The sequence below is a fragment of the Glycine soja genome, chromosome 8 (genome assembly GCF_004193775.1).
Source record: "Glycine soja cultivar W05 chromosome 8, ASM419377v2, whole genome shotgun sequence".
NCBI classification, from domain to species: Eukaryota; Viridiplantae; Streptophyta; class Magnoliopsida; order Fabales; family Fabaceae; genus Glycine; species Glycine soja.
Window position 1 is genome coordinate 9323197 of NC_041009.1, and position 234667 is coordinate 9557863.

Consider the following 234667-nt stretch of genomic DNA (forward strand, 5'->3'; position numbering starts at 1 on the left):
TTGAACTTAAATCATGTATTTATCCTAACCCTCGTCACTAAGACAACCTAGTGGGTTACTTATGAAAGTATGTTAAAGATGAAAAAAAATTAAAATTTAATTTTACATTTTTTTTGTGTAATTGATTTTACATATATCATGCATGTATATAATATATGTATAATAAATAGATGGCTTCTGTGGTAGTAGTGGTCCACCAAGCACAAATGATAGTGACTCTTGGATTAATCTAAGGTGCACAGCCGCATTATACACCCTCCATAATAAAACTCTATCGTTCCTACTCTTCCTCCTTCTGCTGCAGACTCTTTTCCGTTTCCGGCCACTCTCGAGCACCTCCGGAGGCTCCGTCCAGACGTACCCACCACCGCCCCAAATGCTGCAGGAAGCTCTCCTCCCCCAAAATCAGATCCAAGATTGTTTCTGATAAAACATAATAACAAATCAGGTCCAAAAAAGCAATCTTGGAACTCATATGGAGCCATACTCATGAATCCAAAATCCATAATTGATAACAAAGGTCATTCAAACCCATAAAACCAAGATTCAACCCAAATCAAAATTGTTAGATAGAGGAATCAATAATTGCAAACGAAGAAGAAGAAGAAATCATTGTTCTGAAAAAAAAAAATACACTTAAAAGTTTACAGAAAAAAAATCACTCCTTTACGATTCAACACAAAAAAAAAATCGATTCTTTTCTCAATCACTCCTTACCACTGTAGGTAGACTTGATACCATAGGAAGTTCTACGGTAGCCTCAACACCGTCGGGCTTTGGTTGTCGGCAAGTCATGGAATCCATCAAAGAGCATGACAACATCGTCCAAACGACTTGTTTCTTTTTTCGTTGTTGAAGAGAGCAGAGAATGACGAGGAAGAAAACCCAAGAGAGAAGGAATTTTGTGTGAAACGTGCATCCTACTAACAAAAGAAGATTAATCCAACGGCTGTTAAATGTGATTCACCAAAGATTCTTGTCTTCCTGATCCATACTAGACATATCATCTAATAAATAAGGGTGACCCAGCACAAGGACGTGAGGAGATGAATTAACTCACGTTGTCACATTCACATAGCAATTGCTTTCAACTTTTGGTTTACCGAATGGAGGTACAATGTGCTGTCAATTACAATGACGAAAGATGTCTCACGGTATAACTAATCACTAATACAATTCCAAGATTAAGCACACATATTTAAAGGGAGGTTTAATATGGTATTCATTCTCATTGTAAATATCAGTGGGAGATAGAACCTTCAAAAAGGACTAAAAATAATAATACCGCGTTGTTCGTGATTGTCAGTTTGTTAGAAAAGTTAATACAATACCCAGAAGAATGAGAATGGTTTGAAACACTTGTTCGTAGAGTACCCAAAATGGAAAATTAGGAACATGATGCATTAAATATGTGTAGAAGTTAAAGGAAACTTTTACTTGGAACAGGATCACGCCTATTTTCCTTTTCTATCTTCTTTTTTCCACTCTTATTTGTAATTATAAAAAACACCTTATTTTTCTTTTGTTTCCTATTTTTAAAACTTTATATATTCTTATAGTTTATTTTTAAAAATATTTTTTTTGTAATTAATTATGTTAATAGTATAAATTGTAACGGCATGTCTAAGACTCATACTCGAGAGTTTTAATTATGTTGAAGAATTTTAGGTTAGTTAACTTGCACGCTTAATAATATCTACTATTTATATAAAAAAAACATTACTTATGAAAAAACATATTACAATTTTTAATTGACTAGTGTTTAAACTCGAGTTAACGTACACATGAAATAGGAAAGAAGAAACACATATTTTTACTTTTTATGCGCAAAGTTTCAAAAGGTTCGTTTGACAATGGTGAATTTTTTTTTTTTACTTTCTTTTTTTTTTTGTATAAAGAAAGTTCATTTGACATTGTGAATAAAATTTTTATACTTGCATTGTAAATTGTGACACTGAATATCAATTAACAACACATAAAATTAATTGGTACGTAAAACACATTGCATAGACCTTTTGCATTCTTTTTAATAATAATTTTAAATGCACAGAGACCAGTTTTTTTAATTGAATTTTTAATATTGTATTATCTATTACTTTATATTTTTTGAAAATTAAACTGAATTTTAAGAGAGAAAAAAAAACAATGCAACATCAAGAATTGAGTCATATTTGTTCACAATTTTCACAATATCAAGAATTAATGATCACAAAACCACCATCACAATTTAAAACCTCACACGAGATACACAAGAGAAAAGAGGTTCCACTGACTGAATCATATCATGGAATGTCTCTTGTTCGAAGTTTTCAACTTCGCTCCACGTCCCTTTCACCCCATTAATAATTGTTTCAAGATCTCTATCTCTCTCTCATGCCCTACTTCCCTCACTTGGTGAATGAATTTCTTAAAAGTTAAAATAAAAAATGTTAACAAAATTCAATTAATTTGATTCACCTCAAGTGATTCAATAAATAAAAACAAAAGAAACAAAGAAAAGTGAATAAAATATATACAGATGCAGATGAGTGTGTGTGTGTATACACACACTTTGTTTCATATATGCATAAACCATTATGGAAGAAAAGTTGTTTTTCACTTTATAAATACCCATTTTTGGTTACTTTGGTTTCATTTTCTGATATCTCCTGCCTGATCTGCTAAGTGGACAAAAGTGAGAAAAATATATACACTATTCTTCTAAGGGCTGGAACCTGCTCTCCTGTCCTGAACATAACTTCTTCACTTTGTTTCCTCACCAGGTTAGTTGAGTAAAATACTGAAACATCATCTAAAATCCTTTCTCAATGGTTCACCTCTTTTTGGGGTAAATCAAACATTTTTTTCCCTTGAAACCAAGATTTTGCAATACACCTAGATTGCAAACTAGCTATTACAAGCAAATGAAACTTTTTGGAGATAAATATATATAAATAGCTCATGATTTTAATGTTGGATTAAGTTCTTGAGGGGTGAAGTGAAGAGGCTGTTCCAAGCTTTCATTTTCTTCTACTACTTTTCTTTTCAAATTCTTCCTAACCTGACAAAAATAGCTGAAAGATCAAAATTTACTTATGTGTCTTGTCAAGATATACTTTCTGTGTGTGTGTGTGTGATTATATGAGAATAATAAAATGATATAATCTTTTACTTGATTCAGCTTGATTAGTCTTTGAGGGGTGAAGAGGTTGTTCCAATCTTCCATTTTCTTCTACTTTTCTTTTCAGATGCTTCCTAACCTGACAAAGATAGCTGAAAGATCAAATTTACTTATGTGTTTTGTGAAGACATACTTTGTGTGTGTGGGTGTGTTTATATGAGGACAATAAAATGATATGTGATACTTTTACTTGATTCAGCTTGCAAAAACATGGCTTTTCCAAACCAATCCATGTCATCAGAGTCTCCCCAGAGAAAGATGGGAAGAGGGAAGATTGAGATCAAGAGGATTGAGAACACCACCAGTCGACAAGTTACCTTCTGCAAGCGCAGAAATGGCTTGCTCAAGAAGGCATATGAGTTATCTGTGCTTTGTGATGCAGAGGTTGCTCTAATTGTCTTTTCAAACCGTGGCCGCCTCTATGAATATGCTAATAACAGGTACCTGCTTGCTTTTCTTCAATCTCTTCAAAAATATTTTTCAAGCTTAATTTATGTGTTCTTCCCAATTTTCCTTTCATTCTTTTCCTATTTTTGTTTTTCAGTTTTTTCCATGTTAGAAATATTGTTTATGCTGCTTCTGATGGAGTTAAGCACAAAGAACCTAATCCCTTTTGTGATGCAGTTAGAATATAAATAGAGTTAATTTTTCCTCTTTTTATTTGTCTGTTTTCTATAATCACGGTTCACTAGTCTTTGTTTCTTCTATTTTGGCTTCTTTTTTTTTATCCTTTCTTCTATGAGCTTTTAAACTCATTCTTGTTCTCTTTTTTTCTGTTCATAACAATTATTTTCTTAGTTCTTGATTTGGTGGGCACATAGATCTGGTGTACGCGATAGATATAGAAGCACTATGGTTGTTAACTATAGTAGCACGAGGAAAGGATTTAGGGAAATTATGAAGGCCTGTGAGATCAGCCAATCCCTAAAACTCTCATAAACTTTCTGTTTCCTTTTTCCTCTTTCCCCTTCTATCACTCCCCTCCTTCTCTCTCTCTTTCTTTACTCATCTAAAACTAAAAAGCTAAAGCTTTCATCTTTTCCATTAGCCCAATTTCCTTAGTAACAAACCAGTTGATGATTAGACAAAAAAGAAAAAATCATAGTACAGTTTCAACAAATTGTCAATGACTCAATGAGTTAAACTGGAATAAGTAAAGGGGTAATTTTTTTTAAAAAAATGGTTTTTTTAACCCATTGCAACAAAATCTCGTACTGGGCTAAAAATAACCCTAGAAATTAGGGTTTTATTAGGGACTACTACATGAATTGAGCATAACTAATTAGCAAAGGGGGAAGAAAAAAGAAAGAAACGGTTTTTCTCATCTCAGCATGACCAGAAAATAATCAAAGTTAATCTCAATATTTTATTGCTCGTTGATTTTCCCCATTTTAGGAAATGGAGTTTGGTAACTATGGTTAGGGCTTTCAGGAAAATAAAGGGTGGCTCTAGACTAAGATTTTTATTTTATTTTTGTCTTGGTTGGAAGAATCTTTGAACACGTCACACGTGATTTTTCAGTTCTTGACTTTTGAAAAGAGTTTAACTAAGTCATACTTGGAAGATGGAATTCGCATCTCTTTAACTCTTGCATCTGAACCCTAAAAGTTGGATCTTCTACAACACCCCCTCCAATGGGAAACACTCTTCAGCATAGAGTAAAAAAATTCTTTTACATAGCTTGGAAAACAGCAAAAGACAATGAGAGTGATGAAACAATGAGGGTCCAAAACGCTGCATCATCATAATTTCACTTGTAGCTGTTGGAGCCTCTGCATTTGCTCAAGATCTTGAACTTTACATATTTGTGAAAGTTGTAAACTGAGAAAGAAAAAGAAGGGTTTTTTAAGCTGAATGAATACGAGAGAGAGAGGGTGAGTGAGTGATGTAAATGGGGTCAGATACAACGTACGATAATTTGAGAGAGCCAATGAGAGAGTTCTGAGCATTTTGGCTTCTTCTATGCAATAGAAAAGTGTACAACTGCTGCTCTTGCTTGCTGATAATATTGCAGTAGCTGAAATGAACGGCTGTGATGTACACACTTTCACACAGAAAAGACTAAAAAAATTAATAAATTAAAAATCATAGTATATGGTATCATATTGAGTAAATGTAACATAAAAATCTTGCACCAAATTTAGATGGTTAGAATCGAGGTGAGCAAGGAGGTGTGGTTGAGAGCATTATCCACTGTGAGATGCGAAGTGGCAGATAAAAAAATAGGTCTAGAAATGGTTGAACCAATCATATTGTGGGAACCTGTGCCACCGTGGCAGCAGCAGCCAATCAGTGGCTCGAGGATATTAAGGTATCAATTCATTGCAATAGTGAAAAGGTTTTTTTGTTTCATCACTAATTTTCGTTTTTTAAGATTTTATTTTTATCACATCCAATCAGACTTTGACTCCAGTCGAGGTTTCTTTCTGATATAATTAGATCATGTGATGTTTATTACTTTTGTGAAAAGTTGCGTTTGAGGTTCGGTTAACTGAACCAGTTGGATGATTTGACCTCAAATTAATCGAGCACAGTTGTTCCTTTTTTTTTCTTTTTATTTACGCACAAAGTAAAAAAAAAAGGGTCAAATTGAAAGGGTCGGATGAAGATGTACGTTCCAGAGACTGTAATGCCTTAGAGTTAGTGGTAAAATGATAATACTGATTTTAAAATTAGTTGTTTGTATTTATAGAATTTAAAGTTATTTACCAGTTGTGAATTTTTAGAATTTACTAACTACATTTTCATTACTAATTATTTACACTTTATTATTCTATGAAATCTAGAAGATGTAAATCCAATAAAGCTGACAGTTTCACGAAGAGAAAAAATAAATAAATAAAGGAATATAAATTCAAGAGATGTGATATATATATATATATATATATATATATATATATATATATATATATATATATACAATACTAATTCATACAAAAATTCAATGGTAAAGTTTAGTTTATATTATAAATTTTCATTAATAATATTATCCTAGTAATTTATACAGTCAAACCATAAATGTAGTTAATGTGACAATTTTCCTGATCTTTCTCTTCAACCATGCAAGGAAAATTTTCTGATTTCCAAATTACTTACCCTCAACATGGGTTAAGGATACAAGATAGAAAATCCGGGGCTAGTCATATCGAAAGCCCGTGCACTGTTTGGTTGAACTAGGATTCACAAAAACCTTTTTATAATCAATTAAGTTGCAGGGTAAGGGGTTAATAATCACAAGGAACCTAAAGCATAAAGCATTTAATATAACTATCCTAGTTAGGATGCAGATTACAAATTTTGTAAGACTAAGGCAGCCAACAAGTTACTAAGATTAATTATTTGTTATCATTCTGAACTTTTTTGTTTCTTCGCCTATCAATAATATTTTCCAAAAACTTTTGTTACTGGAGAAGGAGATTGAATGCTAGCTATACCGGAATATTTTGGTCGTCAATCATGTTCTTTGACTTTTGGGTTAGTTATACTCTTGTAACAGGACAACTTGTGTGAATGCATATAAGGTTTTTTTTTTTCGTAACAGGGATCTTACTCTTGCAGATTATTAGATTAAAAAAAAAGTTATTTTTTGTGCTTATATAATGTTCTTTCACAATGGTCCTTTATCACTTAGATACCATTGTCATATCACTTAGCACAATGAATATATAAATTGTAAGTGATCCTATTGTTTGTCATTATAGCGTCAAAGCTTCAATTGAGAGGTACAAGAAAGCAAGTTCAGATTCATCTAGTGGTGGACGATCTGCTTCTGAGGCTAATGCTCAGGTATTCATTATCATGTCCTTCTCTACGTTTTTTTCAAGAGAAACTTCATTTGAAACTAATTAAACAATGATAGATACATTAAATTAATATCTTCCAGAAAAGGAATTTGAATGTAATTGCAATGAATAAACTAACTTTTTTAACCATGATTTCAAATCTCAGTTTTATCAGCAAGAAGCAGCCAAACTGCGTGTGCAGATCAGCAATCTGCAGAATCACAATAGGCAAGTGGCATTAGTCGTTCACGTATTACTAACAGGAGAAGAAAATTTTCACTACAATAAAAAATAATAATTGAAAAATATTAAAAAAACATATGAAGAGGATCTCAAGTATTACTCCAATATTTGGTAAACATGTTTTGAATTGCAGGCAAATGATGGGTGAGGGTTTGAGCACCATGAATGGCAAGGATCTCAAAAACCTAGAGACTAAATTAGAAAAAGGAATCAGCAGAATTCGTTCCAAGAAGGTATTTCTAGTAACAAGAAGTTTCTTTCTATGATTTTGAAAGAATAAAATATGCAGATTTACTATATATATGTTGATCTAATTTTGTCCTTTCTTCCTTTGTTTTCATGTGCTACTTCCCAAACACCTACAATAGAATGAGATGCTATTTGCAGAAATTGAGCACATGAAGAAAAGGGTAATTAATGTTTTCCTTGTATTCATGTTTTAATTTTAAGTTCTTTTTTTTTTGCATTTCTAATCCCATTACAATTTAATCAAGTTTATTAGGTTTATCCCAATGGCCTCTAGTTAGGATTTCACAAATATCTGTATTAGGGCTCTACAATGTTCTTCATTCTGTTTGTTTGTCAGTTTCCTCTGGGTCAAATTTGGAGGTTAATTTCCAAAGATGGTAGTGAGGATAGATCATTGCTGCATGACTACTATTCATGATAGCTTGAGTAGCTCCTAGAGCCTAATTAAAGAGGAACCATCTTGAAAAGATGCCACTCAATAAGGCCTAAGATCCCCAGCGGAAGGAAACTAATTAGAAGATAAGATCTAGAAAGAAAATGAAAATTTTTAAGGATTGAATCTTGTGTATATATGTGAATTATAGCCGCAAATATTGTCACGAATAAATAAAACTGAATTAGATCATATAATTATTAATCTGTGAGCGTGGAATTTTATATTTACACTTTATAATATTATAGATATATTTAGTTCAATATATTATATACTATTTCTATGCAAAAAATTTCCAACATTTTTAATTAGTTTTTCAAGAAATAAAATTGCAATAAATTTTATTAAACTCTCTAAATAAAAAAAACAATTTCACAATAAAAATATCAAATTTAAAGCAAATATGTGAGACACTGATATCTAACCATATCACAATATTGTAGACGGTGTAAAGTTGGACAAATTGTATATATATTTCCCTAACCTGATGAAACTTTGGCTTAGACTATATGTTCATCCTTATCCCAAAATAAATCTATATATAGGTGCCTATTAGTTTTAATTTATTTATTTTTGTGTGTGTGAGGGGATGTACAAAATTTCTTCTACAACGGCTTTCAAAGTATACATAGTAACTAATATGTAGATTGCACAGGAGATATACTTGCACAATGACAACCAGCTTCTTAGAGCAAAGGTTTGTCACTCTATATCATCAATCTTCACTCTTTTATTTTTTTTATGTGTGACGTTTGCATTGTAGTTTCATTATATCAATATTTTTTGTGTTTTTTTGAGTGTGTAGATAGGAGAAGGTGAGAGGAGTCACCATAATGTTAACGGGTTGTCTGGAAGCACAAGCTATGAATCGATGCAATCTCAGTTTGACTCTCGCGGCTTCTTCCAAGTGACTGGATTACAACCTAATAATAATAATCAGTATGCCGGGCAAGACATGTCCCTTCAATTTGTGTAAGCTTCTCCCTTGCTTGCTAAGCTTCGCATTCATTCTATAACTTGATGTGTATTTGGTTTTAATTCCTTAATGATTAAATCACTAGTCACTACATATTAACAAATCTCATAGAGCCAATGGTTTTATGGATAGATATTAACTTGCCCCTATATATAATATGGTGAAAAGGGGAAAAAAATATTTCACACACATGCACAAGCACAACCAAGGGGTCTAGATGAGTACTTGAGTAATATGCCTAAGTTATTGAAAACTATCAAGTATTTGAGTTTTACTTTTATATATATATATATATATATATATATATATAAAGCATAAAAAAGAATCATTCTAACAAATTAACGAGTCTTTCAAGATACAAAAACGGACATGCTTGTGGATATAGTTGTTCTTCATACAAAAGAGTCAACTACATTTATGATTTCAGAAAATCCCAAATCCCCAATAGTCATAACATGTCAGTTAAAAAGGTAATAATAGGAGAATTGAACCATTAGTAAAGATGATTCGTGAAAGAAATTAGGATTAATATAAATGAAAGAAGAAAAGCATATATGTGGCAAATGAATTTCTTTAGTTGGGTTTAAATAATTGTTTTCTCAACATAAATTGAATTTTAGTTGCAATAATAGCTTGAATTAGCAGATATATACACGTCCCATGACTTGATTTCCCAAAACAAAGAGATGAGATAATGGGGAGTGAATGAGTAAACAAGTCCTAATATAAAATACAAAATATATACAGAACGGAACTAATTTGCATTGCAAAAGTAATGTTTTAACATTGAAGTTATTTGTTAGTTGACAGGCATATTTGTGTGTACCATGGAGACTTGACTCATTGTATATTTGAAATTAATGAGCAAACATAAATCTAATTGTTGTTCTTTTATCTTGTACTCTTGTGCAGTTGAAGAGTTTAAGCTTGAGAAGGAGAAAGACTTAGATTTCCTATTGTTTGTATTTGACATCTAGTGTGATATATAGGAATATGCTAAAGCCTAGGAAATATGCAGAACTCAATGGAGGGAATTCATTTAAGTATTCCCCTCAGTACTATGTTATGGACTATTTAGTATGTATACAGATACTCTGAGTACAGAGATTGCACCATGGCATATTTTGTCAACTTCTGTTTACTTTCCATATTACTCCTGTAAGATAGGCTTCTATATATGTCTATTTCATATTTCAGTTACTATGAATTCAAGGTCTTACTCATACATGCAACTGTTCTTGAGTATGATTATTTATTTATTTTTTGAGGGGGAGCCATTGTTATTGGTACTAAGTATCCACCATGTTCTTGAGTATGATTAATTTAAATGTCTACACTCACTGCCCTGGGCTACTTTCCAGGATTGTTAAGGAAATGCAAGTGCATCTTCATCTTACTGAAATTGCAATCTTCGTTGCTTCAACATCTACATACTCAGCTCTATGTGGAAGCTTGAAAGGAGTGTTGTGATCTACAACCATAATAGTTTTTCCTGTTAGTGACAATTGTTCCAAGGGCAAAAGCATTAACAAAGTGAGAAAATAAAACTGGAAAAAAGCACTTAAGTATCTATAATATCAGTATAATATGTACTATAGTATTATGTGTATCTGAATGTTAATTAATCAAGTTTGTTAGATTAAAAGTTGAGAGAAACAATTAAAGAATTTAGACCTATTGTTATATTGGGGGTGAGAGATCGGGATCTTTGAACTTTTTAAAATATATAAAAACAATGACACGAATTGATCAAAAGGGTGGTACTGATGCAAGATGAGAAAGGTGGAATGTTACCTAGACAAGATAAAAGCTCAAAATAGACAAGCAGGGTAAGAACAATGATTAAACTCGGTGAGAAGTGTCATGAAAATAAGCGACTTGAGAAAGGTTACTGTGACTGTGAGTGAGACCATCCTACTCAGCTTCACTGCCTGACAAGTCACTTTCTTGACACAGTAGTAAGCACTTCTCTAACAACTTGTTTGATCGTTAGAGCTGCACAGAAGTGTTCTAAGCTTCATGTGGTTATATTCAAAGCTTATAAATAGGATTACAATTAACTAAAACACCAATTATAAACTATTTTCTGCTACTCTGCTCAAACAAATTGAGTATCTTGAAAATTATTGAGTAACTTGTGTATTTGAAATTAATGAGCAAACATAAATCTAATTGTTGTTTATTTCAGGTATAATTAGGTTTCAAGTATTGGGTGTAGCGAATACACCTCGTTCTTATAGGTCTACAACCTTTATTTTTATATTATTAATCTTGGTGGTAATTAGTTATAACCATAAATTTAAAAAACTAACAACTAACATTTACCTGCTAATAAAAAAAAAACATGAATCCAAAAGAAATGAAACAGAATTAATGCCTATGGATGAATATCACTATATATACAATAACAACAAAAGTTATGAAAGATATTAGATAGTTTTCACTTTACCTTCAAGCAAGTTCACCACTTACCCTCAAGCAAGTTCTGAAATCCCTGCATGCATGTGGCCACCAACCAAAGTTAATATTTAAGGAACAATATCTCTATTTACCTTTCAATTTTTTAAAATGATATGATCATATAATTACATTAACATAATAGTACAAATTGAAGACATGCACGTGTATCCTTTTGGTCATAGTTTCAATTATACAAATTCAAGTTAGACAATCTTTTGTGGAAAGTACAAAGATACATTACATATGCATGTTACAAGCTTTCCGCGAGGAAATGACAAATACGTTAAAACCATTTTAGATGAATAGGTGTTTGAATATACAGGTCCAATAAATTATACAAAATCCATACTGGTTGGTATATTATAATACGTACATACATCAATTGAATCTTTAGTACTACTATAATAATTTTTTCTATAAAAAAGAAGAGAAAAAAAAAATGTTACCTGGTAAGTTTGGGGTACTTTGAGCTGAGGCCATATCCTGTGAGACCACAGCACTGTTAATGAAGAAAAATATGACATCAGGTAATTCTTTATTGAAACGATCAACAACTGATTTAAGCTTTTCATTAAAAAAGAGTGATGCTCCATTGTGCTCGTCAACCCATATTGACCCAGCTTTCCCATGAATAGAGACTTGTTGTGGACTATGCAGCCTATAAGCCCCACGCCTATCAAAGCAAACTTCCTTGCCCCAAGTTCATCCAAATCCTGCACATAGGAAACAACAAACTATTCGGCGCATCATATTATAAATGTTACACTAAAACTTGTTTCTGATAAAAAGGACCGAATGGAATATTAAATTGTTACGGAAATTTCTTCTAGAATTTGAAGTAAAATAATACCTTTAAATTCCTTGAATATTCTTAGTATAGTGTTCAGGAGAATAAGTTCGACTTGATGGGTAATGCTTCGGCAAGAAGTAGTTGTTTAAGTAATCAATCATTGCTGCCTTTATTCGCATAATATAAGCCCTTGTTTAGGTGTTGCTGTGCTTGGTCATGTTCTCCAAGTTTCTTAGTAATTTTTGAAACTATGACTGTGATTTTGCAACTGTGCTCCCAACCAGATATCCTCACCCTGCAATTAAAAATTAAGTGAAATTAGGTTTTGGCTCAATTAATTAGCATGAGAGGATAAATTAAGTAGTCACAATGGTCCATATTTCAATACATCCATGCTTTATATCGTGTATATACAAGAGATATAAGATTAATTGAATAATTATAAAAGATTAAAAATTAATAAATTAATAATTAATATTTTTTAATAAAAAAATTACTACACCTATATAGCTAATATCAATAGCTGATTTTCTAATCAAATATTGAAATTACTTTACCTTTAAAGTGAGTTGTTCAATCTAGAAATATCAGATTCAAGTAAATGAACATGTAACTAGATTTAATGCATGAAACAAATGATACATCACACCAATCACAAAGGCAAATATCTAAAAACCAAATTATAGGTAAGATGTATATATATAATTAGAGATAGTAAGAGTTTGACATATATACCAAATGTGACCCGGTCTCTTTGCGAATCCCCGCTGAACCGGATGCATAATTCACGCCTTTTGAGTATGTCTGAACCATTGGTATTTGCAAAGGGTGGGATAAAATCTTCGAATCCCAAAAGCTCAGCTGCATGCAATAACAATATTTTATATTCAATAAAAACGAAATTTTAATTAACTGAAAATTCACACATCAAAATAACTAAATTAAGCAGTTATATATAATTCAACATAGAATAATATTCCTTACAGTCATAGTTTTTCTTTACAAATTTTTCAGAGACTACTCAAGGTAAAGTTTGAATTTAATAGATATCAAAAATTGAATTTAATAAATTACATGCATGAGTTGTTTAATTAATTTTAAAAAAAATGAGCCAATGAATCTAGTGACAGAAAAGAAAATCCCTCAACACCCCAGAGAAGAAAGAGTAGTTGTTTAATTAATTTAGATACAACCACACTTAGCAGTTTGTGATACAAAATTGCATACATATAGGGCGGCAGCCCAATTGTGACTGTGGAAGGTCGTAATGCTAAAAGCCACATAACATGCCACCTTAATTCTCAGCCAACACTCGGCCGTTTCTTACACTAGAAATAGAAATGTCATATTTTTTCTTTAGTACAAGAAACATATAATCATATAATAAGTGTTATCAATTTTTTTAAATTAAAAAATGTAAATATATTTTACATAAAAATTAGTTAGGATACTGATAAAAAAAATTAGTCAGAATTATTAATAAATAGTTATCTACCTAATAAAATTTCATTGAGTATCAGTATAATTATAAACTAGTAGTAACTATGTTATTGAACCATTAATGGAGGTTTTAGACACGGACATTGAGTCGTCTGTAAATAGTCGTTTTATAGTGGATTTTTTCGATTATTTTCTGTAATACAGCTTGTATATAAATCTGTCAAGTTAGTTACAACTTACCAGTAGCTTTTTCACATACTGTTATTGTGTAATATATAAATATTGTAACTCTTCACAGTATTCTAATCTAACACTTGGCATTGGAATATGATTTGGGAGCTTCCGTGGTAAATGTTCAAGGAAATTCGGCATCAATCAAGCCACCTATGAGCATCCTCTCCAACGGCTAGGAATTTGAACTTCGAAGGAAACACCAAATCAGACTTCAAAACGTCCAACAAATTCCAAGGATATCTCTTAAACACCTCTTGACAATTCAAGACTCGGATGCTAAAGTTTTTTTTTTTTTCTCTTCAATTTTTTTTATCATATTATAGATACAAAATATTCTATCTATTTTATTAATAGTTATTTTTTATTGAAAAACTTAAATCTGAAATATCTTATTACTTAACGAATTCAAATTTAGTTTCACGTCTAAAATGATGCTAACTACTCCTTTTTCTTTTAACACAATCTTTAATTATTAGTCTTATTCATTATTTTAGGGGTAAAAATCGGATGGGTGAAATTACAATTTATAATGTCAAACATTATTCTACTTTATAGATTTAAAACTCAAGGTTAGTCACCAATTCCTCATTTAATTCTATAATTTGTTGATATCTTTTCAAATCATCAAAACAATAGTTTTAACATGTCGTCGTAAAAATATAAATAAAAATAAAAAAGAACTCAAAGTGAAAAGAGAATACACACAATTCACAAAACCACAACCCAACCTGTTTGCAAGATATGTCGTGTTGCGATTAATATTCATTCCAAATCAACGTAGCTAATCGTGGTATATACTATAGATTAGTCCCACTACAAATCAGATGAATACTGCTGCCACGAAACAAAGCATTGCAATATGACTCTTTTATTTTAGGGCACACTATAAATACGGAATGGCAATTGTACGTTGGTTGAAAAACTGCTAATTCAAATTACGCTTTACTCTTCAAAGTGCACTAAATCACTAATCCAAATTCAAACTCTGATTGCATATTTGCATATATAATTTCTCCATATTCACCAAAAAAAACTATATATGTAATTTTTCCAGTAAAATAATGAAATAATTCACTCAAAAATTTAATGCTCTTAAATTCGTTATAAATATTCTTTGTAATTTTAATTTCCTTATTTATACACACACTTATCAATTATCATAAATTACATCTTTTTTTAAAAAATATTCTTCTTTTTCTTGATGTCATGAATTCCATTTTTTTTAATTAAAGTGAACCTATAAATTTCTATTCATTTAGTTTATATTTTTTAATTTTACATTCATTTAACTATAGAGCCGTAAAATATATAAAACCCATGCCAAATTGATTTCAAAATTGATTTTATCACCAGATGTGTATTTTGTCATCAATTATTTTGTATTTATTTATTTTTCCAGAAATGTTAAAGCGAACAGTTTGTTGCGAACGTTCTCTTAATTAATCATTTTGGAATAAACATTCACAAGGAGAATCGATCAGCCAACGGCATACTACTATTATTCACTATAATTAAATAAGCAATCTTCCAAAACTTTTCCACAAATTACATGTGTACTAGTGAAACCATGAACATTTAGCATATTTGAATATGTAAGAAAAAGAGAGAAAACTTAATTAAGACTCTTATGCCTTAAAAGATGTAACACATTCCAAGAACATTAAATGTGGTTGTGGCATACTAGCTTAATAGCCACTACCCTCTAGACCATGTTCATTGTTCAGAGATCAGATCTGAGCTAAGCGTTGGATATCAACAGGGTAAGCATCTGATGCAGATTGAGCACTGTAAGCTCTCTGAGCCACAACAACATTGCCAGCTTCAGTAGGATGAAAAGCATCCCAAAACAAGTACTCTCTCCTGTTTTGGCATGGTGTTTGCATTGGAAGACATGTAATTTGACCATTGTTCCTTCCTACCCCACAGCACCCAGCATTTGTAACACTGAAACCTGAACATTGATTCATGTCAACAGAACTTTATGAGTTAATATTATTTGATGCTAAAAAAAGTGATAAAAATCACGACTACGAGTATAAAATAAAATGCATTGGTTAGAAAATAGTTACCATAGGCTGAAGGGTTGCTTATAATATCTTGAAAGATGCCATACGAGTTAATGTAGATGACTTTTGCATCAGGCAGCTGGTTGTTGAATTGGTCAGTGAGACCTTTCAGTTTGTTGTTGAATATTTGGTTTGCAGTGTTAATTATTTCCACACATGTTTTACCATCTGGGCTGTTTTGGGCCAATTCATTTGGGCTGCAACCTATTTGGCCAATTCCAAACAGCACCATTTTCCTTGCTCCATAATTGTACAAAGTCTGAATGACAAACTCAAACAGTCAATATTTCAATTTTTGGAGCTACTAGCTTTTCAATTTTCAATTTCATTCCTGACTTTATAATTGAAAAATTAAATGGCTATTTTGAACAATGCATGTTAGTATATTATAAGAGAAAAAATGAAGATGGTGAATATGAAGTGGTAAAGGACAGATAGCTAGAGACTAACTTTTAGTTGTTCAGTATATGCTTGAATAAGAACATCAGCATACTCATCTGTTGAGTACTGCCTGCTGCTGGAATAGAATTGAGGCATGAAGTAGTTGTTGAGGTAATCATTGCTACCCAACCCAATTGAGTATATGCACTTGCTCAAGTAATTTGCAGCTGAGTCCTCATTTCCCAGTAAATTTACCACTTGAGACACTGTGTTTTGGTAATTTTGCACTTGTCCCCTAAAACTAATGCGCCCTCCCTACAAAACATATATATGAACAACTTTAGAACATAAACAGTACCAAATAGTTAACAAATGAAGATTTAAAACAGTGATGTTGCATGAAGCAAAATTAAACTATAAAGGGGTACCAGTTGCTGCCCAGTTTCCTCTCTAATTCCAGCAGCAGCAGAAGCATAATTGACTCCTTTGAGGATAGCATCGCCACTAGCATCAGCATATGGAGGTATGTAATCATCGAATCCCAAAAGTTCAGCTGTTAAATTTCAACAGAAATTAAAGTTAAAACAAGAGTGAAACCTTTCTATATAATTATAATTACAGGAATCAATTTTTATATGCTAGATCTACTTTTCTCCTGTTTTTTTTTTCGTTTTTTTTTACCAAATCAGTACTTCTGGTGAGTAACGTTCTGGCAGTAAATCTTTCCTGTTTCTTTCTTTATCTGTAATTCTACAATTCTACCTCTTTGTCAATGAAATGAACTACACAACACTATGGTCTTAAATTGCACATTGAATCCGCGCAAACAGATCCATGTGAATGGAATTTAAGGGTCAGTCACAAACCTTTATTAGGGGTAACTAACTCAAGAGTAGTGACAACTCTAGTGTCAAAAGTGTTATTTTCTTCACTGACATCTGCATGTTACTCCTTTTTTAAAATTTTAATTTCACCGGTAAAAATACTAATGCATCTTAATTACACCCTTTCCTTCTAGGTGGTGGATATTTATTGTCTGGTTTTAGCATAATACAGCTTGTCATCCAATAGAACATTATGCATGCATATATTAACAAGCTTTTAATTAGTTGCAGTTAATTGATAGGTTCAAAAATAGGGAAGAAAAACAACAGATCTTAATTAGGACCATTTCGATGAAATTGACTCATTACAACTATGACTTTAACAATGATGATTATAAAAGGTGCATGCATGTTATGTTGCATGTGAATCTAGTTTAAGACCATGCAATAATGCAAACAAGTATACATTTCAACTAAAATGCTACCATGAAATGTTTATAAGCCAATTAAGAAAATGCAAGCTCACCAATTGCATCAACAGTGGTTTTTCCATTGGAAAACCTTCCAGAAGGTCCACCAGGGAAGTCAATCCCATAAGGCAAGTAATCAGCCCTAGCCAAAGATTGGAGCTGGTTGTTGTTCCCATTATCAACCAAAGAATCACCAAAAATGAAGTAGCATGGAACTTGTGGCGCACCTTGAACACCACCCCACAAGCCAAGAGAAACAACAACAACTATGAGTGCCAACATGCTTATTGTGAGATCCAAAGCTGCCATTGGAGCAAGAAACGGTGTGGCTTGTTAGGGAGGGAGTGAATAATCTAGGTAGCTATGGAAGATAGGGGCATGTGTGTGTGATTGAATGTGGAGGGTGTGACATGAGTACAAGTATATATATAGTAGAGAGATAAGGCTCTATAGTGTAGCTTTTACGGTTGGGAGTGTTGGTTAGGTGCATTAAATGGACGCGGATGTAATATGTGTGAGATTGAATGAAATGGCTCAATTACCAATTCCACCGTACTACCCCTACCTCATTGATGAAATCTGTTCAGTGATGTGATCCAACTTTAATGTTGAGTTGTATCTTGCAAGGACGGGAATTTGAACTAATAACGACTTGTTAATTTTAAACACTTACGCATGGTATGACACTTTTATGTTTTTGTTTTGAGTTTAGATTAGGAATGTTTAATTTTCATGTTTCATTAGTATCAAAAATTTTAAAATTATTTTCAGGCATTTAACAATTCTGGGAATTTTTTTCAATTAATTAAGTTTCATACTGAAATTTTTCAATGAGAAAGAGGGTGGAAATTCAAGATTTCTGTAAAACAGAAAAGTTTTTTTTTTTTCATAAATATGTCTTTCATTTCTGAAAATATTTTATACATAGTACTAAATATACTTATAAGTCGTTATAACATTTTCTTAGAAAAAAATGATTTTTTAGAAATACTAAAATTTTCAAGAAATGTGATTTTCAAGGATGAAAAAAATTATGTACATCAAACACCACCAACTAATATGCAGCTAAAAACCCTATGTCTGACACACGGGAAAGAATATAGGAATTGAATAGAGAAAAAATGGTTTAATTTTTTTAATTATTAATTAAAGTATATAAAAAGTATTATAATAATTTAAAATATTTTCAAAATAAATTAATATTATAAAATTATTTTAATAAATAATTATTTGTAATTAAAATATTAATGTTTATTTACATATTTAAATTTATTAATTTCATTAAAATTAAAAGCTATTACATTAAAAAAACTAGTATTTTTTTTTAGCATAAACCACGAATACGCATGTCAGTTTAGTTAAGGAACACGAGAGCAGCAAGTGAATTATACGCTGGCTGGACCAAATAATAGATTAATAAAGTGAGATGTTGGTATTTGATTTTGACAAAATAGATGTATGTGTTAACAATGTCTACTTGGCTGTCTTGCACATCATCGTAGTCATCTCGTATGGTCATGCCAATGGAAATTATTCTCAAGTCTCTGGTTAACGAGAGAGTAATTAAAAGGTAGAAAAATGCTAGAAATATTTTATTTATTATATTATACGTGCAAAATATTTATTAATTTTATCAACGATTATTTTTTGTAAAAAAAAATTAAATTATCACTTTCAGTAAAATCTTCTTTCTCATTAATTCATATTTTTTTTCATCTACCACACTTAAATTCAAGAAATTGCTTAAAAATTTTAAACTCACTTCTATTCAAACTATCATAACATTGGTTATGAATGCATGCACTTTTTAATTCTGTTGAATAGATTGATTATTATTGATAAAAATTTATTGAAATTTATGAATGTTATTTTTCATTTAATAAAATCTACTTATAATATTTTAAGTTTCTAATAAATTTTGATATATAATAAACAAATATTAAAAAATGTTAAAGAGTATAGTGCTACCTCCACTTTAAAGGTGTGGAATGAGAGTGAGACAAGAGAAAGAACATGTAGTTGTTTGATGGATTCATCTTCATGTGCATGTTTGCAGTTTCTTTTAATATTTTTATCGCGCAAATGAGAATTATCTTAGTTTTGTTGTTGCATCTCTGACTTTTGTTTTTTTAACTCATGCCAATGTTTTTCTATTTTGGTAATAAAAAAATAAGTCTTTCTCGTTGTAAATATTTCCTCCCATTTAAGATAAGTGTCGTTCCAATAAATTTTTTTAATTATTTATCATTTTACACATAAAAATGTTTATTATTATGTTTCAACTTTGTCATTCTCCCTTTAAACTAATATATGCCCAACAAAAGATATAATTTGAGTTTATGCAAAGATATGGATACGTTGTAAAATGATTAGATCATCTCAAAAGCTCACATATAAACTTTTTAACTTGATAACCGAAAAAGGAATTATAAATAGAAATATCCCAAATATCAATCATTAGATGCAAGTGCATCCTTCATGCAGTTCTTTTATGGAATGTAAGGATACGTTTCCTGCATTATTATATCGATAATATTAACCGTGGAGATATCTACATGAAAGTAAATGTCAATTAATTGTTGTGAATAAAAGAAAAATCGACCGCCTATTATTACCTCAAACACTAGAGAAATTGAAGGACGTATTTCACCCCAGCTTTAACTAGCAATAACTAAAATTAAATAAAGTTTAGGGCTTTATGCCAGAACATAAGAATATTGGTTTTAAGAAATATGTTTTATAACATAATTTATTTCCATATTATAAATTTGAACTTTTAATTTCAAAGAAAAGTGTTTTGTATTATTGAGCACATGAATCAACTAATATAATTACTTCAATTTGATTAATGATAAAAAATAAAATCAGAGTTACCCACCAGATTAACTGCAATGGACTATATATATAGCATTAGCATGCATGCAGCTAGGAACAGCATCTACAAATTAACGACTATCAATCCGGTCTTTTCAATCGATGAACTGGTTACTGACTATGACCCAGCGGCACACATGATCAGAATAACCATGTCTTTTTCTCCGGACCTACCTCTTTTGGTTTCATTCATTGGAATGGTAATTTGGAAGCTGGAATTAATGATCAAATTATAAATATGCCACTTTATTTGTCTCCTTTCTTGTCCCTCTACACATAAATTAATGAAACGGAACGAAACAGAACCAATTGATATTTAAGCATCTTAAATGATTATAAAATCACTTAATTTTTTTATATATTTAAGACTCTCAATATTCAAAAATTGTCTTATGACTCAACTAATTTAAACATTCATTAAGGTTAGAATAAAACCTTTTTTGGGTGAATTAGATAGAATAAAACAAATGACTGATCAAATCTTTTCAGTCGCTAATATGGTCATCTAATTATAAAAACAAGCAAAATATTAGAGATGACTTGCTATTATTTAGCATTCGATAACACTTAAGTAAACCTTTTTTATTCAATAGTTTGATCCATGCTATGATATCACCCATGAAAATTGTTAAGTTTCTTCTATCTAGCAATTAACACCTTAATACTATTGTGTCCTCCTGGATCCTTACAACATTATTAGTGTTCGAGACTACTAGGAGGTTGTGTATCCTCCCGATCAAATCACAACCCAATCTCCATATATTTGATCTTTCTTTGACCAAGATTTGAACCGATTCTAATACAATTGATCCAATCATATAATTAGACATACGGGGTTAAGGAAAATATTTCTATTCATCAGCTTGGACTCATGAATATCCACGTGGCATGCACAAACACAATGGCATACCAAAATTATTGGAATACGGGAATATTCTGATATATCAATAATGTCCTGACAAGTGAATATTGAGAAAATAAACACAACAAATGAGCATAAATAACTTCTCTTTAACTTAAGAAGACAAGTTAAGTATTATATTTTACTTGAGTGTTTTGGATTAAATCGTCTCTATTATAAGAAAACCATTAAATATGACACACCTTAAAGTTAATTAACGGTAAGATTCAAATGGAAAAATGATTTATGATGAATACCTGAACACTCAATTACATGAAAGAGCATAATAAGGGACATAATGCAAGGGGACCGAAATTGAAAATAAGCTTAAAAACTTTTTAAAAATCTATAATTTTTGTGAACAATGGTGAAAGTGAATTTTGAACTAATAATCCCATTTCCTACCATTAGATCGATAAACTCTGGCTTACTAAATGGACACTTTCACCCCCAAACTTTAGGACGACAAGTATCATAAATGTTAGTGGGTTGAAGAATTTAATGAGTTTGTCAAAGTCATACTGAGTAACGTGCTTTGTTTTAGTACTCCACTATTATGCATTTATAGCAAAAAGTCCACACTCCACTCTCTTCAATTCATGGATGCTTATCCAACATTGCAAGTTGTCGTTGACGTTTGCCTAGGGCTAGAGGTTAGCTTAGCTTTTTTGGATGGCTCTGGCATTCAAACCAAATCTGCAACCCGTGATCCATAGTAATGATCAATATTCGTTCCTACAATTTAGTTTTGAGGTAAAATTTGGTCTGCAAAAATTTATTTCACAGTTAGTATTTTTTCGAATCTAACTCTTTTCATATTGTTTCTCTTCTCCTTTTTCATTTTCCATTTCCCCTTCGTTTTGCTAGATCTAAAAAGATATGTAATTATAGGGATCGTAAACTTATTTAATTAATGGTTGGTACCAAAAATTTTCAAATTTAAATATGTTTAAAAATATAGATTGAATTAAATTTTATTAAAATAAATTTGTACTAGTACCTACCAATTAGTTAAGAGTAAATTATAAAGTACGAGTAATATAATTTTATATGAATAGGGATCGTTGACTAATTTAATTAAATGATTGGTACCGAAACTTTTCAAAATTGAAATAAATTAAATTAAGCTTTTTTACTGCAAATTAAAATTTATTTAAGATAAGTTTGTACCAAACAAGGTTTAAGTTAAGAGTAAATTATAAAGTAGTATAATTTTATATGAATAATTTATCTCAATACTTTCAATTTCATTTTAAAATATGTGAAACTGCATTCAATAACGATCTTTTTTTTTAAGTACACTAATTAACGAACTTGCAATAGTATGTCTTACCTAATGTCTAAGCACAGGGATAGAAATGTATTTTATCAGAATTAAATTTTCCCCTATTTGAGAATTTTTCTACATTTGATCACCTTCACTTAAAAGTTTTTAATTTTTTTTCTGAAAGAAGAGCCCCAGATGTGAATCTTGATGTTGATCGAATCATGAGTAGTCATGACAACGAATAGCACTCATTAACATGTGATTAAAGGCTGACTCAGTTGTTTCATAAATAATCCATCATGCCTTTATGTGTTTCCCTTTGTTGCAAATCACTATATAAGATTATTCAAATCATGGTCTCCCCATTTTTTTTAGATGTAAACCAGACATGTTAAATGATATTTTAATGATCAAGGAGGAGTATTACCTATTTTGTAAATTTATATTCAAAATTTTAGTTAATATTTACATTATATATTAAGTTACACAATTTGAACTATCCTCAGTAACAGAGTGGAGTAAGACAAAATCATATATATATCGTGTACGTTCAAACCCTTACTAATTTCTTTCCAATGAAATAAATGCAAGTATTTTTTATACCAATACACTTTTTGTATTTATATTGTCTGCCATCCTATTATCCAAAATTTTATTATACAAAAATAAATAGTACCATTATTCGACTCTTCTTTTTCTTTCATTTTTAAATAAAGAATTTTTCCTTTAAAAAAACTAAAGAAAATTAAAATAATATTTATTTATGTCTAAAAAAATAAAGAAAAAAAACACATTTTTCTTGATTTTAAATATAAGAAAATTCAAACTAGTTTTATTTTATTTGATGATATTATTTTTAAAATATTTTTTATTTAATAGAAAAGTTAGTTTGAATGACTTTTTATCGTTGATATTCAAATTTTAATTAGTGTTTTATATTTGATATTAAAGAGAGTATAGTAGTACTAATATTTGAATATGATAATAAGAAGTGTCTTGCTAATAAGCAATAGCTATGTATATGAATGTTTTTGCATATATTTGATGGGTATGAAGCATGAACCACCACATGGGCATAATTATGAGGCACATTGCCCAGGGGAAATGTGCTGTAACGTTTTCTTCAGCAATGCTAGGCTGTTATACGCGCGTAGTCCAACACAAACTGTTAGAGCCTAATGGGCAATGGCTTACGTTACGAGTTGAGGTCCTAAATTTAATGTTCGGATTAATGTCTTTTGACTTTTGTTTCCTTTGGAAGATTTGAACTACGCGTTCAATCATGGAAAGTCGCATACTGGTGGCAATAGACTTATTTTATTCATAGCCTTCTACTTTTCTTTATGAACAGTATTTTTCTTAATGGCAAAAGTTACAATAACACTGTCAAAACTTTCACCTAGAATTCGGCCGTAATATTGAGCCAATGAGTTTCAAGATCAATAAGTTAGGTTGCTAGTTGACTTTAGAAAAAGAACAAAAAAAAAAAAGAGTAGTACTCCCTCCAAATTTATAAATAAAATTTCACCTAAATTTTGCATTAATATATATTAATATTTCAGTTTGGAAGTGGATGCTTTTACCTTACTTTCTTTGTTATGTCATTGCAACTTGTATGGAAGTGGATGCTTTTGTATTGGTAACTTATTCACCATGTAGTTTGATACAACATTTTTACACCCTTTGTTTATTACTCCATGGAGTATAATATATGGGTCAACTTATAATTTTAAGATAAGCTGGGTTAAATTCTGATTTATAAAAGATAATGGTTATTTTTACAGGCAAAAATTTAGACTACAATATTAAAATAAAGAAATGTGTACCAAGAAAAAAACATATATAACTAAGTACAGGCTACAATACTTAAGTGTTAAATAGTAATTTTATGGCCTGAATCTTTTAGGGGGTGATCACTTATGAATATTTGTCCATCCAGTTTTCATTTTTGGAATTGTGGAATTGTTGTAGACAAAGCACTGAAACAGGATGCCTTCATTAAAGTAAATTCTATAAAACTATATGGTATTGTTCATTAAGGTACGCATTGTTGTCATTCTTTAGAATGCCTCTCTTTAAAATAAATTTATTGATGATGTGGATTACAATTTCAGGGACAATTAATGGATATGGTGTGTTTATCAGTTTCTCAATTCCAAACTAAGTCTAAGAATTTTGTAATGCTTCTGAGTTTTTTTAAGAAACATATTGTTTACAATATGGCAAGCAAATTGCGTTATATCAAGCAAATTGTCCAAAAATCATTAACTAAGGTTAAAGAATTGATGATTGTAATTGCAAGGATAAATTTGATTCAAATTAATTAAAGAGCAAAAACTAAATTAAAGTTAAAATTAAAAAAACTCGTGTGTGATTTTTAAGAAACACTAATTAACATGATTGTAAAAAAAAAAAAAACTTAACCTGCAATAAACGAGATTTTCAACAATTATGATAAAAACATGCAGGAGTTGGATTTCATGATACTTTTCCTTACTGGTATTAAAAATAATTAATATAATTCGATTTCATCAACTATTAATGTCACTAAAACCCCAAGTCCTTAGTGGTTAGAGGCTAAATCTCACTATTAACCCCTAATTCCTTAGTGAGCTTAATAGTGAGATTTGCATAAATTAAGCATGTTGTCTAACAAATGACCAAGAGTTCATTCACCATCCCTAGTGCAAAACCATTAGCTTCTTCACTTTAAATCTAGGTTTTTAGAGACATTTTCCAATTAATGAATAAAATCCCCCACATGGTTGATAAATCCACAATAAGAATAGAAAGCAAAAAAGTGAAATAAAGGATTGAGAAACTGAATATATATACATACATACAAATATATATATATATATATATATATATATATATATATATATATATATATTAAAATATCAAAAGAAATACAATGAATTCAATAACATTATGTTCAAACCCAAACACGGGGAATTTCTAGCTACTCAGAGACACACGAAGAACTAAAAATGATAGAAGCATGCAAATCTTGAAGAAAAAGACACGGATGAGATCCTATAACTCATTTCTAGCGTTCACTCGATCAAACAAACAATGATCATTGCAAGATGTTCCTAGCTCTTTGAATACTTCACTATACTTAAAGATAGGATTCTCAAAAAGTAAACATGTAGTTTTATCACATTTGTTGAAAAAATGTAGAAGGAATGTAACCTTAAGATAGGATTCAGTTTGAAAATGACACTCATTTTCATTGATCCCGCTTAAATTCATTGTTATCAACTTGGATGATATGTTTGCATTCCATTTGAGAGAGTTGGGAATCTTCTGAATCCAACCTCCAATCTTGTAAGACCAAAGTTGTGAAGGTCTCTCTCCACTATGGCAGCAAGAGCAACAGAACGCACTTCACCTTGGTGGAATAGAAGAAGAGAAGTTTGTGATTTTGGATCTCTATAACTTGAACAAAATGATAAAAAAAGTGACAAGGTTATTACTTCAAATTTACATGAAAAATTTGTCCATATTTTTTTTATCAGCAAATAAATACTTATATTAAATAAAGGACAGGTATAAGGCATACACTTCTAATAATTACAAAATCAACTGCAACTCAGTCTAAAGATTTCTATATATGATCAACCAGTGAACATTAAAACTGCTATACCCACAGGTTCCACTATATTTACAGAATGAATGCAAATATGTTGAGTTAACAAATCTAAATCTAATAAAGATAAATTTTACATGGCTATTTGATTTTTTGACAATGATAGTGATAGTAGTATATATCATCCTCATCCTTCTGGTGAAATATATCAGGTTAACGAGAAATTTTTTCCTCCATCCCTCCATTTCAAACCTAATTGGATAAGACTAAAAAATATTATTTTGGGATTTCAAATTAACCTCTAGGTGTTAAATGTGGAGACATCTATTCCTTGATTAAGTATAATTGAGTTTCAGGCAATGTGAAATTCTCTTGTTCCCATTCTCCTTGAAGGACCAGAGCCAACGGAAGCGATTAAAATCCTTGCCAACCAATTCCATCAACACTTGGGAACAAATGATGACTTTTCCAAATTCATGGATAAGTATTTCCCTGTCACCAATATATCTCCTAAATTACATAATGATGGCATGTCTTTTCTTGTGCAGGTTGAGATGGAATCTTCATATAAAGCATAGGAGTAAGTTTTTGGATCTAATAAAGAAATGCTTTCAGCATTTGTTTCTAAACTATAATACAATCATTCTAAAATGGCCTCTTGTGCAAATGCACACTTCTTACGGGCAAGTTAGAACCACTAACGATCAACGAGTTAAAAACTACTTGTTAAGAGCAGTTAGTTTGTTAAGAAGTTAGTTACACATGATTCATTAGTCTAATTAATAATTAGCTCTATTATAAAGCATCTATACAATTTCATTGTATTTTTTTTTATCAAATCAATCTTTGATCATTCAATCAATTTATACAATGTTCTTATGTATGATTACTCCTCTACTATATTTCAAGCTTGATGTGTACGATGACACATAGTTGTGTTTTTTTTTTTTTTTCAAACCATTTCGTCTCTCTCTATTTTTAGTCGTCTGAACAAAATTTAACCTTCACAATAATCATTGATATGATTCATCATGCTCTAACATTAATAGATGACTGTTCATATTTTAAAAAATTAATTTTGTATTATTTTAAATTTTGTATTTTTTAAGAATTGCTCATATTTAAATAATTTTTTATGTATTTTACATCTCATCTATTATTGTTATTATTAAAAATATAGAGAAAACTAATAAAGTAATATATAATGTAATATTAATTTAGAAATTTAAAATTTAGTTTTTAAAATAATTATTTACTTTTAAAAGTTATTTAATATAATAAATTTAAAATATGCATATTAATAATTTATGCACACATACATTATTTTGATTTCTTAATAATCTAGATTTTATCTCCTGCCTCGTTACTTTGAATAATATTTTTTTAAAATATGATATTTCATAATTTTTACCACAAAATAAATAAGATGTTTTTTAAGAAATATCATATTTTATAATTTTTTACACAATAAATAAAATGAAAATAATTTCACAAAACTTACCGTTAAATTCATTCATTCATGAATTTTATTTTTAAAGATATTAATGACTTTTATATCACAAAACTTACCGTTAAATTTTATTAATTAGTTACCCGTAAAAAGTTACAAGTCTACAAACTAAGTAACTACATTTTTTTTCTCTTCCTTGTATTAATTTCACATTCCTCTTACTCCCTTACTTTCCAGTAACTTCTCATATGAAACTGCTCCCACACGACTCATTTTTTTTATTCACCTCACCTCTCTTTTACTCTTCTTCATTTCTTTATTTCCTTGCCTCTTTTTTTTTTTTTTTTGTTCTGAATGGTTTTCACATGCTACATTTCATCTCTTACATTCTCATTTTTCTCCTTCTTCACAACTCTTATGTCCTCGAGAAATTTATTATTGTTTTGAATTCATGATTTTTGTATGATTGGTATAACTGTTTTTTATTTCAAATTAAACTACAGGTTTCTTTCATTATTTGTCACTCGACATTTGTTTGCAGTCCTATGAAAAATAATCAAAGGTCTAAGAGCAAATGCAGGAATAATTACGTATTGATTTAAATGGCCAAATAATCATTAATTATATTTTCAATAAGATCATTATATTCAATTTTTTAAGCTTATATTTAAATTTGATTAAGTTAAGTTGGTTGAATAGAGTATATGAGTGTTGTAATACATTTTTTAAGATATTAGTTTTATAAAATAATCAGTTGCTTTAGAAATTGCAACGGAGATTTTTTTTTAAAAAATATTACTTTTTTATGCAATAAAACATTTTACATAGATAAATTTCTTATTTCTTATCTTTTAACGCGTATCTTAAAAACACACCCCTTCTTAAAAAAAAACACCCCATAAATCATTATGGACAATTATTATAAAAATAAAATAAAAATCATAAAGGGAAAACTTTTTATTATCCTACTTTGGCATTCACAAATGATTCTCCAATTTCAATACATTGCATTCGCATGCATGGCTAGTCTTTGATTGGACGAGAATGAGTAGATTAATCTAACGCATTGCACTCTTTATGATTAATCTAACGCATTATACTCTTTAATATATGCTCTTTCAAATACATGATCTCCTTTTCCCCCTTTAAGCTAATTACCTCGTCTATGCCTTTTATCTCTTCATTGTATGGATAATCTTCCTTGTTCTATCATGGCCACCACCCTTTTGATAACTTGTACAAAACCACGGTGTGTGAAACAATGTGGAGTTGTGGACAGTGATGTGAAGTGAAATCGTCTCGAGAAATCTGCACTCTTCTAATTATATATAAGGTTACACCCTCCCTGTAATGGGCATATTTTGGCTTTCAATTTTTTTAACAAAACAATGTCTCAAGTAGGTATATTGCTGCCTATGTTTTAACTTGCTTGTGTTGCCTGGTGTCATTTTATCCATTAATTATTGTAAATGATTTATTTTGTTTAACACGTGATATTTTTCCCCTTATCTTTTTCATTTCAATGCCTATGCAAAATTTGCTTTAGGCATGTTAAGGGTATTGTTAAAGATATGATTAGATTTGCTGTTTATAATTGTATAGCTGATTATATGGATTTATTTTTCCCTCTTTCCCTTATTATTTTTATGCCTTCAGAACATACAATTCCCGCAATACTTGTTTTTTTTTTTTTTTTTGTGCTGACCAGCAATACTTGCTTAGGTATTCTATTCCTTAAAACAGTATTTTGTTTTTGGTGATCATTCAATTTTTATGAATTTTAAGTACATTTCAATATTTTGTTCACAATTCAATTTCAGGAATTTTCTGACCCTTGTCTTGTTATTTGTCTAATGTGATGAGAAGCATTGCAATTATTTTTATGCCTGATGGCTACTTTACGCATATCACCAGTAAGATTTATTTCATTGTCAATAGAGAAGTTGTTTTAGCCTATTGAGACATTCAACATTGACTAATGACAATACAATACGTGGATCAAAGCATGCATGTTAGTTCTCTAGAGTGGCATTTTCCCATTTGGTAAGTAATAGGAATGTGAATGAAACTGGAAAAAAAAATGTAACAAATGATTGAGGTGTGCAACTATTCACGTGTTTGTTTCATAATGTGATTGAGGATTATCCATCCATTGTTGAATATTTGAAGGTAGGAAAAATAATTTTACCTTTTGCGTGAGAATGGTGTCTTTCTAGGAATCAAATTAGTGAAAAGACATAACATGGAAAATTTCAGGCCAAGCGTATGCCAGGGAACAATTTTAACTGCGTCCCTTTAACACCAAGGTCTAGATTGGAAAGGCTTCTGAGGGAAAGAGAGCTAAGGAAATCCTTCAAGCTTGTTCAACCGACCGAGGAAGCAAGAGATGGCAGCAAAGAGGGAGAACAATTTTATGGTGATTCATACATAAGTGAGAATGAAATTTCAGGTAATCATAAAGAGGAAGAGGTCACGGAAACGAATGCGGATGCAAGAGGTTTTACAGGCAAACAACGCTTGTTGGTGGTAGCTAACAGGTTGCCTGTGTCTGCTGTTAGGGAGGGTGTGGAGTCATATCGCCTTGATATCAGTGTAGGCGGGCTAGTCAGTGCACTTCTAGGCAAGAAAATTTTTGTCACCTTGCATTAATTGTTTTTTTTTTATGTGTTTTGTTAATTTGTTTCTTGTGAAGTTTGTAATTGTAACTCAGCTATGCTAATTAGTTATCTTAATTTGTTGATGATCTCACCATAGAGGTCACAACAATGATAGTTATCTAATCTTCGCAACATTCTAATAATAATCTTTTACTTACGGAAATAGATTGAATTTTTCTATTTTTAAAGTGAAGGTTGTATGAAGCTTGTTGTTTTTGTTGAAGGTGTAAAGGAATTTGATACCAGATGGATTGGGTGGGCTGGTGTGAATGTGCCTGATGATGTTGGGCAGAGAGCATTGACAAAAGCTTTAGCTGAAATGGTATTGAGTCAAATTTATAATTCACAAGCATGTGGCCACTGATCAATGTAGTGAATAATGATAATCTAGCAACTCTTCTCTTTGCAATATCAAGTACACACAAACCATCAGTAATTATGCGTTGTTAACTGCAGCGATGCATACCAGTATTTCTTGATGAGGAGATAGTTAATCAATACTATAATGGCTACTGCAACAACATCTTATGGCCTCTATTTCATTACCTTGGGCTTCCACAAGAAGATAGACTTGCTACAACTCGTACTTTCCAATCCCAATTTGATGCATATAAGAAGGCAAACCAAATGTTTGCTGATGTAGTAAATAAGCATTATGAGGAAGGAGATGTTGTTTGGTGCCATGATTACCACCTAATGTTCCTTCCAAAATGTTTAAAACAATACAATGACAAAATGAAAGTTGGTTGGTTTCTCCATACACCCTTTCCTTCCTCAGAAATACATAGGACTCTACCGTCCAGATCAGAGCTGTTGAGATCTGTACTTGCAGCTGACCTGGTGGGGTAAGTAATTCATGCATCTCCAACTTGATGTTGATTATAGTAGTAACTAGTACATTCACAAGCTAAATTCCTTTGTAAATAGGGATCAAGGGCATGCATTTAGAGCAAGCAAATTCTAGTCAATAGGTGTTCACACTGTAATAAGTCCACATGTCTTGAGATTTACTATTCTTGCTTGTTGATTGCACTATTTAGTCAAAAATATCAAGTGCTATGTTGCTAGGATATTTGAGAACTCTAGACATTTTATTTAATGGTGTGATTTTAATATTTGCATTGGTCTGCATCCCAGATTCCATACCTATGATTATGCCAGGCATTTTGTTAGCGCTTGTACTCGTATTCTTGGGCTTGAGGGAACACCTGAAGGAGTAGAAGATCATGGGAAACTGACCCGTGTGGCTGCGGTATATCTACATATATTATTTTCCCTTTCTAATTCTATACATCTAACTGCAAAACTGGAATTTCATCTTGTGTTTTACGTTTATCAGCATTGAATAGCTTTACCAATCAGTATGCAGTATCTGATTTCATTCTCATGATGACAATGCTTTATTTTTTGGGAGTGTGAAAATTCAGTTTCCTATTGGGATTGACTCTGATAGATTCACTCAAGCCCTTGAACTCCCTGAAGTCCAGGAACACATGAAAGAACTAAAAGAAAGATTTGCAGGCCGAAAGGTAGGAGCCATATATGCCAAAGTTTACATGTCCAACAATTTGAGAAGTTGAGATTATTCCTCGGTTTCTTGTTTCCGTTCTACATCTGCTTTTCTCTGAAAATGTGAATCATTTGAATCACTTTATGTTTCTTATCAAATGGACAGGTAATGTTGGGTGTCGATCGTCTTGATATGATAAAAGGAATTCCCCAAAAAATCTTGGCATTTGAAAAGTTCCTTGAGGAGAATTCACACTGGCGTGATAAAGTTGTCTTGCTACAAATTGCTGTACCTACTAGGAAAGATGTTCCGGAATGTATGTTATTTCTCTATACAAGTTAATTATCACTTGAATCATTTTCATCTATTGACTTGGACTCTTGTTTTATTTATTTTGTGTCATCTTATTATAGTTATTGGCATTTTTCATGACTGCACACTATTGATTTGATGCTTTGACAGATCAAAAGCTTACAAGCCAAGTGCATGAGATTGTAGGACGCATCAATGGAAGATTTGGTACACTTACAGCTGTTCCAATACACCATCTGGTTGGTGTTTTAAACATCTACAACATATATGTCTTGTTTGGTATTTAACGATGCAAGGATCATGAGTGTGGATGCTAATATCTATTATTAGGGAAAAATAAATAATATTGCTAATCTTTCCCAGAAGATGTGACAAATGAAGTAAAGTCAAATGTTTATTTATCATACAGAAAATATTTGTTAGTGTTATTCTGTCCACCTTGTGATGATTTCTGGACTATCTCTTTCTATGATTACAGGATCGGTCACTTGACTTTCATGAATTATGTGCACTCTATGCTGTAACTGGTACTCATTTTCTTCTATAACATACAAGATTTAGTCCATCTTGTCCTTATTTATTCAAAGTAGTAATATTTTTTTATATAGAAGTAGTATCATATTTCACTATTGGATTGGTGAAATTCTCAAGCTGTAGGACATTCTTTTGTGTTATTGGAAAATAAATTTCATTATCTTTTCAGACTCTTTCACTTTTCTTTAATGTGCTCCGCATTATTTAAGTCCTCTGCTTATAACACGTATCTTGCTGTAAGAATAAATTGAACTGATTGATTATTTACCAGGAAATGAGGAAAGTCCTCAGAATCATATTTCTTGAATTTGAATTCATCAAGAAAAGAATAATTGAAGTAAAATGGCTTACAATTGTTTCTTTATATTCACATTTGTAATATACTTGTTTTATGCAATTAAGGTTTGACCTTAACTATTTAAGGGAATAAGAAAATGGCGACATGCTGCAGCATATCTTCTTTATATTATATTATAGAATCTATCTTAATTTATTGAACTAAGTATTCAGCATCCATGATATGTACCATACCAGTCTGACTCACATCGTATTTAGATGTAGCACTTGTTACATCTTTAAGGGATGGAATGAATCTTGTCAGCTATGAATTTGTTGCGTGCCAAGCATCCAAGAAAGGGGTTCTCATTTTAAGTGAGGTAATTCAGTTTTTAAATGTTCTCATTTATTTGTTTTGGCTCCATCTCTTGGATACTCTGAATGATATTTGATCTTCATATTTGATAAATTTGCTTTATGTTTTACTAAGATCAACATAATGTCCAATGATTCTTCCCTTAAGCATAGTTGAGGTATATGTAGGCGAAGTGCAACGGAGTAGTTTTAGCTCTTCTCATAAAACAGCAAAACATAAAACAAATGTACTGTCATTTAATGAATAACTTTCCTAACCTTAACTAGGTCAAGCTTGCAAGTCCTAAGAATTATAAACAAGTTTGTGTTTCCTTTATCACTATATTAATCTATAGCACCGTACATCATAGTTTTTTTTTTTTTTTTTTTGTAGTTATTGTTAAGTGTTTACACATCAATGGTGTTAAAGTATTTCTAGTCTCACAGTTTGGCTTGTTGAAAAGAAAAAAAAAACTAGCCAAGCTAAGCTGAGAAGTTCAGCTTTCTTTTTATTTGATTTTGTAACCTGAATTGTGGATAGTTTGTTAGGCTCAACTATAGAGAAAAATCATCAGCATGTTGTATTTGTTTCATCAATCATAAGCATCATTGTTGAGCTCTGTAATGTCAAGGTCTACTTTTGATGGTAACCTGGCTATGTTATAATTGTTCATAGGTATACTTATGGTTTCTTGAATACCAAGAATCAAAATTAACTGATTTTTTTTTTTTTTTTTTGTCGAAGGTTAACATCTGTTGAAAGACATATATGTTAAGAGAATAAGCTAGGGTAACATGAAATCATTGCTTTTGATGCAGGGAATTGTGGTTGCTGATAGACTGAAATTTAAATAATTGTAGTCATTTTCCCCTATCATCATCATTCTATAATCCACGATGCGTTATTGATGTATATTTGTTTTTCTTTTAAATTAAGTATAATATTATGGATGTCCATATTATTCATCGTATCACCATCTTTGTGAATGTTAAATATACGAAATGATCAATCTCTTCAAACCAATATATTTTCTGTTCTTAGTTGTTTTCTATGTACAACCCATGAGTGCTGATACAAAAATAAAAACTGTAATATTTGAGATGGTGACAGATAGAAAAGGGTAGGGTTGATACTAGGCTTTTAGTTCAACACTTCAGTAGGAATGTAAGATCATATTCTAGAACATATCCTTTATAGAGTTAATGTTTGTCTGGAAATGTCAAGTTGCTTAAATAAAAACAAATTCTTATATGTACACTTATTTTATTATATAATAATTAACTCCTAAAGTCACTAGGTTTTCAGTATAATTAAAATAATTTAGAATTCTTTATTTGGTATCAGTTTGCAGGAGCAGCACAGTCTCTTGGTGCTGGTGCTATCTTGGTAAACCCATGGAACATCACAGAGATAGCTGCTTCTATTGGTTATGCGTTGGAAATGTCAGCTGATGAAAGAGAAAAACGACATCAGTTTAATTTCAAACATGTGAAGACTCACACGTCACAGGAATGGGCTGCAACTTTTGTGAGGTTTTAATCCTATAACACTGCTTGCATTTTGTTTTTCTTGGACCAATTTTGTTCCATACTTCGTTTTTCTTGCAAACCAACCATCCTACCAGCAATACTTTTGTCAGGATAATATGGAACAGTTAGTCTTACAGATGACAACTTGATGATGTCTTGAGACTTCTAATAACCTCTTTTCATTACATTGTTTAAGAGGACTATCATGACAGCACAAGATGAGAAATTGTGTTATATGCTTATGTAATATCATCCAATATCTTTCATGTAAAATAGATAGAAGAAAAAGCTTTGTCAAATAGTGTCAATGGAAAAATGGAGAAATATTGGTCGATCTATTGCTCTAGATTTTGGCCTGACCTTCTATTGTGGTCTGTGCCACTCATGCTTTTCATGATTATTTATTCTAAAAACAAGTTTTTCTTTGCACACAGTGAACTTAATGATACCATTGTTGAAGCTCAGCTTAGGACAAGACAAGTTCCTCCATTACTTCCCAACAAAGTGGCAGTTGATTGTTACTCAAAATCCAATAACCGATTAATCATACTGGTAAGCTGTTTGTTAGATCATCAAACACTGAATAAAGGGCTGTCCCAAATTATTCACCCTTTTTTGTGCAATAAGTATTATGCTTACATTTATATATAGAAACCAACTTGACCTTACATATACAAGTGCACCGCATCTGTTAAAGAGAAACGCACATGAGGACTTGTTTGTTTCCACTTTTTTTTGTGAATAAGTGAGAAGGGTTGCCTTCTCACCAACATTTGTAGCTCCATTTCACTATAACAATAACATTTTGCCTCAACTGCACTGCAGGGTTTCAATGCCACTTTGAATGAACCAGTGGATGCCCTTGGAAGGGCTGGTCAAATTAGAGAATTGGAACATAAATTACACTCAAATACGAAGGAACCTTTAAAGAAGTTATCCGATGATCCAAAAACAACAATAGTAGTTCTGAGTGGGAGCGGCCGAGCTGTCCTGGACAAAGTACTATCAAGAAAACTTCATGTGTTTTTGGATTTTCAGCAACAGTTTCTTTCGAACTAACAACTACTTTGTGCAGAACTTCAGTGAATTTAACATGTGGTTGGCAGCAGAAAATGGGATCTTTTTGCGACATACTTCAAGTGAGTGGATGACAACCATGCCTGAAAATTTAAACATGGATTGGGTTGATAGCGTGAAGGTATATTAGCTGCATGAATACAAGTGTTTCTCTAACTATGCTCCTTTAATTTCAAGTCTGAATGTTTTCATATTCTTGTAAAACTTCAGCATGTTTTTGAGTATTTTACTGAAAGAACTCCAAGGTCTCATTTTGAGCTTCGGGAGATGTCAATAGTATGGAATTACAAGTATGCAGGTATGTGACAATTTTCTGTTACTCTCTTCCGTTTTATTTTTCAACCTACTAATTTGCTTCTGATAACTTATTGTAACTGCAATTAATATTAGATGTTGAGTTTGGAAGGATTCAAGCAAGAGATCTGCTTCAACATCTGTGGGCAGGGCCAATATCAAATGCATCTCTTGATGTTGTCCAAGGTGGTCGATCTGTTGAGGTCCGCACAATTGGCGTGTCAAAGGTATAAGCAATTTCAGCTGGCTAGTAGATTCTCTCACCTATCCTTTTCTGTTCAGAAGCTTTATTTCCTCTACATACTAGCACCTGATACTTTTTTTTGTCTTCCTACTTGTTATTTTGGTATAGGGAGCAGCTATTGATCGTATCCTTGGAGAGATAGTTCATAAAAAAGGCATGAAGACACCAATTGACTATGTCCTATGCGTTGGCCACTTTCTAGCCAAGGTGACTTTTCACTTGAGACTTTGTTATTGTTATAGGAAAATCATGATCGGGCTAGCGGACCCAAAGCTATGGAACTTGTGAGTCCTTTATTGAAATGGAATGGCCTTACCTTACTGTTTTCTGTTTATTAAAAAAATATTCATAAATCGTGGATATTATTAAATAAATCTAGTATGAGAGTGGCATAGCACTAAGAATGACTGGATTGTTGCCTTTTGGCAGTCTGGTAGCTATCCTAATGATAGAACATCCATTGATAAGGTAATAAAATATAATATTCAACACTGAAATCACACATAATACAGCAGTACTTACTATCCCAAAGACAAAAGTCTCCTACAGAGAGTATTCTATGTCCCCAAAGTGCAAATAACTACCCCTCCTTGTTTACACAACTTACAACCAAATATATACTCCTAAGTCCTAATACATAACTGTCAGTAGTTAGTAATTTTCTATGCATGCAGATTCTAATATAGAACTACCTCCAATTCATTAAGGGATCCTTTCCTAACTAACTTGGATCTCAGTTCCCATCACCTAAGGACTCAACTGTAAAGATTAGAATGAAATTTCTAAAGGAACATTGATTGATTTTAGATTGATCTACATTTGAACAAAATTATATGTCTAAGCCTTCTATAATGATTAAGGCAAATAATGGTTGGAAATGAACTGTTTCAGGATGAAGATGTGTATCAATTTTTTGAGCCAGAGCTACCATCTGAATCACCTCCAGTACCAAGAGCTATGCTATCCAAATCCAATTCTTACAGGCCATCATCTCTGTCAAAATTACCAGCCACCACCAAAACCAGTTCGAAGGCAGCTCAATACAAGAAACAACGTTCGTTGTCAAACATAGAAAAGAGAGAACTTGATCAATGGAGACCAATGTGTGGTGATAAAATAGCACTGCATGAGGGTTCCTCAGTGCTTGATTTAAAAGGTGATAATTACTTCTCTTGTGTTGTTGGACGGAAAAGATCAAGTGCACGTTACCTTCTTAAAACCTCAGATGATGTTGTCAACCTCTTACGTGACTTGGCAGAACATTCTTCTTCACCAACTTAACTGATTATCTTAATGTTTTTAGATTGTTTTTATTTTCTTGGTAAAGTGTCTATTCATATCATTGGATTCTGCAATGCCCTACATGTCTCTTGTGATTTGATTGAATCTCAAACTGGCAGCGTACTTCCAGCATGTTTGGACCTCTCAAACCTGGGTTTGAAATTCGAAACTTGATTTTGCTAAAAAAAAAAGAATTACTTGTATAGGTGTTTCTTTTAGATTTGCTTTTACTTTTGCTCGATGCACGTTTAACAGAAAGCAACAAAAAAATGCATCTTTTGCCTTAGATTGAGATTTTACACTAAAGTTTACTACTGTTAACTTACGTAAAATTAAAACATTTTAAGGCAAACCAAAACATTGCATGAATTGAATGAAGACTCTCCCACTCAATCATTTTCAAAGATATTTTCTTTTTTTAATTCTGATTTTTTTTCAGTCAATTCAATGTCCGTAAATTTTATCATCTAATTAGTTTTAATTTTAAAACCAAATTTGATCCAAATTTAAAGCAGTTCAAATTAAATCATTTTTCAGTTTGTTTTACCCCTTACGTTTTTGTTTTAATGTGAGAAATGAACAAATTTTAAATAAATATATTAAAATCATAAAGAATAAGATGGCAAAAACAAATACTATAATTTTATAACATAATACGGCGATATGCTGATTTCATATCAATAAACGCTTCTATTCCAAAATTGATATCAATAAATGAGAATACACGGGGCATACACTTATTCAGTGACATACAAAATTTAGAAAAATGCTCGTGAACTTTTGAACCAAGTTTTATACTATGTGTGGTATTAAATGAAGAAAACAAGATGACTTCCCCAAATGAATGGGGGGGCTACATCAAGAATACAATTTACAGCTTCCAAAGAAAAATTAGCTCTATGCAGGTCCTGGCTGGGGCAGAATGGTGTTAAAAATGACACAAACCTCAATCAAGTTATGTTCCCCTTAAACAACTCGAATTAATTCCCAGGAGCTATTCTTCTAGTCTTGGTTTGTTTTGGCACATATGCATATTGACCAAAGTCTACAGTTTTTTTTGGCCTGAATTAAGACAAGCAGGACTCAAATCATGGTGTTGATACAAAAGTATAAGGGATAATGAATTCCAGTTTGGCAGAAATACATTACCTATTACCAGAAGTGTTTCGAACATCTTTCAGAGGAGCACGGAGACCACTGACTCGAGTGCCAGAAGTGCATCTAAAGGATGACATAACGGAGACAAATCTTTCCATAGACTTCTCAGCTATTTCTGAATACTGGCCCAGATGGGAAATTTTTGTCCCAAAATTTTCTTCTTCAGCATTATTCTCTGTAAATGGTCCGTCAACATTGTGATCGCAGCAACCTATAATCAAGAAACATCAGAATTCAGAGAAACTTCACCGAGATATTTCCTTTCATTATTTAAAAAACATGCTTATATTCAGTAAAGTTCATGGCAGATATCTCAGCTGAGCCAGAATAAAACAAATGGAATATGAAACTGAGAATTTACTCCATTATCCTCATTGAAGTGTTATGTTATTCATAAATTCAGTTTTCTATGTGATTTTCTGCAACAAGTATCTTTCTTATGCATAGATAAGCTACAAGTAGTCAATATTAAATTAGAAACAATAAGAGCTTTTTATTATCCGCAAAAGTCAAATTGCTATGAAAATGGAACTGAAAATGAAATTTCTAAATGAAGACCTAGTCAATCAGTATGCATAGAAGCCTCTATGGGAGTTGTAAAGCCACATTCTTAAAAGATGATAATGCAATAATAACATTGGTGGTAGCCACCACTTTGGATAGCAAGTAAAATGACAACAAAAGCAACAAACATAATTGGTAGAATAACAAGACAATTAATACTAGTTGTTTTACTTGTGAAGGAGAAAGAGAAATATAGCTAACAAGTAATTATTCGTACCATTATTATGAGGAGGTGAAGAACGGTGCATTTGCCTGGGCTGCAAATTTTCCTGGAGAAAGTCAAATGTGCATGAGTAAAAGTAGAAATTGTTAAAGATAACAAAAAGTCCAAAGTTTAAAAAATCCTACATTTTGAATATTGTCATTAGGGGAGATCTTCCTTTTCAGGTCTTTATTCTTCAAAAGGTTGTTACATAAATCACTGTCAGATATGGCGATTTTTCTCTCGTCAATGACAATGCCAGAGGACAGGCAATCTTGTTTATTGTCAAAAACATTCTTTTCTACTTGCTTGTGCTGAAAATAAGCACTCCTTACAATTACCTTTCTTGTTCCCTCCCTGCTTTTTCCTTCAAGTAAGTCATGGACTACCTGGTCTTTATTCTTGAAATCATTGTTACAAAAATCACTATCAGATAAGGCATTTTTTCTCTTATCAATGACAACGCCAGAGGATAGGCAATCTTGTTTCTCATCATAAACATTCTTTTCCACTTGCTTGTGCTGAAAATAAGCACTCCTTACAATTACCTTTTGTGTTGCCTCCCTGGTTTTTCCTTCAACTGTGTCTTTGACATTTGTGTGCTCATGATCCTTATGCAACCCCAGGCATGGTTTATGAATTGGCTGCCTGGGCTGTCGCAGTACTGTATGTTCAGGGCTTTTCTTCTCCTCACCCACCATAGACACTTAATTCATGCAAACAATGAAAGGAGTAACTAATACATGTAAAAGCATAAGGGATTACATTTTCCCATTCAAAGCAAACCTGCAGATTTATATCTTACTGTGACATGGAGACTCTGTAAATTCAGAAATGTTTGTGGCAGAACCATATTCAACCTAAAGAAAGAAAGGAAGAATATGTTAAAAAATATCTAAGTCTCACTACCAACAATGAGTAGAGTCTCCACTATTAAAGTTCAATATTCAGGCCACTTACATGGCTATTAGGAGGAGGGACACTGCCCCAATCCTCAGAGTCAATTACTGATGCAGTAGAATTCTTTGTTTCATTAGCAGCACTAGGTGACACCCGAGGAGCTCTGAATTTCCTTTTCGCTTCAAGAGAAGCAAAACCTTTCATGGCTAAGGAAACGTTACTCTAAGGAGGAATAGAAGAAAAGGTGCTTGCTACAAGTGGCAATATGTTGTAAAGAAACATTGAGCTTAAATGCCACCAAAATTCATTGCCTCAACTTGACTGTTTTGAAAGTTATATAATCTTGAATCTAAATTTTTAGAAAATTGGTAACTAAAGCATCAACAGCATCAGGCAGTATCCCGGTGAACAATAGAATATTACCCTGCATTCCTCCTCTTTAAATATGCTAAACATATTGAAATCAATTCAAGAAGAATGCTTCCTAGGATACAAAAATACTTAGTCAAGAGATTCTTCTGCACGGGCAAATCAATCTTTTTCTTTGCACTTTCAGAATGGTGAGTCTTGAATTGACTAGTTCCTGCAATTGCTAATCTGGCTGTAAGATTCTCTCCCTGTCATTTAAAAGAAATGAACTTTTAACCAACAGTGCCCTTTAAAGTTTAAACTAGGCTATAAAAATAGAGGGAGCATATATCCAAGTATACTGTTTAATTTCTTTTTAACATTTACAAAGAAAGGGGTGACAATCTATTCATATTTGCTCAAAATATGTCTTGTACCAGTACTAGAACATAAGAAGGAAAAAAATATACTTTATATGTAGAATTTACACAAACTCATGCACATCCATGCAAACCAAAGGCAACAGTTATAAAACACTAAGAACCATCTTTTCAGTCGTGTCAATCCAATTCCTATATCATTTTCAAAATTCCATTTTTTTTCAAAATCATATAAATTGTGCTTATTGCAAATGAACAAATGAAATAAGTCATTATTTTGACCAACACATGCAAGAAAAACAGAGATGTTTTAGTTTACTATAAATTTATTCTTTCCTTTAAAAAGCACACACAGTTTGGTATAGATAAAGATAAAGAAGTTGATGATGTACCTCAAATGGCATTTTGGTAATTGGATCAAGATCCCCTTTTGCTATTCTTTGTGCTATATCTTTTGGCATGGGTGTATCCCAGGTTAAGGTATAGCTTCAAGTAAGGTCTTAGAAGATTGAACAAAATGGGGCGGAGTGATATTAATTTAAAATGACAAGAGAACATTAAAAATGAAGGATATGGGCCTAAAAAGTCTAACTCATCACCAATATCATCAGGTATATTAGACAAATGGACAATATTTTCATTAATTGGATCGTAAACCCGTTGATATTGGAAAGTAAATATAGCCTTCTTGAATGACTCTTCATAAAAGGGAGGCACAGAAACTCCACTGTATCTCAAGTGCTTAAGAACCTGATACATTGCAATTGGCATTAGAAATACAAAAATTTCATACAGAAAGATTTACATACATGATTTAAAGGATATATATTGTAATAAGAAAGCACTTTTTAGCATTTCTGTTATGAGTATAGAATATAGATGTAAGCCTGGCTGCCTAAGTGTGTTTAAACAGGGAAAATAAACATGCTTGTTAGTTTTTGTGGTGCTGAACAATCATGCTTGTTAAGAGTATCAGCCACATTCACCTTGTCATAACTTCTAAATTTTTTAATGCTTGCATGGGCCCTTTTGAGACCCATACCTGGCAAGGACTGCAGATAGTCACAGCCACTCAAAATACACATTTCAAGAAGCATTTGTCTGTTGAACCCTTCAAAACTAAGCTCCTTATTCTTTTGTAGCATGGAATACTGAAACTGAACACCTTGACCAAACTTGTCCATTTTAAAGATAATCTGAAATTTCAAGGAAGAAGCAGGCCAGTCAAAAACCAGTGAGTACATCAAAGTAGGAAGAAATATACACTAGTATAGACAGATAACATAAAACATCTATATCTTAAGCCACCTGGTAAACTTACTCTTGGGCAACCAAATGGTATAAGATCAGAATCTTCAGTTATAACTGCATCAACTTGTCCACTAATTGCCAAGAATGTCATCTGGGCATCTGCCTCGTAAGGAGCAACAATATACTGCAAGTTCTCCTGCTTCAAGACCTTCCACAAAAAAACAAGGTTAAACATTTAATTGGAGATGTAATGTAATTATTGTATTGAATATATTCAAATAAAATACATATGTGACACACACTTCACAACAACCAGACCAACTCTGATATATTGAACTCCTTTTTACCTGAATTAGCTCACATGCAATTTGAGGTGAGATATCAACTGCTTTCTGGTAGCACTCATAAGCAGCAGCTGAATTTCCATCTGACTCATGTTCAACTGCACGTGCAAGATTATCCTTTCTAGCCCTGCATTTATAGTATAGAAAATACTTGTTTCATGTGCAAAGTTGCAAATACAACCAATGAGATTTTAAGGTTCTTAAGCCTGCCCAGAAATCAAAGCACTCCTCTTTGGTGATCTTGTAATAAAGCCCATAACCCTTTATCCTTAATATCGTTTAGGACTTAATTCTTTTTGAAAAAAAGAGACAAACTACAAAATGCAGGCCCCATGACAAGGAGTTGTTTTCATTGGTACTGGAGAAAGATTGATTTTTCAGTATCTTAGTTTGAAAGTTGTTAAATTTTTAATCAATTCTATCGTTAAATCATTGAGTATTCCATCCATCCTCTATATTTCACATTAAACCAAATTCATTTTACCTCAATTTCAGAAACAGAAAAGCAATCAAACAATGACAAACAGCAAAGAACAGGTGTGGCATTTAAAACAGAAACAGAAAATTTGATGAATTCAAGATCATAAACATGGCATTACTGCTATTTTCAACAAATTATGCTTGTGAATAAGAACCTCATGTACAAATGAACACATACATGGAGACAAAGCTCAAGAAAGTTATTGTTCAAAATTGTCAGCTTATATCATTTGATGAATTGCACTACATGCAGACCCACTGTACACTGAGGAAGTGAAATCCCAGAAAGGGAGAAACTAATGCAAATGCAGACAACTGCTACAAGCACTGCATCACATCCTTCTTTGAATTTTGAAATTAGATAACTCACACATAGAACCAAACAAAAAGAAAAACAAAAACTGTTATGACTTAGCACAAAAGGAGAGCTAAACACAAAAGACTGGGCCATTGGGTGGGATAGCCACATAGCTTAAGTACCACATTAAGCTTCTTATTCTACTCAATGTAAGACTCATAACATTGCCACCTCCTTTAAGAACTGATGTTTACAGAGGCTTCACCCTATTGGCACAAACCCTGCCCGATAGTATGTAAGACTCATAACATTGCCACCTCCTTCAAGAACTGATGTTTACAGAGGCTTCACCCTATTGGCACAAACCCTGCCCGATAGTAGCCCCTTTCCCTCACCTATCAGTATTTGGTACATTACACCTTAATCTAACCTATAAGTAGCCCTTTCCATAGTTCAACGCTCAACAGAAGCACTAATTGTTATGACAGCACAAATGGAGAGTCCAATCCAAAAGACTAGTTCATTAAGAGAACTTCATAGCTTAAGTATCACATTACTCAACATAACATACATGAAAGCATCCCATTAACAACTAAGGTGTCACTCAACTCAACAAAAGATAGGTTTTTCTTTTTTGTGGCAAAAAAAAAAACTTAAAAATACCCAATTAAGAAAAACAAAAGTACAATGTCGTGAAGAAAAAGAGAGTACCTGGCACGCTTGTTCTCTTGTTCACTCTTCATCGGCAGAAGCCCTCCATCAAACACTAGAATAGGCTTAACCCCAAAATGGCGCAGCAAATTTACTCTGTGCATGCAATACTCAATGTGCCTAAAACACGTCAATACACAAAACAATCTCAGTTAAGCCTTTTGGGGTTCCATAAAATATAAATTCAACTCAACCCCAGTTCAAAAAAATCGAACTTTTACTAGCTGGGTTACTCCGAACAAAACTCAAAGAAAAACCCAACAAAATAATGGTAAAGAAAAGTGTGAAAGGGGGGTTACCTGGTAGTGGGCATCCCCTTGCAGAGTTCCGTGCTGCAAGAGAGGGCACCTTTGTGGAGCCAAGAGTAGGTGTCTACCGCTACAGAACAACCCTTCAAATCCTTGATGTGGACTGGAACCATAATCGATTTCAATAGCGGCAAAAACCCCTGAATTCCCATTCCTCTTTCTCTTTGGAGAATCACAATGCAGTGTACATTACATATGCAACAAAATTGGGCGCCAAACCTTATATTTTGGCCTGGATAATGGCGGACTTTAATATCTTTATTTAACGTTACTTTTGTTACATGTTTTAATTTTAATTTTATATAATTTTTTTGTTATACTTATTCAAGAAAAGAAAAACAAGTAAATGTTAATACATGTTTTTTTTATCATTCATTAATCATTATTTGTTATTTGTTTTGTAAAGGAAAATGTTTTTTTTTTACTCAGTCAAAAGTAATCAGATTAAAAAAAAAGGGGGGGAAATATTAAAAATCTAAGGAAAAAAATTCAGAGAATCAAATTTTAAAAGATGTTAAGTTTCTGTAAAAAAAAAAAAAAGATGTTGATTTTTTTTTAATCTAGAGTTTATGTCTTTAAAAACATTTAAATTTAAATTTATTTTTAGTTTATATAAATTAGTGTTTTTAATCTTTACAAGAAACTTGCTTGTTTATTTAATAAAAATAGAAAAAAAAAGTGTATCTTTAACCCTAGGTTATAAATTAAAATCATATCATTTTAATTATGTATGAACTAAAATCTAAATATAAAACCAAAAACCTTTATATTTTCAGAAACAAAATCCACATTTAATTTAAGACTAATTTAGTTATTAATGATTTTATAAAAAACTATTAAGATGATAGTTCATTCTTTGAAAAACTAATTATGTACTACAAACGTTAAAAAAAATAGAATAATGTTTTGCATTTGTAATTTGAAGAGTGAATAATCCATTTAGTTTCTGAAAATTTAATTTGAAATTGTACTAATGTTCAGTGCTAAAGTGATAGTCACTAAAAGTACACCATTAAAAAATTAACATAGTTTAGTTTTTTTATTAGTCGCTTGAAATTGTATTGATTGTTCAAATTGGTTCATGAAAATATTATGACAAAAGGTCTCTGAGATTGTAAATCCAGTTGAGTTTGAAATAATATAACAATTATGTACGCATTTAATTGTTAAGGCTTTGTTATCTAGCTCTTGGTTTTGTTCTTCAGTCTCTGTAGATTAAACTTAATTTGATTTCTGGAACAATGTCTTCTCATAGTGAACAAGACTAGAAGAAAAAAGAGGAGAATGGAGATGCACAAACACATAATTTCCCCCAAAAGCCCCGTTTCATTATCTTATTAATCAACAACAGATTCATGGCTAATTGAGAAAACTCGTGCTTATACCATGAGAGAGAAAGAAAAAAAAAAAAAAGCACCAGTCAAATTTGTTCTTGAATCATCATATTTAGTTTTTAACAACCAATTTAAACAATCAATACAATTTCAAGCGGTACATTAGTAATTCACTGTAATATTTTAATGAACTCGTGATAAGTAAAAATAGTTTTGAACTCTTACAACTAAAATCTTAGTGAATTCACAAATTAGTTCTTGAAAATGAGGCACAATCAATTTAATAACTGAAAAGTGTAATTCATCATTCAATGTAGCCATCAACCATTTTCAAACTGTTGCTTTATATTTATTAAACATGTCAATTATTACAAAAATTTGTAGCCGGTATTTTTTTACAGCAGTGCTCATCCAACCAGAGCCCAAGTAATAAAAGTTCAATCGCCAATAAGTTTAGTCCGACAATAATACAAGTGCCGGTTCACTTGTACACTTCCAATTTGACAAGCTAAAAAATGTCAACAGCAACACAATGATCCTATACAGTTATTTTGTTTAGAGGATCTCTCTTAATTGCTCCTTATAATGTCATATCATATGTTTTGTTCCATTAGAGATGCTCTAAAGTTGTTTATATAACCAATCAGAGCTTAATTTTAAGAAATTCAGTATGATATATAGATCATCTCCAACGGTTAAAAAATTAAATAATAATGTCTAAAAATAAGAAACTCATAAAGTATCGTGCATTAAAGATGTTCTAACAAGTTATTGTTCTTAGATTCCGTCCCATTAAGTAAGATCTTGGTTTAAATCTTATGAATGAAAAAATCATCTTAAAAAAAGAAGACCTCAAAAAAGATTAATAATAAATAAAATCATTGAATATAATTCACAAATAATAACAATAAGATAGTTATTAAAAAATATATGTAAAGGAAAACATTTTTTATTCCTTTTAAACAACATTTTAAATTTTAAATTTTAAATTTCATGATTCAAATTTTAAATCGTAATACTATATCAAATTAAACATATCCTTTTTGAAGTCTTAATTAATTAACCCATGCTTATACACCACTTTCATAAGGTGGTCACAATGTTCCCTTATAGCTCGAATGATCTGAAAGCAATCATGCTCCTCGATCAGCCTATTAGGCTCCTCAGAATCTGATTGGGCTTCAATGTCATAATACCCTCTCTCTCGGATCATACAGATACCATGCAAAATTCCACACAACTCTCCCTTATGATCTCTCAATATTCCCCCACAGGAAGCTTCTCTCAATATTCCCCTGCCGGAATCCATTTCATTGGCTCTTTGCTTTTGTTGTAGACGGTATTGGCCGGAAATTTGTCACCAACATTTTTAGCAGCTTTCCATGCTTCTTCCAGCTTCTTTAGACGAGCTAGAAACTCTTCACTCCACATTTGGTCCCGAAAAACCCGATGGTTCCTACGTTGCCATAACAGATCCAACGTAAGTCCAAAACGCAGGTTCCAATTATGGGTTGGTTGTTTTTAACTATGAAAGTTACACATGTCATTCTGTAGAGTAATTCTACTTAGAATTTTATCTCACAATTTCTCAATTACTCTTCTACACAATCATGAGAATTATTAGTACCCTAATATTTATGTTTATAAATTCAAACAAAATCTATTATATTTAGATCTATATCTATATATTATAAAAGAAGATTTTATATAAATGAAAGATGCCATGTAACATTCCCAAATTCATTATCTGATTAAATGTAATTAATTAAATTTTAAATGTAAATTTAATATATCAAAACAGATTCTTATTAATGCATTGTAATTATAGTATTATAATAAGGGTTGACCTCTTCTCTTTTATTATTGTTGCTGATATCTTTTCAAAGATTGTTGTAGTCTTTATGGGATGAGTGTGTATGGAGTAAAAATGGTGATTGTGATTTTGGGCGACTTTGTTGGAAAAGGCTTGGTGATATAGTTTGAGAGTATTGCAATGAGTTTTTGTTACTGTTTGGTTTCAAAGGTTTGCTATAGTGTCACACAATGACGGTACCTAGATTTCTCCCGAGCATTGTTTCCCCACAACAGAAACACAACTCTTCCATCTTCTGTGAGATTGTCTTTGATAATACCATCAGTAAATTGTTCCCAGCCTTTTTTGGCATGAGAATTCGCATGATGCTTCCTGACTGAACTCAAAAGTATAATACCGGTAAAAAGAATACCACAATACAAGCATAAAACACCAAACATAATGCAGGACAGATTCATACTAAATAAGCAAGCATGTAGTGAAATACTATAAACATAATGATACCTATACTTTATTAGAATTTCACAAAAATAAAGAGTATAACCTGTGAGAACAGCATTGAGTAAGAGAACACCCTGAAATGAATTTAAAATTGTGATTAGATAATATTATTTCAAAAAAAACCCTCACTGAATGAAGTTACCCATTATGTTAAAACTAAAATATTTATACTGGTGAAGTCACAAAAGTCACCCATCTTCTATTCAATATATTTAATTGGCAATCTTTTATAGGTGAGAATTTTAGTTATTGACATAGATTTTATCTTCAAACCATATTAAACATTTGAAGGAAACGTTTAAGAGGCCTTGACCATAAAATATATTGGCCTAATTATGATAAACTTTTCTGTGAGCTTTTATCGGAGAAGAAATAGAGATAAAATGAATCAAAGTTCTCCCATAAGTTAAAATAAAGTTATGCACTTTAGCTTTTGGAAAAGATAGATGAGAAAGCTTCTAAAAAAGCTAAGGCACATAAATTGATTTTAACTTATTATTTCCTTCTCCCATAAGTACTTGTCAAAAAGTTATCCAAACTAAACCATTAAGCATATCACACAAGATGAACTTACTGTGTAAAGAGCCTTCAAAAAATGAGCAAGATTAAGCTCACACCATGCATGACATTTACGATGTACTTAACATTCAATACTATGAAGTATTTATCCATGAAATAATTTTGTAATATGGCATTGAGAAAATACATTGATCGCTGTTATCATTATCATTATTTTAATAAACTTACTAGTTTGCCATTACAGAGAGTACTGTGTAGAGTAGACAGACAGTAGTAAGAAATACAATGTGCACATGTATCTTGTTTGCTTTAATTGCAGAGTGTACACTTGTAAACAAGTGGACAAATTCGAAATAGATAAATTATTAGATTCAGTCAATGATTCTCACGTCAATCTGAGTATGAAGGAAAGCACATGTCAGGCACATTCCCCATTCCCCTTATTGCAATCTTTGTAATAAGACAAGGTCCCAATTGCAATTATTACTTGAGGATCCACATTCCCCTTATTGAAATCTTTGTAAAAAGACAAATCCCTACACATAAGTCAGGCACATGTCAGATACTGTACCTGCAAAGCCCATTTTTGAAGATTTCCATGAGTTGGAATAGAGCAGCCAAGGTCTTGGTGAAGCTCCTTAAATATATTTACCAAACTGGAAGGGACTTTGACTCCTTCAGGGACTGAGAATGAAAGCCCCATTGCTTGACCAGGCCAATGACAAGGGTCCTAAACATAAAACAAAACCCACAAATCACTAAAAGAGAGTAAAATCAGGGTCGATAAACTTCTCCAGAGATACTTAACAAAAAATGTTTATAGTCTTCTCAGATAAATGTTCATAGAGAAGTTATTCCTCCAACTTCACACCACCTAAACCTGATTCTGCGTTTTGAACTATCAGAAACGACAGGAGGGTTGGTTTACCTTTGGTTTTGGAGAGCCTCTCGACGCAGAGTTTGTTGATCGACGGAGAGCGCGGAGGCATTGACGTCGTCGGATGTGGGGAGAGTGGGCTTCAACCGCTTCGAAGCGGGTTGGAAAAAGTCCGTTAGGGTTCTCAATGACGCAGAAGCAATGGCGGGAACGGAAACACAGGGATCAATATGTCATATTTTAAATCTTGTGTCCTTTTGAGTTAATGTCTTTAATGTTTCTAATATTTACAAAATAAAAATTGTTTGTTTATTTTATAAACATAGCAAAAATTGTGTATTTTCCACCGTTGTTATAAATTAAAATCATAACGTTTATATTGAAAATAAAATATTTATCAAAATAATAACTAAAAACGTCTATATTTTCAGAAACAAAGACCACATCTCAAATGTTAACGTTTAACATGACATTTAAAAATACTTGCTAACATTTTAAAAATTTAAAATATCATAATAATTTTTTAAAAATTTAATGTATAAAAAAATAATTATACAAGATAATGGACAAAATATGATATTAAACTTAATTATATAATTAATCTCTTAATTATATTTTAAAATTTAATTTCATCTCTTTGTTATTAAAAGGTTCAATTCGTTTAAAATAAAATAATTATACCATTTCATACTCGTTAATCAATTAATAGAAATTGGAATTATTTTTCGTACATTGTATTATTTACATCAGTTTCTAAACAAGTGATGTAAGAGGCTCTCTTTGAGTCAAGTTTGGGTGATTTGAGCTTGACGACATCCTTCTGCATTAATATAATTAATGAATTAATTATATACTTAAGCCTGTATATAAATAATAATTAACAATATTAGTGAAAAGGGCAAGAACATCCATCCACGTAGGGAAACCAATCGATCCCTTGCGCGTTTGCTTGCTTGGATCCACACACTAATCATTCTTCTCTTCTGGACCCTACTTATTCACACCATTTCCATTCACTTTCCACTAAAGTAAGGGTTTCACAATCTAACCCCTCCATGCTCCATGCTCCATGCTCCATGCTCGAGAGGGCTAGGTTAACGGTGGCTTAGCACGTAGCTCTAACCAATGAACCTCCGGAACGGTTAATTGTTTGTGCCAAACCCACCGTTCCGCAAAGAACGACGTACGAATTGACGATGCGAGCCTAGTTTCGTTCTCTGTTTCCCAAATCTCTTTCTAATTGATCTGCTGTATCGTTTTCGTGCTCAGTGCCACCATGCCCCGTAAAGTAAATTACGGACTCGATTACGACGACGATTACTATGATGATGATTATGATGACTATGCTTATGATGATGTTGATGCAGAAGACTATGGTTAGTTTGTTTTATTTTTATTCTTTACCACAATGATGCTTTCTTTCACTTGTATTTCCTCGGGTTTGGTGTTAGTTTCACATTGATATCTGTTTAGCTCTGCTACATGATTTCCATGCAGTTTCTCTGTTTTGGAGCTGTGGTTGTTACTTGTTAGGTTGCTAGTTATTGCTACTAAGTGTTTTTTTACTGAACTGACTACTTGAATTTTGACATTGTTTATTGTTCATAATAAAAAATTTCTGCCGTAACAGGAGGACCTGATACAAAGCAAGAGACCATTAAGCTTGGCCTTTGGCAATGCTCCATTTGCACTTATGACAACGATGAGAGTATGACTTTTTGTGATATTTGTGGTGTTGTACGCCGTCCCTTGGTTAATACTGGAACTTCCAACAGTAACAAAACAGGTAATCCAGTTAATGAAGAATAATTTTGTTTATTGCTGGGGTTTTTTTACTTTTGTTTTGCATGACAAAGATATCTCTTTTACATGGTCTAAATTTTAAATTACTCTCTCTGCCTTTTTACATTTGTGGCTTAGGGTGGGGGGGAGGGAAAAAGTTGCCTAATTGATAGTCTTCATTGATGTGGTACATAATTTTTTTTTGTCATTCTGTTTTGATATGGGAAGATGGAACTTGGAATATCTTGGAATGTAAAATTTCTAAGTTCTTCTAGCTTTATTAATATCAACAATTAGTTTGAATCTGTGGGATGTTTTATTTCTATCCTCAGTCCGTAGAAAGATAAGCTGAGATAAAAACTTATATGAAATTCTGGTTTGTTTATTATTTCTAAGGCTAAGGCATGGCTCTAGATGACAAAAAATAGAATTGTTAAAACAAGATAGTTGTCCTTATCACAGGTTAGGATTAGATGTGGGGACGAAGCAAATCAAGAATGAAGCAAGGCTTTCCTGTCTCTGTTTGTTCGAAATGGAAACTGCCTTAAAATGACCATATGAAGGAGTCTAAGAGAATGTCATGTACACAATTCTCCAAAGATTGCAGAAACTGAACATTGCCACTATGTTTGGCTTCATTGCTTTTAGCAAAACCTTTATAATGAATTGTTGAAGGCTTCTCTATAAAGGACACCATGTGCTCATCAAGAGCCCCTAGAATATTGTGCCATAAGGGCTTGGCCTCCTTATGACGCAAAAAATAAGTAGTCTGTTGGATGTGAACTAGATCTGCACATATATGGCATAACACTTGTGACTAAAGTAGCTTGTATTTAGTTATGGGCTTAGTAAGCACAACTTGTATGCTGAGTGCTGACTCAAAAATGCCATGGTGCATCTCTACTTGGTATAACCAATGGTTGTATTCTGCAATTATTGTTCCTTCATGACAAATGCTTCCTCTAAATAAAATTGTAGTTTCAGTATAAATAGTTGATTGTCATGATGCTACAACCTTTCTTGAGAATATTGACTATCACGATGCTGTATATCTTGTTTGTAGAGCATCCTTGAGTGGATTTGAGTGCAGTTCAGTTTAGATGGCAATTGTAGGAAGAACCACTAAACTGTGAGGTGTGTTAGGAATATGGACAGAATACTCCTTATAAGAATTTGGCAATCCTCCTCCCTTGAGCTAACTTTTGGAAGTGAGTTAAGACTTATCCATTTCTAATATGGTACAAGAGCCTATTCAGTATTAATGTTGGTCACCCACAAGTTTAGTCTTGCAAACCTCACACACTAGATATCCTGTCCTCGGTGTGAGGTATGTCTGTTAAGATGTCCTACATTGAATAGGAATATGGCTAAAATACTCCTTTTAAGACTTGGGCAATCCTATTCTTCTGAGCTAGTTTTTTGAGAGTGAACTGGATCCAGTCCATTTCTCGACAATACTCAATAGCAAAATAGTGACCAGCAAATTTAAATAAGTGAGCTAAATTGATAAACAATTTGGGCTCTTGTATTAGTTATTGTTTGGTTTTAACAACTTGGGGGGAATTCAACTCTGTTCCTGAAAACTGATCATTTTGCATCATCCAGATACAAAAAAAGAAAAATATTAAACTGTTACAAACCAAGAATTAAGAATGGGGAAGAAAAGAAATATTTTATTGAATAGGATGAAAAGAACAAGGAATAGCCAAATAGAAAGAGCAATCTCTCCTTCAAGGGTCTTTGCTTCACAAAGAGCTAATGCTCAATTTACAAATGATACCTGATAGAATGAGAGCTTTCCTCGGTAGGGACATGATTCCTCGGTCTTTCTGGTTGTTTGGCAATTTTCCATTTTATCTTTTTATGTAAGGTTAAATAACAATAATTTGCTAATAAAAGGCGTAGCAGGAGGATGAGGAATCCTCAATGAAGGAAAATAATGTTTTAATCTTTTTGCAAATCTGATAAAAGGAGAAAAGGGGGAGGGAGGAGAGTCAAAGAATATGAGAACATGTATCTGGCTGCATAGTGTTAGGTTTACAACAATGGCCATGATATTCCTATAACCTATTTAGCAATGTCTTTGGTGCAGTTGAAGACGTAACCAAAAGTCCTGGAGCATCCAAGTTGGCCAGATCTCTTTTTCAATCATTACAACAACAGATTGCCAAAGAGACTGTATTATTTCCAAAGCCAGATGATGGTTTTCTGACAGATGGCAGTAACTTCTACAAGCTTGACAATGTCCGAGGAGAATTTCATGAAATTCATAAGGATTTTAGTACTCAAAGCCATCCACATTTAAACATAGGTCTTAACAAGTTTTGATTCAGGATGTGCATGTGACTAGTTTAAACAGTTTCTTCTAAATTTGACATTTGAATGTTGTGCAATGAAAGATCTTATTAGTTGAAGTTCCTGCAAGTTGTAACTCCTTGCATTCGTGAGCAAAATACTTATTTATTCTTTTTTAAATAATAGTTATAAAACCATGCTTTTCTTTGTATACAGATCCTTTCAAGTTCAATGTTCCATCCCCCGACGATGTGGTTTATACTGGCCTACGTTCTTCCAAAACGGGTTTGAAAGGTATCCTTCCCAACAAATCTAATTTGCCTCTAGAGTAGTTGGAGAAAATGTGTTTAATAGTTAAGAGCACTACTAACTATCATTTAAACTGAAAACTCACATTATTTCTTTGTGGTTTCACTTCAATATTTTCCATAAACTTTTAATAAATCCCCCCCCCCCCCTCCCCCCCGCTTTTATATAAAGAAAAAGAAATACTATTGGAAAGGAATTCCAAGTTTCTGATTTTTTTTATTATAACTTTTTGGGCTCTAAATCTTGCACAGAATGATCATTATCAGGGAATATATTAGGCTTTAGCTGTTCAATATGTTTCCTATTAAAGTTGTGTCCCTGAATCACTGTTAAAAAGATTTCTAATTCCTGGAGGTTGTTTTAAGTCCAATTGCAGAAAGCTTTCACCGATTCTGGTAGTCAAAGTAATTGGAAATATCTGAAGGCCATCTTTATCACGGTAGCTTTCACCCAAAAAATGAAAAAATATTTCTAGGAAAAACTGTATAGTTTTTCTGTATTTATTATCTTCAAATTCTAATTCCTTGTACATAAATATTAATCTATCTTATTTGTGTAATGCTTTCAGACAAAGCTACAAACTCTAATTCTCAGCTTTCATCAAGCACCAGAGAGAAGAATGAACTTTCTGTACAGTCAAATGCTGAAAGTTCAGACAACTTATCATCCTTAATGCAAAAGAGCAGACAGGATAGTTCAACTGAGAGCAAGCTTTCCAAAAAAGTAGCAATTGATCTGCAAACAAGTGGTAAAACTTCAAACAGCTTGCCGGAATCTTTGTCAAAAGACAAAGATAACAATATTAATAAAATAAATTCTTCGAAAAATGGTACAATTGATATTCAATCAAGCAAAGAAAAGTCAGGTAGTTTGTCTACACGGTCAAAAGTCAAGGAAAGTGATAACATCAGTTCCTCTTCTATCAAAGATGGAAAACCTGAAAGTATTTCCAGCAGTTTCAGCAACATGGTTGTCGATGTAAGATTTGGAAATTCTGATAACACTAATGCTAAAGGAACTCACTCACGTGTTTCTTATAAGCCAGAAAAATGGATGCTCCCTGAACAAGCTGAAGATACATTGACTCAGCTGAATCTTGCAATTGTATGCAAATGGTCTATTCTTTTGTACGTTCCAGGAAAGTATTTCTTGGAATCAATGACACTAAAGTTTTTGGTTTGTCTATTGTAGGTTGGCCATGTTGATTCTGGAAAATCAACTCTATCTGGTAGGTTACTGCACCTATTGGGACGGATCTCCCAGAAAGAAATGCACAAATATGAAAAGGAGGCCAAGTTACAGGTAATTTCATTGTGGTAATCTTTTTTGTGCTTTTAAAGCTTGATGTTTCTGAACTCATGCCAATTTCGGCTCCTTTTTTTGGTTAATCAGGGCAAGGGATCCTTTGCTTATGCTTGGGCACTTGATGAAAGTTCTGAAGAAAGAGAACGGGGAATAACTATGACAGTGGCTGTTGCTTATTTTGACACGATGAGATATCATGTTGTTGTGCTCGATTCCCCTGGCCATAAAGATTTTGTCCCAAACATGATTTCTGGGGCAACACAAGCTGATGCTGCAATTCTTGTTATAGATGCCTCACTTGGTTCATTTGAAGCTGGTATGGATGGCAGCAAAGGGCAAACAAGGGAGCATGCACAACTTATCAGAAGCTTTGGTGTTGACCGGGTTATAGTTGCTGTAAATAAGATGGATGCTGTTGCGTACTCCCAAGATCGATTTGATTTTATAAGGCAGCAGCTGGGAGTTTTTCTCCACTTTTGTGGTTTCAAAGATTCTTCTCTATCTTGGATTCCCATGAGTGCCATGGAAAATCAAAATTTGGTGGCATCCCCTTCTGATGCTCGTTTAAAAAACTGGTATTTTTTTTATTACTCTAGGTGTGATTTTGACTTTTCATGATGGGCTATGAAGAGGGCTATGGAAGGCGTGGGTGTTTTTTTTATGTAAATTTCAACATATTTTTCACTCTGGAATCATTGTGAACAGGTATGGTGGACCTTATCTATTAGATGCAATTGACTCTCTCCAACCTCCTACTAGAGAATTCTCAAAACCTCTACTAATGCCAATATGTGATGTCATCAAATCAACTACACTTGGACAGGTTTCTGCCTCTGGTAAACTGGAAGCAGGAGCTCTTCGGAGTGGATCAAAGGTATACCATTGGGCAATGTGGCTGTTAATGAAAAATCAAATGATAGATATGAATTTGGAATTCTTCAAATTAGAAGTGTTATTTACCGATCTGAAACTAACTGAATTTCTGCTAGGCATTAATAATATTTTGTTAAATATTTTATTTCGTGTTTTTACCATATGTACTTGGTGTAGAAACTAAAATAAAAATGTTGAAAAAGGACTCACAAAGTAATAATATAACTAAGGACCAAAAACTTATATACACTGTTAGTATAATTTTTTAATACAAACTTTCAATAAGATTTGACCATTTTATTACATCATCCTATTTATTAATATGATGTGGGGATATGGTAGATTTTTACTGAATGTCTGTGTAAAAATATTTCATGCTGACAGTGTAAATAAATTAAACTCAACTTATTAAGCATTATTATTATTTTATGAAACAATATTTACTTGATGAACTCATTTTATATTTTATTTTGGTGAATAAAACTCATTTTATATAGTTCTTTATAAATGTGCCGTTTCCCCCCAACATATTCAGTTAGACAATGCTGAGGCAGCAAGGGATGTTACCTAGAAATTTTATTCAGGAAATTGTCTAGCATGAAAATTGAGATAATAATGTCTCAAAGGGCACAAATTTTGATATGCTAGCTTTTCTTACATGACATGAAATGAAACTATTTGTCTATAACTGTATTTTTCTTAATAAAATTGTAGGTCTTGGTTATGCCTTCAGCTGTTGTGGGAACAGTACGCTCATTGGAGCGTGACTCTAATGCTTGTACTGTTGCAAGAGCTGGAGATAATGTAGCTGTAACGTTGCAAGGTGTGGATGGAAATCATGTGATGGCAGGAGATGTACTATGCCATCCTGACTTTCCTGTTGCAGTTGCTAAGCATTTGGAGTTGAAAGTGTTAGTGTTGGATGGTGCAAGTCCCATATTGGTGGGCACACAGGTGTGTACTATGGATGCGAATGACATTCCTTGCACTTTATTTTCCAGTTTTTTTATTGGAGGAAAAATTCTTTTATTTTTCTATCTCTGCAGTTAGAGTTTCACATACACCATGCAAAGGAACCTGGCAGAGTTTCAAGAATATTATCAGTACTTGATCCCAAGACGGGTAAGGTGACCAAAAAGTCACCTCGCTGTCTCTCTGCAAAGCAAAGTGCAGTAATTGAGGTGAATAAACAATGCAAAACTCATTGTTTCAATGATCTTCACTTTTCTGTTCATCTATGATGCCAAGGATTTGCAAAACTTAGAATGACTTTAATTTTGTCTGATTTCTAGGTGATTTTGAATGAGACAGTCTGTGTGGTAGAGTTCTCTAGTTGTAAAGCTCTTGGAAGGGTATCCCTAAGATCAATGGGAAGAACGATTGCTGTTGGAGTTGTGACAAGAATAATTGAAGAACAAGGTTAATTTGTGCTATTCATCATATAAAATGATGATAACAAGGAGGGATTCTCAACAGACCATGCATCTTTGTTTGCCATCCTAGCCTGGATTAAGTTGTGCTCCCAGACCACAGGCAGCTATATAACTCTCGATGAGGTTTATGGGTTAACACGTGAATTATCAATTATGTAAGAATGGTGAAGATTTTTTTGTATGTTTTTCACCATATATGTATCATAAGAGAGCGTGCCTTTTCAAAAAATCTAGACTTGTGTATCATAGCAACTAGTCGAACGAAGAGACGGAAAAGTATACGAGGGATGCAATTGCTTTTATTCTTTAATGCCTAGTCTTCATTATAGATTAATCTACCTGCATATCTATAATCAAATTTTGAGCTTGGAAATCATTTTATCGAAGTAGTTCTGCTTGAAACATGCATCGGATATTAAATATTTTCTTAATGGAATTTGAACTATAGTTTGTCATGTGAAAGATTAACCCCTTTCACTAATATCAACTATCGTTGGTATGAAGATGCTGATTTGGAATCATACAGAATTATAGATTGCTTGACTTGTATCCTGTATAAGGAATAAATCACATGCTAGTCTGCACGTGTAGCCTTGTATTTCGAGTTACTTTGCCAAGTTCTCAATCCACCTATAGATATTAGCTACCTCTTTTATACCTCGAAATCTAAATTTGCTCTTAAAGAAAAGTCAGCCCATAATTAAGGCCGTAACAAAGCCAGTTAAGCATATATGTATCGTGCAATTGCACTTGCACCCTTCATCCATTCCATTGATTATTGTATGAAATGAGATACCTCAAATCTGGCAAAATTTTCGGAAATTCTCTAATCAATTATGTACAATCCAAGACATATATACACGCATATTACCAATCAACTGTAACCAATACTCAAAGGTATTTCCCCCTTTAATTAAAATCCGTTAAATAATAGGACATGAATTTTTTTATAACAAAGCAAAAGAGATTTTATTCAAAAGCCCATACTCAGTAATAGGACATGAATTGAATTATATATATATATATATATATATATATATATATATATATATGCAGATTCCATTTCTACAATGTGTTTCACCTTTTTTCATCCCCTTATTCCCTCTCTTACTCGTTTTTATTGTAAAACCTATTATTGAACTTTGCCTTAGAAAGAATAGAAAAGAAAAATTCAAAGCTTTTTTTAAAATGGTAATAAAAAAGTTGGATTTGACTCATCTACAATAAATATAGAAAAAGTAATTTCAGTAATTGATGAAAAAAATAATAAATAATATTTCAACATTTTTGTAATTTATGATACATTTATACGTAATATTGACTATTGATTTTATTATTAACGATCGAGATTACTTACTTTATCCTCTAAAATGAGTTGCTAATTTTAGAAGTGGCAGATCCATTAAAGCTAATAAAATAAGTAATGACTTCAACAAAGATAACTCTTTGTAACATCCCTAATTCATACACCACCATATGCAACCTTCCCATTAACCCACTTAATTATTAGCTAAAATCATCTAATTGCCAGCTTTTTTCCTTCTATTGCTTCCATCAGTTCATGAAACGTCCCAGTGCACCAAAAGATCATCATGGTCCCCATCATTTACATAAACTTCATATAAAGAGACTATCTTCTCACACTTTAAACCAGAAGATTTTATAGCAAATATGGCAAAATATGAAACATATCTGAGAGCCTCAGCTCTATTGCTGGCCCCTCTCTTGATGTGTCTCTTTGGAGTCACTGCTGAGGGTGATTTCTTTGAAGATATTGACATCACTTGGGGTGAACATGGTGGTGTAAATATACTAGGAAGCAACTCTCTCGTGCTTTCTCTTGACCAGTCCTCTGGCTCTGGCTTTCGATCCAACGCAAAATATCTATATGGTAGAATAGACATGCAGATTAAACTTGTCTCTGGTAACTCAGCTGGCACAGTCACTGCATATTATGTGAGAAATCCTCTCTGATTCTGTTCTAATGTTAAATTTAATTGTTTTTACATTTGATGCCGTTAATATATTTCATGTGAGAAATTCTTGTGTGCACTAAACCAACCAACATTAAATAATTATACAAATCTTGTGCCACAAAAATATTCTATATTTCAAAAAGTGATCATGCATCAATTGTTAATTGGCTTAGGCAGAAGAATCCACTGTATTGTATGTAACTTTTCAGTTTAATAGGTATTTCCTGTTAGTTTAGAAGGCTTTACATTGTTAATCAATCTTTTGTATGACTTTTAAAGTAATAAAGTCAATAAACTTATTAAAAAACAGAGTTTATAATCGGATAATAATATAAAAAATCAAACTATCTGTGTATATATTATTATTCATAACTTCTATGTTGCTTTTGACGGAGCTTATGTGTCATGGTGCAGCTATCTTCTGAAGGGCCAAACCATGATGAGATTGATTTTGAGTTCTTGGGAAATCTCAGTGGAGAACCCTACATAGTCCACACCAATATCTACACTCAAGGCATAGGGAATAGAGAACAACAGTTCTATCTTTGGTTTGACCCCACAAAATATTTCCACACTTACACTATTGTATGGAACCCTCAGCGCATCATGTAAGAAACATATGTTATACCTTTCATTCTCCATTAATTTTTATTTCTCTCAAATTTTCTCTATGAAATTATGTTTAGGAAAAATGAAAATTTTCAAGGAACCATCTAAGTTCTATACAACTGTGTTTTTGAAGATGAAAATAATATTTGAGAGAAATTTTGTACTTTTTTGTGGGACTCACCTTTTACACCCTACTTTAATTCAAAAATTTATCTTTTATTTTCATCTTCTAAACCAAACATGCTCGGCAATGTATAACTAGACCATTGATCCTCTACGTTTCAACATTTTGCTAGTTTCATGGTAGATAATGTCCCTATTAGAGTCTTCAACAACTATGAAGCCAGGGGAGTTCCATTTGCTAGCAGCCAGGCCATGAGGCTATACTCCAGTCTATGGTGTGCAGATCAATGGGCAACAAGAGGAGGGCTTGTGAAAACCAATTGGTCCTATGCTCCCTTCAAAGCTTACTATAGGAACTTTGATGCTAAAGCATGTGTGTGGTCCAAAGGATCATCTTCCTGTCCTTCAAGCCCACCTTCCATGACTCATAATACTTGGCAAGCTCAAGATTTGGATGCTGATGGTAGAAGAAGTCTGAGATGGGTGCAAAAGTATTACATGATTTATAACTACTGCAAAGATTACAAGAGATTCCCTCAAGGTCGACCTCGTGAATGCAGGCTTTCTAGATTCTCTTGAGTGTGGAATAAGTAAATTTAAAATTAATTTGATTTTTTTAAATAATTTGTGTGTATTTAAAACTCCTCAAATACGGTTGAATTTGAGTAAGTTCAATCTGATTTTACTTTGCTTGCTTGAACGGATAATTTTACCTTTGCTTATTTACTTAGTTTTCTAAAGAATGTAAAATTATTAAATCGAAGTCAACTCTTCATTTAAAAGGTGCTCTAAACATACAATTTGATTTACAAAGAAGTTTAATCCAAACCAATACTCCTTTCTTAGAGGAACTAACAATACTCTTATGACATTGGTTAAAGAATAAAAAATAAAAAAGTTTATTATTAAAGTGCACTCTTTTGTAATTTCCAATGTAACCTCAACCTAATTTTCAACAAACTTTGTATTTATTGATTCTTTAACTAGTTTTCTAAGAACACTAGTTAACAAAATCCTTTTATAACAAGTTCCAAAAATGATAATTGATTTTTTCATCAAACCAAACCAATTCCATTCGAAACATGAGTTAATATTTTTACTTATTGAAAACGTTTCTAGAGTAATTTAACGGACACCTGATATAATACTACTGCAAAGCTCAAACTTCTTCAGAATTGGCTTTTGAGGCAGTATGGAAACTCACGAGTTGTTTGCATAATGTTATGAGGAAGCAAATGTTTGAGAATGCTAACAAAATTAATTAGAAGGGGGATTAGGTGCTTCTATTTAGCAAAACTACCATAATGATAAACCTTTGTAGTTCTGGAATCATTGAAATTAAAAAGGAAAGTTCAAGCGGTCATCACTATAATATACTATAGCAAATCGATCTACAGCAAATGATTTGATCCAGACTACATCAAATAATGTACAAAAAATTCAATAATATATATTTCATATAAATTAAACTACTAGGACCAATGGCTTCATTCCCTATTCCAACCTTAAGGCATATTAAACCATAACTCCAATACCTTCAAGCGACAAAAAATCTTTCATGTGTTACGAAAGAGGATCGACTCCTTGTGCCAGGCACCACACATTTCCCCAAACCTACAATTCATGAGAAGAGTTGAGACATATTTTTAGAGACGGGAGTATGAGACAAAATGGTGAGCACATCAAAAAAGTAATGTCAGAGAAAAGAAAATCAAGGCTACATTGTTGGCTACAATGTTTTTTTTACAGAAAAATAAAATTAATATAAAAAAGAATAATACAGAAGAAGAAGGATAAAAAATCGCCAAAAGCAAGAAAACAAAGCACATTAAGAGGAAAACAAAACAAAAAACTGCTTCACAATGCAAGAGAAAGTGTCCAACTGTTTCTGAAAGCAGTACTACTTACTACTGCCTGGGTGGAAACGCAAGAGAAAACCTCTAAGTTGAAAAAAAAAAATATTTCAACCCAAACATCCTCCAAAAATCTGAAGTGAGGATCACCCAACAACAACAATAGTAGCCTTATCCCGCTCGATGAAATTGACTCACAGATCACACGACACTATTAGACTTGGTTCAAAACCCAATTCTTAGGAATATTATTCAAGTGAGAAACACACCCACAAGCAGGAAAGATAAGCAAAGGAGTTAATGGCATACTCCAAGGAAGTGATTTCTATTTTAGAATCTGCCATACATGTGAGCATTATTTTGCTGCATTCCACCTAAGACTTCAAATATTCACATAAAATGCATATCCATCTACACATATTAGCCAGAACATATAAATACTTGGGGGAGGAGGGGGAGCAAGGTGGAGTAGAGTTATCAATAGCAACCAGAGGCCCAAAAATCAGCAGAGCAGGGGCACAGAACAAAGCAGAACTCTCCCATTCACAAATGCCAGTGCATGACATTTCAGTGTAGCAGGGCCACAAAAGGCAATCATAGTAGTCGCAGACAGAAATAGAAGCTGTTGCATGGTATAGATGGTTGAATGGGTTGACAAATCCTAAATTGGCCTTCACTAAAATCCCAGTCAGCAGCATCAAAGAAGGGATTTTCAATCTCAGCTAGGATTTATGTGGAGACCTATTTCGTTCCAGCATAGTCCCCCCACATGTTTGCAGTCTACTTAAGGTTTTCAATCCTCCATTTTCACACTATCCGGCTCTCTTTCACACTCGCACAAGGCTTCTTGTTAAATTATAGGTGCATTACACTATTACCAGTTTGTTAAGTTTTTACATTATATCCTCTACCTTTAGTGTGTGTTTACCGCAATCAGAAACCATTCAATAGTGCAAGAAGTCATGCAATTTGCAGTCATTTAAATCTCTAGAATGGACAAAATTTAGTTTATGTGTAAAAGCAATCTTCAAGGAAGCACATAAGCAAAACATAACAATTGCAATCCCCTTCCAAACTTTCCCCAACTACCCAAATTCACATATATCTTGGAATTAGTCATATACAATTGAACAATTGGAGAAAACAAAATGAAAAAAAAAATAGATTCATGAAGAAAGGATTTGTTTTAGTAGGCCCTAAAACTCCTAGCATCACCCATCCACCATGTATATGCTTGCAACACAAAGTAGCATTATTACCTCAAACCCAATAAACGACAAATTTATATATATATATATATATATATATATATATATATATATATATATATATATATATATATATATATATATATTAAATCACTTTACTAATCAAAGAAAGACCCTAGGAATAAACTAGATCAAATCCTTAGACAAAAAAGCTGCCTGCTCTAGCACAAAAAATAACTACATAAAAATACCCCAGAGGAGAACTACAAGCATATTGAAAATGGAATGGAGACCTACATCAGAAATGCTGGTAATAAATCCAAAGTGGTAGCGTTTACTCAGAGACATAAAAAGTTCAGAACCAAAGAAGAGGCTTTAAAAGGAAAAAAAAAAAAAGATAAGTACTTTAACCATCAAAACTAAAACCCTATGAGAATAGAAAATGGGAGAGAAGGAGGAGGGGGAAAAAGTTACCTTTAGAGCAGAAAGCATGTGTTGAGGAGGTGGGTATGAAAAATGCCATGGGACTGGGAGAGTGAGTGAGTATTCGCTGAAGAAAGCTGAGATAAGAAGAGAGTGCAGGAAGCTGAGACTTTTATATTACAGAAAGAGTGAGAGGTTCTTTCTTTTTTCCGAATTCCGAGGTAATGTATTTGGTTTGAAAATGAAAAGCCCCACCCTTGCTTGTATTGTGTTGTGTGCTGTTCATCCAGTGTCTTTTCTTGGGTGCTGAGACCAATGGTTTAAGAACATGCAACTTTGTTCATACACAATTTTTTTGAAAAGAAAATATAAGACGGTGAAACAAAAAAGAGTAAAGTGCCAATTTTGTTCATGGAATTCTCATCCAGTGTAATTTTAGTCTTTAAATTTAGGGAAATTTAAAAAAAATCCCTCAATCTATAATCATTTAATCTAGTATTAAATTTAATGAGTTATTATCATTTTATTCTATAAATATATATTAATGTTATTATTTAAGTCACATGTTACATCTAGTCTGTATTTGGTTTGCACAACGAAATTAATTAAGGGAAGACGAATATTTGCCCACAACTTCGGTTGAATTGATTATGAAGAAAATTAACATATAATTTGTGGGCCTAAGATTAAAATTTATGTCTTTTGAATAAGGGACTACACTCCACGGGAGATTAAAAATTTCGGTAAAAATGACTACTTTAGGCAAAAAAAAAAAATGATTTTCTTGGATTCTCATTTCTACTCACATAGGGTACAACTATATTTTTGTTTTCTTTCTTAATGATAAAAAAATGGCATTTTTGTATATCTCTATTTAATTCTCTCATCTATACCAAACAACTTTATAATATATTTTTTTTACTTTATTTCTCACGTATTTCTCTTAAACCAACCAATAAAACGTAGCACTTTATTTCTCCTTTTTCAAAATCATCTCTATTCTGTTTCTATTTACTATATTTCTCTCTTCTAAACTATACAGTATAGTAATTTTAAATTAAAATAAGAAAGATATTATAATTTTAGGATTTTTTTTATACTTTTGTTAATTCTAGATACTTAAATAACAACAATTCACAATTTCATGAACTAAACTCATCATTCACTAAAAAAAATACAACTCAGGCCAGTTGGTAATGGGCACATTAGTTTCTAGTGTGTGTGACCATAGACCAAACAAGTTTTAACTACAGAAAATTTATTTTGATCAAAACGACTATGGAAAAAGCAAATGTTTTTGCTTTTAAGTTTGAGATATACTTTTATAATTTGTATGCAAAAAAAAAAACAGATAATTATATGAGTGTGAAATGCACGTATAAAATGATCGTCTAAAAATAAAAATAGGATTAATTATAGTAAAATTAAATAAAATGTAAAACAATTTGTATGTATGTACATCAAAATTAATCCACTATGTAAAAAATAATAATCCATTTATTAAACAACAGTACTTAATTTTAGATTGTTGCATTCTTGCCTCTAAGTACATATTTGTGTATTCCTTCCCATTCAGGGTTATGTTGTAAGCGATCCTAACTCCCAAAAAAGGTACTAATAGACCAAGATCTAAAATCACTTTTAAACAAATGATAACATAATTGGATGCAATATATTGTCTCAAAGAAGTTGAGTTATAGGATTCAAGAACCAAAATGAATTAGAGTAATACTAAGTAATAAGCACTAGAACAACTTTACCTTCTTAAATGAATCCGTGCCACTTAACTCGAATTAGTCAAAATGCAATGTAATCTCAAATACTGAGGGTTTAAGGATTATTTTTTATATATAGAAAGAATATCCTAATACATATATAAATTGTACTCCTCTTTTTATACCCTTAACTATTATTAAAACGCCAACTTGATATTTTAAAGGGGAAAAAAACACAACAAAATTCCATTTTAATATAAAGCAATTAATCATAATCGCCCAAAAAAAACTTCATTAAAAAGTAAATTGTAATCTATAATCAAGTATAAAACTTGATCAAACAGTTCCCAAAAGAACATGATCTCACTTTAGGGTAGTATATGGCCCAGTCACATTAATGCTGTCTTGCAGATCACGATCCTGAGTTACTAGAAAATCAGACATTTCTTTCCATTGGACCTATAGGGCTACCTAGGGATTGTACAAATTCAAATCTTATCATCCTTCATTCTTCCAATATGTACTACCACTAACATGAAATGAGCATCAACAAAGACACATGTATTCCAATCAATCAATTACAAAATACAAAAGATAAAAAAGTAAACCCGTGTCTGTGGCCGCAAAGTAAAAAAAAAATGGAAAAACTGTCTGCAAAGCTAGTGTCAAGTGTCACCCTTGAGAAAGAACAGACCACATGTATATTACCCCACAGCTTAACACCCTTTTTTCCTTTCTCTTCATTTCGGGATAACTCTTCCATCAATCCCACCATCAATCCTCTACACCCCTTTTGCTTATCCTCTTTGAGCTATGTGCAGAGCAAAACCAAATATGGGAAACAAACAAAGAATGAATAGCACAAGATGTGTAGAACCTAGTAAACTTCACCAGCCATATTGCTAGAGGGGATTCTTTGTCGTTTCTCCACATATGCGGAAGGAAACCATCCTGCTTTACCGTTGCATTCTCCTTCTGACCATCCTGATGGGCTCACCTGGGTAAGAGCATTTGGAACTTTGGTAAACATGGAGGCTCAAAAAGATTGAGATTAAACCAAATTAATCAAGCAAATTCCGTGAAGACAGTGATAGAAGCACGCAACAATTTGCTGACTTTATACAAACCTTTCGCACAACAACAAAATCACCCTTCGAAAAACTCAGTTCCTTTTCTGATTCAGCACTGAAGGGATGCGTTGCCTGCAAGAGTTGCACCAAAAAATCAGTTGATGAAGAAATAATGATAGTAATGATGATAATGATAATCATAATAATAATCAACTGAGAAATTAGGTTTAGGAATTTAGCATACTTCAGCCAAGAAGTACATTGTTTTCTCTGAGCCATTCTCAGAAATACCTACTGGAGGAGCAGATTCTTTCTTCTGTCTATCTGAGACCATCTGAGAGTTCCAATAAGATGAAAATTATTGAATTACGAAAATGAACATAATTCATAGAAACAACATCACACTCAAAAAAAATACGCTTAAACTTTCAGGACAGTTGGTTCTCACCTCAGCTTCAATTTCACCAAGAATAGCTGCAACTCTTAAATGAAAAGTCTTTTCCCCTTCAACCTATAAAATTAAAAGCACAGACTATAAATAAATCTCTACTCCCTCCATTTCAAAACTATTGATGTTTAAGGTTAGTATAAAATATTAATTTATTTAATCTATAATACCCTTAATTAATACAGGATATAAATGTGGTTTGCTGTTTGTTGAAGTGGTCGTTAAATAAGCTGTAAGTACAATTTTCCTCTTAAAGATCAATATAATTATTTTAAATATGAGTACATGTGGAAAAAAATAATTAATGAGACTTGAAACTAGTAAAACATCAATAGTTTTGGAATAAAAAGAAAAGACTAAAACATCAATAGTTTTGGGAAGGAAGGAGAAAAACAGTTACAAGTTTGGCATTAAGTTACATTAAAAAAATTACTGTGTTATCATACCATGGCAACAAGCCTTTGAAAAGTAAGTCTCTGCTGTTGTGCTTCAACAGCAGCCAATGCAGCTGCAGCTTCTTTACCTAGAACTGCCATGTTTGCTTTCAGCTCCTGCATCTTTGCTTCTGCAGCATGCAGTTTGGCAACCTGTTCAGCAGTTGGAGCTTCCCGAACCCGTGCTTGTCTTCTAACAATCTCCTCTCTCTAATTGAATTTTAAAACCATTCCAAGTTATATGATTAAGAAGAAACAAGTAAGAAAACCAAACTCTAAAGTGAATGAAAATATGTAATAGATAAGAACCATGGATTCACCAAAAAAAAAAGATAAGAACAAAGGTCTAAAAATGGTAGTCTTCAATTCATCAGAAAAAGAAAATGAAAGAGAAATGACAATCTGTTACAGCATGGACACCAAAGCAAAATGGAAAAGGCAAAGTAAAGTATCTCTCAGATCCCAAAGCTGTGAGCCCAAGCCAATGACTGAAAGATTCACAAAATGCAGACTCCACCACAACAACCTCTCCATAAAAACTATATCTAACACCACTACCCTCCACTCAACAATCAACATAACAACCTCCTCTCATATTTGATTTGTGTCCACTCTTTCATTCTGGAATAAACTCCCATATTTTTGGTACATGGCCTAATTGATCCAGCACCTGCCCATATCTTCTTTGGGCTCAACTTCTTGAGCTCTATCAACATTGTTATCATGTAACAGCTGTCTGGAGAATTTCTTTATCAATAATTTCAACATATATTGTTTCTGCCATTCTGGTTTACCATGCATCATACAAAACATGAATCCAAAACTTCACTATTCATTCCATTCCATATATGAGAATGAGATACAAAGTCAAATCACAATTAAGTTACAGGTTGATCCAAGAGCAGAACTGCTAATCCATTCTAAACTTTGACTTACCTGTGCCTCTGCTTCTTGTCTCATCCGACTATATCGTTGAGCAAGATGGCGAGCATCCTCCAAAGGAACACCATTGATCATTTGTCTCAAAGGATCCAATACCTGGAAATTGAAACCATTGGATTCACTTTTCTCCCCTTATACATGTAAAGATAATGCGAATAATAAATTACATAGATCTCCCTTAAGGATTCCAAATGTCACTTTCTCTGTAGTATCAAAACATAAAAATGTTCCTTAGATTTTCACCTTCTCTGAAGGGTTTCAAGAGTGGCACATGTTTCATCAAAATTAAAAATTGGGGGCTATGTATGGCTTGAAAGTAGTAGGTCAATGCAATATTTAATAACCTTAAGAGATATATCAGTATAATTTACTTTAACATATAAAAAAAAATTGTATAAGCATATGGCCATATTCTATCTTCCAAACTATCTGTTATGTAGCATGATCAGTTGACACTCATAATCTAGAGATCCACATCAAAGTATTTTAAACATCAGTGTCTTGTTCATCTAAACTAAAACTAAATTTCACACTGAAAAGGTCATGCAAAGTAATATTGAAATGGTGCCCGGTTCCCCATGCATATCATACACAAACAGTAGCAGAACATGGCTATTTATGAATTATAATATCTAAGTCCAGCCTCATGATAAGGTCAAGAAACACTATATAATGAAAAAGATAGTTAAAATAGCAGCATGTAGATTTTAAACTCCTCTGTAGGTCATTGAAAAGATTCTATCACTGCTTCATATTTTAAGCACCAATTCTTTATCAACTTTTTAAACAACTACTTACTCAGCTAATCATTCACTTGACAATCAGCACACAAAATTTGGTCATTTTAAGACTTCATCTTACTTTATTTTTCAGTAGACTCTTCAATGATTACTGTACAATAAAAAAAATAATAACAGTGATTGCATACAAAGAATGCCCTAGAAATTGTAATATAGTACGGTACATATCAATTGACAATATTTAAACTAAATCATTTGTATCTGGAAAATAGAGTTTTATGAAATTACAACTTAAAACTTTTCAGGACTGGAGTTAAAAAACTGACTTAATGGGGAAAAAGCACAGAGAGAGATATGCAACACCAGTACACGGCTAAGAATACTCATAAATTAAGATGTGGCTGGGAGATAAAACTAATAGAATCTCGTTTTGAACTTGTATTAAAACTTTTACACCTGAACAACATATGAAAAGTCCACCTGCGTAGATAAAAGCCGATTTAATTCTTCGTGCTCCTTTTCCACATGCTTGCGGGCATCACCATATACTGATGCAGCCTTAGCTAATATGTTGTCACTGTTGTTCTCTGCTCCATATTTACAGCAATCCTCAGAAAGTTTTGTTCCTGTCTACCATGGGGATTGTTTATGAGGATTTAATCAAATCATAAGTCAATAAACAAAACTTACAGGTGCTTCTAATTCCTGAACACATGCTATCAAGACTAGTCAAAGTAAAGGAAAAAGGAAACAAAAGCTAATCTTCACCTGTTTCAATATGCTTATAACCTATAGCTGTAAATGTTTCTGCTGCTTTAACAATTTCCTTCTGGAAGTCCTGGATCAGAAGATAGTTTTATGCACATCAATAAACAGAACCAGCATGAGAAGACAAATCATTTAAGATAAATTTCTTTCACGAATGTTATATGACAACTACTACAACTGTGGTTCAGAAAGGCTGCACAGTCATGTTTAAGTTAACCCCACCCCCGGGTTAATTTATACATTCCCCATCTCTCACTACATCACTTAAGGTAAAGCTGATAAATAGACCTTCCATATGTATTCCAAGAGATATAATGTTAAATGTAGGATATCAATGTTTGGGGGTAACAATGGCGGCAACAAGATAATCCGCACCCCTTCTTTTCCAAAACCCCTTTACAAACTGCCAGATCCAAGCTTAACACGAAATGGATTTAAAAGTTGTTGCAAAAATAGGTAAAAAAAAAAATGTGAGTCCATAAATCTGACAAGCACAATAATGCCACTCACCATGCATGAACATTGAATAGACTTCCCTAATAAGCACATAACATTCTATTTTGAGTCAATATGAAGTAGGAAATTCCTTGAAGCTCAAATATAGCAAAGCTAACAATTAATCTAAACATGAAGAGAAAATGCATACCTTCCCTGAACGTGTGGCCCTATACAACTTTTCCAGCTGGTGATGTCTCTGCATTTCGACCTCATCGATGACCACAACATCTGAACTCTCATAACCACTACTACTGAACTGCTTTATTACAGCCTGAATAAAAAGTACACTGACAAAGATCACAAACTAGAAATTGGAAAACAGTATTTTTACCCTGTAACTGTGAAAGTGTGAATCTAAACTTGTAAAACACTATGGTTGGTTGATCCACAAGAATGTGCCAAACACAACCAGGAAAATAACAATTCAACACTTTACTCAAGAGAATGAGCATCTAGATGAACCTAAACTATCCCATTAGTCAAACAACCCCATTTTCAATTGCATTTCAGAACAACGAAAGAAGAACTAAAAGGTCAAAAGTGATCGCCAAATTCTGGGAATTTGGGGTACCAAGATGCAAATTTGGGAAGAGAATGACGGAACTTGAAGTGAGAACGCAGAAAAAGACAAACTTGAAGGGAAGTGAGAGCAAACCTGTTGCTGTTTGGCAACTTGCTCTCTGAGCTTGCTGGCTTGTTTCCTCAGAGCGTCCATGGCAGTTTCTTTGTGCTCTCTATTCTCAATTCTCAGAATATAAAAGACAGACAAACAAAGAAAGTATGAAATCAGATCCAACGAATGTTATCTGAGAGAACCCCAGCTCAGCTCAACGTTGTCGACTTGAATTTTGTCACTCTTTTCCCCTCTTTTTTTCTTCGCTAAATCCCAAAACCGTATATGATATAAGTATGTAATAAGATTTTTATTTTTATTTTTATGGAAAGTATGTAATAAGAATAATTAATAAACCATCAATTTGGTAATAGAGAGTATCACTCTCTCTTTTAAATATATCCTTAAGGTATTGGAAATTATGTTATATCTCCTAAAAAAAAAATTATGTTATATAATCTTTTAAGTATTGAAAGTTTTTTCAAATTAATATCCTAATATTAGTAAATATATCAATCCAAACACTAAAATGATAGATATTTAATAGTTTAAGAACCATTTGTATAACTTCATGTATTTTTGTCTTTTAATTTTATTTATTATTTTTACTCTTTATAACTTTCTTTTTATCAATTATGTTATGCTATCTATGTTAGTTTGTTGGCTGTGATATTTTTTAACACCGATAAAACTAATAGCTTAACAAAAAAGATTGAATTAAAACTAAAAGAAGATAAAAATTAAAAGATCGAATTACTAATTTTGTTTAAAAGCATCAAATTAAAATAAACTTAAAAATTGAAAGTACTTTTTTGTTTAATATTTTTTCCTTCTTTGTTAAGAAAGTTAATGAAGAACAAATGTCACATCTTAGGCACTAATTAGAGTGAAAATGAAAAGTAATTTTCATTAAGATAAACAAGACAAAAAAAATAATTCTTAAAATTTTTTCAATAATAAAACATGCAAATGAATTGAATACACGTGAAAGTTAGATAAATTTAAATATAATATATATATATATATATATATATATATATATATATATATATATATTCTTTGTAACTTATTGCTTAAAAGCTTTAAGATTAAATATGTATGACTTTGATCAATTTTTGGGATGGATGTTTTTACTTTAAAAGTTTCTTAGAAAAATATAAGTGGGGGAATACATCCAAAAAAAAATCTTGTTGTGTTGATGAGTACAAACGTTGATCTCAAAGACTATCAAACAATACAAAGTGTATTTTCAGCAGGGATTGAAAATGGTGTGAGGAAGAGGCCATGCGAGTTTGACTCCTTGACTGCACTACAACTAATCAACCAAGGAGATGTCACTTTTCATCCCTATGCCGCTTTGATCAACAACATAAGACAACTACGACCTCATTCGTGGAATGTTTCTTTCGTTCATACCTTACGTGAAGGAAACTTATGTGTGGATGCCATTGCAAAACTGGGCTCATCCACCACCCATGCTTCTACAACAGATATTTTAAACAACAGCCCCCAGCAAATGCTTTTCCTTGTCCTGACGGATTCCCTAGGAGTCATCTATACTAGATTCTAATTCTGTTTTGTTTCTATTTTTTTTCGATCCTCATCATAAAAAAAAAAAAACAATACAAAGTGGTATTAACGTAAGGTCTCTAGTATTACCATGTGGTTTAAGGATAAACCAAGCAAAAACTTGTCAGCATATGACATCCTACCCAGGTATTGGCAAGCCACAGATGATAGTTTAAAATAGATAGGCCATGGATAAGGAGAAACTCTCCAATAAGAGGAACACATAAATTGTATTATATATTATACATTGATAATAAAGTAAAGAAATTAAATAATACTACTTGTATTAACAAATTCTATATATTTTTTTTATAGTTCATTGTTTAAGAACTCTAAGATTAAACATACTTTACTTGAAATAATTTTGGATTGATGATTTTTTTAAAAGTTTTCTAAGCAACATGCTAACGAGAATAAGAAACTTATATTGATTTATAAGGTCGGCTGTTGATTGAGAAACAACCCAACATCACAACTTTACATCGATCAAAGATATATTTGGACTAACAATTAGGCATTAATTCTTTTAATAATAATAATAAATCAATAGTTACACGTTTCTTTTTCTCCCCTTACTGATAATTATGTTGTCTTAATTTTAAATCTTAATAATTTATACTATTTTAAAAGGCCATTTGAAATTAAGAAGATTTTTTTGCTTTTGATGGGTGACAGGTGGTGTTCACAATAATTTGGTCAAAAGTAAACAGTAATCTTATGAAAATCCAAAACAGATCCCAAAAACGGTAATTTGTTATTTTTAATTAATTGTTACCATAAAGACAAATTTGAAAGTTTGAAACTTTTCTTGGTGGGTAGTTCCGCAGTTTGAACTTTGAAGCTTGAACATGACAGACATGATACCTTTTTCAGAAGCCTAATATTTCTCTTTGCTGTGTCGCTGCATTACATACGATATATATTTAGTGCAAAAGACATAGCTATTAACAGTTCGCTGTCACTCTCCAGATCATGCCTTCAGGTGCTAGGAAGAGAAAAGCTGCCAAAAAAAATAAGGCAAAGAAAAACAGCATCAACCCATCAACCAACAAGCCCAAAGGTACCATTTTTCATTCAAATGCATGTGCATCTGGCAATTAATAATAGATGGGTCCTTTTCAGTTGTATATTATATCTCTTTTTGTTCTATTTGGGTAGATGGGGTTCTGTTAATTATTATTGTTTTGTTTTACTTTCATTGGGATTTTTTAAAAAAATTACGTTGGGAATATGCAGCTGTGATTGATTGTGGTTGGGGTAGTTGAGTTGGGTACATTAGTATTTGTTAATTTGGTTGTTTTAATTGACAATAGTTTGATTGATTGTGTAAATAATAGGAAATGGTGATTTGAAGTCGCGGGATGAGAAAGGAAGTGATGGTGGTGAGGGTAATTCTCCTGCATTTCGTGAACATGGTGACCATCGTAATCCATTCAATGATGGGAGTGAAGATCTGGAAGAGAGAGGGCCATCAGCTGCTCAACCGCATGCTCCTGATGTCGTCGGGTCCCTGGAAGAAGTTGTTAGTGATGTCAAGATTGACCAGGTGTTGGGAGGAAAGGAAGATGGTGTTGTTTTGGTAGAGAGAGGTTTGAAGTCTGAGGAGTGTTTTGAGAGCAAAAATGCAAGTTTTGAGAATGGGAATGGTGGCAATACTCCAAAGGGTCAATCCCTCGCTGAGAAGAACTCAAAGGATGGAAATTGTAATTCAGTTGAAGAGGCAGTTGCAAGTCATAAGTTGGTTAAGTCCATTGATTCTTCCCCTTCCAAAATGACTTCAATTACTGAAATGCCACCAGTTGAGGAGACTGTTAATTCACCTGCTGACTCTTCTGTTAATTTAGTTACAGCCATGGCTTCTGTGTCTGAGGTGGAAAAGAGTGATACTGGAATGTTACTAGAGAAGTCAGTAGTCCATCCAGTAGAAGTGACCAATCTCGCAATGAAGATAAATGACGATAACGTATATTCCTTAACCAATGAGAATGTGACAATGTCAAGTGTGGAGGAGCCTAAGCCAAAGGAATGTGATAGTAAAATGTTAACTTCACCGCCTGCTAGTCCTTTCACTAAATTTACCAATGGTGAAGAACATATTAAGGATTGTAAGACTGCAAAATGTTCTGAAAATCAGGTTTTACATTTTCTCTCATATACATTACAAGTTTTACAATATTTGTAAGTTTTTGGTGAAAAACTAATTTTAAATGTGTTTTTCTTTGCTGAATTAATTTGCAGCCTCATGTAGCATTGGCTCCAAATTTGGTGCAAAAGACCTCCTGGTTGAGTTGCTGTGGATTGTTTGAAGTTCTGTCAAGTTCAAATAGATAATTTCAGGTTTTTCCTTGAAGTTATTTTACCTTGTAAAATCATGCCTGTGTGGATTCTCTTTCAACTTAAAAGGTTGCATTTACATGATACATAGATAAATTTGCTCGCCTCCTGTATGCTTGCTTATGGTTGTTTTTAGTGCATATCTTGTTGCTTTGTTTCTAAATTCTAATTGGTTTGGTAATTTGCGTTTTGAGACTTTTAAATTATTAGAGGGAAGTTTGGTGGTGTTTTCTTTCACTAATCATTGGTTGTTTGTCATTGGTGAGTGCGGGGTGTGTCATGGGTCTTTGGACCAATTTGTAGATGCTAGCTTTGATGGTTTCAATACAAATGAAGATGCTAAATTTGTGACTATCAATCCATGATATTATTTGGTGCATTTGGGAAGAGCACAATGCTCATATTTTTTACGAGATCTGCTTGGCTGAGCAGCTGTTTTGGAATGTGATTAGGCAATCAGATTCAATTTGGTTTTAAACACATGATCTTTTTAAGTGGGTTTCTGTAGCATACACAGAGTGGTTTAGTAACTTTTCTCCATTAGTGATTTGTCTTTTTCTGTTATTCATTTTCCAAATTCTTTGCTATGGAGGATCTCTTATTCTCCAACTGTCTTGTAATTTTATTGTCTTCTTTTGTTGTTGACACTGTCTTGTTCATGAGATTCATGAGCACAATGGGAGGGCATGATTCTTGTAAAATAAGAGTGTGTGCATTTTATTCTGAGCGTTATCAAATATTCATGCCTTTTGGACACAGATTTAAATTATTAAGTGCATGTTTGGAAATCTGGTGCAAAATGACTTTTGAGGCAAAAGTCATTCTGTAAAACGATCAGGACCCTTACTTTTGCTTTTATTTTACTTTTGGATCTGCATTGGAACGTGCACTAAAATAATCTTAACTGCAAACCAAACATGCACTAAGATGTACTTCTTAGTTTTTCATGTGGTATCAATTGGTTTTTTAAGTTATATTATTCTTTCTAATAATGCTCATTTTGGGGATTATTGTAGTAGTATATTGCTCTATCAGTATACAATTATACATTTTAAACTTGCAAATCAAGTTATGGTTGACAACCCTCTGTTTTTCTTGCAGAAATACAAGATACAAGCGTCAAGCGTGAGTATCTCAAATGATGGGTCAAACTTGTGAAGATTTAGAAGAATTTTGTGATATTTTGATTTAGATTATCTCCTTTAAGCTTTTCAAAAATATAGCAGGCAACCAGGCCAAACTGTATAATACATACAACGTTTGTTTACATTACGTTTGTTTGAAGTTATTGTGCTAACAACAGTTTCAGTCTTTCAAACTGATTTGTTAATTCTGCGACATGGAACTTGTCATAGTAATGTTTATTTCACCCTTTCTAATAATGTAGAGCAGCAGTGGGCCAGCAGTGAGACATAGAAACTACCGTAAGAAAATTCACTTTGATCTTTATGATCTAATTCACGATTCTCATGCATAAAGCACTTACAACTGTTTGCAGCGCAGCTCTTTGGGTGTAACTTTACAAGTTCATCTTTAATCAGATTAACTACCAGAACCATAACAAAGCAGGATTCTTCATGTTCTAACTTATGGTGCAATCATACCTCGGATGTGTCCCTGTTCAAATGTCCTTAGTTAGCTATCACCTTGAGAACTTCATTGTAGACTGATGAAACTTTGTTCCTGCCCTGGTCATGGAAATGTCATTGTTTGATAAATGGTTTTTCTTGTCAGGGTTATGGTTCAAAGATTATTCTTTCATGTTTTTCACATAGACCATCCTGGGGATACCAACTGAAGATTTTGTAATTACTGTGCGTGAACTGCTTTTCTAGGAAATAGACCCTTTTAAAAAGATCTAGAAATCTGTTCGACTTTGCATACATGGTCTTTGAGTGCAAATGTTTAGATTCTATTTCTATTGTACCATGTTCCTTGAAGACTTACAAACGCTTATCAAGGCTATGCAGCCTGATGTCTCTGTCATGATCAATGCTCACAGCTTAATCCTAAGAAAGTTGGAGGAAAAGAAAAATAGAAAAGTAAAGATAGTGTTCTCCTTTATTGCTCTTGTAAATGACATACATATTCTTGATTCATACAAATCCAAATTCCAAACGTTCATATCACACCACAATGCTAATTCTCCTTTAACTTAAATGAATTAAAAGTCTTGATTGTTCAGACAGAAAGAGTACATAAACCAAAGAGAAAAGAAAAAGCAAGAGAGGGAGAGAAAAATACAAGCACACAAATACAACTCTTCAAGGCCAACAAAAAAAAAAAACACATTCCCTCAACCTTCAAGTTTATCTTCTATACGCAGCAGCACCGTGAATAGCAACAATGTAGAAAAGCTGTGTAGCTGAAAGTATAATTATAAAAGCCTCCATTGTTTTCTGCAAAATTAGACATTTCAGAGTTCTGTCAGTTGAAAATACACTACAAGAAAGTTTTTAAGAACGTCAATGAATCTTCCTGTCTTACCAGGCGTGCATTTCTGATATGAATCTCAATCTCTTTCCAGGCAAAGCTGCATAAAATTAATTCTAGTTAGATAAGTAAAATAATGCCACATAATTATTTTTGGGAAGGGATGAAGAATAGAGATAATAGAGAAAAGCCTACCCCATGGCCAGGAGTGTAAGAGTCCAAGCCATTGTAGCAACTGAAGCTGCAGATGGCAAGCTTTCTGAAGTCCATGACCGGATATGATTGATTCCTGAAATTGCCGATGCAGCACCAACCACTCCAGCAAGCAAAGCAAATGTGACAAAGAATCCAGTGGATGCATTTCCCATTGGGAAGAACAAGGGTGAAAAATGTGCTGGCAGTTTTAATTCTGGACCTGCATAGTGCATAGTTTCTTAACAACATAAGCAAGCTGAAGAAACACAAAGAATGGTTGGTTACATGAGAGGAAATATGGCGACATTTTAAATTTTCTTGCCTATAATAAAACCATGATCTATTGCTCTGTTCATGGCCCATCCACCAATGCCCAAAACTATGGCATACATGCAGAAGTTCAGCCCCAAAAGAAGGGTGGCAATAGGCTTCATTTGCTCATTAGCCATTTGTGTTGCTATATGTTTTTCGGATAAGGAAGAAAAAGCTGTTTGGAACAAGAAAAGTAATAGGGGATTTCAGGAACCTAAAAAGCAGTGAAGGAAAGTCTCTAAATTCAAGGACCAGGAGGTGCATATGTTTGTTACAAATGAGAGTTCTTATATATATGAGAAATGGATAAAACAGAAGTTTGGGTTCTTTTCTTGACAAGGCTGCTAGTTAGCTCAAAAGCTTCATGCAGACCTGTAAAGATGATGCCTGACAATTACACTACACATTAATATATGTCTGATTCTTACTTGTCTATTATTTATAAGGTTTGTTTAACTGTAAATACCTTCCCAACAGGCAACTTCTTAGGAGTTGTCAGTTGTTTGTTCTCTGAGGCAAGTCATATTCTTTGCCACTCCTGAACTCTTGTCATTCACAACATTCATAAATTGTCAATCCCTGTTAAAAAAAAAAAAAAAAACCTTACATTGTTTCTAACAAATTTAATAATATTGCCCAAATATTTATTATTTAGTTTTATATACTAAAAAAACCTAACCAAATAATTAGAATAAATGATTAATGTAAAGTTAAGATTGAATCATTTACGTATTATTTGAGTTCGATCTTTGACAAAGATAATTCTTAATCTAATTTTAGTTACCTTTCGATCAAACTCTAGATTAATTAAGATTTTTTTTCGTGATCAATAAAAAGTTAAAGAATTAACTATTAAAAAATACTCAAGTATGTAAAGTTCACATAACATCATAATATATTGATATTACCATATTAATATTAATATAAAAAATTCTAAACTATGTATTATTTTATTGAATTTTATGATAATCATAGGTTAAATTAATTTTTAATCCTCTATTTTTTTATTTAATTAAGTTTTTTAATTTTTAAAAAAGTTTCAATTTGTTTTTGTCGTTTCATCTACCACCGTCAAGTCTGTGAAGAAACAGCTAAGGTCGGAAACCTTAAAAGGTCTCCACCGTGGGAAATGACTTTACAGCCGTTAGATCCTTCTTTTTCTTAGCTGGTGGCTGAGATTATTCTTTATTTTCTTTTTTTTATTTATCTTTTTCCGGTTTTATCCCCTCTCTTCCCACAGTCACAGACAACCGTACGCCACCAGGGACATTCCCAGGGCGGCGTTACGTTGTTCCGACGGTGTTCTATTCCCTCTGTAGCTTTTGTCGCGGCTTCATCCCCAAAACCCTTAAACCGTTAATTAGGATGACGAGACAATACAACGCTTCGAACCACCGCACCCCAACTCTCCCTTCTTAACCCAAACCTGCAAAAATTCAGAAAACAAACCAACAACACAACTCTACGTAGGTTTTAGAAGCTAACAAGGTTTTAGGGCAAAAGTGAATACAATAAAAGTGTCGTCAGCGGTGGCCGGTATTATTGTTGTTGGCTGTTGTTTCCAGCAGTGGGTGGAGAGAAAGGGGCAAGGTTGTGTTGGAAAAGATTGAGTAAAAGAAAATAAGAAATAAAAAGGAAAATCTAACCGTTCATTTAAAAACCAGTAGATCCAAGGTAGTTCCACATTCACTAAAGGGAATGACACCTTTACCATTATCGATTTGGACTGGTTGAATGGAGGAATCAAATTCAACTCATTCTAAAAATTAGATGATCTAATTAAATCTAAAAAAACAAAAATTAAATTAAATCAAACTAATAATAAGGAGAATGAAAACTATAATGGAGATCTTTTGGTTGATTTGGGGCTCTTGAGCATCTTGATCTAACAAGCCTTGAGCTTCTCTTAAATCTAATTTTTCTTATTATATTTTATTTTATCTTATCTTTATTGTGCAAAAAAACACAATGCCGATTGACAATATTACACGAGGGTGTATTCCATTCTTCTTTATAAGAGAAAAAAAATGACTTTCTCAACATTTCTTGTAAGTTCGTTAATACTATAATTTGAACCATGCGTGTTAAAATTAATTTACTTTTAAGAACAAATCTTCTCAAATTAAATGCTCAATGACAGAAATCAAACCCAAACATTGGGATTTCAAGCATGAATTGAACTTACAAATTTTTCTGCATAAATATACTTTTCCGCATAATCTAACCACTTCTACACTAAAAAAAAAAAAACACTTCCAATAAATTTACTTGAGACCCAAAACTTATATATTCTACAAAGCTCAAGTGCTAACCATGAAAAATTAATTCAAAATGGGAATGTAACATCCGAAATCAGGGCTATTTTAACCAATTTCAATAATTTTTCTAATAAACATTATAAAAGAGGGGGGGGGGGGGGGGGGGGGATAACATAAAAAATAAATAAATTAAAATCAACTTAAAATAGTTTTAGAATTAAAAAAGTCTCATAATGTGAGCTATCCAAATTGGGCCAAAATGTATGAATAAGACATTTATTAGATGGAGTTCGCCAAGCTAGCAATAAAATTCCAAAAGGAAACAACCTAAACCTAGACCTGAATTTGAATTGCAAACATCCGTAGAAGCAACTCAAAATTAGAAACCTTGAAAGACATGCACTTAATTGGAAAGAAATATATCTATTACAATTGTATAATAGATTTTCTTATTAGAAAGAAATGAACTAATGAGTGAATGATATAATTTATTCATCAGCACTAAATCCCATTCCTCTTACTCTTCGTTAAGTTTTTTCGTTCTGGATAAAAAGCTATGAAACCATTTTTTTCATTCAGAAGAAACAGTCACCCCACCAAAATCTACAGTGTAGTACAAAGGCATGTTCCATGCATGCAAAAATGAACACTACCAATCATTATGGCTGATAAACCTCGGGAAGCTGAAGACCAACACTAGAAGCAGATTTTCCAAGAGTCCTTTTTACTTCATCTGACCTATCCACGGCAATATTGTATGAAAAAAGTAAATCCTGCAAAAATGTCAACAATGATGCATGGTCAAAAAGCCAGATGGATAAAACGTAGTTTTCTTGAAAAATATATTTATTCACAATAAAATGAGTAAAAAAATGATATCAATGATATGACAGAATCTGCATTGGTTTTCTCCAGGCTCAGCCACACCTCAGTGATGCTGATCACTACTCAAAAACCACATCCTCTTAGTCTTCTGTGCTTATTTTAATTTAACAATATGCATACCTTAACTAAAGCTGTTAAGTGTTGACACTTGACACCTTGTTTATAACTAAACGAGTTGGTGTAAATCTCATTGTTTGGCCAATAACAACGGTTCAATCAAACTTCTTACCCACGGGTACAAACAAATGACTATTTGAATCTTGAACGAAAAATGAATCAGAGAGCAATACCTTGTGATGGTGTACACTGTTAAGAAGAAAAGTATAATCACGAGCAAGCTTTATTTTCTGTTGGATAGCCACACAGTCAGACAAATTTCGGTTGTTACGGAACTCTGAGGTTACAAATTCTATAAAATGTCTCTTGTTCTCTTCCTTCCCAATATGTTTCTTGACTGCCTTGAGAAGAAGGCGATAAATGTTAGCTGTTTGGAAGGCGTCGGATCTCATTTGTTTCTATCAATATCCACAACCTACTTCCCTGCATAGGATGGCACACATTATAGGAATCTTGTTAGCAGAAAAAATTAAAATTAGAAACCTAAATGATGGGAGGGAGAAGGTATAAAAGAAAGATTACAACAGAAAGAGGAGTGCAAAATTTCATCCTAAATAGGTGCAAAAAAACAAAGATAAAGAAAGTTGTATAGAATGAGGATCTTCAATTCCTTTGTGTATTTGATTCCATGACTAACAAAATATTGAGTACAAACTAGGATCAATCTTGGGTTTGGTAGAGTTCCTAACTCAATTTTACACTACAGCAATTTTCTTCATTAGAAAATCCTAGAAGACATGCAGAAAGAAGTTTATCATATGTTTATGTATAACAATTCCATTACAACATGCACTTACTCAATTTGTTGCATCTCAGAAAATATTTTACAAATGATGCAACTAGTTCAAAAAAAATTGACTTATTGTGCTAAATGGTAGCCAAGATAATTCAAATTTGAAGTCATTCCATCAACAACTGAACACTGGAAAATACTTAGAAAGATGCCATGATCATTCTACAAGAAATCATTAACTCAGAGCTTGAATATGCAGCTACAGCTAGCACGTTTTTCAGATTCCTTGCTCTGTGAGTACTGTCACAATTCATATCAAAGATATATTGTGTCATACTCATATCATATGTGGTCCAATAAACAAGTGAGAACCAAAGCAAGGGGTATGTCAAAAGAATTTGTTGTGAACATTTTCATTAATAAAATTGAATATTGGACCCCATAAATCACAATTTGTTTGTGGTTCCCCTTCCCCATGTTTCAGAACACATATCAAACAGTTTGTGTGCAAAATCAAATATACTGCAAAACACAAATTGCAACAAAATGTGAAACATAATGGAACGGGCAAACAGAGTATCATACAAGGAAAAATACATAAATAAATAAAAGTCAGATCCACAAACACAAGTGAAAATGAGGAATAACACAGAATCATATCATATTAACAAACAATTAAATATATCCATATTTTTGCAACTATGAAAATGCAGAAAGTAAGTTAATTAACATTCGTAGAAGAATCGATTGAAGTACGGCAAGCAAAATAACGAAAATCAAATCAGCGTTGCTTCTTTTCTTACTCGCTGAACTCAAAGCGTTGCTTCTTGCGTTTGCGTCACAAATATTGGTCTAGGCAGGGTTTTCAGTTATTATCTAAACGAATAAAAACTTGTTTAAAATGAATAAACGAATTTATAACTTCGAATAATTAATTTTAGCTTTTATATAAAAATAATAATTTTAGATTTTAAAAAATGATTGTGGGTTAAAAAAAAATATTGAGTAATTAATAAAACAGAACATTAAACTAATTAATCTAATGTTTGTAAAATTTTGAATAGAAGTTATTAAATTAGTCAAAATCCTAATATGATTTTCGATAACTAATGGCTTAAGAAAAGATTATGTTTCATAAAATTAACTAAAAACTAACTAGAAGCTTTAATATCTTAAAATTGAAAAATTAGTTTATTAAATTATAAATATTTAATAAAATTAACTTAAAAAGCATAAAATACTAGAAAAATAATAAAAACGTGATTTTATTTAAAAAGAATAATCAAAGGATAAATATATTTAGGATAAAAAAAATTATAACTACTTCAAATAACATTTCAAAAATGATAAAAATTATTAAAAAATTACTAAAAAAGTTTATTATCAACTGCCACACAAACTTTATAGTTAGAAAAAAAATTAGAAACTAACTAAAATGTCTTTGAAACATAATCTAAAAAGGGAAAAAAATATTTTATTAGAATAATATATCCATTTATCTATTCTTTTTTGTATTTTTTTAGTTATATGCTGTTGGTGTTATTGTCTAAAATATTTACGGATTTTATAATTTTTTTTAGGAAAAGCTGGTTAATACTGCTTTGTGCAAAATTCGTGGAAACCAAAGTTAGTGAATAACGCTTTGTGCAAAGCTCATTCCACTTATAAACCTGCACGTATATGTTGCTCCATACGCCCTTAGAGGATTCTTAGCACTTATTTACACCCCACCTTACGGGTTCCAACATATATAAGGGTTAAGAAATCCACACTTTACAAAGACTGCCTCATGACTATACATTGATGTTATAATTGTGAATTATTCCCATCAGAATCCTATAAACAAAGCACCTAAAGAGTCACCATGTATATATAAATTCTTGCTTTTCATTTACTATTATTCTGCTGATTCATCCAATGACTTCGGACATTACAATAGCTTTGCATGTATCCACCACCTTCAACAACACGTTGGGACGTAGAAACACTTGAAAGCTTAGCTTGATCAATAAACATTAAAAGTAAGCTTCAAAATAAATAAACAAAAATGCATTTAACCAGGAAATTACACCATCAATGACTTAAAATCATATCCAGCTCAAATGGTAAATCTCATTCATAAAATATGGTTGAATCTCGTGTCTACATAAAAAATTCCACATATTAAAGGAATATCATACACGATACATCATATATATGCCCATATTTTTTGTTTTTTGGGGCATTTGTGATTTCTTTCTCTCTCATACATGAGTATTACGAAGTACTAATACTATCTAATCTATTGGGGCTGTCATTTAATACATGAATATTCCCTCTCATCACTAAATCAATATAATTTATTGAATTATTCTCTAACCTCCACTATACAAACCTTATCCAACGAACATGCGTTTAAGGAACTATATATGCTACAAGAGAGCTCATATGAATTGGGGGTGGACGAGGTGAGAGTAACCCATTCTTTGTCAACTTTCTCAACAAAGGAATGTGCCTTTGGGATTGCATCAAATTGGAGTTTGTTGCTTTGCTTCGTTAACTTCTTTACAAAGTCCATCGAGAATATCAAGTCAAAGTTTTCTTCCGAATCAGTGATTTTAGGCGAAATTTGTATCCCAATCTTGGCTTCCCGTGAATTAATCAACCCAAGAAGTAGAGAGTTTCCACCGGCCATTTTTTCACTTGTGCAGCAAACCTGCAAGAATGTATGTACATTACAAATGAATCAAGGAAAGTATACACCATTAAGTAACTGTATAGCTGCAACAATGAGTCAACACTAAAAGTAGATGCATCAAATCAGCAACTAAAAAACCTAACAAAAATGCCCTTGCTCTGTTTTACTCATAGAGTTATGCATTACAGCTTAAGTCTTGACAAGTAAAAGTGTAAATGTACAATATGCATGCATCAATCTCAATATAAAGAGAAAAAGAAAAAATAATCTAACCTCAATGTACTCAACACCCATGTCAATAAGATTATCTGCAATACTATGGTTTGAAAACAAGCTAATAAGTCCCCCAGATCCAACTGGAGATTGGAGTATTTCCCAAGGTGATTTCATTAAAATCTTATATTTGTTCTGTCCCTTGGGCAAACTGCTAATTACTGGCAGCTTCTCTTCCTCCAAAAACCATACCTGAAAGAGGGTTAAAATATGATATTATGCAAAAAGCCAATTACACAGGCATGAGAAGAGCTCGGCACTAGAATTATATTTTAAAATAAAAAAGGCTAATGATGTTTTGTCTATCAATTGAATGTTGTTGCTTGCAGATGGAACATCACTTCACTTCTCCAGTGTAAGATAGTATGATTCATGGTAGACATATGATATCTTTAAAGGTAAAATACCATAAGTTAAAGGTTACTGCAATGCAATATTGAAATTTTCAGTTAACAAGCAATGACCAAACAATATTCCATCCTTTACACTTCCCCGGACTAAACCAATATGGGTGGATGGCATATTATTCATAATACAATATTGACAATGAGACAAGACCAAACATTGTTATAACAAGAAGTAAAGGTAAAGTAGAATTTCAAGATGAAAGCCATTTGGAAACTAAAGTTATATGACCTTTCCTTTCAACCAAAAATTCTGAACCTCAGTGTATGTTATTTGGGATAGAACAAGAGATATGCAACAGTGACAAACTTTAGTACATATCTAACTGAGATAATACATGATATAAAAAGAGATCCTTGGTGTGATGTGAACCTTTTCAGAGTCAAATGCGAAGTAATTGTTGCTTGTAAACAGATTCCTAAAAGACTGAATTTGTTGGGCTGAGGAAACCAAAATTAAAGGCACAGAAACATGATCTTTGACCTGCAAAATCATTAGATGAAGGAAAACTATTCAGTATAGTCGCTCCAAAAGATACTTAGTCAGATAATACTTCACAAATGAGCCTAACTTATATCATCAAGGTAGAAAAAGGAAGAAACATATAATAGAACATAATACATTCTCTTCAAAATAATGGAAGTGAACAAGAACAGAACATTAACTGCTGGTGTTTTTTTTATCCCTTCAAGTATTTGTTGAAGAGATTATTGTTCAGCTATAATTAAATTAAACACAAGATCCATCTGATGGATCATGGAAAAAATAATTTTTCGCAACAATGAATCGTTATCACAAGGATATTTACCAAAAGTAAATAATTAAAACACAAATTTACAACCTTTACAAAATTTTCACTGTAGTACCTTTTGAAACATGTGAAGTACCGAAGTGTCAATTGCTTCATTTTCAACCTTGTTAGAGTCAGAAATGCTCCCCTGATGCTCTTTGTCATTCAAGAGAAAGACAATAGCCATTTTCCCCTTAGACATGAGCTCAAGTCCCTTCTCTTGCATATCTCTAAATAACTTATTTTTACCTCCATTTAAAAAATATTCCTCTGATATTTGGATAGAATTTATAAGCTTTGCTTCTATGGCACCGACCAACTCAGCAACTTTCCATCTGATTTAAAAAGGTAAAAAAAAAAAACATAAATAAAAATTCCAGCAAATGAAACTAGGGATACATAAACGGAATTTTTCCTTTGTCAATAAACAAGGGCTAGGAAGTGGTGACAAAAAAAGATTTAAAAAAAGTTACATTACTTTGAAGATCTTTATAGTTTTATTGAATTTTTAAATAAGTCCCTGTAATTTAATATTTTTAACAAAATCCTCACACTTTTTTTAAGTAGGTCCCCTACCTGCAAATGACAGATAATTTTTACCAAACTACAGGGACCTATGTGAGAACTTAGGTAAAGTATTTGAACTAATTCAATTGTGGTATTTGACAAATATATTCTATGGTTTATCTAAATATTCAAAAAAATTCCTATAATTTAAAAAAAAAAATTGATGGAGTCTTAACAACCATTAATGGGTAAGGACTCATTCCTAAAGCTTTGATTTTTAACCATGCCAAATGGTGTCATGTATTAATGGGTAAGGACTCATTCCTAAAGCTTTGGTTTTTAACCATGCCGAATGGTGTCATGTGATCCATGTAGCCAACCTCACCTAGTGGAATAAGGCTTTGTTGTTGTTGTTGTTGTTCTGCTTCTTCTTCTTTGTAATGAGTATGGATTCATTTAGATATCTTTAAGAGTGTAAGGGCTTTGTTAAAAACTTCTAAACAATAAGAACCTATGTAAGAATTTAGTAAAACTATACGGACCTCGAAAGTAACTTCATAAAAGTTGATGATAATTAGATAAAGTTCAAAAGCAATGAAGTGAATAATTGAATTAGAAGATGCTAATATGTCCTATCATTTTAGTATCAATAGGGATGGGTGGTGATGTCCAAAACCGAGTACTTCAACCACCCATGAAATGACATCGGACCACATATTAACTACAACAATAATTTATCTTTCTTATTTTTGTGGGGGTGGTGGACAAGGATGTCAAAACTTAAAATGACTCCGGTTTACAATTGAGAGAAAGTTGGAGTGAGTGACATCAATTAAGGAAAAATTGTTAGAATTATGTCTAAGATGGTTTGGACATGTGAGAAGAAGACCAATAGAGCCTCCAATATCCAATGGAGGATAGCCTACTAATTAGAAGTAGAGATAGACCAAGAAAGATTCTATGTGAAACCATTAAAAATGATCTAAAATTAAATGGCTTAGCTGAAGAAATAAGAACTGTTTTTGGATGGTACACAACCACATTGTTCAACTTATGAAGCTGACCCTACTGTGTGGGAACAGGCTTTCATTTTTGTTGTTGTTATATTAACTTGCCTCTTTGCTGGCCGCTCAAGACTTTGTAAAGCCTCCTGGAGCAATTTGGAATTTACACCAACAATCTGATCACTAAGCAAGCTCCATTGATCTTTCTCACCATATTGAAATCCATGAAATATGTGTTTTTGCTCCATTTCAATGAGTTTCTTTTTTGCTGCTATGAGACGCTTTTGAAACTTTTTCTTTTCTTTCCATTCCTGACACCATTAAGTGAATTATCCAGAACCAATTAAATATTTGTACCAATTATCCATGGTAAAGAGATCCCAGTTAAATATTGATACAACAACAAAGTAACTAGTCCATAAAAGGCAATTTAGAATCTAAATAATACAAGTACAAATATTGAGATGTAAAGCATAATGCCACCTTATGAAAATCAAATTCCACTCAGGTTGGTATAATGTAAGTCAGCCAGCATGACTTACATACAAATGGAAAATAAAAGTACTAAAAATCATATTTAAATGATACATAATTGTGTTCCTTTTTTTGTGGGAGTTACAGTTATGCCTCAATTCACCTTTAAAAGGTAGAAGCTGAGAAATGTAACATAGCAAGAGGAATTAAGCACACAACTAAGAAGAAGAAAAACATATTCAGTGACAATAAAAACTCCTAAAAGTAACAAATTAGTAGTGAAGTATTAGGGTTGTATGGCTCACAAGTTGGCGCCTTTCTTTTTTGGACCTATCATCAAATCGTAAATTTAATTCCAGGAGTCCCTTGGGTGGTGTAATATGCATTTGTCTTCTTTTCATATCAACATCTGGAACAATGGCTTCAACAAAAGGTACCAAAACAAGCTGATCAGATGCATCTATTTCTGCTGACCTTGACTTGCCACTTTTGTCAAGCATATCAAAAGATGAATCAAGTACAATTTGTAGTAGGTCATTGGCTCCACTATTGAAAACATTCATGACAGTTCCCACAAGTTTTCCATTTTCCTGATAGGAACAAGCGTGGTCAACACCTTTAAAAATTGCATTGTGGATTAAAAACTCACAATAAGGTGGCAAGAATACCAAAATAGAAATTCAAAGCTCATACAAATCAATATAACAATATCTTTAGGTTATTCATAGTTGCCCTTTTCATTTTTATCACTATATTAGCACTTGCCATTTCATTTGCTAGCAGTCAGATATGTATCTATAAAAGAGCTCAATAGAAAAGGAATAGTCCTGTTTTATGAAAGGGTATAAATTATGTGGCAAACAGTTGGCATTTCTGTTACAATAGCACACTGGTGAGAATCACCAAGTTAATACAAAACTCGAAAATATAGCAGAAAAACAGCTGAGGAATATAAGAGAGATAATTTTGTTTTATTAGTAGGTGATGCTTTAGCAAAATTTTAAATAATGAATAAGGACAGGAGAAAGTGTTTGTCTTCATGTAGACACAAGATTGGGGATTAGAACAAACCTTCATAAAAACTTTCATCCCTATCAGATCATGTGTGTAAAATTCACCCTCCTCTAATTCCGGCCTGTCTTCATCCACCACAAGCAAGGTAGCACCAATAAGCTTCTTAGCCTGCATGGTGTATTGATTAGTCAAGGCCAAAAAGTATGCATATCATATGATTGAACGAGCCAGGTCTACATAGGAAACTTGACGCTTCCACTTGCAACCACAAGTGCAACATCCCTTTCAAGGAGCAATAAATAAAGGCGAGTTCCGAGCAGCAATAATTTTAACAGTGTAACATCTGTTTTTGTCATTGTGGCATCAAACTGACTTTAAAATATGATTATCAAAAAATGAATTCACTAAGGTGCTTCCTCTTTCTTGAATTAACATATACAAATATACTGACATAAGGGACATTTGGAAGAGCTTAGAGAGAGCTTATTTGAACTCATGAAAATAGCTTATGACTCCTATATTAAGTTCATCGCGGCAACGTTTATATACACTATATTAGTACTTTTCGGATTACCAAAACAATCTCTTCTTAACTTATTCCAATAACTTTCATGATAAAATTTATGAGTTATGACACAAGCTCTCACGTGACAATAACTCATTGAATAAGCTCTCACAAAAAATTTATAATATTAGAAAGGGTATGTGTGGGGTATTGAAAAACCTGGTCCACTGTGTCAATTCCTCTGAATTTGAGTATCCAACTCTTAAGTGCAGGGTGCTCTCTACCTTCCTCCAGCTCAACTTCATGAACACTTTCTCCACCCAAAACCTTGCTCTTCAACCATCTTCTTCCAGGCTACTCAACAAACAACTTACTTAGCCACTGCAACTTGCACAAACACAAACAAGAGATTCATAAAAATAAAAAGAAAAACATTACAGTGGAAAAGCGCAGTTGAGGAAAATCGGTGGCTGGCTTGACGCGAATCTCGCCCTGAATTCCATGAACACTCGATATGTAGCCAATGTTAACGAAGCCCGGTTCGTCGTTGGTGGTGTCGCTGTCGTCAATAACAACCTTCTCGGTGGTCGCTGTAACCGTTGCAAAAGAGCGACGAAACTTAACTGAATGCTGAAAACGTGAATATGTATTGAAGTGCGAAGGGGCGTGTGTGGCTGGAGTTAAAAAAGAAGGTTTGAAAGGGAATCCAAGAGAAAGTGGAGGCTGAAACGGGCGTTGGAGAGCCGGGGGCAGTGCCTCTATCTGCATTTTCTGCTCACTGCATTTGCTTGGCAACGATAAATTAAATAAACAAAACAGAAATATCAATTTGTACTTTGTTTCCCACTTTCCTTACTCAACTCTTGTTGCTCGTCGTGGTTTTTTATTTTTTTATTTTCAATTAATATATATATATATATATATATATATATGATTTTTCTTTTAAATTAAACCTTGGGAAAAATACGTCTAACCCATTATTATATTATAAATTTAAATTATTATTTTAAAAATCAAAATAATATTTATATATGTTAGGATAATTATTTTGAGTGTGAGCGTTTTACAGAGACTATTTTCAACAAGAATGTTTTCAAACGTTTCTCTTAAACGACAATATTTTTTTAAAATATCTTAGAAGTTATATTAGATTAGGATTTCAAGAAACTTCTTTTATAAAAAAAGTTTTGTGGTGTTTAATAAAAAAAGTTAAATAATATAAATAAGTATTGTGAAATTCAATTAAAAATTTTAAATTTTTTTAAGGATTATAACAAAACATGGTAGTACTTAATTAATATTTTTTATAACTTAAAAAGTCTTTTACTATTTAAAAATATATATTATATATTATCTTTTAAGATGAATTTTGATGGATTTAATTTGACTTTTTAATATAAAATATCTATCAAATAATCTCATTTAAATTCTTGAGATTTTGTTAGACTTTTTTTTATATTGGTTATCAAACTTTCTTTTCTCTTAGATACTTTCTTTAATATCTTATACCTAACACAAAATGAGATCTACTCAATTGGAAGAGAGACACAGCTCAAAAAATAATATTTTTCAAGATGCATGTCATATATGTTTTTTTTATTCTTACAGATTTTTCACCCTCATCACTTCCTTTTATAATTGTGGACACCCGCCCGAATCCATCTTGGCTTCAAATCCTTTAAATTTTTATAAAATTCATTAAAATCTAAATTATCATAAAAGTTATATAAAAAATATAATAAGTCATAACATTCTCACACGATTTTTAAAATTCATTATATTTTTTCATGTTAAAATAATCTTTTAAAATCATAATCCAATACAATTTCTTAATCTTTTTTTACCATCCATAATTTTTGATAAGTTTTAAAATAATATACCACAAAAGTATATTTGTATTATTTTTTCACTCCAACTACATAATGAAAATTGGTGGTTACAAACCAAAAATGTGTTTTTGTTTAATGAAAACATATTTTTGTTTTGTAAATACAAACTGCCAATGTATAACAAAAGTATGTTTTTATGATATTTTTTTTGTCTAATCGGGAAACACATTTGTATTGTTTATTTGCATAATAAAAATATGTTTCTGTTTTTTGTAAATTATTTTTCAAGAAAAATAAACAACAAAAACATGTTTAATTGTTATTTTTTGTCTGCCCACAACTTAAAAAAAATGTTTTGGAAAATTTTTTAAAATATGGAATAATGTTTTCGCAAACATGATTTTGTTGTGGAAAAAAACAAAAAAAAAATACCACTTTGGGTGGTTCGAGCGAGACGAGAGAGAAGAATAGGAGGTGGAGAAATGAGAGAGGAAGAGCGAAGGGTCGGGTGTGTTATGAAAGAGGATTGGGAAAGTGAGAGAAGTAGGGAGAAGCTAGTGTTGGGGTGTAGGAAAGAAGAAGAATGATAGAATGGTTAAATTACTATGATTGATGGTGCTAATAACAATTTAGGTAGTGGGAATAGTTGTTCTCAACCCGGAGTCCCGAACCTATCTTTCTTCTCACCCTCACCTCAACGACGGTGCGGTGCGGTGCAGTTCTCTCTCTCATCGTTCTCTAATGGCACCGATTCTATCATCAGGTAAACGTTACTTCTTCTTCTCCTTTTCTTATTTATTTATTTATATATATATATATACGTGTGTTCATTATTATAATTATAGTTATTGCACATTTTATTTTATTTGATTTCGTCTTGTCACATATCCGTGCCGTTCCCTCTTTTCAGAGATCGGCTCTTTAAACACCGTTGAATCTGAACTCGTCCTTGTAATTTACTTCGCTAGTTTCTGAGATTAGAGTGATGTTAAAATTTCTCGAGTTGTTAAATACTGTAGCATTAGCTACATTACAAATGTGCGTAAACGTAGACTTTACTGCTGTTTAATGATTATAATTAAGTTGATTGAAGAATAAAGGTTTGTTGGCACTTGGCAGTGATTTCAGAACAAATTAATTGACTCATTTAGAGAAGCTGCCAATATTTATGAGCTAAAGACATATTCTGTGGCGCATTCGAATGTTTCATTGAGCCAAGAGTTCATGGTTCAGTGTTTTATGTTAAATAAATAGGTTCCAGTCAACTAAATAATTTAAGAATCTTGACCCTTGATAAACTTTAAGTTTAGGTTAAATTGCTATCAAGTCAAACAAAGCTGTAGGTTTAGTGTTACAAAATGAAGTTCTCTAAGTGGTTGAGTACTTGCATTGCATATGGAAATTAACTGCTGGCTTTGTCTAGCATATTTATCTGTACATGAAGATTTTTAGTTCATTTTTTAAAATATTGATACCTCATCATAGCCTCTTGGAAAATTACTCTAACATTTATGCCTGTCTGTATAATGTAATAATGTAAGTAATTACTCTGAGTTGGGGTTGTTATCCATTTATTTTATTTTTGCAGCCAGTGATGACAATCTTGATCTTCAAGAAGTTATTTCTAAGGGCTCATTAGATTTTGACGAATGGACTTTACTGATTTCAGAGATCGAGAAACTATATCCTGTAAGTTTGATTCCAATAACTGAAAATGGTATTTGATTTTCTTTCATTTTTTTGCAGTTATAGACAAGATCATCATAACAAACTTACGTTTGGTATACATTGTATGACTATGTCTTAATTTAGTTTTAATCTCGTTTAATTTAACTAAATAAATTGACTAATTAAACTATTGCCCTTGTTGATTATCTAAAGTTGGATGATTTCATGTATCTTCTCTGGCTCTGTTTTGTGTCATGAACAGAGTAATATCGTCATTTCTTATTCTTCTTTTTACTTGCTTTCTCTATATCCTCTCTTGATAATTTCATTTTACATGTGTGTGAGACTGTATACTAATATGTTTATTTATTGATTTATTTATTTTCCTTTCTTTCTTGAAATATCATTACATATGTGATTATGGTGAAAGATGGTCTAGCTGTAATGCCGTACTTTGTGATGAATCTTTCTTGTTTGCATCTCAGTATTGGTTCATTGTTGTTATGGGATTTAGGGGTACAACAAAGCTTGAATATCAATAAGATCTTTGGGCCAATTTCTGCAGGATGACGCAGAGAAAATATGTCTGGTTTATAACCATTTCTTATCCAAATTTCCTTTGTGTCATGGGTATTGGAGGAAATATGCTGCCCACATGACACGCTTATGCACCACAGATAAGGTTGTTGAAGTATTTGAAAAAGCTGTTTTAGCAGCAACATATTCAGTGGGCATGTGGGTTGATTACTGTAGCTTTGGCATGTCAGCTTTTGAGGACCCATCTGATATTCGGAGGTAAACATAGTTAACTTACAGTGCATGTGTACACTATGTAGTTGTAGTAGAAACTGTTTGGATAAATGATTTAGGTGGAGCTCTTCCCATATGTTTCCACACTATTACCTCTCCATGCTTTCTTAAAGCTTTTACAACACTCACACACGTAGTAGTAGTTGTAGAAGAAACTCTTTGGATAAATGATTTAGATAGACCAATTCCAGTACCCATATGTTTCCACACTATTACCTCTTCATACCCTTTGAAAGCTTTTTGTCTTGCTTATGCTGAAACTTGAAAGACAATGAGATAATTTTCTTGACATATTTTAATCAGGTTGTTCAAGAGAGCCATTTCCTTTGTTGGGAAGGACTATTTATGTCATATCTTGTGGGACAAGTATATTCACTTTGAGTTTTCCCAGCAGCAGTGGATTTCTCTTGCTCACATTTATATACAAACTCTTAAGTTCCCAACCAAAAAGTTGCATCAGTATTATGATAGGTATGTCTTTTATTGTGAAACTTCTTACCCCCCCCCCCCCCCCCCTCTCTTTGCTTGTGGGTAATTCTTGAAGTTGAAGCCAATAGCTTGTATTGAGGTGTGAAATGTAATGGGTAACTGTGGTTACTGTGCTAAATTTGCATTCTCCTCATCAACTTTATGCTTACAAATTTGAGCACAACTTATCTGGTAGAGTGGGCTACAGAGAGAGCGAGGATACTAGTAAGGAGATAGCTTTCAATTTTACTCCTCCAGTTTGAGCAAGGGAGTTTGTTATGTTACCTTTGGTGAGCCTTAGACATTGTGTGGGCAAACTCAACCATTTTTTTATAGACATGCTTGAAAGTCTTGTATGGTAGTCCACTAGTGCTATTAGATATGCTCCATTATTTCTACAAGAAGGATATAGTATAGTATGGACCATGGATGTATTAAATGGAATTTTATTTTCCTGAGGCCCTGTGGTGACTGTTGTGAATTATCGTTGTGAATTATCTTTATAAAGTGGCAGATTAATTATATATTTGGGAATTGTTTTAAATTTATTTTGTAAGTTAATAATGCTTTTTCTATACCTTGGGTGGTTGGATGATAGTTATTGAGAAGTTCAGAGGCTTGCATGACTTGGGTGAGCCTAATAGCCTTTACTATGCATTGCGGTGGGCCCTGATTTAGGTCACGAGTCATGACATCTATTCACAGTATGTTTTATAGTTTTGATTCTTTTGATTACTTAAAATTTTCTTCATTAGTTTCTTTTTTTTGGGTTTAAACATTTTATTATGCTTATTTTGATTTGGCAATTATTTTTTAATATAAATCAATAAAAAATTATTAATATTGTCGAAATATTCTTGCAAATATAATTTACAACCTCAAAAGTTAGATTGGTTAAATTTTCCTTGATATTATGTATCTCACTGTAGTAATTTTATATACTTAATATTTTTAATGATTTATATATATGATTTATTTATAATATCTCACATTTAAATGAATTGAATGGGGTGTTTCTTTATGTGTGAATATATATAATTCTCAATAAAGAGTATCTTTATGGCTCATGGGATGTTTATAGAACTGGTAAATTTTTTCTCTTGATTAATTAACAGAAATATTTAATAAGCATGTATTGAAATTTTGAAGTGTAAATATATGTTTAAAACTGTAAGTAGAAGAACTAAAAATGAAAAAAATCAATAAAAGGGTATTTAAATGGTAAATGGAATTATAGATTCTTCATAGGGAGTATGTCAGTATCTAGTATGAATAGACACACACAAATGTTAATCTATAAAATATAAATATATTTGAAAGTCAAAACAACTATGTTAAAATATGTATTATTTTCTAAAAAAGGTTTGTTAAATGAACCACTTAAGAGTGTAACAATCCCAGCACCAGCTAGATTAGGCTTCACTTGCATAATTAAAATAGCTCAGTTGTGTTCAAACTTGACCCAGTATAGAAGGGAAAATGGCTGAGCCAGAAGAACCAGTGCATGTGTTGGACTGAAAGGGAAGTGGCTGATCAAAGACACAGAAGTGTTTAATTGTTGACCAGTTACTAGTCATTTTTTGGAGTCTGTATTTCATGTCTTTTATTCATTTATTTTAGCATTTACTTAGATATTACATCTTTGTTTTGGTCACCACCTTCATTTTAGGTTGTTTTGAGTGAACGATTGTTCCTATCAAACTGTATAAAAGAATGCTTGTTTCACAAATGTGTGGTTGTATTTATGGTGTATTTTTACATATATTTGAATAATATCCTTACCAGATATTAGTTTTATATTTCTTCAGTTTTAAAAAGTTGCTAACCTTTTTGGAGGAGGGCATAGCAAGCCTGGAATTGCAATCTGAATCATGTTTTGATGGTGAAATTCCTATGACTACCTGTTACAAGGATGACGAGATTTATTGCATTATCAATGATATCATGGATTCATCTGTTGGATTGACTAGTTCAATAGCCCTAAAAAGGTACAGGGTCATTGGAGAACTGCTTTATCATAAAGCTTGTGAGTTGTATTCGAAAATTAGTCCTTTTGAGGCTAATATTCGAAGACATTACTTTCATGTTCGGCCTCTTGATGCAAATCAATTGCAGAATTGGCATAATTATCTGGATTTTATTGAACCTCAAGGGGACTTTGACTGGGTAAGTTTCCACACAGTATTCCCAGTAAATCTTGCCAGTTACATATTTGATTTTTTTGTTGAACTTTGTTGCCTAAAGTCTTTCATTTCTCCCATTGAGATAGGCTGTGAAACTTTATGAGAGATGCTTGATTGTGTGTGCCAACTATCCTGAATACTGGATGCGTTATGTGGACTTCATGGAAGCCAAGGGAGGAAGAGAAATTGCAAACTATTCTTTAGTCCGAGCGACTGAAATTTATTTGAAGGTTTCTTCCATTTACCTGTTATTTTATTGAATTTCATGTTAATGGTCTTCTGTATATGCTTATTTTTACATGAGTTTCTCTATTGTGGTCTGAGAAACAATTGCCAAAGGTTAGGGATTTTATAGAATGCAAGTATGAAGCTTTTACCAAAGTTAAATGGCAATGGATGTCTGTCCATGATACAGAGACTAATTTGTGATAACATTTTATAACTGAAAAGGAAGAAGTGAAATGTAATGGTTTGGATCAAGAAGGTCTCATACTCTCATGCATTATGAGTCATATTTTGGAAAAACTCAAAGGCAATTGATTTGGCACATCATAATAACAGTTTTTGTGATATTTCTTGAGTATGTCTGTTTTGTCCCTACTTTTATGGCTTTAGAATGTGTTTATGTTATTGGCTTCTATTTGCTGCTATGCCATGATTGATTTCTAGGAGTATTCTGTAAAACCTTAGAGCCTCTTTGGCTCTGTTACTTTTATTAATCTCCCCCCCAAAATTCTCTATTTCTAAACCAAAAAAACGAGAGGAAGAATCACCTATTTGCTGCTATGTCTTTTATTTGAACTCAGTCAGTTAGGCCCATTTATGCAGTGATAAAGTCCTTTTTAGGCACTCTTACTGTTCCATATGAAATGGAAGTGGTAGACTTGGTTAGAGCACCGTGTAAGATGATTATCCACAGTATTGTTGACTGCTGAGGTATTCTTCTTCCTGCTCCTCCACTGTCCCAGTTGTAGCTATACAAAACACCATAGTTCTACAAAAAATAAATGGAAATTCTTATAACTTTGTTTTTGATATTCTACTGTGTGGTTTATAATGGAAATGTTACTAATGAGTAATGATAAATAAAATGAAACAAGTTTGTCCACTATTCTTTATGTCAAGTTGAGTGGTATTTTTTTTGCATTGGTTAATTAATTCTTTGCAAGCCCATTTTTTAACTTCTAGGTTATGCCCTACTGAAACTTGTTTAATTCCTTTCTTCTCTAGGTCTAAATAGTTTTATGCCTGACTAGGCAATGTTTATAGCTCCATCATATGTTTGTTGCAGAAAGTGCCAGAAATCCATTTATTCAATGCCAGGTTTAAGGAACAAATAGGAGATGTTTTAGCTGCTCGTGCTGCATATATTCAGAGTGGTAAAGAGACAGATTCTGACTTTGTGGAAAATGTTATATCAAAAGCTAATATGGAAAAACGTTTGGTATGCAACTAGCCTTTATTACAATTGAAGAAAAAACTGCAATGCCCAGATACAGAAAAGTGATTACATGTGCTACTTTATATTTTTATTGCAGGGAAATACAGAGTCAGCTTTCAGTATATACAAAGAAGCACTAAAAATGGCAGCAGCAGAGAAAATGTTACATGCCCTCCCTATTTTATATGTTCATTTCTCTCGGCTAAAATATTTGGTAGGTATCATATGCTCATTTTCTTTGAGCATTAGGGATTTAACAGTTTTATGTAGGTGTTATTATAAATGTTTTGATTATGTAGAAATCACTCAATCATGTTTTTGTCATTTTGAGAACATCCATTTTTCTCTAATTTTTATTTTTTCTTTTATTTCTTCCTTCTAGATTGTAATTAGATGCAATTTAGTTATTTGGATGTCACTACTAATGATAATCCGATTAGAACTAGTGAGAATCCAAGTACAATAGAAAAGTTCATTGGAGGGAATAATCTATATTCTATACTTCCTCAGAAATTTGAGCTAAAAGCACACGGTACATCTTTTAGTTCCTTAATATAATGAAAATTATTTTTCCGTATAAAATATTTTATATCATTGAGTATAATAAAGAGGAACATTTCTCACCAAATGGTCCTCCCGAAATTTAATATGGGAACCATCATTGAAACTCAAGGAAATGAAAGATCTAAAAGAAGCATAACCTTGAGATGTGAATGGGGCTAACATGTGTTGCTTTAACATTGAATTGACATCCCACCCATTAGGATGCAAACTTCACTTCTGATAACCTGATGCCATAAAGAGTTAGTCAGTAGAGGAAAAAGCCAAAGCCATTTGGCTGTCAAAGCAATGTTTTTGGTTAGCAAATTTTCCAACCCTAAAGCTCCAAACCTCTTTTAAGACACTTGCTGATATTTTTTATATTGTTTAACTATATATAAATGCATGCTTGCACATGCTTGTTTGAAATCTTTAACTTTTTTTTTCTTCTTGGAAAGTTGACATTTTGTGTCCTTAATTTCTTATTGTTGTAAACCTTTTGTTTTGTTTTTCTTGTCACTAGCAATCTAGCATAATCCATTGGATTGTTTGGAAAGTTGTTCTTCCTATCACTTTTTTCCCCTCCCTTGTTTTCTTTTCATATCAGCAATACATATGGCTTTGTAGAATAGAATTTGAGGATAATAACTTTGGTTAGAGTTAAAAGATTGGCTTTGTTACCTTTTAGGCTATCATTAGTCATAACAATTAGTTCTTTCAAGCTTCAACTTTTTTTTACTTTTATTTTTATTAAATTCCTGACAAAAGATTCAAGCAGGCATATCATATCATAGTAGTTATACAAAGAAGAGTTCTTTAAAATGGAAACAAGAAAAAAATGTCACTTTTATGATGAATGCTGTTGTCAGGTGTAGTCAATAAGTTCTTTCAACTTTTTATTTTTTACTTTATTTTTATTAAATGCCTGACAAAGGATTGAAGCAGGTATATCATATCATATCATAATTATACAAAGAAGAGTTCTTTAAAATGGAAAATGAGAAGAAGATAAAAAAATCTATCACTTTTATGATGAATGCTGTTGTCAGGTGTAGTTAACTATTTTTTTTTAATCATTTTTTCCTTCCTTGGTTTTAAGAGTACAAACAGTGTGGATGCTGCCGGAGATGTCTTAATTGATGGTGTCAGAACTTTGCCTCAAAACAAATTGCTTCTGGAGGTATGTCTGTAATATGTCTTCTGTAAAAGTAGATAGACCTAAGCTGGAGCTTCTCTCAATAAGTATGCATATAGACCCATGTAGGCTAAATTAAACCACTGATTTATAGCAGATCTACTGAAAAACCTAATAAGCAAGCCTTTTAACTTGCTGTGGACTCGGGCAAATTCACTCTAACAAAATAAGTCAAACAGTATAGTTGCTACAGACCCCCCCCCCCCCCCCCCCAAAAAAAAAAAAAAGTGACGAGAAAGAGATTATGGGTTTAAGAGCTGGACTCAAGGAATAAACACACTGAATTCTGAATAAAATAGAAAAAAATCTGTTTTTTAGGCCTGATTTGAGTTCAAACACGTTTCCCCATAACTAGGAGTTTCCTCCTTCAAACAAAGGAAATAACTATCTGACACCTTAATTCCCTTTTACAAGTCTGTAACATGACTTATATATCAAAATAAGTGCCACTTCATAACCTATAACTTCCTAATCTGAAAATAACGGCCTAATAACTTCCCAATACAAAATTATAACCACCTAAATCCGATTTTGGACTATCATGTTGCTAAGATGAGAAACTAGAAAGTGGCAGTTCATATTCCCTTGAGTCCTGACTGCAGCATTGTCGAAAATCAATTCACCTACGCCCATCGTGCAAAACTTCTTTTTGAACTGGTGTGAAGCATAGGCTCACTATTAACCAGTGCTTAAATTTGCAAAATCAAGGTTTTGGTTTCTTGAAATGGTTTTTATTTCTGTCAAGCTTGTGCTCTCAGGTACAAGCCAGGAATGATTTTATTTTCAGATTTATTCTTGTGGATAAAATCACTTTTGAATTTAAATTATGATAAAATTTCTTCGGTTGTTTTTTATTACTTTTGCAGGAATTGATAAAGTTCTTAATGATGCATGGGGGGACAAAGCACATGGCTGTAATAGATTCAATTATTGCTGATACAATATCTCCAAGGTCTGATGGATCTCAAGGTTTTAGTGCAGAAGATGCAGAGGATATATCAAACTTATATCTAGAGGTTATATTTTCTCTGAGTTCAATTATATTGGAGTCTGTCTTTATGATTTAGGAGTAAAGTAATATAAAGTGGTTTTTTTTCTGTTTTTTTGTATTTATTAGTTATTTTCTTATGATTCAACTAGTTAATATTAGAAAAATTTATAACCTTGTGCTTTTGTGGGTAAGTACTGTTTATTTATGCTATAGTGTATCTGCCTTAAAAATATGATGGCTTTTACTTTATTGGTATAATTTCTAATATGTTTCTTTCTTGCATTCCACAGTAACCTCATTAACGTATTTTGAATAGAAAAAAGTAAAGTATTTTGAACTTTTGATAGTTTGTTTGGTGCACTTTTACTAGGGATTGATCCTTTTTGCACTGATATTTCAATTGGTAAACCTTCGCCACTTGAACAAAGCCAAGTACTTGAAATTTTGATGCTAACATCTCTATAATAATACCAGTTTGTGGATTATTGTGGAACCATACATGATGTAAGGAAGGCGTGGAATCGGCACATAAAATTATTTCCAGACTCTGTCCGGACTGCTAAACGTAGAAGATTGATTAATTTGATGGACAAGAGAGAAGAGGTTTTTGTTGTCATGCCTAATCAAGCATCTAGGGATTCTAGTTCTGATTTGGATGCTGCACATTTACATAAAAAAGACAAGAAAGTGTTATTGCTGAAATATTGTGATAATCAGTCTGATGCTACTAAAGATGAATTAATGCTGACAAAAAATCATAATGCTCAGTCTAATAATGATACAGATACATGCAATCTTCAAATTATGGAATCAGAATACAAAATAGAAGAAAATGGGAGAGAATTACCTCTCCCAATTTCTGAGGAGCCAAGAGACAATGATCCTGAAAATAATGTGTCATCTGCCAATTTAGTGGAAGTTAAAGAGCGATCAATAACCAAGAATTTAAAAAATAGTTGTTCTTCTGAATCTGATGTTTCATCAGAGGAATTATTACGTCAAACTGCCTGTGGAAACCAATCCTCGCAAGCTTTGCAAATACCCTCTAAAGAAAATACTGCTTTTTCTAAGGGAACGTGTGAGCTTGAGCCTGAAGAATTTAAGCCGCTTTCTCCGTCAAGCATATCATTAAACCCCCAGGAAAGCACATGTCCTGATTCAGGACCGATGGTGTCTCAGGAGGAGTGTGATGCAATTCCGGAAAGCTGCAAGTCAAATAGTAGAGCAGTAGTTGGTGGTCATACCACAAATCAAGACAACTCTGCAAGCACTCAAGATTCCGAGTCTGCCCAAATCCCCATTGAAATTAACAGTCCATATTCAGCACGCCATCGAGACCAGAGAGCAAGAAAACCACTTCTGCCTCCACGGTCTTCTGGTAATAGTGGTGGAAACTGGCATAAAATGAGAAATGCTGGTCAATTTCGTAGAGGTCCCAAATTTGGCTATCGGGGAAATACACATAGGAAACAGCACCAACGGCAGCAGCTGCCTCCTCAACAGATTCATCCCCCTGAAAGGGGTGCACAAATGGCTGTGGCTCCAGGTTACTCTTCTCAACCTGTATTGCAAATCCAGCAATGCAATCAAGGACAAAATCAGTTTCACTCTGCTGCTACTCCTACTGATTTTGCAGCAGCTAGTTGTTGGTCTATGCAAAACATGCAGATACAGAACACTTCATCTCAGTCTCAAACACCTGCCAATGCTACATCACATGTATTACAACATGCAATGCAAGGCAATGAGCGATATGGATATATGCAGAATGACCTAGAATATAATCAGTTATGGCAATACTATCAGCAGCAACAGCAACAGCTGCAACTACAACAACATTATATTCAATTACAGCAGCAATCGTTCCAGCAGGGACTGTCACAACAACAGCTCCAACATAGCCTGCTGGAACCTCTTCAACCACAACAGCTCCAACAACTGGTTCTGCAGCAGCAACAGCAGCAATACTTTCAACAGCAGCAACCTCTGCAGCAAGAACACCCTGAAAACCTTATGCAGCAACAGCAGCCATCAACACAGGTACACCAAGTAGGAAAAGAGAATATGAATACTGATGAATTTATGATCTTGAATTGATTTGGTGTGTGTAATTTGTAAATAAGAAGCACCAGCACCTCTAGAGATAAAAGTTCTAGCAGACTTTCTTAACGCAGTGGGTGAGAGATTCTTGATGAACTGTTTTTATTACAGTGAGATTGTGGAACATCTTTCTCTGAACCTTTAGAACTCAATTCTATTACTTTTTTGCAATTGCAGAGCAGCAGTCATCCCGTAGCAGACCAAGGGCAGGCAATAGTGACATTGCAGGTGAGTTAAATCGTTATTCTTATCGGGGAAAAAACTAGAGAGTGAATTGCTTTTGTGTTGGTAAATTCCAATGCATCTAAATTGGCTGCATGTATGGCTTGTTTTCCGGCCCTTTCAAACATGAACTTTAATTTTTGAATTTTGATCATGTAGGGCCACGGAGCAGTATTATCGCAACAATCAGACAAACTTGGGCCGATTTCTTCTCCAGTTGTGCACCATCCTCAAGAGAAATCTACCCAAGAAGAGTGACATTTCCCTGGAGATTTGACAGAATTTCAGTAGTAAAATTAAGGATTTCACGCAATTAACTTGACCCAAAGACACTTGATATACACATGAAATTTTTAGCAAAAAGAAAACTTAAATATCTTTTTCATACATGTAATATAATCCATTTTGATTTTACTACCTAAACTTCACTTTTTAAAAAAAAAAATTATTTTACTACATGAAATATTTTAATAGTTACCGTCAGTCAGATCCTTAACTAGAAGTGTTTTTTTTTTCTTTTTTCTTTTCTTACTATAAGGTTTCAAGCAACATGAGTTTGGATAAGAAGATGGATGCATGTTGATTCTTTATTTTAATTTTGCCTCAAATACATAATAAATGTGACGGAATCAGTCATGTGATAATAATAATAATAATAATAATAATAATATTCCACTTTTATGTTATTTATTGCTTCTATATTTACGAAAAAACTTTAAACATTACTTATTTTAAAGTAAAAATAGTACGTTGAAGAGTCATCTTACAAGTAATGCATTCCAATTATTATATATATTAAAACATCAATACATTTAATGGTGGAGAATTATTTGTGTAAAATTTTGACTTACTTGCATATTTTACCATTTAAATTATCATTATTGCATAAGTGTTGTCACCTGAGCTTTTTACCATATTTTACTATTATATTTTTAATTTTTATAAATTTTATCACTGAAGTTTTTTTTTTCACTCATTTTATCATTATGTTTTTCAATTTTTACACATTTTATTCTCATGTTGATAAAAAAAATTATGTCATTTTTTAGAAATATTTTAACACTTCGTTACACATTTAATGCATTGATAAATTTAAAATACTTAAAAAAAATATAAATGATAAAATTTGCAAAATGATAATAGTTGAGTAGTAAAATGTGTAATTAAGTTTAAAATTTTCACTGGAATGTACCTTATACACTGTTGTTAAAAGATATGTGTAAGGTGATATTTGTGTCTCGTATGGGTTTTTAATTATCATTTGATATGGCTATCTACATACTCAAGTTACTATATATTCACATTTAGTTAAATTAATTTTATAAAATTAAATTGATTCAAAATTAATTCTACAAACACACCTAATATAGCTTTATATTTTTCATGTTTTTTTTTTACTTACTGTACGTTTGGTGTCTTCAACCCAAACCAAACATACTAGTATAATTCGGTAAGTCAACTTTTGGTGCCAATCAATTACCTTTTGACCCAACATGTGTCAGTGTCATTTCGCCGCACCACTGATCCTCATTCAAGTTGTCATATGACAAAACAAAAGGAACGAGACAAAAGATAACTAAATATTAAGCAATCGAGAATGTCGATGTGTTACTTATTTGCTGTCTAACTAAGCTCCTTACAAAAATGTTCATGTGTTGACTTGAAGCTAGCTGCCAGTGCTCTATGTGGTTTGATGTTTGTTATGATCATCAATTTATTTATATGGTTGTCTTGTGCAAGAAGTTTATTCGTATGGTTGATGACTTTGTTGTATCATGGTCTTACATATATAGTTGTACCCTTTTCACGGTTGCTTGTACCACTTTTGTAATTCCTAATTTACTATATTGCTCCTAAACTTTGATACTTGTTGTGCTGAGTTTGGGGGCAGCTTGTTATTAATATATTATTTTGCTTATTAAAAAAAAGCAATTGAGAATGTCGAGAGATGGGAGAGACAGAACAATGAAACAAGAGATGGGTGAAAATTTGAAGGGCTCCCACTCACCACACTCATCTTCATCATCATTTGAGATACGCTGATTATTTCTCCTAAGAATTTTTCACCCTACTCATCATAACTCTGAAGACAAAGTAGCTACAAGTTTCATTGTCGACGTAAGATTATTTTGATCTGTTCATTTTTTCAAGTGACATATGCTCCTTGCTTATCATTAATTCTTGTATGTGTATATATCATTTTTAGCCATACCACAACGATCCCCAGCTCACAGTTTAACCTTAAAAGAAAATAAATAATAATAATAATAATAAACGAGTATTAAAATGAAGAGAATCATTCTTGAAATAAGCATCAAAACCGTTAATTAATTGTTCTGACATATATTCTAAGACTGTGTTGAGTCCTATTTCCCTTATTATTTCTATTTATTTATTTATCAAGTGAAATCTCAATTTATTTCCTAAAGTATTACTCTCTCTCTCTAAGAAGATCTTAGAGTAAGAAAATTATATAAATAATCCCTTAATTGATAGAAATCATAATAAGTAATTCTTCAAGAATTAGGCCATCCACGGTTGTGTGTTTAGTATCTACCCATTGGAGCATGAATACTGTATGTTTGGGGTAGATGTATATGTGTGTCCATATATATTTTCAGCAAAAGCATATTGAAAGTTAACGAAAATTGAAGGTATTTTGTCCAAATTCTTATTTATATTCTATTCCTAAGACAAAACAGTAGTAATCACAAAAGAATACTAATATAGTAAATAGAATATTTAAATGTTTTTGATACATGTAAATTAGTTTTTTTTTTATTTTCTATTTTTGACCCTGTAAGTTTATTTTTCTAATGTTAATGAATGTAAGTTGTTTTTTTTTTTAATTTTAGTTCCCATAACTTTTTTTTGTTTATTTTTAATTCTCATAAGTTTGTACTTTTTCCATTAGTCTTTTTAAAATTTTATTTTTTCAACCAGGTTTCACAATTTGATGCACTAATTAGTTATTAGACATTAAGCCGTGGCAGTGGGAGTTTCCTGTCCACAAATAGCCAAGAAAGCATGAATAAATGTACAAGAGATTAAAGACAAGAGAGACCAATAAAAACATGATAAAGGCAATGCTTGTCATCAATACTATTATGGCCTGAGATTTGTTTTCTTGCACCTAAATTTTGATTGAATTAAAATAATATCATGAACAATTACTGGGAAGCCTACTCCGGGTTCCTATTTGAAGTGAAGATTTTGAAAATTTTCTATATAATAGCTCTTTTGAAGAGCAAATTAAGCATAGGAACATCATAGCACTAAAAGGACTAAGTAAGATTTTCAATTTTGGAAACAGCTCTCTGTATCTAAAGAGACATAATGGCTGTGCATGTACTATCACAAAGGTGGGATGTGAAATGGGTTGCTGGAAAGGTTTTCATTGCTTTGCTTCTTGTTACAGTCTCCGCTAAGAACACAACCTTAGAATCCAATGAGACCACAGGGGTTGGTACCGGTTATTATGCTAAAGTATTTTACAAACACACTTGGCCGGTAAGAATCTTCACTTCACAAAAATCTATGATCGCATGATGTTTTCATATACTTTTTGTCTCAATTTCAAATAACCACAATAGTTATTAACAATTTTTTTTTTTATTGACAAATGTTAATTTGTTAAAATGTTAAGTTTGTTAAGAGAATCAAACCTATGATCTTTTTTTCTCTTTCCTTCTCCCTTAACCTTCTCATTCTCCTTATATCTCCATGCAAGTTGATTAGTGTTTGTATGTTATGTTAAGAACGTTGAACTGGGATTAACGTTGTAATAATGATTTCTGCAGAGCATGGAATATGGGTGGAAAATAATAGTGGGCACCATGGTTGGATTCCTAGGATCAGCATTTGGGAATGTGGGAGGTGTTGGTGGGGGTGGCATCTTTGTGCCCATGCTAACCCTCATTATTGGATTTGATGCAAAATCAGCAATAGCAATATCAAAATGTAAGAAGCAGCTAGCATTGTCCCCTTATTTTCTCTCTTCTGCCGTTACAAATCGATGATGTATAACAATATCAAAATGCAAAATCAGCAATAGCAATAGCAATATCAAAATGGAAAATTAGCAATAGCAATACAATTTTGTTGATGATGTATAATACATTAATATTTAATAATTTAAACCTTTTTTTAAGAATATAATAAATGATAACATTTAATTTTTTTTTATATAACATGATACTAATATATTTGCACTGATATAATATATTTTAAAATATGATTATATGTTTTTTTAGTTTTAGTTTTTGGTGAATGAAATTTTAATTTTAGTTTGTTACGTCTAAAGTTAATTTATGAATTATTTATATATAATGATCCATGACTCTTGAGCTCTCCGCCATAAAGGTGTTCTAAATCACATGAAAAGGACAAAATCCCCCATATAATTAATCAATAATCTGTGCTAAAAGTCATCTTATTTGCTTTGTACTTGTGGCCATTTTTAAGCATAATTGTTTTGATTATTATTATTTTGAACCTTATATTGATGGAATATGTATGTTTCTGTTTGTTTGATGAAGGCATGATTACGGGTGGAGCAACAGCAACTGTTTTCTACAATTTGAGGCAAAGACACCCCACCCTTGATTTGCCTGTGATTGACTATGACTTGGCTCTTCTTTTTCAACCAATGTTGATGCTTGGAATCAGTATTGGAGTTTCTTTCAATGTGATTTTTCCTGACTGGATGCTAACAACCTTGTTAATAATATTTTTCACCGGTAATTAAGAATTGCTTAAAAGTTTTAAAAAAATTGAGTCAGTCTTAGCTCTATAATTTATTTTCTTTGCCTATCCTTTGATGTAATTTGAATGTGAAACAGGAATTTCAGTTAAATCCTTCTTTAAGGGTGTTGACACATGGAAACAAGAAACCCTTATCGTGAAGGTTGCTTAAACATGACTCCTCTTTTATATGTTAAATTTCTTTTTAAGTTATGCATTTTGGTGCTTTGGTTTTTGATGCATGGATGTTATAATTCCAGGAAGCTAGGAAGAATTCACAGATTGATGGTAGGGGCGGATCTACATGTATAACAACTAATCAATTGTCCTCACAAAGTAAAATTTTTTACTTGAATATATTAAACAAATATTTTTTGTCCCATTAAAAAATAGATGTTGTCCTCAACAAATATTTTTTTAATAAAAAATATAAGAAATTATAAAACATAAAAGAAAAAATAAAATAATATTAATTTTGTCTATTTTATCCTTTTAACTTTTATTATTTTCAATTTGTCTAATACTTTTTTTAATAAAAAATTGTATTATTTTTTCGTCTGAAATAATATTAAATTATATTTTTTTCCTCCACTGATTTTTTGTAATCTGACACTGATAGATGGTAAGTGGTTTGATGTTATTTCAATTCTAGCCTTTTGTATAGAGATACAGTGTTTATCAAACATGTCGTGCTAATTTTCAATCTAATCAGATATTGGAAGTCCTGAAGATGCTGCACATTATATTCAAACAGGAGACCCGGTCAAGGACAATACCAATCAATCAAGGAAAAAAGTAGAACAAAATACAAACAGTTGCTGCTTCCATTTATGTACCCAACATCTATATTTTCTAATGAAATCTAAAACTATCATGCAGGTTTCTGTCATTGAGAATATTCATTGGAATGAACTTGGACTTCTTTTCGCTGTCTGGATCATGATACTTGCATTAGAGATTGGAAAAGTTGGTATCCTATGAGCTGTTCTACTCACAATTTGAGTTTTTCATTTCTTGCATTTGTGGTCATTGGTCAACATAATATGATGATGATATATGCCTCTATTTTGGAACAGAATTACACAACAACTTGCTCTGGGGTATATTGGGTGATCAATCTACTGCAGGTATGAACTAGTATAGAAGAATTCAATTTCGGGAAACCATAGTTGTCATATATATAATCTTTGGGTGTTCTTAATCAGTATCCTATTAAAGAATTAAAAAGAAAAAATATTTATTATGAAGATTATATAAGACATAAAACAAAGTTATGATTAGTACAATTTTATGTATTTTAATCATTTTTTTTTAATTTTTCAACCACGGTCCTAAGGATACTGATTAGCATTTGTCATAATTTTCTTATCTCATCCTAATCAAGCTAAAATGATCTCATTGTTGAGTGTTTGAATACCTAATGAAGAGCTAAGAGGTTCATACATTTATGGTTCTAGAACCAATGAACCATCAATGTCATTATCATGGTGACTATTTTAATTTATTTACTTTCAGGTCCCCATAGCTGTAGGGATGAGTTCATACCAGGCTATGCGACTATACAAAGGACAGAGAATCATAGGATCCAAGGGAGATCAACAAACAAATTGGCGAGTGTTGCAGTTAATTCTATTTTGTGCTTGTGGCATACTTGCCGGCACGATTGCTGGTTTGTTAGGCCTTGGTGGAGGATTCATCTTGGCACCCCTTTTTCTTGGAATAGGAATCCCTCCTCAGGTACCTTTCATTCGTCTTTTTGCCATAAAGTTGTTTATGTATATTTTACATGGAAACCACTCTGATTGGGGATTTTTTTCACAAAGGTGGCTAGTGCTACATCCATTTTGGCAATGGCATTTTCTGCATCTATGGCAGTGGTGGAATATTACCTTCTCAAACGTTTCCCAATTTCTTATGGTAAGTATGGATGCATATAGACATTGCTTGAGGAATTAACAATATTCTAGAGGATGAGTAATTTTGCCAAGCTCCAAGAGCATGTGCATATATAGTGTAATAGAGGATGTTAATTGAGTAATTAATAGGTTAAGGAAGCAATAACTTGTTAAGTTGCTATATATTATGGACTTTTTAATGATTTGGATGATCTTGCAGCTCTTTACTTTGTAGCTGTAGCCACTGCTGCTGCACTTGTTGGGCAGCATTTGGTGAGAAAGGTGATTGCCATATTGGGGAGAGCATCTGTGATCATTTTCATCTTAACTCTCACACTTTGTGTTAGTGCAGTTTTACTAGGTAAGAGGACTAGTACTGCTTTGTGGACATTCTTCTGGTATTCTTTAATTTTGTGAGATTACTAGCATCTGAGGCAAATATATGGGTTAATATTGTTTACCAATATGTCATATTTTATTACCTATAAATATTAGAATAGTACCATCAAATACATGGATCAAGGCATGAGATTGTTTAAATTTAACTAATAAAAGATGCATGTGATGTAAAAAATATATATTAAAATAACTTGTTGTTTTTATATTCAAGTAAAAAAATTGGATAATGCTATGTTGGCTTTTAGTTAAAAGTTTTTGAATTTTTAAAAATCCAAAGTAGTTTTAGTTTTTTGCTTTTTATTTTCAATTTTAAAAAGTTGTTGTAAAATTTAAACTTTTTTTTTAAAACAGTGGCTGAGAATAACAATTCTTTCATAAATCATATACTCTTTTAAATATTTGTATAAGAATCAAATTAAAAGTTTTGTCTGGGCCTTTTGTTAAGACAAGTTTATGTACCAAAAAAACTTTAAGACAAGTTTAATTTAAATGTGCTTAATTTATGTCTCTGTTGGTTAATGCAAGTTTTTATTTCGACGGCTTTTTTTTCTTTCCAAATTACAGGTGGAGTAGGCGTTGCAAACATGATCAAGAGGATTGAAAATAAGGAGTACATGGGGTTTGGAAACCTTTGCACGTACAAGGTTCAAAAATAAAGTTCATGATGCCTAATATTTAAGGCCAGGGCTCTTTACTTATACTGTAGTTTTGTATGTATACCGACGGTAACGAAGACCAAATCTAAGTTCTTGTGTATATGCTTTAACCCTTAAACTATTAGGGCAATTCTAATGAATATATATTGTCGGGATGTGTATTAAAGAACTTGCCTTTTTTTTATTTGATAAAAAAAGCAATTTATTACCTATGTGATTATTCAGTAAAATATTATGACTATTTTAAAATTGCTATAACTTTTTTAATAGGATTTGTTTCGACATTTTTAATAGGATCGGAGTATCTAATGACGTAATGTAAGTGAGGTTCCTATTCTCTTTGTGAGATAGGGCCGATGTAAGAGGGAGTATCACTGCCTAGGAGGAATAGGAATTGAAATCCATAGCTAATAAATATTTAAAGGCAAGAAAAGAAATCATTGGCTTTAGACAAAAAGATGGTGAATCTTTATAATGCTTGGGAGAGATTCAAAGATCTGTTGAGATGCTGTTCAAACCAATGCAGATTTACTACAATGGTTGGAGGCCTCTAATGGCACCATGTACACGAAAATTGTTTTTTCTTTTTTTTGCACGGCATGAACACGAATTGAAAATTGTAGAGGAAGCTAGGTAATTAGTGGTTGAACTTATGGATTCACCAAAAAAAAAAAGTAGTTGGACTTATGGCTTCTGATAAACATCAAGTGAATCATCATCAAAGAGTTATATATTAAGAAGAAGAATTCTAGAGTTTGACACTCAAAGTACTTTCTGAGGAATAAAATAACTATACCAATTGTTTCATTTAAACAAACACGGGGCAATATCTTTGAAATTAATTTGCCCGAGAACTCTGAATTTAATTTAAAAATTTGTATTTCAAAATATCGTTAATACAAAAACAATTTATTTTTTAATATTAAAAATATTATTGCAACTTTAAGATAGTCATAAATTGACAGAGAATAATCTCACAAAAGCAAAAGGTAAGCTGTATTAGTACAAATCCAGACAACACAAACCTAAACTACTTCTTAAGTTTATGTAAAAACAAAAAAAAAAAACTACTTAAGTAAAGAGCCCTGCACCAAGTACCACGCGCGCATCATGAATATTAGAACCCTGAAATATAAACATCTTAACATTGTAAACATTCATTTGACATTCTCCTTTTTTTTCTCTCTTCTTTACTCATTTCATATCATTTATTACATTTATCCATTCTATTTTTAATCTCTCTAAATATAGATGAGATTGGAATGTTCACACATTTCCCTGAATTTTATTTTCTGTACGTGCAAAGATCTCCAAATCCCATGTACTCTTTATTTTCAATCTTTTGAATCATGTGTGCAATACCTACTCCACCTGTAAGTTGGAAAAAATAAATAAGCCATCGAAATGAAAAATTGCAAATTCCAATGTAAATACAAAACTTATTTAAAGTGGGCAAATAAAAATATGTTATAGTTAATTTTTTTTTTGGATCAGAGATTACAAGTATTTTTTCAATTCACTAGATTAAAAATTAATTCCACTTGTAATACATAATTATCTTAATTCAAATTTTTTTTACAGACGAATGTAATCTGATATTAACTCTTTGAAAATTAAGAATAAGTTTACCTTTAACTGAATTTTTTTATTTAAAAGCATATATTTACAAATCCAACCAAAAATTTTCACTAGCGAACTTTTTTTTTTGTGATAGTAACAATATATTTTGAGAACCAGTAATTTATATCATATTTTTTACAAACTATTTTAGTATTTAATTTAATAAAGTGTGACATGTTGGTAGACAGTAGCCAAGCTTAACATTTACCATGGATACTACTAGTAAGTAGTAACCTGACAAAAATGAATAATATCAAGAGAATGTCCAGAAAGCAGTGTTCTAAAAAATGGTACTTACCCAGTAAAACTGCACTAACACTAAGTGTGAGTGTAAGTATGAAAATGATCACAGATGCTCTCCCCAGTATGGCAATAGCCTTTCTCACCAAATGCTGTCCAACAAGTGCAGCAGCAGTGGCTATAGCTACGAAGTAAAGAGCTGCAAGATAATATCCAAAGTTGAACATTAAAGTTCCATATGATAATAGCTAGCAGCAAGTTATGGCTTCCTTAACCTATTAATTAGTCCATTTATATCCTCTATTATATTATGCATATGCTCTAGGAGCGGAGGAGCATTGTAAAATTACTCATCCTCTCAGAAAATGCCATTACCAAAGTGGACATATTTATGGGTGTGCAAGATAACCGGTTTGTTGAACCGAATTTGTTTGGTAAAAATAAACTAAACTGCTTTTTAAAATAAGTTCAATTCAGTTTTCAGTTCGAACTGAACTGGTTCCTAAAACATGTTCGGTTAGCGCAGTAAAAAATAGTTCGGTTCCAAACCAGTTCTAAAACAGTCGGAACCTACTTCAAGTATAAACTACTATAGGAGAATTTAATTTATGAAAACTAAAATAGGAGAATTCGGTTTGAAAAAAGTTCAAAACAGTAAAAATCATTTTCAAACCGGCTCAACAAAACAATTAGCCAATTTTGATTTTAAAACGGTTTGGTTATTTTTTTGTTTACTGGAACCGTTTTTGCACACCTCTACCTCTTTCAAATGTTAATTCCGTAAGTCTATTCATCCATAATTACCATAAGGAACAGGGAAACGTTTGAGAAGGTAATATTCCACCACTGCCATAGATGCAGAGAATGCCATCACCAAAGTGGATGTAGCACTTGCAACCTTTTATGCAAAATTACAAAATCAGAGTTATTTCCAATAAAAATCTCCATAGACTTAATGGCAAAATTGAAAGAAGGTACCTGAGGAGGAATTCCAAGTCCAAGGAAAAGGGGTCCCAAGATGAATCCTCCACCAAGGCCTAGCAAACCAGCAATCATGCCAGCAAGTGTGCCACAAGCGCAGAATAGAACTAACTGCAACACACACCAATGTGTTTGTTTATCTCCTTTGGATGCTATGATTCTCTTCCCTTTGTATAAACGCACAGCCTCATATGAACTCATTCCTACAGCTATGGGGACCTGAAAATAAATAAAAAAAATAATCACCACGATAATGATATTGATTGTTCATTGATCCTAGAACCAAAAATACATGAAACTCTTAGCTCTTAACAACTCAACACTCAACAATTAGGACATTTAGGCTTGATAAAGATGGAGAGTGAAAAAAATACAAGATGACAACTAGAGTGCGTTTGGATAGAGAATTTTAATTGAGGAAAGTAATTTATAAGAGAATTTGAATTTCTATAATTTAGAATTCATTGTTTGGATGCTTTTTACGAAGAATTTAAAATTTTGGAATTTTAAAACAGAATTTTAAATAAATAAAAATCTGGAATTTCAATTTCCTTCTAAAATATGAGAAATTGAAATTCTCTTCTTACAGTCTTCAAACAACGTCTAAACTCCTAACATATCGATTGGGTGTGAGCATAGAGGAACAACACGTATAACTAGCACACTAATCATATTTTCTCTTTTTTTCATTCATTTTTTTCATCCTCATAATTTTAATTTTTTTTATCCAAACACAAAATTTTGAAAATAAAAGAATTTCAATTGAAGTATTTGAAATTCTTAGAATTTAAAATTTATCAGAATTTTAAATTTTTACATCCAACCACACTCTTATTGTTTTCATAAATTAAATTCTCCTACAGTGGTTTATAGTTTATACCTGAAGTAGGTTCGATAGCCAATATAGCCGTGAGCAAGTTGTTGTGTGTTTCTGTTTCAAAACAGAGGCATATGTTATTATCATATTATGTTGACCAATGCATAGAAAATTAAAAACTCAAATTGTGAGTAGAACAAATCATGGGATACCAACTTTTCCGATCTCTAATGCAAGTATCATGATCCAGCCAGCGAAGAGAAGTCCAAGTTCCTTCCAACGAATATTCTCAATGATAGAAACCTGCATGTAAGTTTTAGATTTCATTACAAAGGATAGAAGGACATGTATTATGGAAGCAACAACAATTTGTGTTCTGTTCTACTTTTTTCCTTGATTGATTAGTATCGTCTTTGGTGGGGTCTCCTGTTTGAATATAATGTGCATCATCTTCAGGACTTCCAATATCTGATTAGATTGGAAATTAATTAGCATGACAAGTTTGATAAACACTACTATCTCTAAACAGAAGGCTAGAGTAGAAATAATATCAAACCACTTACCATCAATCCGTGAATTCTTCTTAGCTTCCTGGAATTATAACAGGTATGCATTAAAACATAGCACCAAAATGCAAAAACTTAGAAAGAAAATTAATATATATAGGAGTCATGTTTAAGCAACCTTCTTCATAATGGTTTCTTTCTTCCATGTATCAACACCCTTAAAGAATGATTTAACTGAAATGCCTGTTTCACATTCAGATCACATCAAAGGATAGGCAAAGGAAAGAAATTGAGCAAATAATGTCTCAAATTTTAAACTTCTAAGCAATTCTTACCAACGAAAAATATTATTAGCAAAACTGTTAGCATCCACTCAGGGAAGATGACATTGAAAGCAACTCCAATACTGATTCCAAGCATCAACATTGGTTGGAAAAGAAGTGCTAAGTCATAATCAATCACAGGCAAATCAAGGGTGGGGTGTCTTTGCCTCAAATTGTAGAACACGGTTGCTGTTGCTCCACCCGTAATCATGCCTTCACCAAACAAACAGAAGCATACAAATTTCATCCATATAAGGTTCGAAAGAATAATAATCAAAACAATTAAGCTTAAAAATTGTCAACAGTACAAAGCAAATAAGATTATGTCCTTTTCGGTTGATTTTGATATTTAGCACATTCTCAGTTTGAGCCTTTGAGGTGGGAGCTCAAGAGTCCTGGATAATATTTTAATTCCGTAACGTTCTTCTCTAACTAAAATTAAAGTTTTACATTACTAACTAATGTCTAATTTTAGTGAATGAGTAATCAAAATAAAGTTTTAATTTTAATAAAAAAATAATTAATTTTAATTAAGGAATAACGTCAAAAACATTTAAAGTATTATGTTTATTATATTATATAAAATATTAGTGTTTATTAGAAAATTCAGGTTTGTCACAAGTAGACTCTTCAATCAATCTATTTCTCTGCATCAGAACTTGATTGGGCATATCTTAATTAATGATCATGGCAAGGCCATGTCAACCTAATATTTTATATAGAATACGTTAGCTTAAAAATTATATTAAGAAATGTATTATTATCATTATTATTTCTTTCTGTCTTTATCATATCAGCTAATTAAATCATATGAATAATTTATCTCTCTTTTTAAGTGTAGACACCTTTTGAGTGTTAAAATATCTTTTTTTCATATATTTACAATCATACTAAACTAGTTGCATTAGGACCGCAAAAGAATGAATAATTATAACAAATAAAATGAAAACTAACGAAACAAAGGATATTGATTAAAATATTGCAAATTATGGATGCATTCATACATCAGAAGATAGTGGTAAGGTCTAAAGCAAAACTAATTAATTAATAATATATGCGTCATTAAAATATTGACACTGAGAGTGGGACAAAGAAAGCAACCTAGTACCACTCCCACGTGTTTGGTGTCAATATCCAACACACACCTCCCAAATGCTATTCATTTGTAAGAGAAGAAGAGAGGAAAAAAATAAAAGAAGCAAAGTTCTTACATTTTGATATAGCTGTTGCTGACTTTTGATCGAATCCAACAATGAGGGTTAGCATGGGCACAAAGATGCCACCCCCACCAACACCTCCCACGGTCCCAAATGCTGATCCCAAGAATCCAACTACGGCGCCTACTATTATTCTCCACCCAAATTTCATACTCTGTAGAGAAAAAAAAAGCATGGTGATCCCTTGAAACCATTTCGACTTTGTCCGAAAATATTTGAGTTCATCAGGTACTCCAAGATTATTCAACTTTCTTAATAATTTAGGAATGAGAATGTTATTATCTTCTGATAATAAAATTATTAAAATTTTATTTATTTTTTGTTTATTTTATTTTAAATTTTTTTACATAATTTAAGATTCTTTTCTTGATAATTTTTTAGACAAATACACTATAATAAATTTATTGATATATAAGTAATTAAAAATAAATATGTAACAATCAATTTATTTTTTCTAAAATCAGATTTTTAATATAATTTTTTTTATAAAAAAACCTTATTTTACAAATTTAAACTTGGGACAAGTAGAAATGAGATACTCAGTATCGGACGAGTTGAATCTATTGAAGACCATAGACAAATACGGGATATGTTAAGGACGTGCTTAATACAAACACTAATCCACGCGATTTGACATTTTATAAACCTAAGACGGAATAATAGATAACTATATATCGTATGAAAAAAAAAAAGATTTCATTAAAAAATTATAAAATGTTACGTTTTATCTCTAAGGTCACTCCTAAAAAAACATATATGGCACGTGCATGGTCCTGAAATTTTTTATTACCATTGTGGTTATTTGAAATTGACACAAAATTATATGAAAACATAATTCTCTTACCGGCCAATGGTGCTTGTAAAATGCTTTAGCATGATGATCAACCCCTATAGTTCCATTGGATGGTGAAGTTGTTTTGTTGTCTGTATTTTGATGAGAAGAAGTAGCTGAGACTGAAACAAGGAGAAGAAAAGCAATGAGAGCCTTTCCAACAACCCATTTCACATCCCACCTTCTTGGTACATGCACAGCCATTGGTCTCTTTAGATAGATACAGAGCAGTTTTCTAAATTGAAATCTTAGTCCTTTTAGAACTAAGATGTTCCTATGCTCTGCTTCAAAATGAGACCATGACAAATATATATATAAAGAAATTTTCAAAAATGTTCACTTCAAATAGAAAACAGGAGGCTGTACGGTAACTGCTGATAATGTTATTTGATAAAATGCATTGTCTTTATTCATTTTTTTTATTATTAACATCATTGTCTTTATTCTTTGTGTTTATTGGTTTATCTCATCCTTTATCTCTTATACAATTACACGTGCTTTCTTTGGCTGTTTGTGGACAGTAATCCCACTCCACTACCTTGGCCTAATAAACTAATTAGTGCTTCAAATACGCCACAAGCACTACGGTTTGTGGTGGGGATCCAAAACCGAATGTTTTAATGTTTAATATTTATCAAATTCATATAGAGGAGTTAAAAAAAAATTATGTATTGATCAATGTCCGTAGCCTCTTTTTGAATATTCTTGACAACTCATTTCATTTAATTAAATGCAGAAAACATATATGACGTTTATGGAAAACATATGTGAATTTATTTAAAATTCGCATTGCAGAAAGATATCAGAATAACTGATTTGTGAATACATGCTAAAATCGTTTTACACAAACATAGTATATAAATTAGACGCTGATAAAAAAAAAGTATATAAATTAGACTTACACGTCTTTAAATATACCCGAGAATAACATTCCTAGTCATATGATTTTTGGAAATATGATTCCTGAGAATTTAATATCATTCCGTGAAACAAAAGCATATAAATTAGACTTACATGTTAATGCAGCTTTAAAATAGTCATACATTTTTTCTGAATAATCAATCAGGTAAACTAATTCCGGTTAAAAACAAGGATAAATTTCTTAATACAATCCCTGAAAACACAAAACCACAAATAGAAACTACACGTCTCCATCTTCAATTTCTAACCCTGTACGAGCAAAGGTTTTCAAACTTCATCTGCACCTTCTTTTCAATCAGTTTTGCTATGCCTACTCCACCTGTAATTTGAAATAATAATAAGAAAAAAAGTTTAAGTCATTGTAAATTTGTAATCTATTACATGGAATGTGAAAGCATAAGCATGAATAAATTTTCTCTAAAGTAGTTTTTTAAAGTAAGCAAGTAAATATATATACACTCACAATTCGTTCAATTTTAAAATGCATTGTATTCACTATAACCAGTTATATTGTTTTTTTATGGCAATCCATTGTTAGATGATAGTGTAAACACTTTTTATCCTATGAGTATTATCCAATTGATTCCAACTCAAATTGGTCATATCTTTTACTCTCACTACAACTTAAAGCACGACATCAAGTTGTTTTTATATTTTATATTTTTATAAAATAAGATGGGGTTAAACTCCAGCCACTAGTTAATGCTCGTCTCAAAAAGGAAGAATCCAAAAGAATCTACTGCAAATGGCACTTGCCTAGTGATATTCCACTCACAAAAACTGTGAGTGCGAGGATGAAAATGATCAGAGACGTTCTCCCCAGTATAGCAATAACCTTTCTCACCAAATGCTGCCCAACCAGTGCAGCAGCAGTGGCTACAGCTACAAAGTAAAGTGCTGCAAGATAATCAAACATTCAACGTTAACAAGTCCATATTAGGAAGTAATTTTCTACTTTGTTTCAAGTTAAAAGAAAGGCTAGTAAAACATTTTCAAACAGGCTCTTTCTTTTTTATACATATTAAAATTTAGGGGAAGGGCCAGATGATTTTTCAGTCTACAGAAAAAGTCTCCGAACTCAAAAAATATTTACAGTAATACCTACATTTACCTTATCCTATCAGATTTAAACCCAATCTTTTAAACATACTACTTAATATTGAATGAAATTTTGTTAAAAAATATAAAATTACATGAATTTTATTTCTAATTTAATACTCATAATGTTGTAATTTTTAATAAATTTTAAGAAATAAAAAATACGTTAGAACTTCGAAAGATGGATGTGTTACATAATACTACACTCTTGGTCCTTGATATTAGTGTACCTATTTTTATTATTATTTGTTTTTTATAATAAGTAGGTAGTATATTGTTAACCCTTCTTATAATTAGTTTAATAACACATTGCTTTTTTTTATTATATATTTCTAGTGTTTCATATGCATGCAACATCATAATAAAATACTGTTTTTCTAGTGTTTATTAGCCAACCAATCTTATTTATTAGATGAAAGTGTGTCACTTTACTTTGTCACTACTATATTATATATTCTTTTCCTAACCAATTAGTTGATCACCATCGTCTAACTATGTATGTGATATATCAAATTCTCCTCCTCTAAAATACTTTTAATTTATGTTCGTTCATCCATACTTACCATAAGGAATAGGGAAACGCTTGAGAAGATAATATTCCACAACGGACATAGATGCAGAAAATGTCATCGCAAAAGTGGATGTAGCACTTGACACCTTCGTGGAAAATTCCTCAATCAGAGTAAGTTCCAAGTGGACCAACATTAAAATTGAAGGATAAAACCTACGTACGTACCTGAGGGTGAATTCCTAGTCCAATGAAAAGTGGCCCCAAGATGAATCCTCCACCAAGGCCAAGCAAGCCACCAATTATGCCAGCAATTATGCCACACGTGCAATATAGAATCAATTGATGTACACGCCAACGTGTTTGTTGATCTCCCTTTGATGCTATCTTTCTCTTCCCTTTGTATAGAAGCACAGCCTCGTATACAGTTGTTCCTACAGTGATAGGGACCTGAAACACAAGGGAACAAAAAGAGAATAATCATCATGAAAATTGACGATTATAGTCTATAAAATATTGATGTTACATATGTGGTTCTTTGGTTCTACAACCTGATTTGAAGTTAAGACCAAATCAAACTCTTGATGCTCAATACTTGATTTCACTAGACCATATTGGCTTGATTAAGTTGGAGAGTGAAATGTATAAGAAGAAAACTTTGGTTTCTAGCTATTGAATACTATATTAGTGTGTACCTGTAGTAGATTCAATGCCCAATATAATGCTGAGCAATTTGTGGTGTAATTCTGTTTCAAAACAAAGGCATATATTTATCATACAACAAAATGAAAAACTGATGTAATAAAAAACAAATATAAGGAGAAAAAATGTACCAACAATGAAAAAAAAAACCGAGTTAGACACTAACTTTTCCTATCTGTAGTGCAAGTATCAAGATCCACACAGATACAAGAATTCCAAGTTCCTTCCAATAAATGTTTTCAATAACAGAAACCTGCAGAACAGTTTTAGATTTCATCAGAAAGAATAGGAGTTGGAAATGGAAACGCTAGCAGCAACTGTCTGCATTTTTTACTACTTTTTTCCTTGATTGGTTGGTATTTGTATGACTTTCATTGGCCGTCTCTTCTGTTTGAGGATGTGCAGCATTACCGGTTCTTTCAGTATCTGATTAGACTAAAAATTAGCAGGACATGTTTGATAATGCTATCTCTGTTAACTAGTAGCTAGAAGAACAAATGCAGAAGGCTTGAACAGAAATAATATCAAACCACTTACCATTTAACCGTACATTCTGCCTAGCTTCCTGGAACAGGGATGTATTAAATCAAAGAGCCAAAATGCAAAAAAAGAAAATTGAGAAAATGTACAATTTAGTCCTGAAAGTGACATCTTGTATTGCTCTGGTCCATAAAAAAGTTCATGTCTATATAAATTAGCCCTTTAAGTGATGTAATTGTTTATAAGCTAAACACTTATAAGTAGAATAAACTTGCTAGAAATTGACACTTTGGTGACCATTTATATAGATGAAATCTTTCAACGATCAAAGCTACAACAGCCTGTGTTACGTTCGGGGACTAAAGTGTGTATTAATTCAAAGAAGTTTAATATAAAGGATGAGCTATGTTTAATCAACCTTGTTAACAATGGTTTCTTTTTTCCAGGTTTTGACACCCTTAAAGAATGCATTGAATGAAAGGCCTGTTTCACATTCAAACTTATATCAAATGATAGGCAAGCAAAGAAAAAAATAATAATAGCACAGATTCAAATTTTAAGGAATTCATACCTATGAAAACTACTATTAACAAAGCTGTTAGCATCCAGTCAGGAAAAATCACATTGAAAGCAACTCCTATACTGATTCCAAGCATCAACATTGGTTGAAAAAGAAGTGCTAGATCATAGTCAATCACAGGCATGTCAAGAGTTGGGTGCCTCTGCTTCAGATTGTAGAAAATAGTTGCTCCTGCTCCACCCGTAATCATGCCTTCTCCAAACAAACAAAAAATTACAGATCTCATCCATACAAGGTTCCAAAGAAGTACATTGATGCACGGATAATTCAAAATTGACAGCATGCTCATACTCTATCCAATACGACTATACGAGTAGCCATGGTCAAAACAAGCTTAACACACTCACAAAGCAAATATGTTTTTTAGCACAGGTTTACAGAGGTGATTTTGTCCTTTTTGGATGAAGTTGGGAGCACATTGATAATGTTTAACCATGAAGAATTTTATTTATGTTTTGTTAAATAGAATCATTCTTGAGATAGATTTCTCTGGTTCGATCTTCAACATGCATGACCTAATGCTTTAATCGAGACATTTTTAGAGGATAAATTACTTCTTACTTCATTGTAAATTTGTAATTTTGTTGTACCTTTTCAACGTACCCTCCTTTACTTTGCTAGTGGCACTAAATTTTAGTATACTTTTTTCATTGCTATGGTGGTGAAAGGTTTTGGTCAAAAACGGGTGTTGATTTGTTTTCTTTAAATGCAAAAATGAATATTATTAATAATATGTAATCAGACTTAACATAAGGTATGTCAAAAACTGATCACAAAATGGGTGAAGATGTCGTAGTTGTTGAGTTTGACTGCTTTAACAGACTAACACAGTTGCCTTTCAGTTATTTTCTAATTAACTTAACTGCTAGTAACAGACTAACACAGACTAATCAGACTTTCAAAAACTGATCATAAGGTTTTGGTCCATTTAAATACAAGCTTGTGATTCATTTAACTAGCGAGTAAAACAAGTTTGGTTCGTGGATTAACGGGCCAGCTCACAAACTACTTTTTTAAAATATGATTTATTATTTATAGTTTACTTCTTTTATTTCATTAAGATTATTTTATGCATGTGTAGGATTATTAAGTATTTGAATAATTATGACTTAGTGTTTAGTATGTATTGACCTCTTTCTTAGTGTTTGAATATTTATAATTTCTTGATATAAATCATATTTTAAAAAGATTATCTATTTAATAAAAGCATATATTAGATCGGTTCGATCCATTTAAATGCGAACCAAAATAGACCCGACTAAATAAAGTTTTCGTGAATTTTTGTGAAAGTTTTATATATGTTAATTCAACTGATCAATCCTCAAGTATCGGATTTGAAACAAAATAGACTGGACTTCTTATTGAGATCAACCTTTAAGGCCAAACAGTTTATCACCCCTCAAACTTAGAGCTTGAAAAGGCATGGATACTTCTTTTTGTGATTTATTTTCCAGGAAGCGATTCACAGTCTCAAGCATTGAACTTGAAAAGTGTGAGCACTTCTTATTTAGGTTGATTGGCCTTTCAAACAGAGTAATTGTTTTCATTTTGATATTAATCTTTGTCATCACACCTAATAGACAAACATGGAAAATGTGTTCATGTCTGTATAGACCATAAAAAAAAGTTACGCATAAACGCTTGATGATCTTATAAACATGCCGCAACTGGTGGGTAAATGGATGATAGTTTTCTTGGAGATACTCAGGAAGCTGATCAGAGAAGTAAATAGTGTGAACGTTCTAAACTATGCTTATAGGAATTAGGAAACATTAACGTGAATCCTCGATGAGAGAAAAGCATGCGAAGGAGTGGTGACCAAGGGTTTTAGAATTGAACAAAATTTATTCTTGAAATGATTAGAGAACTAGCCAAAGAACTGAAGAAGTAGGGTTTCTTTAGCAGAATATATTGACCTAGGGGTCCACGTACGCCTGGTTTAAATTGGAAATCCTCATATAAGCCTAGCTTAGCGAGGAAGTCAAGAGTGAGTTTAAGATACGTTACTTAATTATATATACGTGTATATAAAGTCTCAAACTTTAGTAGATGGGGTATTTTATTATTATATTTGGTAGAGATTTGGTAATAATTAAACTTATTAGTATACAGTTACATTAGGAATGAAGAATTATAACTATCCAAATGAGGTGTTATTCAATTCAATAATATATATATATATATATATATTCCAAAAAATTTATGCATTTCATACATGAGAAGACAGCCCCGAGATCTAAAAGTGCATGTTAGGTTATTCTGGAATATAAAAAAATTAGTAAAAATTACAAGAGTTTAAATAATAAAAATGATTGATTGTTTATCGGTACATGCACATCAAATTAAAACATGCAAATAATCTGCTCTCGTTAAAAAGTTGGCATTGAGTATGGAGTAAGGAAGAAAGCTTGTACCAATTAACCGTGCATATGCCATGCATCATCGCATCTCATAACACAATGATATTTTTAAACAAATATGAGAGGATTAATGGAGAAAAATAGTACTAACTAGTTCTTACATTTTGATATTGCCGTTGCTGATCTTGCATCGAATCCGATAATAAGGGTAAGCATGGGCACAAAGATGCCACCCCCACCAACACCTCCCACAGTCCCAAATGCTGATCCTAGGAATCCAATTATGCTGCCCACTATTATTTTCCACCCAAATTTCATCTCCTACAACCAAAAACAGAAGCATTAATTACAAGGTAATTAATCCCAATTCAACGTCCTTAATTAATATACAAACACTAATCCACATGCTTGGCCCTAGAAATTCTTATTACTATTGTGGTTACATGAAATTGACTCAAAGGTATATAATTAAATTTCTAAAGTGATCAAAATTGAACACTCACTGGCCAAGTGTGTTTGTAAAAACCCTCAGCATGATGAGCTTTAGTATCAACCCCTTTCGTTTCATTGGATGCTGATGAGATTGTTTTCTGGTCTGTATTTTGCTGAGAAGAAGCAACATAGACTGAAACAAGAAGAAGAAAAGCAACCAGAACCTTTTCAGCTACCCATTTCACAGCCCACCTTTTGGATCCATGCACAGCCATAATTGTACTGCTCTTTAGATTTAGATAGAGAGCAGTTTTCAAAACTCAATCAACAAATTCCTTTTAGTACTATGACTTTCCTAGATGTTGCTTCAATGAGATGAACACAACCAAAACCATGCATAGAAATTTTCAACCTCCTCACTTCATAAGAACAATGAGTTCATTCAAATTTTAAGAGTAAGAAGGAGAAATCTGGAGTTAGGGTATACTGATGTTAACATGAATGATCTGTATGTTTTCTGTTCATTTCTCATACTATATCTCACGGAACCCTTATGCACTAATTATTGAAAGAAACTTCTTCAACACACTCGTTCCTTATCACTATCAAGTGATTTGACATTTTACAGAAAAAAGTAATATGAAAAGAATACTACTATTTTTCATTATCTCATATAAAATTATATATATATATATATATATATATATATATATATATATATATTTTAACACAAAGATCTTTTAAATCTATTTTTTTAATTTATCACATTTTCTAATTATTATAGATCGTGGCTCACATTTTCCTGAATTAATTAAAAAGGAATGAAATTCAAATAAGGATGCGAGATATGACGAAACAATAAAGAATTAATGTAGAAAGAAATGTAAAAAGGAATTCTTGCTCTTTGTATCTTGTTTTATACTTGATACATCTTGTACAAATTCTTTCTTTTTGCCGACAAAAACAAATGTAGATGTATATAGATATATATTTTTTTTATTACATTATTTGACTGTATTCAATGCATATATAATTAATTAATTAATTATATTTTTATTTACTTGTCTCAAATATATTTTCTTAAAATTAAAGTCTGCATCACTTTAGTTGTAAAGAAAACCTTTTCCTACTTTCTTTGAGCATGGATTTGGAGAGTGTACTCCTAGGTCTTATATACTCTCCACCCGTGTACCTTCTCAACATTTTTACTTAACTTTCTTCATTAAGTTTCATACTATTACTATTGCTACTTTCGTTTTCATGCTTTTTGACTGACTTCCTCGTTAAGCTGCTGCATGGCCAGCCTGTAATATTGTACACGAGTCAAATGTATATCACTTTCTTGCCACGTGAAAAACGCATGTCATAACATGAATGGATCACGTACATATCTATTTCATTAATTTTAAATGTCGTCTCTGTTGTTATTTCTTTATTTAGCATCTCTATCTCATTCTATATCAAAAAGAAGAAACTCAAACATTCTCTTAATATCATTTTATGAAGAAGAAAAAAATAGCAATTAATCCTTCGATATACTTATATATAAGCAAAATGGTCTTCACGATAAAGTTCATAATCAAAGTGATACATGTAGTCTCCAAAGCAGAAAAGAATCATTATAAAAAAGACCCCGCAAATCAAGACCGAAGAGTCATACAAAATCGGAGCAAATCAAATTTCATATAATGCAAAATGATAAACTATACAGGTTGTTAATCCTCGTGCACAACGTTGCAGCCAAACTAACTATATAGCATATCAGTGTTTGTTCAAACAGATTCTTGGCTAACGTGACAGCAGTATTACCTATAAGTTTCATCAATCGCTGATAATATGCGTGCAATATGTCAAAAGCAACTAAGTCTTTGTCATCTTGAAAATATGAATAATATAACCAATGTGATATTTTGTTTTAAAAAATATTGAATATGTGGGATAATAGGTGAATTATTTTACGTTTCGTTAGGGACGTATAATATACTCAAACAGTATGAGAAAAAACGACCCTGTTAGGTGGTGGAACAACAAATACGCACCCACACCCAATTGAGGGATTATCTAATAACAAAGGAAATCTTAGAGGAAGTGTATGAACATGACTAGTTTTTTTTTTTTTAACTGCGATTGAACATGACTAGTAAACCAATCTATAACTTAATTTCTTCCTATGAAGCCATGCATAATAAGCACATGCTAAGTCTAATCTAATTACATGAGGATAGTATTGACATCACGAGTATACATACGTGTGTGTTCAGGAGCAACCATCGCGTACCCAACCGTAGTTATCCAGTTAATATTAAGTTATTCTTCTGAGTAACAAACAATTGTTGAAATATAAAATATTAATATAACATGGAAATAATTTTATTTAAATATCGAAATATAATTGAGAATAAGTTGAAAGTATTTTGTAAACAAAAAATAATAAAAATATATAGATTTTATAAGAAAATACTAAGATGATAATATTTTTTATTTGAGTCCTCTATATAATTAATCATAAAATTATTAAACTTTAAAGATTATAAGTATATTTAAATTGATTTATTTCATACTAAAAGAATTTAAACACGTACCTTTTAAATATATTAATCGTAGAGTTTTATTCAAATTATTTATATCTTAAATAAAAATTTGTTATCATGATTAGTTTTAAACATCTCGTGTAACGTAAATTTTATTTTTTTAAAATGTACACATGATTTTTTTCTGGTAAAAAGTCTAATGTCATTAAATCATTTTAAATTTGTAAAATTTAATTTTGTCGCGTCATTTCCTTTCTTTCCTTAGTGCTTAAGATGCCATTTGTCTCCTTGCTAAACTTTCTCTATCATTCACGTCAATTTATTCAAATACCAGTGGTGAGTAGAATGTTTTCTACCTTTTAAAAAATGCATATGGACAATAGTGTCACGCTCTAACAAATGCAAATGTAGACATTAATATTGAAAAAATAATACATGAAACAACAAAATGTGTAGGTTCAAAGTTCAATGTAAAAACGATAGATGTACTTGGTTAATACCTAAACAAACAAAATTACTGTAAATGATGTTATTAGCATCTCAAGGTCGACAAACTCTCTTTAGAAAATCTTTAACGTCAAACCAATTGTGGGAAGCAGTTTTAATTCAAAGCCTTAATTAAAACATCCTTCCTATGGTACTTGAATTGAACATCAGGTAAATACTTCATGATATTTATTATGATGCAAACGTACGTGCAGCAAAGATAAGTGCTCGTGTAGGCAAAATTCTCCAGTAATATACAAATAAAATTTCTTCAATTCTTTCTATCTTTATCATTTTATTGTTTGTCATGCCTTGTAGATGGATGTCTACCATTTTTTCAGTGTACAATAGCTGCAATAAGGATTTAACCTAAATTCTATATATGGGGCAAACACTTGATTAATGTAAAAAATGAGAACTGTAATAAGTATATTGGTCACCATATATAGGTTATAATGTCCTATAACTTAAGACCTTTTACTATTTTTGGATGACCTAAAATTAGGTTGCTCAAGTATTTTCGTAAAACATTAACACAAAATTAAAATAATAATATTGAGACAAACACAAATTTGAACATACGTCAAGTTGCAAATAGCGAAAGCATGTGTGAACCTTATCTATTTTATCTGTCACAGACATTGAGACTATAGAATTTTTTTTCCTCTTTGAACAAAACACACGCCACAAGGAGTTAGAATACATATTACATCATTTAAATCTTCTCATACCTCAACCAAGAATGCATACATATACATACATACATATATATATATATATATATATATATATATATATATATATATATATGTATATATATATAAAGAGATTTTTTAATATTTTGTATTTATCTACTTGCGGGACTATTTTTTGAAGCTCCTCATATTAAAATAGAGAAGAGAGGAAAGAGGAGAGAGGAATCACCGAATCAGTCTTTTTTTTTTCCTTTTTATTTTTTATTTATACGTTAGTTTACTATAATATTCCTATACTAAAATTAGGAAAAGAAAAGGAGTGAATTTTTTGTGTGTCCATTACATATATATATATATATATATATATATATATATATATATATATATATATATATATATATATATATATATATTTCATGATCTTATCAACGAAGCTGAAGCAAATGAATTAAGATAAACTTATGATCAAAATTTGTCAGTATTATATTGTTGATTTGTTTCATAATGTCTTGGCTCTCAACGTGCATAAGAATGCCACGTTGCGAGACCAAAGAAGATGGAGCTTGATTTTTGCGGAGGAAAAATCACATAGCAGTGAGCATTGAGAAGTGGTGAAAAACGTTAGTCATTTATAATGAAAATAAGTAGATAAACTAAAGAAGACAGATTATATTCATTTTTGATAAGTTAGTAACAAAAAAAACTTAATTCTAAATTCAAATAGATAATTAGAATTAAAATTAATTTAAGTGATTTTTCAGGAGTGTCATCCCATTTGCAATAAAAAAAAAAAAAGACTTGAGACACTCCTTATTTATCAATTGCATAAGAGATCATAGACTCAGGCACTCAAGATCAATTTTTCGATCTCACATTAAAACCTAGTCTATGCCAAGAGGGAAGAGATTATTTGACTCAAAAAGGTATCCATCTTAGACCAAGTGTTCCTCTAACTCGTGTACAAATAACATTTCTCTTAAATATACTATCATCACCTCAAGTTTCTATTAGCTTAAGTATTAGATTTTATGTTTAATTATTATTTGGATTGCATGTACAAACTTTACCTTTTAGTTTATATTCTTATAAATTGTCTATTTTAGTTTTATACATATTATTTTTAATCTTTTTTACTCTTTGAGATATATATATATATATATATATAATAGATTAGAAATGATACAATGTAGGAACTAAAAATAGATATTTTAAAATATAAAAACTAAAAGTAAAAGTTTATGCAATTATAAGGAATAAGTAATTAAATCTAGAACTTTGGCAAGGTTCAGCACTTTATTCCCTAGGGCCTCCAACTCTCCAACCAATGAGCAATGTGCAAATCACATGATGAGCCACCAGCATGTTCATTGGGCCTGCAATGCAACAAAAACCCATCTAAATTTTGGGTTATTCTTTCTACACCCAATATATTTTAAAATTTCAACTTTACCCTTTACGAATTTGTAATCCATAATCTGTGAGCCCCATAATCTGTATGGGGCTTACAGATTCATAATCGGTAAGAGGTTTATGGATTAAAATTTATGTGTAAAAAAATATTATTTAATCAAAATTAATTGTTATAAAATTTATTATGTAAACTTATATGTGTATTAAATATACATTAGAAATTTTAGTGTTATATATATATATATATATATATATATATATATCAATGTTAATCATTTTTTAACATAATTATCCTATTAACTTAGTTGGTTAGAGCATTGTGTTAATAACGCAAAAGTCATATGTTTGGGACCTGCATGAGCCATTACTTTTAAATTATTTTTAATATAATATGGGCCATACATATTACTATAGGATTAGTCGTATGAAGCTTATGGATTTGAATGTGTTATATATGTAAGGGTATTTCTGGTTTTTTCCTTTAATTGATAGGTGTATTGAAAAAAATGTTAGGTGCAGAAAGAAAATCCTCTAAATTTTTCTTGGATAAAAAAGCCCATCTAATTCGAACTTTGAAGAGTGGCGTCAATTAAATATACAACTCATAAAGGGAATCTTGAGAGCGATAAGGGGAGGTGTGCAATTAGCAATATGCAATGAGGGTTTTAAGTAAGAAATTTGGAAGGGAAGATCGAGGGAGACTGAAAACAAGGTTGGTGTCTTGGTGATCGCAATTTTTTTTATTTTTGTAATTGAAGAGATGATGTGTAATCAAGGATACCGGATTCATTCTTAAGAGATCACGTGCTCATTTAAGTAGTTTAATTAGGATCATTCGATTAAAATTAAATTAATGGGTAGGGATAGGTTTAACCTTTTTAGAGTCATACAGATATAATTTTGATCTCCTCAACTTATAATCATGCTTTAAAAAAGAACTTAAATGATTGATGAGAAAATAAAAATAATGAGTAGCCTCCACTCCACGGATGAAAATTAATCGAAGGTACTGTAATAACTTATGGTTATTTATGAGAAAGTTAAAATTAATAGTGGGTAGAAATAGAATGAAAGATAGAGAGAGAGGAGAAAGAAGAAATGTCAAGAATGGCAATGCGTGTGTCTCCTTCAGCTTCAAGTGCACTCTCTCTCCTAAACTGCAAGCAACCACCTCCAGTTTCATGCATCCGTGTACCTTGTCTCTCTCGCTCCTCGCCGCCATCGCTCTCCTACACCTTCAATCCTCTTAGGTACTCTCCATTCTCATCGATCTCAATCTCTCTCGTTCCTTCTCTTTCTCTCACTTTGCTTTTCCGCTTTAAGAAGGTCCTTCATCGGTCACGGCGGAAGCAGAAGCCCAGGGTTTCGTGTCCATTGCTACGCTCCTGCTCCTCTCACTCCTCCCAATCTGCAATGGATCTCTACCATTTCCTCAGTGTCAGCTCTCTTCACTTCCTTCTCTCTCTATTTCAACCTTTTACTTTTTCAATTCCGCTATTTATTCTGAAAATTGAATTTCATAGACTACGCACTTTTAATATTATATATATTAATTCTTCGCTTATTTTATTCCACTGATTGACAATGAAAGAAACATATTATCGAATAATTATTTATTTCTGATCTTCGATTATTTCACTCTGGCTCTTTATTTTATTTGCTGAATAATGCAAAATTTGAGATGTGGCTGATGATGGATATTCGGAACATTGTTTGTAGGGTTTTGATACTGGCGAGAGGCACCGCGGTGCCGAAATCGTATATTGTTCCGTTGTTTGCTCTGCAAGCACCTGCAGGTGTCGTTTCCTGGATCAAGTATGTCATTCTTATGTTTTGCTTTCTTGTTCTGTTTGTATGCTGAAACTGAATTGCTTGTTTAAGAATTGTTTTATTTATTTGTTCAACAATATTTTGTAGAGTGTTATTCTTCTTAATTATCCTTTTTTGCTAATTTTTTTAAACCAATTGGATGTGCAGAGGTAGATATGGTGTGTGGACAGCATTCTTGGCACTTCTGATTCGTCTATTCTTCTATATTCCTGGTATGTTCTCTTATCTATCACGTGAAATTTAGGAAATATTGAAGGAGAAACAATTTATACAGTAGATTTAAAAGTGTAAAATACCCCTTTTATAGCCCTCATTGAATTGGTGTAAATCAAAGCATTTTTCTAGGAACCTCAGGCTGGGCTCTATATCTTCTCTTTGTATAAACTGCGAAACATGAGAAAGAAAATCCTGATTCTGGAGTGTAATAAGAAAAATAAGTTGTGTTTTTTGTTTTTCGTACTTGTTGGATAATGATTGAACATTGAAGGAAAGAAACATTTTCTTCTGGGTCTTTTTCATTTCTAGGTGAACTTGAGTTGCCATTTCTGGCATTGCTCTTGCTGATGGTAGCTCCCTACGAGGCTATGAAATTAAGGTAAGCAAGTCCATCTTTTTGGGACTTTGGGCTGTCAGCCTCTTTATACCTTTTTCAAAAAGTAAAATAAAATGCTTCAACATCTTTCTTCCTCAGGTATACAAAAGAAGGTGCTGTGATTTCATTATTAATCTCGGTGTATCTGGCTTTCCAGCATTTCTCAAGAACAAGCTTACAACAATCATTTGACCAAGGTTCAATTGTTGCCACCTTAGCTGTCATTTGTATCACTGTTGTATCTTTGTTGCTTCTAATCTGAGTTGGCTTTGAAATGATGTACACAGTACACTAATTGTAAATAAGAATAATAGTTGTTGGAGTGATGATATTAAAAAGTTATGGGTTATGTTGGATACTCAGTCTTGTACTTTTCACTTGTTAATTCAAATAATGAAGTTGGAATCAGTATTTGGTATTTGTCATAGAATTTTTTTTAGAACATGATGTTCTTTATATCATAGTTATTAAAACCAAATCAGACCAGCTAGTTCAACCAGTTTAACCATAAAACTGTTTTACTAAAGAACTGTTTTTGAAATATACAACAAAATGAATATTGCATTTGAACTGTGGCAAGTTAAGCATTCACTATGAACACATTTAAGTGTAAACATGTTGAATTTGGTAGGTCTTATTTAAAAGCTAGCATCTGATGTAATTATGTTTTTGGTGCTTTTCTACCAAAATTGTTTAATAGAAATGGAAACTAAACCATCAAGCTATGTTTATGTTATGTGACCACATCCCCTGTTTATATATCACTGTTGTGAATAAGGTAGGTTTTTCCAAAGGAGCCTTCTGAGCGTCTTGGACTCAATAATAACATGTTTTAGACCAAACACAATGATTTTAAGTTCTTTAATGTATTTTATTCTGTTTATTAAATAAAATGGCATGCTAGCTGATATTAATTACAAGGATTTTCTATGGAAGAGAAGCTAATACTGTAGAAAAACTGTCTACTACCTATAAATCCTTTTTGGCTTGATCAACTAACAGCCATACATAGATGAAAGGTATAAGTAATTTTAATTGCAAGATTTGTTGACTCTGACTCCTTGAAATTTTGCAAAAACTGCTGGAAGACTGATTGAATTCGAACACATCACATAAAGAATGACTGGACCTTGTTTATCGTCTAGATGTAATTTGCTAGTTGAAGGGAAGCCAACAGACCACATGTGAACAACATCAGCAGGGAATTAAATGCAAATGTGGCTGTGTTGGGGCTTCCTGTTGGTTCTGAACCAAAGACAGTTGATCCGCCACCAGGATTTAGCATGTCTGGTGGAGTTGGGGTCATCACTGGAGTTGGTGGACTTGGTGGGCTGACAAATGTTGGTGTTGGTGGTGGCTGATTAGTGCTGCATTGATAAGATAATATATTAGGATGTATAGGATTGCATCTTCATTAATATAGGGTGAAAAAGAGATATTGGTGCTGCAAATTCTCACCTTGTTGACTTGGGTGATGCGTATTTGCAACTCCCACTACCTGCCATGGAGTTAGATGTTATTTTCTATTTTTAAGGTAGAGAAGCATACGGTAACAGACATAGAGCAAAGTAGGAATTGTTTACAGACGCAGTCTAATCCCCTTAAAAATCGATGAAATAAATGAAGCCCACAATTCTTAGTCATAATGTGAGGAAAGTAAGCTAAGCAGACGGCTGAAATTTTGAGGACATTCATACATTGCTGAGAAAGGTGTTAAGGAGACAGCAGCTGGACCTTCATCAGTTACTTAAAGAAAAACATTACTATAGCTTTTTGGTACAAAAACATTACTATATTTGGTTTTATGGAAGGGAATTTATTCCTGTTTATAAAATAAAATTAAATTTTTTATAAAATGACATCACTTGATGCCTTGTCGCTTGCTCCACAGGTGAAAGTATGAGTTCCTGGCCTGGTAAGTTATGGGTAAGGAGATATTGTACTTCAAAAAATCTTAGATATAGGTATGTAAAGATATATGGTTAACATTTTAAAGCTAGAAACAAGGGAGGTGGGCTGATCCAACTAGAAATTATTGGGTTATATAGTCCCTCAACTGCCTCTCGTGTTATAGAAAATTTGCATAAGAATCTGCATTTTATATGAAAGAAGAATGGTGACTTGAGCTATCCATGCTGTACTCAAAATTCCCAACAGGTCTTGAGATATTGGATGCATGATGGTATGTATTGGATACTTGCTCTGTGCCTGACATGACGTGTTACCCTTGCTATGCAGCCTCGGATGCAAAAACTTATTCATCCATTTTAAGACATGTAAAACATTTTAAATATCAATTTCGCAACCAAGAAAATGATCACAAGAAGATAATCATGCTTTTAAGTAGGATGAAATTCTTACTTGGATCATCGCTTGTAAGAGATGCTGTTCCTCCAAATACACAGCTGGTAGGTGCTGGATTCTTCTGGTAGTAGTCATTGAATGCATAAGAAGCATGATCGCGGACAGTGTTCGGATTATAACAGCTTGCTCCTGGTTGTATTGCTGAGCAGTCTGCACCTCCAAACCCACAAGCATAGTCAAGAGCAACCTGTAGAGCAGTGTCTGAAGCTCCCTGGTTAGCAACACACCATTGACCACCTGAGGATGTAGTAGTCGGGGTTGTGGGTGTTGTAGTTGGGGTTGTGGGCGTTGTGGTTGGGGTTGTTGGATTTGTGGTTGGGGTTGTTGGGTTTGGCCCTGATGTGTCAGGTGTTTGAGGAATGTTAGGGTTTCCCATATATGGATTTCCTGTGTCAGGAGTTGTGGGATTGACGATAGGAACATCATCTAATTGAGTACCCAATTCCGATGATGAGAAGATTTCCTGTTTTTTGCCATTTATTAATATTTTGGTTGTTCCTAGACCTGGAAAAAGAAACGGAAATTTAACTCTTTAGCAGGACAAATGAGAATAACTTTCTAAAGCTACCATCAATTTAAGCAAATTGCACCTAATCAAGTTCATTACAGTTGTTCCTAGAGGTGTGCATGCATGCATGACTACGATATCTTAGAACTGGAAACTATCATCATTTGTAGACAGAATTTATCAATAAAAAATATGATCGAAGTTTATCATATTTTTTATTGATAAATTGTCTACAAATTTTTATGGCTCTTGATATAATGGCAAGAGTTACATATCTTCTCAATCCAAAGTTGGCGTTATTATGGAAAAAATGGTACCTGAACCAAAGAAAAAACATAAGGAGAATAATACGAGGTGCCAGCTTCTAGCATTCATTGCTGCAGGTCGCGGCTTGTGCTTGGATTACAGGTGTTTCCTTAAGATTTATTAAACAAGGGCAGCTCCTTCTCTGTTCCTTTGAAGAGGAATTTCATTACTTAAACTTTTTATATTTTTATATATAATAAAATCCTGAAGAATCATAGCTTTCTTGGATCAAAGAGAGAAGGAAGAATATAGGCAAACTTGAGAAATGAGGCATGGGATAGTTGAAATAAGCAAGCAAGAGAAGGTGCAAACTGAGGGAAACAAAGGGTGCATGGCAAAGGAAAAAGGTTAAAGGGTGATCTGATGCTTGAGAGATGCAATGCCAATATATAATTAATGTGACGGTGATGTCTCTGCAACGTCCTTTCTCTTTTGAGCCACTCTTTTCTACTGTTTTATGGGACTGAACCAAAAAGTAAAGCCTGAGCAAGGGGTTTGCCTTTTGGGTTTGTAATGAAGAATGTTGTCTCCCTTCTATTGTTTTTATCTTCCACCTCTTAACACAATTAAGAGTCATTTTCTATTCCCTGAATGAATAAGTAGTTCCTCTGGAATGTTTTCGAAGTACGATTCCTTTCCCAAGAAACTCAAGTTATGCTACTGCTGCCTTGTCTAACAAGAACTTGGGATAATCTTGTCATGCTTAAGCAACCTTGTCTCAAATCTAAGTTGTCTATTGTAAGAAAAAAAAAGTGTATATTCCAGAATTTAAGGTTATGTCCTAAAAGCATTTTTACTGGTTTTCAATTTTTTTATCAACCCAATTTTTTTTACTGGTTTTTATTTTTTTTAAATGCTACTTGACCTTTAAGTAATATTTTTTTAAAAAACATTAGCTTTTATTTTTTTTAATTTTTTATCCTTAATATATTTATCAAATTTATTGATTATTCTTTTTAAATAAATTATGATTTTATTATTTTTTATTATCATTTTACACCTTTTAGTTATTTTAATAATTATGTGTATAAAAAAAAAGGTTATTTCAATATCAGACTTTTCAGTCGAACATAGTTTAACTTAAAATATTTCTGTTATAAATAATGGGGGTGGGGGGGGGGGGGGGTGGGGGGGGGGGGGGAGGAAAGGAACAGTTAGAAGAAATAAAAGATATTCTTGAAAAAAATAAGAAATTCAAAATGCAATCGGAAGCCGAAAAGATTCTTCATATTGCAGTAAGGGCATATCAAAGTCCCAACATATAAACATTATTAATTATTAATAACTCACTTCCAAATTTTATTTCTTTACCGGTAATTATTTTTTAATTCTTTAATCATGTGATATTCTATTTCTAAAGGGCATCAAACACATAATATATGTATAGTCGCATTTTATTAAGTCACTCTCCCTCCAATAAAAAATTTGTATCATCTACCTAATTAAGCAACAATCACTTTTGTTTTATCAAGTTTGCCACTAGGAACGAAATCTATACACTTCATCTTGAATGGAACAGTTACAAATGTTCCAAGCCAATCTTGGGTGTTAAGCCAATGTATGTTAAATTAAATGTAATTGTAGCCAAGAAGGCTAGGCAGACCATTCAGGCATATATCTATATTAAACTTGAAATTCTTGAGATATACATGGCAGCTTCCAGCAAGCAGATTCTTCAAAAGTTTCAATTTAAATTATAAATCCAAAGCATAGGATTGTGTTGGAATACCAAAGAAACTGCTTTATCCCTGTTGTGGCATACTGCATTTTTTAAGATGTCGGCTGGTATCATCCCATGCTGCAAAAATTGGGCTCAGATCATGCACCATATTACCATTTTGACTACGGAGGAAAAAAAGAAAAGGAAAAAATAATTGTACCTGAAAGTCGGGCTCTATTCCATTGCCGTTATTTCCTTGTGATTTGGTGTTACATACTTCCCAACAGTGCTAACTACACCAGATCCATCATCAAGGTCAAATACAGATTGGATTAGACCCTGTTAGAAGCATAGAACATTGAAGTGTCATGAAGAGGCTGTTACAACTACACTGAATGCATCACGTAATTATACGTGTGTAAGAGCTAAACCATTGCAAATATACCAAGTCACTTGAAGACATCGATATGATTTTCTTCTATTATCTTCCCTTTAGAAAGAGAGGCAGAACGGAGAAAAAATACTACTATTTTATAAAACAAGGAAAACATTGCAGTCTTTGTGATACTCCTTCAAAAAGATATACATCATATAATATAGGTAACATGTTTAAAAGAAATGTGCATTCAGATATGGGACCCTCAGAACAAAGAATGCAGATCAAAGTCTACATTGTTTGAACCATACAGCAGTGATGGAAAAAGTTCATAAACCTTGCCATATGTGCGTTTTCCAACAAGAACAGCTCTACAATTATCATGAAGTGCAGAAGCAACCTGAAATAATTACAAGACCTATAGTGACATCATAAAAGTAAGAGTGAAAGATCAAACAATTAATATATTAAGAAATTGAGCTCCTCACTATTTTACTTGCACTAGCAGTTTTGTCATTTACTAAAATCTGCAAGGGTTCAAACCAAAAAGCAATCATAAGCTTGTCATGAAGTCCACAAACTGATAATCCCACTGATCAATGATATATAATGACCACTCATAAATAAACTATTTTAATGTTCGCTTGAATGACCTTGCTCAATATGATGGGAAAACACTTCATCACACATCGAGAATAACCTTCTAAAATGATCAAACATATAAGATCTCAACTTAATTCAAAATTTTAGCAAGTCAAGTGCAAGGGGTAATGAAAAAGTCCAGAAAACTAGAGCATATTCTCAGACGTTCTTTAACTTATTTTATTTATGATGAATTTGTGGAATTTTATAATAAATCAAGTATCTCACCAGGGTAGTCAGCTAGATTGACCAAATGATGCCATTGTTGAATTGGACCCAATCAAAAACCAAATTTTCAATAAATCCATATTTGAAAAATGGTTTCCTAATTTTTTTCTCCTGCCCTCCTCTATCATTTATTATCAAACTATATCCCATTGGATCCACTTTTAGCATAGGGTCACCAGTTGGATTTCTCCTCAGTCCTCATATTACTTAACTATCTATCATCTCCTCAGTAGGCATGCTCCCCTTTTGTCCCAAATACACACTTGTTCTTATTCTTAATTTACTTTTGTCACTCATCCACCTTGACATTATCACCTATAGGCTAGTCTTATTACTACCCAGTAGAAGTTGCCTTTGAATTTAAAAGGCACTTTGTATTCTTAACCAAAAACACTTGGATTCGAAAGCTTATCTCCACAACTCAAATTTAGAAATTCAACTGATCAACTAGGAATATATCATCTACAAAAAAAACGGAAATTGAGCACTGACTCCTGAATGTGCCAAGTGAATACCTTAAGGTGAAAAGTTTGTATTTACTCAAATGGTGGCAATAAATCATTGATCCATCATACATAACATATCCATCATAGTTTTCAATAGTGGGAAATTCTGTTACTCCTCCAAGTGTTTGCACTCAAATCATTACTTATCATACATAACATATCCAACATAGCTTCACATATTGCACAAATCTAAAATCTTTATCTGCTCCTTTATTTAAAGGGAAAAAATCGACAACAAATTCAATGAATCTTAGATTTTTCCCTATCTTTGTAGTTTGGAATATCTAATGTTCATGTTACCAAAGTTTATCAAATGGGCATCTAGAATCGCTATTTATCAGTCAAACAATCAATAATTTCATCAAACCAGATGTCTTTGAATTATTCCTGCCCCAATAATAGACCAAAAAAGAAATTGAGAAGTACAAATAGTTCCAGGAAGTTAATTTAGTGATAAAAAAATTCAGACGTAGAATTTTTTTTACAACAAGAGCTTTAATCAATGGTGAAGTATCTGTAACAATAGCTTTCTGTAACTAAGGATCTCTTCCAACAGTGTAGATCACCTGTCATGAAGACATTAGAAAACGACACGTCAAAGCAACTAAAATGTGTTCAAAAGAACAGTTGAATAAGCATCACAAAATAGCAGACTTTTTGAAGATAAGTGTTTCCTACAGTAGAATAAAATAAAGTAACAACTATATATACAATTTCTAACTCTGAATTCACATGATAGTTAACAGAAATTGAATATGAAATCATAAAACCAAAAAAGGATGCCAAAGCAATTGGAGATGTTACTACTTCAGCATGTAAGCAACTATCAACTTGGGCCATCCAGCCTAGAAAAGGCAGACTGTTAGAAACACGAATGCCCTTCAGGCTCAATGCTTGAGGGGCTGTGGACTGTCCAACCTAGAAAAGTCTGACATATTTATTTCTAGAAGTGATGGATATGAGAGATTGCTTGTGTAGCAATTATAGTGCATAGCATGATTAATTTGACATATTTATTTCATTGATTATAAACATAAAAGCTAAGGCAAGAGAGGATGTAAATGCAGATATTGAAGATCTGGAAAATTTGAAGAATGTTAATCATCTTTTTGTACCTGTCTAACACCAGCAGAATGAGCAGGACCATCCAATATAATTCCCAGTACCTCCAGTCTGAGGTCTCCATTTTCATCAGGAACTTCCTTAAGGTTTATCCCAACACCAGTCATGTCATACCTTGCCATCATGGAGAACTTTTAACAGCGAAAAAAGTTGATATGTCATTCATTAAGTATGAAACATGAGAAGCACAGCAGTAGAAATCACCACAGTCTATAGAATCCTATCACATATATGCAAAACAAAGAACAGGGAAGAGAATGAAGAAAAAAGAAGAGTGGAGAGAATGATGACTAGTGTAGATACCTCACGAGGGGAGAGAAAGCGAGTATAAGGATCGGCCAAGCTGGAGAGCATTCGTGTGATGATCTTGTCTGAATGGAATTGCTCAAAATAGTTTCCTTCTTCAGCTGGAACCAACAGGTGCTGTATTAGTATTAGTATGAACTATGAACTATGAACCAACCATGACACAGTAGCAGACAGTAAGTTAGTTTACCTGCCAAGTGTCCTGGGACCATCTGTGGCGAGAAAGATGTCGTTGACAATCTCCCATGCTTCCTCCACGAGGCCTTCGTTGGTGACAACCTCGGGAGCGGTGGGAAGCAGAGACAGATGGAGCTGTTGCATAGCCACTCATCTTCTGCTGCTCAACATGGTAAGTTTTTATATTTAGAGGAATTTCACTATTTAGCCTTAGTTTTATCAACTTAAATGTTTATTTTTTGTTGCCCCTTTTTATTTCTTGTCAAAAACCATAGCTTACTCTGTCTCTCTCTCACACACACATTATCCATCACATTCTTTTCTCCGTGCTTTCTCCCTTCGCACTCATACATACATAGGTAAGGCAACTCAATTGTTTGCGTTGCTTCTGGGTCCTCCACTTTAAGCAATTTGATATTTGTATTGAAAGTATTTGCATGTACGATGTAGTTAAAGGCAATGTCAGGTGTTCCTCTCTTCAAGCTGGCTCCTAATCTCACAGTGTCGAGGCTCTGCTTAGGAAGCATGAGTTTCGGGGAGCAGAACACGCTGGCGGAGTCGTTCCAGCTTATGGACCAAGCCTTCCATGCCGGCATCAACTTCTTCGACTCCGCCGAAATGTATCCCGTGCCTCAGCGCGCTCACACGTGCGGCAGGAGCGAAGAGTGTCTCGGCCGTTGGATTTCTCAACGAAAAATCCCCAGGGATAGCCTCGTAATTGCCACTAAGGTTCTCTTCTTCTGTCTTGTGGCTATTTATGTTGCCTTGTCTCTTTTGTTTAGCTCAAGTTGTTCTTATTGCAAGCCTAGGTTGCTGGACCTTCTGGGCAGATGACTTGGATTAGAGGGGGTCCTAAATGTTTGGATGCCGCTAATATTACTGAAGCCATTGATAATAGGTTACTTCCTCCCTTAATTCTTTCTCAATTCACATCCTACATTTTTTTTTTGTATATCGCATAACCACAAAGTTAATCCAATCTTGCTTGCAGCAGTCACTATCTCAATGTCTATAAGATCGGAGAGATGGTGGACAAATAATACTAGTACAAACTGTTTTACATCTTTTTTGCTCCATAAACACTTGTAAGAAAATAAAAAGCTAAAATTAACTTACACGCATAACTTTCATAGAAGCTTTCTCATTTGACTTCTCCAAAAGTTGATTTTAGCTTATGGGAAAAGTTCAATTAATTTTACCTTCTTATTTTCTTGTCCTATAAATGCGTGTATTTATCCAAACAAAACCTTAATATAGAAAACTAGACCAAAAACAAATGATTTTGATACTCTGGCAAGTCTTGTTGACCCCCCCACCCACCAAAAAAAAAAAGGCTTTATAGAGTTTCAGCTGGACTATCGAATAAGAAAGAAAAAAAAAATTGATCAGAACAATAGTAATGGAGTTTTTGATTGTGATGGCTCCTCAAAATATACACTCAAGAGAAACATTTGGGTGGGGGTGGAAGTGGGGAGGAGGGGTGCTTGTTTAGAACAGATATAAGATAATATAAAGTTTGCATTTTATGATTCTCTTTCTAGTAATAAACTCTGAAAGCTTTTGTTATTGAATTTATGCAGTTTGTTGCGGATGCAAATGGATTATATTGATCTTTATCAAATTCATTGGCCTGATCGGTTTGTATTTTTTTTTTAGTTTAAATATTTGGACATTTTTTACACTGTTTTTGAATATTACATGTTTGCTGGTTTTCTTATTTTTGTCCCAGTGAACATGCATATATGGATCTTAACTCTTGAAACGTTACACCAATCCTTGTAGTTATGTTCCAATGTTTGGAGAAACTGAGTATGACCCAGTCCAACAATATGCTTCAATCAGTATAGATGAACAACTTGAAGCTCTCAGTGCAGCTGTGAAAGCTGGGAAGGCAAGTGGTATTGTTAAATAGTTTCAATTGTCAACCTGTCACTATTGTAATTCTCGAATCATGATTCATGAGTATGAAAATGAATGCATTTTTTGCAGATCAGATATGTTGGTCTTAGTAATGAAACACCTTATGGCTTGATGAAGTTTATTCAGGTTGCTGAAAAATATGCTTCACACCTGAAGATAGTATCTCTGCAGGTTTGATCACTTACTGTTCAACTCTGGCTGTATTTTTTATTATTTACGTCATGGAACCCTCACCCTACAATTTCCTCTATGAAAGTTTATTTCTGACACTAATTTTTTTCTGTTTAGTGACAGAATTCATATAGCCTGCTATGTAGAACTTTTGATTCTGCAATGGCCGAATGCTGCCATCAGGAGAGGTATTTAATATTATTGTTAGATATGAAATCATTTATGTGCCTTCACCTAGCAACTTCCTTTTAGGATGGTTTACAACATGGTTCGACTGGTATCAAAGCCTCTATGACTAAGTGGTCTAGAGTTTGATCTTTGTTGACCCTATTCTTTTAGATAAAAGTTAAATTTCAGTACAAGGTAGGGTAGGCTAGTGCATTGTCCACACTTTAAGCCCAAAGGTTCCAGAGGGGACATGTTAGATACAAAATCATTTATGTGTCTTCACCCAACAACTTGAGTTTCTAGGATCAGGATGGTTGGCTCATAACAATTATTAAAAATATAAGTTTGATATTACTTGATTTTGGGCTTCATAAAAGAAGCCTATCTAAGATATTCTGAGAAGTTGTTACTTGGATTGATATGAAATGTTGCCGGTTTGAGGACATAATTGAGAGGGTACAATAGATTAAACATTAACAAGCAGATTTATACTATATAATTCAGCTTTTATACAAGCAGAGTCATAAAATTCCATTTAATTCAGATGGATGGAACATTGGAAGCTTAATTCATGAAAATTTATAACATTTACTACATTTGTTGGTCTAAATCGTTCTCCTGCATTTTCTATGAAAGCCTCATTGTTTGATAATTATTTCTCTTTTCAGTATTAGCTTGTTGGCCTACAGTCCCCTGGCAATGGGTATACTTTCAGGGAAATATTTTTCTCCAGGCGGTGGTCCAACAGAAGCTCGTTTAAATCTGTTTAAAGGTTAATTGACATCTTTTTAGATACGTTTTGTATTATCAAGCTTTTTCACCTCTTGCCCTCCTTCCCAACACTGAAGGAAGGAAAGGGAAAAATAAATGTTCTTGGTAAGTATGGGTTTATCCAACTGATACTATTGTTATTATTCATAGGGAAGTATTCAGAAGGAGAATCTAGGTACAACTTGTCCAAGAAAATTATAAAGGCTGCTACCATGGTAAGTGAATTCTCCTCAACATTGTTGCAGATTGCAATGCTAATACTTTGATTAGCTTATTGGAATATAAATGTTACATTTCCTTAGTTTCTAAAACACATTTTTGCATGTTTTGATTAGCATACATAAATTTTGCTTAATTTAAAAGCAAATGATGTGATGTGAATGAGGAAAATTGCTTTAATTTGAACTGATAGCCTTAGAACTTAAAGCATGTGCAATAGCTACATGCTGATTTATCATAGGTGTGGACTGTGCACATTTAAAACTGAACCTCATGGTTAACTGTTGTTAATTAGAATCTCTTGTTCCTATTTATTTCTTCTGTTTACTGATTTTAATCTCCATATTCATATCTTTCCCCTTTTGCAGGAATACCTTGATATTGCAAAAACATATGGTCTTCATCCTGTATCTCTGGCTATAGGTTTGATAATCTTTTCCTAGATCTTCATGTGCAACCCCTCGTCCCCACCCCCTTTATATTGAGTGATTTGGGGTAGGGTATCTCAGTAATTTGCATGACTCCAAGTGCATCAAATATTAAATCATATGGTGGATCAGCCATATTGGTTGATAGTTGATACCGTTCACAATTACAAGGAGGAGTTGCTAAAATGCTATTACCTAAAGTAGTTTGGTAGCTGGACTTGTACTGACTCTGGCATTGCTTTTTTTTTTTAGTCCCATGCATTTGTTTTAAGTAAATTCATGGGTAATCAATAACAAAGAGCGTATGTAGAACTCAATAATGGGAAATCTGTCAACTGTCAATACTGATAGAAGTTTGGTAAATGGGGACAAGTCATGCCTTCAAAGTTGGAGTTTTCGCTCCTTTGCCTCTTTTAATGATATTGGATGCCGTACATTGGCTTCTTCTAAATAAATAAACAAGAATGTTATGTTTTTTTCCTTCCTTTTTTGTCTTGTTTTAAAAGGATGCCAAAAAATGGTTTAATTTAGTAGTATCTTAGCATTACTGGAGATGGTTATTGACGCACAAGCTTAATGCAATTTTATCCATCATTTGCAATTAACTCATGCTTTTTCATTTTTTTAAAGCATCCATTGACTATGTTATTGATTATGGTCCTTGAGCTTATCCATTAGAGGTTGTGGATTTGTGGGGCATTAGTTTATTTTTATACTCTATCCTAATTTTCCTATTCCTGTTCTTTTTTGTTTTGAGCAGCTTTTGTTTTGCGACACCCCCTTGTCGCTAGTGCTGTTTTTGGGGCTACCAAATCATGGCAGCTTCAGGAGGTTCTAAATGCATGCAAGATCGAGCTCGCATCTGAAGTAATTGAAGATATTAACAAGATTCATTTAAGGTTTCCAAATCCATGCCCCTGATGAATGCAAATTATTACTTAATTATAATAATTGTGATGTGCCTGTCCCCAATCCCCATTTTTCAGGGATTAAACCTTTTTGACAAGTAATACTTAGTTTTGATTTTACGGGTGAATCATCATATCGGTTTGGCCCTGAACTTACGTGCCTATGACTTCGTTTCTCAAGAAATCCGTGCAGCGCAAGATCCTGAATTGTAGACTTTCTACACCAAAAATATAAAGGTATTTGTGCGTGGATGGCGGCTCTTATCTCTTATTTTTCGACTTTTCGGAAATATATTAGCTGATGAATTAGTAGTTGTTGTTTCTTTAGTACCTTTAGCAGTTCTTATACCTCTCATATTCCTTGGATTATTCTAAGTATGAAAATATCGAAATAAAATGACTCACGACGGGCTGTTAGCTCAGCGGTAGAGAATGCTCCTGATAATTGGTCGTCATGCTTGATACTAATTTTTTGAAAATTTACTGATTAGATTAAAAAAATTTAGTTAAAAATATCAAACAGGTAGTTAGGTTTGCAGTCTTTTATGATTCTTTTTTTTTTTTGTTTTTCTTTTGATTCGTAGTTTGGTTTGCAGTCTGCTAACTAATAACTGAATGAATTGAATACTGTTGAAATTTAAAAGGTGAAATCATACACCGACATGGCTACCTCATTATCATAAAGAGGCAGAAGATAGCAGCAGTCATAACTCGTAATACTACAAGACTCAAAATTCGCGACCCGAAATACAGAAGGCGAAATATAGAAAGAGAGCATCGTTAAATGATATGCTTTCGGCAAATTGTTAAGTATACGCAATAAATATAAATATTAGTAGTGGTAGTAGTATCAATCATTGTATTCTTCGTGGATCAATACTCTTTGAGTCACACTTTTACTCCACGATTATTCAATGAACAAATAACCAGACCTATCTTTATTTTATTTTTTCCTTCGGAAACCTATCTTCATTTGGTTTAACAACCATATTTTCGTTGTTTTTTTAATCTTTTTTATTATTCCAGAATAGTGCTTAGGTTATTTGCATGTATACGCTACTATGTCTCGATGCATTTGAAAATAGGAGAAAGAGAAATAAATAAAAAGTATTTCTAAGGTATGATGTATTTATTCTCCTAAATTATTTAATATGGAATTTTGTTCACAATCTAAACTCATACAAGTAGTTGTCTAAATTTGATCTCCTTAAGTAAAATATTTGGATTTGAGTTTTGTGAATGAAAAAATATGAATTCCTTAACAAATATTAATCATCAATGAATAATTTGTATCAATAATATGATTATAAGAAAAAATTGGATGGATATGATTGCTTTTATTTGTGTTACAAAAAAATACTAGACAATCTATTTAAAAATAAAATTAATAATTATTATCATTAAAGAAATAAAAAAATTAAGGATAGGAGTTTGAAATATATAAAATTAGAAGGAACAAATATACATATTAATGATATTTATATGTATTCAAGTGTGAATCCGTCATCGGATGGGTATGATTGCTTTATTTGTGGTTTAACTGCTAATCTTGGAGAATGCTCAAGTTTAAAAGTCGAGTTATGAGGCATTTTACATGGTCTCAAATTAGTACAGGGGGCAAGAATTTTGCAAGATAAAAGTGTTTTTGAACTCCAAAGTGATGATTAATTTTGTTTCTAAAGGTTGTGGTCTTACTTACTCATGCTATAGCTGGGTGAGAGAGAAACAAAAAGTTAATCTTAATCAAGGGATTGTCAATTAGGTTTCATATTTTACGTGAAATCAATCAACATGTTAATATGTATTGATTAAGGAGATGTCTAGGTCTACTCTTATTTTTGAAGTAGCTTCAAGTTTTATTTGTAATGCCTTAAGGTCAAATTTATCTTATATGTCTTATCCTATAATTTTTCAAGGCCTCAATTGAATCATAAAAAAAAAAAAAAAGCCCTCAATCACTAAGGAAAAATTCATATCAGTCAAGTTTGGATTTTTTTAATTTTATATTTGAATCTAAATTTTGAATTAGATCAAATTTGACTAGATAAATAATATATTTACTTTAGATGACTTTTTTTTTAACACAGATTTATATAAATTAGAATGATATAATATATACAGAAATATAAAATGATTTGAATATATATATATATATATATATATATATATATATATATATATATATATATATATATTCTTACAAATATTCATATTTTTTTTATGTAAACACTACTATTAGTATTTTTTATGGAAAGCAATCTTATAGGCAAAATTGTTAAAATATTAATATATCGATATGTGATTAAACATAAAATACGTAATAGAGTTGAGATAACAATATATGACTTATTTATATGAATGAGAATAATTTATTTAATAAGAGAATCTGTATATTTGATTTTTATTGTATATACAATTTTTTAAACGAATGATAGTCACGTATCATAAAGGAGATTTATTGCTAATCTGGTGAATTAGGCGATATCCGTCATCTTTGACCTAAAAATAATATAAAATAAGTAAAAAATGTGAAAATCAAAAGATGGATATTTACTCTATTATTAATATAGATGTTAAAAAATTAAATAGAAAATAATATAAATAGTTATAATATTCTGTAAAGAGATATATAATAGTTAAAGGAAAAATGATTTTTTTTATAAAAAAGGATATCCCTTTATTTAGTATTATTATATCGTTTTAATTAATTATTAATTATTAGCATTGTTAGTACTAGTTGAAAATGATACTATTTGTAATTTTCAAAATTAAAATAAATGAAAAAGAAAAAAAATGAAGAAAGTAGTTAAATTTTGAAGGCGTGTGAAAGAAATGAAAATAATTATACATATTAAAGAATAATTTAAAAATAAAAAATATATATTAAAAGAAATAATTATTTATATTAATAATTATAGATTCTATAGAGAAAAAAGACAGAGATTCTATATCGATGATAATGCTCATACAAACTTTAATCCGATCAAATGAAATTAATTATATTTTGTTTCGAATAAACACTGTTATCACTACTCTAAAATTACGTTTGGAAATATAAAAAAGGAAATACGCACACGCATAAATTAATCATGGTTAACCTTCAGGAAAAAAAATTAATCATTGTTAAAAGCACTAAAGAAGAAACAAATCCCTTATTAACGAAGATTTCCACAAATTGATTAATGGTTATTATTTCCAGAAAAGAGAAAAAGGAAAAAACTCCAAATTGAGAAAAGGAGGGTTTTGTTCCGTTTCGTCCTTTTTCCGTTTCGGGTGCAAATCAACGACACAAGGGAGATAGAGAGAGAGAACCACCGCGGAAAGATATTTTAAACGGGGCGGAACCCTAGCGAGGCGAGCGGCGGTGGGGGCGGCGGAGGCAGATCGGAGCGCGAGCGAGGAGGATGAGCGGCAAAGGCGGTGGAAGCCAGAAGGCAGGGATTCCTCCGGCGAGTCGGAAGATGGTTCAGAGCCTGAGGGAGATAGTGAGCAACATCCCCGAACACGAGATCTACGCCACTCTTAAAGACTGTAACATGGACCCTAACGAAGCCGTTAGTCGCCTCCTCTCCCAAGGTAGTATATCACTGCACTGCACTAGGGTTTTTCAATTTCAATCACAATCACTCTTTCCCTTTCCTTCGCACGTGCATAATCTTATGTAATCTCGTTTCTCGTTGCGTAGATCCTTTTCACGAGGTGAAAAGCAAACGTGAGAAGAAAAAAGAGGTGCTTTTTAGTTGCCTTGAGTTGGTTTTGGTTTTGTTTTCTAGATGCTTGTCATGAAGAGTTAGTTAATACTTTTGTTTATGTATTTGCTTGTGATGCTCACTGACGATATTTTTTACTTTTTTTATTCTTCAGGGTAAGGACACAACGGATACCAGGTCTCGTGGAATAAGCAATGCATCTAGTCGTGGTGGCGGCGGTGCTAGGGTTGGCTCTGACCGTTATGTTGGGCGTGGAGGTAAGCGGATGCTGGTTGCTATTTTTGAATAATGTTTGGATTAATTAATATGCTCTTAGCCTAATACTTCATCTAGTAGTATTTCTTATGTCTCTATTGTTGTTGTTGCTTTTATTATTATTGTTTCTGTTGTGTCATCATGACCATCACCATCATCTGTCACCTATGTTTGGAGGTCAGATTCTGGTCTCCTGCAGGGAAAACCTGTATTCAAAAAGGAAAACGGAACACCTGCTTATGGAGGTTATACTGCTCCTGCATCTAGCTCATTGGACAATAATGTGAACAGGCAACTACCATCCTACAGGTATATTTATCTTCAATAATTTTGTGCACTACTGGAATAAAAGTAAAGGAATTCTTTTGGTTATGATAAACACCAGTTTTGTAGTTATTGGTCCTCCAATAACATCAAATTATCTTTCAAAGTGGCATATTTGTCATCAAATTGATTTTTGGAGGAAGACTCTGATGGCTTTAGTTATCATTTAAGGATCAATATGATGTTGCATATAATGTTGAGTGGGCCAAAGTTAGTGATTAGTTGTTAACTCATTTGTCTTTATTTTTTATTTTTAAAACAAATGTTTACCCGTAAGTGCTTGGATACTGAGCACACTTTTTATTATGTAAGATAAGATGGAGCGTCTCATGAATGTTCAAAACTGTTGCAGTGATTCTGTCCGTGTCTGTGATGGACTATCTTCATCACAACATGGTGGATTGCAATCTCCATGGGCGGCGAACCCAGGTCAAGTATCAATGGCTGACATTGTCAGGATGGGTAGGCCACAGGCCAAGGCATCCATGCCTAACTCTTCTCTCCACAGTGGTAGCCATCAGAATGATTTTGCACTCCCATCAGCTTCACAAAACAATTTGCATTCAGTGCAAGTTCATGCTTCCAAGTTGTCAGAGACAAATAATGACCATGGCTTTGCTATTGACTCCAATGTTGAACAGACTGATGAATGGCCATCGATTGAGCATCAACCAGCTGTTTCTGTATCCTTGGTTGTAGATGGTCATCCAACGTCTGAGTACCATACAAACTCGTCTAACTCTGGTGAAGCTAATCAGCAGCTGAAGACCCATGTAAATGAATTTGTAGCTGAAGATGATCCTGTTGAGAATCCCGACATTGTTGGATCTGCTAAAAGTATATCTGAAGAGAATCCCGAAAGTACATCTGTTTTTGATGGTAGCTTGTACAAGGACATAAATTCTTACCAACCTCATCGGCATCCTTTTGAAAATAATGAAGGTGACTAGGATGTTTATCAGTTTGCTCGTCTTGTATCTTTATTTATATTGAGCATATATATTTTACATGAAATTTGTTAAGACCTAGTGTGGATAAACTTCTTGGTAATCACTTGTAGAAAAAGAATTTGGGAGGTAAATTAAATCAAACTTCTCCCTTAAGTTATGAGTAAATTATGCACCTTAGCTCTTGGAGAAGTGAAGTTAGATCAAAGAGCTTCTAAACAAGGTGAGGTGCATAAGTTGTTTTTAACTTGTGAAAGAAGTTTGATTTATTTTACCTTTTATTTTCTTCACCTATAAGTGCTTATTGAGAAGTTTGTACAAATAGGGTTGTAATTCAGACGGAAATAAGAGGGATGGAACCAGCACTTCCATATAAAATTGCTTTGAAATTCCTCACTTTTCATGTTGTTATCTCTTTTGTCCACATATTTGCTGATTTGGTCTTAAATTTACACATTCTATTGCTAGATTTGGCCTGAATCATTGAAGTCATTAAAATAGCACAATAAAAGAATATTGCGATATCCTTTTGCTGTTATTATTATTATTATTATTTTGTTTTATTTCTTTCTCATCATTTTTACATGTGAAGTTTTAAAAGGAGTTATTGTACTAATATATAATCATGTGCCCTGATCTTTTTACATGTGAAACATCTTTCTTTCAGCTGAAGATGGTGTTTCATCAGTAGCCGCAAACTTAGAGCAGCTAAATTTACACTCAAATGATCAGGGGACAGAACCAGAGGAGGAAAATTCTTCTGTAGTAATTCCAAATCATTTACAACTCCATTCCGCCGAATGCTTAAATCTGAGCTTTGGAAGTTTTGGATCTGCAAATGATGCTTCCCTTTCTGGATCTGGTCCGTATGCATCTAGGCCCTTGAAAAGTAACTTGGAGGATACATCTGGAGCTAACGATGTTTCAACAATTGGGTCCTCAGATGTTAGGCATGTGCTTAGACATCAACATACTTTGCTGCAATATTCTGGTCATTCCTAGTTTACTTATGTATGTTTTTTTTTTTTTCTTGCAGAAATCCTGACTATTATGCCGATGAGCATCTTACTACTACCTCGGATGGGAATTTAGCTCACATAACTGGTGTGGATGCTGGGACTTATGAGCATTCCTCCATTTCACAATCAGAGGCTTTAAAATCTGAACCCCCTGAAACTGCTCAAGAAAATCAATATTCATTTCCTTCTTCTTCACACGAGTTTACCTACGAAAATGCCCAACAACCAGATGTTACATACCCTCATTCGCAGACAAGCTCACAGATACAGAACCTGTCTCCCTTCTCTAGTGTAATGGTAATGCATAGAATTCTTATATCTTATGACTTGCAATATTCAGCATATTTCAAGCCTGGGTCTTATTTTGGGTGTTCAGTTAATTAGAGTTGGTTCTAAAATAATTTGAGATCTTGTAGTGTTTAAAACTAGGGGATGATCAGTGCTGTGCTGCTATTCATTTGTTTGAGAATAAATCAAAGCTTATTCTCTCCAAACAAAAGAACTTGTGGTAGAGTGCTGGTTTACTGTAATAAATATTTTTGAATGGCCATTTTTAAGTATATTTTATGATTGAATTGGAAATTGGGCATAGAAATGCCCCATTTGGAAATTTAATTCATATTGCTGGGGTGGTGTATGATTTCTATCACGGGTATTGAGCTGAGTGTGAATTTCATTGCTTAGTTGATTTACTAAACAAATTTGTATGACAACTTATTACTACTGTAACTTGTACTTTTTTTAGAAAACTATAATATGGTGCAGGACCATTTATTGCTTCTGTAGTAATAAGCCAAATATATTATTGTAGTTTCTTTTATCTTCTGATACACTATTCTGCTATTTGCACCAAATTTATAGTATTGTTTTTTAGCAGGCTTATACGAATTCTTTGCCCAGTGCACTGTTGGCTTCAACAGTTCAAACAGCAAGGGAGGATATCCCATACTCACCCTTCCCTGCAACACAATCAATGCCTTCAAAATATAGCAACATTGCTTCTTCAATTGGTGGTCCCTCTATAACCATGTCAGAGGTGAACTTCTGCTCTAGCTTATATTAGTTTTTATCTGTACAAGCTTTTGAGACAGGTTGAATCATAAATAAATCTAGGATTACAGCTTACAGAGAGTTCAATTGTTCTTAGTCAAAGAGGATGTGTAATGGAATTTGCATGTACATTATGTTTGCACGAAGGAAATGTTGGTGCTCTTGTATGTAAGTGTATTGCATACTAACTGTCCTGTTGACTTCCATGTGACATCAGTTAAAGATCTGACTTACATTAAGAGCATCACAAATCACTTATGTCAAAAAGACATTTTGCATGTTTTGAGTTACTTGAGTGATTACTGATTAGTGTCTTCACATGAGCTGATATTTTGCCAATCACTGTTTTCTACATATGAACTTACGAAGTTTATATTAATTAATTACTTAATTACCAACATAAGAGGATATATTGGATGAGACAAGGCATTTGGATTTTTATGCCTTTTGAGGTTGGCAAATACTTTGAGGGTGGTGGATATTAGAAAACAGAGGATAGTCTAAAAACACAAATATGGATCTATTGTATGAGTATCAGTATTGAATATGTATTTGATGCAAGCATCAGTGCATTACATGTGTGTGAAAGAGAAAACAGGATTTATCATATTTTATCTAAGAAATAATATCAGGTCATAGGTGCAATTTATATTGGCATAGTGGAAAGTTTAGTTCTTACGTGAGGCAAGGTGCAGGGTTTGAAATCCATTTAGGCTTTCACTTATTGGGATAAGGTTTTGTTGTTGTTGTTGTAATCTTATATTGTGTCTTGATTTTATTGTTTTTTATTTAGAGAGAACATGGGTATTCGGTATCTTTAATTTTATTTGTCAACTTGTAGGCTCTAAGGGCAAATAACATTTCAACACCTCAACCTAATCCACAAGCTCTGCCTGGTGCCAATGTTGCCACTGGACCTGCACTTCCTCAACACCTTGCTGTGCATCCCTATTCACAGCCTACTCTTCCTCTGGGACATTTTGCTAATATGATTGGCTATCAATTCTTGCCTCAGAGCTATACCTACATGCCATCAGCATTTCAGCAGGCTTTTCCTGGAAATAGCACATACCACCAATCTCTGGCAGCCATGCTTCCACAATATAAAAATAGCATTTCTGTCAGTAGCTTACCTCAGTCTGCTGCTGTCGCATCTGGATATGGTTTTGGAAGTTCCACGAGCATTCCCGGAGGAAATTACCCATTGAATCCACCTGCTGCGCCTACTAGTACAACCATTGGATATGATGATGTTATAAACTCTCAGTACAAGGACAACAATCATATGATTTCACTACAGCAGGTAGAAAGATCTTCATTTTAATGCACATTTAACTGTTCTCTCTTGGGAGTCGAGCCAATTTGGTTTCAACAGTGCAACCTTTACAAAATGGAGTTATTTGTTAGTTTTTATATTTATGCTTGTGAAAAGCCATGATCCTTTTTAAAATGCATGTAAACAACAGGTTTAAGATGTGTCCCATGTGTTTCATTTTGTTGTCAACAAATTACTATCATTTTTTGGTTGTGAGGGAATGGGGTGGACTGATTTTGTGTTTTCCTGTCAGAATGAGAATTCTCCCATGTGGGTTCATGGACCTAGCTCTCGAACAATGTCTGCCATTCCTGCCAACACGTATTACAGCTTCCAGGGACAGAATCAACAACCAGGTGGGTTTCGGCAAAACCAGCAGCCCTCACAACAACATTTTGGATCCCTTGGATACCCTAACTTCTACCATTCTCAGACTGGGATTTCTCTGGAACATCAGCAGCAGAATCCAAGGGAAGCATCCCTTGCTGGCTCTCAAACCCAACCACCTAAGCAGTCCCCACAAATATGGCAAAACAGCTACTAATCTTATTCACCTCCCGGGTTTTTAAGGGTCTTGATGTGAGTTTGAAAGGGACCGGTCACAGGAGGCATTTCCTTCCGCGGTCTAATAATTAAATGCAACCATTGTTTGGTCCCAAGAGACCATATATGGCCGCAGCTGCCCTGTGCGAAGTTGTATTCTATATGATTATAATTATGCTCGTGATGTTTAACTTAGGTATTTAAGTGTGCAAATTTGGTGTACAATGCACTGTACCCTTTTTTTCAACATTCTTCTCATCTGGTTATAGTGGAAAGTTTCTTGGATGCTACCTCAGATTTTACTCCTTTCATTCCTGCCCCTTTTTTTTATATGCATTGTCTGCCGTCTACCTGAGAGTCAAATTGTATTATTGTCTTTGTTCCTTTTAAACTGTTTTTAACTTTTTAAAGTTTGGGGGGCGGTGACAAGAATTTTAAAAATATAATTAGTGTTTTTGCTTTTATTTAAATTAACTAATTTTGTATTATATACTATTTTTTTAATGATTATTGTCATTTATTATTTATTTTTCTCTTTAACTTCATGATTTGTAAATTGAAATTTAAGTGGATGGAAGGCTATGATTAATAAAATGGTTCAAGTTTTTAGAATGACATTCTAGTGGTGCTAGTATTTATTGTTATTATTACTATAGATGTTACTGTTTCATATGACATTAGTGTGGAGCATTAACTAACATTACTAATACCTAATAGATTGGAAATTTTGGTTGGTCGCCTCTTAGTGAAATGTCTTCTTAGTCATATTTAATTTTTTTCATTGACAGACTTCATTGTCTAAATGCATAAAACAAAAGGTGACTTGTTGCAGAAAGAAAAACTTCTCTCTCCAAATTCTCAAATAGTGCTTCGTTTTTTTTGTAACTGAAATGGCATCTTTTAATTAAGGAAACAAGAAAGGAGACATGTAACTTAAATTCCTTGTGAGATCCTCTAGTAGTTCAAAGGTTAAGATCCTCTAGAAGGTCAGAGGCTAACATAATACTATGACACAAGACTCATGATCAAATTTATAGCACATCTATACAAAAGAAATTGATCGAGGGCGTGTATTTTTTGTCATACTTACCGATAAATTTTTTTATATAGAAATTAAAGTCTAAGTTATATTATTTGAAAAAGGAAATGAATTTGTTCAAAAAGAAGTATAAACATTGTATTGCGATTTGAGCGAGTTTCAAGGATTACCACCACCCTCCACCGGTCCATCCTAAACATAATAGCGTAGAACAAAAAAAGCATCACAAAAATGGAAGCTAGCAATTCATAGCTGTTCTGTTTTTGTGAACTCCCACCATCAAAAAAAATATTAGCGTCTCATTAATATTATTATTATTATCCACTCGCGACCTTCGTTTTTCTCTTTTGCCTTCTCGGAGTTAATTCAGGAGGTTGCAGCGACAGCGATGGCGCAAGGCATGGCGAGTAACCGAAACCGGAACCCTTGCGCGCAAGAAGCGCGCAAGGTGATGGTGGTGGCGGACCCGACGCGGGAATCGGCGGGCGCGTTGCAGTACGCGCTTGCGCATGCGGTGATCGAACAGGACGAGCTGATTCTGCTGCACGTTGAGAACCCTAGCTCGTGGCGAAACACCATATCGACGTTCCTGAAGATGCCTTCGTTGGGAAGCAGCACCACTGCGTCGCTGGACCTCGGAGGAGGTGGAGGAGGGGGAGCAGCCGCGGCGCCGGACGGAGAAGGGTTGGATTTTCTGGAGGAGATGAAGCATGCATGTAGCGTTTCTCAGCCGAAAATGAAGGTGCGTGTGGTGAAGGTGGAGATGGATGGAAGAGACAAGGCTAGCATTGTTCTCTCGCAGAGCAAAACGCATGGGGTTGACGTCGTAGTTATAGGCCAGAAGCGCAATATTACTTCGGCCATATTAGGGTTAGTACATTTATATATACTTGAAACTACGTAACATTTAACAATTTCTCTTGGAATTATTCCTTTCTTATCAGCTTGTCTCTCTGCTCGTACAAGAAAACTCTATCAATCTTCATGTAAAAATTATTTGGGACCTTAACAAGTAGTGTTCCTGTATACTTAATAGTTTATGATCTTCATCGGTTTAACTTTGCATATGGTATTGTTGCTTGCGTGTGAGATGTACTTTCTGTATTTTCTTAAATTCTTGTCTCCAGGAAGAGAAAGACAGATTCAAGTATTATTTCTCGCACATATGTTCCTCAGTTTAACTTTGAATGATTATTGACTTTTGTAATAATTTAAAAATAATCTGTTATATTAATGCAATAGTAAATTAGTTAATTAGTTGATAGAATCAATTTCACGTTTGGTTCATGAGTGCATTAAAAAACTTGTAAAAAGGAATTTATATGTGTGCATTATGTAGTTAGAATGCTGGTGTAGAAGTTAATTTTATGTTGCTAATGATTCTTATTGTATTTGAAATTTGAATGCATGGCAACAGATACAAGCGACCTGCAAGTGGATCTATGAAAGGGGTGAAAGCGATAGACACTGCTGAGTATTTGATTCAAAACAGCTCGTGCACCTGTGTTAGTGTACAGAGAAAAGGCCAAAATGGAGGCTTTGTTCTCAACTCCAAAACCCACAGAAATTTCTGGCTCTTAGCCTAAAAAGCTTCACACCCCAATGGCCATGCATGGTAGACATTTTTAATTATGACTTGAACATATCAATTTCGCTGAGGATAGATTTAGGAAAAACTTTTAAATAGGCATCATCTCATATATTATTACATTATACATCCATCAAATCATTACAACTCCCAGAAACTTATATGGGTCACATAATAACGATTTGAGTGCTTATGATCAATAATGTCTATGTAAAAGTTATTCTAGATGTAGTGGAATTGGTAAGATTTCCCTGTAACTTCGTTGCTTTGCAAATGGTGAGAAACCCATGGATGTCACCCCAGGGCTTAGCATGCATAGGGACTTGTATCTTGAAAGTGTGCAAATTTTTTGAGATTACCTAAAAACACTAATCTGCATCTTAAAGACGAAAATTTTCTGCTTTTCTCAATGTTTCCAAGGAGAAAATTCTGCTAACAAGTGTCTTATAAAAATGTTAGTTAAAGAATTAATCAATAGATAGATTAAAAATCACAGTATGTTGCATTGGTAAATGGTAATATTGAAAGTTAAATTTTTATAAACTTTTCCCTTTGGATTTGTTAGCAAGTGTTCTTAACTAAGTCAGCATTAGCAATCTCTTATAAAAGGACATACACATAATGGAACAATACTCTCATTCTCAGATTCCTCCACGTATGCAAACACCCTAGCAGTAAAAAAGAAGGCAGTAGCTAATCTGAAACTCCCAGGATCACAGTTCTGAAATATATTTGTACAAATTGTCAAAAATATTTGCCTAATCCTTCATCAGATTCTTCGCCTAATATGCAAATCGGATATAACAAGGCCCCAAAACAGAGCTTCTCTTTCTTTGTTAACATTAATTAGCAAATCTGTAAAGTCAAGCCTTCTATATGACTGCATAAAAGAACTTCATAGAAGCAGACAAAGCAAAACAATCTTATTTCATTTGATCTCATATTTGAATAACATAACTACTGTTGCTCTTTGAGCTATGAGAAAAAATTTAATGGAAAGAAAAATTCACTTATACCTTTGAATCTTTTATTTCAACTTTTCGGTTTTAATTTCCTGTTTTAGCACACGATCCGTGGTTAGTATGCGTACTCATGTAGAGAATCTCAATATATCAGAAAAATCCACTTCAAGAGACAGTAAAAAGCTTAAACTACACAATTGCCTTCATAAGTTTAGTGCATACAATCTAAAGAAATAAGCCTTTTAATTCTTCAATCTTCACTACACATTATCTTCGATGCTTATCTTATGAGACTTATATATTGACGCTGCTGAAGAACAAATCATGTAACGAGACTCCTTTTCTTTCAAGGGGATCAGCTTCCTCCACATCCAAATTTCCACCATATGAAGTTCTGAAGTTCTCAACATAATTGAAGACGTTATATGAAAACTCAGCTCCAAGATCATCTTCAGGAAGCAAAGCTATGGTTCCACCAACACTATGTATCACTCTATCTGTTGAGATAAGAATTTCATTTTTCAAAACACCTACAGGACGCTCCAATCTTGAAAACATTCCTATTGTGTGTAACTTACACCAACACTCTACACCTTCGTACTTATCATAAAAAACCCACAAATCTAAGCATTGTGCCATAGTTTCAGTTTCTGAACAAATAATAACTGCAACTGAATCCTTGTACACTGCAAGTTTCTTATGCACCTCATTACAATCCTTAACCAAAGGGGGCAATTCAATCTTGCTAATAACATTGTTATGTGTGTTGAAAGAAATAATCATTTCGTTACTAAATTTGTCATTCACCTCCATAGCCACCCAAAACAAAGTTTCCTCCAATGTCACACTGTTCTCAGTCCAAAACAAGCATCCATTCACAGTTACACATTGATTATTACTATATTTGATTTCTCGCCACGACCCTCTACGTAGAGAATACTTTTCAACTCGAACAGCGCAAATTTTGGTGAAATAATCCCCAAAACATGCATTGTTTGTGTCCCTAAAAGAGTGAAGCCTTACCACTTGATAATCACTGTCACTTGTGTTGAGATAGAAGCCTAGGAGACAATGTGGTGGCACCTTGTAAGGAAGCAAAGCATTTTCTGGTTCCATGATTCGCATGGTTTGTGTTGTGGTTGGGTTCCAAAGAAAAATGGTGGAGTTTTGGTCCAAAGAATAGTGAATGACACAAAGTAAACCGTTACATGAACACACCATCTTGAAACCCATGTCAGAGTCTGTGACTTTTGGAACATGAAGTTGTTTGAGTTTTTTTCTTTTGACATCTAGCAGAAATAAGTGATGGCCGCAGATTTTGTCCTTCCAGTGAAAGCGATCGAGGATTAGAAGTGTGTCTCTTTGGGTGAAGCGAAGAAAATGGTTTGAGATGAAGGACTTGACACTGGTCAGAAAGGACTTCATTGAGAATGTCTTTGATTGTTCTTCTTGTTCTAATTAACTTGGAAGTTGGGTGCTAAACATGAGAAGAAACCTTTTATTTGTTTAAATTTTGAATTTTGGATTATACTATATCAACTCTAAAGAAATTAATAATAGGCTTAATATTACTTTGAAAATTTAAATGAGCATTGAAATTGAAAGGGTAGAATGTGCAGAGGCAATTTGGAATTTCGGGGATGTCTTGGAATGTGAGTCATATTGCTTGTAATTGGGGAGTTAGATTTCATTTGATGAATGAATTGATGATGGCTTGGTGGAAGTGGAACAGGTTTTTAGATTAGATCAATTGACTAAAAAAGTGAACCTAACTTATCTCTGAATGAGGGATATGATTAGTTACAGTTTTTAAGATTAAAAATGGAAATTAATGATGATTGTCCACCTCAATACCATAAATTCAAATTTTCTTTCTTAAAAATGGAATAATATTCCATATGTTTTCCTTTTCTCATGCAGCTAGCTGAGTAGGTGCCTTTTTCATCTTGTGTGATACTGATTGAGCTGAGTTGAATTTAAAAAGGAAAAATAATTGAAAAACTCAGTCTGATCACTTGAGATTAAATTAGATTATATTAGTTTTAGTATTTTTGTTCTTAACTAACTCAACCTAATCAAAATCAAGTTTTAAATTTAGTAATTAGGTTGTTCATAGTTAATTTTTTATAAAAATAAAAACAAGATTAAAAAGAGAGCAAAGTTTCATAGTGTATCCATACTTAATTATTTATCTAATTTTTAATTTTTTGAATAAAATTAAAAAAATAAAGAATAAGAAAAAAATCAAGATAAAATTTTGGATATGTGTTCAAGTTTGATCGGATCCAACAAGCAAATCTAATACCTACTTGATTATACTAGGTTTAACACAATTTATCCAGATGAGAAACAGGGTTTCATGCTTGTCACAAAAATGGTTTTTTTTATTTGGAATAGTTGTCCCGTTTTCATAAAAAGATTTTTTTTTTTTTTTTGTAAATGATAGGAATGCTCGTCCTAATTTTAGGTTCAGATAAAGCTTCTCTTATTTGTTCCATGGATTTGATATGGTCCCCTATGTGTTCTGTTATCTGATCTTTTTATTAATATATTTTGAGGCCCGCTGGTTTAGCTAGATGGTTTCTGGGAAGCCATCACCCATTTAACTGCCTTTTTTACTTTTAAAAAAATGAGAAACAGGGTGGTTTGGATTTTTTTTTATCAAAATAAGAAGAAATTAACACTGAAAGTGAAGGGGATACCTCCTCCTCCTCATGTAGAAGGACCTCAATGTCAATTAAATTGAAGTAATCCTACATCCAGAGAAAATTGAAGAAAATCACAGGACAAAGGACTAGGGAGGTAACTCACAAACGTTTGAGAGTCATGTGCTAAGGTAACAATAAAATAGGAGCTTAGAACTATTAATTGATCAACCTACTTTATTACTCAAACATAAATAGTAATAGTAGTTATTTAATTAGATTATTCTACAAAAAGATTTACACATTTAAAAAAGGAAGCAATCACATTAGCACAACAATAGCCTTCCAAAAGAAATATTAGCACAACAATAATATCATATTCCGTAAAAAAAAAAACAATAATATCATATCAAAAGTACAAATTAAATGCAAATGCATGTTTTTTTTTATCAGTGATTGCAAATGCATGTATGAATGCTGACCTTCTCCATGGAAAATATCCAAGTATGGAGTAACAATGTAACATGATCAGGAAGTTGTATTTCGCAGACCCAGACTCAGTCATGAACCCATATTTCACCTGTCACGGATGAGCTTCAATTTTCAAATATTGCATCAAAACACACTCTTTTAGATACAATTCCTACTATTGGTTGAAACCAATTGAATACACTTATATAGACTTAAGTAATGTCAATCAATGAATAATAATTATTTCAGTGTCATCATCATATATTATTTTAACAAAAGTAAAATAACAAAAACTATAATATATAAAATACATATTTAATTCCATCTTATGTAGTCCTATCACATTGTCACTGGGTTGTGACCACCAAACGCAGCAGTTCGTCTCCTACAATCAATCTCACTTTGTTTACCCATTGTTCTCGTGAAATCTTTTGTTCCTGACTCCAAAAAGTATGAATGTTAATCAGTCACCGCAAATTTTTACATAACAAACTAAACAGTTCATACAAAAAATACAAAACACAATAAGAACTTGAAAGCAAGGCAATTATTTAACATTGATTATTACTTTGTAAATCCGGTAGTCTTTGAGTAACATAGACATTTGTGCTGGTTTCAAATGGTTTGAAACTCTTGCCAATAAATTGGGAAATGACACATATGGTGATTGAGGTTTTAGTGCCCCATGCATCTCTGGATCTGTACACCAAAGCCAAGAAATGATTAACCCTCCTTGATCCAAGCACTTTTACAAATTTTAAAGAGAAGTAACAGCAACTATTCTTTAATACACTCTTTCAAACATTTTTTTTGAGAAATTATTTATAAAATCACTAGTAAAGCTTATTTAACAGGAAGTGAAAGCCACAATTTTCAATCAATTTCAGTAAACAATAAAAAACTGTATTAAAAAAAGTGTGCCAGAGAACATTTTATATACCCTTAATATAATTATTATACTTGAAACATATAATATAATTTGGATGAATGTGTGTATTCAGATAAGCAGTCCATATAGTATGTCTTCTAGGTGCTGATATATCATCCACCCCAGTGTCATATTGCTTAGAACTAGGTTGGCTCTGCTTTGAGCCAGCATGAACAGCTTCCACCTTCCCTAGTATCACCTTGCATAGTAGCACATGCCTAAAACCATGCTCATCTGCCACCGTACACATAGCACTGTGAATGAAATAAACAAATCCTTAGCTCTATTTTCACATAGACATAAAATTGTTTTTTTTATCGATAAATGTTAGTGTGTTAGAAACTTAGAATGTTAGTTTTATTAACAAAGGAAATCGAACGCGTAATTTTTCTCATATTTTCTTCTTCTTTAATCATCCAATACATCTTATATCCCCTCTTAGCTCTATTTTCAAGTAGACATAAAATTGGTATTAAAAAATAGAACTAGTTCATAGAAAATATTGTTGCACACTTGCACTTACCTATCAAGGGAAAAATTGGCAGCAAATAAGGGAATCCCAATACCATGACACTCATCATCATCATTATCATCATGTTTTTTGCATCCATGGAATCCACCAGATACAATCTCTAAGAGATCATCCAACGAACTACCATACCAAGCATATCCAATATTAGCATCCCCTCCAGATTTAATTGCCACCGCCTTAGAGAAAATTTTAAACGAAACCCAACGAGCTTGCCTTGCCACACTAAAGGAAAGCATGTTCTTGTAAATGGCCATGGCATCTGTGGCATGTCCCACAAACCCCATACCCTTCAAGAAAACATTCTTAATGGATTCGTATTCTTCACTCTCTTCTTCAACTTTCATTAACCCCTTCCCAACCGAATTCTCTATTGGCTGCTGCATGTTTGTTTACTTGTTTTATTTCTCTCTCGCTAAAATAAGATGATTTATATGTAATTGAGCTATGCTTGTTTTGTGCACTTGATGTTACCTCAATATGTGATTAGCAATGCATGAAAGTAAGTGTTGAATATTTGGCACGAACCTTGCGGACCAAGCTAAGATGCTTTCCGTGATTAAATTGCTGACTGTATCAACAAACGGCTTGGTTTGTGGGGTCGTGGTCTTCCACAAGAAATCTTATGCAAATTGTGAGCATCTTTTTCTTTTCTGTAGTCGTGAATTATTATTATTTATTTTTTACTGCAGAAGAACCTTTTCTTCCTAGTTCCTACTTATGAATTACCGAATTGAGTTTTGAATCCGTTGTCAAAACAAAGTTGAAGACTCCCATTAGATCTTTTTTCTTTTAATTTTGTTGACGAGTTAGCAATAGCATCTATTATGTGGACCTCTCTCTCTTTCTGTATTCAGGAAAAAGTTATTTCCTTAATTTTTTTCTTAAATTTTAAAAGGATTGTTTTATCAAAAAAATCTTAAATCTCATCATTGACAAGTATCTTATTATACTTTCCTCTTCTTAAAATGATTTTGTCATCACTAATAATAATGATTATATCTTTATCACATTTTTAATGATATTTAAATTTAAAATTATAAAAAACATGAACAATTTGCTAATCATATTAAATTTATCTACCAGTTTAGATAAATATAATTTTACTGGATTTTATTGTTACAATAACACAGTTGAACTTGTTAATCTATGAATCTCAACATAAAAGGTCATCCCCAATTCCATTGATCCTATTAGATACAAGTTCACCTATATTAATCTAACTATTTTTGTCGCCCGTACTATGATATCTATCATAGCCACGTACTATTGTTACATTAACATCTACTATAAATTATATTGTTAGCATGTATAAGATGCTCAGAACCCTCATAATTTAGTTCTTATAGTATTAAAAACTACTTACTACCAACGAAACATCAAAATTTCACAAATCAAACACTGCCTCAAAGAAATGTACAAACATGCAACCAGCCAATGCATGACCAAAAATGTTTGCCTAAAAATTGTTGGAATATAAAATGCAAAGATGTAAATATAATAAAGCTACTTTCAGAAAAATAATTAGAACAGTTTTCCTTCAAGAACAAGGGCATTGAAGATTAAATGCAGATACCCTCTTCAAATGCACACTAACACAACCCTCCCTTTTGTAAGCACTGGGGAGTAGATGCCTCCTAGATTCAGTTATACTTTAATCCTCATTTTGACTTTCATCCTTGATAAGCTTGATCATGTCATCAATTCGAAGGATAGTAATGGCAGCTTCAGTTGCAAACTGGGGAAGTAAAAAAACTTCTAGCTCACGCAGCTGTGTAAGGAAGCTGTATATTGAAGTCAACAACTGTTGATATTTAACTAAATACATACCTGAATAATTTTTACTTTGCTCATTGCAGGCTCAATAACTCCAGCCTCCAAGTTGTTTCTGATTTTCCCTTCAGAAAGGTCCAAACCCATACTGGGGAAAAAAGAGAAAACAATAACAATATTTAGCGAAATAGAAAAGAATGTCAAAGCTTATCAAGCATCATTTCATATGTATTCTCCATTGTTACTTTTCTCTAATATCCATTAACGTATTCACATGTTGGACTAATACTTGAATCTGCAAAATAGAAAAGAATGCCAAAGCTTATCAAGCATCATTTCATATGTATTCTCCATTGTTACTTTTCTCTAATATCCATTACCGTATTCACATGTTGGAATAATACTTGAATCTGCATATTATGGGCAGATGCACAAACTTGTTTTACCTGTCCAAGTCCTATATAACAAATTCAGTATATCCTGTCCTATGTATCTCCTCGCACACAACGCCCAAATAACCAAAAATATGGCACATGATATTGCCAAATCATGTCAATAGCTGCTTCGTTGCAAATGGTTACGAAGTTCTAGTGAGTGTGTGTATAATAATCATATAAGGTGAATTACCATTCCAACACAGGTTGGAAGAAATACTAATGTTTACAAATATAATGACATAACAAAGATAAATTCAACAAACAGACCCAAAGCTGGGAAGAAGACATACAAAGGAAACGACAGTTACTATTACTAGTAAGCAAATACCTTGATAAATGTTTCTTATCGGCTTTAGTTTGTGCTGAATGGTGGTAGGCCCGTAATTTTGCGACCAGCTCAGTGGCATCCTTAGCAGCATTAACAGAAAGCACCTGGACCAGTTAAGTGACACCAATATATACATTTTCAGTGCTAAAATGTTTAGAAACAAGAACCAATTAATTAAGACTAAGTGACTCAAGACCAAAAATTTAAATTTAAATATCAAGTCAAAAAGTAAATTGTTAACCACATAAACCCCACAATGAAAGCCCACTAGACTAAAATTATAGAATTAACTACATAGAGTAGAAACTACATAGTCAAATTTAATTATTTGATGGGAGATGAAGAACAAACTCAAACTTTAGATCATTTGTTCAACTAGCACCCAACCACCCTAATTAGTTGTAAAATAAGCAGAGGGCCCAAACCTTAGGCCATTAATTTAGCTTGTAACTTACCTTTGGAATAATTAACAGAGACTCAGCAAATTCTGCTATAGCCAACTGCTCCCGAGATCCTAAAGTTGTAGCAAGGTACTCCAAATAAACTGATAATGCTGCCTCAACAGCACCTCCACCAGCTACCACCTGAATTTTATATATAAAAAAAAATAAAGCACAAGGAAGGCAAAATAAAAAGACTTCATTTGAAAAACTTAATCTAAAGCAACATTTTGATTTCAACCAAAGTAGGATGAAAGCTACGTATGCAGGATACCGTATTTGATTCAAGAGTTCTCTTGACAATTGACAATGCATCATGCAGAGCTCTGTCCATCTCATCAAGCATATGGTCATTTGCACCTCTTAGAATCAAAGTGACCTACAGAAAACAATACAGAATCAGGTGATACCACAAGCTATCCTCGATGTGCACCAGATAATAAATAATAAACTAGCAGTGTCCCCCATATGTTGCATGGGTGTGTGAGAAGATGATGCATAAAAAATCACATTTTCTTAAAAAATATTTGTAAAATAATTTTGATAGATATCCAAAGCTCCTTGTGTTTTTCGGTCGTTATGAATTTATTCTTTCATCGAGAAAGAAAAAAATAATCTACAAGAACAAGTATAATCACTTACTGCGCTTGTAGTTTTGGTCCCTTTGATCATAACTACAGCATCATCAGAAATTCGCTCCTCAACAACCTCATCAGCATATCCAAGAAAAGATGGTTCAAATGTTTCCTCCCCTTCCATATCAGCAAATGTTGAGACCTGTGTCAAAGTAAAAATCAAGTCCAATGCTACATAAAGGAAATAGTATTCAAAACTTCTATCCAAAAAAGAGGATACTATACAAGAGACTGATGTTGCTTGACAAAAAATATAAGAACTGAGATATTGTTAACACGGAAGTTTGGCATTAATTTCAAGGAAAGTCAATAACTATTAGGGATGGATAAAAACGCAAATTGAAACGAATAGATTTGAGGATAATGATTACTTGTCTCGTTGTGGCATTTTATTAACTACAAATTCATTGCTGGTGGTTGCTAATTAAGACATGAAGCTCTTCTTTTTTGTGCCAGAACGTATTTAATTACAAAAGAGAAACCAAAATAGGATTAATAAAAGGCCCTAGCAACCACTATTTCACTAATGAACAGACATATATGAAAGAGGAATCATCTTAAAACATACCAAGAAACTTAAATGCAATGAAATTAGAAAAGGCATTTTACAGCCAGAATGATGAAAAAGATACAGCCCAAAAATTAAAATAAATCACTTCTCCAAAACAGAGACCCCCAGGTAAGACAAACATTACTTTAGTTCAATTTAAAATTGACATTAATAAGCAGAAAACAGCGTTCATATTTCAGAACACAAAAGGGTTTCTTGGGATGGCAAACTTTTAAATATCTATGATTTTAAGCAGGTAATATTTAGAGCCATCAATTGTTATAATGAATTGAATCAGACATGTATCACATTCCCCCCCCCCCCCCCCAAAATAAAAATAGCAACAATTTTTTGTTCAACTAGTGAAAAGGGAGATAAAATAGGAAAGAAAGGAATGGAGCCCTATCTAATCAACACTCCGTTGTGACAAATATTCAGTTTTACTGTCAACTTGCTAACATTGCAATTTAAATTAAAAACAAAATCCTACCAATGTTGCACCAGTAGCCTTGGCAACATGGCGCATGTCCTCTTTCCGCACACGTCTTACAGCAATTGCCCCAGCCTCAACAAAGTACTGAAACAAGAATTAAATAGTCAGAACAAAATGCATAAATTCATGACTTTTTATGTCATTCATCAGTAAAAGACACATGTATCTTAAACACAACAAAATTCATTAATACAAAAAGCAGAAAATCAGAAGTCATGTTTAAAGATCCACAGGCATAGATGCCACAAATTTGGTGTAATTTCATCATTCTGAAGTTAGTAAGGTCAGGAATTTATTCCCTAAAAACGGGCCTTGGTAACTGGATTCGCACAAGCCGCAAGGGTTATAACTTCAACCTTTTGTACTATTTGGTCCTCAGTTTTAACTATAGTCCAATACAAGTAATGATACCGCAATAAAAAAAAAGTATAGTGAATGAAAAGAAAATTTTAAGTAAAATCCTATCTTCTGTCATGTCATGAGTTCCTTGGTGTAATGCCTCATTTAAATTGTCTACTAAATCCAAAAAAAAAACATCATTCAATTGTGTCACATAATCAGATCAGAGATCATCAGCTGAAAGTATTAAAAACTCCCCCATAAAACCCCTAATACTCATAGCTTGAATTTTTCCTAAATCGATAAATCCCATCAAACAACAAACTCTACATGTGAACTTCACACACCCAAACAGCCACCAAACAACCCTTGTAATTGATCGGGATGAGTAATTTATACAAGGGTCAAAACATGATATGCTCAACTGTCAACAGATACATATTATAATATAATACATAAAGATAAAGACAAACACTTTCTTTGACATCCAAAATGTAAGATTATAACTAAATCCTCTTGCTCGAAGAAAAATATCATTAAAAAAGTTCCAGAAAGAAACATACCTTAAGAGCCATGTCATCAATTCCTTTAGTTGTCAGAATAACATTAGCTCCAGCCTTCAGCAGTTTTTCAATACGTTCCTTAGTCATATCAGCCTCTCTGCAATTAGAAAAAAAATGACCATTTGTCAAAATGTATTATCGATATTACTTTATCTTGCAAGATGATATGGATGGAGAATCATCCCAAACCAAGCAAAAGCAAATTCCCAAAATGAAACTTAACATAAGCTGGCTTACACAATTACAACAATATTCTTTATAAGAACTACACAAATCAATAATCAACCATAAGAACTACAACAATATTCTTTGGATCGATTTCATGCCTATCATCCAAAAGTTTTCTATTTATGCCTATTTTATGCAGCTTATTTTCAATAAGATAATAGATGTATTTTCATTTTATTTAAGGAAAATGAATCCAGGAAGGTTGGGTATCATAGTAATATAGAAGCCATATGATCACACTGACAGTACCTTTGACGAATTTTCTCTAGCTCCCTAGGATCAGTAACTAAAACTTGAACACCCAACTGCATTTTTGTCTTCTGAAGATTGAAATCAAGACAGGCAATTCTTGCAGGGGCAACCCTAAGAGGCATTCCTTGAGCAGCACGGCCAGTATTTAGAGCATAACCATTCATCAGAAAGCTGTCTCTAGCACTTTTTCCATGAGCTTTCAAGATATTGATTCCCTGGAACATGGGGCACAAAAGAAACAAGAAATTAAATCCATTCAAATCCTATGAACATTAAAGCAGGAAAAAAGCAAGATTAAAATATTAACTACAGATGTTCATATTGCTCAAAATTGGCATCTTTTATCCAGGAAAAGAACTGAAATCAGAGGAATACTACTACCAACCTTGATTGGGTATTTAACTTCACCTCGAGCATTGGTCATCTTTACAGCTTGCACTGCATCTACAACCTGTGCAAATTGCATACATAAGTCAATTTCGCTACTAAAAAATAGTGTCTATCTATACCTACAGTCTACAGACAAAAAGGAACTACCCCAAAATAGCAGTTAGCCTCCTTTTCACAACTAATCAATAACTTCAGAAAATAACCCTTCATAATGAGAAACAGAACTTTCAAAAATCACTTAGACCATATCCCCAAATTAAATTGATTGATTTTAAAAACTCTCCAGGTATCAACAACAAAGTTTTTATTTCAGTTTCACTCATACTGCCAAATCAAATATGGTCAACAATAAACAATTTTACACATTCAACACAGTAGAAACTGACGAAATCAAGAAATATTAGAACACCTTTCCTCTAAAGCAGAAAGAAAGTGTAAAATCTAATAAGGTTAGGAGATTTTTCATTTTAAAAAAATCAGGTTTCAAATGAGATGAAGATTGAAAAGAATATAGCTTTATCAATATCATGCTTTCATTTACTAATCCAACTAAATATTGATGCATGAAACAGAAAATGCATATAAGCTTCATTCGATTGGATATGCACTGGAATTTGCAGAAGCATCAGAGCATGGTATGAATCAATCATGTGATATAAACTCTCAACATTCAATATAAAGCCAATGCAATTACAAACATACCAAAATGGCAAAGAAGTCACTATCACCAGCTATCAACTTTGAGGACATACTGGTCTTGGCACAGTTAATTAGTGAATCCTTTCCCAGCTTTTCAACCTAAAAGTCAAGAGAAAAATCCAGCTGAGTAACACATGGTATACAACAATTTGCAAATGCATTAATTAATATTAGTACATGACATAACAATGATCATATGGCCCAAAGTAAGCTTTTCAAAATATAAAACAGGGAACCAATAAGCAAGCTTTCGTCCTCACAACCTACCCAAACTTCTTTTCGCATTAGTTAATGATTGTAACATTGATGCAAAATGGAAGACAAGAACAATCAGCATACATATTGATAAGTAGTGTGATATTATTGGGCAATGGCACATTCAAGGAAATCAAATCAATAAGAACTCATAATGAGTGGAATACAGCATACAATGACTCTACACATGCATGACTGCAAAACAAGTGAAAGAACAATCATTATGGAACTAACAAATCATTGGCGTTCAAATATTCTAACAATGACATCTAGCGACAATCAAAGAAGGAGAGAAGAGACCAGAAACAAAAAAGGTTCAGTACCCAGATAACTTAAGCTTAAAAAATATGCATACAAAAAATGAAAAGTTTATTAAGGAGATCTTACCTTGACAGCTAGTTTTTCTTCTACATATTTACAAGCCTCTCGCATAGCAAGCTATACAGAATAATCAACAAAAAGAGAAGTTAGTTAAACCATGCAAATTCGCAATTCAAATAGCAGAACACCAAAACTCCATAATGGTAGCTACAAAGTTTAAAAATAGCAATAAACAATTAGTTAAGTTTAAGAAATTATTAAAAGGCACTTACTCTATATCCACTGATAATCGAGGTAGGATGAATCTTGTTCCTGACGAGGTCATTTGCCCTCTGCAGGAAAAAACACTCACACTCGACAGTTAGTTACATCAGAGACAAACACAAAACACAAACAAAGTGCCAAATAAATAGAGAGAGAGATGTAGTTAGTTACTTTGAGAAGCTCAGCAGCTACAATGACGACAGAAGTAGTGCCGTCTCCGACTTCTCGATCCTGAAGCTCGGCGAGTTCAACCAAAACCTAAAAAAGCCACACTAGTGAGTAATAACAGCAACGGAGCGAGAAAAAAAGAGAAATCGAAGAGCGAGTGGAGTGTGGTTCACCTTGGCAGCAGGATGCTCCACTTCCAGCATCTTGAGAATCGTGGCGCCGTCGTTGGTGATGGTGACGTCGCCAATGTCGTCGACGAGCATCTGAAACGAATCGCATCAGACATTGCTTACTTCGTCTAAGATCTAACTATATAGAGAGAGGAAGAGGAAGAGAGAGAGAGTACCTTGTCGAGGCCAACGGGGCCTAAAGAGCTTTTGACGATGTTGGCAACGGCTTGGCATGCCACAACTGCATTCACAGTACAGAGATGGAACCATTTTAGAAATGGTTGTTTCGTTTTTCATTATGGAAGAAACGGAGAGAGAGAGAGAGAGAGAGAGAGAGAGAGTACCGTTTTGGGTGCGAACGTCTTGGCCGGACTGCCGCTCGCCGGCGATGTCAGGGGTTTGAGCAACAACCGCCATTGCGAAGTGTGTAGTCTAGTGAGTCTAGGGCTTCACTCGCCAAGGGTTTTGGTTTTTCAACTTCGCCCTTCCTTTTCTTTTTAACACTATGCTTTCTTTTCCTCCTCCTTTATCTCTTCCGTTTTCACTTCCAACTACAAGTGCATTTTTTTTTTCGTTCAAGTTATTTAAAAAGATATTAATGTATACACTATACTATAAAACAGGTTTATACGGTTAAAATTATAAATAAGCGTTTGAATATTTTAAAATAATTATTTAAAAAGTTAATAAATTTATTATATGTGATAAATTATAATTAGCATGGTCAGAACATAATATTTTTTATCATTTAAAAAAATAACTTCTATAAAAAAAGTAATAACAATTTTATTTTAAATAGGTTTGTTGAATTTATTCTATTTATTTATAGTGATATTTATTTCTTCTTTTTTAACAGGTAATATTAAATTTTACATGTTAAGGGATTATGTTGTATTTTATTTGATTAAGATAATATTTATATCCACTTCTTAAATTACATAATCCCTTAACATGTAAAATTTTCATAGACATCAAGATTTTAAAGTTTTGTAAAAACTAAGAGTAATTATGATAAGGGTTAATAATAACACCATTTTCTAATTTATATAATATTTTAAAGAGTTTATATAATATTTTGTATGATCATTTAATCATAAATTACTATTTAAATTATTTTAAGATAATTATTTTAAAAATAAATAAACTTATCACATATAATAAATTATAATTAAATGAGTTTTTTTTCTCTATTTTAAAACCTTTAATGTGTTCTCAAAAAAAAAAACCTCTAATGCGAGAAATGTTAGCATAAATTAAGAGAGATTCGCATATAATGTACCTAAGAACTGCATTTCGGCTTAGGAGGCCTCAAATGTATCTTTGGGCCGGACTATGTTGGATCAGTTTAGAGGGGATGCTATTGCCACTATCAATTTGCTAATGGCACTACCATAGTAAAATGACCATCCTACCCTTCTGACTTTCCTACACCCCTATCATTATCCCTTTCTCTCTCACTTCTTCGCTTATTTATTAAATAAATATTATAACAAAAAAAATATTATTTTATTTTTAAATAATAACAATTTATTCAATTATTATTTTATTAATAAATAAATTAAAAAAATTAATTATGTGGATTGAGGATCCATATAATGCATGCATTATATGGATTTTGTACGCAATCCCATTTTCAACGACGATTGGAAAAGAGAGACTTACGGTGAAGGTGAACATGACAATAATGGCGGGGATTGGCGGCAGCATGACGAGAAGTGAAGAAGGAAGCGCAATAGCAAGGCATAGGGAGAGGGAGAGAAGAGGGTGACCTTTTTAAAATTTTAAGTGGAAGATAATTTAGTCACTTCACTTAAAATGCTTGTACACAATAAAAATAATTAAAGTAGAGCCACAAATTTAAGTGGTGCACATGGCAAAGGCTGAAGTTTGATTATACAATAAAAATAATTAAAGTAGAGCCCCACGTGGCCAGTGCCTCATTTCCGGGAGAAACGATCACATACGGTTAGTTGATCTAGAATGATAAGCGGCACCCTCTGCGCTGCGCAAAGTTTTATCCAATTTCTCTATAGATTCGTTCATTCCCTTTAGTATTACCCTGTGCTTCTCTCCAACCTCTCATCATCTATCTATTTGCTCCAAACATGGATGCTAAATCTCGGATCTCGCCCACACGTGCGTTCACGCATTTTCTATCGATCTATCTATCTATTTGTGTATTCATAATTCATCACTATTTTCTTTTTGGGTTTATTGAGTGTCACTTGCCATGGTTTTATCATGATTTTGAATAATACAACTTTAACTTGCTTGTAGTTCCTGTACTCATCATGTCATTGAGATACTTAAGGACCAAGTTTGGAGTTTCATCAAATAGGAACTTACTTCTCAGATTTAATACATTTTGCGTTATCAAGGGTGGGACTAGAAAATTGTGTAGTATGTGGTGAACGAGATAGATACTGTTGAAACTGATATGCTACTTGTGAGTTGTGTGATGTGACTCGTGTTGTTGCAAAACCTTGTTGCATCTGATACACAAATTTAAGTTGTTGTTCTTTTGTACTATTTCGATGGTAAAAAGAAAAATTTTCCAATTCTATTTCTACATTTTCCCAAACGAATTTTGTTGATTAGATTGACAGTGTTGTTTATGAAACATTGTTATATATATACTTCTTCTCTGTGTCTGGCTCAATCAGGATTGTAGGATTTGTGAAGCCTCGTACCAAAAATATAGTCTATTTACTTCCCTTCTGCATGTTCTTAAGATGGAGCTGTTTTGCTTATCACTTTGATCTTCACTTCATTTAAGAAACAAGTTTTATGACACTGTATATTCTAAAATGTCGTAGTTCTTGCACTTTGATCTCCCTCAGGTCTGACAGATAAGAAGTGTGTGCCATGCAATCTGAAGGAATTGCGACCAATGAGTGAGGATGCAGCACACACTCTAATGCCACAGGTTTGTATCTGTCAATTCAAGGTTTCTAAGTCTCTTGGACTGGCAAATTGACCTCAGGGGGTTTCATTTAGAAACTAATTCCCAATCAGGGTCGGTGTTTCATGTTTTGTGTAAGCGTTTCACCGAGGAGCATGGCGAAACACATATTTTGCCAAGAAGAACAGCGAAATAGCCATTTATTTCGCCAAGAGGAACCGCGGAATGGGCTCTAGGTGCAGTGTGCGTCAGAGTAGGGGTGAGGAGGGTGCAGTGTATTTCGCCACGCCATCCGTACTGACGAAATAACTGGTTATATAATAAAAAAATAGTTTCGCCATCAGTACCGGCGAAATGGCACTTTTCCTACGAAGAAGTGGTTGAAACTGCTGAACAACAATTGGGTTGGTTACTGTTTTGCACCCCAGTGGTGCTAATTCTCATAGTTCGTTGGTTATCATCAATGGAAAATTCATATTGGTTCTTCTCTGCTTCATTACCGGGGGAAAGGCAGGGGCGAACTCACCAAGGCCTTTCAGAAGGGAGCTCTCCATGGGGTGTGGCTCAACCATCTGGAAGTGAAAAAAAAAAAGAAGAAGCAAGCAGCACCATTTAAACAAGGTTTGGCATGAGTTGAAAAGGTAAAATCAAAATGAAAGATCAGGCTTCTTTATGTACTTCCACTTTTTAAGACAAAAATCTTGATATAAAGAAGCTGCAAAGATTATTATATGAGACAACTGTTAAACAAAACAAAAGCAAAAGCTGTTTTGCCGGTACGGATAGCGAACCGTTCCTGTTTCGCCAGTACCGACGGCGAAATCCGTAGCACGTGTCATCCTGCTGATATTTCGCTCCTGGCAATGGCGAAATACTTGTAGAAACCGACCCCCCGGGAATAACTTTTAAAACAAACCCTGTTAGATAATAAGTTTCTAAATAGAACCCCTTCAAGTCAATTAGCCCTCTTGGACTCATGGTCTTGGATATTGATATTGAGTGGTTAGGTTGCTGAGTGGAATTTGGTAAACGAAGATGGTGTCATGAAGCTGAGGCGGTCATGGGCAGTAAAGACTTTCACCAAAGGATTGGAATTTTTCAGGATAGTAGCTGTTCTTGCTGAAAATGAAGGTATCATGCTCTATTTTCATTTTATTACTAATCTCATTTTAAAGGGTACACATTACAAAATGTAATCAAGAAGATGTTAACAATGCAGGTCATCATCCTGATCTTCACCTTGTTGGCTGGAATAATGTTACAATAGAGATTTGGACTCATGCTGTTGGTATGAATTATTCATTGTTCAACTTCAAGTTATTTAATCAAAAGCTGCTAGATGAGAAATAATGTCAAAGTACCATGTATTAGGCACTATTGACTTTTAATGAAATTTAAAAATTATTTATTTAATAGAGTTGGTGCCTACTAGCTTGCAGTCATCATGGATTAATCAGCACAGTTCTTTCTGGCTTGCTTCCAATTTCTCTTTCATTATGCATTCCTTAATTTAAATTCAATATGTACGTTGTAAATTATAACCCTTATATTTACAAAGGATTCTGGTTTTAATCGCATGCTTCTCTGGAAAGCAAATTAATTTCTCCCTCTTCGGAGAGAGAAAACAGTAGCATATTCAATGGATTTGTGAAACTTACCCTTTCATTACAGATTACATGATGAATCCCTCCAGAAGCTTCCGTCATAATTCATGACAAATAAGCTTCAGTTTCCATTTTGTTATTTGCATGAAGTGTGTTGTGACGTGAACAGGAAAGGAAGACAAACAAAAAATTCAGTTTCCATTTGCATATGTAGTAAATGATTTCAGTAATGTCATGGGTTAACCATATTAAGATGATTTGGTGGTTCAATCTAGCATGTTCCGTTTGTTGTTTTTTAGTAGTTTTTTTTTCTTAAATTACTACCATATACTGATGCATGTTCGTGCAGGTGGGTTGACAGAAAATGATTTCATACTTGCTGCTAAGATTGATAAGCTTGATGTGCTTGACCTACTTAGACGGAAGCCTTCAGACTGAGTCAACAGTGTTAAGAAGTACTGTAGTATTTGCAAATTACCCGTCTTTTTGCAGTAATATTTTGTTTTAAGATGGTGAATTACACTGCATGTTAGGTATTTTTATGAATTATTCGAAAATAAAATAAATATTTTTAATCAAAATAACTAATCACTTTTAGTTACCATAATTAATGATTAGAAAATAAAATAAAAAATAAAAAATATAGCGGCATTTGGTGGAAAAAAATATCAATATGAAATCCCTACGTGTCATATGGATTTTGAGCAGAAAAAATCCCAAGCCTCAATTCATATGGATTAGAGTAGTATAATCCTAAGGTAGGCAAAGGTTTGTAATTCTATATATTTTTAAAAATTATTATTTATTTTCGTTGTATATATTTTTATTTATTTTTATATTAAAATTTTCATGAACAAAAAATGAAAAAAATATATATTCTTCTCAGTTTTACGTATAAAAAAAATGAATTTAGATATATGTTATATAATTAAAGTAGCATAATTTTAAAGTAGGTAAACATTTGAAATTCTACCTATCTTTAAGTTATTATTTATTTATGTTGTACATATTTTAATTTTTTATTTTAATTTTTTATACTAAAATGTCCATGGAAAAAAAATGAAAATAAATATTCGATCATGTTTTTTTTTTCTTTTCTACTTCATATTAATTATCTGAATGTGAACCACTCATAAATTTTGGTGCGTAGATCATCCATAACATTATATTATTATATGATATAAATGAAAATAAATTTTGATTTTATTTTGTTCTCGAGAAATATTCTACAGTATTTTTTAAATAACTTACAAGTCTAACAGTGGATATATGTAATGCAAGTTATCTCATAGAAAGATTCATGTTAACATATATCGTTATTACCCTTTCTCGAGTAAAGAGAAGATTATCAAGATGTTCTAATTTGTCAATACCCCAATTACGTGAACTTCACGATCTGCGAGGATAAGTCAATCCATTTCTTTTCTTACACCCCAGCTGCTTTTGCAAGTAACAACTTAGACTCCTTAATGATAAGACACTTCATATATTTGTTATCACATTCTTTGCTTGAGGAGTTGCTCTTCAAGCTCCCCAATCTTACTATAGAGTCTATGCTAATAGACAAGGTCCTTACCTCATTTTTTTCCTATTCATAAGAATGAAGACAAATAATATACATAAAAATAGTAATATAAGTTTAACTGCAAAAACATTACTGGTTCTCTTTAACCTCAAGCACATTCCAAGTTCCAAGTCTACACATTATTACAAACTTTTAGTCCCAACCTTCAAACACAACAAACCATAAAATAATACAATCCAAGCTATTTTTTCTCTAGTTTTTTGCAATAAACTAAAGAAAGACAAACAAACACATTTATTTTCACATTTAACCCGAATTGTTACATGCATGAAAGAAAATATCTAAGAAAAATACTCATTGGAGGCAGCAAAGATGGGTTGCAACCGCTGATACACCTCGTCGTTGTTTGTCCACTCCAACTCATCCCACCACTCTTGCTGCCCTTTAATGGACTTTAAGTTGACTGCATTGTCACTGTCTAGTGGTAAAGTTTTCAACTTAGGACAGTTATGTATCCTTAACAGCTCCAAAGAGGACCAAGCCAATGTATGAGTTGAGCATATAGTATTGAAGTTAGGCAAGTTAACCAGCAGAAGCATTTCTAGTTTTGGAAGCACATCCTTTTCTGGTTCAATGTCTTTGCTGATCAGTATTTCAATTTTTGAACAATCTTCAAGTTTCAGGTTTTGAAGTTCTGAAAAATGTTGAATTGCTCCATTGCTGAAAATTTCTCTCAGTGATGGACAATTCTTCAATGACAAAGTATGCAATTTGGAAAAGGTTCCACTGTGCAAGGGACCTCTAAAAACACATTTCAAATTGAGCAAATTTTCCAAATACAATTTCTCCAAATTTGGTAAGATGACTCTTGTTTCTATTTGGATTCCATTCATGGTGTTGCTACTTGTATCAGCTGACACAATTGTTAAAACTTTGTTGCATTTTTTAATCAAAAGACCACGAATGCGTTCCAAACACACTATGCCAGCAAAATTTGACAACTTTTTGATATCTTTATGGCAAACTAATTCAAATGCATCAGTTTTTGGTAGTACCTCAATAATTGCCGAGTCATCCTCCTGTCCACCATTGCAGTACCTCAAATAATTAGTAATTTTGTACTCAAAAGATTCAAGTATTTGAGGTCGCCTTGAATTTTGGCAACCCACAAAGAATCTAAATGAATTTTGTTGCTTACAACTCCATGATTTACTTCTTGAAAGAAATTCTCTAAGAATGATTGAGGAGGGAAAACAACATCGGAGATCTGTTACATTTTCCAAAGAAGCCACATGTTGTAAAACATTTTCAGCATCATTGCACCATTGTTCATAGGATATGACTTGAATGGTTAATTCTTCCAACCTATGAAGCTTTGAAATCACATGAACATTTTGAGCATCATCTTCACTTGCAACGAATGGGATTCGCAGGCATCTTAGATTAGTCAAACATCCAATTTGTAGAGGTATGAAAGTTACTTTAGTATCTCGTATGTCAAGGACCTCTAGAAATTGAAGTGATCCAATTTCAGATGATAATGATTCCAAGAGCTCGCAACGGTTCAAGAATAAACCCCTTAGACCAGTCAATTTTGATAAAGACGATGGCAGTTGTGTAATCATGCTACCATACAAGTCTAACAGAAGTAGACTGCTCATGTTCTCAAAAAAAGTTTGGGGTATTGTAGTTAGTTTGGGATTTTTTCGCAGCAACAATGTCAAAACCATGCTGCGATCTTGGCGTGTTGGTAAATCAAGCAATTGTCTCATAGAGACCCACCTAGACTGCTGCCAAGCTTTTGAATTTGAGAGATTTTCAGATTCTTCACCATCTTGGAGATAAAAGCTACACTCAGGATCTTTGGAGGATATGTGTAATGCAAGTTGCCTCATACAATGATTCATGTTGACATATATCATTGATTCCCCTTTCTCTAGTAAAGAGACATTAGCAAGATGTTCTAATATGTCAATACCACAATTGCGTGCACTTCGATATGACCTTTTGTCATTTATATCACCGAGTAAACCTTGTGCTGCCCAACACTCCACTAAATAATCAGTGTAAACCTTGCTATCTACAGGATACAGTGAAGTGTATAGAAAGCATTTCTGCTTCTTTTTATCTTTGAGTTCATCATAACAGAATTTCAGACATGAGTACAACTCTTGTAAACCTTGATTTTGAAGTTCTGGCCAAGGTTTAAGATCTTCAAGTCCCACCGACCAACTTGAAGCAGACTCTTTCAATTTAAAAGAATTCGCTATGTTGTAAATGAGAAGTGGAAGACAAGAGCACCTTTGGCATACAAGTTGGGCTATAGGTTGAATGTCAAGGGAATCAATTTTAGGATTAAAGGCATGAACAGTGTCTCTGAACATCTTCCATGCTTCGTCAGGAGTTAGCTCCTCGACTTTGACGAGCCTCTGCACCCTATTCAACTTATAAACTCGAGGGAATCGAGTGGCAATTACAACCTTACTGCCATTGATGCCAGTTGGAATTCCCAACTGCTCCAAATTGATGGCATCCTCAACCTCATCCAAAATCAATAAATACTTCTTCTTTTCTAGCTCTTTGTGTATTCTTCTAGCAACATCATCACTATGCTCCTTGTTGGTTCCTATGTCCAGCATCAACCGATTAGCAATTTTCTCTTGAAGCATATGATCATCAGTTGTGGCTTTCACAAAAATGACAATTTCAAACAGTTTAGCAACCTCTTCATTGTTGTTTAGGTTCCGCATTATTGTTGTTTTCCCCACCCCTTTAGTTCCACACACTCCAATGACTTTAATCTTATTATTTCTTAGCAAACCCAGAGTATTTTCCAAGGCATCTTGAAGGGTTGGATATCCACTTATCCGTGGGACATTTAACTCCTTTAAGACAGGCTCTGGTGGTTTATCAACAAGAAAATCTCTTAAACATTCATCCTTCACAAGTTCACGAACACAGTTGCTCTTCTTCACCATCTTTTCACTCAGACGTGAACGTCGACGAATACGCCACCAGGGTAGCATTTTTTCTTTGTATTTAACTTTCAGCTTCTGCACTTCTTCTGCGGCATCTGATACCCTGTTTGTCCAAAGCTTGTAAGCATTAGTGGTGTCTTTGTGGTTGTTTCTTTGAATCTCCCTCTCTTTATCCTTCTTTATTGCAAGTAGCTTCTCCATGTCTTTGAGCAAAATGTTGTAGTTGTCATCAAGGTTTCTGGAAGATGCAATTGTAGTATGTAATTCTCCAACCCCAAGCGCTCCCACCTCTCCAACAAGAGGGGCGACAACCTCAACCCCCGACATTATGAAATTTCAAAGCCTACAATACATTAACAAAGAAAATAAAATAAAAGGTTATAATCATATAAGACACCAAATCAACGTATAGAAATTCTAGACATCAGCGGTATAGAATTTCAATGTATACACAAACATAGCAGTTTTATTCAATATGGATATGTATGTAACACCCAAACCCAAAACTTCAATATGTAAAAACTAATGATTCAACCATTTACTAGTACACTTGATCATTATTTATGCACCTTAAGTTTTCTTTTTCTGTTTGATAGTAAAAGCAATTCAAATATACATTAAAAACTTAAATTCTAAAGCAATCATTAAGAAACACAAAAAAATTAGAATTTAAAAGTAGTGACTTATTGAAACTGATATGCATAATCATTGGAATCTATCTCAGGAGGAATCAGGAGCAACAGTTAAGAAAGATTCATGTATGTCTACCTCTGCCAGCGGCTGTTGTGCATAGATCTCCTGATTTTGCAAAATGATGGGCAAGTCAGTCAACCCATGTGCAGCACCAAAGATGTGTTTGTTAAGTCGTCTTAGATAATCAACAACTTATTTAATTTATAAATTTGTTCTAGCTTAACAACTTTTAATTTTGTTAAAAAAATATCACTTTTAAGCATTGCATTAACGTATAATTGTTTTTGTCAAATATAGTTTGAAAGCTATTGATTATAAAATATTTAGTAAAATTATCTAACAAACTAATTATTCCATACATATAAAATAACGTAAAAGACCCAACTTAGATATGTTAGTCTGCGTGTGTATAATTAAAAATGTAACAGATTTATATGGATATGGATTATTTACTATTATTAGGTATAATATAATTATAAAAAAAATTAAAAGTGAAATAATTAAATATACAAATATAATTTGTTGAAAATACGAGGGTTAATTAGGAAGGAGTAAAATATTATCATTTTTAGAAATTAACAGACAAAAAAAACTCATAAAACTTTTATCTTAAAAGTTATATTTTTGGAAATTATTGTATTTTAGAGAAAGATGAAAAAAAAAATAGAATATACAGAATCAAACTACTCAAGACTTAAGAGTGGTCAGAATTGAGATCCATCTCAAGGGTGAGTGAGGAATCAGAAGCAAGAATTAAGAGAGATTTATGATTGTGTACCTCTGCGAGTGAGCAACCTTTGCCGATAGTTGTTCTTCACCCTGATTTTGCAAAATGATCGAACAAGTGTTTCATTATTGCTTGCTCTATGTGGAATAAGTCAACGCGTTTAGTCACTTGACTTGAGTGTGTGGTGTCCGCTCAATACCAATATAGGACAAAAAGTAAAGACAATGGTATTGATTATGATTAGACATATATATATATATATATATATATATATATATATATATATATATATATAATTACTTTTACTTTTTAATCAAATACTACATTTGATTATGCACATGTAATATATGATTAAAATAAATATAAATATATTTAAAAAACCGAATTTATTTTATTATTTAATGTGTTTGAATAAAAGCTATAATTTTATTTTTCAATAAATATATCTTTTTATATGATTTTAATTTTTCAGTCAGTTAATAACGGATTCCACGGTCTGTTTGACATTATTAACTGAAAAAGCTAACTTTTTTAATGAAACGAGTAAAAGCCATGAGGAAAGATCATGAAAGTAACATCTGCTAAAATATGTCACAAAAAAAAAAAAAAAAAAAAAACTGCCTAAATAGCACCATACAGAAAAGAAGAAATAAACTCGAAAATCTTCACATGACCCCACACAAAAGTATAGGCATAATTTGCTAGCAAATCCGCAAGTTGATTGGCCTGGCGTAAGGTATGAGAATTGAGACCAACTGAAAAGCTAACTAATAAATGAAAATTAGGCGAGAGTTGAATATAATGTTTGACAAGTAAAATTACAATTAGTTATATTCCTTTCATCTAAAACATAGAGGGACAGAATCACAGAGACGGTATTGATTTTTATGATATTCTTTTGGTAATTTTTTTTTTAAGAAAAAACCCAAGACATGTACTGATATTGCAAAACGATTATTATCTAAAGAATATTCGTTTCTATTCTGCTAAATCAAACATTAAGTGAAAACGAAGATGTTTACAGCCAAGGCAAAGACATATAAATAACTCTGTTTACCGTTTAGCAATAGCATGTACTCGAATGTAAACATAGTCCAAAAGAAATTTACTACTAAGATTGTAATATATGAACCAGAAAGGTTGTAATTGCATCCTTCACGTTCCTAACCCATGCGATATCTAATTAATTCTGATCTAATATCTGTTATCACATTCTCTGCCTCATGGAGTTGTGCTTCAATCTCTGCGATCTTTCTTTTATTTTTTGATGAGGTCTCTGCTTCGGTTTTCTATTGATAAGACAGCAGTTAATAACATTTTTTGAAACAAGAACACGACAAAGGAAAATTTTACAGATGAAACATTCATATGAAATATGAAAAAAAAAAACATTTTTTGAATACTAAATAATTAAAGTCAACTTAAACCAATGTACATAAAATTGAATATCCAACAGTATACTTATCTTTTTATACATACTTGAGGAAGATACTGAGACAATGCAGCCTGGATGGTGGTTTGAACCTGACTGCTGATCTCCTGCATCTCACTTTGACGATCCAATAGACGAGCTTCTATCTCCTTGCATTTCAGCCGCTCCTCCTCTAGACAGGACTCAACCTCAACAAGTTTAGCTTTTATTTCATTGCATTCTTTCCCAGCATTCTCTGTCTCCCTTTTCTGAGCATCCAGTTCAGCCTGTAGCTGTTGAATTCTACCTGAGCTTGATGATGATGACCTTAGTCCTGCTCCAAAACCTTGCATAAATGATTCCTTCCCAACCACTGTCTTGAAGGCAGTATTAATAATTTCTTGTTCCATTGTTTCCACCACTTCCTGAGAATCTTCTATTTGACATCTCTTCTCATTAATTTGTTCAGCAACTTTGTCCTACAATGAATTGGTACAACAATTAACCATATAGAGAAGACAGGGAACATCAAATCAAATTATACATAAAAAAATGTAGCAGTAATCTAAAATGCAGTTACATTGATTTCCTTAGATGCTTCGTCAATCCATTCCCCGTTGTCCCTTTTGTGTGTCAACTGCCAAAAAGTCTGCAAATCGGGCTCCTTTCCAGTCACTGGGTCACGCTGTTGAAATTATATGCTTATTCAACATTACACAAAAAATGTCATACAATTACATGTGACGATCATAGGAGCAAACATTGAGTTAAACAGAATCTCACTGCATCATAGCTGACTGCTAGAAAGGATTTTGACCCAGTAGTATGATGTATCCGGTGTTTTGCCTTATTTGCCTTGTTTTTTGCACTTATTATCTGAAGATTGACATAGAGCATGTTATGAAATTTATTGACATCCACAGGGCAGAATGGTGTATATGCCAGTAGCATAAATTAATGTACCTCAAAATAAGGGCTGCTAAAATAATCAACCAAGAATTGCCAATCAGAGTCATAAATATCATCAGGGGCATGCTTCAAGGCCTCCTCCTTTGTTTCAAACTTTAAGTAATATTCATGAAGCCTGGAGCGCCAATTCTGATATAAACGGCCTGCTTCACACAGAATAGCCTTCCGTACCATATCTGTATCTGGAAGTCTCCAATTGTTCTATGAACAGAAATTAAGACGGGCAATTTGTTCAGATTTGTATAAAAATCTAAGGTATGGTGCATTCTGAGAATGATATAAAAAGGAGTTTAGCACACAGTCACCACTACTTACTTTATTCACCACAGCATTACACTTAAGCACTATTCAGATACCTTTTGTTTATTTTTCTAGTTTCCAAAAAATCTATCAGCACATTCAAGTTCACATTTGGGCCATTCTCACACCCACAATCACAGCTATGCTTTTCCTTTATATTTCCAAAAACTGATGATCCCTCATGCAAAATCAGCATAGTAGCATCCTTGGTCAAAACAGTTTACTCAAAGGCAATTTTACATCTCTGCGTTAAAAAAAGCCCAATTCCCGGGGTAGCAAAACCAAGTAATGCCACCCACAAACCAGCCAAAAAAGTAAATCTATCCATTAAAGGCATCATCAATCATTTACAAATCACTATTAAAACCAAACATACCAGAATATTTTGCACTATTGTATCCCTAGTACTTTGTGGAACTTTCTTCCACTGGCGCACATTAAGACGAGCATTCTGGCGAACAATAAGAGAAAGATCAGTTATGAAATCATTGCGGCCTGGACCTACTGCTACCAGCTTTGTAGGATGAATGAGAACATCCAACTTTCCATCTGCACTCTGTTGACGCTTCATTTGAAGCGTCAACCCTTTTGTCTGTCCTCTTCCCTTTCTTTTAGGCTTGGCAATTATATCTGAAACACAAAACATATAAAATAAGAGAAGTGTCAAATAAAACCTTACAGCCAGAAAAAATAACCACTTAAATGAACACATCCAACTTTCCGTCTGCATTTTGTTGATGGATCTCTTGATTTATTGACTCTCTTGGTTGCCATAATCCCCCTTTCCTAGGCATGTCAACTGCATCTTAAACACACAAACAAAAAGAGTTGAATTGTTATTGAAATTGTTCCTTGCAATGAATTCCAACAATGGAAAACAGGACAACCAGCAAACTTGAAAACCACAACTGAATTATTTAAGCCAATTAATACGTATGTCATGGAAAAATATTCTGAATGAAAAGCATGTCATCTTTTTTGCCCAATAGCAGTATTATCCATTCCTTTTTTTCTGACAAACTCAAAATTTTCTTTAATTAGAGAAAAGAGGGTATATAAGTAATAAACAAGACAATAAAGCATATACTAATCAGTAGTACCATCCTCCTGCTCCTTCTTACATCCAGGATTGACTTCCATCATATTTGATGGATTACTGTAAAAGTTCTCATAATCAGCATTCTCTTGACAGTACTGCCCCCTTGATCCTCTTGGTCGTTCTTGTCCATTTTTGTCGGGCACAACTGTATTTAAATACAACAAATATTGAATATAAGACTACTATTAGCATACATGTTCTCTCTTCTATCTTTGAGAGAAAATTGATGACAATATAGGCAACACAGAGGATGATGAAGCAGCAAGAGAGACAGAAACAACAGTGAAGAACTCTTCTTAACTCAGTAACTAATCACATTACCTTAATCAACATACCAAACAAAAAAAAATATTTCCTAACATCAATGTCATTACCAATGAATATTATAAAGGACAAAAATAACACTTACTATAAGATTCTTGCAAAAAAAAAACACTTATTATCAGAGCTATTTTAGTCCATTATTATTAGAAAGTCTTGCCATTGGATAAGCTTCTAGATATGAACTAACTACGTTTTCATAGGGAAATAAGTTTTATAATAGCATGTGATTCTCCTAATATCAATACTAATCCATCAATTTTGCTAATATGAGAAATCATAACCCAGGTGTTATTGTAACCACAAAAACATACCTTCATCTTCTGGTTCTTCACAGCCAGGAGCAACTTCAACCATATTTGATGGATTAATGCAACTATTCAAGTTGCCATGGACTTGAAAATTCTGAGCCCGTGATCCTTTTGGTCTTCCCCGTCCCTTTTTCTTAGGCAAAATGCTACCTGAATCACAAAGTTGATATATAATAACAACAGTTAGCATATGATTCTCACAACAAAAACATAAACTGCAAAAAACAAATAAAAAAGGAATATAAGATGTCAATCTATGTGTACCTCCCTCCTGTTCCTCAATAAAGTCAGGATCAGCTTTCAACCCATTCAAAGGAATATTAGGAATGGCAAATTCACCATCTGCACTCTCTTTAACCTCCTTCTGAACATGTGACCCTTTTGGTCGTCCTCTTCCTTTTCTCTTTGGCATGGCACCGAAAAATGAATTCTGGAAAAGAAAAATCAGAAACAAGAACAGCATCATATCATATTCTCTCATAAAGGAAAATCTTAGTCAGCTTGTTTAAAGTGACATTTGCAATGATAATCATTTCAATTCTCCCGCCTAGAACAATCAATTTACCAACAGGTGCACTGTATTCGATTTCTAATCCTCCACAGTCTACACAGATAGCTAGACATATAATTGCTCTTACAACCCACCAAAAGGTTTATTTTGCAATGAATCTAATCCACCCACACGCCAAAACTAAACTCAGCCATCAGGGGCTGCAAACAGATTTGCAGTTATCTTCAATTAATACAAAAAATACATCATCAAAACATAACTATACTGAATAGACTGCTTGATGCCATACATGCAATCTGAATCATTATAATTAAATGTTTTCATTATTTTCATGATATCAAAAAGTTCTCACCTGCTGATACACTCCCATTAGCAATTATGCACGACACAGGAAATATAAATTTATGCTATATTTAAAGAGATAATAATAATAATAGATACTATACAAAATGGTTGCCTTTAGGAAAGGATACAGGAACTTCAATGCTACATTTATAACAATAAATAATTGAAATATTCATCCCCATTCAACAAAAATTAACTCCAACAGCATCAAACAGGAAAAAAAATTGCATTTTACTACTACTACTATTACTGCTACTACTAATAATAATAACATGAAGAAGAAGAAGAATAAAAAGTGAAGAAAATGAAGTCCCTGCCAGTGCCACCAACATCGCATAGAGGATCAGCTTCAAAGAGTAGAACGCAAGTAGGCAACCATTAATAGTAGAAGCAAAAACTACTTTTTCTTTTTATCAGTAAATGTTAATTGTTAATTTATTAGTTTTCTTGTTAGCAGGAGGGATAGAACCAGGGACTTTTCCCTTTTCTTCTTCCTTCTTAACCACCCAACTAACCTTATATCTCCCGAAGTGAAAACTAGCGGTATGACAGCACAACACAATGTGAAGAAAAGAACGGTATAATAGGGAATTTTTTATTATTTTTTTAAGTGAAAAGTAAAAAGGAAACAACAAAATTTAAGGGTGTTTTCTTGGTGGGGTTGTCAATGGGTGCATGGAATTGAGATAATCGTAGTTACTAAGTAAACTTTAGAGGCATGCACGTTTCGTCGTATTAACCAGAATTGAGAAGGATGCAATGAAATGGTTGGAAACAATGGAAAGTAAAGAGGAGAGACTAACCGACGCAGTGGTCCGTGATTAAACGATCGGCAAAGTTCCATTGAAAATGAGCGAAAGGGTTATTTATATAGAGAAGACGAAGCTCAAAGGTCACACAGTAAAGAGTGAGAATAAAAAAGAAGACTTTAAAAAGTTTAAAGTATAGACGTGACTAGTTAATTTAGTGCTGAAATATAAATTCAGAGAATAAATTCTATTTACTCTTTAAAGAATGAAAATTTATTTTTATTTAAATTTTAAATAATTTCCCTCTCCTTGAAGCACGCATAACCTTGCAGTGCAACAAATAAAAGTTAATCTAATAGATAAAAATTAACTCATATAGAATGAGTTTGATTCTCATTATTGATTTGAGAATGTTGTTGATAGATAATTTATAGTCTTGAAATCAATTTTGACCTTAATAAACTTTTAGGATCCAACTTGTCTAAATGAAATGCTTAAATGAAACTAACTTGATTGAAAGGGTGAGAGGAATTTCAATGGAGGGGAGAAAACATTTCTTGTTTGGTTCACAAGGAAGAAGAGGAATTTAAAAAATAAGTTTAATTTCATATTTTTTTTAATCCATAAAAAACAAGTTATAATAGGATGAAGAAATATAAAATTCTACAGAGTACATTAGCATATAGGTAAAGAAAAACGGAACCAATATTACATATCATAATCATATAATTTGATTAGATAATGTGAAACAAGTAACGTAGTATAAGGGCACAAGTAAAACAGTAGCCTTATGTACAAGGATGCCACAAACAACCAAACGCCAAAAAAACATTACAAAAGCAAAATCGTTTACCATATCAGCTAAACATATTGCAGAATATAAACTAGATCTAGAACTCCCTGACTTTCACAAGTAGAATAAAAAAATATGAATTGTTTACTAGAGGCTAGTTGGCAACAAATATAGAAAGAAAACAAGAAAATGAAATGGTTACCAAGGAGAATGAATACAATTTTTGCAACCCAAGCTACATACGTCCAAAACTCCCGTTTCCAAAAATGGACATGCCCAGAACATGGTCAAAATTAACGTATAAAATTATAAATAGGCACTTATACCAGTCAGGGACAACCTGAGGATTCCACTTTTGATGTTTGAAGCCTCGTGTCTCAAATTTTAAATGGGACTGGTATTGTGTGAACATGATTTCCATGGCCCAACTAATGCAAAGATTTATACAAGTTACTCTACGATGTCTCAAATTATGCAGAAATCAGACTTCAACGTGTTAACAGGTAATGAATGGTGAAGAGATAAATCCTGAAATTGTTATTTTTTATCCGGAATCGAAGATGACAATGTTAGAGAGTTTACAATAACTCACGCACTCTACTCAACCAAGTGAGCTAGATTCTCTTGACTCTGAAATTATAAATGTGAAAGCCCTATGTAGCAGCTTGACAAAGCCACAAACAGTATGCAATTTAGAAGTATACGTGTAGAGTTATGCACAAAAAAGTGAATGCTGCACAAAACAAATTATACAGACCAACCTGCCTTGAAAAAGCCTGTTTCTTATGAACAAAGGTTCTTAAGCTGAAAAAATGTGTGGTTATGATTTTTTTTGGCTCAATTCAACATTCAAAAAATAACAGGCTGGTGGTACCAGAGTTCATAGAACAAGACAAATAGGAGCTTACATGCTAAACTAAAGGGAAAGCGATATAAATTATTAGAATTCATCTTTAGTAGTACAAATATCATTATATTTCTCTATTCCCTAAGACAGATGTTTGTTTGCAGTATTATGATTGAAATGGTGGTCCTAGAAAAATTGGAATTACCAAAGCTTTATGGGAAAAGATTCAGATATCCATCTCACTTTTACAAGGAAACATTTGCGTAAAGCATTTTGATAATCACATACTATTATCCAAAAAGCTGAACGAAGATTTGGGTACAATCTGAAGTAATGCCTAACGTGAGAACATTTAGCATGTAAAATCTTTGATTCAGGGATGTGTTAAGTAAACACAACGAAGACAAATAAAGTCACTGATCTTCAGCTTTTTTGTTGTGCAGTTTCTAATAAGTTGCTCACAACTTGGTGTGTGCTCTGACTGCTCTGACACCCACGTGAACAGAAATTACAACGTAACTTAATAGGCAAACGTCCATCTTAATGATCAGAAAATCAAAATGATAATCAAATTTAATAGCTTACTTTCTTCAATTCCCACAAAAAAACAAAAATAGGGTAATAGCACACCCCAAATTTTGAGAACTGGATAGCTACTTTGGGCTAAAAGAAGTAAAAAAAAAAAAAAAGAGAGGAACAAAACAAAACTTGACAGATACTAGTAGAAAATTAAAATATTAGTTTTTGTAGGAGAATCAGTCCCACGTTAGAGGACTAGAACTAAATAAATGAAAGGTTAAAAGTGTATAAGCAAGGGGCTGAGTCCAAAATGTCTTGACATTTTTTAACAAACATGCTGCTCAAGCTGAAAGCCTCACTCTCTCGCACTCTTGGACGATATATAAATTATAAGACTGTTGGAGAACAAGTCCCAAATTGGTGGGTTAGAACTTGGAAGCAAATGCAAGGATATATAAACAAGAGGCTCCTGAGTCCAAAAATTCAATCTTCTAAACTAAAGCTTCTCTAACTCTATATATGTTATTTTTTTATCCCAATTCTTCAGGTCATCCAGTGCCCGAAATCAAATGTATATACAATAATAACTTGCGTATATTTAAATCATTCTAAAGTTATACAAAACCTAGATACCCTCTTCAAACCCCTCTTTCTCTAAACATAAGATGTCAAGTTCTTCAGCCTCTCGAGGGCTATGTGTAGCCTCCGGTACTCTGTATTATTATTTAATGCAAGAAATATTCGTAGGACATTTTCATAACATTTTGGCTAGAAAAAGGATCCACGCTAGGAAAGATAGATTCAAATAAAACAAAAGGGCAGTAACAACTCGTTTTGCTGCTATTGCTTGTCTTAATTTTTTATTTCATACAGTGATCCAGTTGCATATATATGACAACCATGTTGAAAAGCAAGGAAATTGATAGAATAGAAAGAAATTGTCCGTATGTCATGTTAATAAATGTTAACAATATTTGATAAGCATACCAAATCATTAAAGTGGTATAAAATGAAAAGTTCAAATATCACTTTTCAAAATACTTGCGTAATATTAAGCACTTGTTCACAATTTGTCAACTAAGACTAAGGAATAAAGAACCCCATTTTTAATGATGATTTTTAGAAGAAATTAACACTAATTAAAAGAGAATTCAGAAACACACAATTAGGGACAAAATATTGATGAAAAACTATTAAGGAATTTTATCAAACACCTGGTATGCGGTAAAGTGGATAACACTCAATATGATAAATGTTGTCGGCATCCATGGAGAAATAAAGAAGGAAGAAGAAGCCATACAAGAGCACAAAGGTCACTGTCACAACCCCTTTATCAGAGAATGTACTCGAAAAATGAATAATGAAAAGTTGCAGAAAAAGTACAAAGAAATTCCTTAAATAGGTGACAACTCATAAGTGATGCGCTAAGGACAATTACTTCTACGCAAATCATAGTTCCTAAAAAAGACTCCTTCAATTTCCAGACTTCTGTGCCAAGCATAAGAGGAATCGTGCTAAGTGACAAACGTGCGGAGATCAAATCTTCACTCAAAGCATTCTCAGGTAGTCCAGTGTGAAACTCAATTCCATTCAGGCTAAGCCCAGCGCGCTCCCGAAACTCTTCACTCCTTTTCTGCACTTTTCCTACAAAACAAGATCAAAACCTAATAAAAATTTATTAACAAGTAAAAAGCAACAATCAAGACTAAAGTTCCTATTATTAACAAATTTAAGTACTCACAAGAAATAAAAGTAAGAGAAAGTAAGGTAAGTGTCAGTTTAAAAAAATCGATTTATTAATGAAAGTGACACTTATCAATAAAAACACAAGAAGTTAATGCAAAGCTCTCTTCCATCGAGCAGGGAAACTGAACCTATAACAATACCCTCTCTATCACACATTTTGCATCTTTCCTTTTCAAATCAGATTCAGGATCCTCACTGATTATGGTCAACGTTTTTTTCCAATAGGTGCCTCTGTGTGTGCCTGCAAAGGCTCCAATGAATGTACAATTTCTCGCATTCGAGGCCTTGCTTTCGGGTCGCTGTTCAAGCAATGATATGCAAGCCTTGCAGCCTTGTGAACTGCTTTAATTGGATAATCACCATCCAACCTTGGATCTATGATTTTTAGAAGTTTCTTCTTTTCCTTCAGCAAAGAATGAGCCCATTCTGCAAGTTTCTGCTCTCCATCAAATGTCGTGTCTAAGGATCTTCTTCCAGTGAGAAGTTCAAGAAGAACAACACCAAAACTGTAAACATCACTTTTGATATACAGATGACCTGCACAACATGTTTAATCAAGAATCATGTTTTAATAAATTTATGCAATGTTAGTACAAACTTTTGAACTATTAATAAATCAAGAATCATCTTTGACACAACATAGTTATTTTAAAAGACAACAAAGTAATCATAATTGACAATTTGTGATTAAATAATAATGTAAAAATCCTTTATACCGTGAATACATACACTATACTAGTGAAAAATATGAACTTTATTTCACAAATGAATACAGAATTCCAGCTTCAAAATATACTTTACCTGTCGCTAAGTATTCAGGTGCGGCATAACCATATGTTCCCATTACTCGAGTAGAAACATGGGATTTGTCTCCAACTGGTCCATCCTTAGCAAGGCCAAAGTCGGAAAGTTTTGCATTGTACTCCTGTTTTTGAAACATAAAAAAACCAAGATGGTTAGTTGAAAGCTGGCTTATTCTGGAACCATTGTGGCCTTCGCTGTACAAGAGTAGAAACTAATGCAAATATTACATTGTGCTTTCTGCTTCAACACCTGAAATCTAACCAGGGATTTCACAAAATACTAGCTTGTGTGTTTTGGTCTTGTGACAAATATTGTTTCGTTGTGCATGATTTGCTTAAACAGAACCACGAAATAACTAAAACAATGTCAATTACTAATAGTACAAACATCTTTGAAAAAACAGTATTTGTTCCATGGTCGAATCAGAAACCAAACAATAGTGTCTCGTTCCAGAGAAGTGCTAATAAGAAACTATATATTTCAAACACACTTTCTCTCATTGCTTAAAATTTATTCTACCTTTGTCTACACATTTTCGTTATATATTTCTTTTTTCTTTTTTTCATTTTCAATTGGCATATTTAAGTGTGCTGACCTGGTCCAATAAAATATTTGATGTGTTGAAATCTCGATAGATGGCAGTTTTCTCTGCTTCATGAAGAAATGCAAGTCCCTTTGCAGCGCCAAATGCAATCTTCATTCTCATGGACCAGGACAATGGTGGTATGGCAATTGCTGCGCCATTTAAGTGAAGACGCATTAGATATACAAACAATAAAAAAGTGATAAACATTTAAAGGCTGTGGATTGAACCTAAATAGGTTGATGATCCATATAATTGTTGACATGGCATACATTATGTAATTCAATGTAATAATATTATCTTACTTGCCATTTATTGAAAATGTATTAAAAGAATAATTCTAAATTAGACACTATTTACGATCAATACTACAATTATATTTTTGACATGTGCAAAATAGTAATAGCTTGTAGTAAGAATTATAATAAAAATGCATTTATATCTAAAAAAATATTTTTATACAAACCAATCTAAGCAATACTAACTTGTAATTTAGAAGTGTGGGTGTGGGGGGCTGTTATTATAAGAAAACAGCTATGAATTTTTATTTTTTTTTTGGAATGATGTGGTCACTTCTTGTGGCTATACTATTGGCATCAATTAATAGAAGTGTTTTGCCTTTTCAACTTTATTCCATCCATATTTTTTATCCTTTTATTTTTGCATAGAGATATTTAGCCATTTTATTTTAGAAAATTCAAAATTCTGGTCTAATAATCAATTTTACTTATATCTTTTTATTTTGGTTCAATTGAATTTTAGGTCTAACTTATTCATTTGAGTTACTATCAATAAATTATTTAATTAATTAAATTATAAGAAATTAAAAATAAATATGAGCAAAACTAAAGATTGAATGAAAACTGTGAATTTTATAAAATAGGAAGAATAAATATCTTTATTTTAAAATAGGAAACCAAAATTATAAATTTATCAAAATATAAATAACCAAAATTATATTTAATTAAAGGTAAGTACATATAAAATATTTGTCACATAAACAGATAAACTTAAATGCTCATTTGATTTAGTGGTTAAGTATTTGTAAATTAAGTGTCTAGTACCGGTCTTGATCCTTGAATCACTTGCATGTACCATAATTTAATTATTTTTCATAAGAATCAATTCGATGGTTGTTGGCTTGTTTGTATGCGCGTGAGCGGTTGCACTAGTCTATGCAGCACAACAGATAAATTATAAACTAAATGATAAACTACATATTTAATTATAATAATCAACGCTCTCCTCCTCAAGTTTGGTCCATATATATGTCTTTAAAATATTCTAGAATAAATTAAAGATATTTTCTTAATATTTGAACAATCGTCATGGTTGTTGGATTATTGATATGGTAATGTAACAATTTACAACTAATTTTTCTATGATATCCATAGTCCATCAATGATTACGTGGATTGACACGTACCCTAATACATATATGTTAATATGCAGCAATAATGACTTAGCTTTCAATTTTGATAGAGGTTAAGGAATTTCAATGTCCAGAGAAATGTGGCATGATATACTTACCATATTTGAACAAATAGTTGTCCAGACCTCCCCGGGACATGTACTCATATATTAGTACCCTATGGTTGTCTTCGCAACAGTACCCAATTACTTTGACTAGATTTGGATGTGAAAGCTGCCCCCAAAATTTGACTTGCGACTGGAATTAGAGCAAAGAAATCTTAATTAATCTTACATCTTTAACACTAATATTTCAGGTTTGTTCCATCAATTTACGTGTTAATAGTAAAATAAATGAGAAAAATAACTATATATAATTACACTATCATCCAATCATAAATCATTATTTATAATTTATTGATTTTTATAAAATTATCTTAAAAATAATATAAATAATTATTTATGATTAAATAACAATATAAAATTTATCCCATTAATATATCCCCGTTAAACTCAAATTAAAATAGATATGAACAAATTTAGACACAATTCTTTAAACAAATGTTATTTTTTTTTCATTAGAATTGGAGTTTCGTATTAATAATATGTATAATAAAAGTCTACATAGAAGATTAATAAAAGTCGTGAAACTCTAACTCTAACTCTAATTAAAGAATAATATAAAACATACTTATAGGACTGCATGTAAATTGTAGCATGTGAAGCATCATGATTTTGCAGTTAGATATAATTTCATACAAAACAATGTACAGAAAGACAATAAGTGTACCAGCCATTCTCTGTGCCCTTGATGACTGTTGTCACCATCATGAACCTTAACAGCTACATCAAGTGTTGGAAGCCCTTTCCTTATTAACTCCTCAGAAATGAATCCTTTGTAAACCCTTCCAAATCCTCTTCCCCCCAACACACGATCTTGCCTAAAATTTGCTGTGATAATCTTTAACTCATCATAAGTGAATGCAATCAAAGGATTTGCAGCTGAGTCACGCCGTAGGTCTTCTACTTCTTCAGGATTTGATGGTAACTTACTATCATCATGCCTTTGTTTGGTTCCCTGGTTTTGTCGTTTTGGTGAATCAATAAGAGAAATGAGAACAAACGATATGCACATTAAACTCTGAAAACAGAATACTTATTCCCATTTTATTATATTCATCCAATTATTGTCAGAAAAATAAACTTAAAAACCAATGGCAAAAGCTATCAGATATTTCAATAACTAATACTTCTTCCTTCCCATTTTTTATTAATGTTTAAAATTATTGCATGTGGGTTAAAAATATCTAACAGAACCAAAATTTATTATATTTGAACTAAAATGTTTTTATTTAATAAGTAGGTATTAAATTTAGATATATTTAAGAAAAAAATATTAATTAAATTTTAATATTCTAAAATATCAATGATTTTGGAGAGAAAAATAGAAAGTTAAAACATCAAATAAAGAAATAAAAAGAATACAGTAATTACCAGAAACTCATCGTGATCTGTACTTAATTGAGTCTCTTGATGTGCAGCCAGTTGAGTCATGATGTCAGCCTCCTCACTGATTGGTGAAAAAATTCGTTCAAAAACATTGGGTCGACCAGCATCTCCCCACTCTGCTGCATTCCATTTCAATGCTTCCCACCACACGCTTTCTCCTATGATGATCTTCACAGATGCCTTTGACAACTCCCATTGTGAAAGACTTTGGAGTTTAGGACAATAATAAAATACCATTTTTTCTACATCATGTTCAACATGCAGGCCATTAAAAATGTTGACCAATTCAGGAAGATAGAGAAGAGATATCTTTCTCAACTTGGGCATTGTGAACCGTGTTTTTATTTCTGATGAGTCATGGCGTATAAGGGTGGTTACTTTTGGACAGTCTTCAATAGTAATCTCCTCCAATAAGGAAAGGTCCTTAAGAGAATCTTCGGTAAAAACTGTAGTTAACATGGGGCAAGTGTGCAATGCTATAGACTTCAAGCGGAGAAAAGAGGGGTTAGGCCTTTCACAAAGGCTTTTTAAGTTTTTCATATAGAATACGCTCAAAAACTCCAAATTTGGAAGAGCAGGCCCATCATGTAAATAACTTCTATCCACAATTGTTTCCATTTGATTACATTCCGCCAATACACATATTTGCAACCCAGATAAATTCCTCAACTCAAAATCAGAGAGACTCTTGATGGTCATATGTCGGTCTAGGTATAAGGCCTTGAAGTTTCCAAGCGTCATCTTCACTACGTTTGGAACATTTACACCATTAACAAACTTTATACTATAGTCACAACGTTTGAATTTTTCCTCCAGTTCAGGTGTCACACGCGATATGAAACGTCGCATATGATTACCAACAACCAATCTGAAATTGAGGGATTTGTGGACAGGTATCAATTTCAAAAGGTTAGCCTTTGGGATATATATACTCACTGTCTCCAACCTCTTTAATCCAATAATTTCCACAAAAACAATATTAACATTATCATTCCATCGCTCATCTTCAGGGTCAACTTTGATGTTTAAATAATTCAACTGAGTAAGATTTGATATCAGTCCCGTAGGAATAATTGTTGAGTTGGAAATTTGCTTGCCTTTATTGCCATGACCAAGTACATGATGGTATCCATCAAAGCAAAGGGTTAAGCTTCGCAAGTTGATCAATTCTCGGATCTCTTTAGGTAGATGGGTTATCAAAGTCCCATCAAGATCAAGCTCTTCAAGATTTTTTAGTTGTCCAATTTGGGGTGGTAGTTCCATGAAGAGATCACAACCTCTAAGATAAAATTTCTTAAGTTGTGTTAATTTGGAGACAGAAGAGGGCAAATCCCTTAGACTAGTGTAGGATAAGTCCAACTGTTGTAGCAAAGGCATGTGGTCGAAAAATGAGTCAGGGATATCCATCAAATCAACATTACCCTGCAACAGGAGCACTCTGAGTTTAGGGCATTCTGGTGATTGTGGTAGCTCACGTATTTTGTTGTCCATCAATTCTATCTGAATAAGGTCGTGCCATCGTCCAATGCAGGGTGGCTCCGGCAACCCTAATGCATCATGCCTTATGATGGAAGGATTCAAGGTGTGTAATGATTTAATTATATCATAGGTTTCTACAGGCAAATAGACATCTCCCCTTTCATTTTTCAACAAGACAAAACGGTCTAGAAGCTCTCTGATATGCCTTCCGTATTCACCAAAGTCATCTGAATTCAGTTTCATTTCTTGTGTATGTCCTGATAAAATATCGGCCCAATCAGACACTAAGATAGCAAGTCGCTTCCCAATTTTAATGTTGTGAACAGACAAACTTAGTTCAAGGCAAAGCTTTTGTGTATCATCAATGTCTTCCCAAATAATATCTACAAATGCATTGACCATGACCCTACTAATGTCAATTCCGTCACTATCTCTATAATCATAGGAAGGATTCAGGCTGCTGCTTAATTTTTCAAGTGCAACTTGCCACTGTTTAACATCTTCCACATTCTTCAGGTACTTTGCCACAAGGACAACGGCAAGAAGATGGCCATGACATTCCTTAACAATTTGCACTGCAATTCTCTGAATGACCAGTGATGAGCATACCTTGCTACTGCCCACATAGCTGCAAAAGAGTTCCCAATGCAACAAATGATCCTGGGTCCTTATATTCAAATCCATCATGCTTGTGATTCTGAAGTCATCATCCTTCAGCTCAGTTGTTATCAACACCACCACAACTCCAGTAGGAAAACGCACTTTGTGAAGGTCCAGCTTCTTGTTGCTGTCTGCATCCACTACAATCACCAAATGCCTATTCATTTTTTCCTCACCCCCTTTTGTCTCCGAAAAACCTGCTGCCATCTTGTTATTGATCTCTTCTTGAACTCGAATCTCTGCATCAGTCTTATATGTTGAGGCATTGATCCACAGGGCACTAAGAAAATCTTTGTCGATTCCAAACATATTGTGCTTCTCTTCAAAGGCTGCTTCTATTTTGTTCACTACAGATCTTTTTTCAGCCAAGTTTCTGGATGACAGACTGATATAGCGTGCATAGTAATCTCCAGAAAACAAAGTTTGAATTAGTTGGTTAACTGCGAGATCAACAGTTAGGTGGAGAATGGCTTTTGGTATTGCATCGGCATCATTTTGGTTGAAGATGGATCTCTCACCACTTTCTATTTTACTTATTATTTCCGTGGGCATAAATCCCTTCATACATCCCAGTGCCTTCTCAGTTAGTACACGCCATGGTTTGTCCATCACAATAGTATCATGATCAGTGGACAATAACTGAGCTTTCCATTCAGGAAATGCACTAATGCAGGATTTTAATTTACCTCCCTCGTTCATTTTCATTGGATAAGTCAACAATAGGCTCATCAAATCCCTTATCCTCATCAATCTAGACAGCTCCTCGTATGAAACTTCATTTTTTCCCCAGGATGTTCCTTCTGATTCATTTTTGAGAGAACCACGTGCTTTGCTCAAACGAGAACCCATTTCCCGGATGCCAGTAATGATTGAAGCAAGGCCTCCCAGCATTGTAATGTTACCTTGAGTAGATTATACACCTTCTCTGCAATATATTTGGTGTAGAAGGGTGGCAACCTTCTGCAAAAGAAAATAGAAAAAAAAATGAGTGTGCAACTACATAGTTAAAGGATATCAATAAATTCAGTATAGGCTAAAATATTCAGATTTAGTCAGGTAAAATTTGAATATTTTTTTCCTCATTTGTATGATGGACCACAAGCCACCACATAAGTGAAGTCTAATAACATACTCTAACCCAAAACCTGAAGGTTCAGGTTTATGGACTTCTAGCCGATGCGGTACTTCAGCTCACACTTATAACCCAACATGTTTTTCCTGTGAAAATGGGATGGAAGGGGATGAAAAATGTATCATTTTTTTAACCTCATATCCTGCCAAAAATTTGTGGCATTTTTTTTGCGATTTTAATTCCCAAAATTCATTTTTTGAAATTTAAATACATTTTACATGGACTGCATAAGGGTGCATAGGTGTTCAGTTTGTCATCTATGCAACCTTATGCCAATATATGAGACAATTTAAAAAGTTGAAGTAAATAAGTTGATTTTAAATTATGAAATACATTTATTTCATTTTATTTTCTTGTTTTCTTCTACATAAATATTTATTGAGAAATTTATTCAAATATAAGATTAGGTATGCATAATGCATGGTTTGCTGGTTGTTTCTTACGGATTTTGTTAAATATGCATATGATGCTGGCTCAAACTGAAATGATCAAATTATAAATATAAATGCATGATCTTACATGAAAATAAATAAAAACATTCCATTCAAAAGAATCCTGACAGAACTGAAAAGCGGCAACCTTCATTAGTAGAAAACATTAAATCTAAGCCAAAACTCAATTTGAAAATTGAGCTTGAAACTACACCTAAACATAGATAAATGAATAATAGAGAGAGAAAAGATTGAGAAATGAAAACTATTTGAAATTTCACTGATAAATGACGCCAAAAGATGTTAGATATCCATGTGTTATGTGTATTAACAAAGCAAACCTATTGGCTACAGTAGCCAGATGCAAAATTAAAGAGAGAAATTTCAGATGAAAAGTGACTAAAAGGAAACCCATGGAGAACAAGTGGTCTAATACCTTTTCTAGCTAGACAATCAGCAAGGTGTGCCTTTTAATAAAACAGACCCCTAAAATCACAAGTTCAATTTTGATCTGTCAACTATATTAATTTTACTAAAATATGTCATGAAGAGACTGCATGTTTTGATCCTGCATTCCCAAACTCACATTCAAGATGCCAGCCTTCATTTTATTATTTTTTTATTATTATATGTGCTAGTTGCTTTGTTCTTGTAATCTTGTATTCTTGTTTGCTTGACCTGCTAATAGTCTTTTTTTGCTTTTTAGAATTCTCATTTCATCTTCCAAAAGCTGACATTTTACTGATGCATCTTCTTATCATTTTTTTTTCTTTCTCTTTATATTTTAGGTGAACAATATGGTGGTAGAAATGTAATTACCAGAATAAATGGCAGAGCATTGGCTCCATCTATCAACTCCACAAATTTAGGCAGAATGTCACAACATTACAATGGTGGATCTTTAACAAGTTCTATGATTCTTCAATCATTCTGTTATATATACATCACGAAAAAGGTTTTGCAGTGTGATTCTTTATTCAATTAAAGTACCAGGATCAAATCACAAAAAAGCTCTAGTGATTCTTACTTTATAGTTAAAAATAATAAATAATGTTATCTCTATCTGTACATTGCACATTATTGTTGTTTCTTATTTTTCTTAACATCATATGGTTAGAGTTTTCTGTTTTGTTAATTTGACACGGAGTTTGTCAGTGAACAGAGATATCCACACTGATATAAAATTGATATTAACTTGAGAGGTATGTGTACTGACAAACTTGTGTCTGGATATCTAATTAGAAAAAAAAAAAAAAACTTGTGTCTGGATATCTAGAAAACTTTCTTCAATTTAATTTAATTTTTTAATGTCCATTAAATTTTTATACTAAAAAACTAAAATGTTAATATTTTTGTGTTAAGCAATAAAAGTAAATCAAAAATAGAAAAAATAAAAATATTTTTTCCTTATATGTACTAGGTGAAAGAATTGATTTTTTATATAAAAAATGGGTAATAAAAATAAAATACTTTTCTTCACTTTTGATTTTTCCGATCATTTAAAATTTGCATATTAAAAAATAGTTTGAGCTAATTTATTTTTAAAATTTTACATTTTTTGTGTAAAAATATTTTTAGTCCTCAAAGCACCTTAATTAGAGAATAAAAATAGTAAAATACACCTTTGGTTATGTAAAGACTATATATAATAGACTAATTTTGGAAAAATTATATTTAATTAGAAAAAATTATATCCATCACTTAAAAAAAATATTGATATTTTATATTTAAAAATAACACACGTCTTAGATTATAAGTTATGTTAATAATTTAAAAATGAATATTTTAAAGTATCACTATTTTCCAGATCGCACACATATCCTGTTTGTTTTCAGTTTAGGAACAATACATATGCATCCATCACATGTAGTTTTGAGTAATCTTTAACGATAGTAATAGTTAGTACATTACTTTATAAATTTCAACTCGGATTTATAGGGTTTTTTTATGAAATAAATTCTTCAATCAGATTTTATAACTGGATAATCGAAGGCATAAAGACGGTGTACAGTACTAACCTACACAAGACTTGAGATGAGAATTGAGATCCACCTGCTTTTAGGGTTGACTTGTTAAGTCATGGTACAAGGAGAAGCAAATTAATCAGGTATATGAACTGATAGATCTTGATCAGGTATATGAACTGATCCATCTTGATCTGAGACTTAATTACCAAAAAATTGTAGAGAAGACCATTGTAATTTAGCAAACCTGGCTTTCTATGGAAGGAGTGAATTGAAACTGCTAACTTGATGTCCTTGTTTCTTTTCATTTATGGTGCCTTTGGGAGGGACCATTTCATAGTTAAAGCTGTCCCAATATCATCTACTTCTCAAAGTTGACTTGGAGCACCTCCAAATGAAATTTTTTAATTGAATTTCTTAAATTATTTTGTATGGTTCTCACATTATGATTTATGGTTTATTATAAAAAAATTATACATAATTTTGTTTTAACGATAAGAAATTATAAAAAACTCACACTTTTATATATTTTTATTTTTATTTAATTATGGTGTTGTTATATGTTAAATAAATTTTATTATTTAAAATGGTTTTTGTTATAGAAAATACAAATTTTATTTTTAAAAAATTCTCATTATATAAGTTATCTCCAATAAAAAATAATACTTAAGAAACTCTTATGGTACAGATTCTTACTTCAAATTAAAAATTTTATTGACATGGACCATTATTAACATGGACCATTATCACAAGTGATGTATGGTGCACCACTAATTTTAGCCTCTAGTTAATCCGAATTCCACGTTACCATCATATACCATCCGCACTATATTTTTATACCTTTTTTTTCTTCTGAATGTAATTATTTTTATTTTTATACCGTCGTGTGAGCTCTGAAACTAAGATTTTGAGTGGTGCTTCCAATGCTTCTTGTCAGTCGAGTGCCCAAGTCGAAGTTCTACACGACGCCGTTTACCACGGGCCCCCAAATTCTCGTTGGTATTCGAAACTCAAGAACCTTTTCATTCAACACCGCCACGAACGATTCTACTTCTACTTCCACTTCCACGAATTCTTTCAATATCATCAAATCACACAAGTATCTTCTCTTTCACCACCTTAACAATCGAAGTTTAGATGAAGCTCGCGCCATCTTCGATCAAATCCCTACCCCGCACGTTTCCCTATACACCATAATGCTCCATGCTTACGCACAGAACCACAGACTCCGCGAAGCTATCGACCTCTTTCGTAGAATTCCCTTCAAGGACGTCGTTTCCTGGAACTCCATCATCAAGGGGTGTCTTCATTGCGGCGATATCGTCACCGCCCGAAAGCTGTTCGACGAAATGCCCCGCCGAACCGTCGTGTCGTGGACCACCCTCGTCGACGGGTTACTGCGCTTGGGAATTGTTCAAGAGGCTGAAACCTTGTTCTGGGCAATGGAACCTATGGACAGGGACGTGGCTGCGTGGAATGCAATGATTCATGGGTATTGTAGCAATGGTAGAGTTGATGATGCTTTGCAATTGTTCTGCCAAATGCCTTCGAGGGATGTGATTTCTTGGAGTTGCATGATTGCTGGGCTTGATCACAATGGGAAGAGTGAACAAGCATTGGTTCTTTTTCGTGACATGGTGGCTTCTGGCGTGTGTTTATCTTCTGGTGTCTTGGTTTGCGGGTTGTCTGCTGCTGCTAAGATACCGGCTTGGCGTGTGGGGATTCAAATTCATTGCTCTGTGTTCAAGCTGGGTGACTGGCATTTTGATGAATTTGTTTCTGCTTCGCTTGTCACTTTTTATGCTGGTTGCAAGCAGATGGAAGCTGCGTGCAGGGTTTTTGGTGAGGTGGTTTATAAGAGTGTGGTGATATGGACTGCTCTATTGACAGGGTATGGTTTGAATGATAAGCATAGAGAGGCATTGGAGGTGTTTGGAGAAATGATGAGAATTGATGTGGTTCCGAATGAATCTTCCTTCACCAGTGCTTTGAATTCTTGTTGTGGATTGGAGGATATTGAGAGGGGGAAAGTGATCCATGCTGCAGCGGTTAAGATGGGTTTAGAAAGTGGCGGATATGTGGGAGGTTCTCTTGTTGTCATGTATAGTAAATGTGGTTATGTCAGTGATGCAGTGTATGTATTTAAGGGGATTAATGAGAAAAATGTTGTCTCGTGGAACTCAGTCATTGTTGGTTGTGCACAGCATGGATGTGGCATGTGGGCTCTAGCACTCTTTAACCAAATGTTGCGGGAAGGGGTTGATCCTGATGGAATTACAGTGACTGGTTTGCTTTCTGCTTGTAGTCATTCTGGGATGTTACAGAAAGCAAGGTGCTTCTTCCGATACTTTGGCCAGAAAAGATCAGTTACTCTTACAATTGAGCACTATACAAGCATGGTGGATGTACTTGGACGATGTGGAGAGCTCGAGGAAGCAGAAGCAGTGGTGATGAGCATGCCAATGAAAGCAAATTCAATGGTATGGTTGGCTTTATTGAGTGCATGCAGAAAGCACTCTAATTTAGATTTAGCCAAAAGAGCTGCAAATCAGATATTTGAAATAGAGCCCGATTGTAGTGCTGCATATGTATTGCTGTCAAACTTGTATGCATCTTCGAGCAGATGGGCTGAAGTAGCTTTGATACGGAGAAAAATGAAACATAATGGAGTTGTGAAGAAACCAGGATCCAGTTGGCTAACCTTAAAAGGAAAAAAGCACAAATTTCTCTCTGCAGATAGGTCTCATCCTCTTGCTGAGAAAATTTATCAAAAGCTAGAGTGGCTAGGAGTGAAGTTAAAAGAATTAGGTTATGTTCCAGATCAACAATTCGCTTTGCATGATGTTGAAACTGAGCAAAAAGAAGAAATGTTGTCTTACCATAGTGAAAGGCTTGCAATTGCATTTGGGTTGCTTAGCACTGTTGAAGGCAGTGCAATAACAGTAATGAAAAATCTACGTGTATGTGGTGATTGTCATAATGCAATAAAGCTTATGGCAAAGATTGTTGACCGTGAGATTGTAGTACGTGATTCTAGCCGCTTTCATCACTTTAAGAATGGTATATGTTCGTGTGGGGATTATTGGTAGAACATTTTTTGTTCATGCAAAGAGTCTAATGATAATTTATTCCACCCGGGGCCATCGTACTTCTTAAAAATCCGACGAACAAAAAATTATACGAATGGGAGTGACTATTTTTTTTGCTCTGTACTGCAGATCCTTGGTCATGATAACAAAGGAGGAAGAGAAAATTTCCTAAAACTTAAGATTTGTATAAAACTTGAAGTGTTTTGAAATGTAATTGTACAATAAAGTAAATTTGAAAAGTAATAAAAGTTTTGGGAAATAAACATGGCAAAAAATGTAAATAATGATGAAAATTATCATTTTAAGAACATGTATTTGTTTCTGTTATGTCGCTTTGCATGATGTTGAAATTGAGCAATTGACATGTATGTGTTTGATTCATTGATATCGAGTTTGATTCTTACATCTTTGGAAATGGAAACAAATTAAAAACAAGATGATACTTTTGTAATTAAAATGTGAAAACAAACAATGAAAGATCTTCATGTACAAGTGAAAACAGACAATGAAAACAGGAAACAAAAATTTCAAGTAAACTTGAATGTGTAAATGTTCAAATTGCATGATCAGGCTATATAGACGAAAGATCTTCATATATAGTCCTGATACCTGGCCTATCAGAAACAGATCTTATGCATCGAATGGCTATTCCAAGAACCTCATTCATTCCCTTTTCAACAATTGAATTACTTATTTCTTGCACCAGTGCATCATCAAAACATTCTGATCCTCTACCTTGTGCAACATGCAACCTTACCCAATTTGCCAGATCAACACCTTCCTTCTCGCCAGACACAACATCACCAGCACACCTTCCAGTTAAAAGTTCCAAAAGTATAATCCCAAAAGCATAAACATCTGATTTGAAGGAAGGCATTGGCTTCTTGGAAGCAGAAAGCTCTGGGGCGCGATATCCCAAGACCCCAGCATCAAGCATTTGTTCAAATGTACCAGCCTGAGTCATAAGCTTGTGAAGGCAGTAATCAGCTACACGTGCATGCAAGTCACATGTATCTAACAACACATTTGTTGCTTTGAGGTTGCCGTGAGGAACAGCACGATCAAAGTGTAGATAGTTCAGCCCACGTGCTATATCAACTGCTATTTTTAGTCTCAGAGCCCAAGTCAATGGTGGATCTTCTCGTCCTGGTCGATCTGAAAATTTAAATTTATAAGTTCAAAAAATGCAGGATGACTAATGAAACCAATAGGTAAGACAAATAACAATTCGTAAACATTTATCAGTTGCACTTGCATTGCATCAGTGAATATTGGCATGCATTGTGATTTATGCACACACAAGCTCATATAAGATGCCTATAATTTATGGTACTTGAATGACAATTTTATGATTATATTAACAAGTTCCTGGCATTTGGAAACTTCTATAAGTTACATTTTAACATCCAATGCGCAATTGAAATCATGCAACTCTACAATCTCTAAACTTGTGGAGTCGTGGACAAGTAACTAGGTGTTGTATTTGAGCAAAACTAGAGTTTAGGATGACTGAGATTCTGCACTTTTGTGGAGTTTGGTGCAAATTATGGAGAAACAAGACCTTTCCTTTTTTTTTTATTTCTTGTCTCTTTTGTGATTTTCATATCTCAAATGGTGGAATCAGATCGATTAGGTGATAAAATGTACACAAAAGGTCTTCATATAGATACACATTTGGTGCAGTAGCAGATGCATGGCAAGAGAAGCTTCCAAATCATGCCCTTTTAAGCATTTCAACATAAAATTTAGATTGGTTAGCTGTTTCAAATTAAACTTCATGATCCTAGTTAATTATGTCAGATTTTAACTGATTTTAATTTCTTAAATTATCCGCTGCTTTCCATTCTTCCATTTCTTCATTGCTTCTTTGTTATTCTAATTCTCATTCAAGTGTTTAACCTTCACATGTAATGATATAGCGTAGTAGCAATGGATGGAAGGAATATCAACATCTTACCGTAAAGAAAACTTGCAAGACTTCCTGGAGAGATGTAATCTGAAATAATAAGCTTCTCATGCTGAGTAGGACCCCAGTAGTACCCTTTCAATCCCACAACATTGGGATGCCTGATGTTTGCAATTTTTTTAGCCTCTTTGGTAAATTCTTTTCTCTTTGTTGCCATTCCTTCTCTAAGCCACTTCACTCTCAATAACAAACCATGCTCCAGAGTTGCCTTGTAAGATGTACCATGACTGCTTCTCCCCAAAACTTCAGCTGGGGCTCCAGACAGCTCCTCATGTGTCAATGTTATTGCATCATCAAGAAAATAAAGTTCTCCAGTCAATTTATCTGCTGATCTTGCATATAGTCTTGCATGATTTCCTACAGAAACTGAATCACTAGATCCTGGTGATGAAAAGTGGCTATTTTTTGATGGGGAGAACCTTGTTGCAGCTGCCATTTTTTCATCATGGCTGATAATCTCAGAAGACGAACCTTTCTGTGAGGTCACAAAATCCTCGGCTGATACAACCAAAGCACCAATCGAATCTTTTGCGTGACCAGGGCCAGTGGTTTGTGGTTGAGCATGCTCTCTCATATCCTTAGCAGTAGCATATTCTGATGGAGATCTTGATATTCGAGTGTAGTGTATGATGACAACGAGCAGTACTAACATGAAGAGAACAGCAACCACACATGATACTATGATGATCACTTTAACAATAGAGCTGATAGACTTCCTATTGGAACTTTCATCAGATTTATTGGTTGATCCAGAAGGTTCGTTTGGAAAATGCAACCTATCATTACCGGGATAGAAAGAAGAACTAGGGAACTTCCTAAGGTTTTCTGGGACAACTCCAGACAGATCATTGTTTGAAGCATTGAATTTTTTTAGCCCCTTTGGTATGTTATTTGGTAAAGGGCCTGTAAAATTATTTTCTGATATATCCAAGGAATCTAGGGAACTCATGTTAGCAATTGTGGTTGGCAGAGAACCAGAAAAATGATTTCCAGCAATATTGAGCACTTTCAGGCCTGTTAATGACCCAAACTCAGCAGGAAAAGAACCATTAAAATGGTTATAAGAAAGTTCAAGAATCTGAAGATTGAAAGGACGAGGAGGAAAGGATGATAAACTAATGCCACCAGAAATCGTATTATTTCCAAGATGAAGCTCTTGCAAAGTGGGCATTGTGACCAGATCAATTAGAAATTTCCCATCTAACTGGTTGGAACTAACATCAAGCATTCTAAGCTTTGGATACTGTGTTAAGACTTTTGGAAGGGAGCTGCTAAGAAAGTTATGGGAAAGATTTAGATAATTTAATCGAAAAAACTGAGTTACCTCGGGGATGGATCCTATCAAGTGATTCCTACTGAGATCAAGAAATTCAATATTCCCCCATTTCATCATCCTAGTTAAATTTCCTTCTAATTTGTTATTTGACAAATCAAGTACAGCACAGCTTCCAGTAAGCAATGGCAGCTCACCAGTAAACCCATTTGATGACAGATTAAGAAAGTACAGTGTTGTTGATGCAATTATACTTACTGGCCCTGTAAGACAATTTGAACATTGAATTAATATCAATTCAAGCAAAGAACTGAGAATAAAAGATATAAGAAAGCACCAATTATCCCCCAAGAAAAATAATGCAATATCTTTATTCAGAGAAAAAAAGTCACATTTCTATTTTACCTAAGAGATTGTTGCCACTCAAATCCAGTTCAGTTAAAACCAAAGAGTCTCCTTTAAGAAGACCAGAGGGAACAAATCCTGAAAATCTGTTGTTGCTGAGCTTAAGGACCATGAGTTCATAAACAAAATCAAATTCAGGCAATTCTCCGGATAATTGATTGTAACTAAGGTCTAACACCTTCAAGTATTCAAAATTTGGTTGCTTGCCTCCACTAACCAATGATCCAGTTAGCCGGTTATGGCTTAGATTCAAATACTTAATACTTTCAGATAATTGTGGCAGAGACTTCTGCTGCGGAGAATTAGAACTCACAAGCATATTCTCACTAAAATCAACATAGCTGGCACTTGAAAAAAGTATAAATTCATCATCTAAATGACCCTCAAGCATATTCCCATGCAAGTCAATCTTTTCAAGGGAAAAAATCAGCTCAAAACCTTTGGGAATTTTTCCAGTGAAGCAATTATGAGATAAATTAAATGATACCAGGTTAGTCAGCTTAGTCAATGATGCTAGCAGTGGTCCAGAAAATGAATTGCAGCTCAAGTCCAAAGATTGGATTGAAGCCATTCCAGAAATAGAGTCAGGTATTGAGCCAGAGAAGTTATTTCCAGCCAATGAAAGATTCTGCAAGCTAGATAACTTACCAATTCCCACCGGTAAGGATGAAGAAAAGAGATTATTAGAAACATCCAGAAACTCGAGGCTTTTGAATTCAGCAATGTTGCCAGGAAGTTTTCCTGAGATAGAATTGTTGGACATAGAGAGTTTTACTAGCTTTGTGAGGTTTGAGAAAACACTCAAGTTGGCATCAGCGGCGAGACCAAGGTTATCAAGTACAATACCAGCAACATCACTACCATTACACAGTACTCCATTCCATGAAGATGGACATCCATCAACATCAACAGAGTCCTCATTCCAGGAACTAAGGACATAACCAGTAGGGTCATGCTTGATGCCTTTCTTGAATTCCAACAATGCTAAAATGTCCTGTGAAGGAAGCTCCGCCATAACGGAGAAGAAAGGTAATGACAACAATAAAAGGATAAAGCTAAATAGCTTCATATTCCTCTATATAAATAGCCGAATGTGTCTACTTATGCTTATAGTTCAACTTGTCTGAATATTAAAAGAAAGCACCAGTTTAGAGTAGAAGCAAGCTCAAGCTCATAAAAGAAGAGTTAGGCACTACTCAAACCACTCTATGTCAAGGACTTGTAGTGTAGTCAACACAAAAGATCAAAGAACCATTCTTCAAAAGTCAAAACCTTGAGTGAGCCACCATTCACTAAAATGCTTCACCTGATCAGCAAAACTACTTACTAGCTAAAAATAATATACAAAACGACAGCCAAATAAAGAAAAAACAGAAGCTCCAAGAGATTGCTTGTCCCTCAAAAGAAGCCAAAAAATACCGTGAAGCTTCACCAGAACCAACCTTCAACTGCTGCGAAAGTACGACAAAACATTAATGATCTGAAACCAAAAGAAAATTTTGTTACCAAAAATCACTTCATTTAGCACAATGTAGCTAAGTAACGAGCACCATCAAGTATCAAACCTTTGAAATGAGTTTGAGAGCTTAGTAATAAAAGTTCGTATAACTATGAGTATCCTAGTTGACATCCACACTGCAATAAAGGAAAAGGACTTAAAAAAATTGATCGTAGAAGTTTTAATGGAAAAACATTGATATCATTTTTAAAGGAAAAAGAAAGCTTTAAATCTGAGAAGAGTAAGAGACACGGAATTCACTCTACTAGTAAAAGAGAGCACCTTTGTCTCTTTTAGTTATGGCTTTTAGGAGCATGTGCTAGGGAGGACCTTAAATAAAACCCGACATTGCATGATATTTTGTGAAAGTTTTCTTTAAAACAAAGTTGGCATTGATTTCATCCTTTTGAGGTTTTTTTAGTGGCAGCAAACTGCCAAAGAGAAATAAAGCAAGAAAAGAGGTTTTAGTGTCAAACTTTTCCCTTTACTTTGGCCGATCTACTTTGGCAAGATTAACTTTTTGGATAGGACTTTTTTGGTCTAGACGACAAATATTTTCCATTGAAGGCAATCCTATTCAATTCGGATAGAACCAACATGAGCTTCGGACAGGATTTAATTATGTGTTAAATTGATCATTAGAGGGTGTTCATCACATGAACTGCACATGACTTTTGTAAGAATCTGTATAATCGTTCTATTTATGAACAACTTAGACTTTGAATCTGTGATCGAGGATGCTATTTTCTGATCTGTAACTCCAATCTTTACATTTTTATCATATATAAACAGTGTTTTATAATTCCTATTTCATGTTTAATTAATGGGCTTTTAGTCTGTTTTAAGCTTGATTCAACTGACATGAATAACAAGCATATCAACAACATCAACCTCTATTAATTATTGAAATGAATTAAATATCTTGGCGATATAATAGAACTAAGGTGTTTTGACGATATATATTTATAAGATTTTATGTAAACAATGAGATCACGGGCAAGTCCTTTCATTGAGATTGGGGTGTACGTCAATGTCACCCATAAAAAAAAAACAGTTTGCTTAATATTTATCTTTTAAAATTTAATAATTGTTTCTCTAAGTTCTTTTTAAGAAAAAGTGTTTGACTCCTTCTGTCCTTAAAAAAATATATTTTTGTAATGAGAGAAAGAAAGAAAAGAAAGTTTAAAATTTGAATACCAAGAAAAGTGAAAAGAAAAAATTATGAATTTTTGTTTTTTAAAAATTATTTTTTTCCTTTTTCTTTCTATTTTTTTTTCTTCCAACCAAGCATATATACCATAACTAAGGTGTTAATCTTATTTCGTTGGTCACAGCAGTTATGGTGCAATGAGGTATTTTCTTTCCTTTCTTGCTAGCTCTTCGTTCCTATTTGATCAGTTCCTTATAATAATAAATATTAGTATTTGTTTTATAATAACATTAATTGCAAACTTGAGTACCTGATATTATATATGCATTAATCTATTTTGTCGCCTTCTTTCTGTACCATGGCCTGAATTTATCCTTATTTGCCTTCTTTCCTATATTGTCTTCAGATTTTCCTTCTAAACTCGATCTTATTTCTTGCTTTCTTTCATTAATTCTCAAGCTTAGTCTCATTCTCATTGTACATGCCTGATATGATGAGTTAGGAAAACCACTAAGCCCTCATGCAAATTGTTTGACAAGAGAAGAGGCAGGACAAACAGTAAATCCCAAAGACTCACAATTCTCTCTCAAGAAAGAAAGATGGTGAAAATCAATGAAGAGGAAGCAAGTGGTTGTAAAATCAAGAAACAAATTAAAGACGGTACATTTTGATATTAATTTGAGAGATATATATAATGGTGAACTTAAGTGAGACCATTTGCGTACAATTGAGATAGTTGTTTGGGCTGTTTCTTCTTCTTACCAAACAATTTGAAATTTGAAGAATGAATATAGGAAGGGAAGTTTTGTCAATGGTCAAGATGAGAGAAGGAAAAGAAACTCCTCCAAAGGTTTTTTATAGTGCAAGAGAAAGAAACAAACAAAAGAAATTACACCCAAACTCCGGGAGTCCTCACAGCATCAGCCATAATCAAGCTGAGCAACTCATGAGGTTGAAACCTAACATAGTGACATAATCCCCACACATGTTTCCTTCTCCTAACGAATGCATTCCTCCAAATGTTACACATGTTTATTTCAAAAAAAAAAAATTATTTCATAGTAAATACTAAACAGAATAGAAGCTAATAGATCTCTTCTTAAGGGGATAAACTTTGTAGGAAAATACGCACGAGTTTTTGGAGCAATAATGCACCAACCGGTGATCTTTGTCAAAATTCATTTATATGTGTTTAATTTTTTTAATTAACATTTATTTAAACAAAACATTGGTCCACATAATTGTTCATGCGTTTTGTGCCTTATGCTTTTCGTAATGAATAACATTGCTGAATTTTGATGTACTTATTGGTGTAATTTTTTATACTATCAAATATCAATTAACATATTAAAAATAATTACTATAAAAAGTAATGATTTTTAATTATATGAAAACTCATTAGATTTACTATTAAAATTTAGCTTTCTCGACTTTCAGTATACTTTTATTTCCTTCGCTTTTCTTCTCTTTCAAATAACATAAATTAAGATTTACTATAATAAAATATTTTTTATCCTAATAAATATTTAAATTTTATGTTTACTTTTAAATAAATATTTTGTTTGTATTGAGTCTCTAATATTATAAAAATAATTTTATTTTTTATTCTGTCACTTTTTTCAAATCTATGATAAATTAATAAATTGTGTTTCTTTTCCTTAACTAATTTAGTGTATAAATATATACAGAGTATTAAATTAGTGTATAAATATATTTTTTTCAAAGTTGGAGCCAACGAATTCTGACATATATAAGATGATGAAAAACATCTTCACCACCTTCCTTATATCTCATTCTCCCTGGTGGATTTCAAACTCGACTCGTGCAATTCATTCATTCATTCATTCACCCGTATTTTTATTCTATTTTCTTTTTCTCCGAAATCTATCTTTACACACACGCTCAATTATTAGTTTCTCTCTCTTTTGTTCATTTTCTTCTCCTTCCCTCACGACGTGAAGAAGATTCGTTTAATGCAAACATTATTCTTTGAAGAACAAAAAAATTCCTAACACCTAGATATCCAACATTTTCTGAGAGTTTGATGAGCATTTTCGTTATTCTCCAATTCGTTTCAATACTTTTTTTTATGAACATTTTGGGGGGTTTCTTTTATCACTTGGAAAATGAAAATGGGGGGAGGGGGTTACCCCATTGTTATTATTTATTTATTTATTATGAACGAATAATGTACGTAAATGCATGCATTTATCTAATACTAGTGTAAAAAAGTTCCATATTTAACACACATACAACAACATTGCATTGCAATTTTGATGTCTGCTGATAATCCCAAAATTTGACCTTTTTTTTAACTCTTATTTTTTATGCTTGATTCTATCTATCTATCTTCCCCTTAAAGATTAATCAGAATTAATCTGAAATGGAGTTATTATTGATCATGTTAATTATTCAAATATTTTTTTTTCTTTTTTGGGGGGGATGCGGGGGGAGATTAAGGAACTAATTAAGGATTATTGTAGCAGAAAAGTGTTGCTATTACAACATTTCTTGGGGTTTTGTTTTGTTAGTCTATAACCAAATATTTCTTTCTTTCCAGGTAGTTTAGCTTGGCTGCTATTACTGGAGTTGCAGTTTTGAACGATAGCTGGCTTCAAGGGTGGCAATGAATAATCAACGGTTGGAATTTGGGAGGCCTGTCTCAAGTATATATGCTATGATTCTTAATTTCATATTCTCGTGTATTTAACTGATTTGCCTAGCTAGTTGGAATGATTGATCCTGATATGGTATTTGAATGACTGTTGGATCACGTGATGGCTTATGCATTTATACAGTTTTTTTCTGGTTTATTTAGAAATTATTGACTAACTCCATGATTCCTGGTGAGGGTTTTTCACCCTACCATTGAGGGAAAACTTAAAGCAAGAAGGTTTTTCCATCTTTATTAGGTTGCATTTTTGTTGTCAATGTTGTTGCCTATTTTTTATATTGTTTTATCATTTTGGTGCATGTAAGATTTCTGGATTTCAAATAATGACTGGATGGTTGTGACTGGAAACTGTCTTTATACCATGCATTATTGGGAATATTTGGTCTTCTTGTCAATTGTTTGGACTCATATAGAGAGTTTGGGAGATATAAGGTTGGTTGGGTAGTTAAAAAGGAAGGGAAGGAAGGAAAGGTCCTGGATTCGATCCTTCCTGCTAACAAAAAAGTAACAATTAATATTTGTAGATAAAAAAATATAGAGCTTGATTTTAAGCATAGCAGCTTAATATTCTTTAGAAATTCTATCACAAAGAAATAAAGGGATGTTTCAAACTGTAGTGGAAATGGGTTGAATAGCTCATCAAGGGCCTACTAATAGTTCTATAGCCTACCATGCTGCCTGGTTCGACCTTGTTTAATAAATAAATCAGGTTGTTTGGACTTTTTTAAAACCTATTTAATTAAAGTGGCTAAGCCTCGGGCCTTTTAAAATATATTTTCATGCCCGCTGGGCCAACATATTGACAACATATACTTAAAGTTTGTTAATTTTATCAATATAATATTACAAAAACATTTTCAATATATTGTATATCTTGAAAACCAAGGCTTAGACCTGTTGGCTTTTGTAAAAGCTATAATGCAAAGTAAGCATTTAAACAGGCTTTTAGGTTAGGCCAAGCAGAAAAGAATAGCCTATTTATTATAATAGACTGGACTCAAAGTTTATGTTTGAAAAACAGGCTTATTCTGTTTAAGGCAAATCTGGTGTTGCTTATTTCCATCTCTAATTGTGAATGTAAATTTATTTTTGCATATTTTTCTTGAGAAGTTGAATGATTGGCAGGTTTCTTACAGGTAAAAGAAGATTGCAGGATTTATTGCTTCAAAAAGATAATCGCTTTTGTGCTGATTGCAATGCTCCAGATCCTAAATGGGCGTAAGTGTATTCACCATTGTACATTTTTTTTTTGTCATGTGTGTGTGGTTTATGGTCATGGTCACTGATTATAATACTCAAAACTGGAGTCTGAGTGTTGAATATTTTCTGGGAAGAATTTATAAAGCATCCTTGTGATTAAGTTGTAGGAAACTAGCAACATGAATTTTCCTAAAATGATAATGTGGAATGCATATTACCTCTTAGTTGTGAATCCATTTTTCTAACTGCTTCTTCAGGTCAGCCAATATTGGAGTTTTCGTATGCTTAAAATGCTGTGGTGTGCACAGAAGTCTTGGCTCTCAGATATCAAAGGTAACTATTCCTGATCCACTTTACTAAATAGTTTAGAAAAGAAGATTTTCACTTTACTAATAAGGAATTTAAACTGAGTTCCTTCTTCATTTGTCTAGAACAAATTGAGAGACTAATATACCTATAGATGTGGCTAGTTATTTTTTGAATTGGGTTCGACTTGATTTGATGAGAAAAGAATCAACCATTCTTTATATATCTATACTCATGAAATAGGCTGGTGAACTTTACTTTGTCAGGGTGCATTATTTTGTTTCATTTTTACTGCCTTATGTTTTGGGAGTTTGCAGGGAAGCCTTATTCTTAGATTCCATGCCACAGCATGCTGTGAAATGATATCTTGTGAAATTTAGACAAAAGAAACACTAAAATTAGTGATCTGATATTAGGAGTGAAAACTTTTCAAATAAGGGTTTTTTTTCAATGTACTATTTATTTATCCTGTAATATAGCTGTAATCACTAATCTTTCTGTAGTTTTCATTGTTTAAATGAATAAGACTGGTAGGAATGGAAAATAATGTCTTATAGATAAATTATTACAAGGTATCTCTTCTCATGTCTAATTATGAAATGTGAACTTTCAATTTATTGTTGCTCCTCTGCTGCCACTGGATCGTGCTATTTGAGTTTCTCTTGGTCATTATTGTCAAATATGCATATTTTTCTTTACCTGATTTCAAATAAAAATTCTGGATTTGTCAACTTTTATATTAGATACAGGGTGCAAGTGAATTTTTATATCAAAGCAGATAGAACCAACAGCTAGACACAGGTTCTAGCTGTAATAAGTCAGAAAGTAAACTTGCTATTTTGATGACCAAAGTCATTGAATTGGATTTTTTATTAAATGTATGATCAAAATTTTAAGAAAGTTAGTCATGTCAAGTAAAGCTCAGTTTAAAGCTTTTGTGGCATGAAATTAGGCCAAATAAATCTTCAGTTCTTCAAAGATAACTAAATGATAGATAGTGTGATCATTCCAGCAGTGCGTTCACAGCCCCTCCCAATTTATCACTCTGGTCTACTAGTTACCTGTGTTAAGATTTCGTATAATGAATGTACTATAGCCAAAGGTGCTGAAGCCACTGCATGAAGCTTTTTTGCTTTTTTATCATATTATGCCTGCTCTCTTTTCAAATGAGTTGTGTTTATTAAGTTAATAGTGTGCTGAACTTATCTATTTATGCTTGGTCTTGTCGTGCATTAAAACCTTGGGACATTATTTTCTTACTTACAGGTTTTATCTGTGACATTGGATGAATGGTCAAGTGATGAAATAGATGCAATGATTGAAGTTGGAGGAAATTCTTCTGCTAATTCAATTTATGAGGCTTATTTTCCAGAAGGATTTACAAAACCTGGACCAGATGCCACTCATGATCAGCGTGTGAAATTCATCCGGTTAGATATGTTTTCATCTAACTTTACACTGTACATCTACCATTCTTAGCATCATTTGACTTGTTTTTTAAATCTATTATATATTATACTTATGGTCACCACAAAATGGTTTAAAGCTGTAGTCAACTTTAGATGATATAGATAAGAACTTCTGTGCCCTCATTGCAATTTTTTTCTTCTCATGTTTTTCTTTTTTCTTTTTTACCATTTGGCTTTGCTGAGTCATTATTTTCAAGTTTCTGTTTTTTCTGGTACTCTTTTTAATTGCAGTCCATTGTCCTAGGTTGATAATGGACTAATCAGCATGTTGTTGGGATATTGCTCATGGTAGCATCATCTATGATACCAATCTGATCAATCCTCAAGTTAAGAGTGGCATTTTAATTGTGGAAATTTTTACTGCAGGTTAAAGTATGAGCATCAAGAATTTTTGCAACCTAGTTTGCGCATTGTGTCAGGAAAAAGCAACCCCCCAAAAAGTATATCCAAAGGGATTATGGATAGTTTTCGAATTACAAGTGATTCACAGCATATGGTAATTATATTTTATATTATAGGTCCTTTGAATGGAGATGTATTTGTTTGTTGGCAACATGTTGAGTTAGCATATCCAAGGTAACTGAGTTAAATTGGTGTTGTACGTACCCAGATGAAAGCCTTCTAATGGAGATAATTTTATATAGACTGCACTTGTCGCATGCATCCAACTTTACTACTTTGGTAGTAAATGCAACAAAATTATTTTCGTGAGTGGTTTACTTTGATGTTTGACTGATATTAATGGTTAAAACAGGAAGGAATGGTAGAATTTATTGGAATGTTAAAGGTGAAAGTGATCAAAGGCACAGATTTAGCTATCAGAGATATGATGACAAGTGATCCATATGTTATCTTGAAACTTGGCCAACAGGTTGGTTGTTCTCACTTCTCATTAGCATATATATTCTTGGGAAACTTTTGCCCTTTATCTTTTATTTTTAATTGAAGAGTAGTAGATTTTGATAATTTTCTTTCTGAATTGACTTTGGTGCTATGCCTCCAGACTGTTCAGACAACTGTAATAAAGAGTAATTTGAATCCAGTCTGGAATGAGGAACTTATGCTGTCTGTTCCTCAGCAATTTGGAATATTGAATTTGGTAAGATTGAATTTCATCTTGTATTGTTAGAAAATGGAAACAAATTCTGTGATGCTTATTCGGTGTTTGGATATTTGGATCTTCATGTGTGATACTTCTATTTGTCTGTATGTGTGTTTTGGTACAGAAGATACAAAATTGATTTCTGGTGTAAAAACATGTAATTTTATCCTAACTGCTGGTTACATTGCATTGCAGAATGTATTTGATTATGACTTGTTTTCGGCTGATGACATAATGGGGGAAGCAGATATTGATCTTCAGCCCCTGATAACATCCGCAATCGCATACGGTGATGCTAGAATGTTTGATGATATGCAGATAGGAAAATGGCTGAAATCCAATGGCAATGCGCTTATAGATGATAGCATAGTTAATATAGTTGATGGTAAGGTTAAACAAGTCATATCACTCAAGCTCCAGAATGTTGAATCTGGAGAATTAGACTTAGAACTCGAGTGGATGCCTCTTGATTATTAGAATTAAATGAAGCATTCTTGGATTGAATGGGGAAACAGTAATTCCAAATCAATAACTGCACGGCACGTCAGAAAAAAAAAAAAACACTGCATGAAATTTTGGGACGGCAGCATCTCATATGTTGCTGAGCTATATTCTAGATATGAAAGCATATATTCCTTAAGTTTTGCACCAAATTGGGGTGGCATGTTGTGAAGAGCACTAAACGAATTTAGGGTAGAAGATATAGTTGCAAGTTGCAAGTTGCAATGTCTTTAATAAAATATGTTTGGAGATTGAGTGGACAGTAAGATTTTTTTGGTGGTAGCAAGATGATACAAGTCAAGAAAGATTTGAAGAGTATTACTTTAAACTTTCATTCAAATCGTTGCAAAATTGATGATCTTAGGTTTCATGATGAGCATATAAAGTTTGAAATGATCGATGATTTTGGTTCTATTATTTATTTTTTTTTTTAAAGTAATGCTATATGATTTTATGATTTTATAATATTTCATTAAAATAGTAAATAAAAGAATATGATGGGTACTCGTATTAAAATTAAAACTTCATTATTTTGTTAAAATGGCTTTGTACTCAAAACTATAATAAAACACTACTATGTACATGTTTCTGACCAAAATAAGCAATATAATGTCCAATTTGTTATCTAAAAAAGAAAATAAAAAAAACTAATTTGATTCATTTTGTTCAAGGTTTAAATTCCGTTAATCTGTATTTCTAAAAAAAATTCATTAATATCTGAAGCAGAAGAACTAATGAAAAGATTGCCTGTAATAAGTAAAATTTAAAAACTTTGATTTCCAAATTCCAATGAATTTAATACGTAAACTCTTTTACGGCAACAAAAGTCTGCAAAGAATAAAATGTGGATACATTAGTCCTGCATTTTTTTTCTAAAAAAACGTAGTCCAAATTATAAGAAAGATAGAAGTATTTTATTGTTAAATTTTTTCCCTAATTAATTATGATGATTACACTGTTTTTCTCGTGTTGATGCATTGACTGAGTTATCAACAAAAATAAGATATTTTTATTGGTTAAATTTAAAAATAATAACTTTTTGAACCATTTAATGTATGGATAATCTTAAAAATAAAATTAAAATTTAAGACAAAATAACTAATCCAATCATTTTATTAATGTTAATGAATTACGTAATTAGTTTTTATACATGTAGAACTAGATGTATTACAAGATATACAACAATGTATTTTACATTTAAGGATTTGTTTTAAATTTAAGAAAAAAATATTTTTTAAAAATTTGTTGTAAAAATAATAATTCATATGTTTTTTTTGCTTTTTTTAAATCATGTTTATTGTTTAAACCACCACCTTTTAAAAGTAAAACGAGAGGCATTAATTTACGTTGTCTAAATGGTAAAGTAAAATAGGTTTTAAACTATAAACATAATTATTTTGGTCCATCAAAAGAAGCACAAGATGAATAGAAAAAAGTAAAATAGATAAACAAATAATATTATATAAAGTCATAAATTTAGAACAGCTACCCTTTACATGCAACGTGGAATCATACATAGCTAGTGGGAAACAAGCAAAAAATCAAAATGAAATCAAGAACTCAAGGGTTGCGTACCACCAATTGCAACTTGTTGTTTTCCTCATCAATATTTTCACCGCGATTCTCATTCTCACCGCAAAACGCTGCGTTTAACTTCTGCTTTCTGTTTCTGTTTCTGTTTCGGTACTTTAACAAATAGATCAAACCCGAAGCCACAAGCAGAACCGCGCCGGCCACGCCGCACCCCAAGCTCGCCATCGTCAGCGCCTTTCCCACGCCTTCGACGGAGTGGCCTCCGTCGGTTTGCCACCACGCCGGCGGGGAGGCTTCGCCGGAGTCCATGGCACGTGGAAGTGCGACGTCGGAGGAGGAGGACATGGACGGAGAGGAGTTGGCGCTGTTGAAGAAGGATCGCATCTCCGGCGAGGAATGCGGCCCTGCCGGCGAGAGTGTCTGGAAGGTGAGGCCGTGGTCCGACGGCCGGAGCTCCCTGGCCGAGGAAGCTCCGGCGATAATGAGTGGCACGAAGACAGCGATGGCGAAGGTTACTTCCATGGAGAATGAATTTGGAGTGAACGGTTGGAAGAGGAAGCATATATATAGAGAGAGGTGGAAGTGTTATGGAGAATACGGTGTCGTTTTGAAATGAGCATGATGAGAGTGTGTGTGTGAGAGAGAGAGAGAGAAAGAGGCTTAAACTTAAAGAACGTCAAAGAAAGAAAGAAGAACAGTGGGTTTTGTTTTGTCTGAATGTGGAAAACTGTCTGTTTTACAATGTGTCGGAGGAAAAGGTTCCTTCATCTTCCACCCTCGCCGCTCTCTCCTTTGTCTTTTTATTAACTCGCCTTTTCTTTAAGGTTGGTTTAGTGGGATAATTAAGTATCCTCGTGAAGTTTATTGCAATACAAAATGTTGACTTCTTATTTTTTTTTCTCATTTTATGTATATTAAAAAAGCAAGTTCTGGTAATTAAATGGACACAAGCATATGATAAAGGAAAATACTATATATATATATAGTATACCATCAACTTTGTTAAGTGCGTTAATTTAATCATAAAAACATTACCACTTGTCAGCACATTAGTGAAAACTCTGTTTTCTAAGCCAACAATTTCTTATAATTTTGAACACGATAAGTGCGAGACTGCGAGTGATATATGTATGTATTAGTATAAAGAGTTGTGGAAAGTGACGCAAAAGAATCAATGTTTGGTCGATCGACCAAACATTGTTTACGTAGATATACCAAGAAATATGGCGAGTTTGTCGTCGAAGAAATTGTAATTTATTCCCATATTAGTTGACATGCATGCAAATATAGTTTGCGTTGTTAAATTAGACTAGCCGTGCTAGTGCGATTATATATGGGAAATTTTAAGCATTAAGATGATAGCGTAATGGGTTTTGTAGGAATAATGCGACTACTATATGAGTTCCGATCGAACTTGTGAGTCTCATGGAAGCTGTTTGGGTGTTCAAGATTAAGGAACTTGAGATGGGGGTAACTTGAATCTGAAAAATTTGTGTGTTTACCATGAGAAAAACGGTTTGGAAAAGAGAAAAACAAAATATAATTCTAACTGATTTTGCGAGCAATTTTTTAAAAAAAATAAACAGTCAAAAAACAAGCTTCATTAAATAATAATAATAAATTGCACGTGACAAGCTTAATAACCCCTACGTCATCATTTAACAGTGAAAATTAAAACTTGTAACTCAAAGAAAGTTTTAAGACTTTTATTAGTCAAAATTTTATTTAAAGACTAAAATTTTAATTTAAAAAAATTAAGTTCAAATTCTTTATCCTAATCATTAAATGAGTTCTTAAAGTGTCAGATCAAATCTAGTCATTCTTAATTCTTTAATTTTAAATTCAAGTTTTTGAAATCAGTTATACACATTTTTATTTTAAATATTTTTATGATGACTCATGTTACAATTTTAAATAAAATTTTAGTAAGTCATTTCCTTGTGAATAAAATTTTCAAAGCTAAATCAAATATTTAATTCACACAGAAACAATTTATGAACTAATTGGAATGTACTATATCAGTATAAAGGGTTTTTTAAACTAATAATATACAACTATAATTAAATTGTTATGTATATGGTATTGGTATATAATTACTTTACTAGTTATATAAAAAATAGTTTCTAATTAGTTTATACTTTTCATCCACAATCCATCCAAACTAAACTCATAATTTATTTCTTGAGATATATCAAAGATTACCAGCTGGACCAGAATTCCAAAATCAAGATTCAAAGTAAAGTTGAACTTTGAAGTATTTACCTTTTCTTATCATTCAAGTTCATCTTTAAATATATTGCTTTTGGTAATGGGTACAATTTCAACATTATATGTGGATGAACAATGTTAGGAAGAAATTCCGCCATAACCAGAATGTAAGTGCGAACCTACCGCGAGAAGAGGAAAAAAAAAAATTTAAAAAAAAAAAAAAGTAAAGCAGGAGTGTGACAAGAAATTCCAAAGGAAAATTCCGAAGATGCTGCCGGGCTTCACTCCTGTTATAGAATTGCTTTTGTGAAGAAAAGTCGCGGAAGGAAGGAATAGTATAAAAGATAAAAAGAACAAACAAATAAAAAAGAAAAAGTAACAGGGCAAAGCCATATTCGAATGTGAATTAAAAAGATACAATCCATGTACCGGGAAAAATAAAGAAAAAAAGAAAAGAAGATACACTCCTAGCTAGTTTAATAACAACGCTTAATTGTTTTAGTGTAATTACAAGTACTTTTATTTTGCAGATTATATGCTTCGTATATAAAAGATATGTCTAGGGCTTTTATTCCACATGGCCCTTGATCGACCCACGCTTTCATTTTTTTTCATCATGGATTGATCGGTGTTCAGGTACCCAAAAAAGTACCTAATAAAGAATTGATCCATGGTGTGTGTCTCTCCATTCCATATAAGACTTCCTTTGCGATCAGAAGGGAAAGAAATGCATCTAGCAACTAATTTGAATACTCAAACATTCACTAATTTGTTCTTTATTAATCTAAAATTCATAATTATAGGTTTGATCAAAATTAGTAGTGCATATAATAGTTCGGTGTATGTTAATTATATTCAATAATGACATTGATTCAAAATTTCTTCTCTTGCTTTCTTTTTTTCTCTTGAAAATCGTGCCAAGAAAGACACTTGAAATTTACAACACAAAAATAAAGCAATAAGAACGACACATGACACTCAAATATGCAATGATTATTGTTGGTTGGGAAACGAACACTCAACATATGGAGCATTGCTTAATTGGTTTTGTTATGATGCAGAAATATACATTTTCTCGTACAAGCCTCGTGCTGCAGATTATATAACACATGGAATGGCATAATTAAAGCTGCCATGCATTTTTTCCATTATGATGTTTACTTGTTTCTATGTGCATGGTGGTATACTTGGGGTGCTGAATCAACTTCTTCTAAATGGATAGATATATGTTGATATGAGAGAACACAACCCCAGAGGGAATGTTGGTGGTGTCTTGATATTGATGTTGTTGCTTTTTTTTATTATTATTATTATTTGCGGTTTTGCATTGCATGCACCTACATTGAAACTTAACTTATTCTCACATGCCCAACCTTCCTTTCGTTGAAAGATTGTTAAGGTTGAAAGGTAGTTGGGCCAGAAAATTTTGGTTGTTTTGTTCGGGATATATGTATACAAAAGAGAAATTATTTGTAGCTCAATTATGATTTATTTTAATAAATGAGAGGCAGATAAAGAAAAAAGAGAAAAAATTTGAGATAATTGATAAGATGAATAATGTAATGAGGAAAAAAATAAAGAGAAAATTGAATTAAGAAAAATGTTTTAAGAATAATTTTTTGTACCTATATATTTTGTTGGCTCAACCACCGGGTAGGTTCATGGGAGATGGATTGTATTCGACTTTTGCATCATTCTGTTCTTCTAGTACATCAGGAAAACAGGGAACAAAGTGGGCCCTATAAGTGTAAGGCCGGCCCAATGGTGAAGCCCACAAAGTACATGCTTTAAGTCTTTCAAAAAATAATTCTACTTATTAATTACTATGTTCTTTTTTTAATAAAAAAAATAATTGATAGTTAAAAAAAACGCAAAAACACCTTAACATTCCATTGGTAAAAAATTAAAGGGTCATGACAGAAACCAGGAAAGTTGTTATAAAAGTACTGTATTCTCTGTGAACAAATTAATTATGCTATACTAAACATTGATTTCGAACAAAGTTTACCATTATAGACAAAAATAGAGCTGTTAAGCTTCCTAGCGTACCTCTGATTCCTCAAAAACTTGGGATCCATTCCTTTGGTGTAAGTGTGGTGCAGTGGTGGTGGTTTTGGGTTTCTTGATGCCATTTTGTGGACTTTTTAGGACTGGTTGTAGGCAATTGCTTCCTGCACCCCTTTTTTCCTTCTGCATCCCTTAGAAGACAATTCTAATGCGCACTCCATTGCGGCTGTGACAATTCACCCGTTACGTTATTGGTGGCATAGGAGCCTACCATGCAATTTGCCTTGTTCTCTTAAAAAATGGTAGTGTAAAATTTGATTCAATTGCAAATTCAAGATCGGATGAAAGGGTATTATTAAACTACTATAAAATATTACACTCAGCAAAATTAATGATTTTTAATAAATTTGATTTTATTATAAAAAAGTACCACTAACATTTTTTAACCACTGGAAGAAAAAAAAAAGAACTTTTAGTATTATAGCATAAAAGCCAACCAATCCATATAATATTTTCTAGGGAAAATATTTTTTTTCGTTCATATACTTTCTTAAATTAGTGATTTTAGTTTCTATATTTCATCATTAAACATTTTATTTCCTGAATTTTTTAAAATAAGTATTATTAATTTCCACATTATTAACGTTTTGGCAGGAAGACTAAAATCATATTTGAAAGATTAGAACCAAAATGTTAGATGAAGTAAAACCAAAAAAATCTTCCTATCTCTTATAATGAAACACAATAATAATAAAAGTTATACTTTTTGTAGAGAATATTGGTTGGCGAGCATGGAACCACACAAGAAGAGAAAGAGGAGAAAAGAAAAGTAAAAAGGAAAGGAAAGGAAGGATCTTTGGGGAATTGGGAGGCAAGGAAAGAAAGATGCAGGATTAGGTGTGTGGATAGGGAGGGTCCAGCGTAGCGTACTACCTGGCTTCTGTTCTTTCTACCCACGACTTTTCTCTCAAACCAACCACATCATTCAACTATTGCACTGCCAAGGTTCGTTTCCAATCTCTAAACCCTAATTTTCCTCCCTCCAATTCACCTCAAGGAATTCCGTTTTTAGTATGCTATTCAAGTGTTCTTTTATCTCTTTCTCTGCTTCTATTGAAATTCTGTAGAAGAACTACTATGCCCTGATTTTTTTATTAATCAGAATGAACGTGGATTTTGGCTTTGTGCTTGGGATGTGAAATTTTTTCTTCACCCTTGACTCACATGTACTTGGATATGTTCTTTTGTCTCTCTATATTCTGGCTTTGTGGATATATTATCATAATTGTATAGCCAATATATATTCAGTTGAAGAACTATAAATGTATATACAGTTGGCTTCTGCTGTTTTTGTTTTCATTTCTCTTTCTATCACTCTTTTTTATCTGTATTGCATGTACCTGAAATACTTCCAAATTCTGTTAACAATCTCTGTTCTGGTTCCAGGTTTGGACAGTGTTACGTGCTTCACGAAACATGACCTCTGCTCACGACCTTACTGGTATTTTACATGAACAAAATCCTTGATCCTTTTTATTTTATTTTATTGTAACTTTTCCATTTATAATGAGTGGATTACCCGCATGTTTCAAGTTAAGTTAACAACACATGGAACAATATTATTGGTGTTTTTGTGTCTAATGGAATTGTTACAACAACAATAGCCTTGTCTCAGTCTAATGGAATTGTTAATGGAGAAATTTCTATTCAACAGATATTAGTAAGGTTGAAGATGGAAAATATGAATAACTACTGTTGTGAGTGTAGTAAAATCTTATTTTATCTTGTATTTTGTGTGCTGGAATTATTCATTTGTGAAAATCATAAGAAATGGTAAAAAAACCACCTTTCTTAAAGGGAAAAAAAATGAGAATTTTCAGGAGCCGAAAGTTAAACCATTTATTTGCATAAAAACTCATGTTTCTTACTGTCTAGTAACTTTTAATCTTTGGCTACAATTCACAGGCAACTTGCACCGGATGTTACCCTTTCTGTATTGGTTGCCTTGTGAAAATTATTATTTTGTCGTAAGATTATTTTGACCCCTCAGTATCATAGATCTATATCTCCCCAGCTTTTGGGTTAGCCAATGTATCTTTTAATCATGCAAGTCATTAAAACCATACACTCTTGCACAGAAGCTGCATAAAAATAAAATGATTTATGCCTTATCTTCATCTTCTTCTGCATTTATGTTGTGTGTAATTGTGTTTGCTGGTTTTCTGAGAAGCATCTTTTTTTGTATGTTTTGCCAAGGGACTGCAATCAATATATCCTAGCTATTATATTTTTAGTTTTTACACATGGCTTCATCTTACACCATCTTTAAACTTAAAGTATCTTATTTTAGCTTCATGATTTGAACTTCAAAATTTATTTCAACTTTAGTAAGTCCTGTACTCCTCTAATCCTGTAACCAATTTTGTTTTTAACTAACTCCTGCACTGCCCACCCTGTTATAAGTGCTCGCATATTTCTTATAAGTGCTCACATGTTTAGTAGTTGAGAGATTTGGGCAGAAAAATTCACTTCAAACTACTGTTTTTGACAATCACTGTTTCTTCTGTATTTGCAAACTCAACATAAATCTGGAGTTTGTGTTCCTATTGTGATATATGCTTCTGTGTTCTGATTGCTGGTCATGCATTATAAAACACTAGGTTCATTTTTAAGATATTGTGTTGATTTTTGATTGAGCTTCTTTGCTATTATCCTATTGGAAGTTTGGTGTTTTTCTTAAATTGAAGCAATTCACTTGTTCCTTCACTCCATCCCTAGCACAAATTTACTGTCTGAAGTTATGTAGCAAAATGTTTATCCAGATAATGAAGATGATGGACAGCAGCAGTCAGAATCACAAATTCAGTCCCCTTCTGCAAATGGAATTTCTGATCCAGATATTAGTACCCAGAATGTCAATGTACAGTATGCAACACCTGGCCAGCTTGGAACTGGGCATGCAATGGTATGAACTTCAAGTTTCTTTTTGTTTTCTTCTGATTTTGCCTTAGAAGAACAAAATATGTTTCTTCAATGATTTTGACATCATCAGTCCAATTTGAATCAGCATCCTAATATTTAATTAATTCCAGAAATACTAAGGAATGCTTTGTTTTGTATAGGCCATAGCCATTGTATATCATCCAATGTGTCTTGCCTGTTGTAGGTATAAGATAGACACACATTGCTGTTGTTTTGTCATTGAAGCAAATTGACTCTGAATATTAGCAAATCATGATGAAAATTTTCCCCAGGTTTATTCTTCCTCTAATTCATGAATAAATTGGCTTTTTTACATTTTTTTTATCCGTGAAGGTGGCATTCCCAATTTGCCACAGCAAGCTAATTTGAAAGTAGCTATTATATGAAAGGAGTTCTGGATGCAATAAATTTCTTCTTGATCTTGTAATAGTTAAAACTGAATTTCTTAATCAGTACCTATTTTGGCATTCGAAAACTTAAGGCTTCTGGTCTGGCAAATAATGATGCAATCTGAAGTTTTTCTTATAAAAAAAAAAAGTGTCCTTTAGAGGTTGTGTTTGGTGAATTAAGGTTGATTTTTAAGAAAGCAGAGTTTTTTGTTGTGGATATTGAAGGTAAATGAATAATTGCCCGAGTGAGTACTGGTATCGGTTGTTATTTAGATGTGATATTAAAGTTTGTTCAGAATCACTGCTTGCCCTAGAATTGCTCTTGGTATTTGATTTTAAAATGTATTTTTGTTTATGCATATTACTGATTTATGTTACTTTCTTATCTAATTGAAGGTACCACCTGTGTATCCATATCCAGATCCTTACTATAGAAGCATCTTTGCTCCCTATGATACACAACCTTATCCCCCGCAAGCCTATAGTGGACAGCCAATGGTTCGCTCTAATTCTTTAATGTTGATTCTATTAATATTGTAGTGGCTTCTTGTGTCTTTTTCTGATCCTCCAATTATTGAACCTTATCCTGTGCCAGGTCCATCTTCAGTTAATGGGAATTCAGCAAGCTGGTGTTCCTCTGCCAACTGATGCAGTTGAGGAGCCTGTGTTTGTCAATGCAAAACAATACCACGGTATATTAAGACGTAGACAATCCCGTGCAAAAGCTGAATCAGAAAATAAAGTTATAAGGAATAGGAAGGTATATCATTCTCTGCATCTTTATAGTTTTTTTTCTATTGACACCAAAATTTGTGTTGTTGTTGTTGTTGTTGTAAGCTGCTTGCTTCTCTTCTCTAGACTTACTTGTTCTTGTAATAATCTTGCAGCCATACTTGCATGAATCTCGACACAAGCATGCACTGAGAAGACCAAGAGGATGTGGTGGTCGGTTTCTGAATTCAAAGAAAGACGAGAATCAGCATGATGATGTGACATCAGCTGACAAATCACAATCCAATATCAATCTCAATTCTAATAAAAATGATCAAACCTCATCAGATAGGACATCCTAAACTACTGAGACGACGATACCTTAGACAGTGGAGATCTATATTGTATGTCACAAGATCAATAATACCTGCCTTGGATATCCCACTTTTGCTTCATTCTGGCTTTGTACAACACTGTAGGTTGTGTGGTAGGTAGCGTTAGTATGTCGCATGATGCAGGTAAAATGTAAATTGAAGTGATTTTATCAAATATTGACCTTTGGTAGGGGAGATTTTTATGGTGAACAGCATTTCTTTGTATTTGGTACTGTAGAGAGGTTAGAGATTGGTATTTTGTTTGGTTGGATCGTATTTATTTACCTTGCTAGTGACAGTTGAAGAAGTTTCAACCGTGATTGGTGATGGATATTGATAGTTGTTTTTGTTCAGTGACTACTAGATAGATAAATAAGGTTCACATGCCTTGCTGATATTGAAATGAATCCCGTCTTTGGTTAGAACTTATCCTACCACCCTTGCCCTGCACGGGTTACTTTGGAAAAATTAATGTTACATATAATTTATGATTCTTTTTTTGATCCGTTTTATATGATTCTTCTATATATATATATATATATATATATATTTATAAAAGTTGTAACTAAAAAAGCATTTTAATTTTTTTTACCTGCATTAACACGTTAAACTCAATTATATCACTATTTTATAATCATATTGTTTATGAAAACAAAACTAAATTTACTAATAATAAAAACTATAATAAACTTTGCTAGATATATATAATAAAATGAAATAAAAATAAAGAATCTAGTATTTGATATCAATAACTATTATTTAATTCATTAAATAATTATAAAATTATATTCCAAATTATTATCTTCTATGACATTTTCTTATTTTTCTTACTATCTATATCTATATACATAATTTTATTTTACTATTTAAAAAAAATAACACTATAAAAAAATAGGAGAGCTTAAGTTGAGGAACTCATTTAATGTTAGTTTTAATCTTTACCATTAATTTTTTTAAAATTTAATGGTTAACAATAGTTATTCGTTAGAACCATTGTATTGTAAAGAAATAAATTGTAAAACCAAGGAGTTACAATTTATGAAAACAACCTTATTTTTTTGTGTACATATTTTTGAAATATTATTTCATTTTTATTTTCTCATCTTTGGTATTCCTATTCTATAATGTGGCAAATCAATATTCAAATTCAACTAAGGATGGGAAAAAAATTGCTCATTCATGAGAAAATACTTGCAAGAAAAAAAAGGTTATTAAATAAAAAAAAATAAATATCTTGAAAATATATAAAATTATCAATATTTTTTTATATCTAATCTATAAATGAGGATCAATAAGAACATATTATAGAAATTAAATTATTTAGGTTTACACACATATTCTATTGAACATCTTAATAATAAAATTTATTTCGATAATCTATATGTCTATGTCTTTAAGGTGGTGTCATGACTTTTGGAGTATGAGAATGCATACTTACAGGAAAAGAAAAACACCTTAGTGGCATTGTAGAACAGAGAACCATCCAGCCCATACCGAATACATTTGTGAGACAACACACCCGAAAGCAACCAAGTGTTTTGAAGTTGTTCCGCTCTCCTAGGGTTCTAAGATACTCACTGTGACTGAGGACCTGATAGTGGAAATTCTGTCATGGGTTCCTGCAATGCCTTGGTTTCCTTGCTTTATCATTCTGATTCTCTTGTTAGACATGAATTCATGGAATTCCGGGTCACACGATCATGATCTTGGCTTTGGTGACACTGACAGCAACACTTGTTGGAGAACTACTGTGACTGTAACTTGCCCTGATTTTCAGCTTTGGGGAGGACGCGATGGAAAGCTTGTGAGTGGCACTCTTAACTGGTTGCCTGTTCGCTGGGAAACTGATGCTGTCAATCAGTTGGTAATTTTTTCATATGATCTAAACAAAAGAGACATAAATATTTGTCCTTGCCCCGTGGTTGCCTGTGTCTTTATCATGGTCAGGAGCAAGGCAGAACCCGTTTTGTTGTTTACTTAATGAGGGAATTTGGAGTTGAAAACTCTTGGACTCAAGTCTTTCCACCTTGGCAATTATTGGCGGCGCCTTTGTCGTGTATGTTTGAAAATGATGACACCATGTTGCTGGCCAACTATCCACGCTCCCAATACATTTTCTACAATCGGCGAGATAATAGAATAGTCCGTGCTGAAGATTTCAACGACAAAGTGCTGCTGTACTCCCATGATTATGTTCAAAGCTTGGTGCTGCCATATCCAAATTAAGCTACCCTACATTTGCTTGCATGAATTTTGATCAAGTTCTAGAGATGAAAAAGAAGAGAAAAGAGAGATTCAATATTATTTTGGATAATATTTAAAATGAGTAAATCAATTTTTACATATTGAGTCTTATATAATTAAATTTGTAACTAATTTATAATTAATTAAACTAATTTGTAACTAACTAAATTAAATTATAATAAATTAAACTAATAACTAACTTGTAATCAACTAAACTATTCTTTAACTAACTTGCAAAGTATTTTCTTTATTTTACAAAGTTCAACTGGGGTGCATTTCATTACTTGAAACTTATTTCTTATAATGTGGATATCCAATACAAATGTTTACATTTCATTACTTGAAACTTTAATCTATAGTTATAGGAGGATTACCAACCCACTCTGCTGCAAAATAGCCTTTACTGTCAGGTACCACTGTTAGCACAGTTATAACTTGGCCTGTAAGTGCTATACAATTCACATTTCAATCATAAGATTAAGATGTTAAAGTGTGCATTTACCAACTCTTGACACTGAAATCTAAATCATGTGCTGTATATTTACAATTTCAAGCCTTCCACCTTGGTCTAAAATTGCTGTAACTTACCCAGTTACAGTGGAGAGATCTTAGGGCCTTGCCAGTAGGAATAGTTGTAATATGAGTCATTAGGCTAGGTAAGCTTCAGGCACATTGTAAGCGAGAATAAGCAGCTGATCACATTTTTAAGACTTAGTCTTACATGCCTTAATTGTAGCAGATAAGAAAAATGGCCAAATTGTAGCTCATCACAGCATACTCAAATTGATGTATTTAATAAATGCAACTGGCGATTATGGAATAATTGGTGAACAGGGTAAAATAAGGAGACAGTATTCTTAATTTAAAAAAAAAAATTGTGGATTCAAAGTACAATTGTGGCCATGTTTATACTCCACTACTTCTATTATTTTCTTGTGGTATTTAAGTGGATTGTAGTGATTGTTGAATAATTCATTGACTTCATATACTGAGTAAACTTAAAGAAGTATTATAGTTTTGTTGAAAAGTGAAAAGGCAATAGTATAGAGTATATTGACCATATTTTATTTTTTAGTTTTCATGGGCCCTGTTTGATCTTGGGATCAAATTTCACCACCGAAAGTTATTAATTCATTTGGAGTTAAAATACTCATCACCTTACATCTTTGTACATGATGGAAGGTGTTGTTGAGGATTTGCTAGGTGTGCATGTGTGATTCTAGTTTCGGGTTTCAAATCTTCCATCATCTTGTTTCTTTACTTCACAATTTTTTTAAAAAAAATTGATACCAATTTCTAGGGTTCCAATTTTTTTTTTTATATATAAACAATGTATATTACTATAACTATAATTTATTTCCAAACAAATGATTTTTTTTAAAAAAATTCTAAAAAATTGAGTATTGAAATGAGAAAATAAGTATCCAATTTTGACATTTCAACTAAGATGAGGAAAGAGGAAGGAAGGAAAAACACGTAACCAGCAGAAAACAACAACACTAGCATATATACGAACAAAACTCCATTCATAAGAAATCCCATCCATTACGTTATCCTTTCTACACTACCAAACACAATTAGTACTACTTCCGGTCAAGGGACAAATCCAAGGAAACATTGACCTAGAAAAGACAATAACTTTAGCTTATACACGCGTCTTTATATTGATATTTTTATTTGATAAAAAAATTGATATTTTTATAAACACAAAAATTATTTTAGATTAGAATATTTTTATAAGTTATTTTTTAATGAAAATATTTTCAGGGGTTTTTGTTAACATTTTATTTCTTTTAACTTATTTTAAAAAAAATCATTAAAAAAATTCAAATAAAGCAATCAAAATACTAAACATAAAACTTGTCTTATAAACTTTTTTTTAAAGCAACCTAAGTTATCACTAATCTTTTTGGCCATGGAATGACAAATGAGGAGATGTGGAATTGGGATGAATTATGACCTCTGAAGAAGTTTAGTTACACACTATGTTTCTGCCTTTTTTATGCTCACCCTGCTTTAATTCATAATGAAGTGATATGATTTTTTTCCCGTAAAAAAAATACTTAATTCGATTGGATCCAATTTAAACGAAAATAATGTATCCTCTTTAATTCCTTGAAGAAACATTTCCAACAATAGGAATCGATACCAAGACAGATTAATATATTTTTATCTCTTCTTTAACAACATTCTATTCACAATCATATGTAACTCCGGTCTCATCTATTATTTTAATGAATTTATGAACAGAAATATTAATGTTACACTTTATAATAACCACTTTGTTAAACCACGCATGTTTTCCTTTTCCCAACGAAGATCGTGCATTTTGGGGGGTATGCCAAAGTCGCAGCAAAAGAGTAAGCTGTGAATATTCTTCTTCCATGTGCACTTGCTACCTTCCAAAGGGATCAAAGATGCAAGGAACTCTAGGTGTATTATAGTCGAAAGAGAAGCATCCCTGCAAAACTCAGAATAACAATTTTCAATGAAATATGTTTAGATGCAATATTCAAGTGAATAATATTTAATCAAAATATGAAAACGCATTTTCCAATTACACCTATAAATATAATCAATATCTTCACAAAAAAATATAATCAATATCTTGAACTTATGCATTTAGATTTTCCATAAAGAGGAATCAAACAAATTAAATAAACATCAAAGTTGCTAGCTAAGCAAATTGAGAAAATGGAAATTTAGTTCTCTAAAAACACTATAAACAAAATTTTCCTTAAAAATAAAAAAAAAGTCACGCATTCGTGAATTTCGTGCGGATTGATTTCGTAACATTTAACACTTTATAAAAGTCGGAAAAAATTGGATGTGAAGTTTTTTATATCTTAATTTATGCATCAACCCATGTATAAAGAATACTGTTTCCACCTTAGTTTTTGCTTTTTCACACCCCAAACTTTCTTTGTTATTTCTCATTTTTTTATACACCTCCAATGGAAATGCATTTTTGATGTACAATTGTTAATCATGAAAATTATATATATTTCTCGAAAGGAAAGTATTTTCAAAAAATAGTAAAAGAATTTTTACTAAATGAGTCTATTAAAAAATAAATGTTTAAAGATGAGACATAAAATTCATTTGCGATTGTGAGGTTTTTTTTGTTAAACAAACTAGTTCATAGTTTTCAACTTAATAAGGAATTGTCTAATATTTATTACAAATCAAGATTATAATTTCGATAAATATATCCGTTGGAATTATAATAATGTTGTAATTCATAAGATAATAGAATAACTTTGATAAAAGTGTTTTTGATTTAATGATTAGTTTCTGAATAATTTTGATGATAATAAGAAATAAGGATTTGAAAAAATAAAGTTTAAAAAAATGAAAATTGGAAAAAATTAAGGACTTAAAAATGTGCAGTAAAATAAACAGATATGAATTCATAAAATATGATAATTAAATACATACATAATGACTTATTAAACCTTTAGCCAATTTCAATGATAGGTGTGTTGGTGTTTTGAAAAATTGAGTGATTGTGTTTTAACCCCCTAAGATTGGCTGTCCAAAATTTTATTTTTAGATTTCTACTATTATCGATTGAATTACATTGATATGACAATAGAATTGTCTTCACATAACTTTTGTTCAACCGTGTTAACTAGTACTTTAATTTGTCGAAAAATAATTTGTTTTCCAACACTTTCCAATCCCACTTGTGTGAATAAAATGATCAAAGTTAGCAATCTCAATTGAAATCGTTTCCTTCAATTACACAATGAAGTTTCTCAAATTTCTACTTATTTTTTAAGGGATTCCTCTATTTACCTCTTAGACAAGTACATCAAAATTTAGTTTCCTTGACTTAATCAAATTTTAATAACAGATTATGATAATAATAATATATACAACATAACCAGATTTTCATTAAATTAAGGGGACATTCTCCATTTACAATGAAAATGCATTTTGATTATGCACAATACACTCCAGAAACACATTTATGGTGTGTAATTAATTTTAGATATAAAATAACTCTTTTAAAAAAAATATATCCATTTTTCAATTCAACATAGCCAAATGCAAAAGAAAAAAAATTACATCAAAATAAAACCAGGAGTTGATAGTTGACACTCCACTAAGATAAGCTACGAGCAACGAAGTTAAGATTGAAGGAAGTTTTTTATTCCTTCCTTTTTTATTCATAGACACAAAAGAAAGATGCTCATACATCATAAAATCATCCTCAATATCACTTGCTAAGTTTGGCAATGCATACCTTTTAATAGTAATAAAAAAATCGAATTAATTATGACTTAACTTTGCCTTTTATTAGTAATGGAATATGATACAAATATCTTATCTTTTCTTGAAATTGAATTAGGTATGATAGAAATTAACATTTATAATAAATAATTGAATTAACTATTACTCAAGTTACTTTTTTCATAGTAACCAAAATAATTTGTATCATCATTAATTCAATTAATTTAGAAAGTATTTTATATCATAATTATTTTTATTATCATTAAAAAAAATTAACTCGTGTCATCAGTGATCATTAAGAAAATTTGCACCATAAAGTTGATGACCATTAATGAAAAGAGAATATTTAAACAAAATTGAACATGAGGAAGAAGAGAGAGTGAATGTCTAAAAATAATTATATATATATATATATATAGGAATGTTAATGTTGATACTAATTGGAGTGCATTACTATTTAACACACAAAAAAATTGAACTATAATTATTGGTTGCTTTGTTTTTTAAAATTTAATTTAAAGATATTATGGTATTTTATCATTTAATTTAAAAAATCTTTTTTTTTTCTCTCTCATATCTATTTTTCACTATTCTCACGTATAGATTCAATTTTTTTTTGTGTGTGAATGTTAATACACCAATAGGTAGATAAAAATTTATACATTCTGATAACATTTTGGTTTAAAATGAAATTATCAAAAGGAACAATATTTATTTTATATTAGAAAGGATATGATAAGGGGCAATACAGCTGTCATATATCTTAT

At 32.7% G+C, this 234667-nt stretch overlaps 33 protein-coding genes, 1 long non-coding RNA gene, 1 other non-coding gene and 1 pseudogene across 54 annotated transcripts; 15 read left to right on the forward strand and 21 right to left on the reverse strand.

Annotated features, from left to right (window-relative positions):
* The first annotated feature begins 2615 nt into the window (after positions 1–2615).
* Positions 2616–10068, forward strand: LOC114424293 (floral homeotic protein AGAMOUS-like). 3 transcript variants are annotated; one of them, XM_028391135.1, is made up of 9 exons: positions 2616–2762; positions 3360–3600; positions 6862–6946; positions 7109–7170; positions 7319–7418; positions 7554–7595; positions 8523–8564; positions 8673–8839; positions 9756–10068. In XM_028391135.1, the coding sequence occupies exons 2-9, from the start codon at positions 3371–3373 to the stop codon at positions 9757–9759; spliced, it is 732 nt and encodes a 243-aa protein (XP_028246936.1). In that variant the 5' UTR covers positions 2616–2762; positions 3360–3370; the 3' UTR covers positions 9760–10068. The 3 variants fall into 3 exon arrangements, with proteins under 3 accessions (XP_028246936.1, XP_028246934.1, XP_028246935.1); XM_028391133.1 differs by lacking the exon at positions 2616–2762 and adding an exon at positions 2953–3187 and having other exon boundaries at positions 8514–8564; XM_028391134.1 differs by lacking the exon at positions 2616–2762 and adding an exon at positions 2954–3187.
* A 5172-nt stretch (positions 10069–15240) lies between these two features.
* On the reverse strand, positions 15241–17916 carry LOC114422976 (GDSL esterase/lipase At5g45670-like). Its single transcript, XM_028389556.1, has 5 exons — positions 17565–17916; positions 16643–16767; positions 16284–16529; positions 15837–16092; positions 15241–15718 (listed from the first exon to the last, which is right to left on the reverse strand). Exons 1-5 carry the CDS (start codon positions 17815–17817, stop codon positions 15495–15497), a joined length of 1104 nt encoding a protein of 367 aa, XP_028245357.1. The 5' UTR covers positions 17818–17916; the 3' UTR covers positions 15241–15494.
* An 11801-nt stretch (positions 17917–29717) lies between these two features.
* Positions 29718–37862, forward strand: LOC114424528 (alpha,alpha-trehalose-phosphate synthase [UDP-forming] 1-like). The gene is made up of 17 exons (XM_028391385.1): positions 29718–30212; positions 30474–30571; positions 30706–31094; positions 31387–31501; positions 31677–31778; positions 31925–32075; positions 32222–32310; positions 32550–32598; positions 33161–33261; positions 34581–34768; positions 35200–35317; positions 35591–35764; positions 35841–35963; positions 36053–36140; positions 36233–36363; positions 36489–36587; positions 37272–37862. The coding sequence occupies exons 1-17, from the start codon at positions 29858–29860 to the stop codon at positions 37659–37661; spliced, it is 2760 nt and encodes a 919-aa protein (XP_028247186.1). The 5' UTR covers positions 29718–29857; the 3' UTR covers positions 37662–37862.
* A 453-nt stretch (positions 37863–38315) lies between these two features.
* LOC114423645 (exonuclease 1-like) lies at positions 38316–44812 on the reverse strand. Of its 2 annotated transcripts, XM_028390476.1 has the most exons (15): positions 44597–44812; positions 44298–44417; positions 42812–42935; positions 42535–42672; positions 42200–42409; positions 41788–41963; positions 41606–41678; positions 40979–41102; positions 40546–40682; positions 40391–40445; positions 40134–40291; positions 39732–39986; positions 39601–39652; positions 38811–39030; positions 38316–38723 (listed from the first exon to the last, which is right to left on the reverse strand). In XM_028390476.1, exons 1-15 carry the CDS (start codon positions 44755–44757, stop codon positions 38642–38644), a joined length of 2085 nt encoding a protein of 694 aa, XP_028246277.1. In that variant the 5' UTR covers positions 44758–44812; the 3' UTR covers positions 38316–38641. The 2 variants fall into 2 exon arrangements, with proteins under 2 accessions (XP_028246277.1, XP_028246276.1); XM_028390475.1 differs by having other exon boundaries at positions 39732–40291.
* A 2175-nt stretch (positions 44813–46987) lies between these two features.
* Positions 46988–50475, reverse strand: LOC114420906 (uracil-DNA glycosylase-like). Its single transcript, XM_028386616.1, has 7 exons — positions 50395–50475; positions 49701–49798; positions 49425–49502; positions 49260–49308; positions 48297–48327; positions 47993–48128; positions 46988–47395 (listed from the first exon to the last, which is right to left on the reverse strand). The coding sequence occupies exons 1-7, from the start codon at positions 50473–50475 to the stop codon at positions 47224–47226; spliced, it is 645 nt and encodes a 214-aa protein (XP_028242417.1). The 3' UTR covers positions 46988–47223.
* A 78-nt stretch (positions 50476–50553) lies between these two features.
* On the forward strand, positions 50554–57984 carry LOC114421743 (HBS1-like protein). Of its 3 annotated transcripts, XM_028387806.1 has the most exons (12): positions 50554–50832; positions 50919–51025; positions 51280–51435; positions 53524–53742; positions 53943–54020; positions 54604–55139; positions 55227–55337; positions 55428–55915; positions 56046–56214; positions 56928–57167; positions 57260–57394; positions 57506–57984. In XM_028387806.1, the coding sequence occupies exons 2-12, from the start codon at positions 50926–50928 to the stop codon at positions 57635–57637; spliced, it is 2364 nt and encodes a 787-aa protein (XP_028243607.1). In that variant the 5' UTR covers positions 50554–50832; positions 50919–50925; the 3' UTR covers positions 57638–57984. The 3 variants fall into 3 exon arrangements, with proteins under 3 accessions (XP_028243607.1, XP_028243606.1, XP_028243608.1); XM_028387805.1 differs by having other exon boundaries at positions 50554–51025; XM_028387807.1 differs by lacking the exon at positions 53524–53742 and having other exon boundaries at positions 50555–51025.
* Positions 57985–59093: 1109 nt separating this feature from the next.
* LOC114421744 (probable xyloglucan endotransglucosylase/hydrolase protein 16) lies at positions 59094–61059 on the forward strand. The gene is made up of 3 exons (XM_028387809.1): positions 59094–59602; positions 60037–60230; positions 60528–61059. Exons 1-3 carry the CDS (start codon positions 59318–59320, stop codon positions 60931–60933), a joined length of 885 nt encoding a protein of 294 aa, XP_028243610.1. The 5' UTR covers positions 59094–59317; the 3' UTR covers positions 60934–61059.
* Positions 61060–61640: 581 nt separating this feature from the next.
* On the reverse strand, positions 61641–64146 carry LOC114421745. Its single transcript, XR_003668573.1, has 2 exons — positions 63890–64146; positions 61641–61968 (listed from the first exon to the last, which is right to left on the reverse strand). It is a non-coding gene; the product is annotated as an uncharacterized LOC114421745 (long non-coding RNA).
* Positions 64147–65825: 1679 nt separating this feature from the next.
* Positions 65826–71339, reverse strand: LOC114421746 (SH3 domain-containing protein 3-like). Its single transcript, XM_028387810.1, has 10 exons — positions 71109–71339; positions 70602–70724; positions 69956–70025; positions 69668–69813; positions 68442–68543; positions 67518–67715; positions 67072–67134; positions 66868–66957; positions 66681–66755; positions 65826–66550 (listed from the first exon to the last, which is right to left on the reverse strand). The coding sequence occupies exons 1-10, from the start codon at positions 71166–71168 to the stop codon at positions 66431–66433; spliced, it is 1047 nt and encodes a 348-aa protein (XP_028243611.1). The 5' UTR covers positions 71169–71339; the 3' UTR covers positions 65826–66430.
* A 2095-nt stretch (positions 71340–73434) lies between these two features.
* On the forward strand, positions 73435–76351 carry LOC114421747. The gene is made up of 4 exons (XM_028387811.1): positions 73435–73695; positions 73973–74769; positions 74874–74972; positions 76071–76351. The coding sequence occupies exons 1-3, from the start codon at positions 73608–73610 to the stop codon at positions 74964–74966; spliced, it is 978 nt and encodes a 325-aa protein (XP_028243612.1). The 5' UTR covers positions 73435–73607; the 3' UTR covers positions 74967–74972; positions 76071–76351.
* Positions 76352–77004: 653 nt separating this feature from the next.
* On the reverse strand, positions 77005–78208 carry LOC114421748 (membrane protein PM19L-like). The gene is made up of 4 exons (XM_028387812.1): positions 77920–78208; positions 77598–77817; positions 77457–77502; positions 77005–77368 (listed from the first exon to the last, which is right to left on the reverse strand). The coding sequence occupies exons 1-4, from the start codon at positions 78044–78046 to the stop codon at positions 77279–77281; spliced, it is 483 nt and encodes a 160-aa protein (XP_028243613.1). The 5' UTR covers positions 78047–78208; the 3' UTR covers positions 77005–77278.
* Positions 78209–80416: 2208 nt separating this feature from the next.
* On the reverse strand, positions 80417–82785 carry LOC114421749. The gene is made up of 3 exons (XM_028387813.1): positions 82706–82785; positions 81343–81592; positions 80417–80940 (listed from the first exon to the last, which is right to left on the reverse strand). The coding sequence occupies exons 2-3, from the start codon at positions 81559–81561 to the stop codon at positions 80827–80829; spliced, it is 333 nt and encodes a 110-aa protein (XP_028243614.1). The 5' UTR covers positions 81562–81592; positions 82706–82785; the 3' UTR covers positions 80417–80826.
* A 1194-nt stretch (positions 82786–83979) lies between these two features.
* Positions 83980–90355, reverse strand: LOC114421750. The gene is made up of 9 exons (XM_028387814.1): positions 89990–90355; positions 89771–89905; positions 89104–89214; positions 88338–88622; positions 87670–87869; positions 86124–86382; positions 85630–85740; positions 84853–85044; positions 83980–84597 (listed from the first exon to the last, which is right to left on the reverse strand). Exons 1-9 carry the CDS (start codon positions 90317–90319, stop codon positions 84250–84252), a joined length of 1971 nt encoding a protein of 656 aa, XP_028243615.1. The 5' UTR covers positions 90320–90355; the 3' UTR covers positions 83980–84249.
* A 1437-nt stretch (positions 90356–91792) lies between these two features.
* Positions 91793–103454, forward strand: LOC114421752 (RNA polymerase II degradation factor 1). Of its 4 annotated transcripts, XM_028387816.1 has the most exons (14): positions 91793–92143; positions 92969–93069; positions 93614–93843; positions 94162–94329; positions 96135–96492; positions 96596–96739; positions 97801–97953; positions 98048–98164; positions 99590–99670; positions 100552–100701; positions 101151–101777; positions 101808–102716; positions 102954–103004; positions 103158–103454. In XM_028387816.1, exons 1-14 carry the CDS (start codon positions 92122–92124, stop codon positions 103254–103256), a joined length of 3210 nt encoding a protein of 1069 aa, XP_028243617.1. In that variant the 5' UTR covers positions 91793–92121; the 3' UTR covers positions 103257–103454. The 4 variants fall into 4 exon arrangements, with proteins under 4 accessions (XP_028243617.1, XP_028243616.1, XP_028243618.1 ...); XM_028387815.1 differs by having other exon boundaries at positions 101151–102716; XM_028387817.1 differs by lacking the exons at positions 102954–103004; positions 103158–103454 and adding an exon at positions 102800–102846 and having other exon boundaries at positions 101151–102716.
* A 2880-nt stretch (positions 103455–106334) lies between these two features.
* LOC114420907 (sulfite exporter TauE/SafE family protein 3-like) lies at positions 106335–110857 on the forward strand. Its single transcript, XM_028386617.1, has 12 exons — positions 106335–106508; positions 106799–106958; positions 107537–107737; positions 107840–107904; positions 108002–108047; positions 108454–108536; positions 108621–108707; positions 108818–108868; positions 109257–109478; positions 109565–109658; positions 109857–109997; positions 110600–110857. Exons 1-12 carry the CDS (start codon positions 106335–106337, stop codon positions 110689–110691), a joined length of 1416 nt encoding a protein of 471 aa, XP_028242418.1. The 3' UTR covers positions 110692–110857.
* Positions 110858–111113: 256 nt separating this feature from the next.
* LOC114424796 lies at positions 111114–111217 on the reverse strand. Its single transcript, XR_003669096.1, has one exon. It is a non-coding gene; the product is annotated as a small nucleolar RNA R71 (small nucleolar RNA).
* Positions 111218–111625: 408 nt separating this feature from the next.
* Positions 111626–117533, reverse strand: LOC114422998 (sulfite exporter TauE/SafE family protein 3-like). Its single transcript, XM_028389582.1, has 12 exons — positions 117240–117533; positions 116390–116549; positions 115191–115391; positions 115034–115098; positions 114913–114940; positions 114735–114817; positions 114566–114652; positions 114413–114463; positions 113530–113751; positions 113356–113449; positions 112610–112750; positions 111626–112062 (listed from the first exon to the last, which is right to left on the reverse strand). The coding sequence occupies exons 1-12, from the start codon at positions 117429–117431 to the stop codon at positions 111977–111979; spliced, it is 1410 nt and encodes a 469-aa protein (XP_028245383.1). The 5' UTR covers positions 117432–117533; the 3' UTR covers positions 111626–111976.
* Positions 117534–118100: 567 nt separating this feature from the next.
* Positions 118101–124824, reverse strand: LOC114424324 (sulfite exporter TauE/SafE family protein 3-like). Its single transcript, XM_028391167.1, has 12 exons — positions 124380–124824; positions 124038–124197; positions 121508–121708; positions 121355–121419; positions 120994–121021; positions 120794–120882; positions 120623–120709; positions 120450–120500; positions 119983–120204; positions 119810–119903; positions 118905–119045; positions 118101–118467 (listed from the first exon to the last, which is right to left on the reverse strand). The coding sequence occupies exons 1-12, from the start codon at positions 124581–124583 to the stop codon at positions 118385–118387; spliced, it is 1425 nt and encodes a 474-aa protein (XP_028246968.1). The 5' UTR covers positions 124584–124824; the 3' UTR covers positions 118101–118384.
* Positions 124825–130482: 5658 nt separating this feature from the next.
* On the forward strand, positions 130483–132270 carry LOC114421755 (cold-regulated 413 inner membrane protein 2, chloroplastic-like). Of its 2 annotated transcripts, none has more exons than XM_028387821.1 (6): positions 130483–130680; positions 130754–130867; positions 131150–131245; positions 131408–131472; positions 131786–131855; positions 131952–132270. In XM_028387821.1, the coding sequence occupies exons 1-6, from the start codon at positions 130529–130531 to the stop codon at positions 132112–132114; spliced, it is 660 nt and encodes a 219-aa protein (XP_028243622.1). In that variant the 5' UTR covers positions 130483–130528; the 3' UTR covers positions 132115–132270. The 2 variants fall into 2 exon arrangements, with proteins under 2 accessions (XP_028243622.1, XP_028243623.1); XM_028387822.1 differs by having other exon boundaries at positions 130485–130680; positions 130757–130867.
* Positions 132271–132699: 429 nt separating this feature from the next.
* On the reverse strand, positions 132700–135552 carry LOC114421754 (PLASMODESMATA CALLOSE-BINDING PROTEIN 1-like). Its single transcript, XM_028387820.1, has 4 exons — positions 135042–135552; positions 134214–134720; positions 133311–133350; positions 132700–133219 (listed from the first exon to the last, which is right to left on the reverse strand). The coding sequence occupies exons 1-4, from the start codon at positions 135097–135099 to the stop codon at positions 132994–132996; spliced, it is 831 nt and encodes a 276-aa protein (XP_028243621.1). The 5' UTR covers positions 135100–135552; the 3' UTR covers positions 132700–132993.
* Positions 135553–136510: 958 nt separating this feature from the next.
* On the reverse strand, positions 136511–140315 carry LOC114422555 (carboxyl-terminal-processing peptidase 1, chloroplastic-like). 2 transcript variants are annotated; one of them, XM_028388973.1, is made up of 7 exons: positions 140061–140315; positions 139868–139987; positions 139558–139695; positions 137555–137593; positions 137404–137466; positions 136911–137029; positions 136511–136828 (listed from the first exon to the last, which is right to left on the reverse strand). In XM_028388973.1, the coding sequence occupies exons 1-6, from the start codon at positions 140199–140201 to the stop codon at positions 136925–136927; spliced, it is 606 nt and encodes a 201-aa protein (XP_028244774.1). In that variant the 5' UTR covers positions 140202–140315; the 3' UTR covers positions 136511–136828; positions 136911–136924. The 2 variants fall into 2 exon arrangements, with proteins under 2 accessions (XP_028244774.1, XP_028244773.1); XM_028388972.1 differs by lacking the exons at positions 136511–136828; positions 136911–137029; positions 137404–137466; positions 137555–137593 and adding an exon at positions 139028–139360 and having other exon boundaries at positions 139558–139678; positions 139868–139971; positions 140061–140304.
* LOC114422554 (protein tas-like) lies at positions 140311–145578 on the forward strand. 3 transcript variants are annotated; one of them, XR_003668694.1, is made up of 12 exons: positions 140311–140406; positions 140498–140776; positions 140857–140945; positions 141628–141684; positions 141830–141938; positions 142037–142138; positions 142262–142326; positions 142975–143078; positions 143228–143292; positions 143665–143719; positions 144485–144869; positions 145277–145578. XR_003668694.1 is itself a non-coding variant. In XM_028388971.1 (11 exons), the coding sequence occupies exons 2-11, from the start codon at positions 140507–140509 to the stop codon at positions 144643–144645; spliced, it is 1077 nt and encodes a 358-aa protein (XP_028244772.1). In that variant the 5' UTR covers positions 140311–140406; positions 140498–140506; the 3' UTR covers positions 144646–145060. The 3 variants fall into 3 exon arrangements, 1 of the variants encoding a protein (XP_028244772.1); XM_028388971.1 differs by lacking the exon at positions 145277–145578 and having other exon boundaries at positions 144485–145060; XR_003668695.1 differs by lacking the exon at positions 140311–140406 and having other exon boundaries at positions 140486–140776.
* Positions 145579–147793: 2215 nt separating this feature from the next.
* Positions 147794–154092, forward strand: LOC114421756. Of its 2 annotated transcripts, none has more exons than XM_028387823.1 (10): positions 147794–148208; positions 148318–148361; positions 148497–148599; positions 148780–148906; positions 149274–149863; positions 150536–150818; positions 150905–151184; positions 151762–151923; positions 152779–153240; positions 153506–154092. In XM_028387823.1, exons 1-10 carry the CDS (start codon positions 148037–148039, stop codon positions 153794–153796), a joined length of 2514 nt encoding a protein of 837 aa, XP_028243624.1. In that variant the 5' UTR covers positions 147794–148036; the 3' UTR covers positions 153797–154092. The 2 variants fall into 2 exon arrangements, with proteins under 2 accessions (XP_028243624.1, XP_028243625.1); XM_028387824.1 differs by having other exon boundaries at positions 147795–148208; positions 151765–151923.
* Positions 154093–154963: 871 nt separating this feature from the next.
* On the forward strand, positions 154964–156815 carry LOC114424330. Its single transcript, XM_028391173.1, has 2 exons — positions 154964–155704; positions 156252–156815. Exons 1-2 carry the CDS (start codon positions 155223–155225, stop codon positions 156418–156420), a joined length of 651 nt encoding a protein of 216 aa, XP_028246974.1. The 5' UTR covers positions 154964–155222; the 3' UTR covers positions 156421–156815.
* An 803-nt stretch (positions 156816–157618) lies between these two features.
* On the reverse strand, positions 157619–158998 carry LOC114422922. Its single transcript, XM_028389485.1, has one exon. The coding sequence runs from the start codon at positions 158807–158809 to the stop codon at positions 157679–157681; it is 1131 nt and encodes a 376-aa protein (XP_028245286.1). The 5' UTR covers positions 158810–158998; the 3' UTR covers positions 157619–157678.
* A 1709-nt stretch (positions 158999–160707) lies between these two features.
* Positions 160708–162800, reverse strand: LOC114420973 (probable inactive poly [ADP-ribose] polymerase SRO2). Its single transcript, XM_028386699.1, has 4 exons — positions 161952–162800; positions 161441–161682; positions 161069–161199; positions 160708–160937 (listed from the first exon to the last, which is right to left on the reverse strand). Exons 1-4 carry the CDS (start codon positions 162341–162343, stop codon positions 160848–160850), a joined length of 855 nt encoding a protein of 284 aa, XP_028242500.1. The 5' UTR covers positions 162344–162800; the 3' UTR covers positions 160708–160847.
* Positions 162801–163274: 474 nt separating this feature from the next.
* On the reverse strand, positions 163275–170808 carry LOC114421760 (T-complex protein 1 subunit alpha-like). The gene is made up of 17 exons (XM_028387826.1): positions 170607–170808; positions 170439–170503; positions 170266–170355; positions 170096–170182; positions 169933–169992; positions 169727–169777; positions 169088–169183; positions 168381–168446; positions 167993–168210; positions 167516–167612; positions 166611–166697; positions 165578–165712; positions 165210–165314; positions 164951–165079; positions 164496–164599; positions 163788–163878; positions 163275–163695 (listed from the first exon to the last, which is right to left on the reverse strand). Exons 1-17 carry the CDS (start codon positions 170677–170679, stop codon positions 163612–163614), a joined length of 1638 nt encoding a protein of 545 aa, XP_028243627.1. The 5' UTR covers positions 170680–170808; the 3' UTR covers positions 163275–163611.
* A 1372-nt stretch (positions 170809–172180) lies between these two features.
* Positions 172181–175352, forward strand: LOC114423063 (pterin-4-alpha-carbinolamine dehydratase 2, mitochondrial). Its single transcript, XM_028389673.1, has 5 exons — positions 172181–172398; positions 173103–173188; positions 174172–174295; positions 174384–174452; positions 175118–175352. Exons 1-5 carry the CDS (start codon positions 172368–172370, stop codon positions 175204–175206), a joined length of 399 nt encoding a protein of 132 aa, XP_028245474.1. The 5' UTR covers positions 172181–172367; the 3' UTR covers positions 175207–175352.
* Positions 175353–176384: 1032 nt separating this feature from the next.
* On the reverse strand, positions 176385–180871 carry LOC114421761 (disease resistance protein At4g27190-like). 2 transcript variants are annotated; one of them, XM_028387828.1, is made up of 3 exons: positions 180743–180854; positions 180040–180069; positions 176385–179614 (listed from the first exon to the last, which is right to left on the reverse strand). In XM_028387828.1, the coding sequence occupies exon 3, from the start codon at positions 179596–179598 to the stop codon at positions 176635–176637; it is 2964 nt and encodes a 987-aa protein (XP_028243629.1). In that variant the 5' UTR covers positions 179599–179614; positions 180040–180069; positions 180743–180854; the 3' UTR covers positions 176385–176634. The 2 variants fall into 2 exon arrangements, with proteins under 2 accessions (XP_028243629.1, XP_028243628.1); XM_028387827.1 differs by lacking the exon at positions 180040–180069 and having other exon boundaries at positions 180743–180871.
* Positions 180872–181666: 795 nt separating this feature from the next.
* LOC114423066 lies at positions 181667–186860 on the reverse strand. 5 transcript variants are annotated; one of them, XM_028389680.1, is made up of 11 exons: positions 186762–186860; positions 185367–185532; positions 185106–185252; positions 184472–184615; positions 184093–184176; positions 183748–184001; positions 183066–183272; positions 182886–182978; positions 182683–182787; positions 182171–182581; positions 181667–181980 (listed from the first exon to the last, which is right to left on the reverse strand). In XM_028389680.1, exons 2-11 carry the CDS (start codon positions 185512–185514, stop codon positions 181855–181857), a joined length of 1719 nt encoding a protein of 572 aa, XP_028245481.1. In that variant the 5' UTR covers positions 185515–185532; positions 186762–186860; the 3' UTR covers positions 181667–181854. The 5 variants fall into 5 exon arrangements, with proteins under 5 accessions (XP_028245481.1, XP_028245479.1, XP_028245480.1 ...); XM_028389678.1 differs by lacking the exon at positions 186762–186860 and having other exon boundaries at positions 184493–184615; positions 185367–185854; XM_028389679.1 differs by lacking the exon at positions 186762–186860 and having other exon boundaries at positions 184093–184170; positions 184493–184615; positions 185367–185853.
* Positions 186861–190045: 3185 nt separating this feature from the next.
* LOC114421763 lies at positions 190046–200905 on the reverse strand (annotated as a pseudogene).
* Positions 200906–201473: 568 nt separating this feature from the next.
* On the forward strand, positions 201474–203792 carry LOC114423768 (pentatricopeptide repeat-containing protein At5g46460, mitochondrial). Its single transcript, XM_028390640.1, has one exon. It carries the CDS (start codon positions 201507–201509, stop codon positions 203670–203672), a length of 2166 nt encoding a protein of 721 aa, XP_028246441.1. The 5' UTR covers positions 201474–201506; the 3' UTR covers positions 203673–203792.
* A 305-nt stretch (positions 203793–204097) lies between these two features.
* Positions 204098–208962, reverse strand: LOC114424560 (LRR receptor-like serine/threonine-protein kinase GHR1). The gene is made up of 4 exons (XM_028391415.1): positions 208882–208962; positions 207317–208796; positions 205630–207174; positions 204098–204827 (listed from the first exon to the last, which is right to left on the reverse strand). Exons 2-4 carry the CDS (start codon positions 208383–208385, stop codon positions 204244–204246), a joined length of 3198 nt encoding a protein of 1065 aa, XP_028247216.1. The 5' UTR covers positions 208386–208796; positions 208882–208962; the 3' UTR covers positions 204098–204243.
* A 4674-nt stretch (positions 208963–213636) lies between these two features.
* Positions 213637–217227, forward strand: LOC114424591 (ADP-ribosylation factor GTPase-activating protein AGD12-like). 2 transcript variants are annotated; one of them, XM_028391457.1, is made up of 7 exons: positions 213637–213856; positions 214096–214171; positions 215411–215574; positions 215980–216109; positions 216368–216484; positions 216617–216712; positions 216911–217227. In XM_028391457.1, the coding sequence occupies exons 1-7, from the start codon at positions 213753–213755 to the stop codon at positions 217190–217192; spliced, it is 969 nt and encodes a 322-aa protein (XP_028247258.1). In that variant the 5' UTR covers positions 213637–213752; the 3' UTR covers positions 217193–217227. The 2 variants fall into 2 exon arrangements, with proteins under 2 accessions (XP_028247258.1, XP_028247259.1); XM_028391458.1 differs by having other exon boundaries at positions 213698–213856; positions 214101–214171.
* A 1411-nt stretch (positions 217228–218638) lies between these two features.
* LOC114424386 lies at positions 218639–219518 on the reverse strand. The gene has a single exon (XM_028391227.1). The coding sequence runs from the start codon at positions 219269–219271 to the stop codon at positions 218777–218779; it is 495 nt and encodes a 164-aa protein (XP_028247028.1). The 5' UTR covers positions 219272–219518; the 3' UTR covers positions 218639–218776.
* A 4214-nt stretch (positions 219519–223732) lies between these two features.
* LOC114421764 (nuclear transcription factor Y subunit A-7-like) lies at positions 223733–227827 on the forward strand. Its single transcript, XM_028387831.1, has 6 exons — positions 223733–223969; positions 224411–224465; positions 225787–225929; positions 226732–226833; positions 226931–227095; positions 227223–227827. Exons 2-6 carry the CDS (start codon positions 224441–224443, stop codon positions 227406–227408), a joined length of 621 nt encoding a protein of 206 aa, XP_028243632.1. The 5' UTR covers positions 223733–223969; positions 224411–224440; the 3' UTR covers positions 227409–227827.
* Positions 227828–234667: the final 6840 nt, after the last annotated feature.

Coding starts and splice junctions, on each gene's coding strand:
- LOC114424330 (XM_028391173.1), top strand. CDS start 155,223: ATGGCGCAAGGCATGGCGAGTAACCGAAACCGGAACCCTTGCGCGCAA. Junction 155,705..156,251: donor ATTACTTCGGCCATATTAGG/GTTAGTACATTT, acceptor GCATGGCAACAG/ATACAAGCGACCTGCAAGTG.
- LOC114420906 (XM_028386616.1), bottom strand. CDS start 50,475: ATGCAGAAGGATGTCGTCAAGCTCAAATCACCCAAACTTGACTCAAAG. Junction 49,799..50,394: donor TCACTTGTTTAGAAACTGAT/GTAAATAATACA, acceptor CCCGCTTCGAAG/CGGTTGAAGCCCACTCTCCC. Junction 49,309..49,424: donor TCAAAGTCCCTTCCAGTTTG/GTAAATATATTT, acceptor ACTTATGTGTAG/GGATTTGTCTTTTTACAAAG.
- LOC114421756 (XM_028387823.1), top strand. CDS start 148,037: ATGAGCGGCAAAGGCGGTGGAAGCCAGAAGGCAGGGATTCCTCCGGCG. Junction 151,185..151,761: donor CTCCCTTCTCTAGTGTAATG/GTAATGCATAGA, acceptor ATTGTTTTTTAG/CAGGCTTATACGAATTCTTT. Junction 153,241..153,505: donor ATATGATTTCACTACAGCAG/GTAGAAAGATCT, acceptor TTTTCCTGTCAG/AATGAGAATTCTCCCATGTG.
- LOC114424591 (XM_028391457.1), top strand. CDS start 213,753: ATGATTGGCAGGTTTCTTACAGGTAAAAGAAGATTGCAGGATTTATTG. Junction 216,110..216,367: donor CAAGTGATTCACAGCATATG/GTAATTATATTT, acceptor TGGTTAAAACAG/GAAGGAATGGTAGAATTTAT. Junction 216,713..216,910: donor AATTTGGAATATTGAATTTG/GTAAGATTGAAT, acceptor ATTGCATTGCAG/AATGTATTTGATTATGACTT.
- LOC114423645 (XM_028390475.1), bottom strand. CDS start 44,757: ATGGGAATTCAGGGGTTTTTGCCGCTATTGAAATCGATTATGGTTCCA. Junction 41,679..41,787: donor GAGTTAGACTTTTTAGGCCC/ATATCCTTCATT, acceptor AACCTGGGATAC/ACCCATGCCAAAAGATATAG. Junction 38,724..38,810: donor CGAAACACTTCTGGTAATAG/GTAATGTATTTC, acceptor GTCTTAATTCAG/GCCAAAAAAAACTGTAGACT.
- LOC114421743 (XM_028387805.1), top strand. CDS start 50,926: ATGCCCCGTAAAGTAAATTACGGACTCGATTACGACGACGATTACTAT. Junction 54,021..54,603: donor TTCCAAAACGGGTTTGAAAG/GTATCCTTCCCA, acceptor TAATGCTTTCAG/ACAAAGCTACAAACTCTAAT. Junction 57,168..57,259: donor CCATATTGGTGGGCACACAG/GTGTGTACTATG, acceptor CTATCTCTGCAG/TTAGAGTTTCACATACACCA.
- LOC114424386 (XM_028391227.1), bottom strand. CDS start 219,271: ATGGAAGTAACCTTCGCCATCGCTGTCTTCGTGCCACTCATTATCGCC.
- LOC114421746 (XM_028387810.1), bottom strand. CDS start 71,168: ATGGACGCTCTGAGGAAACAAGCCAGCAAGCTCAGAGAGCAAGTTGCC. Junction 67,716..68,441: donor GACAAGAAGCAGAGGCACAG/GTAAGTCAAAGT, acceptor AAATTCAATTAG/AGAGAGGAGATTGTTAGAAG. Junction 67,135..67,517: donor TTCAAAGGCTTGTTGCCATG/GTATGATAACAC, acceptor TTAATTTTATAG/GTTGAAGGGGAAAAGACTTT.
- LOC114422976 (XM_028389556.1), bottom strand. CDS start 17,817: ATGGCAGCTTTGGATCTCACAATAAGCATGTTGGCACTCATAGTTGTT. Junction 16,530..16,642: donor AGGAAACTGGGCAGCAACTG/GTACCCCTTTAT, acceptor TATGTTTTGTAG/GGAGGGCGCATTAGTTTTAG. Junction 16,093..16,283: donor CATATACTGAACAACTAAAA/GTTAGTCTCTAG, acceptor TTTGTCATTCAG/ACTTTGTACAATTATGGAGC.
- LOC114424324 (XM_028391167.1), bottom strand. CDS start 124,583: ATGGCTGTGCATGGATCCAAAAGGTGGGCTGTGAAATGGGTAGCTGAA. Junction 124,198..124,379: donor TTTACAAACACACTTGGCCA/GTGAGTGTTCAA, acceptor TTTTGGTTGTAG/GAGATGAAATTTGGGTGGAA. Junction 119,046..119,809: donor GCGTTTCCCTATTCCTTATG/GTAAGTATGGAT, acceptor ATTATCTTGCAG/CACTTTACTTTGTAGCTGTA.
- LOC114422555 (XM_028388972.1), bottom strand. CDS start 140,201: ATGAGTGGCTATGCAACAGCTCCATCTGTCTCTGCTTCCCACCGCTCC. Junction 139,972..140,060: donor GGTCCCAGGACACTTGGCAG/GTAAACTAACTT, acceptor TGTTGGTTCCAG/CTGAAGAAGGAAACTATTTT. Junction 139,679..139,867: donor GCTTTCTCTCCCCTCGTGAG/GTATCTACACTA, acceptor CATGATGGCAAG/GTATGACATGACTGGTGTTG.
- LOC114421752 (XM_028387815.1), top strand. CDS start 92,122: ATGGCACCGATTCTATCATCAG. Junction 93,844..94,161: donor GACCCATCTGATATTCGGAG/GTAAACATAGTT, acceptor TATTTTAATCAG/GTTGTTCAAGAGAGCCATTT. Junction 96,740..97,800: donor CGACTGAAATTTATTTGAAG/GTTTCTTCCATT, acceptor TGTTTGTTGCAG/AAAGTGCCAGAAATCCATTT.
- LOC114424560 (XM_028391415.1), bottom strand. CDS start 208,385: ATGAAGCTATTTAGCTTTATCCTTTTATTGTTGTCATTACCTTTCTTC. Junction 207,175..207,316: donor GAGTGGCAACAATCTCTTAG/GTAAAATAGAAA, acceptor ATTGTCTTACAG/GGCCAGTAAGTATAATTGCA. Junction 204,828..205,629: donor TCTTGCAAGTTTTCTTTACG/GTAAGATGTTGA, acceptor TTAAATTTTCAG/ATCGACCAGGACGAGAAGAT.
- LOC114420973 (XM_028386699.1), bottom strand. CDS start 162,343: ATGCAGCAGCCAATAGAGAATTCGGTTGGGAAGGGGTTAATGAAAGTT. Junction 161,683..161,951: donor GCCAATTTTTCCCTTGATAG/GTAAGTGCAAGT, acceptor TTTCATTCACAG/TGCTATGTGTACGGTGGCAG. Junction 160,938..161,068: donor AAGACTACCGGATTTACAAA/GTAATAATCAAT, acceptor TTTTGGAGTCAG/GAACAAAAGATTTCACGAGA.
- LOC114421744 (XM_028387809.1), top strand. CDS start 59,318: ATGGCAAAATATGAAACATATCTGAGAGCCTCAGCTCTATTGCTGGCC. Junction 59,603..60,036: donor GCACAGTCACTGCATATTAT/GTGAGAAATCCT, acceptor GTCATGGTGCAG/CTATCTTCTGAAGGGCCAAA. Junction 60,231..60,527: donor TGGAACCCTCAGCGCATCAT/GTAAGAAACATA, acceptor ACATTTTGCTAG/TTTCATGGTAGATAATGTCC.
- LOC114421749 (XM_028387813.1), bottom strand. CDS start 81,561: ATGAGATCCGACGCCTTCCAAACAGCTAACATTTATCGCCTTCTTCTC. Junction 80,941..81,342: donor ACAGTGTACACCATCACAAG/GTATTGCTCTCT, acceptor ACATTTTTGCAG/GATTTACTTTTTTCATACAA.
- LOC114421747 (XM_028387811.1), top strand. CDS start 73,608: ATGCCTTCAGGTGCTAGGAAGAGAAAAGCTGCCAAAAAAAATAAGGCA. Junction 73,696..73,972: donor ATCAACCAACAAGCCCAAAG/GTACCATTTTTC, acceptor TGTAAATAATAG/GAAATGGTGATTTGAAGTCG. Junction 74,770..74,873: donor CAAAATGTTCTGAAAATCAG/GTTTTACATTTT, acceptor ATTAATTTGCAG/CCTCATGTAGCATTGGCTCC.
- LOC114420907 (XM_028386617.1), top strand. CDS start 106,335: ATGGCTGTGCATGTACTATCACAAAGGTGGGATGTGAAATGGGTTGCT. Junction 108,537..108,620: donor CCAATCAATCAAGGAAAAAA/GTAGAACAAAAT, acceptor ACTATCATGCAG/GTTTCTGTCATTGAGAATAT. Junction 109,659..109,856: donor ACGTTTCCCAATTTCTTATG/GTAAGTATGGAT, acceptor ATGATCTTGCAG/CTCTTTACTTTGTAGCTGTA.
- LOC114423768 (XM_028390640.1), top strand. CDS start 201,507: ATGCTTCTTGTCAGTCGAGTGCCCAAGTCGAAGTTCTACACGACGCCG.
- LOC114421761 (XM_028387827.1), bottom strand. CDS start 179,598: ATGTCGGGGGTTGAGGTTGTCGCCCCTCTTGTTGGAGAGGTGGGAGCG.
- LOC114422922 (XM_028389485.1), bottom strand. CDS start 158,809: ATGAAGTCCTTTCTGACCAGTGTCAAGTCCTTCATCTCAAACCATTTT.
- LOC114421748 (XM_028387812.1), bottom strand. CDS start 78,046: ATGGCTAATGAGCAAATGAAGCCTATTGCCACCCTTCTTTTGGGGCTG. Junction 77,818..77,919: donor AGATCATGGTTTTATTATAG/GCAAGAAAATTT, acceptor TGCACTATGCAG/GTCCAGAATTAAAACTGCCA. Junction 77,503..77,597: donor CTTACACTCCTGGCCATGGG/GTAGGCTTTTCT, acceptor AATTTTATGCAG/CTTTGCCTGGAAAGAGATTG.
- LOC114424528 (XM_028391385.1), top strand. CDS start 29,858: ATGCCAGGGAACAATTTTAACTGCGTCCCTTTAACACCAAGGTCTAGA. Junction 30,572..30,705: donor CAAAAGCTTTAGCTGAAATG/GTATTGAGTCAA, acceptor TGTTAACTGCAG/CGATGCATACCAGTATTTCT. Junction 31,502..31,676: donor AACTGACCCGTGTGGCTGCG/GTATATCTACAT, acceptor GTGAAAATTCAG/TTTCCTATTGGGATTGACTC.
- LOC114421760 (XM_028387826.1), bottom strand. CDS start 170,679: ATGGCGGTTGTTGCTCAAACCCCTGACATCGCCGGCGAGCGGCAGTCC. Junction 169,184..169,726: donor AAGAAAAACTAGCTGTCAAG/GTAAGATCTCCT, acceptor CTTGACTTTTAG/GTTGAAAAGCTGGGAAAGGA. Junction 165,080..165,209: donor GAACTCTTGAATCAAATACG/GTATCCTGCATA, acceptor TATAAAATTCAG/GTGGTAGCTGGTGGAGGTGC.
- LOC114423066 (XM_028389676.1), bottom strand. CDS start 185,583: ATGAGAGAATATGATATGATGCTGTTCTTGTTTCTGATTTTTCTTTTC. Junction 184,177..184,471: donor TAAGAAGGAGCAGGAGGATG/GTACTACTGATT, acceptor TGTGTGTTTAAG/ATGCAGTTGACATGCCTAGG. Junction 181,981..182,170: donor TGTCTCAGTATCTTCCTCAA/GTATGTATAAAA, acceptor TCTTATCAATAG/AAAACCGAAGCAGAGACCTC.
- LOC114423063 (XM_028389673.1), top strand. CDS start 172,368: ATGGATGCTAAATCTCGGATCTCGCCCACAC. Junction 172,399..173,102: donor ATCTCGGATCTCGCCCACAC/GTGCGTTCACGC, acceptor GATCTCCCTCAG/GTCTGACAGATAAGAAGTGT. Junction 173,189..174,171: donor CACACACTCTAATGCCACAG/GTTTGTATCTGT, acceptor TTGAGTGGTTAG/GTTGCTGAGTGGAATTTGGT.
- LOC114421754 (XM_028387820.1), bottom strand. CDS start 135,099: ATGAATGCTAGAAGCTGGCACCTCGTATTATTCTCCTTATGTTTTTTC. Junction 134,721..135,041: donor ATGTTTTTTCTTTGGTTCAG/GTACCATTTTTT, acceptor TTCTTTTTCCAG/GTCTAGGAACAACCAAAATA. Junction 133,351..134,213: donor TCTTACAAGCGATGATCCAA/GTAAGAATTTCA, acceptor ACTCCATGGCAG/GTAGTGGGAGTTGCAAATAC.
- LOC114421755 (XM_028387821.1), top strand. CDS start 130,529: ATGTCAAGAATGGCAATGCGTGTGTCTCCTTCAGCTTCAAGTGCACTC. Junction 130,681..130,753: donor TACACCTTCAATCCTCTTAG/GTACTCTCCATT, acceptor TTCCGCTTTAAG/AAGGTCCTTCATCGGTCACG. Junction 131,246..131,407: donor GGTGTCGTTTCCTGGATCAA/GTATGTCATTCT, acceptor TTGGATGTGCAG/AGGTAGATATGGTGTGTGGA.
- LOC114421750 (XM_028387814.1), bottom strand. CDS start 90,319: ATGCAGATAGAGGCACTGCCCCCGGCTCTCCAACGCCCGTTTCAGCCT. Junction 88,623..89,103: donor GGATGAAAGTTTTTATGAAG/GTTTGTTCTAAT, acceptor TGTTCCTATCAG/GAAAATGGAAAACTTGTGGG. Junction 85,741..86,123: donor TACTTCACATGTTTCAAAAG/GTACTACAGTGA, acceptor ATGATTTTGCAG/GTCAAAGATCATGTTTCTGT.
- LOC114422998 (XM_028389582.1), bottom strand. CDS start 117,431: ATGGCTGTGCATGTACCAAGAAGGTGGGATGTGAAATGGGTTGTTGGA. Junction 115,099..115,190: donor GCTAATAATATTTTTCGTTG/GTAAGAATTGCT, acceptor AATGTGAAACAG/GCATTTCAGTTAAATCATTC. Junction 112,063..112,609: donor TGTTAGTGCAGTTTTACTGG/GTAAGTACCATT, acceptor TCCAACTTACAG/GTGGAGTAGGTATTGCACAC.
- LOC114422554 (XM_028388971.1), top strand. CDS start 140,507: ATGTCAGGTGTTCCTCTCTTCAAGCTGGCTCCTAATCTCACAGTGTCG. Junction 141,685..141,829: donor CAAATTCATTGGCCTGATCG/GTTTGTATTTTT, acceptor CAATCCTTGTAG/TTATGTTCCAATGTTTGGAG. Junction 143,720..144,484: donor TCCTGTATCTCTGGCTATAG/GTTTGATAATCT, acceptor TGTTTTGAGCAG/CTTTTGTTTTGCGACACCCC.
- LOC114421764 (XM_028387831.1), top strand. CDS start 224,441: ATGACCTCTGCTCACGACCTTACTG. Junction 224,466..225,786: donor CTCTGCTCACGACCTTACTG/GTATTTTACATG, acceptor ATGTTTATCCAG/ATAATGAAGATGATGGACAG. Junction 227,096..227,222: donor AAGTTATAAGGAATAGGAAG/GTATATCATTCT, acceptor ATAATCTTGCAG/CCATACTTGCATGAATCTCG.
- LOC114424293 (XM_028391133.1), top strand. CDS start 3,371: ATGGCTTTTCCAAACCAATCCATGTCATCAGAGTCTCCCCAGAGAAAG. Junction 3,601..6,861: donor TATGAATATGCTAATAACAG/GTACCTGCTTGC, acceptor TTGTCATTATAG/CGTCAAAGCTTCAATTGAGA. Junction 6,947..7,108: donor CTTCTGAGGCTAATGCTCAG/GTATTCATTATC, acceptor TTCAAATCTCAG/TTTTATCAGCAAGAAGCAGC.